We start from the raw sequence: 288,358 nt of genomic DNA, 5'->3' as shown, positions 1-288,358 counted from the left end.
TAACGGAACTAGCCATTACCTTTGGCTTTAATGATGAGAATGAAAAAATAAGAGGGCAAATCATTCAGGGTTGTGCCTCCGCAAAACTCCGAGAGCAAATACTGGAAGATTCTGGAAAGTCTCTAGCTGACATCCTAACGCTGGGCAAGACCAAAGAGCTATCCAGGACTCGAGCTGCTCACATGGAAGCAACACTACAAAAAGATATAAAGACTGAACCAGTCAACAGTGTCACGCCGAACACTAATGCCAAACAGGCTGGGAGAGACGGCACAAAATCCCAGACTTGTGGCTACTGTGGGGGACCTACTCATCGCTCCTCTGAATGCCCAGCGCAGGGCAAATAGTACACGGGGTGCAAAAAACAAAAAAACTTCATAAGAGCCTGCCGGTCAGGAAAAGTACGAGCGCCACGTACCACCGTGAATGCCCTACCAGAAGCGCTAAAGAGAAGCAGCAACGTGGATGATGATGAAAACGAGGAACAAACTATCCATTCCATTTTCACCATTGACACCGCTTTCCAAACCACCCGTTGCCTGCCACAATGCCAAATACTGGTTGGAGATCACTCTACCACTGCAGTGGTAGATACCCGAGAAACTATTAACATCATGTCAGCTGAAGTATATTGCGCCCTGAACCCTGCTTCACTGTTACAACCTGCCATGATAAAGCAAACCCTTGGTGATGAGAGGAAAGATTAAGACTGCTATAACATACTGATTACAAATGCTGAACTCCCAGGTGTAGATTGCAGAAGAGGCCCGTGGTATGCCCCTGGGCTGCAGTTTGGCTGAGGCACTTGGTATTGTAACTTTCTTATTTGGCATATATCAGGAAGCCATACCCCACATTCTCGATGGGCTTCCAGATGTCTTTGAAGGAATAGGATGTTTGGAAGGCAAGGAGATACACTTCCATATCAATCAGTCAGTGCGACTGGTAGCCCTCCGACACCAGCGCATTGCTTTTTATTTGAGATCCCGCATGGAAAAAGAAGTGGACAAACTCGAGGCGGCTGGCATCATTGAGAAGGTGACTGGCCCAACACCCTTGGTATCACCAATTGTAGAGAAAGCCCAAGCAGCCCGAGAGGTGTGAATACGTGTAGATATGCACCTGCCAAACATAGCGATAAAAAGAGAGTGCCACCTAACACTACCAATCGAGGATCTGATTGGTGAGCCCAGTGGAGCCAGCTGGTTTTCCAAGTTGGATTTGCAGTCCGGATATCACCAGCTTGTCCTGGATGAAGAGTCACACTATATAACCACTTTTTCTACACATGTAGGTCTGCAGTGCTACAAACGTTTGAATTTTGGCATCTCCAGTGCTGCAGAAGTGTTTTAAAACACTATTCAAGAGCTTTTAGTTGACCTCCCCGGGTGTTAATTTCAGCGTTTACATTTTGAACTATATGAAGACTGTACCAGAACATAATGCAAAGCTGAGGAGTTTGTTGCAAAGAATTCAAGAATCTGGACTCACTCTACATCGCGATAAATGTAAATTTTTGCAACAAAAGCTAAATTTCTTTGGCTACGTGTTCTCGTCAGAGGGAGTAGCTCCAGATCCCAACATTAAGTAAGTGCCCACACTAACCACAGTGACGGAACCGCGCAGTTTCTTAGGCATGATTAATTACTGTGGCCTGTTCATCAAGGACCTCACTGCCTTGATGCAGCCCCTACGAGAGCTCACTAAATCATCCATCCCATGGTCATGGGGCCCGGAGCGGGAAGCTGCCTTTCAAGCCACTAAGGACGTTTTCTCATCAGGCAACACCAAGGCATACTTTAACCCTAGGAAACACACCATGATAGCTGTTGATGCTGTCCCTAGAGGGCTTGGGGTAGTACTGATGCAAAGACACAATGATGACGAGTGGGCTCCCGTCGCATTTGCGAGTCGCTCACTGACCAACAGGGAACAGCGATACTCTCAAATAGAGAAAGAGGCCACTGCCACCCACTGGGCGTGTTGCCGTTTTCATCTATACATGTATGGTAATCCCTTTAAGGCCACTACCGATCACAAACTGTTGAACCCACTTTTCAAGGACAGAGCTGCCAAACCGCCTCCACGAATAGAAAATTGGATGTTTCAATAGCAAGAATATAATTGCTATGTAGGGTACAGACCTTGGTCTCTTAATCCAGTGGATTATTTCTCTCTGCATCCTCATGGCGCCACTCTGGATGAGGAAGAGGATGCTGACAAGACCGAAGAATATGTGCTGTGGGTGACAGACAGATCCCGTTCCATTTCCACTCTTGGAGGAGACCCTTTGTCAAGCTACAGCTCAAGATGAATATCTTCAAAAGGCTCCTGAAATAGTAAGGACCAATTAGTGGCACCTTTTCAGAAGAAACTGGACCTTGCTCACCCCAGACGCACAGAGAATCATGGAAAGTTTGTATCATGTTCGCCAGGACTTGAGTACTGACAGGAATGGGTGCTTTCTGCTGGGACGTTGCTTGGTCATTCTCACCACACTAACTACCAGGTGAGTCAACTGGCCCATGCCAGACACCAGGGAATGGTCCAGACTAAGAATCTAATACAAACAAAGGTGTGGTTTTCATTGATGGATGAGAAGGTGGAGGAGGTAGTCAGATCCTGTCCATGGTGCCAAGCATCTGGTTAGGCCAGTCTACCACTGCCTGTACTGACAGAAAAGGGGCTGCAAAGTTCATGGGTCTGCACCAGTTTTTATTTCAGGAGCCTCCCAGATGGGAAACACACTCTAGTAATGATTGACGATTGCTACAAATACCTAGAGGTAGAGTTTCTCTCATCCCTAAGTGCCAGTGAAGTGATACCAAAATTGGAAAAAATCATGGTCACCCATGGTTTGATCAAAGAGCTGAGAACTGACAACGGCCCGCCATTTCAAGGACAAGATATAGCATCTTATCTCTGGTCCCTGGGAATGATTCACTGGAAAATCACTCCGAGATGACCTCAAGCAAATGGGAGGCTGAAAGATGTATGTGAACTTTGAATAAAGTCATTTGGATTGCTTCGGTGAGCCACCAATTGCTGGACTTGGCCATTTTCTCCTTTCTACAGGAATATCAGCAGGCTACCCACATGACCATGTGCCTCTCCATGGGTCAGGTGGTTGTAAACTCAACTCCTCACCATCCGGAATGGGTGCCAGGTACTGTGGATGGCCACCAAGTCTATGAGAAGAAGGAAAAAGTCCAAGGTGTTGGGTCTGAAGGTGGGTGACTTGCACTGGTCCATGATCGCTGCCCTGGCAGCAAATTCAGGTTGCCGTTTGAACATCACCAGTGGCACATAATCCATCCGTATTGCACTCGAGTCAGAGACCAGAGACAATCGGACTGAACATTTCAGCCTTTAAGAAGTTTCATCCACCACATGATTGTTCCCCAGGGGGCGACGATGATGTCCCTGTGACAGAAGAACACGCCGGTGGTATGGAAATGGATTATCCAGACTGTATCCTGCCCACATCTGGTAACCGCGAGTGTCGGGTTTCTCACCCTGACAAGCCCCTCCGAGTAGTCCTCCTGAGAGCTCAGTGGATAATCCTTCTGATCGCCATAGTTGCACCAGCTATGGACTTCGAAGCAATTCCCTGCCTCGACAAGACTGAGAGATCAGGTGGTGTGAACATTTCTGATTACTTGTGGGGTGTCAAGTAAAAACACAGAGAACTCTGGTGTGCAGGTATGTCACCTCATTTAAAAGCCGGTGCTGTTTCTGTAGTGAAGCTGTGGACTTCCTGTTTAATAGTTCATTCAGTGCACTTATGTCTGTGGTGCTATATTGTGTGTTTGGTTGACTCTTATATTTGGGGAGGAATGTTGTGTCACTCCAATGATGTCAACTGGAGTGTCCAGATTAATTCACTGTACCCCAAAGTCCAGGGTGTTATGTTCAATGCCCCCGTAGGCTTACTGGTTTTTGGTTCACCCCATATCACGTGGGACTTCAACAATAAAGGCTGCCTGGTCCAGGTGTGACCTCGGTGGAGACTGTGTTACACAACACGTCTCCATGTCTGTTTATTTCTCCGTCTGCCCATCAGCACCTGAGGCCCAAAATCACTCCTCATTCCTCTCAGGCCAGCCCTGTTAGTGCAAGCGGGGGCCGACACAACAACCTCCTTGGTTTTTCTCTTCCTATTTTAATCTTTCCAAATGTAATTTTTCGTTTTCCTGTGACTTTCAACTAATTTTATTATTATTTAGTACAAGAAAATAATATTGTGCTGCTTGTACAATGTGGTAAATTGTGCATTTTTCGAGCCTGATTCTTTCATGGACTGAAGTTTTTAATCTTCACTGCAGGATTCTTAAATGAACTATTTGCATACAGTAATTGTATTCAGAAGTTAAGAACACGTCATCTTTAAATGGCATAGCAATTGTTACTACTATGATAATCTTTTGTAATCATAACAACTCTTTTGGATGACAGTGGGGCACTGTTTAGGAGCATAGAAAAGCTGAGTTGTTGATGTTTTCCTATACTGAGAAAGCACATATTATTTACTAGGTCAGAACTAAAACAGGTCTCATAAACTAAACTGTGAATGACATTTGCCTGATAGCTGATGCATTTTGCCAGAGTGGATTCCTAAGACCAAATGACATTAACAGCATGACTTCTCAGTACAGGGCTATTTTTTTCTTGAAGGGGAGGGGGTCCCTTGACTACTTATGGTGTTCCCTCAGGGCATTAGCAATATTTGATCTGTATCCCTGCTGGCATCACTGTGGGCAGGGAAACAGATGGCAAGTCTGCTCCCAGCCTGCAGGAGCATTTTCAAAGCACCCACCAGCTGGGAGCAAACTTTGTGTTTGCTCCCACGTACAAAGAGTTTTGAAAATGCTCCCACCAAGCAAGAGCCAACACAGGTTTCTCTGCCCTTGTCAGTGTAGGTAGGGAAACTGCTGTGTCCTTGGAGTGGGCTCCCCGGGTCACAGCATGCGAGCCAGCCCCAGGTGATAGGGTTCCACAGGGCCATTAATGGCTCAGGTAGGGGGGCCTCGCACCCCCTTTTTCTTTTACTTAGTTTAGTGACCCTGGGGAATGGGGTCCCCAAGGCCTTTGGTGAACCGGGGAGGGGGGCTGCGTGGCCCCCCACCCTTAAAAAAATACAGTGGGCCCTGGAGAATGGGGTGCCAAGGCCACAAGCAGCTTGGGGAGGGGGTCAATTGCCTCTCCCCTCAAAATGTAAATCAGGCCTAAGGGATGGGGTCCCCTGGGCCAAACATGACCTGGAAGGCAGGCTGCATGCCCCCCTAAAAAATGCATTGGATCCCAGGGGATGGAGTCTTTGAGGGTATAATCGGTCTGTGTCGGGGGGGGGGCACGTGAGCCCCCTCCCTTAAAAAACATAAAAACATTATCCCCTGGGCCCTGGCTCATCCCGGGGGTTTAAAAAAGAAGCGTGGGAGACCGGGCTTCTTTTGTTTTTTTTAATTGCCAAAGATTTGCAGCATCATTTAGAAAAAAAAAAAGGTTTTGAGGCCCAGGCTTGGTCCCTCTGGGACTACAACACCAGGCCTAAGATATTCCTAGCCTTCCCGTTCTGTCTTTTTTTTGTTTACTTAACCCCTTGCCTGCTCATGACGGAACCACTCCGTCATGAGCCACGGGCGCCGTGTGCTCATGACGGAGTGGTTCTGTCATGCTGCGGCCGTTGGCGGCCGCTCCGCCCACGCGGCACTGATTCCCCGCCTGTGCGGGCGAACAATGCAAGTGGGCGGAGTCGTGACGGAACCACTCCGTCATGAGCACAGCGCGCCCGTGGCTCATGACGGAGTGGTTTCGTCATGAGCATGGCGGCGCCGCTAACACCGCGAACCCCCCCAGCGCCGCGGCAAAATTCGTGCCGCGGCGAAGGGGTTAATGCGATTATAAACAGAAAAAAATTCAGCTGTGCCTATGTTTCCATTTGTTTTTATTGGTGTGATGTTTGCTATTTTGCATTTTATAAATGCACTATGGTTGTTTATTTATTGTCGTTTGTGAAATACATCGAAATAAACATTAATGTTGCATTTTTAAAACGCAAGCTAACAAAATACTCACTTCCAATAAAAACAAATGGAAACATATGCTCAGCTGCATGTTTTCTGTTTATAATGGCATTAAGGGTGCAGTACCTAATGTGGTTATAGATGTCCCTTTACCACTCCTCAGGGACACCTAGAAACAGCCTGACCTACTGCACCCTTTCCTTGCTTCATATATTTTTACACGCTAAGACTGGATCTAACTTCTTATGTATAAAACTAAAGTGTGCCGTGTAGCGAATGCTAGAAAAGTAAATACATAGAAAAGAAAGACAGGCGGCTGCCATGTTTTAAGGTAAAGCTGACAATTATGTAAAGGCAGCCGCCTACCTTTATTTTCTATCTATTTACTTTTGTAGCATTGGCGTCATGGCGTGCTTTAGCTTTAATCATGTGAAGCTAAAGCACGCCATGCCGTGGGTACTAGAAAAGTAAATAAATGAAAAAGAAAGGCGGTAGCTGCCTTGTTTAAAGGTAAAGACAACAATAATATAAAAGTGGGTGCCTACCTTTTTTTCTATGTATTTACTTTCATTGCATTTGCGGCACGGCATGCTTTAGCTTCACATGTTTAAAGCTAAAGCGCCCCATGCTGCGCAAACTAGAAAGTAAATAAATTAAAAAGAAAGGCTGCTGTCGCCCGCATTTCTTATCTATTTATTTATTTTTGTAGCATTCACAGTGTTCCACGCTTTAGCTTTAAACATGTCATGCTAAAGTGCTGCATGCTGCGAATGCTATAAAAATGAATAAATAGAAAAGAAATATAGGCAGCCTTATGGAAAAATAAATAATAACAAGCAGGAGGGATGAGGAGAAGGTAGCAGCCCGAAGAGAGGGCGTGTCGAGGTTAGTGCGGTCAGGAAAGTGGCTGCTGTGCTTGCAACTCCAACTGGTACGAAGAAGTCATTAAGAAAAGAGTGCTCAGAATCTGAAAATAAAAGGTACTGTGTAAAGCCACATGTAACAGGGGCAGTCCTCATGGGAGGTTAGAACAGTAGAAAAGTAGGGACTAATGAGGGACTACTAAAGAGATTAACCAAAGAAAAAAAAGCATTTCCAAAAGACAGTCAAAGGAGCCAATTAAAAATATGGACAGAACATGGCTGGTGCTTAAAGCCCATATGCTGAATGCAGCATGTCTCGAAGAGACAGCGCAAGTGATGCCTAGGTGAGACCTAAAAATGGGGTAGATAATGTTTCAGGCATTCCAATTAGAAAAGTCTTTCAAAGTAATGGAAGTAGTGTCATTGGAAAATTTTCTACTTTCAATTAAGAGAGAACAAACAATGCATTGGTCACTCTTGTAATAACCAACTATGTGTAGCCTGCCCTGGGGTGGTATTGTCAGGCAGTGCAGCCTGGACCAGGTGATCCTTGACCTTGTGAAGGACAAAAATACCAAAACAGGAATATGTTCTTTCTCAGCTGTGTTTTACCGTCCACAGCCACTCAAATGACAAATATAGTGCGAGGAGAAATATCATCATCATCACCACTAGTGGCAACTAGGCTTCCTTGAAACATTGTTTGAATGTATGTCCATTGCTGCTCCAGGGGCCAGTTCATGTCACTCTCATCAAGTGAAAAGGGACTGGCTCAGCAAAGTTGGATGAATTCTTCTTAGACGAGATGGTGAAGATTCTGATGGAGGTGAAAGGGTGCATTTACTGACTATTACTCCCATGGGACCAGAAGCAAGTTCCTGTTCCGCTGACAAACTCTGTTATTTTATTACTGCCTGCCCCAGTGGGACAAATGCTCTGTGGTGGGGTTCAGGAGTAAGTCATCAAAGATCTCAGTAAGTTATGAAAATGAAATAGATGTTCTAAGGATAGTGTTTTCATGGAACAAAGGAGGCTATGCCATCATTATGCAATGACTGTGAGCCTGCCATTAAACAATTTTATTAGGGTGGGATTGTGATCCTGTTATCAAGACAAATGCATATCAGGATGCACAAAGTAGCATAAGCAACTACTCTACACTCTAAGCAGTCTACAAATAGTTGCTGGAATTTTATGAATATTTCGTAGACAGATGCATTTTGAAGCATGAAGAATTGGAGTTCCTTAAGGAAATCAGACAGAACAGCCTACAGTCTACTTTGTACAAAAAATTCTGAATGATGTTATGTCAAGGGATAGACAATGAACCAAAGATTCTCTCTTCTTCCAACAGGACTGCCAAAGATATGAACAACCTCTTCCAGTAGCCACAGTGCAGTCAAGAGCAATTAACAACTGGACAACAAGTGCCCTCTGGAATGAGCCCCAAAATGGAAGGAAAAAGCCACGGCATACAACCTGCCACTGTAGGGATGATGAAGAGGCACAGGAAAAGGCTCAAGATCAGGGTGGTGAGAAGCAGAAGTCTACCAATGAAGCAGGACTCAAGCGAACAGAAAGGAGTCGAAGGCAAGGAAAGAGGCGGGTTGGTGAAAAGTTTAGGAGGCAGAGGAGAAGCAATGATGGAACAAGCAATAAGGAGAAGAACAAGGGTTCCAGTTTGAAACAGGAGAAGGCTGGTGAAACAGTGCGGTTCAGTGAGGAAACCAGGTGAACAACGGAAGAGTTTGTGAAGCACTGGGTTCAGCCCTGGTTTTAGCCAATCCCAATCTTCATGTCGTCCATCTTGGATTGGGAATTCTGTGCAAGAGAAAGGTATTCACCCAGCCATCTTGGAATGGGCAGACAAAAGGAAAATCTGCAGTGCTTTCTGCAGAGCTGGTGAGGAGGACCACCACATGGAGGATGCACAAGGCTGCAGGTAAGTGCACATCTTATGCTCCCATCTGAGGTAATGCCAGAAGTCATTCCTGTGGAGGTCACAGGGCTTGCCATAACAGGAATTCTTCTGTGAATGAAGAACATGGCAGACCAGGACACGAAGACACACTCATGCGAAGGGGGCACAGTGCTGTGGTTCTCGGACACAGTCTCAGCTGCTTCTGATGTGGCACGCAGGAGTGGCTCGTATTGGGGAAAGGAGGCGGGTGGGGAGGGGGCCAGGGGGGACGGAGGACAGGGACAACGGCAATAAAAAAATGTTTTAGCAAAGTGGCGGGGGGAACCTAGGACAACGAAGACAAAAAATAAAAAAATTAAACTTACCTGCTGAACTCCAGCATGTGAGCAGCTTCAGGATTGGCCGGAGCACTGAGGATGTGCGCTCCAGGACAGACTGGGAGTCTTTGCCTGCTCTCTCCAGCCCTAGGAATGCAGCTGGAGTTGGAGAGGAGTCACGGCGCATGTGGTTTTTGGCCGGCCTGAGACCGCCGTCCAAAAACCACATATGCCCTGTAGGTAGAGTCCACCACTCCCCCTCCAGACTATCATAAACCTGGCTCACCCCAAACCTATCACAAGCTAAATAAAACGATAATAAAACTTGTTATCGTCTTATTTTTACATTTTTTGAAGTGCTGGCAGTGAAGTCGACGCTCTTCAGCCTAGGTGGAGAAGCCCCCACTGATGGCACGATGCATTGAAAAAACCCAAAACACTTCCATTGTTTCATCTAAAGGCAGCCTTCTAGAAACAACATCCTCAAACTTTGATCCTTTTCTGACACCCTATATGTTGTCCTACATTCATATGTAAAAGACAGCCCAGACAATAAAAACTAAACTTTCTGTTGATTACTGTAGATGCGTCCTCTTCTACACCATATTAATCACTTTCAAGGACTGTAACCATGTGCCTGCTTTTTGAAAACAAGATCAGCAGGATGCTACCATTGTCATCTAGCCTTGCCTTACCAACATCTTTTTCAGGACACAGTGGACCACCAACTACATGGTACTGCAAAAGGTACATAAATTTAACCCAAATATGCAAATATATTTCAGGGTAAATGGCAATTAAATATATACCAAACATGACCTAGTTGCCTAGATACTTAAACCTGTTAATTGTATGGAAGAAAGTAGAATGCTTTCACAACCAAATTATTAAATCACTGAACCAAAATTCCTTCAAATTAATGTTCACTAGTAACATCAGAGACCACAACCACTAACTACCTATACCTTACATTAATAATTATGAAATTGAAAATTAGACATCTTTCTCTTTGTAAAAGAAACTATGGGTAAAAGTCTATTACATTCATCATCACCTTGCATTCCTCAAGAGGAGCATTCTGAGTGGAGCAAATACAATAAAGCTGAAATTGTAAGAAGGATAACTAAAACATAAAGGGCATTGGTAGATGTGTTACCTGGCAAATATGCTAGATGAATGGTTGATCAGGCTGTGAATAAAGTGAGTACTAAGGACAGAATAGCTCTCTGATGAAAACACATTAAGGCATTGTCCAATCAGACAATACTATCAGATTGGAACAAGGAACTCATGAAGCCATCAGCTGTAGATAAACAAGGTCACCGATCAGATATTAGCACATCGCCATTTGTTAGGCAATACCCCTCATACATGGGTTTAAGCAAAAGAGTACTCTAAGTGTAACCATTGTAAAGGATGCAAACAAAGGCCAATTAAAACTTCAGACAATGTCCTTTTCTCACAGAAAAAACAGATCCAGAGTTATATTTTATGTAACACCAAATATGTAATATAAATAGTAGAGTGTCTTTGAAAGAAACACTACTATACAACAGCATTATATTTCCACTGACAAAGACAATCTTAGACAATTTCTATGCCATAGAAAAATAAAGATGTGACTTATCTGGTAGGTAGACACTTTCAAGATCACCAAGAGTTGAATCCAGATCTTCTTTCATGTTATGGAATAAAGAAATACAGTCTAGCTTTACAGAAGGAGATCACATACTAGAGTTTAGGAGAACAGAATCATAATGCATCATTGCCAAAGAACTGTAATAATCACAGTGTCCAGGAGTTCTCAGTGCACCTGTAAAGAATAATTTGATTAACCCCATTTACAATAAGGGTTGTTTCTGATACTTGAAATTGAAGACGTTGTGATATGAAATTAATGTAGTGAAAAAATGTTACGTACAATGTGAAACTACAGTAATAATGATAAGGCAAACCATATAGGCACTCATTATGATGTCGGGTGAAAAGCTATCCGACTCGTCAGAGGCTTTCTGCCCGACATCATAGGTTTCCATCTGACCGCCGTATTATGATACTGGTGGTCAGAAGAAAACTCATGGGGGAATTCCGCTCCGCTTCCAAGGGGCTCATGGTGCCTGCAAAACGGTGCAGGGATGTTAGAAACCATCAACTTTTCTATTCCAGCTTGTGCTTTGTCACTTTTCTGGCTGCTGGACAAGCTGCATTAGCAACATGGATGTTTCCCTAATAGTGCGGGTGGAACCCCTGACTAATAGTCGGGCAGATTCTATCCCGCTGCGGTGTCAGTCGGACACTTGTCCAACCAACATCGTAATAGGGGCCTAAGTGTTCTATCAAGTGCATTGCATTTTTGCTTTTCAATTTGGTCTCCCTTTTCACAAGATGTCTATAACAGCTATAAGAATTGAGTTGGGGAACTGAATATGCCCACTGGTATTATGCATTTCCCACACGCATTAATTTTTGTTATAGAATGCGGCTTGTGAAATATGTAATTACCAACTAGGATGAGATAGCTGGACTACCCCATTTCCCTAGATACAAAATTATATTATGATTAATAATTTAAAAGTTAATGTCATTGATAAATATAAGACTCTGTTTGATTAAAACACATTGTTCTTCTCAAGACTGGCATTTCCCCTGGCCTTAAGGGTCTCTCTGCTACCAGGATTCCTGGGTACTGTGTGGTTTTTGTTGTGCTTTGAATGCTAAGCCCCAGTGGGTGTCCTTTGTCTATCTCTGGTTGTTACCCCCCTCATTATCTTTCCCCGGTGCAAGAGCCTCCCTCCCGTAATGTTTCTCTGTATGTGCTCCACTTCTGTCAGGCCCCCTTACACAGCCTCACATGGAGATCTTACCCCTTCCCTGGGCTCAGATTACTTGTATGCTCCTGTTACCTTGGCCCAAGGCATGTCTCTCCTTTTTAAGATTCTCCATTCATATCTGGTCCCATTAAAGTTGGTCCTTGGTTCATCCTCCATTCTTGTATCCTTGGGTAAAGGTGCTAATACTCCATGTGACAATAATCTGGCTTAAGTTTGGTCCACAGGGTGCATGTTGGGGCACAAAATGTAATTTAATCTTTCCATTTAAGGTCACCAGACATCTGTTGACACTCCAACCAACTCATTATGAGAGTTGATGCACAAGATCGGGACTGTCTGGGTCTTCATAAGACTTTGTTCAAAGCTATTAAACAAAACTGCGCTAGAAAACATTCTAGGTAAAACTCTGATGGGTTTGTGCATAAAAATAACCATTATAGAAAGCAACAAGTAATTAGGTAGTCAATAAGTGTCCTGGAAAGGAGTGATTGAATTTGTAGTAACACAGTGAACTCCAGACGATTCTTGGAGATTTAAGAAGAATTTGGTCGATTTAACAAAGGAACTCAACTTGAACGAGTGTAATCAGCAGTTCCAAGTACAAGGCATCACGGGCTATAGTGACGCCTTTCAACTAATTTCTCAGCATCACCATACCCCCAGGGATCCGTCACGTTAACCAGCTGAGTTCAGCTCGTAGCCTGTTTGACATGAACTGTTCTGTCAGGTGTATTCAACATTGGTTTCTCCTCTCTTTTGCTGTATTTATCTAAACATGAAAATTGATTATTGGATTCACAAGCTGAGTTCCTCTACTGAGGAGGGACACAATGTTAAAAAGGGTACTAAATGCACGGCACCGGCCTAGATGAAATGTTGCACTGTTGCTGAATGTAGAACTTTATGAAATTTTGACTCCTACCTAGCTCGTGTCCTAGGAAGAAAAATGCAGGTCTCAATCATTTTATGGAATTCTAGAATTCCATGCTTGTAATGCTGGGAGTATGAGCAACTTATAACTTTCTTTAGTTTGAGTCATTTTGATAAATTTTTGGGCAAGGCAACGCGCTATCTAGCGCGCACCGCCATTATGGCGGTCGCGCCAGACCCCGGCACTTTAAGTGCTTCCTGTTCACACGAACGCCGGACGTTTGTTGAAGTCTGGTTTAGACCAGCCTGCCTGGTGGTCCCACTGCCCCCCTGTTAAAAGGGGGCGGTGGGCGCAGGAACAGTCTCTTGTTCCTCGTGCCCCCACCAGGAATGCACACAGGCCATCGGCGGCCCGTAACTTGTTTTCCCCACCCACCATCCCCTTGGACAGGCTGTTTAAATGTGCATTACAGTAATAAGTGATGTGCTTAATTTTTGGTTGCAGGTATCTGTGATACGTTTCAAATTGAATTGTGATGTGTTTGGCAATGTGGTAATAAAATTGTGTGTCATATGATGATTTTTGTTACAGGTAATTTTAGTGGAATGCTTTTGTTAATATGTAATGAAATATCAGTTAAATATCGTAGTAAAATGTGAAGTTTATAGGTCTATGTTGCAAGTAATTTTGTCGTATTTTAGTAGTGTGTCCCTGGTCAGCGGTAAGGTCATGATTGGTAAGCATAGTCTGCTACCAGGATTCCTGGGTACTGTGTGGTTTTTGTTGTGCTTTGAATGCTAAGCCCCAGTGGGTGTCCTTTGTCTATCCCTGGTTATTACCCCCCTCATTATCTTTCCCCGGTGCAAGAGCCTCCCTCCCGTAATGTTTCTCTGTATGTGCTCCACTTTTATCAGGCACCCTTACACAGCCTCACATGGAGATCCTACCCCTTCCCTGGGCTCTGATTACTTTTTTTTTTTTAAAACCTTTATTGACATTTCAACCAAAGACAAGTACGGGCCTACAACCCCCGGGGCCGGCCGCTAAGCAGTTAGAGTAACAGAAAGCAAATTTTAATCACAGGCAGCACCTCGGGGAGCAGAGTCTCCATGCTAGTATACTCTTGGCCACTGAACAGCCCAAGTAGGAAACCAGGATATAAAAGGTTTTCATTTTATAATAGAGGATGGAAGGATCAGGTGCCAAACAATTTCCCAGCAGCGAAAAATGGCAGGCAGAATAGTAAACGTCAACAATAAACAGCAATCTATCAAGTCAATGGCGCTGAAACAGGAGGTTCAGGATGTGGAGGAATATCACGAGCCATTTGCGCCTACAGTCCCCTGCCCTAAGACCCAGAAAACACCACGGAAATTGAGGCACAAATGAAAAAGCAATGATTGACGGCGAAGGAAACCTACCGTACTGACCCCAGAAAAGAAAGACAAAGAAAGAGAAGAGAAGAAAAAGGAGGCCATAGAAACAAAGTAAAAAACTAAAAAATCCCCTCCCCCAGCCCCCCAACCTGCACCTCTGCAGATGACTACGGCCCCCCCCCCCAGCAGTGTGCCTGTCGCCCCAGAACCAGACCCGAAATATAGAAGAAACAGAGAAAAAGAAGAAAGAAAGGAAACCCCACCTAACGGGGGAGTGGAGAGAGTATTAATAAACTGGAGGAGGGCCTTCAAACATGCCCCCGGCTTCTCCCTCCCGCACAATGTGTTCCTCCCCAAAGCAAACAGTAATCAACAAAAATCCACCATGTCAAAGAAAAATGGGGAGCGTTATGCACCTATTACACTATTAGTTATGCCGTGAGAGCACGCAACCCCTGCGCCCGCCCGCCTATTAGATGACAACCTCTGAAGGATCAGTCTTATCCTTGGCCTCTCTTTGCGAATCCACCAATGCATACCCATCGACCCAGTGCCATGTCCGATGTTGCGAGGAAGAGGAGCGTCCAAAAAAGACCAGGAAGCGACACACACATGTAGGGTGGACGTCCCTGAATACCAACACAGTCATCATTATGGAGGATCATCTTTCCCAGTACCGCCCCAGGACATGCACTGCACACAAGGTCCAGGATGGAGGAATCGGCCAAAGCAGGCGACCGTTGCTTGAATATTGCCTGGGTCGCCGGAGGCCGTGCGTGGGACAAAGCCACCACCTTCTGCTCAAATCTAAAACCTCCGGAACAGACCAGACCTACAGCCAGCCGACCACACGTTGGCACATTGTCCGGAGTTTCCAGCTTTCCCCTATTCACAGGGGCGGCCACGACACTGTCCTCCTGTGTGAAGTGAAACAAGTCCTTGTGTACCTGGGGACAGGCAGATCGCAACTGTTCCGACGCTGACGCAATACCATCAAGCTTTCTCCCCAATACCCAGGCGCCGTGAACCAGGGTGGAACGAAGGGCACCGAGAGCTTCGATAAGGTCACCGTACCCCAGCACAGCTCCCCGCGCCCGCTCCGCTACGCTCCTCTTGGCCACACACTCCCAATCTTGCTGAGACCCAGTGTACAGGATGATAGAATCCATCCTATCAAGATGGCCGCAGGGTAGTTCCACCCCAGATTGGGACCGGGACTCAGGCACAAGCGCATCAAGTTCCATGTCACTGCAAACAGGGTTCCGGGGGCAGGCAAAATATGTATCCAGTGTGTGGTCACAGGTAACAGTCATCCTCACCCTGGACCAGCGCCCGCGAAAATCCGGGAGCAGCCCGCGAAAATCGGGACGAGTTACAGGCAGCGTCCGAGCAGCTCACTGGCGAGGGCTCAGGCAATTACCGAAGAATCTTGGAGTTGCCACCTCGGGCATGCACTCGTTCCGCTACGCCCAGTGGTAGGAATGACCACGGCGAAATTCAGGCCAATATCCGCACCGCTCCGGTATTCCGACTCCACCCAGTCACCAATGGCCGCTGTTGTTGAACTGCCGCCCGGCCATGTTGTCCACCCGAGGTCCCGGTTCCAGGGTTGCACAGGCCGCAAACTTCAGATGAACATTTCTCCGGCGGTACCGCCGCCAGAAACTTCAGAATCACGCGATCGGTTGCCGCTCTCAACCACCAACACGGACATATAGCGCAGGCTAAGGATCTCATGCAGGAAATCTGTGCGGGATGCGGAGGTTCACGGAGCGGAGAGCCTACGCTGCCATCCCGATCGCCATCTTGGCTCCTCCCCCTCTGATTACTTTTATGCTCCTGTTACCTTGGCCCAAGGCATGTCTCTCCTTTTTAAGATTCTCCATTCATACCTTTTTTAAGTTTAAAAGAAAGTTTATTGGGTATAAGTATAAGATAAAACAGTAATACAATACAGTATATAGTAATAATAAAATGGAAAATATGCTGTATACAACAAAGAAAGTAGAATAGGTGGGAGGGGAGGGAAAGCAGAAAAATATATATATCCTATATTAATACAACTGAAACATCATTCAAAAATATAGCATTCATATCATACTTATCTCACTACTAGAAACTGAATTATATATTGAGAATAAGAACAGAATATAATAATATTTATTAACAATAATTTAAGGAGGCGTAGAAACTTCTTCTATGACTGGAATATGTGACGGTAATGATTGAGCAGACATATTTAGAAAATTGGTAATGGGTAGCCATAATAAGTCACGTTTAATGGCAAGTGCAATCGGGTGAACATAAGCTCTATCTAATCTGTGGTTATAACAAACACCATACCACCAGGCCTGAAAAGAAACATTTGAAGCATTTTTCCACGATTTCAATAATTTGTTGAAAAGCAACAGCTATAAGTAAGTCAATGATGAGGGTATTAAGAGAGGTGGAAGAGGACCAAACTTCTGCAACACTACCTAGAAAAATATGAGAAAAAGAAAAAGGGATATGTGTGTGAAATATTTTGTTAACTTGTTGCCATACCCTAGTCCAAAATTGATAAATAGCTGGACATGTAAATAACATATGTTTAAGATCTGCAACAGGGGCTGGACAGGACCAACAGGTAGAGGAAATGAGAGGGTTAATCTGATGCAATTTGGCCGGAGTAATTAAAAGTCTATTATATATGAAAAATAACGTTTGTGTAGTATTTGCTGCCCTAGAAGATTTCCTTATTTTAGTCCAAATGTTATCCCACACTGAAGTGGAAAAGGAAGTGCCTAAATCAGATTCCCAACTAGATTCTACTGTAGACTTATCCCAAGTATGACCAATGTTTCTCAATTTATTGTAAATTTGAGAAGCTGAAGTGGTTAACTTCAAGAACGAAATTTGTACAGGAGAAGGATTAATCTGTGCGGAAGAAGTCATGAGATTATCATAAGAACTTTGAGCAGCTAGGGTCAATAATATATATTTAGAAGGATAAGAAGAAGGAAGGGAATAACGCATTTGCATTATAGACAAGGGTATACAGGTATCACCTAGAAAAAGCTGATGAGTCCATTTAAGACCAAGGTTGAACCAGTCTTTCCAAAAACGAGTCCTATTTTTAATCTTAATGTGACTGTTGTACCAAATCGGAGATTGCAAAAAACGGTTTCGGTCATCTAAACCATCTAGCATTAGTGGATGAAGAATTTTACGAGTATGTTTAAGAATGGGGAGAGAAAATTTTTGAGGAGTGTTAGATATGGATAAAAATTCTTCAAATGAGAGAGGGTAAATAAAATAAGATTCATTTTCTACCCACAAAGGTAAAGATAACAAATCAGTCGTATTCTGTGATAGTAATGAAGAAGAATTTCTAAGAAAGAAGGAAGTATGATATGATGCAAAATCAGGGAAATTAACTCCACCTAAATGTTTAGGCTGTTTAAGCTTGGAGAAAGACATCCTAGGTTTTTTGTTCTGCTACAGAAATTTTGATAAAATAGTATATATTTTTTTGTAACAGGATTTAGGAATGTTGACTGGAAGATTAGATAAGAAAAATAAAATTATAGAAACCAACATCATTTTTACAGAATCTAGTCTACCCCACCAAGATAAAAATAAGGGGTGCCATCGCGATGTGGAATTGGTTAAAGTTGACTGGAGGTTCTTAAGATTGAGTGATACAGTATCTTTAATAGAAGGAGTAAACCATAGGCGTATGTATTTAATCTTAGTAGGGCTCCAGTGAAAAGAAGAAGATACAAAATCAGCATGGAAACAATATTTATTTAACGGAAGAATTTCACATTTGTCTACATTGAGTTTGTATCCTGAAACTGAAGAAAAAGTAGAGACTTCTGAAAGAAAAGCCGGTAAAGAGGTCTGAGGATTAGATATAAATAAAAGAATATCATCGGCATATGCCGAGAGTTTTAGATGTTTATCGCCATAAGGAAAACCAGTAATATTTCTGTTCATCTGGATTTTAGATAAGAAAGGTTCTAAAGCCAAAATAAATAAAAGTGGAGAAAAGGGACAACCTTGCCTGACACCTCTAAGAAGTGGGAAGGAAGAGGAAACAAGGTCATTAGCTAAAATAAACGATCTTGGAAAAGAGTAAAGCAGTGAAATATAGGAAAGAAATTTAGGGCCAAAACCAAACCAAGTAAGTGTTGAAAAGATAAACTGCCAATTAACCCTGTCAAAGGCTTTCTCAGCATCTAAAGCAACAGCTGCTAGTGAAGATCTATGGGAATGAGATTTACTGAGTACATTGAAAAAGAGACGGGTATTATCAGAGAGGTGGCGACCCTTAATGAATCCACATTGTTCTTTATCTATTAATTGTGGTATAATATTATCTAGACGAAGCGCAAGAATCTTCGCAAAGATCTTATAATCCAAATTGATTAAAGAAATAGGTCTGTAATTTTTGCATAGTGTATGATCTTTACCTTCTTTAGGAAGGAGACAAATCAAAGCATCTTGAAATGAACCCTCAGATCTCTGGGAAGTTATAAAAAACAAGAATAATTTAAGTAGTTTGGGAATGAGCAAATTGGAAAAGTGGGTATAAAATTCTATAGTAAAACCATCAGGTCCCGGAGCTTTCCCCTTTTTAAGTGATTGAATAGCTTTGAGGATGTCTTTAGTGTGTATATCAGTTTCTAGAGAGGAGAAATCCACATCCAAAGAGGGAGGTGGAGGAATAGAGGCTAAATATTGATCAATGTCAGATGAAAGGGGTGGAGATTCAGGAGTATATAGTGATTTGTAAAACTTGGAGAATTCTGAAAGAATGTCTTCGTCTTTATGGAGTACGGTATTAGATGAGGATATGATAGATTCAATTTTAGTACGTTCCTTTTTGATTTTGAGATATTTAGCAAGAAGGTTGCCAGATTTGTTTTGTGCACTATAGAATTTAGCGCTAGATTTAAGTCAATATAGATTTGCAGAATCAGTAGAAAGTTTATTAAAAGAAAGTTTGGCATTAATAAGTTCCTCTAAGGTAGACTGGCTTTTTGTAAAGTAATAAAGGTGTTCCAGTTTTTTAATTTGTAAATTAAGTGCCTGAGATGAAAGAGAAGCTGCACATCGCTTTTGAGCAACAAAGGATATGATAAAATCCCTAGAGGCAGCTTTAAAGGAATCCCATACAAGTTGAGGAGACAATTGAGGGGATTAATTTTCTTTGAAAAATAAGGAGGCAAAATCGAGAAAGGCTGGTGTGAACTTAGGGTCTAATAAAAGAGAATTATTAAATCTCCAGCGTCTAGTACCTTTAGTGGGAGGAAGTAAATCTAAACTTAAGGAAACTGGGCATGATCGGAAATTAGAAAAGAACCTATGTCTGAGTGAGAAATGTGTTGAAATAGAGCCTTGGAAATAAAAAGGTAATCTATTCGGGATTGTGAAGAATGAGCAGGTTAATAATAAGTGTATTCTTGTAGTGTGGGATGACAAAGTCTCCAAGAGTCTACAAGAGACCTTTGAGAGATGGTGGAGGTGAATTGAGAATGTATAAAAGAAGGGACGAATCTGGAGTTGGAGTTCCTGTCAATAAAGGGATCTACAATCATATTACAGTCCCCACCAAAAATCAAATACTCATCAGTGCATTGCATTAAAAGGGAAAGAATTTGGGGCCAAAACAATTTATCCTGAGTAGTGGGAGCATAAATATAAAAAATAGTGAGAGGAATCTTGTTAATCAGTAAGGAAATCACAACCCATCTACCATCAGAATCATTATCCTGTCGTATGAGCTGGACATCCAAGCGTTTATGACAGAGAATAGCAACGCCATTGCGTTTTCCTGAGCCTGGTGATGCGAAAACATGGCCTACCCAATTCCATTGTAATTTAGTTATTTCAGTATCTGGTATATGAATTTCCTGCAGTAGAGCAATATCTCCCTTTAAATTTGCAATATGTGACAAAACTCGTTGACGTTTGATAGGAGAACCCAAACCTTTAACATTCCAAGATATAATATTTAACGACATTTAAATCTTATATAAAATTAATCAAAACAATTCTTGAAAAAGTCTGCCATGTATAAAGGCAAAAACAATGCGAATTATTCAGCAAAATATGAAAAAAGAGCATTATTGTAAAGAGATAGCAGTGAGAAATACGTAAGCTCATGAGATAGAAGAAAAAATGAGGATGAGAAAAAAGATGATATAAATGAGAAGCATAAAAGAAAAACTGGACTTTGAGATAAAACAGAGGAGTGAGGAGAAAAAGAGGGAAGGAGTGAAGATAACAAGAAACAAAAAGACAAAACAAAATTAACAATTGCTAAAACAATACAATAATAGAAAAACATACCACAAAAGAACAATAATGTCGGGGTAGGTGGAGCCACATGGGGAAGGCCAAACACCGGGCGAAAGATCGCAGGACGAGAAGCACACAGAGAACATCATCCAGGCGGAATGAAGAACACTGAGAATAAGGGAGCACAGAAACCACAACCTGGTAAAAGGGAAAAATAAGATAATAATTAATATGGAAAATTATAATAACACCAAAACTTACAGATATGACTGAGACAAAAGAGATTCACAATTGGGGACAAATAAGTAACAAACATTGAACATTTGAGACAAAGATATTCATGTCATATTATGATTTAGAAGTGTCCATAGAGACTCCTTTACAAGAGTCCAAAAATCGTTGAAGCACAGCAGGGTCTTCATAGTTGATTGTTCTGTTGTTGTAAGTCACTTTGAAAAGACAGGGGTGAAAAAAGCCATAACGAGCGTTCATGCTGCGAAGAGCTGGTCTCATATCTAAAAACTTCTTCTGACGGTCAGCAGTTATTTTGGCATAGTCCTGAGCAAAAAAGAGATTGGAACCATTCCAAGAAATCTTTCCTGTCTGTTTGGCTGTCTATAGGACTTTAAGTAGATCTGTATATTCTAGGAAATACAAAATTACTCCTCTGGGTTTCGTTGAGGAAGATGGAGAACGGGGGTTTTGGCCCAAACGGTGTGCATGTTGGATATTTAATGGCGGAGATTCTGGAAGACCAAGAAGAGTTGGAAAAAAGGACTGAAAATAGGATATTGCGTTAGAACCTTCAAGTCCTTCAGCCAGACCATAAATGTGTAGATTATTACGCCTATTACGATTTTCTAAATGTTCAACTTGTTGTTTAAGATGTTCAACTGCTTTATGAATAAGAGGAACTTGTGCAGCGAATTCTTGAACAGAATCAACTCTTTGCTCCAGAACATCAACTCTTTGCTCAGTGTGAGACCAATTATCTTCCAAGCTCTGCAAACGAATGTTGGTTTCTTCCATATAAGGTTTGAGGGCGCGAATCTCCTCGAGAAGAAGTTCCAACGAAAGAGGCGAAGAAGAATTAGTAGGAGAAGGTGGGTTCATTTTTCCTCGTTTTCTAGGCGTGAAGGGAGCTGAAGATGGTATTTTGGACCCCTGATTGAAGCCTAGTCGAGTCGTAGAGGGAAAGGAGCCCTTTATAGCCGCAGAGTCACTGGGAATATCGTCTGCGTTCTCTTGTAGAATGTTAAAAGGATTGAAGTCCTCTAAAGATGCACCATTGGACTGCGGAGCTTCTTTACGGTTAGTCCGAGATGTTGCCATGGTCTAAACTGAAAGAAGGTGATCTTCAGCAAAATTCTGGAGAGTAAAGTATAGCTGTATGAAGCTACTAAATGAAGGACAATACACAACGCCACTATATGGAGTATATATGAGGAGAAGAAACGCTGGTGAAGGTTCCAAAAATTCTGATTCAGAGAGTATTGTCACCCAAAATGAGCTGGCAGCAGAATAGAGCGAAGGAGTAACATCCCTGCCATGTCAAACTGGTTTTATGATGAACGAATCGTTCTCCAAGTGCAGAAATAGCAAGCCTGAGGGGAGCCAAGGAACAAAAATTGTGTCAGATAAGGTAGTTCAAATATGGTGTTCAAATATGATGTACCAAGCAAAAAACAATAAAGAAGCTCAAAGGAAGTGCAATAAAATTCTGTTTAGGCAGTCATTTCATTAAAAACAGATATCCTCTGAGGCACAGTGGCAGCAAACGCGAGGAGCGCATTAAAGATAAAAACAAAATGGCGGCCGTGAGTACATTGCATCCGTTATGAAGCCGAAATACATCTTGAAGCTCACCATACGCCGGTGGTTGTAGCGCGTTAATTGGAGCAACACTTCCGACGATATCGGAAGCGGCTTCTATGCTCCGAGAGTGAGCGGAGACAGCCTGGAAAGATTCTGTCGCCTCACGCCACCGCGGAGCTCTCGGAAACGGCAGCCATCTCCGAAGGTGCCTAAGCCACGCCCCCTCTCCATTCATACCTGGTCCCATTAAAGTTGGTCCTTGGTTCGTCCTCCATTCTTGTATCTTGGGTCTTGGGTAAAGGTGCTAATACTCCATGTGACAATAATCTGGCTTAAGTTTGGTCCACAGGGTGCATGTTGGGGCACAAAATGCAATTTAATCTTTCCATTTAAGGTCACCAGACATCTGTTGACACTCCAACCAACTCATTATGAGAGTTGATGCACAAGATCAGGACTGTTTGGGTCTTCATAAGACTTTGTTGAAAGCTATTAAACAAAACTGCGCTAGAAAACATTCTAGGTAAAACTCTGATGGGTTTGTGCAAAAAAATAACCATTATAGAAAGCAACAAGTAATTAGGTAGTTAATAAGTGTCCTGGAAAGGAGTGATTGATTCTGTAGTAACACAGTGAACTCCAGATGATTCTTGGAGATTTAAGAAGAATTTGGTCGGTTTAACAAAGGAACTCAACTTGAACGAGTATAATCAGCAGTTCCAAGTACCAGGCATCTCGGGCTATAGTGACGCCTTTCAACTAATTTCTCCGCATCACCATACCCCCAGGGATCCGTCACGCAAACCAGCTGAGTTCAGCTCGTAGCCTGTTTGACATGAACTGTTCTAACTGTCAGGTGTATTAAACATTGGTTTCTCCTCTCTTTTGCTGTATTTATCTAAACATGAAAATTGATTATTGGATTCACAAGCTGAGTTCCTCTACTGAGGAGGGACACAACGTTAAAAAGGATACTAAATGCACGGCACCGGCCTAGATGAAATGTTGCGCTGTTGCTGAATGTAGAACTTTATGAAATTTTGACTCCTACCTAGCTCGTGTCCAAGGAGGAAAAATGCAAGCCCCAATCATTTTATGGAATTCTAGAATTCCATGCTTGTAATCCTGGGAGTATGAGCAACTTATAACTTTCTTTAGTTTGAGTTGTTTTGATAAATTTACTGTGTCATTTGGGCAAGGCAACACGCTATCTAGCGCGCGCTGCCATTATGGCGGTTGCGCCAGACACCGGCAATTTAAGTTGCCACACGAACGCCGGACGTTTGTTGAAGACTGGTTTAGACCAGCCTGCCTAGTGGTCCCACTGCCCCCTGTTAAAAGGGGGCGGTGGGCGCAGGAACAGTCTCTTGTTCCTCGCGCCCCCACCAGGAATGCACACGGGCCATCAGTGGCCCGTAACTTGTTTTCCCCACCCACCATCCCCTAGGACAAGCAGTTTAAATGTGCATTACAGTAATAAGTGATGTGCTTAATTTTTGGTTGCAGGTATCTGTGATATGTTTCAAATTGAATTGTGATGTGTTTGGCAATGTGGTAATAAATGTGTGTGTTATATGATGATTTTTGTTACAGGTAATTTTAGTGGAATGCATTTGTTAATATGTAATGAAATATCAGTTCAATATTGTAGTAATATGTGAAGTTTATAGGTCTATGTTGCAAGTAATTTTGTCGTATTTTAGTAGTATGTCCCTGGTCAGCGGTAAGGTCATGATTGGTAAGCATAGTCTTCGGCCCTTAGCGGCCAGCACCATGTAACTCCAGGGGCAGTGACAGCCAGTCAGTAGGGCTGCGGGGGCCAGGGGAGTCACTCTTTCCAGTAGGCCAGTGGCCACCCTCGCACGCGCATGCGCATCAGGACGCAAGTATGCAGTAGGGGGTGCCCGGGGGAAAGTATCCGACCGATAAGCTGTACCCCCTACGCAAGCTTACTCTGGTGGAGTAGTATTTGTAGTTATACCGGGATCTGGGGCTGCCAGTGCCCTCGTTATGGAGTTTAGGGCTTATGGCATAGGGGGGGCCTGGGGGAAAGTATCCGTCCGATAAGCTGTACCCCCTACGCAAGCTTACTCCGGTGGAGTAGTATTTGTAGTTTACTGGGATCTGGGGCTACCAGTCATTGACCTTGCGTAGGCTCTAGAGGGGACACGCAGAAAGTAAAGTATCTACATTTGTAGATTATGTTAGGAGTGGAATTTGTATTAGAGCATGTTAAGGTTAGACAAGTGACATGTATCTATCAATGTATCTGGACTTTCTGCGTAAAGTGTACATAAAAAATTAATAATCAATGTTTTTATTACGTAATAAATACGGCCGGAGGGTCACTCCCCCTAATCCAAGAACAGTGTGGTTTGAAATGCTTGCCCTGGGGGGGAGGGGTTACCCATCCATACAAGGGCGGATTTGGGGGTTTCTTTGTTAAAAGGGGTCTTAGGCAAGTACCAGGCCATATAGATCCACGCTTATTTAAAGAACTTTAGGCAACATTGAGAATATGTGATGACCCTATTTGCACAGTGTGCCAGCAGGCAGGCAGCCCGGCCACAGCACTACGTTAACGCAGATTAAACGTACTATTGTAGAGTGTGCTTTCAGTAACCAATTTGCTAGTTTTAAGACAAAACAGAGGTATCACACCTGTGGGATTCCTGGAGTTGCAGAGAGCAGCCAGCGATCATCAATGAAATGAGGGTAGGCAACAGGTTACTTTAAATGGCACACTGCTTAGTGTGCTTGCGGGCCTTATGGTCTCAGTGGAGTGGTGTTGGTTGCGGCTACAGGTAAGGCATGGGCTGCTCCAGACTTGCTGGCCATCCTCCCATCAGACAACTCAGGTGCAATAACGTTGACTGAAATGGAACACTCAGCCTGCTATGAATAAATTGAATTGTGAAAGACACAACCTTCTGCAATTAAGTTTGTTTATATTGCACGTCCCTCTTTTTCAATTTGCCAGTAGCCGTACGGTTGTCATCAGAGCTCTTAATTGCTAATTTTACTAGGCTCCTACTTAATTTCGGCTGATGGCGCCGCATGACAATTGTACTGGATAGGAAGGCGTTCATTGTTGTTTTCAGGTAATAGTGCAGCTTTAGGCAGCAGTGGGGTTAAATATATTACAGGACCACAAAGATATCCAGGATAGGCCTGTGCAAATGTATTAGTTACTTTGTATGAGCACCTCAAACATTTGCCTTGCAGCGTTTTTTTTGTACTTTCCCGACAATTACATAAAAAAGACTAATGTGTGAAATCTGCCTGGTAATGTGATCATAATTCCATCTTCTCACAATAAAGTGTCACTCATATGTCACACATGTGGTAATGAAATGTCACACATCAGCGTGCTGAAAAGGTGGAAATGTCACAGATAAGCAAACAGAAAACTTGGCAGCAATGTGGTAATGGGGACAAACCCAAATCCGGGCCTTGAAGTGCTTTTTTCATTTTATTGATTTGATTGTCACACGAGAACAATCGAAAATGTTTTCATGTTCTTCCTAAGTAGAAAAGGCAATACAGGAAATTCATAGAAAGCAAGTTACAGTTGCACCTGAATAGCTAAGTAAACAAATAACCAGAACAGTACTAATTGCAAGTGAAAGGTTGAGTAATCAGATGGTAACTGCACATCATCATGCAAATCAAACTGTTGATGCAATATGGGTAGACGCTCTGTTGTCAACATACTGTGCAACATAGCACAGGTGGCGATAATATTGCTTGAGGTGTGAGGTCTGTATTGCAGAGCACCACCACTTTTATTTACTTGAATTTACTCCTATACACATCAGGGCTTTCGCGAACCATCAAAAATCAGCTCTGGACCCATAGTTTGGGAGACCCTGAAGCTACAAGATCATCTGACTGAGCTGGTGGCAATTCCTTCCTCTTCGGTCACCAAGAATGGCACCGAAATCTGTCTCTATCTTTAGCCAGTGGTCTGTCATGTGATTGATTGGGGTGTCTGGATTCTTACACCTTTTTTCAGGACATTTGTATGGATCTGGAGCTCACCCCTTCCTTCATATGGGGGCTAGACCTGAAGAATCTATTCACGGGTTTCAGCGTGCACTACACCCACGAGCCTTTGATTCTGATGATGTGTGCTAGCAGCAGGGTTTCGGATGTGCCTCTCAGTTTTTGTCCCTCCACTATCAGTGATTGAGGACTGAGTCATTCAGTGCTTATTGTGTTAACTGTTGGTAACAATTGTCCACATGTAGAAAGCCTTCTCTTCAAATCTTAAAAAGGAGGTGTTACTACTTTAATAGAAACTGGGATTAACAACTCTTTATGTTGTCTTGGCGCATAGCCCCATATTGTATTTTGAAGGCCTCTTACATCTAGGGAAGGTACAGCATGAAGTGTGCATCCACTTAGACATATTTTCTCAGAGAAAGTTGTTATTTCTGATCTGTGAAAGTTCGTGGTCATCAGGGCTGGAACTTTTTGCTTTTCGCAGAGTTACTCTTCTTTAACGGTAAATCTTTTCTCAGGTTACTTCTCTAGGTCCTCGCATAATGCTATTAAGGATGGATGTTCTCTATTTTGTTTGTCTACAAGGGCTCCGAATTTCTCTTTCTCCAGTCTCTTGGATTCCCAGATTCCTCCACCAGATCAGAAGGGAGGGATGGAGGGTAATTCACTTTGTCCATGTTTGTTCCCACTCCTCATCAACATCACAATACGAGTCATTTCTTTTCTCATTTCTATTAAGGTGGGCTTTAGTCCATTTCAGATGCTACAGCATTTATATCAGGAGATTGAATGTTTGAATCTTCTGAGCGTGGGTATTTCAGTAGACATACCATTAACTTTTCATCAGTCACTTCTGGTGCTTCGCAGCTTTCAAGTCTTGTTATTCCCCCCTGACCAGACTGAAGAGATTGGGGTGTATCCTTTTAAGCATCTGAAAAGTTTGTTATTGCCAAGTCTTCCTTTCTGGCCACGATTTGCCCCAGGACCTGTGGGGTCTTTCATTAGAGCCTTTAAGAGAGCTCCCCTCACTCGGAAGGTTTTGGTTCTGGTGGTGCTTACTTATGCGAATGGTACAGGAAACACAGGGGCTGCCTGTTAACCCACCCACAACCAGGAGAAATATTAGGTACAAAAACAATGGTTCCTAGTGGAATCAATAACTTGTAGCAACAACAAATTGTTTGCAATCAGAGACAATGCATAGTGGAATAAATTAAATCACTTACAAAAGGCACAATCAATAAATTATAGCGTTTTTGGATTCACTTAATGAAATAAGTGATGATAGCCATTATATCAGCCCAAAATATAAATCATTTAATTAAACAGTGCTCTGTGCTCAAGTGATCACACAATGCACAGAAGGCGAACATATCTTAGTACCAAAAACCTTTATGTACTTAATCTGAAAGGTCCAATTACCCTAGCATCAACTGAGTTAAGTTTCATCGTCAGCACTGAAAGATTTTGAGCAGAAGCAGCATGGTCCATTTGTTACAAGGATCTCGAAGGGCTGGATAGATCTGAGTATGGTACAAGAGCCACGTCTTATTGATCACCATAATTTAGTTACTTCTAATTGCATATTGCCTGGTGTAATTCAAAGCACTCCAAAATGTACCTGAGGTAGTCAATTAAAATGGATGCAAATCCATGAAGAGAGCCACCGCAGTTGTTGTGCTCTCGGAAGACTGACTCAATGCTGATTATAACCCTCCATTGTTCTTGGTACCTACTTCTGCCAGTAGCACTGGGCAATGGGTTAATCGGAAACTGCTATGTTTGCAGCCATCCCTGCACTTCCTTCCAGAAGGAAAGATTGTTGGACCATTTAATTAATTTCTGTCTAAGGTTTTATAGAATTTACATCAGTATCATGAAATGGTCTTTTTACTCTGCCTTCAGCCTCTGGTGTCCAAGAAGATATAAGATGATGCGTCAGTTGGATGTGGGATGGTTGATAAGGAACGATTTAGACAGCACTACATCATTTCCTTTTTCTGACTCTTGACATGGGACTTAAGGCAAGGAACATTCTACTGCACCTTTGAGTAGGTGGAAGCGGCGAGCCATTATCCCAGTTAATAAATCAGAGCACGTGCTTGCCCCAACTCTGACAGGAAAACGGAAATCTAGAGTGATGGAGGCCGTCTGAACTCTATGGCAGTAATCTGTAGCACAGCAACCTACCTGCAACACAATAGCGTTTTGGGGCATTCTAAGCTCCTATTACGTAAGTCCTATTTGCCTTGTTGTAATTTAGGTTGAGATTGCTTCTGGGTCGAACATTAAATCAGTGGTGTCTAAGCATCTTATTGCATGTTTTAAAAACCATGATCAAAGATTTTTACATCCTCGTATATTTGGACTGTCATGAGAAGGAAGTGGCAAGGTCTTTATTATTTACCGGCGCTGTTTCCTCATCACAAATGTCAGCTACAATGGTGCTGCAAACAGCGAATTCTGGTTGCAGAATGGGAGTTATTGAACCCTCCCCTAGTGGCAGCAGGCTTGAAAAAAAAGGAGAGCTGGCGACTGAGTGCACGACTCAGGGCGTTAGCGACCTCATATTATTAGAACTGTAATGAGGAAGAAAGGGATATTGTCATGAAGAGCCCTGGTAACTAATCACATTGGCTACTGTGCCTTTGGTCCAAAGAGAACTGAACTGTTATTTTTTTACAGTACTGACTTCTATACATGTAGATATAACCTGCCAGAGATTCCTCCCTTCACTGAAAAGCCAACCTTTAACCTGTCAGCAAGTATCTCCATTGGAAGCATATCTTTCTACATCTGAACTCTAGATGACACCCTTACTGCTGCTTTCTTGGCATGGTTCGTACCATTAACCAGAATATATTCAGCAAGGGTCTTCCATAGCATTGTGCACAATGAAAGTGCTACGTTAACTGCAGGACCACCTAAACATATGTTTTGTAAACAGGAGTTAAAAGACTTTGGGAGCCAAGCTTGTTATTACTCTGACAGGTTGTCATTTCTGCAACTAATATTACAGAGACAGGAACAGTTATGATTAGTTCAAAGTATGCATTGCATTGCAAAGGTAATTTTTGTTTTGGTTAAATCTTTGGCAACATTTTACAAATCTGCAAGAAACTTTGCAATAAAAATTAAATCTGGTTTTGTTTCGGCACATCAGAATTCGTGCAAACACACGGGTGGGGAATTAAAAGGGAAATCAAAAAAGATTATTTCGTATTTTTAACTACCTTAGGAAACTTTTCTCTCCACTACAGAAAAACATGTTGACTGGAATTGCACTGAATTTAGCACGAACCTAGGATTTTACTCAGAAGAGCTTCTTTTCTTGGTTTGGCGTAAATGATGGGGTTTTGCCACTAATGGCGGGTTGGTGCACTTCACTCACAGTGGGTTGGAATGTGGCTGTAGAATATCATCAAACCCCCCACTCGAATGTACAGATAAATAAACGTAGATAGAGTGAAGATGTGGTTAGCTTAGGTTATAAAACCTGAACTTGTATGTTTAAAAAACTCTGAAATTCACAACAAAATAAGTTAGATTATGAATTTCAATTTAAAAACCACTAAAACTGACCAGTTATAGTTATAGTTAGCTCAACAATTCACAACTCACAGAAACCCATGCAGACCATAACTTGCTCACCAAATCCAATATTGTTATGTTAATGAGTTTTTGCAATGTTCACCATTGTGCTGTAGGCATGTACCCGTATTACGTTCAGCTGAATCATTCTGTGCTATTGCTTAATGAAATGTCTGGCAAGGTTGTGAAATGAGAATGAAACAATAAAATAAAAGACTCAAGTTGTAGAAAGGGCGGAATAGAATTCCAAAGTCCGGTTGCTGAGACACTGAGGGCCTGATTACGATGTTGGCGGTGCTAATCCGGGTCTGCCCCGCCGACGCAACGCCAAAACTGTGGTTAGACGGCCCGCCAGATTACGAGTGTAACTCGTGTCTGGCTGGCTTGTGTTTTGACGTTCTCTTTGCCTTTGCCCTGAAAATGGGCACCGCAATAGGAACGCCAAAAACAGTTCCTGAATGGCATGGACTGAGAAGTCAATACCAGGCAGGAACTGGTGTGCATGCACACAGAGGGGCCTGCACACATGCAGAGGAGGCACAGGGGGCCCTGCAGGGCCCCTTTGTTTTCTCTCCACCATGATGTTCATGGAGTAAGCACTTCAATGACACCACCGGCAGAGAGGAAACTCATAATATGCTTGGCGGTATCGCGGCAGTCCCGCCAAACATATTGTGGCCTCCTGACCGCCGCAACACAGCCAGGGAACAGCAGTTCCCAGGTGGCTGTGGTGGGGCTATGGCGGTCTAACTGCCTGAATCATAATAGGGCGGTTGAGAGACCACCAATGCCATACCCCAATAGTCTGGCGGTCTGTGGACCCCCAGACTCGTAATCGGGCACTGAATGGTTTTGTTGCTTAAATCTCCAAACTAATGGCAAATTCCAGGAGGATGCTCTCAGCAGGCGATTCGACACCTTTTATTGAAGTCAATTAATAATGAATTTGGAGGCATTGCTGTATAGTGCATTATGAATAATTATAGCTGGTGTTAATATGGAAGGCTGTGTAACCTTTGGAGTAGAGAATTGGCATAAGCAGTAGAGAGTAGAATCTTTCTCAAAATGTTCATTTGGTGGAAGGAAGAAGAAACAACTCAATTTGTTTGTGCTGTTCAAGATAGCTGAAAGTAAAACGCCTACGCTATTAACAGGTTTTGGCAGGAACTGGTTTAGCCCCCTTTTCAAACGGCCAATTATGTATTCAGTCAAAAGTAATTACGGCCATTGACAAAGAGTATCTCCTTTTTTCAGCATTAAGCCGAGTTTACTGCTTTCCAACCAGTTCCAAACCAAACACATGATCATCTGGAGACAAAGGATTGTTATTTATGTGCAGTAGTAGTCGTGTATCATTTGAATACAAATGAACTTTAATTCTAGTTTTAGCCAGCATTCTTGAAAATTGAGTTACATCTATGTCATAAAAACGTGGGGAGATAGAAGACCTGTGTGGCATGCCACATGTGATTCGTAATTTTCCTGTGTTAATGAATGAAAATTCATACCAATAAGTAAAAACACTTTAAAGTACAACATCATTAAATGAATACACATAAACAAACAAAAAATACTATATTCACAGTGGTCTCAAGCATATTGTTAGTGGTGATGTGATATGTAATCTGATCTGTAAGATTATTTATGATATTTCTAATGGCATCTGTCATATCAAATGGTAAAGTCATAAGCATGGCATTTGGGTTGCAAATTATTGTTTGCATGGCTGTTATGCGATGGGCAGATTGAAGAGTTCACAATAACTGACGAATTTCAGTAGTTTTTCAGTTTTAATTCATATCCATTACTGTACTTTACCTGTGTATTTTTAAGTAACTATATTATCATGATAGCCTTTTTTTGTGTGCTTAATTTGTAAAAAAAAGTAGGTACCAAGGCCCTTCTCAGAGGGCCACTGCAGCTAGCATCACCCATTGCCCCTGCAAGCACTGCCAATGACAGTACCAACATAAGTATTAACCATTGAGCTCCAACAATTGTGACTGTACAGACTATTCCAGGCCACCCAAAGCTATAAGACTAGCGTGGGCGGCAGGTATTATTAATTTCTAATGTATATTTAAGTATTAAACACGATTATTGTTCTCACCACAAAATCAGACAGACAGTGCCACCGTGCGGGGGACTATCAATAGTGCCAGTGTTCAGTATTAAGTGCGGCTGGTGAGCACCGGAAACCATCGGCTCAAATTAAAGCACTGCTTTTTATTAGGTCTCGCTAGCGTAGGCTGCGCACATCTCGCTGGCGAGATTTAACGTTTTGGGGATTTTTCAGTAAAGGACTTTAAGCCCCGCCCCTCTTTCCCATTGGCCGGCGTCACCGTTTATGCTAAACGGCGACCAGCCATTGGGAAAGAGCTGTTGGTGACGTTTTCGCTTGGCTTTTTGAGCCGTCCCATTTGGACAGGCTCGTCTGCCTTCCTTCTGCTGCAAACACATGGCCCCATAAAGATAAGAAACCTTTTAGCCAAACGTCATGGCGAGCGCTTGTTTATGCGTGTTACGTTACTGCGTGGCATCGCCCGGTGGTTGGCAGGAGCAGTGGCTTAACAAAAGCTGGGGGCGACCTTCGGGGTTCCCTTCTGGCACTGGCCGGCCCCTGGCCCGAGAGCGTCGGAGTGGGTCCGGAGTATAAGGGGGGCAGCATATACTTTGGAGGGGGGGTTCGAGTTTTGTTACGCCACTAGGCAGGAGCACATGCTATTGTGAGCTTGTTTTCGAGAGCTACATGTGCTGTCCATGCTATCCGTTCTAAATCGAGAGCTCAAAGTGTGAACAGGGCTGTGTTCTGTGGCGTGATGTATCAATCCACAGGTCTCCCCGTGCTGAATGGTAGGGACACTCTCCATTGCATAAGCCCTGCGCAGTACAGATAGCCTTTGGTCTGGCCCGCCCCGCCACTGTGGGGGTGGCGTGGCTGTGCTGTCTGGCTCCACTTGGCAGGGACCGGAGTGCTGCGCATCACACACGCATCACGCGACCCCTCCTGTAGACCAGTGCTTGTTGTCTTTTTTCAGCGCATCCTAGTAGTAAGTGAGGCTGGTCAAGCACCACCCTTTGATCACACATCTCCTCACTCACACTGACATCCCTCCAATCCCCGCCCAGTAGCTTGGCCAGCAGGACCAGCCACAGACCAACAGAGATCAGAGCAGCGTGTGCCACACACGCCACACGGCAGGGCAAAAGGACCAAGCAGCAGAACACAGGGAGCGCAGCACAGCGACCACACACAGAGCACAAGGACCATACAGCAGAGCAGAACAAGAAAGCACAAGACATAGGCCAATCAGCAGAGCCAAGGACCAGGCAACGTAGCACAGAGACCAAGTAAAATAGCATAGGGACCAGGTAACATACTACAGGGGGGCGACAGAGCACAGGGACCAGCCGACAGAGCACTGGGACCAGGCAACAGAGCACAAGTGACGGCACAACGACCAAGCATTAGAGGGGAGGAACAGGCAACAGAGCTCGTTGACCAAGCAGGAGAGCACCGGGAACAGGCAGCAGAGCACAGAAGGCGAGTGGACATCATTGCATAGGAGCTAGCTAGGCAGCAGGGCAAAGGGAGCAGACAGCAGAACATAGGAGATGGGCAGACAACAGTGATTGAGGCTAGGCAGCAGAGGATGTCACCTACCCGCAAAGCGCCAAGAAGACACTGTAACAAAGTACAGGAGCCAGACAAGGACCAGACACAGTGCAGAGGACGCCCGCAGCGCGCGCTTCAGCAGCATGGCCCCGACATCTGCCCTCTTTTTCTGCACGGCCCTCCTGTGGTTCACGGAGCCCTCTCGGGCCGGGCAGCACGAGGACTCTCCCTACATGTCGATCGACGCTCACCAAGCCCGGGTCCTTATAGGTAACATCACTCCCTCATCTTGGAATTTACTGTAGCCAGAGGGGTGTTGGAAGTCAGTTGCACGTGGTCAATTCCGCAAAAAATAGCAGTGTTCACTGCAGCATGCTTGCGTATTATCGCATGTCTACAGTGTTTAAAAGGTGTTCACCATGACATTTTGCTTATCGACTTGTCCGTTTGCATCACTCCCTGCTAGCCTGTCTCCCTGTCTTTCTGCCTGCCTGCCCGATTTCCACACAGAGTCATTTGTGCACCAGTGAAACTGCACATCTTTTCAAATTTAGTGGCCCTGTCAATGGAAAATGTGCTGTCTGTAAAAGACAGTGCGGTACATACGACACCATGCTTTATTAATACACTTATGACAGTGCGCGCTCCAAAATGCAACACCAGCTACAGAGCACATGTCTATCGCTCACTCTCCTGCTGGATCGGCGTAGCTCATTTGCTCCTTGTGTGACCATGGATTTTTCACAATCCCCATGACTTGGGAGATGCAACACTGATCCACTCTGGAACTCGTTCCATCACCACTGGTTCGAAGTGATCCGGTTTGATGCATGCCTCCTGGAGCGCGACTGTCAGGGAGGGGCTCGGCGTTAAAATGTGAGCAGCACATCTAATAAGAAAGCAGTCTTGGCTGTGTGTGGTCTTCAAGGGGTCAGCTCTACTTTAGTGTGTGTTTGTGCTTGTGTGTGAAGCTTGCGCTGATGCCAGTACTGCACCAGTTCTTTGTACTGGCACTAAAGTTATCTACCTGTACCTGGTCTGCCTGTGACTTTATCTCACCCGCATCTGCCTTGGATTGACCTTTCTCTGGACTTTAGCAAAGATTGTACAGGAACTTCCTGTCCCAGAAGTCACCTGGAGCAGTGCTTAATTTGTAGAAGAATGAGTGCCAGTTGCCAAAGCTCTTCTCAGAAGCCAGGCTGCGAGGCAGAAGGCTGCAGCTACGGCTACATTCAGAATCCAATTTTTTCGACACTGTGCTCTCTTGTGAGGACTGTTCCATCCTGGTCAGAGTTCAGTTCCTTAATCAACACACATACTGTAACCTTTGTGTTGGGACTGCATAATAGCTCTGTCAGCAATACCTACCAAAATGGATCTTCCGTTGGTGGACGCTCAGGAATGTGCTGCATGGCTAAACACTTCAAAGGTCCCAATGGTTAGGGGTATTGGCTATGCCAATGCTCAGGGCTTTAAGTGGGATGAAAAAACTAGGGGGTCTCTCAAAGGGGCGTGGCCAATGTAATTAGGGGCGTGGCTTAAAACACGTAAGCGAAAAATCTGTTTCTGTCACTCCATCCAAATATATGATACAACTCACATCATACCTACAAGTCAGGACTATTGGCTTTGTTAATGGTTGTTAGTTGCATAAGATAAATAAGCAGCAACTATGGTTTGTATATAATATTGAAAAAGCTTCCACTTAAAGCCCCGATGACACCACAACACTGTTGCTGCTCCTGAGTTTCAACAAGCATTGGCATAGCCAATAAGTCTCGCCTTTGGGACCTTACAAGTGTTTAGCCATGCAACAGTTGATTTTTTTGCACCAAGGATATTGTGCTGGATAACTAAACACTTATAAGGTCCCAAAGGCGAGACCTATTGGCTATGCCAATGCTTGTATACCAGAGGCAGCATTGTGCGGAATCACTGCTTTTCCTCAGTGTCCTAGTGGCAGCCCACAATGTTATCCCTTCTTTGCCCACGTGTGCGAATGAAGACTCCAGGTGATATTTTTCCCCGAGGTGTACCAGACAAAAATATTCTCATTAATATTGGCATCATGCTCTCATCAATCTGAGGCGAGTATTGATGATATGTAGCATCATGAGAGTCATCAACTCTCTCTTTTAATACATTTCGTTGGCACCTAAAAGCTCCCTTATGGACGCTATAACAGACGCTGTATGATAATATATGGCAGCAGTTCTTAACCTGTGGTCCTGGAACCCCTGGTGGCCTGGGAGGTTTACCGCAGGGGTCCAGGACTGTTTTACAAAATTAAATAAGATAAAAATTAAGAAATTTAAATTAATACAGTACATACAAATAAAGAAGCAAAATTGAAAAGGTGAATACTTTTTCTATATTTGATTCTGAATTAAAGAAAAATATTTCAACATTTGAGCATTTATTTGGTGAGTACTTTGTCTATTGTTTTGAGGTTAAAATCATTTAAATTGAATAGGTCGGGAGTCCCCAGCTGCCAAAATGACTAAGTGGGGGTTTCCGGATTCCAGTAATCAATCACTGGGGGGCCACAGAAGTCAAAAGGTTAAGAGCCAATGATATATGGCATTCCTCTAAGTTTGGAAATAAAGGCTGTCATTGCTCCGGTAACTTGGACTAGCTTGACTAATACGAATTCTATTTAAATGTATGCCCGGACTATATAGTGTTTAGTTTACACTTTAAAATAATTTAGGAGTCCTAAGTTTACAGTGAGACACATTTCTCAGTTCAAATAGAATGGATGAGCACATGGCCTAGCGAGATATATCCTTATAGCAAATTCTGAGTTCTTTAAATTATGAAAATACCATTTATTTATTTCTTGTTTATGCAACAGAAGGTAAATGCAATAAATGGCTGTTTGAGGGCTGCCTACTTTAACATCTTGAAAAGGACGAAATAAGATGGCACAAGAAAACCCTCTGGTGAATGCCATCCAATTACTTCTTGATAGCTGAAACCAGTGTTGTAAGTTTGCTGCACCTGCAAAACAAACACTTAATGTAAGTAAAGGTGCAAAATGATGCATTTGAAGTCGGAAAACGAATCTTGGCTTGCAATTTTTCCCAACCACAAGATCTGGTGCTAGATGTGAAAAGCCGCTTTTCGATCAAAAGCCCTCTAAGTTGCAAAATCACATGCTATGTGATGGCAAAATGGCCTTTTTGATTTCCACTAAACCCATTTTTGTGATTTGGTACAGCTTTTTAGAATCACACAAAATGGGTTTACAGTGATCAGAAGTAACTTGAAAGCGCTGATCTAAATTTGAAACAGCTGACCGCTTGAGAGACTTGACAGCTTCCCCTTTGGTAACTGTGTCACAGCCTCTAAGGGAGCATGCTGTTGTGCAGAGGGCCACTGCCTGCTCCCTGCTGATGTGTTCCCAAATAGGAATCATTTTTTTAAAGCAGCTCTAAGGGTCATATGTACGAACACATTTTCCCATAGACACAGAATGAGTAAAACCCTTTGATACATCTGGCCCTAATTCCTTTATGGAGCACAAGCTGCTTTAAATAATAGTTTCCTGCTTGGTCATCTAAACACTGAGATGGTGGCCTGCTGAACCCTTTGCTGCCAATCACAGGAGGGCGCTAATTTTAATAGACATTAGGCATTTGCTGTGTGAACTCTGGCACCTGGATATTTTGAGATTAGCCCAGCACCATGTGATTCTGGGCCATAGCTTGCTTAAAGTGCCTAGAGACCCTTACGGGTGATTGTTCGCGCTTTATAAATGTGGATTATGTTATTATTATTATAGAAACAGATCACAAATAGTCGGTGCGCAAAATGAGGCCACTATTTGTGACCAGTCTCTGATCATCTGACCCTTACTTACAACCGGAGAAAATATTTTACAGTTTTAGGCATTAGTTAAGAGTGGGACATGGGTGTTACAAAGTTGGTAATGGGAAGGGGCACAGAGCTTTCTCAGCATTCACAAAAACGACCAAGGGTTTTTGACACCAAATTTACAGATCTACACTTAATGCACATAAAAGGGTGAAATAAGAGTCCAAGTTGGGTGAGGAAAACATTTCATGGTAGTAAAGGCGAATTAGTTTCTCCACATGCTCCCAACATCTGGTGGTATTTTACTACAAATAGCTGATGTCCACTTGCTCCTCACCACCATGAAGATCTAAAACAATCTTCTTTCTTTCCCCTTTATGTCACCCACCACCTAACACTACATCATCCATCCACCCAACCTATTCTTGGCCTCTAGAGAGATGAATAAACGTATAATATTTTCCAGATGCCAAAACAAATATTTGCTAGTGCACATTTTGATGAGCTGAAAGCCCTTTAGCAAATATTTGAGCCTCCCACCTCGCAAATCCTATGATCCTTCCACCCGCCTTAGAGGTGAGGGAACTGATGATTCCACTAGCAGAGGCTTCACTGGTGCACGATAATAGGAGCTGACCTGTCTGCCACCGGGCCACTAACTATCATGAACTGGGAAGTCCACCCTTTTTAGGGCAGCCTAGATTTTATCTGACCTCCATGTACATCAGGACTATTGAATGGTCTTATTGAGAAACAAAGCCTCACTTTCAGGGTTTGTTTCGGAAAAATCAAAAATGAATGCAGAGTTTGCCAACGTGTCATGTCAGCCACCTAGCATTCATTTCTGATGAAAGGTGCTTTCCTTGCAGGAGGGAAATCATTTATCAGCTATGCACTGCTGAAGAGGGCATGATTCCTCAATAGTTGAGTTGTCTGCCATGGAATGGGTGAGGCATGGCCTACTCTGTGCCTGAAGCCCACCTACTGAGGCCTAATTTGCTCCCTTATTCTCGTAGATTATCCGCAAGTATAGTGCATAGATTTTCATGCAAATGTCTGGTGATCTTTGTGAATCCCTTAAAGACAGTCAGTCTATACAAAACAAAGGAGAAAATGTATGATGTAATTTACACATTTTATTTGGGATCCGAGCTCTCAGTGTATATTGCACTACTATTTTTTATTTCAAATATTGGAGCACCAGGCCTATCAGAAACTACTACAGAACATTACATAAGCTGGCAAACAATTATCCATCAAGTCTAAAATATAATTTTTTTAGACATTAAACCATGTTTCATGTACATGCTCTATTCACATTCCTGCGTTTTTGGTTGTGAGTATTTCTCAAGCAGTGCTGATGTTTAGTTGATGTTTCTAACTGGTTGATGACCTGATTAAAAGAATTTATACTGTGTATTTTTTTTAAGAGTAAGATGAAGGAGGCCAGAACATTAACCTTTTGGTGAAGATGTGTGATGAGAGAACCCAGCTTGAATCCTGTTGACATCTGTTGGCTCTTTGTTAACCAAGAGAACAGCTATTGGCCCTCAGCACAAACTGGTCCAGGAGGCTCTATCAGCCAATTACGTCCTCCTATATAGTTGCTTATGTAGGCAGAGCATGAAGCGTGAAAGAGAATGCACTCTTCCCATCTCAAGTGACTTGTGGGTTGTTCTTGATAACACTTAATGTACACACACCACTCACACATGTTGCTGGGAAACAATTAAGGGGTATGGCTCTGGGGAATGAAATGTGCATATGAGTGTTTTGAAATGTACCCTGTCTAGGCCTGACAGAGCTGTGAGTAATCCACAAGGTTCTCTTGAAGTGAACCTGGACTACAACTACCAGAGTGTGTCAGGTTGTTAAATGCCCACTGCCACATGCAGTTATCTGTTAACCTTGGTATTACTAAGCAACAATATTCTGAATATAGGTATTCACCCATTGTCAGTTAGAAAAGGATTAGGGCATGTCTTTGCTGTTTTTGGTGGGACTGCTAAGAATGATGTGGGGTCCTGCACAGTGTAGCAGTGACTGGATGTAGGCATCTGTCAGAAGAGAGAGAAAGAGATAGCCTGCTTTTGTGCTTATGTGTGCACACATGTGTGTGTGTCACACTGTTCTTGTTCCCATGGAAGACATTGAAAGATGTTCAGGACTCTAACTGTCTGGGACCTGCCATGGCTTGGCCAGGCAAAATAAAAAAAATCCTGCATAGTACCACAGGTTCCTTTTTTATGTGGTGGACACTGTGTACTTACCATTACCAGGGGTAGGGAGGCCAAAGCACCTGGCAGCAGCCAGTCAGAAAGAAGTGAAGTTCACATAATTCACACTGTAGTGCATGGGGTGCTCTCAGGTGCTTTGACATGTACGTCTTTTCAAACATAGTTGACCGTTAAATTAAGGTAAGACCACTCCTGAGTGGTGTTAGTTGTCACAACGCATGTAACAGCACATGAAAGCGTCAGAAATGACAGCTCTAGCTGAATCACATTTGCTTTCCCCCAACCCCTGCTTAAATGTTAGGAAGGGTGGGCTAAACTCTGCTCCTCCAGCAGAGTTTGCTGTGTTTTGTCCACTCCACACTCCGCTTGGAGCACGGAGTTTCAGAAAACTCTGTCACCCGCTGCATGGCGGAAATCTTTCTCAGGCGTAGCTCACCAATGTTAAGTTGGCGAATGCGAGTGAGAAAATTAAGCACTATACCACCTCCCTGAAAGATTTCTCAAAGCAGGCAGTTGCAGCAGATCTCTACTCCTCGTGCTGAGATAGCTGCTACTAAGTAGAAAATCTGCTCAAGCGCCAGAAAGAACGAGGGCCCTCTGGCGCGCCACATGGTGCTATTTGCATCACTAGTGATTCTTCGCAGACTTGATTCATCTTGTCAGTGATACGTAAAAAAGGAACTTAATTCTTTTAAATTATTTGGAGTTACACATTTTGTTAAACATGTTATTAGGATGGAAATATGACTGTTTTCATTGCTGTCCATTTTTCAATTTTTTGAGCACTTGGAAGCACTGGTGATGTACAGGAATTCCATGACCTCGGACACAAAAAGTGACTTTGTCCCCCTGAGCTTCAAAATGAAAACTTTCAACTTACTGGTAAAAGAAGTATGCAGAAACTTAATTTAAGGCCTACATATTTGCCAGAGACCATATAATATATATGAGTTTTAAAAACATAAAACACACAGAAAAAAGTATCCTTCCAAACATATCCAGGGGGAAAACCTAGAATATTACACAACTCAGAAATCCATGACCTCAGACAGCAAAAGTGACTTCACCGACCCTGATCTTGAAAATGAAAACCTTCAACTTTATTACTAAAATAACTATACGGGTGCGTGGCCATGAGCGTCAAGATGGTGGTCCGAAGCCCTCCGTCATCCGCTCTGAAATCGCCTGCCATCAGGTCCCTAGTGACCCCTAAAATCCTCGACCTGCTCACCTGGAAGTCCAGAGGGCCCAATTGCTGGGCTGCCTTGCGATCCTTGGGCGGTGGACGGCCTTCAATCCCCGAGCCGCCTCGCCCGGCCTTGGGCTTTGACCGCGCCGCTATGGAGTGCTGAGTTGCCAGGCCTTCTGTGGCCGTACGGCGTGACTGTGGACCTGCCTTTCACTGTCTGGTGCAGCCCGCCACTGGTGTGGTAGTGGCTTGGGAGACTGCCCGCCCTGCTCCAGCAAACTCCCCCTGCCTCCCGGAAGCCCAGGCCTGCCTGGACCTGCTTTTGAGCCTGACTGATTACCTAGGGTGACGCCGAGACGTCTCCGCTGCCCCCCGGCGAGCTCGTAGACCCGCCTTCCCGCTGGAGAGGCCGCCGCCTTGCTTTGGTGTGCTCCCGTAGGCCGGCCTGGCTGGCGGCCGGGTGGTGGGGGGGGGGTTGCTACTAAATCACTATGAGTACTCCCACGATGGACCAGTCAGCAATGAAGACTCTGCTGCTAACTCAGATGATGGTATGCCCTATTTGAAGTGAATAACACCACCTAGGCGTGGGGAAGGAAGCAAGTCCTTTTGTTATTATATCCCCTCACACACCCTAGTGGTGTCATGCTTTCTATTTTTTAACATCAGTGCCAAACCCAAGAATAAAGGGAAACTGGGGTTTGACGCCGATTTTTTATCTTTAAACCCCCTGGCCAAAAATCATCTCATTAAGTGCTCCCTGAAATATTGGTCGAGCCCACCCTGACCTGTAGGCGTCGGGGTATCCCGATGATGAAGCATGACACCACTAGGGTGTGTGAGGGAATATAATAACAAAAGAACTTGCTTCCTTCCCCACGCCTAGGTGGTGTTATTCACTTCAAATAGGGCATACCATCATCTGAGTTAGCAGCAGAGTCTTCATTGCTGACTGGTCCATCGTGGGAGTACTCATAGTGATTTAGTGTTTACCCACGGGAGGGTGTACTCCCTTACAGAGTTCCTCTCGGCCCCTTGCCTAACTAGGGATTTTTCCTAATATAGGTTTGTGTATTGTGGGGGGGGGGGTTGCTGCCTGTGGCCCTGCCGACGACCCTGCGGCTGTTGGATGTAGCGGTGGGGCCGCGGAGACTTCCTGAGGGCCTTGGCCGTGCAGTGACGTTTTCAGCGGGCTGCTGGCAGACCCCCCCTTCAATACTGGTGGTTGTGAGTTGAGGAGGTGGACGGGTGGCTGTGGGGGTGTGGGCCACTGAGAGGGGAATCGTCCGTCTGTCGGGCGGCGGGGAGGAAGCATGTGAACCTCTGGGGTTGTCCCGTGCCCTGCCTGGGCCTCTTTCCCCCCTCCTCCTCATCCTTGGGGTTCCTTGACTGCCACCTCGGGCAGTGGCGTGTGAGCTGCCGGTGAGGGCCCGTGGCCGGCCCTACAGATCTGCTCTTTTGCCGCGCTTGGGGGAGGACACGGCGCTGGAACGGCCCGGCCCGCCTGGGCGTGCTCTCCTGACCCGGCGCACCCGCCTGGAGTGACGAAACTAGGCTGCTGCAGCTGCCAGGGGCTTTGAATAGGCCGCACGGCTTGGGCAGCGTGGGGTCCTGGTTGCGGGTCCCACCACTGGCTCCTGTCCCCACGACGTCCTGTCTACGCCATGGTGGTTGACCTTTTCCCCCTACTCTACCGGTCCGGAGGCCGTCGCCACCCCCTTCCCCCACCCTCTGTGAACCGATGAGCCTGGCATTGTTCTGTGGCCCACTGGGGCCCCCGTAGAGACCGATCGTTCTGGCACATGGCGGTGAGGTCTGGCTGCGCCCTGGGCCCCCCTCCTTTTTCCATCCTCTACCCTTGCCTCCCGGCTGGCTGGACTGCCCTCGGGAACCCATACCCCATCTCCGCCATACCCGTGGGTCACCATGGCCCCCGATAAGATACCCAAGACCCCTGCTACCCAGACTAAGATAGATTGGTTTGCCACCGCTGAGGCTGGGGCTGCTGGTGGTCCTGCGGGCGCGGGTGCCCCTGCCGCGCCCGACCTCTCCGCCATCCTTCAGGCGATCCAGGCGTCACAATCCTCGGTTGAGGGCAAGATTGCTGAGGTCCGTGTGGACATGACCCTGATCCGACAGGACCTTCGCAACGCTAACTCCTGGATTAAGGAAGCAGAGTCCCGCGTGTTTGTCATGGAGGACGACGTCCAGCAGCTTAAACTCCAGGTGAACCGACTCCAGTCTCAAACGCAGGAACTCTACCGGCGGGCTGAAGATGCTGAAAACCGCGCCCGCTGTAACAACCTTCGCCTGGTTGGATTTTCTGAGGGCGTGGAACAGGGTCGGGCAGCGGACTGGATACGCTCCTGGATGCCCGAAGGCGCTCTCTCCCCCTGGTTCACGATCGAGAGGGCACACAGATCACTCGCCCCTGGGCCACAACCGAGGGCCCCCCAAGACCAATCATCCTGCGAAACCTCAACTTTAGGGACAGACACGCTATCCTGGCCGAATCCCGGAAGAAGCAACCTCTCAAGCACGAAAACCTGACGATAATGGTTTTCCCTGACTACACCCAGGAAGTCCAGACTCAACGCCGTTCCTTTGGTGAGGTCCAGCAAAAGCTGCGCTCGGTTAACATTCAATACAGGCTCCTCTTCCCGGCACGACTGCGAGTGGTTTTTCAGGACAAATCCATCTTCTTCAAGACCCCTGAGGAGGCATGGACATGGGCATGGACATGGGCAACAGAAGAACGCCCACTGCGGCTGCCCGCCCAAACTCACGTTTTACCTACTGCCACAGTCGGCACCCGGCGGGACATGCCGGTGCTTCGCCCACACTGCAGACGCTCCGGGAGGTGCAGAGGCCAACGGTGGGTGTGCTCTGCTTCTCCGAGTGGCCCCTCACAGGGCTGCACGCCTGGGCCATCCAGGGAGACCTCCCCTGCCGGGTGGCGCTCTGGCTCCTTGGGCCGTTCTGGTCCTGGCTCGGCTTCGCATCCACCGTCCTTGATAGACCTTCCAGACACTGATCTTACCAGCAGCCCGACACTTCCCACCGGGCTGGCCTGAACCCATCATAACGATGTCACCCTTTCTTTTGATGTTTTGGTTCCTGGCTGATGTTGGCCGAGACCAGCTACCCACATGGTCACTAACTGTTCACCGATGGTTACAAGACAAGAACATCCTGCTATGAGGAGGGGTCCTCCACGACTTTCCCCGTTTCCAAGCGTTTAAGCTTGGTGTTCCAGTTCCCTGTTTACTGTTTAGGTGACAGATGCTTCCGTTCCTGAAGTGTGGGGTGGGGGGTTGGAAGGGGTTGGAGCTCCGGATCCCGCTTGCCTTGTTTTTTAGGTTTTCTGTTTTCTGCACCGCCTCTGTTCCATTGCTCCTGGATGACCACATCCCACGCACCGCTACGCTACCGTATCCATGGGCTCCGGACACTACAACACTTTCATTATCCCAGCTATGCCACCCAGCGGCCCGACTCCCCCCATGGCCTCCTCCTGCCCGGCGATACTAGCGCACTCTCATCGCTCCATATAATGTCCTGGAATGTCAATGGCCTGCTGGACAAGATCAAACGTGCAGCCGTTCTGCGATATGCCCAGCGTCAGGGGTTGGACATTCTTCTGCTGCTTGAAACTCATCTACTGGGCCACCGATGTCCTTTCCTTGCCCACTATGGCTATGGTGCTGTCTGGCATTCTGGGTTTCGTAGGGGGTCTAGAGGGGTGGGTATTCTGGCACGTCGTACTCTTCCCCTAGTGGCGCGTAAAGTGACACACGACCCTCAGGGCTGCTTCATTCTTTTAGAGGGGACCCTTGGGGACCGACCGCTTAATCTGCTGTCTGTCTACTCCCCTCCTGCTTTGTTGGGCCCCACACTTCGTGGACTTACCCCACTGATCGCAGCTTTGCCCCTGGGACTGACTGTGGTGGGGGGTGACTTCAATGCCACTATGGATCCTGGCCTAGATACTGCGTCTCCTCCCTCCACCTCCAGGACTGCCCAATCCGATCTTCTCTCCTCATGGGCTGCCAGCCTGGGTCTCGGGGACACTTGAAGATTGTGGTACCTGCCCACAAGGCAATACACCCATACTTCTGCCACTCATCACACCCATGCACATCTAGATTACACTTTCCTGCTGGTCCAGGACTGCCAGGAGCTCCAGGCAATCTCTATCCTACCAAGGGGCCTGTCGGACCACTCCTCAATGCTACTCCATGTAGGGGCCCTTCCCCCTACCTCCCGACCACTTTGGCGACTCAACGCTGGTTCCTCCAAGACGAGGAGTTTAAGGACTGCATAGGTGCCGAACTCCGCACCTATTTCACCACCAATCAAGGCTCGGTATCCTCCTCCTGCACCCTCTGGGAGGCTGGTAAGGCCACCATTCGGGGGTTCGCCAAAGGCCAACTGAAATTCACCCGTGCAGCACATGACTCCCGGATCACGCTTCTGGAAACACAAGCCGCCCTGCTCGAGGCGGTGAGCCCCGAGGATAGATCTGATGTCCAGGAAAAGAGACTGGCGTTCCTACGGGACGAGCTCAGACAGACCTCGCTGGAAGCCGCCAAGCTTCTCTGGCGTTCATCTGTGGCCCGAGTGTATGGTTGGGGAGACAAGAATGGGAGGCTCCTCCACCGCCTCGCCACCTACCCCATGGCCAACCGTATCATTCCAGAAATGGCTGACGCAAATAGCAAGCTTCACCGTGCTCCGTCAGAAGTGGCCCACTGCTTCGCCACCTACTACGCTACCCTCTATTCAGCGTGGTCGCCTGGTCTTTCTCTCCCTGAGCTCCTCCGATGGGCAGAGGTCCCCCTTCTGCGCCTCAGCGGCTCTGATGTGGCTGCATTGGACCTTCCGCTTACCCCTACGGAGGTGTCTGATGCCATTTCACGCCTGGCGGCTGGTAGGACTCCTGGGCCGGACGGGCTCCCCCAGGAGTTTTATTCGTCCTACCACGATACCTTGGTTCCACCTCTCATAGCGATGTACAATGAAGCGGTGGAGTGCAGCTCTTTCCGACCGGAGACAGACCTCGCTACCATTGTAGTGATCCCTAAGTCCCAGCCCCCCTCGCAATGCTGTTCGGACTACCGTCCCATTTCGCTCATCAATACAGAGCTCAGTTCTTTGCTTCCGTATTGGCCAATCGCAAACGGCCGCATCTAGCCCAGCTTGTCCACCAGGACCAATGCGGCTTCATGCCTCTCCGAGGGACTAGACACTGTCTTAGGTGCCTTCATCTTACCCTTGCAAACCGACACCTGCTGACCCCATACTTGTCCCTTCTCCTTACTGACTTTGAGAAGGCTTTTGATTCCGTTGATTGGAGCTACTTAGATGCGGTGCTGGACCAGATGGGTTTTGGCACTCCTTTCCGCAACTTGGTAAGAACACTCTATCACTGTCCCCGGGCACAGGTTCTCGTCAACGGAGCTCTTTCTCGCCCCTTCCCCATTAGATGGGGTACGCGGCAGGGTTGCCCCCTCTCCCCGATACTTTTTGCTCTGGCGATGGAACCACTTGCTTGCCTTATACGCTGTGACCACTCCCTGACTGGCTGGAGGTGGCCCGGCCCAGCGGAGGACAAAATCGTGCTATATGCGGATGATGTGCCGCTGTTTCTGGCTGACCCGGCCCAATCGGGACCCCGATGCCTCCGAGCACTGGCTATCTTCGAGCGTGTTTCCGGCCTTCGGCTCAACCCGGATAAGTCCGTCCTTGTCCCCTTGCACCCATCACGCGAGTGCTTCGCCTGGCAGTCGACGATCCCCCTTCGGCGGCTGTCCTTCAAGTACTTGGGGATTTGGGTTTCCCTTCTCCCCGACCTCGCGTGGGAGCTCAATGTCACCCCGCTGGTTAAGCGGGTCTGTGCTGACCTCCTTAAATAGCGCAAGTTACCCCTGAACCCTCTGGGCAGAATAACCCTATGCAAAATGATGATCCTACCCCGTTTTTTGTACATGCTCCAGAACACACATCTCTCCTTTGCTAGGTCTTGGTTCCGGGACATGGACGGTTTGGCCACTAAGTTCCTCTGGGGGGCCGGAGACCCAGACTGGCCCTAGCCCACTGTCGAATCCCACCTTTTGATGGAGGTCTCGGAATGACGAACCTCTACCTCTATTTAGCAACTCGTCTCCTTACGATCCACCATTGGTTTAATGGCGGCTGGTCCGACCCGGCGTATCGCTTGGAACTTCACGCTATGGGCTTCTCCTCTATCCAGGGGATGCTTTACGGGGCCGTTGTTCCTCAGGCCTTCCCAGAGGTCACGCGTGGAGTATTTCTGGCTGGGCGTGCATCCCTACGTCATACTCACTGGGCAGGGAGACTGACTCAATACACTCTCTTGTGATGTGGCACCAGGCTCCGTGAAGTCGCCTCCTTGCCAGGGTACCGACAATGGGATCTCATCGGGGTAACCTTGTTGGGCGACGTCTGGAGCGGTACTCATGTCTCAATTTTTCCGATCCCTGCAGTTGCGCCACGCCCTACACTCTCATATTTCAGATGGCACTTACTTGCCTGAATATAGCCCGCCTGAGGCGCAAGTCATGACCGGCGACTTGGGGAAGGGTGGGATCTCCCGGATCTACTGCTCACTCACCAACAATACCCCCAACTCCCTTTTCCTACTCCGAGACAAATGAGAGGGCTGGCTCGGGGCTCTGGAGGACGCCGATTGGAGGGACGCTCTGATGGCCCCTAGAACCATTGCAGTTTCAGCGAGGCTCCGCCTGGTCCAAGTTTACTTCTTGCATTGCCACCTATCTTCCACCCCTACGTCTTCACCGCGCAGGGCTTCGGCCTGGTGCCCACTGCCCCCGCTGCTCCCACCCCCACGCCGACTTCTACTATATGGTGTGGTTGTGTCCTGCGATTCAGGGGTATTGGAAATCTTTAACACATGACCTGACGGAGGTCCTGGGCTGGGAGGTGCCTCTTGATCCCACACATATTCTGCTGGGCATCACCGACGGATTGGATGGCTCCAGGGCTGAGAAACTCTTCCTTAATACGGCGTTGGCGGTCGCCAAAAGGGACAATGCTGCTCACTGGCTGGACACTACCGCGCCCACTCTAGGGCGATTGCACAGAGGGGTGGACTGGTGTGCTGCGCAGGAGCGGCCTCTTTATGTCACCAGGGGATGCCCTAAGAAATATCGCCGCATGTGGGGCAAATGGGTTGGTGTAATAGAAGACTGATGTGGAGTGGTATGCTCGTTAGGTTCACGTGGATACGTCATTATTGGTTTTCTTTGTATAGCCTTGATGTCTCTGTGATGTGTTGTCTCCCTCTTCCTGTATACTGTAGCTCTGAATGGTGCTGTTGGTTGTTACATTCAAAATTCAATAAAATTGATTGTAAAAAAAAAAAACTTTATATAGTGTTTAGCATGTTTTTTAGGTCGCTGTAAAATGCTTTTAATTTTCATTTTAATTAATTTTTCAGCGTTTTTGAGGCACTATGAAGCACTAGTGATGCACTGCAAATTTAGATTTTTTGATAAGGGATACTCCAAAAGTAATTGAAATTCATATTGGGGAATTTGACTTCCTGAGGAGTGGGGTCAGGCAGAAACTTTACCCGACTCGGACTTCCATGAACTTGGACTAAAAAAGTTACTTTGTTCCCCCTGAACTTGAAAATGACAATTTTTAACTTTATTAGTGTAGGAAAGTAGGATCTACTTCTAAAGTTACCCCCATTTTTTTGCTTGATGTGATGCTGTTTTTGACTAGTTTGACTGGGATCCTGAATTGGTTTGTTCAGTACTTCCTAGATTGGATACTGGGGTACACTTGTCAGCCCCTAGCCGACGGACCTGAAGAACTACGGACCCATCTCTGTCCTTCCCTTCACAGCCAAAGTCACCGAAAAGATCGTCAACGCCAAGCTTACAAACGTCTTCGAAGAGAATTCCATCCTCGAACCCTCCCAATCCGGATTCCGCAGCAACCACAGCACCAAGGCCGCCCTCCTCGCTTCCACAGACAACATCCGCAAGCTCCTCGATTAAGAACACACCGCAACCCTCATCCTACTCGACATCTCTGCAGCCTTCAACACCGTCTCCCACCGCACCCTCGCAGCCAGACTCCACGATGCCGGAATACAGGGAACTGCCATCGACTGGCTCCGTTCCTTCCTCGCCGGCAGATCCCAAAGGATCAGACTCCTGCCTTTCCTCTCCGAACCCACAGAGATCAACTGCGGATTACCACAAGGATCAACGCTCAGTCCCACGGTCTTCAACATCTACATGCCCCCCTCGCCACCATCGTCAGACAACATGGACTCAGCATTGTATCCTACGCCAACAACACCCAGCTCATCCTCTCTTTCACGAAGGACCCCGAAACCACCAGACTCAGCTTCCAAGAAGGAATGAAAGACTTCGCAGCTTGAATGAGCAGCAGCTGTCTGAAACTCAATTTGGAGAAAACAGAAGTACTAGTCCTCAGACCCTCCCCCTCTGCATGGAACAACTACTGGTGGCCCTCTGCCCTCGGCATCCCACCCACCCCTACGGACCACACCCGTAACCTCGGCATCATACTCAACTCCTTCCTCACCATGATCCGACAGATCAACTCCGTCACCTCCACCTGCTTCAACACCCTCCGCATCCTCCGCAGGACATTCGAGTGGATCCCCCCCGAAGCCAGTAAGACTGTCACCCACGCACTAATAACTAGCAGACTGGACTACGGAAACGCCCTATACGCTGAAATCAGCAAATCCCTCCTACACAAACTATAGACCATCCAGAACACCGTGGCCAGACTCACCCTCAGCATTCCCACGATATGAGCTCATCACCCAACAGCTGTGAGACCTCCACTGGCTCCCCATTGAGAAGAGAGTAACCTTCAAGCTACTCACCCATGCCTACAAATCCCTCCACAACATTGGACCCAAATACATCAACAAAAGAGTCTCCTTCCACGTACCCAAAAGGAACCTCCGCTCTTCCAACCTCGACCTGGCAGGAACCCGCGTATCCGCAGAACCAGAGCAGGTGGAAGAGCCTTCTCCTACATCGCGGCCAAAGCCTGGAAAGATCTCCCAGTCAACATCGGAGGCTCCCTTACTCTGCACACCTTCAGGAAGAGCCTCAAGACCTGGCTCTTCAACTGAACCGGAGCTGCATCCCCTGCATCCCCTACACCTTGAGACCCTCAAGGGTGAGTAGCGTGCTTTTAAACCCCTGATTGATTGATTGATTGATTGATTGATTGATTGATTGATTATATGGTTCCCATGTACCTAAGGCATATGTACCCCAGAGGTATTCCATGGGCTCTAGCTTGTATTGTGATACCAATGAGAGACCATTCAAAATGTAACTATAGGCCTGCCATTGTAGCCTGTGTAAGTTGGTGCTTGCACCACTTACTAAAGATATAGGTTTACTATATCTTGGGTCACTGCACTTAAAGCATATAAGTCACCCCTATAGCAGGCCTTTGCAATCCTGAAGACAGGGTGCTTGGTTCTAAGTACGAGGGTGCCCCTGCAGCCTACGGAGTCCATTCTCCCGGGTTGTCAAGTGAGGCAGCCTTATACTATATAGAGGGGCACCGAGTAATCACGCAATGACCATCTCAAAAATGGCTGCAACGAATCCTATCATCTTTGGTATCAAACATATTGGAATCATACCCCCACACCGTAAACAATGTGGGAGGTATGATTCCAAGCACTGGAAGATCCCTCCATTAGGCTCTCAGTGTTCTCGGTGCCAACCTTCTAGTCCCGGACAGCACAAAATGATTGCTGCCGACCAGAGCCACATTTCTGCCCTCCTGCTGCTGAGCCAAGCTCGAGCAGAGGAAGGTGGAACAATAGGCATCCTGCCACAGAGAGGTGTGACCACCTCCCAGACAGGATTTAGTGTATTGGGACTGGGTGGGTGCGCTTGCCAGTGCCTGAAAGTCTGCATGAGGGGGACATTTGGTGTCTCTGTGCATAGTCCAGTTCAAACCAGTTCTGGGAGCCATTGGCTCCCGCTCTGGCATGAAACTGGACAAACAACATGGGAGTAGCCTTCCCCCTGTCCAGACCCTCCCCAGAGAGGGTCCCCTAAATCTTTCCAAACATTTCCTTAGGGTACTTAGCTTGGTGTAGGTCTCTAGATTTGTCGTGGGATAAGATTCAGATCAGACACCACTGCACTTCCACCATCTGAGCACCCGGGACTTTGCTGGACTTCGTTTGGGCCTGAATTCATCTCCCTTCCAGTCTGCTGCATTGTCTGTGCCTGTGCAACATACATGAACCTTCCAAGGCCTGTCAAGCATCAAAGAAACCTGAAGTAATCTACCTTGGACTGAAGGAGTCACTCCCTTGCATTAGCAGGCACCGCAACTAAATCAACCAGTCTGCAGATCCTGAGCTCCTCCGGACTCCGTGGGCTCTGCAACAAAGGTGGTGGTTTTCTACAGCTCCCGAGGCATGCTCTACCCTCTCACCAAGTTTAAGGCCAGTATTCCTCGTGGGGGTTGCAATAACCGAACACCTGTGTACCACGTCCAGCTTGCAGTTGCAAAGGCTTGTTGTTGTTTGCAAGAAGAGTTTCAGGCTCTAAGTAGCCCCAACCTCGAGCATCTCCTGTGACCAGAATCTTTAGCCACACTACATCGTGTGCGCTGTGGCCTCCATCTTTTGGTGAGCTGCTTGAAGTCCTCTCCCTACTCCAGTGCCCCTGGCCTGTGGGTCCACTTGAGGGTCACACTTGTTACTTTTGGCCTCCCCTGATTGCTCGGGGAATGCCCTGACTCCCCAGCCTTTGGTGAGTCCCCTGGACTTTGCTGGTCCCGACGTTGCTACTTCTTTGATTTCTGTGTGGCTTGCATTTGCCAAGGCTTGTTGGAGCTCCCGCCGGACAACGATCCCTCAGAACTCTACATTCTTTGTGGGACAGCTCATGGTCTTCCTCAGCATCATCTGGCCCTCACAGCTGCAGAGTCAAGGTCATCGTCATCTTTCCTGAAGCACCAGATATCGGAGGGTATTCGTCTTCCAAGTCTCCTGGTCACCCCTGAGTGACATAGACTCTGTCCCCTCTGCTTTTCGGTGCTCCTCTTCAAGAATCCACATTTGGATTCCCACGTACACTTTCTCCTCTTCCAGCAGCGGCACTTTCCTGAAGTCCTCCATTGGGTTCGACAGCGGTTTCTGACATCACTTCACATGTATGCACCCGGCTTCCCTTGTGAAGGTAATGTGGGTAAAAAGGTATCCACGGGTGAGGTGGCTCTCTAATCTTCTGTCTTCCACAGGGATTCTTCAGGGTCCACCCGGAAGGGTCCTTAATCTTTAAAAATCCAACAGCGACTTGCACATAGACTTGTACGGGTCATGCGGTTGTGTTCCCACACTGCACACACTCTCCGTGAGGTCCCTATCTACTTACCTTGAGTGGTTCTGTGGGTCCCCAGCAATTCAACATCCTCTCTACATCGTTCTGAATCGAGTCGTGGTTCTTCGAATCGTGGTTCTTATACCACTTTTTTAGTATACTGTTTGTGCCCCCCCCAGCCACTCTGTATGTCGTGCTATTTACTGGGTTTCTTTGCTACAGTAATGTGTGTATTGTATTTATCTCCGTGTGGGAGATGTTGGAACATACGTGAGAGTATTACATAATCAATACATATTTTTATAAATACTTGGTGTGCTTCTTTTCGCTTAATCTATACTATAAGATTGCATTCTGGTAAAACAAGCTGCTTTGCACTTCTTCTGGACTAAGCCTGAAGGCTGCTCTCCACAGCTACCACTTAGAGAGCTTTCTAATGTTGTCTAAGACCTCTTAAATCACCATAAGGGTTGTCTGGACTGGTGCAAGGTGCCCACTCACATTAGTGGACATCCTATACCAGCCCACCAGGCCAGCCTCTCACAATTAGTAAAAGAAATAAGCAGAGCCTTCAATTAAGCCCTATAAATCCATCAGATACTATAATATATAAAAACTAAAACACAGGGAAAAAAATATCCTTTCATAGATAGTTGAGAGGAAACCTAAAATGTTAATCGACTTGGACTTCCATGGCCTCGGGTAGAACAATTTACATTGTTCCCTTCAACCTAAACACCTACAAATGTCCCAAATATTACTTAGACAAATGCCTAGAGGCTATAAATGGGCCCTATACACTACTGCTATGTCATCTGAGATACAATATGGGATCCTGATGTCCACAGGGACCCAAAGAATCGATACTGCAAATTAGCAAAACCAGACAATAATTTTTTTTTGACAGGTTTTGCTAATTTTCCAAGTAGCTCAGATTAGACTCACTTTGTGAGTACACTAGACCCACATTCACTTGTTTCAAAGCTCAGATGTGATACTCTGTTGTGCTCTGTATATGAAGACACTGGTAGCCATATTGTAAGTTTCTAAGTCTTCTTTATTGGTACCAGTTCCAAGCAATATCAGTCTTAGTACAGCCATGTACCAGCTCCTACACCAGCCCCACCAGGAGCAGCCTGCCTAGCTGCTCAGCCCATCTCCAACTGTCACCACTTATCCACACAGGCACCCAGGCATTCCATTCATCACAGTCACACCAACATTCCACTACCATCTCTAACTCTGGCTGAGCAGCTAGGAGGACCTAGGCTGATTACAATTAAATGTAATACTCAGGATATAACATTATCCCTTTCCTTTAAAAATGGAAACAGAAATTACAAATAAAAGAAGAAAACTATACACAAGAAAAGCAATAATGTTCGTAACTCAGGGATGCAACTAAAAGTAACACATCACAAAAGAGAGAACAATGCAAATAAAGAAAAGATGGGCAAAATACGAAATATAGAAACATTCATAAAAATCCCCCATCCTCCCTCATGAACATTAAGTCATATCAAAGCGTGAAATAAATTATCAAATCACAAATAATGTTAAAACGCAGAGAAGCAGACTAACACTGCGTTCTTTTGGGAAGGAATAAAATTTGCTAAGCAATTTAAATTACAAACTAGCAATAACCCCATCCTTCCCCATGAAAATTTGAAAATAAAGTAGTGAAGGGTGCACACATCCCACGACAAACACCCGAGGCCAGAAACAGACAACAAGGGTGAACCAACACTACAGATACACATGTACCCCAATATGGGCCACATAAAGGGTACACACAGTGAGGCGCAGGGCGACTTACACACGACAACATCTGAAGCGTGGGGTGACTTACACAGAACAACATGTGACGCGCGGGGCGACTTACACAAAACAACACCTGAAGCGCAGGACGACTTACACAGGACAACATGTGAGGTGCAGGGCGACTTACACACAACAACATCTGAAGCGCAGGGCGACTTACACAGGACAACATGTGAGGCGCAGGGCGACTTACACACAACAACATCTGAAGCACAGGGCGACTTACACAGGACAACATGTGAGGCGCAGGGCAACTTACACACATACAAACAGACAAGATGTGCAGCGCAAGGGGACTTACCACCACATCAAACCAAACTTGCAGACCAAGCGTGCAACGCAAAACGACTTACACACACAACACAAAGAAGTGGGAAACCACCCACCAAGACCAGAACCACCCTCAAGTGGGAATAACATGTGATGTCCACCCACCAGGAGACTAGGACGTCCCAACCAATTAAACAGCATAAAACTGTGAAATCACAGAACTGTGCTAAAAATGAACTGAAAGACTTTGAGATTTACTCTTGTAATAATTTTAAAAATATAACTCTCGCCGGTGAGCGACCTCTCACCCGAGTTGTGCTGCTCAGAACAAACACAGATACAGTGCACCCCATGTTAAACCTGTAAAAACATAGTAGATACATGTAAAACTTTGGCATCACAAGGAACACATGCCAGTGTGACAATGACTACCAACAGTCCCAGTTATGCACTATTCCACAGCACACCACAGATGTGATCTCTTCAGAACTCGAAGAATGCCTCAGATGTATGAAACAGATTCATATTGTACAATAAGAAACACAAATGTGACAGATACCCCCAGACACTGGTACTACCCATTACGCGAGAAGAGCAATCCTGAGGTGAATCTGTCCAAAAGAATCCCATGACGTGAAGAGAAGATGAACAATCGAGATGCAATAAGTCATCCTGTGGGCGATGTCTCACTGATCAGCTAACAATTACATTTTTTTAAAAAACACAAAGCTACACTCAACTGCTCATCCGTGAATATGAAGAAAGGAAACATACCGAGTTGGGCACCATGCATCTCTCAAAGTAATTATTTTCATGCCCCTAGATAGTGCGCATGTAGTAGAGTTCGTTGGCGCGTACCAAAGTGATGAAAAGATGCGACTTGTGGATGGCGGTACTGCGGAAGGCCAATTCGAAAGAAAAGAAAACCCAGCTGCTGTCTTCAATGACACCGCGTAGTCCCCGGACTTCAACAGAAAATGTGCAACTTTATTGGCAATTGCACGCAGCATGGTTGGCAAAACCTAAAAAGTTGAAATGCATCTTGGCCCAGGACATTGTTATTAGGAGCCAAACTCAAGATGGCGGCATGTTTTCGGCGTCATGCCGGATGGCTCACTGCACGTTGCTGCAATGAAGCGTCCAGAAGCAGCCTGCAGCTCCGAAGGCCCCAGTACGTCACAGAAGATTACACAGCAGCTGCGCGTGATACCAACAGGACGGTAAGGTGCGCGAGGTCTATTTTAAATTTAAAACGTAGCAAAGTAGTTACACACGCTATTGTGTAATTAAGCCATAGTATTTGATGAAAAATCTAATTGAAAAATATAGATCTCACCTTGATAGTCCCCTCATGCCGAAACCGAGTGATAAGGACCTTGTAATGGCAGAGTATCAAAACACGTGGAAGTATGCCAGACCTGTAAATTCATCGTGTAAGTACACGCTGTAACTGTCAAATGTCCAAAGGCTGAGCATAGCTATAATGACTACAGAGCAAATATCTGTGAAACATGGAAAAAGCTTGAATAAACTTCAACTCATTCCATCAGACTGCATCATATATGCAAAGTCTATCCTCTGAGTCAAACCATAAATCACATCTGTGCAGCCACTCCTAGCAGATTGAATAGACTCCATAGATCCAGGGCAGACACCATGTAGTGTGCACAACTGTGAAAACACTCCAATCTGTGAGCACTAAAAAAAAACTCTTCACTGACGCTGTCTTAGAAAATGTACAGCCACACCGTTCCAGTGTAGCACCTGTGAATATATTCACAGTTAGTCTTTAACTCGCCTTTGTACAGCCACAATCCCTTTAAGCCGTAGATACATCCATACGGTGGACAAAAGGGAGTGGTAGGGTGAAGTTCAGTCCATTCATACCCTAACATACAGACCATACCTGTGGTCAAGTCCATGGAGTAAGATCAGGCAGGACACAGGTAGGGGCCGTCCGATGACATGGACACTGGTGGGGCTGGTTTGCCTTTTACTCCATTCTGCTTCAGGTATTTTTCTTTCTTTTTTCTTTGTAGTTGCGCTGGTTACAATGGTTTCTTAGCAGTCTCTGGGTTTCTGTACAATCCATAAGTACGCTTGGGTCCAGGTCCGCTCGTCGCCAAAATTATGTTGTGCTCTGTACATGAAGACACTGGTAGCCATGTTGTAAGTTTCTAAGTCTTCTTTATTGGTTCCAGTTCCAAGCAATATCAGTCTTAGTTCAGCCATGTACCAGTTCCTACACCAGCCCCACCAGGAGCAGCCTGCCTAGCTGCTCAGCCCATCTCCAACTGTCACCACTCATCCACACAGACACCCAGGCATTCCATTCATCACAGTCACACCAACATTCCATTACCATCTCTCACTCTGGCTGAGCAGCTAGGAGGACCTAGGCTGAATACAATTAAATGCAATACTCAGGATATAACATACTCTTAATAGGGTTTATGTACCTCTTGGGCTATATGAAATTTTTTCCACCTCCAGTCAAGGAAAAACCCTGAATAATATGTGATTCGGATATCAACAGGGACCTACAAACTATCATGTGGATTGATAGACTCAGACAATATTTTTTAGACGAGGTAGCCTAAATGCAAGCAGAACTCATAAGAGGGTAATTGGTCAAGAAACTGCCTAATCTGCATGTCCTCACCCACATTTCCATTATTGCATGCTTCATTACTGGACCCCTTGCCCAGAAATATTTTTCTTATGGGTGGGCTCAACTAGAGACCTGGAAGTTCTTGATATTGGACTTATTTAGTGTGTAACTAAAATGAGCTGATTTTATGATGGTCCTCCTGATAAGGTTAAAAACTTTCAAAGCATCAAAACGAAGCTGTCTAACCATTTCTTGATAATGTATCAAACCAAAACATGTATGCTCCCTCTCTCCTAAACAATTTCCTTGAAACAACATAATCAAATTAAACATTAAGAATAAGTACCCCATCTCTTCTTCTTGTCTCTCTTGCATCATTCAGTTCCCTTCCTCTTCAGGTTTTCCCATTTGTTGGTAATCATAAATAATCTCCCCTCTCTCGAAGACTAGTGTAGTGATGACTTTCTTCCCTTTTACGGCATCAGTAGTAACATGAAGCCATCTCCATGACTGACGTTCCACCAAAGATGCTATTTCTTGATTGCTTATATCCAATTTTGTGGATGCTGTGTGACTCCAGCCCTCAATGATATCTTGCTCTCCTGGAAGTTTCTCTCTCCATTGCATTTTCTCATACAAATGGCTGATTTGGATGTTCTGTTGGTTGTCGTCACGTAAAGTGCTCAGCAGCTAAATAAAGCAGTACTTCAGTGTTATATAACATTATATATTTCTACACCATATCTACACCCTGTTTGCAAAATGTCATTAAAAGGGATAGACACTTACTCTGCATTTGTTCCTTTTGCAATGTGTGTTGTACAAATTACCAACTGCAATAGCAGTACAATGCATGCTCCCCGTTGAGTGCAACATGGACCATCTTTTTTGGTGGTTGCCCATTCAGAGTCACAGGAAACTCATGTAGCATTCTTTTAAAAGCTGATGCATCATCCATTTTATGATAACAGTAGTCTGCTGGTGTGATTGTTGTTTATTTTTCATTTTGTATGGCAATTTGTCCAGTAAAATACAAATTTCCATTTAAAATACACTTAAGGTGCGGCAGAAAAACGATCTATGAGAGCAGGGAATGTCCCAGAAAATGGGAAAAGGTTTGGCAACAATGGAAAGATTACAGAGGTATGGGGTGGGTATTGGTCAGCAAGGCAGGATGGGCTCCGGGATTGGGTGATTCTGACTATCACTAGCCGTGTAGGGCCTGATTAATTACACTTATACTCTCATGATGTTGTGGACAACCCAATGTAATTATATGAACATGTGTGTTAAAGCTGATGGATGTTTAATAAAAAGAAGTTAAAAAAAAATACACTTAAGGACCAAATTCATATTTTGGTAAAAGCACTAGCACAAATTACGTATAATTTAGTACTATATATCTAAATATACTGTTCCACTGTTTTCATAACTTGGCATGGAAGATGCTGGTAACTCTAGCTTCACTGGAACTGAAATAAATAGACAGACATGTGTTAGAGAGTTCCGTGAAATATCTTGTCAAATGTAAATTGTATCTCTAGAAAGTTATATACTTACTCAAAGTTGTAACGGGTCAGTTTTTCTACTAACATGAATGCTAAGCAAGAGTTTTGCATTTCACACGGTCTGCCTGCATTTCCACTAGATTGTTTTGTATAATGCAAGACAATGCTTTTTCTCTTGGTCACAAAAATATGTATCTGCAGCATCCTCGAAGGTTTTCACAACTTCCTTTCTCTACAAATTTGGTAATCTGTATCTGAAAAATTAGATTTTCAAATTGAAGTAGTTATTCAAATGCTTAAGCTTCAATTAACCTCTGTTAGTATGACATATAAGCCTAACTCCTTCATTCAATAATTACCAGTTTAAAAAGCTACAAATAAGCATAGAACAGTTTAGGAACAGCAAGTTTATTTGTTGCACACAATAGAAAAATACTTTTAAAAAACACCCTTGGTTAGCAAGAGAGAATAATTGAATCTGGCTATACAACCATATTACGTAATACAATTCATAGTATAATTTAATAATGTAATATTTACTTAGAATTGTTATCATCATAGCATATGCTCACCTTTCAATGAACCTTTTGACATTTAATGTTGCATTACAAACTTTCTATCCTTCAGCGGAAACAAAAAAGTAATTATTCCGAAGCTGCTCTCCATCAGTGCCTTACTATTCTTCAGCATCCTCGGACATAGCACTGTAAAATATACCTGAAACCACTAACAAATAGTTGGGACTTCAATGAATATTCCTTAAATATATTCAAATATTATTGCGTCACATACAATGACAATACTTTGTTGATAATACTGTGAATTCAATCAATGTCTAGGAATACACTCTCATCCAAATGTATTAAGCAACAATAAAATTCTCAAAAACCAATTTGGGTTTCTGTTTAGAAAAACAAATTTCATGTTATTATAACTTGCTGTCAATTCCATTGATTGTGGTTCAGCTGATAAGTTTAAACAGACATCTTAGTATAGGGGTCTGTATTCTGAAAAAGTTCCTACATTTTCTTCTACTGCTTTTAAAGCAAATCTTGTTTTCCGCTTATGTCCTGTCTTGTTTTCCGTAACTGTTATAATGGCAGATGTCTTACCTCCCTCAGTCTACTGAGTCCTGTCCAACCATTCTTCAACCTGTAAAAATAAGTACAATAACCATGAACATGTTTGAACATCTCCAGTAAATGCAACTTTCAAATTGGAAATATACGGATTTTGCGTATACTTACAAAAAAGCTTTTGACAGCAATTGGCTTTTGTAGAGTTTTGAGGAGCAAAATGGCTTCCAAATAATATAAAACTTGTAAGTGCTCCTGAATATGTATGCCTGATTCACAAACATAAACGTACACTTTGTGAAATTTTGCGTTTGTTTTAGAATTCACAAATACCCATTTAATAGTAGTCTCCACAGTCATAAACTTACTACTAAATTGGACTTTGTGAATTCGATATCAATAATAAAAGCTTTTTCTGGTCACTTTTTGCATAACGCAGGGCAAATCTTTTTCTGCCACCTTCAAAATCATGAGGCATTTACCAGTTGTCTTAGCTGCACATCTGTTTCTTTTGCAGATAGTGTATATTAAGAACTAATTTGGTTAACTGTTGGAAACAAAAACCCATTTTATAAAAGTCAAAACAGGAGTGTTGCAACGTACACCCCATGAAGTTCATCACATTGCATAGTCTCTTCTTCTGCTAGCAGTTCATCTTTAGGTTCTGCTTCACTTGGATGGTAAAGTCTGAAAGTTGGAAATATGCAATATTTTAAACTTGAAGTGAGGAACAGTGTAAGTTATATTACAATGTATTCTTGTGACAGATAGGAAATGGATGCATAGAAAAGTCCAACAACATGAGTTAAAAGTGTAGCTTGATTGTGAGATTGTTATGAGCATCAGTAATGTATAACTAGACAGAATAGCAAACATTTCTGAAAATGTATACCTTACTTACAGCTTACATATAATTATTAAGTCTCAAAATGTATATTTTTCTTACAATGAAAGTTTAGGCTTCCCATCAATAAAACATCCCCTTTGCTTGAGCAGACTGACTACGTTTCTTCTGTTAGTTTCGTCAAGGAGGACCTGAAGATTCTCGCATTGGAACACCCTTCAATGATGAAGATTCTTTAGCTTCCTTCACAGCTGTCTCTATTACCTCTGAGGAGCAGTTCTTCATGCATCTTCTCATCAAGGGCGCAGCTAGGAAGAATGGACTTTTCAAGCAAATTCTGCAATCAAGGGGATATATATGTTATCTCTGGAAAATAAAATAGATTGTATTAAGCATTGTCATTGATATAGGTTACAAGCATTAAGTCATAATTTTAGGTAGCAATTGAAATATTCCAAACACAGACTCTTCTGTCATTTGGATGATTGATAAATTAAATTTAATAGATATTTAATGTAATTTAAGGCTCCTACTACACATAGAACCACGTCCCAGCAATTCCATTGTTCTTGCTAATGGTCAATATTTCTTAAACACTATACTATTCCTAGCATGTGAGCAGCCCTGGGATTAGTCTGAGCACCTCGGTTCGGCGCTCAGACATGGGCAATGAACGTGTTGGTTTTTCCACCCAGCTGTACAACACAGCTAAGTGGAGAAAGGCTAAGTGCGCATGACATAGGGGCCGGCCAAACCATCATGTGCATTTAAACAAAGCAAAAGGTGGAACGGTGCACCCGTAAACAAATTGATTAGCAAGTCTATTGGTCCATTCGAAAAATTAAATGTTTTATTCAAATCCAATATTCAAAGTTGTGAAATCCAAAGGTTTAAAAACATTCAGCCAACGTGTTTCATTTGAGTTTTCTTGAACTACGTCAGGGCTTATTTTTATATGTTGTTGAATATCAACTAAGTGGCTTGAATTAATTTTTGATATACCATGTCTTTTACATCAAGAGTCAGGAACCATAATAGATAGAGACATATTTCAAACTGCATAACCTTGGCAGTTTAATTCACCCTGGTGTGTCGATTTTCATGCCTATCGCACATTGAGAGTCAAGAATTTTTTACCATAGAAAGGGTGCTTCCAAGGAGCTAGAGGACACCCTCGCTGGTTTGAGTCTATGAACTCTGTTTTGTGGATCTGCTGGTCCTTTGTGACCTCCGCTTCTTCAGTTTGCAAATGTTATACTATTCTGGCCATGACATCCCTATGGCCTTGTTCGCTACATAGTCTGAATCCCTTCACTGTCTTTTCAAGGAAGCAAACGATACGGATGAAGAAACTTCTGCCTTAGATTCCTACCTTCCAAGGCTTGCTAAGGCGCCCAGCTCTACAAGACTATTAACTGTGCTTTTTGTATGGCTGTTCTGTTTTGACCTCTTGTATCCTTTTTGATGTATAAACTATAAAGCGCTCTGATACCCTCTGTGGTCATGTTCGCACTATAGAATACTTTTTAAATAAATAAAGATTGTTCCACTTCAAGAAAAAACATGAATGTTTGAGCATTCTGACACCTCTGAAAGTGAATACTTTTTATGATGAAAGTTAAACAAAACATGGTTTAACTATATGACATATAATGTCATCACTATTCAATGGATAAAAAGGTAATATCAATGACAGAAAAGGGAAAACTTTCTACATAAAACATGACTTTGAAACTGCTGGTTAAAATGGTTGCAATTGTTGGGCCCGATTCACAGAACAAACTTAAGACTAAATCCTAAACTTAGTACCATTCTGGTATTCACAGAATGCACTTAGTACTTCTGGTATTCACAGAATGAACTTAGTACTTTTGCTATTCACAGAATGAACTTAGTACTTTTGCTAATTACAGAATGGATTTACGACTCCTAAACTTACGTCCGCACTCGGGCCGGAAATTCCGGCCCGGAGGCGGAGCTTCCGGGCCGGAGGCGGAGCTTCTGGGCCGGAGGCGGGGCTTCCGGGCCAGAGGCGGAGCTTCCGGGCCGGAGGCGGAGCTTCCGGGCCGGAGGTGGAGATTTCAGCCATAGCTAAATCGGCCGGAATCCCCACCTCCGGGCCGGAAGCTCCGCCTCCGGCCCGGAAGCCCCGCCTCCGGGCCGGAAGCTCCGCCTCCGGGCCGGAAGCCCCACCTCCGGGCCGGAATTTCCGGCCCGAGTGCGGACGTAAGTTTAGGAGTCGTAAATCCATTCTGTGAATAGCAAAAGTACTAAGTTCATTCTGTGAATAGCAAAAGTAGTAAGTTCATTCTGTGAATACCAGAAGTACTAAGTGCATTCTGTGAATACCAGAATGGTACTAAGTTTAGGATTTAGTCTTAAGTTTGTTCTGTGAATCGGGCCCGTTATCATTACACCACAGCATAAAATTACCCCATAGAAGAATCCATTTTGAAGACTGGAATGTTGAGATCTGGGAAGCACCAAACAGTTCTAAACACTGTAGCATCCTCCCCAGCCCGGTAGTGATGCAAATGAATACGGCACACACGGAGCTCTAAATTTTACGTCTTTATTTCTCAGCATACAATCTCACTCTGCTCTCTGATTACGTCATAACCATCAAAAACCACACCTTCACACCTCTGAGCAAGTTACTTACTTAGCACACATAGTTTCACAACACCACATTTACCCATCTGTTAAATAAAAAGAACAAACAACAGTTACATTATATTTCTTCGATGAGTCATCGAGGCGCTCGCCCTATTCGGCCAGATCGAGTAGCTTGAAGTGGTTGAAATTCACTCTATTCAGTCATCGATGGTACAGGTTTTGATGCTTCTCGTTGACTGTAATGCGAGATGGCCTTATTTGTATGTGCAGGAGCTGACGATCACAGTGGTAGTTCTGTGAAATGTGATGAGTCTCGTGTGATGGACTGTCCGGGAAGATGTGCAGTCACCATATGTCCTTTGACCATCACAACTCTCCAAGGATCAACAGCAAATCGAGTGTCTGTTTTCCGCTTTCACTTCTGCTTGACTAGGACTAAGTCACCTTCATTGAAGACTGTTGGTTGGGCTATCTGATGCTGATTGGCATAAGTCTTCATTCTGTACTTTCGACAAGGGTCTGTGACACGAACTTTGTCATCACTCAAGGATGGGTCTACTTTACATTGTGGTAGCTTAGTCCCGATGTCTCTCCCATATAGCAAGGTGGCTGGGCTTTCACCCTTTAAGTAGTGGCGAGTTGGCTGATAAGCACGAAGGACTTAACACATCACTTGCTTTAATTCAATCCCCTCGATTGATGCTCGCTGGGTTATACTTTTGAGTATACTTAGAAATCGTTCGGCACCACCATTTGCTTGGGGCTGGAGAGGTGTACTCTTTTGATGCTTGATATTCATTCTGATTAGGAACGCTCTGAATTTCTTGCTGTTGAACGGTGGACCATTGTCAGATTTGAGAATGGAGGGGATACCCCATGCCGCAAAGATATTGTCCAGCCGCTTGATGACCTTGTCATGGGTTGCTGATGATAACTCTTCTATGAAAGGGAATTGTGAATACTCATCATTGACTAGCATGAGATGTTTGTTTCCTAGGGGCGATAGAAATCAACTGCAATCCTTTCCCAAGCCTTTGTAGGAAGGTAAGACATGGTCAGGAGATGTTGCGTTAATTTCAGGGGAAAGGCAGTTCCAAAGATGACACTCTTTTGTACCCTACTACTTGACCCTCACAAGACGTCTCTGTGCTGCGATCCTTTTTAGGCATGGACAGTTATTGCTCAAGGTGCATTTGTGATTTTGCTACTGTAAGTGCCCCGTTGAGGGAGTTGACAAAATGAAATGTCCCGTTCCAATGGTCTGTTGAATGTGATCAAAGCTTCAAAAGAATAAAACATTCCATTGAGAATGTAACCGAGATGGCCTACTTTGATCCCAAACTATAGACTGAGATCACAGGTGATACGAGCCCGGTGGGGCTGGGGCAATCCATGCTCAACATAATGGTCATCTGAATGCTCAGAGACACATTGGGGGCATATACCACCCTTGTTTCCAGTTCTAGCTTCCTCCCCAGCCTGGGAGCATGCAAATGAATTCACCATACACAGACATCTTACTCTTAATAACCACTCCTTCACACTTCCCAGTAAGATACGTACTTCTTCTATTAAGTACGAACTGCAAGGGTCCTACCACACAGTCTCATGACTTTGAAAACACCTGTGTCTGTCTGTTTTCAGAAGAGGTTTAGAAGCACTGTGTTTTAGTGTAGAATAAGTCTGGTATGTATACAGGAATCCAGATAGGAGGTACACAGCTTCCAGTGAATCAATTGGCTATACCTTTGTGCAGTTTAGGAGATGGTTTCCCCTCATTTTCTCATTCTGAGCTGAGGGATAATAGCTTGAGGGAAAGGCATGCCTCAGAAGAAAGAGCAGAAAGTCAGAGCAGTTTCAAATATTTACATTGTTTTTCCTAATGTAAATATTCTACTGCAATCTAGGTTTCTATTAATGATGCTGACATCTAAGTGGGAAAGGCATAGTATATTTTCATTTATAATTCATATTAGGTGAATTACATGTCCTTTTCACTGCAAAGCCTTCAAAGAACACCATATGTTTTATGTCGCATATCAGGAACCATATTGGATAAAGATAAAATGTAAACTGCATAATATTGACCAGATCAATCTGCCCTATTTTGCATATTGTCATGCCTTATTTTATAGTTAGGTGGCTCAAATTAATTGGTGAATCTATAGTTTGTTTTGCTTTTTAGAAGCGAAGAAATCAAAGTACCCAAAACTATTTATGTCTCAAGCTAGGAACCATAATAGATAGACATAATTGAAGCTGCATAATATTGGTGCGAGCAGTCCTTCTTAGTGTGCAATTGTTCATGTCTTTGGCTAATGGATAAGTGGCTCAAATTAATTTGTGAATCTATAGTTATTTTGCTTTTTGGCAGCGAGAAAGTCAAAGTACACCATACCTTTTACGCCATACGTCAGGAACCATGATTGATACAGCCATAATTTAAACTGGATTATATGGCAATATCAGTCCACCATAGTGTGCAAAAGTACATGCCTTTGGCTCATATCTAGGTTTCTCTAATTCATTTGTGAATCTATAATTCCTTTTGCTTTTTAGCAATGAGGACTTCAAATCCATAAGTCAGGGTCCATAATAGATAGAGATATAGTTCAAACTCCATAATGTTGGCGAGATCAGTCGCCCCTAGTGTGCCCACTTTCATGCCATTGTTATATATTCTGGACATGATACAACTTTTAGGTTTTATATTCAATTTTATTTGTAAACTATAAGGGGTGTGTTTGCAGGTGGCTGCTGTTGACCTGAATGTGTCTTCCCTTCCTTCAACCAGGTGTCAACGTCTGGCCATTTCAGGTCCTGAGCATCCTGAGCTGAAGGATTAGGAAAAGGTCAAACTTGATGACTGCATTGGCATAACCATCAGAGAGCCAGAGCAGTTTCCAAAGTTCAGCTTGTCTTTCAAAAACTAAATGTTTTACAGCCATATAGATTTCAGTAATTTTGTTTATAACTATTTAATAGTTCTATGGCTTTATAAATAGAGTTTGACTTGGTTTCTATGTTAGCAAAGCTGTCAGCTACTAGAAATAAATGCAGAGGTTGTGGTTCTGATCTCTTATGATACTTTTGAAACCTCTTTGTTATTGATCCCTGCTACCAGGGAAGTCTCATGGAAACCTTCGTCTTAGTATACAAGATGGTGAAGGATCCTGGGCCTGAGAAAGACATTTTATATTTTAATTTCAAATTCAGAGTAAGTGAATTCCATGTGCTTTTCTCTAAAAAGTCTTCAAAGAACACTGTACCTTTTACTTCACATGTCAGGAACCATAATTGATAAAGAAGTAATTTAAACTGCATAGTATTGGAGGGATCAGTCCACCCCAGTGTGCAAAATGTATTGCCTGTGGCTCATAGCTAAGTGGCTTGAATTAATTTGTCAGTCTATAGTTTGTTTTGCTTTTCAGTAGCGAGGAAATCAAAATAAACCATACCTTTTACGTCAGAAGTCAGAAACCATAATAGACAGTAATGTACGAGTGAGCCCTGACAGAAGATATTTTTATAATGCCCCTGACGTTACACACGTGTTATTAATAATTAAATAATGCGCAGGGCATGGTTTCTCCCAATGGTACCCTGAAATACCATTAGAACAAGAGTGTTGTGGTCATGTTGGGGAGCCCGTAAGAAGGGTCTTTATGAACAAACAATAGAACTCCTTGTAATATCGGGCACCCATACATGGAAGCTGGGAATACATGTCCCATCACGGCACACAAGCACAATGGCACCAAATGACCGGTTTGGTTTCACTTCTGGGCTACCTCTGATGTCTGGCGCTCATTCAGAAGCATCTTCTCACCAGCAGACCATAAAATGACATTGAGTCCCTAACTCTGGGTACCAGCAACTCGGAGCGGGAACGATCAGGTTCATTAGAGTGGTGAACCTTTTTTGTTTCAAATCTTTTTTATTAAAAGGAAGGCAAAGTAAAGGTAAGACAAAGTAAAGGTATTTAAAGAACAAAACACAGTCTCATACAGCACTGGTTTCGGACATTTCCATCAGATCAGCTTCTGCTTCATAGTGTAACATCCAATTACTTATATCCATTGTGCAGTAGTTATAATTCTACTTGGCATTCAACATATAACTGTAGTCCTGAGTTAACAACAGAAAATCAGAAACGAAGTGACAGAAAGAAGAGGGATCCCAGAATTGGGGGGCAGGGGGGTGAGAGGGACTGCCTGTGGTGGGATCCTAAGTTTTGCTTTTTAAAGCTAGGGATTAGGTAGTTGGCACTCTGTGTAGGCCGTCTGGTATGTCTCTTGTATTCTGAGGTGGCAGGGTGTCTTCAAAGAGTTGTAAGGCTCGAAGTTTTGGTGGAGTGAAACAAGTGTACTCCAATTTGGAAAAATGGTCTAATAGAGGTTGCCATGTGTTTGTAAACCTAGTTGTGTTACAGGCTAGCCAAATTGTGAGAAGTTCCATCGCCATGGTACCATTTTTCTCGGAAGACTTTGGGGAACGCGGGGTGGGTGGAAATTTGTGGATCCACGCAGGTTCCAGAACTTTCCACCATAGAAAAGCGCCAAAAATGTGTTTTTTGGACAGTTTTTTAGGTTTGCAAGGTATTCTGGGTAACAGAACCTGGTGGGAGGCAGTCAAGTCAACCCATCCTGGATTCCCCTGGGTATTTAGTTTTGAAAAATGCATAGGTTTGCTAGGTTTTCCCAGGTGCCGGCAGAGCTAGTGTTCAAAAACTACAGCTAGACACTTCGCAAAAAAAGGGTACATTTTCATTGTGAAAATGTGGTGTGTTCACGTTGGGTTTTGAGCCATTTCCTGTCGTGGGCACTATACCTACCCACACAAGTGAGGTACCATTTTTATCTGGAGACTTAGGGTAATTCAGATTTGTAAAGCAACTGTTATTACCTATTGATTTTTGATGCATTTCTGCCTTCCAAATAAAAGACATTGTGTAAAAAAGAAGTCGTTTTGAAAAATGACCGATAATTCTCATGCGGGTATTAGTATTCCCAATTTCGAAAATTAGCAAATATGTACTGTTTCTAAACTCTATAATTTGTTCCCATTTCAGAAATACATAGGTGTCTTTCATACCGATTTTTCCATGTATACATTTTCCCACAATAATTGCTATATACCCGGAACATAATAAAAAACTATTGCAAATTGCTGCTCAGTTTTTGACTCTGGGTTCGTCGGGTTCTTGGTGAACCTACAAGTCCTATATATCGCCACAGCCAGGAAGGTCCAGTGGATGTAACGGTATATTGCTTTCAAAGAGCTGTCATAATTAGAAGAAGTTACAGGTGAAAACGTTGACACAAAAGGCTGTTTTTTTTCAACTAATTTTCAATTTTTCCTATATTTAACTATTAGTTTCTATAAGGAAACCTTTATGTATCTACACAAATGACCCCTTGCTGAATTCAGAATTGTATCTACTTTTCTAAAATGTATAGCTTTCCAGGATCCATTATTGCTTTCACACCCATTTTTACCATTAACTGGAAGGAGGTTGAAAGCACAAAAAATAGCAAAAATAGGCTATGTCCCAGAAAAAGGACAAAACTGTGTAAAAAACGTTGAATTTCTGACAAAAGTCTGTAATTCCCTAAAAGCTGGGAAAGTGGTGATTTCAGCCCCACAAACCTTTTTTTGATACCATTTGCAGAGAAAAACCCAGACGCTTTCATTTGCAGCCCGTTTTTCCCCAAAAAAACAAAATTTTGCTGTATTTTGACTAATTTCTGGGACCCCTCCAGGGGGATCCACAAACCCTGGGTACCTTTACAATCCTCATGATGTTGGATGAAAAGAACGCAAATTTGGCGTGGATACCTTATGTGGTCAAAAAGTTACAGGGGCCTAAGCGCACACTACCCCAAATAGCCCAAAAAATTCTTAGCACGGGGGAAAAGCCCTAGCAGCGAAGGGGTTAAGCTGCCTAATGTTAGCAGTCCACTCTAGTATGCCAGCGTTCATGCAAATAGTGAGTCAAAGATACAGATTTTTTTCACTTCAGGAACAAATTTTAATTTTGGGGTATTATGACCCCTCTGGAAGTGAACAATTTTTTTATTGAAAGTGACACTAAGCATGTTTTAACAATATGAAAGTTATAACTGTTCAACAAATGTAAGGGTAATAATAATGACAAAAAGAGGAACACGTACTACATAAACTATGACTTGGAAACTGCTGGTGAAAATGTTTCCATTTGTTGTCATTACACCACAGCATAAGCTTACCCCATAGAAGAACCCATTTTGAAGACTGGAAAGTGGTGATCTGCGAAGCACTAAACAGTTCTGAAACACATTTTGTCTGTCTGTACTGAATTTTAGTGAAGAATAAACCTGGTATTTATACAGGCATCCTGGTGGAAGGTGCACTGCTTCCAGCAATTCAATTGCCTATACCTTTCTGTGTTTTAAGAGATGCTTTCCCCCTATTTACTCATCCTGAGCTGAACGATAATAGCTTGAGGTAGAAGTTCACACCAAATGCATGTCTCAGCATGAGTAGACAGCCAGAGCGGTTTCAAATATGTAAGTTGATTTCCCTAAAGTAAATATGTTACTATAATATAAGTTTCCATTAATGCTGTTTACATCTAAGTGGGAGTCGAAATACATTGTATATTGTCATTTCTAATTCATATTAGGTTTATTCCAGGCACCTTTCACTGCACTGTTTTCTGTCATATTTTCTGGACATGCTCCTTCCTACCTTTAGCTTTTTCAATAAAATATTGTTTCAAAAGTACAAGGGGTGTGTTTGCAGGTGGCATCTGTTGACCTGAAAGTGTCTGCCTTGCCTTTAACCAGGTGTGAACTACTGGTCATTGCTGGTCCCGAGCATCCTGAGCAGAAGGATTCGGAAAAAGTAAAAAGTGATGCTTGCATTAGCATAAGCATCAGAGAGCCTAGGCAGTTTCCAAAGTTCAACTTCTATTTCAAAAAGTAAATATTTTACAGCCATATTGATTTCTCTAATGCTTTATATATCTATTTAATTATTTCCGTGACTTTATACATAGAGTTTGACTTTGTTTCTATATTAGCAAAGCTGTCAGCTACTACTAAGAAATGCACAGGCTGTGGCTCTGGTATCTCATGATACTTTTGAATTCTCCTTTTTATTGATTGCTGCTACCAGGGTAGTCTCAAGTTAACCTCTATTTTATTATACAAGATGGTGATGAGACCCCAGACTGAGAAAGACATTTTACATTTTAATTTCTAATTCATTTTAGGGGAATTCCATATGCTTTTCACAGCAAAGTCTTTAAAGAATACCATACATTATACAAGTACAAGTTAGGAACCATACTATAATAGATAGAGATATCATTTAAACTGCATAATATTCGTGAGATCAAACCGCCCTAGTATGCAAATCATAATGCCTTTGACTTATAGCTCAGCTGCTCAAATTAATTTGTGAATCCATAGTTCATTTTGCTTTTTAGCAGCAAGGACTTAAAACTCATAAGTCAGGAACCATAATAGATGGAGACAAAATGTAAACTGCATAATACGCTTCAAGCATTTTGTTTCAAGACTTTATTTCAATTAGTGTTACCTTTTGGTTATTTTTACATTACTAGCCAATTAGTATATTTTAGATTAGTAGCTATTCTCCCGATCTGTTGCATAAAGGAATGATTTTAATGATTGGGATTTACTCAATGCTAGTTTTTACTTTTCGCCGAAAGGTTAGCAAAGAATATCATACATTTTGATACATATTTCATGAACCATAAAAGATATGGATTTAATAAAGTTGCAGAATGTTGGGAAAATATTTGCTTTTATCATTGTTATTAGTTTAAATTTCTCCTATAAACAATGCTCAATTTAGAATGTACTCCCGGAGTTTAGCATTCTTTTTCCCATACCTGTCCTTTCCCCTAATGTATAGACTATAAGAAGGAGAGTGCACTTTATAGGACATTTTTCAATTATTATTTTCATTCTTTGTACCAATGTAATGCCATACATAGTATACTTCATCAGTCGTTTTTCCTGACATTTGTATGCTTCAAAACTATGTGCTTAATACTTTTTATTCTTTTTATTCTAGTGTCTTTTAATAATATAATGAATGTCATTTTGTATTAAAATGTGTTATTTTAACTACGCGACTTTCTTATTTTGTTCCTAGCTAAGTCAACTAGTTTATTTCCTAAAACATTTCACTGTCAATACCAACAGGCCAAGTGAAAAAAAGTGGCTGACAAATATATGGAAGAAGGTGAATGACGCCGGACTGTATAGGAAACATTCCTTGGACTGCACACGTCTACTTGGGTTTTAAAAGGCAATCTCTCTGTCTTTAATTGCAAGCAAGAGGTTATCAAAAAACTCTTACTTCTAGAACTACTCATACTACTACTACTATTACTACTAATCCTGATTTTCAGTAAAGAATATGATAACTGATTTTTATTTATTTTTATTGAAGCTGGAAAATGGTGCAAGATTCCTGTTCTTCTACAATCTTGATGCACCAATGATAAATTTCATAAGGGACATCCAGTACACATGGGATCTTTTCAACCACCTTAAATCAATGGGATTATGAAATCGTGGATACAGATCTGAGGGAACAGGATAATGATCTTTGTGCATGGCTCCACATTGTTAATGTGTAAAGAAGGACAGGCAGAAGAAAATCAATAGAGGCATTTGACTAACAGAAGGTAACAATTTATGACTTTTGAAGTACAATAGCCATCAGATGATTGTTATAAACAACAGTTTCTTTAATTGCATATTCACAATTCCAATATGGTGAATTTAATAGTATGTTCCATGATAATTCAATCTGTGAACTCTATGCTACTTATTATGTCTCTCGTAAAATTTCTTAGGTATAAGGAGTTTACAGCAGGAAAAAAGAACCCTAGACACGCTTACTGAATTTGGAGAAAGCAAATGAAGATTTCCTCAAAGTTATAGAAAAGCTAGCCAATAAGCAGGACAGGATATACTGCATGTATTTTATTTTTTGAGGCACTATTGCTCCTAAAGCATGTGCAAAGAGCTGGTCTTCTGAAAAAGGTTCATGTACGTAAACAGAAAGACAATGACAGGAATCAAACAATGCATCAAAATAGAAGTCTTCCTGCTTCATCTTCAAAACCAAGTGCCATTTTAATTTAAATAATTGGGAACAATATCTAATTATTATACATTCTCCCAATTTTGCAGGCTAAAGAATGGATTGAACGAAGACCAGTGCTTTATTTGAGCCGGTGGTTTCCGGTGATCTGCACCACCGCTTGATCATCAACACCTGCGCTTTTCATGAGCACCTGTTAAGGACACATTCATTTATGGTAGGCACGGGGATATTGGTGATTTGCCCAGAATCAGAGGATGTTGAGCCGATGCCGAGACTCAAACCAGGTTCCCTAGCTCCAAAGTCAGCAGCTCTGGCCATTATGCCACATTCGCTCCCCACTTTCATGGTTAGCAGTTGGTTCTGATTTAGGCAGTGCTAACAGGAGGAATGGGCGGATGCAAGCTGCCTCCTGACGAGAGCCCCAGCAAGTATTTTTTTTTTACGATAAGGAGTGGACCTAATTTGCGATTGTTGCTGTTAAAGAGGACAACACGGCAGCAGAGCGTGATGGCATCCTTTTGCTTAAGTCAGGAAGAAGAACAGGTATTTTGTTAAGAGAGAGCTTTTTTTGTCATAGCCATGCAAATAACAGAATATTTACACACCAGGCACTACTATGTAAGATACAGTCTTCACACTCCTTTACGTGCTTTCAATCTGCCTACTTCAGTGTATAGCCTATTTTTTGCTTATCCTCCAAATGCTACAGAATGTTAGTACTTCAGTCACAGATGCATCTGTATGCCTTCTGTATGATTTTTATTCATTTTTCCCTTTATCCTGCAGTGGTTTGAGCAATATTTTCTGATGGTGAGGCCCAAGATGTTAAAGAAAAAGACGACAGCATCAACAAATTACACATTTTTTGTATCATCGAAGGGGGATCTAATATATGATCCTTAAAATTATCTCATTCTATGTTTTTGTCAATTTTTGCCTAATGATTTGGATAAGTATGCTGTATATTTTGTGTCTTAAATCATAAACCATAAAGGATAGGAAACTTAATTTAAATGACAAAATATTGTAAAGAACGTCCCACTTCACTATGCCAATTGACATTCTAGTGGACTGTACAAAAATTATGTAAAATTCAAATTGACTGCATATTTTAAAGTGCAGCTTATTGGGAATGCGTTTGTATAGCAATTGCCATGCATGTAGCATATAGGGATGTACCAAAAATGTTAGTCTGACCATATCTTTGCTTACCAATTTTGTCCGTTGCTCAGAAAAATTAGGCGTTATTTTGTGTGTCATAATTCATTAACTATGAAGCATAGAAACTTAATTTAAGGTGTAAATTATTGTAAAGTTCAACACACTTATGTGTGCCAATTCAAAGGCCCATGATCTTTACAGAAGGTGCATAAAAATCAAGTTGATTTCATAGCGATATTCAATTTATGGTCACCTGGTCACGCATAGGAATGAAAGATGCATCCATTTGTCCCAGTAAATATTGTTTAGAAATAAGTGAGTTTTTAAGCTATTTAGTTATAATCCATGAAATTGTTCCTTAACATGTGCATAATGAGCTACAAAAAATAATGAACATGCATTAGTAAACTATGCTTTGGTAGACTTTAAAAATCCTTATTAAAATGCACATCTATCAACTATGCTGCTTTTAGCTTAGGCCTAAAAGGAAGGTGAGCTTTCTTTTGCTTATGAAGCCTAAACTGAAGACAAGTAAAACCAATGTGTTACTTTGTAAAAAAAAAGAAATTTAAAATGTTGCAGTTTTACCATGCAATCTAAACATATGTAAAAAAAATCTCAGCGAAGTTTGCATATAAATGAGTGAGGTTACAATTTTATTTACAAATATTTCCGGCTTGAGAATCGGCTTAATATTAGGCTTAGATTGATGTATAACTTGCACTAACGAACAATCCCGAAAACTGATATTTTTAGATTTTTCCCAAGCACAATGTTAAAAACCTGCAACACCGGTGATGCAAAAGATTACGTCAAAAAATGTGATTCGCTCTAGAAACGTGAGTGAAATAGAATTTTGAAAAATTCCTTTTGTTTTTGTGGCCTAAAGTCAAAAAGCTTCCAACAAGACAATTTTTTCTAAATTGGGTGATTTTTAAATTTTCCTTAAAGTACATTCCTTTGCTGAAAAAAATGAAAAAGGGAGTTTTAGTGTCAAAAAGTGACCGTAAGAGATTTTTTCACCAGATGCATTTTTTTATTGCTCACAATACACCTAGGGGCATATGCATCAACATTAGCATTTGCGATTCCTTATTAGCGAAAAATAAGGAATCGCTAATAAGGAATAGCAAAAGGCTATGCATGTAGGAATCGCTATTCAAATAGCGATTCCTTAACATTCCTTATTACCGAATCGGTAATACCGAATCGGTAATAAGGAATACCTACCCATTCATTCCTATGGGCTTGGAGGCCCATAGGAATGAATGTAAAGCCATTCTGTATTAGCGATTCGGTATTACCGAATCGCTAATAGCTGGAGCACTTTCAAGGGTGCCAGGGTGTCAAAAGGACACCCTGTTGCACCCCTGAAAATGATATGTGCACATATGTTGCACACACACATGCTCTAAGGGCATGTGTGTGCGCAACATGACACTTTGAAAAATGCACAAAAGTGCATTTTTCAAAGTTTTTGCAAATTACCATGCAGTTCATCTTCATGGTAATTTGCTCCCCTTATTAGCGAAATCGCTAATTTTTTAACTTTGATGCATTGCATTTAAGGAATCTCACTTTGGGATTCCTTAAATGCAAGAGCTATTTAAGGAATCGGTATTTAAGGAATCCCTATTTAAAGAATCGCTATTTAAGGATTCCTTAAATACCGATTTCTGCTTTTGGGTTGATGCATTGGGATTGGGTATTTTCTACTTAATACCGGGAGCTAATAAGGAATCGGTATTTTACCGACTGGAATTTGGCTTGATGCATAAGGGGGTTAGACTTCAGCTCCATTTGTTTTGGTTTTGGTGGGTGCCCCGGACAAAATGTCACCCTTTTGGTGTTTGCATCACTAGTGAGTTGCTGGAAAAAAGGGTGCCGCTATACTTTTTTCTGAAAAAAGGGGAGGGGGTTAAAACGAAAGAAGGCGTTGAAAAACATAGAGTAAGCACAACCTTTTTTTTTACTTGAGGAAAGGTCAGACTGTTGAGCCTGTCTCGAATCATGTTCTTAGGTTTCACCTAGTTGGCTCGGGCCCACCGCCAAATCCCCTCCTCTGGTTCTGCTTCAGAGTGACTGCAGCAGGATAGGTCTGTCAGTGCCTCTGCTGCCACTACTGTTCCCCTCTGTGCTGTGCTGCCCCTCTTGTCCCTCACATTAGGATGAGTACTCATTGCCTACTCTAGCACCTAACGTCTTCCACAATGCTACTCAAAAAGCGTACAAAGGACATAACTTATCTTCTGCTCACCTCAAAAAGAAATTCAGTACTTATGTTTTCACAAACGTTTTAAACACATTAAGTAAAGTTTGTTTACTCATTAGACTATTTTAGTTCAAGGGGCCGGTTCAAATGTTGTTACTAACAGTATACCAGACTCGTGCGGCGATAGTAGCGATCGGCTTCCGGGTCGACAGAGGCAGAGGAAGTGCAGGACGCGGGCTGCTGTAGGAGAAAGACTCCGGGAACAGTGTGGAGAGCTGTGGGAGCAAGGAAGTGCACTTCATGTGCCGAAGCACGCAAGTAGAGCTTCAAGTGTGGGAAGACCAAGGGTCCACATGTACAGGGGGGCTCACGGGAGGAGCTGAGGCTGATGGAAGAAGAGCCTCCTTCTAAAGTTATACAACCAGCGCGTGAGGCAAGGGGGATGAGGGGAGACAGTGCTATCGGGGGCACAGGTGAAGGAATTAACCCTGCCCCAATTAACCCCCTAAGTGAGCTGGTCATAACGGAGAAGGGAGAAAGTACTATTAAAAATGCACCGATAGATCCTGAAATACGTGCGATCAGCTGAGGTCACTCCCGGAGGGCAAAAGTAAGGGTAAAGGAGGGGGGGCCAGGGAGCAGGCAGTAAGGGAGGCTGTAGCAGTCTCCCCTAAAAAGAAGGTGTTGAAGTGTGGAGGAAAACCCCAGCACTGTGGTCCAAAGGAAGTGCGTATCCTTGTCAAACCTTCTCCTTCTTTAAGATTGTACTTTAAAATAATGGAGCAGGTTGAAAATTCACAGGTGAAGGGGAAAAAGACCATGAAACAGACGCAAATAGTTGCACTTCCTTTGGAAAATCGATTCTCTCTACTAGCTGGGTCTTTACATAATGAATAGGAGCAGCAAGCTGAAAACCTAAGTTTGCCAGCTATTCCTGGTCCCAGTCCTAGCCTCGGCCCCTGCCCCGGTTCTAGTCTTACTACAACTTTGGGTATGGAACCTCCCCAAAGTAGCCTCAGCCCCGGTTCCAGTCTTACTCCAACTTTGGGTATGGAACCTCCCCAGAGTGGTAGTAAGACGGGGGGTTGGAGAGCTCTAAGCAAAGTGACAATAATCCACATGGCATTAGAGGCAAAAATTCTATGGAAAAGATGTTCTTGAACTTGAGGCAAGATATCTTTGCGAATTTTGAGATATCCGAGACCAACCAAAAGGGGCTTCGAGAGAAGTGCGAAGTATTAGAAGAGAAACGTGATGATATCGCGTAACTTTCTGAAATTTTGGAAGGGGAAGTTAAAGCATTGTCAGTGGCAGTGCTGGAAAATTCTAAAGATATTTAGACATTAAAAAAGCAGAATAGAATGCTGCAAGACGATTTAGAAAGGTTGGAAACGCAATCCCGTCGTAATAATTTGAGGTTTCTCAAAATTCCGGAAGGGGCCGAGAAAGGAGATGTTAAGGCTTTCATATGCGGTCTCCTGAGAGAAGACATTTTGAAGGATAGACCAGAAATTGAATGGGAGAAGGAGATCCAGAGAGCTCACAGAGACCCCTTTAAATTGAACCCGGATAGGAAAACTCCTAGATAAACTTCTTGACATTTGCTGTGAAAGTGATAGGACGGGCTTTAAGGGAGGGTTCCTTAAGGCATTTTGGTTTTTCATATCAAATAAGATCAGACCTAGGTATGAGGACGGCCCAGAGGCAGTGGGAACTAGGTACCAGAATGAACAGACTACGAAGCAAGGGAGCTCAGGTTCAGTTGAAATTCCCGGCAATGTTAAAAATAATGTGGCAAAACAAAATGTACAATATCAGTAATCCAGTGGAAGTGGATACTTTCATATTACAGATGGAGGGATGAGTTGTTGTCCACGTAAAAAGGGTATGAGTTCTTTAAGGAGATTAAGAATAGATGTTAGTGTGATATAGATAGGCTGTTTTCTTTTCTATTTAACTTTGTTTTTTCTTTCTCTATGTGGGACGGGGGATCATGAAGGGCGGATTGTATCGCCCAAGAGATAGAGAAGGGGTTTCCTGGGGGAGAGGGGGGAAGAGGGGCACTGGTGTGGGGTGTAGTGGGAAAAAAAATCCTCATTAGGCCAGCTTTTGAAGGGTTTGTGAATCAGTTGGGTCTAACAAGACAAAGGGATCGACTCAAGATTTATTGTGCAAAAAGGCTATAAAACCAATGCTATAGAATCAGAGTATTTATAACATGAAAGTAGTCAATTTCCTAACTTGGAACGTAAATGGGTTGAGATCTAGAAGGAAAGTGTCTCGGGTTATTGAAACTTTAAAGAATAGTGAGGCCCAAATTATATTGGTACAAGAGACTCGTCTGGAAAGAAATGAGTGTAGGCAATGTTTTGATAAACTCAGATGGGTGCAGGAGGTAGTATGCTCAGACCAGAGAGGGAGCACTAGGGCAGTGGCCATAGTCATTAAAAGCAATTATGGAATAAGATTATTTAAGTATGAATCTGATTTTTCGGGAAGGTGGTTAGTGGCAACTCTTCTAATTCAAGGTAGACCATTGGTGTGTGCGGTATATTATGGGCCGAATAATGACGACCCTGAGGCCCTGATAAAGTTGGAATCCTGTTTACTCTACTGTATTGGGTGGAGATTTTAACGTAGGTATGAATAAAGGATTGGATAGGACGTAAAAAGTTAAGTATACTGATCCACCTAAACAGTTCTCTAGATTAAAAAGCATGATGAAAGAATTTTATTTTTATCGACATTTGGCGTATTAAGAGGGAGATTAGAGAGTTTACCTTCTACAGCAAGAAGTATAGGCATCACTCCTGTATAGATTACTTTTTATTAGATCAGGAGCTATGTGGAGAGGTAATAGAGGTGATTCATATGCCAGCAATTTTGTCAGACCACTCCGCAGTAGCCATGTCGCTGAGGTATCATCAAAAAGAGGGGCATAGAAGATGGACATTAGATAGGGCGATATTACTAGATGAAAATATGGTTTGTGATTTAAGGGGAAAATCTGCGAACTACTTTCCTGTTAATAAGGGGTCGGCAGAAGGGCTTTTAAGGCATACTTAAGGGGGGCCCTAAAATCTGTAATGGTGGGAAAAAGAAGGGTGGCGAAGCAAGAAGAGGAGAACAGAATCAAAGAGATTAAGGAAAAGGAAGGAGAACTACAGAAGGCATCAATGGAGGATTCAGATAGAGTGCAAGTTCTAAGTAAAGAGTTGGAGAGGTTACAAGTGGCATTCCAGGTGCAGATTGATAAAAAATTACTTGATAGATGGAAAGTGAGTGAACTTCAGCATTTTGCTTATGGGGAAAAATGTGGTTCACTATTAGCCTGGAAGGCCAAGGTAGATAGGGCTAGGAATACAATTCAGGAATTAATTAGTGGAGAATCTGGGGAAGTATTATATGCCAACGCAGATATATGTGGAGAGGCCTGTAGCTTCATGAGAGATCTATCTAGGGAAGATATTCAACAGAGCCGGGAAGGTATAAAAGAGTGGCTAGGATTGATGACACTTCCACAGTTAACTATGGAACAACAGAACGCCCTATAAGGTGAGATCAAGGAGGAGGAGATAACACCTCAGTGTAAGAAAATGGTAAAGGGAAAGGCAGCTTGACGAGATGGTCTTCCTGTTGAGGTTTTTCTCTGTACTATGGACATAATAACTCCAGTTCTAAAAGTCCTATTCAATAAGATATATATAAGCGGGGAAAGGGTCCCCAGTTCTTGGTCTGAGGCTACATTTACTTTGATTTAAAAAACAAATAAAGATCCACAGAAAGTGGATTTGTACAGACCGATAGCCTTATTGAATACGAACTATAAGATCTTTTCCGAGTTATAGCATTTCGTGTAGCTAAGGTAATAAAGGAGGTTATCCATCCTTATCAAAGAGGCCTTATACCAGGGAGGCAGCTGAATAAATTAACATTTCAGCTGATGGGGGCTATAGACATTGCAGAGGCGCGGAAGTTACCTTTGACCATATTGGCTGTAGATGCAGCCAAAGCTTTTGATCAGGTGCACTGGCCTTACGTTTGGGAGTCTCTACTAAGTTTTGGTTTTCCGCAGAATATGGTAAGGGCGGTGCAAAACTTATTTGTGGCCCCAAGGCTAGGGTGCTGATAAATGGGAAATTGTCAGATTGGTTCGATATTTTTAGAGGGACAAGGCAGAGTTGCCCCCGTCCCCACTTCTTTTCAATCTGTATATTGAGCCATTAGCAAATTTGATAAGGGCAGATATAACTATCCTTCCTTTTGAATCGTACGATTTTGAAGTCAAATTAGCATTATACGCAGACTATCTGATGCTGTTTTCAAGTAACCCGCAAGATGTAATCCCCAATCTGATGAGGAAGGCTGAGATGTTTGGCAATATTTCTGGGTATAAAGTGAATAAAGGAAAAACTGAGATTATGGAATGGAACCAGGGTTTGGCGAGTCATGGGGTGAAAACACAAATACGGTATCTGGGGGTTTTAATTACTCAGAAAATGGAAGATATTACAAAAACAAATTGGAGGAAAGTCAGTCAGGAAGTAGTGGGGTTGCTGTAAAAATGGGTGAATTTACCTTTAAATATCCATGGAAGGGTAAATCTCATAAAAATGATCTTCCTCCCAAAAATTACCTTTCTTTTCAACACTATCCCGTTTGCCTTTCAGAAGAAAGATATAGCTAAACTCCAGGGGAGAATAGGAAGTTTCATTTGGGCATCAAAAGGTCTCAGGATATCCTGGAAAAAGTTGCGGAGGAGGCTAGAAGTTGGAGGATTGGCATTACCAGATATATTTGCCTATTGCTATGCTTTCCAATTTAAGAATGTTCGCATGCATGCTAACACGACAGATCAGTCAATGATAGGCTTACTTTTTGAGGCAATATTAGTTGATATCTCACAAGGTCAAATTCACTTCCTTTTTAAATATGGAAACCCAAAGTTCTTTAAAAAGGTGAGGCTTAAGATCTTGAAGTCTGCATTAAATACATGGATGTATGTGCGGAAAACATTGAGAGTCCCATATTTTTCATCATGGGCACCGATTTGGGACTCCCCGGGTACCCCGGAATGTTTGAGGGATCAACTCAGTCCGACCTTTAAATTGGGGGGTATCCGTTATTGGGTAGATCTTAGGGTGGGCTTAAACCTAATGAGTTGGGAAGCATTGAACAACTGCACCTATGGATTGTTAATGAGGTCTAAATATTACCAATTGAGCTCATGGGAGGTAACACAATATTTGGCAAGGAGGAGGAGTCAAAATTTGATCAGGTGTTGAGAACCGGTCAGTGGAAAAAGGAAGTTTCTTTATGGTATTGGGCTTTTTTGGAGACTGGTGTGAAGATTGAAACTGAAACTTTAAATCTGTGGGGTGAAGGGTTCGACGATGAAGATCTGGAGAAAATGTGGTGCGATTCATATGGTATGTTACTAACAGTTGTAAAACCGGCACAACTTAAACAAAATCATTTACTTACTACTTATAGAGTTTATTGGTCACCTGCAAAGCTATCTACAGTCACTGGTAATACTTATAACTGTCCAAGATGTATGCATGTAGCAGCGGATGATGTGCATTTGTTTATGTCATGCCCAAAAATAGCACCCTACTGGAACTCGGTTTGTGACTTGTGGGAGAAACTATTGGGATACCAACTAAAGTGAGCCCTAGTATAATTTTCTTTGGGCTAAATTCAGAGGAAGATGTACAAATTACAACGGTGGACTCAAAATTTCTGTGTTATGTAATTTTGTTAGCAAGGCGTGAGATCTGCAGGCTATGGAAATCTGAAAGTCCTCCGTCCTTTACAGAGTGCCTTAGAAATATTATATATACAAGTGAGTCTGATATGGCGTGCGATCCAAGAAGTAAAGAGAACATTTGGGCTCTGTTGGTAAGGTGGAGAGAGAAGGCAACGTGAGTCCTATGATTAAGCCAATTACGCTGTTGGCCATGGTATCTCCCATTTTCGGGCGGTCTCAGCATGTAAAGGAGATGGAAGTGGAAACAGCAGTATACTTGTGGGCCACTACTCTTACTTTTCCTCTTCTGGTCTCCGACTTGGCTTCCTCTCGTAAGACCTAGAGGGATTAGAGTATAACCTAGCAAGAAAGTTGGCAGAATGAGGACACGAAATTTCAAAACACTAATAGTATACCAGAGGACACATTAACTAGTGAAGGACTTTACAATGGGGTGTTTCAGAGGAACTGCTAACTGCTACTTAACAGTGATGTACCTAGTGAACCCCTTCCTTTCCCTACTCTTGTCCTGAGTGTGCATACTTATGCATTAATGTTTGAAGGTTGCCTGGTAATGAGTGAGAAGAACACATACGGGAATACAGCTTAAATTACACCTACGGAAACTAGAAATGAAGATAGAATGCTACATTGGCAACTTGTGAAAATCCTTTCCCGCCCCAGGCAGGCTTAGAACAGCAGAAACAGTAAAAACATACTCACCCCTGTGCCGTCAACACCTGCAGCCTATGCGCTACCTGATTATTTCAGCTCTACAACTTTAAGTGGGGCAGTTCTCTGACAATGACTTGTTGCTATCCAAGTGTATTGACAGGTCGAACATAACAGTTCATCATCAAGCAATTTATCAAAACATATACAAGTAAATATAACAAGAATAAATACAAAAATAGATTAAAATAGGTTAAAAACCCTACAATCATGAAATTGACACAAAACAATAAACATGTATTTTAAAATCATTAAAATAGAAGGGCACTGCTCACATTCATCGAAATACAATTAAAGCTAACCATTTTGTTTCTTTAAAACCTGTGCAAAGGAACCCCTTACGTAGAAATGGTTGTTGTTAATTGTGTGGCTACTTTAAGTCTAATAGACCATGCAGAAAATGTAGATACTGCAGACACTACCACACTACTAAAATCTCTTTTGAGTTTTATAAAGAGCGCTTGTACACAAAGGCACAATCCACCTGACCCTTGGTCTAGAAATAGTTTGGGCATAAGAAGAGCAGATGTTCCTTGGTCTCATCAGAAAACATGCATGACTGTCACAAAGTGGATCTTGCCTGTAAAGGAGCCCGTGTAGCTAAAAACACAACTGTCTGCAAGGAGCCATACCTAAACTGTAAGTAAAGTGAGCGTGCACGTGCTGCACTAATAAAATGTAGCCATTCCTCAGCCTTGGGCACACTCTTGAGTAATAGGAAAGACCTTGAAGACTGCCTGTAGACCTGGACAATTCATTCTGGGCAATAACTCTCTCCCAGTATCTAGCTTTGACAATAGTGGTCACAGAAGACGTAACGGAAGACGACTCTTCCCAAAACTTTCCTAACCTCACATCATAGAGTAATTTTTTAACATAGGCTGGCGACTTGAGCTTAGTAGAGCTCCGTAGGTTAAGGATATCAACAAGGCCCTCTCTGTAAGACTTTAGTTCTTCAATGGCACATACACAGACCCAATAAAGTAACAGATATAAAATGAAGCCAATGTAGGGACAGTTTGAGATCAAGGTCCATTCTAAGCGGAACTAGAGGGGTACCTCTTTACATTCCTGTAAGAGCTCTTATGAAGTTATTCTCACTGGTCCCCATGGACCTTGTGGAACAATGGCCCCATAATTCTGCACCATACAATGCTGCACCCCTTGTGTGGGCTTTATAAATGTGCATTGCTGGAAGAATTGGATATCAAGGAACATTTTTAGGAAATCTAATAATGACCGCAGCTCTTTGGGTTAGCAAGAGTGAGCTTTTAGAGATCTGTGGGGCCCCTGATCTAGAGTCAGACAGACTGGTCCCCAGGCATTCAATGTCCTTAACCCTTTCCAGCCTTCTTGCCCCAGACCTATGGTTCCCATCTCCCTGTGGCTCTTACAATAAGTCACCTGTTTGTATTTTGATGCATTAATTTCAAGGCCGTATGACATGCAAAATGAATTAAATCTTGCAACAAGAATTTGCAAACCAGCCCTGGTTTTGGCAAGCAAGAGAGTGTCGTCCGCACAGAAGAGAGTTGGGATTTTCTTACCTGCTAGCGTATAGGAATTATTAGCACAACTGGTTAGGAAGTTAACACAGTTATTAATGTACAAAAGGAGAGAGTGAGAGTCAGAACACCACTTTGGTGGACACCTTTGTCAAAGGAAATTTCCTGATTTAGTTCCCCATTCACACCACAGCGAACCATAGCAATGCTCCCCTCATGAAGGCGCACAATGATGTTTAACAAATTTCAAGGGATGCCTAGCCCATGTAGAACCTCCCAAAGTTTCTACCTGGGGACCAGATCAAAAGTGGCTCAGACATCAATAAACACAGCAGAAAGGACTTTCTCCCGATGTCCACAGTCTTCCACTTGGTCATCAGAAACAGAAGACATGGTTGATGGAGCTGGTTTTAGACCTAAATCTTGCATGGAGGTGGGAAAGGTTGTGGTTTTTGTCAATCTAGTCTAAATGGCTCTCCAGAACTTTTTTCTAAAGGATCTTTTGTAAATTATCAAGGAGACTGATTGGGCTGTAATTAGACAAAATATTTGGGTTTCCTTTTTTGAAAACAAGAACAATCTCTGCCCCTTTCCACGAGGCAGGAATTGCTGCACCAGCCAAAATGGCATTAGAGACAGTATTACTATAGGGGACCAGATACTTTGATCAGATTTAAAAAGATCCATTGGAATCTTTTCCAGGTTCTGTATCTTGCCAATCTTCTGAGAGGAGGCTGCTGCAGCTGTCATGACTAGGGTAAAAACAACTGGTGGGGGAATTAAGCTCAGGAGAACAAACAACGTTTCCATCCCTACTCTTGATAATCAAGTCAGTTTCTCATGAGTATGAGAAAAGGTTCCCAAAATGAGTATCCACTCATGTGGCAGAATAGATGCCTCCACTGACTTAGCTAAATTCCCACTACCTATGCTCACTAACCGCCAAAGTTTCTTTGCGACATTATTAGCAGAGTGTTCTGAAAGGTCTTCCCTTTTTTTCCTTTCCCAATTTGCTTTAGCTTGCCTTTCTGTTGACCGAAATGGTGCTCTACAGTCCCTAACCTTGTGCCTCACTCTTTTTTTTATTGCTTTAAGGAGGTCGTTTTTTTCCCTCTCTACACTGTTGAGGAAACCACCCAGCGTGTTTATCCTTATCAGAAATGCATTTTTGAGACAAGAAAATAATTTAGCATGCTCAGAGATGATTATGTTATTATTTTCCCAAGTATTAAACATCACCGCCATATGGGAAACAACATAAGCATACATGGGAAGAATACAGAGCTTCCCACTTCACATTCCTACGGTTAATTGTGACCTCCAAGACTTCGCGATGGGGCTGAGATAGAAATAGCTGTGCACAAGGGATTTGATACTTCACAGTCAGGACCAAAGGATTATGGTCACTCTCTTCCCTCTCTAGGACTTTTATATCCTCGATCAGTTGCCATATCCTGAGGTCTAAAATAATATGATCCATTGGCTGGAAAAAGCCCCACTTTTAAAGGTTGGCAATGGAGGGACATCAGAGAGCGAGCAGCCATTAAGGCCTGCAAGCCGAATGCTATGATAAGGTCAAACATTTGGCGGCAGCCCTTGAGAGGTGGTGTCTCAGTAAGGATTTAAGTGCAGGCATGCCCCATTCTAAGATCTTGCATGGCACAAGATCTGGGCAATTCCATACGGTTCATAAGTTTAATTCAGGTCACCTGCTGAAATAACACAATGGGAATTAGAACACAAGGCTGCAGTCTCTTCCACAAGATAGAGAGTTGGAGACTCCTTACAATTGCCAGAACTCTGGTTATATATATTAATAAAAAAAAGAAGGGTGCCCTTAGTAAGGGCAAATAATTAAGGGTAATGATTAGCATGTCTGATGATGCAATAAGTAGGATTGCTACATAACAGGTCTGCATAAAATTCACCCAAATGAACAATCCCCCTGAAGGGCGTCCTGCAGGGAACCTGTTAGCTGAAACACAATAGCTCTTAACACCATTTCTAAAAACGCTATCAGTCTCTCATTTTTCCTGAAAGAGGCAAATCCCATGAGGATCCATAAATTGGCCCCATTGTAGATCTTCTAAGTTCAGATTTATAGCCAGCAAAATTCTAGCTAATGACAGTTGTGTTGTTTGGCTTTAAAATCAATCAGAAAGAGTGGTTAGGCGGAGTAGCTATGTGCTGCTGGACGAGGGACAGTGAGCCGGCCCTTTGCTACTATGGGTGGTGGTCGCAAAACATCAGCATGGGGCATCAGGGAAGACTCAAGAGTCAGCCCAGGAGATGGTGAGGACCAAACTCTGTCAAACTTTGCATTGTCATTAGCCAACAAAGGAAGCTCGGGTTTTAAAGTGCAACAGATCGGGATATAGGGAAATAAGTAAGCCCCATTGCTACAGTCAATCAACATCAGTTAAGGTCGATTGCACAGGATGACGACTGGCGGTTCAACTACTTGAAGGATGAAACCTAACTTGATGGACAGAGAATCCAGGTACCAGCTGCAAATGTCAATAGAAATAGCCGAACGGAAGACAGGTTTTGGACACACAAAATAACTGCTGATTGAACAATAATTTCTGTAGTGATAGGGTGCTTAAAATTAACAATGACACAATCACCCGTCACGCTTTTTTTTGGAAGGGCCCACCCATTATCGAAATATCAGATGCTGCTAAATGAGGAAGGTTAGTGTTAGTGTGAAACCAGTGAAGTACCTTATTTTTTTAATTGAACAAAGGATTCAACATTGTTAGAAGTCACACATGGAACATTTGATGATATTACCACAAATTGGCAAGCCATAGGCCAGAGGTTCACCATGGGGAGATGCGGTTGCTGGGACATTTTACGTTCCATTTCCCCAGCCACATTCCCCCTCCTTTCTCCCCCTCTGGCAGGGGGATTGTCCCTCTCATTGCCCAGGCGGCCAGTGTTGACCAAATACTTTGGCCTAGGCCCTGTCCAACCAGGAACCTGACCAGTGTTCTCAACATCATTGGCCAAACAGTTAGAAAACATTGCACCTGCACCAGAGGAAGCGGGCGAGGTAAAGTTCGGAATCCGAGGCAGCAAGGCTAAGTTAAGCTTGTAGAGTTAGCCTTGATAACCCCCAGCCATTCATAGATTGGCTTTAGTTTAGCCTTCAGGATATCGGTTATTTTACTACACAGAGCCCTCACTGCCTCAGCAAAGGATGGCACACTCTAACCATCGGAGACTACCTTTCGGCTTACAGCTATTAAGCAGGTGATTTTAGGGCTGGCCTGTGATTGAACTGTCTTCCATTTTGCTGGCTGGTGATTGGCTGAACAACTAGATGCATTAGGTAATAACTCCAAATGCACCAGTGGCAGGGAAAGAAACTCCAACTCTGCAGTGTTAGTAGAACCCCCGGGTGCACAGGCCTCATCTATTTGCTAGACAGGATACGTAGGAGTGAGGGACAAACGGCGCTCAACAAGTTCAACCTATTTATTAATGACACCTACTGTGCACTGGAGAAACTCATCCTATGAAGGGCCCATCTGGGGTTTGGGCAAGTTAGCAATAGTCATATGTTTCCCCATTCTGGCAAAGCTCATGCTAGACAATCAAACGAGTAGGTACTTCACAAAGTGTTAAGAGAGCAAAACAATGAATCAGTATCTTAAAAGACCACACATTATGCATATTGTGAAGTAGAAAGAGGGATGGCCCAGCCCAGCTTCTTCCGGGCTAGCACGGGTGAACATGGGCCTGCTCTTGGCTTGGTCTTCACCAGGGCATGCAGCGGGGTCTTCACCAGGGCATACAACGGGGTGCGTCCCGTGCTGCGGGGAAAGGCCAGTGTTATTAAACCAAGATCGTTGGAGCCCCTCCTCCTCCTTGAAGCTCAGCTGTATTGTTGGCAATTAAGTCCCACTAGGCCCCCAAAACAACAAAGGCATGACTTGTTGTGTGTCTAATTCAAACAATCCTCTTTGGATTTGAACTTCTGACTAAATGCGTAGGCCTCTACTACATTCTTTAACATGCTTGACTGGGATTCTTAATAAATTGCTAACCTGCATCGATTTTGGAACATTAATACAATTACTAAACTATCTAATTTGCCTGACTCTATTATTGTGTTCTGATGTTCTTTATTTGAAACTGAGCTAAACTACTCTTTTGATCTAAAGAGTTTTAGGGAGAATCACTGAATCTTTTCAGAATATCAGAGATTTTTGTGTGTATCATTCTAGTTAGACTTAATTTCTTTAGGAGATTGGGTCTTCCCATTGTCAACATCTTGCTAAAGGGTTCTCTTTGTGTGATAGTGGTAAATGGTTGTCATAGTTGATCTCAGGTGCAAAGGAAATAACTGTATCAATTAGTGTGAAATCACGCTGTTTGAGATTTCATTTAAGTAAATGTAGAAAAGTTTAGTTACCCTGTGAGAATGTATTTCTTTTAGCGGAGCAGACAGGTTTATTTGTTGCTTGCCTTGTATTGTGATTTTGCTTAGAGAAAAAGAGCAGAAGAAAATTGTAAAGGAGGGTGAGTTGCTGTAGAGCGCGAGATTGACGTCACAGTGTGTCGCGCTGTGATTAATCGGTTGATGTAAGGTCGAGCTGGGATTTGTTTTCTACATTCTAAAGTCATGCTGTTATCACTTCAGATAGCTGAACAAGTGAATTGTGAGAGTAATTCATTTCCTGGATTCTGCAGAAGACATTTGTAGATACAGAATTTGAAATTAAAATGAAATTTTTAAAGCATTACAGAGAATGGTAAAAAAAAGATGAGACTGTATCTGTTACAGCAAAGGTAGAATGCACCACCTGAAGGTATGCCAGGACATGATGGACAAAGGATTACATCCAAATTTGTGGCTTTTGTTTTGGCACAAACTTACTGAAGAAGATGAGGGTTTACAGTTTCCTCGCTATGGGTCATTCAATTTGAGAATTATTAAGAATTTAAGGAGGAAAATGTACAAAATGAAACCACCTCTCAGAACTACCGTACTTGAAGCATTAAATACATGGGAACACATGGAACATCAAAAAGAGAAAGAGAAGTTTCAAGGGAGGTAAAGGAGAACTATGGATCATTACACAGATGGGATGCACAGCAAAAAAGGTGGAGAGCAGACATTGTACATGGTACAAGATTATACCTTGTGTTAGAAATTGAAGGAGATACCAAGGTAAGGAGAAAAGAGACAAAGAAAAGAATGCCATAGGGAAACAAGGAGAATAGAGTGACATAGACAATGAACTTTTAAATAATTTATTGATTAATTGTCCACCATCTTACAATGAGATTCAGAGTGAGGGTTTGATAAATGCTAGTACAGATGAGATTTCGAATGCACCTTTAATTCATGACATGCCTAAAGAACCTACACTTGTTACTCCTGAAAAAGGGAGGACAGAATTTACGCCTCCAATAAATCTGATTGACTCAAATGCCCCAGACACTTTAACAGTTCCCGTTAATATTGGAAAATGATGCAGGGTGTAAACGGTTTACAGCAACAGAATTTCAGCCGCAAAGTGGCGGTTTTGGTATCCCAGTAGATCCAAAAACTGGTGCTGATGCGTCTCTTTTGAAGAAATTGAATCCATGTTATGCTTGTGGAAAATTTGGGCATTGGAAACGCGAGTGTAAGTCAATTGTGAACAATGTAGGGAATCAGATGCAGAATGTAGAATATGCACAGTCTCAAGGAAAATCATGACACAGACTCAACAGGCACAAGATCAGGGAATGCAGAATCCTAATGTATCTCAGTCATTGCAAATTCCCCAAGCTCTGATGCCTCAACAGATTTTACAGGTGCAAAAGTATAATGTAAATCAGAATCAGCAGTTTCCTGAACCAGAATTTATTACAACAGTATTTGATTGAATTAGATGATTTTGACTGGGACTCGTCAGCCTGACGGTGCCTGCGTGGGTAGGAGGACTGCATACTTGGTGCAGCCTTAGAGGTAGACCAGAGTGGCCCCTATGTGGATGGGAATCATGTCTCATTTCTTGGCAACACTGGTGTTCCTAACTTACCCCTCTCGGGAGAAAGTATCCAAGTTGTAGGGGTCACAAACAAAAAGTTGTGCACTCCAATTTCAGAACCTGTCTCAGGTAAAGTAGGATCCTTTTAGGATCAACATCGATTTGTGGTGTGAGAATCTGCTTGGACGCGCCTTACTGTGCAGGTTGAATTGTTCTATTTACTGCACACCAAGAGGTATTGAGTTTCAGATAAATGATGAAGATGTTGTTTTTAAACTTTCCCAACAGAAATCTGATCTGGGAATGTATTTTCTCCTGATGAGTGAGGATTTGCCCATTGAATTGAGAGACACCATGTTACCTGAAGTCTTGGACTTTACAGGTAAGGATATCGGACTAATCGAAGGTGTGAACCAGTTTGAATCACTGTTAAACCAAATGCAGAATTTCCAAGAATCCAACAATACTATTTGACTCCAGATACTATTGCGAAATTACTCCTGTGATCGATTCCATGATTGAGTAAGGGATTTTAAAGGAGTTAATGGGAAGTCCATGTAACTCTCTCAATATAGTCTTACAGAAGCCGAATGGCATGTATCGTATTGTGCAGGATTTACGTGAGGTGAATTTGATTGTTGTTCCATGTTGTCCTGTGGTAACAAATTCAGCTTTGATATTGTTCCCAATTCCGTGTGAAGATGAATGATTTTCTGTTATCGACTTATGTCAGGCATTTTTCTCAATTCCATTGCATGAGGATAGCCAGTATCTCTTTGCTTTCCATTTTGGCAGTCGTGTTTTGGCTTGGTGCCAGTCCCAAAAAGGGTATACGGAAAGCCCCCCAATCTTTAAATAGATGCTTAAAAAGAATCAGGAGTCTTTGGTAATGCCAAATCATTCAGTGCTAGTGCAGTACATTGATGACCTACCCAAAAAAGCTTGCAGGATTGATAGTATTGCACTTCTGAATCACCTGGCAGAGAATGAACATAAAGTATGCCTGACCAAGTTACAGTTTTGCAGAACAGAAGTCTTGTACTTAGGACATTACATTGGGAAAGGAGCGAGTAAAAAGTGTCACAGGAAAAGATTGCAATGATTCTTAACATGAATCCACTGACTACCCAAAAGGAAGTTTGCATGTTCTTAGGAATAGTGGGCTATTGTCGGCAGTGGATTCCAAACTTTTCATTGACAGCTCAAACTCTTCAGAGGTTGACACACAAAGACATGTATGATCTGGCACCTTGGGATGGCAGTTGTATGACACCTTACACTGTGCTGCGAGAATGCCTTTGTAGGGCACCAGCATTAGGAATGCCTGATTACAATAAATGCTTTGTGTTGTTTCGCAGTGGAAGGGAAGGCTGCACTTTTTCAGTGTTGACATAGATGCATGAAAGCAAACGCAGGCCATTTGCCTATTTTTCAATGACTCTTGACCCTGTTGAAGCTGCATTGCCTGGGTGCTTGAAAGCGGTTGCATCTGCATGTGTGAGTCTTGAACAGTGTGGAAGTATAGTCGTGGGACATCCACTGAATGTATTTGTACCTCATTCACTGAAGATACTCGTACACAGTTTCTGACAAATAGTCCTTTGACTAAGTATGAACAGTTCTTGCTTGTTACAGATCATGTGACGCTAAAAAGCTGCATGATTTTGAACTCAGCTACTCTGGAAATGATAACGTGACTGATGAAGTTAAACATGATTGCTTGGATGTGACAAAATTGGATCACTGACAAAATATCGAGAAGGAGAATATCGACCTACCAAAATATCGAGGAAAAAATATAGAATGCCAAAATATCGAATCCCTATCTACAAACAGGTAAGTACAAAAATATAGAATCCAAAATATCGTTGTAAACAATATAGTTGGTCAAAATATCGAATTTTTTAAATGTCTTAAAAGTAATGTAAAATTAATGAAATAATACATATAATTAACTAAAACATACTTAAAAATACTTAAATAACTTTAAAATTAATAAATAATTAATGTAAGTTAAAAAAACAAAAGAATTTAATACATATATATTAACGTAATATTATTTTTAAATGTTCAATATTTTTTGCGTAGGATAGCGGGCGGGTAAAATTTACTATTACCACTCCAGTAAGTGCAATAGTAGGGAAAGCGTTGTATAGCGGGAGGGTAAAAATTACTATTCCCACTCCAGAGAGTGCAACAGTAGGGAAAGCGTTGGATAGCGGGAGGATAAAAATTACTATTCCCACTCCAGAGAGTGCAATAATAGGGAAAGTATTGGATAGCGTAGGGGTACAAATTACTATTCCCACTCCAGAGAGTGCACCAGTAGGGAAAACGTTGGATAGCGGGAGGGTACAATTTACTATTCCCACTCCATTGAGCGCAACAGTAGGGAAAGCGTTGGATAGCGTAGGGGTAAAAATTACTATTCCCACTCCAAAGAGTGCAACAGTAGGGAAAGCATTGGATAGAGTAGGGGTAAAAATCACTATTCCCACTCCAGTGAGTGCAACAGTAGGGAAAGCGTTGGATAGCGTAGCTGTAAAAATTAATATTCCCACTCCAGAGAGTGCAACAGTAGGTAAAGCGTTGGATAGCGTAGGGGTAAAAATTACTATTCCCACTCCAGAGAGTGCTACAGTAGGGAAAGCGTTGGATAGCGGGAGGGCAAAATTTACTATTCCCACTCCAGTGAGTGCAACAGTAGGGAAAACATCAGATGGCGTAGGGGTAAAAATTACTATTCCCACTCCAAAGAGTGCAACAGTAGGGAAAGCGTTGGATAGCGTAGGGGTAAAAATTACTATTCCCACTCCGGAGAGTGCAACAGTAGGGAAAGCGTTGGATAGCGGGAGGGTAAAATTTACTATTCCCACTCAAGAGAGTGCAACAGTAGGGAAAGCGTTGGATAGCGGGAGGGTAACATTTACTATTCCCACTCCAGTGAGTGCAACAGTAGGGAAAGCATTGGATAGCATAGGGGTAAAAATTACTATTCCCACTCCAGTGAGTGCAAGAGTAGGGAAAATAATAATTTAATATTTTATTAAAAATAAATGAATTATTAATACCCCCCAAAAAATATTAAAAGTAATTACCAATCACACAATATTTAATTATTCATTAAATATAAATAACACTATTTTTTTTATTAATTACCTATTAATAATTAATTAACAACCAGTTACTTTTCAATAACTACAATTAATAAATACAAATAATACCAATTAATCATTAATTAATAATAAATTAATTACCAATACACAAAAATTATTTCAATCATTATTATTTACAATTAAATTTCTTCCCACCATATTCCCCTATAAACCCACAACCCGCTACAAATAATAAATTAATACAATTAACATAATTATCAATTAAACAATTAATACAAATTAATTACCAATTAATACAAATTATTTACCAATTAATAATTAATCAACAACCAATTAATTTTCAATACCAATTAATAATTACTTAATAACAATTAAATTACTTCCCACCCTATTCCCCTATAAACCCACAACCCGCTACAGAAGTAAAACGCAAAATTAAATTAAAAATAATTAATAATGCCTAAAAATTATTATTTAATGTACTATAATTAAATTACTTCCCACCCTAATCCCCTATAAACCCACAACCCGCTACGGAATTAAATTACACAAAAATTAAACAACATAAAATTCATTACTTTAAAAATATTCAAACATACATTCCAAAATTAATACATACTTTTAACACATATACTAACACTTAAAACACTATAAAAAAATCGATATTTTTAACAACTATATTATGACTGTCGATATTACTTACTTCTGTATTATGTAAATCAATATTTCTTACCTGAGTTTCGATATTCTTCACCACTATCTTTTGGCAATTGGATATTCTGTCCATTCTATATTAAAAACTCGATATTCTGTCCAGTCGATATTTTTTTTCTCGATATTATGATTGTTTACCGACTAAATTATATACCAAACCGTGTCCTGATATTTTGGACGAACCAATGCCTGAATCTGATCATGTGTTCCTTGCTGATGGATCCTGTTTGAGACACAATGAAGGGAATCTGAAAGCTGCTTTCACTGTATGTACAGTTGGAGGTGTTGTAGAAGGATCGTGGTTGCAAGGAGTGTATTCTACCCAGGTCGCAGAACTTACCGCCTTCACACAAGCTTGCAGCATTTCAGAGCAACTCAGAGTTATAATTTACACTGATAGTCAGTACGGCTTTGGAGTCGTACATGACCTTGGCCAATTGTGGTCACAGTGTGGGTTTCCTGACATCCTCTGGTTCGCCAATACAAAACGGAGAGTGTGTGAAAAACCTTTTGTAGACCCTACATTTGCCTGCCCATATTGCATTTGTGAAGTGTGTTGCTCATAGGCAGGACACTAACTATTTCACCATTGGAAATCGATATGCCAATGAAATGGAGAAGTATTGTGCATTAAATGGGCATACTTTTTTTTAATTTTTATCATTTTTATTATTTTTTGAAAGAACTACAAAATATTCAGCAGGTATATCTCACAGAATATCCTTCCATTACAATAAGAAATAGTTACAATTAGTAAGGATACAGAGTTTGCACCACTACATTTCTTCTTCATGGCCCTTATGTTACTTTATATCCCCCACTTTAGGTGTGTACCGAGTTCCTCATATGTTCATGAGTGTGAAATAGTAAGCCCTCCGCAGTAGTATAGCTTTGTGTGGATTATATTGCATCTGTTTCCTCCTCCTCCAGTTCCCGGTTATAATAACTCAGCCATGGCTGCCAGAATTTCCGGACCTTTCTCTTGCACCCCCTTGCTTTATATACCGTTTATTCTGCACCCATGTACATTTCCATACCTGTCTGCCGCTCTTTCATGGTGGGGAGTTCTGCTCTTCCCCTGTATCTGGCTATATCTCACTTTGCCACTACAAGTCCTAAGTTACTTAGTAAAAGCTTATATCTAGGAATGTCAACATCTGTGTGAATGCCTAAAAGAACATGCTTGGGTCCATCGGGGTTTGTGTATGTAGCGTGCTATTCAGTTCTTGTACTATCCCTGACCAATATCTATGTATTGGTTGGCACTCCCATAAAGTGTGTATGAAAGATTCATGCTCTGTTTTACACCGCAGGCAATCTAGCGTCTCTGCTCTGCCCATTGTGTGTAATCTTGCCCTGTAGTAGTACACCCTGTGCAGTATTTTAAACTGTGCCAGTCATAGCCTGAGCTTGATCGCCACTTCACTAGGGAGCATTAGGGCAGTCTCCCAGTCTATGTCCTCCAGTGTACCTACTAGATCCTCCCATTTGCCTCTGAGTGTTAGTAAGTTATCAGGCATCTTATTTGTGAGGGTTTTATAGGTCCAAGAGACTGCTTTCGCTAGTATCTCTTCCTGTAGCAGCCGACCTTCTAGTGGGGCATATTCAGGAATCTCTGCAATATCAGGTTTTTGCGTATGCCAGGCATGTCGGAGTTGAATGTGTTTATAGTGTTGCTTATCTGTTAGATTGTATTCCGTTTGGAGATCTGCAAAGGTTATCAGATTAACCTGTCGTATTATATCCCCCAGAGCGGTAATCCCGATAGTACCCCATCCTTTGAACCCCTAGAGTTACACAAGTTCAGGCAGTCGTTTACCCTCCCGTTGGGGTGTAGACCTGGTTAGTCTTTTCCCCCATTTCATCTGCCTTTCAGGTTCTTTCCATACCTCAATAACCCTCTGAGTTGCTGGCAGCAGGCTCCTCACTCCTCACTACAGTTGTGCCCAAAGCCTAACTTCGCAAGCACCAGTCTCATAAACAGCCAGTGAACCATATCAAAGGCCTTTTCGGCATCAAGTGACAGAAGTATTTGGGGACCTTTCTCTCTTTTGCCGCATCGAGCCAGTTTGCCAGCTTACCAAGGTTAAGGGATGTGGCCCGCTTGGGCATAAAGTCCAACTGGTCTCTATGCACCAGAGATGTGATGACCGCCAGTAGCTGCATGGCTAGTGTGGTGGCTAGCACCTTGGTTTCAACATTTAGGAGTGAAATTGGGCGGTAGGAGCCACAGTGTTCTGAGGGCTTGCCCGGTTTTGGTATGACCACCGCCGTGGCCTGACATAAGTCTGGGTGCAGCGACCTCTCAACTTTTGCCGCTAAAAACATATTGAGTAGGCGGGGAGCAAGTATGTAAATGCTTCGTTTAAAGAATTCCCCTGGTAACCCGTTGAGGCCTGGGGTCTTCCCTGATTTTTGTTTAGCTATGACGGCATGAACCTCTTCTAAGGTGAGCTCTGCCTCCAGGGCCTCCACTTCCTCGCTCTGTAGGGTGGGAATGTCTGTTGCTCCAAGATAATCATCTATGTTATTCTCAGCCATCATCGGCCGAGCCTCATAAAGACTAGTATAGCAATGCGCAAATGTTGTCGCAATTGCGGGTGCCGCTGTATGTCGTGCTCCCGCCTCCTCTATCTGATTTACCCAGTTTGCTTCCCTTTCCTTCCGGCTTAACCAAGCTAAGAGTTTCCAAAGGTCCGTCAGTCCCATTGATCTCACAAACTCCGCCAGTGGGTAGGCATATTGGCACTGCTTGTTGCATGTGATCTATCTAAGGTTGGATTCACCACATCGTTATAGTCTCCCCCTATAATGTGAATTGAGGAGTCTGAGTCTAATACTATCTTGGCAACTGCGTTTAGCGTCTGGGGCTGCGGTCATGGCAGGGCATAGACACTGACCAGCGTAATCTCTCGTCATCCCCACGTGCCCCGGACCGCTACATACGTTCCGCTAGAGTCTAGCCAGGTCTTAGCTACATGGAAGGGCTGGACTTTCTTAATGATGACGGCCACTCCACGAGCGCCGTGTGAAAATCCAGCATGCACCAGCATGATGTAGGCCCCCCTCCCTATAAACACACATTGGGTACCTCGAAGATAAGTTTCCTGTAGGAGGACCATGTCAGGCTTAGTTCTCTTAATGTATCTATTTACTAGTACCCTCTTAATCTTGTTACCCAATCCATTGACATTCCATGTCAACATGGTATATGGTGCATCATGCATTACGTTTGTGATTTATGTGCCGTGGCCTGACATAAGTCTGGGTGCAGCGACCTCTCAACTTTTGCCGCTAAAAACATATTGAGTAGGCGGGGAGCAAGTATGTAAATGCTTCGTTTAAAGAATTCCCCTGGTAACCCGTTGAGGCCTGGGGTCTTCCCTGATTTTTGCTTAGCTATGATGGCATGAACCTCTTCTAAGGTGAGCTCTGCCTCCAGGGCCTCCACTTCCTCGCTCTGTAGGGTGGGAATGTCTGTTGCTCCAAGATAATCATCTATGTTATTCTCAGCCATCATCGGCCGAGCCTCATAAAGACTAGTATAGTAATGCGCAAATGCTGTCGCAATTGCGGGTGCCGCTGTATGTTGTGCTCCCACCTCCTCTATCTGATTTACCCAGTTTGCTTCCCTTTCCTTCCGGCTTAACCAAGCTAAGAGTTTCCAAAGGTCCGTCAGTCCCATTGATCTCACAAACTCCGCCAGTGGGTAGGCATATTGGCACTGCTTGTTGCATGTGATCTATCTAAGGTTGGATTCACCACATTGTTATAGTCTCCCCCTATAATGTGAATTGAGGAGTCTGTGTCTAATACTATCTTGGCAACTGCGTTTAGTGTCTGGGTCTGCAGTCGTGGCAGGGCACAGACACTGACCAGCGTAATCTCTCGTCATCCCCACGTGCCCCGGACCGCTACATACGTTCCGCTAGAGTCTAGCCAGGTCTTAGCTACATGGAAGGGCTGGACTTTCTTAATGATGACGGCCACTCCACGAGCGACGTGTGAAAATCCAGCATGCACCAGCATGATGTAGGCCCCCCTCCCTATAAACACACATTGGGTACCTCGAAAATAAGTTTCCTGTAGGAGGACCATGTCAGGCTTAGTTCTCTTAATGTATCTATTTACTAGTACCCTCTTAATCTTGTTACCCAATCCATTGACATTCCATGTCAACATGGTATATGGTGCATCATGCATTACGTTTGTGATTTATGTGCTTCACAAGAGGAGTAGTACAAAAAGTGGAAGTATTGTCTTCCCCTGCCAACCCCCATCCCACCGTTTCCGGCCATGTATCCTGAAATGCCCTGCTGCATACTGAATTGAGAATGTATAGAGTCTGAAAAACTCCCAACATCCCCCCATCCCTAGTCCCCCCCACTCCACTTCCTCCCACACCCTGCGCCTACCCGGCTAAAAGTCAACATGACAACTAAGCGTATTTGCCATTCGAGAAGTCTGTCAATCCCACTCGTCAACCCCCACCCACCCCTAGATAATATTTAAATCAATAAAGGATATAGTCTTTTTCAACAACAAAAGATGTTTCACACAGTATCTTCTGAGCACAAGCAAGTCCAAGAGGGGGCCTCTTTGCATGCGACCCATCTCCAATCTGCTCCTGTGGCAGGCCCATTTTTCAGTCCTCTTCGCCACCTTTTTCTTGCTGCAGTTGGTGGACGTTGTTGGACCTCTGCATCTCTGTTCCCGGCTCTTCTGCATGTTTGATAGCTTTTAGGAGCGGGTGATCGCTGTCTGTGTCCCCTTGGGAATCTTTGTCAGAGTGGTTCGTGTGGGTACTTTCTCCTTGGTTCGAGTCTCTGTTGATGACTCGGGCCTGACTTGATTCTTCGTCGGAGGCTGCTCTCCTCCTCCGATATGGGTCTGTGTACTCCCTATAGGCTTCTTAGGTCTTCCAGTAAGCCGCCTCTTAAGTTTTATCCTCTGGCATCTAGGCTCCCACTTTGGTGGTGTCCCTCTGGGTTGCACCTCGTTATTAGTCACCTCAGTCGGTGGTCTAGGGCGTTCTTCTATCCACGCCCAGATATCTCGTGGAATGTGTGGAAAAATTGAGTTGAGCCTTGAAAAATAACTTTGAGCTTGGCCGGAAAGAGGAGCATGTATGAAATTTGCATGACTCTGAGTTTGACCTTTACTGAATCAAAGGTTCTTCGCAACTTCTGTACATCATCTAGAGTAGTGCAGGAAGATCATAATGTTGGCATTGGCCAGTTTGAGTTCTACCACCCTCCGTGATTCCCTGAGTATTGTGTCTTTATCTTGATAGTTCAGAAATGTTCCTATCAGGGGATGCGGGGGGGTCCCGGTGGAGGCCATACATTTGGCATTCTGTGTGCCCACTCAGCGATTAAGCAGGTGGAGAATTTTGCTCCTGGGAGGATTTCCCGCAGCCACGCCGTTAGGAATGTGATCGGATCAGAGCTCTCCTGTCTTTCAGGTATCCCAATAAAGTGGAGGTTGTTTCCCCAGGCTCTATTTTCGGCATCGTCGACCTTCCAGACCACCTCCCTCATATTTGCCTGGAGCTCTTTGATATCAGATTGAAATTTGTGGGTCGTGTCTTCCACTTCCGAAATGCGAGTTTCTGCTTGGGTTACTCGGTCTGCAGTGTTGCATTCATCTTGCCTCAGAAGGGACACCTCTGATCTTATCTCTGCCATTTTACCTTCAATGGCCTTTCTCGAAGCATGGATTGCTTGAAGGATGGCTGCGTTATACGGGGTGCCCGTTGCCTCTCCTTCCGGTTCTGTCTGCGGCGGGAGTACTTTTGTATATTTATCCATCTTCCCCTGTTTTTGAGTCTTGAATTCCTTATCTCTAGCCATTATGAGATCTGACAGGAGTATGTTATCTGTTGTACCACCGGAAAACGCACCTTCTCAGACTTTGACTTATGGTTGTTCCCCAAAGGGCATAGGCCGCCCCTAAGAGTGTTTCTGCAGTGTGTGTCCCTTTCTACCATAGATGTGGACCAGTTCCTGGCCCATCCAACACCCTCTGGCAGTCGTTTCGATGCCCCGGTCTATGTATTTTGTTCTGGTTGTCTGAGGACGGACCCGGGTGTTGCCTGTTTTGTCCGTGGCAGGCGTGTTCTCCAGCGCTGCAGCCGCTCAAAGGATGACTCTGCCGCCACATCCCTCGTCCCTGCTACGGGCAGTAGAATCGAAGCTTCTGCAGTTGAACCAACTGTGGGCCCCTTCTCACTGCCGGTCTATGCTCCCGCTCCGTTTCAATTGTGCCCCATTTGTTCCTCCCTTCTCGCTGTGGGGAGATGTGCCAGACTCACTGTTTTCTTCTCGTAGGAAGAACAGACCGTTTCATGATTAAGGGGGTGCGCGAGGTTCCATGCAACCTTTATTTATTGCATCAACTGGTGTTTTCCTGATCTGAATACCAGGTATCCACGTCCCTCTCCCAAATTCCTTACGGAAGCCTATGTGGCATAGGTGTCTCTGCTTTAATCGCTGTAAGACGCATCTGAATGGGACCCCGGGGGCACGGCAGGCAGGTGTGATGTTTCTTTTGCAGCCCCAGGGGACGCCTGCCCTCCACTCCCCCAGTGCAGCCCCTCTCCCTTGCGCTGGGGTTGGGCTATCAATTATGTTGCTGTTCCCTCGCGGGGTACCTCGCCACCCATATGGGGATTGTCCACCTCGCAGTCGGGGGGCCACTCTTCAATCGACTCAGGCGGCGTCTCTGGGTCTTTCCCCCTCACCAGGAGGTCCTGCTAAATCGAACAATCCCCTTTGTGTCTGGGGGCAGTGCCTCACAGATCCGTGCTCCATTCTCCTGGCTCTCAGCACTCCTCAGCACTTACTTCTGTCACAGCGGGAGGCCCAGGGAGTCCCCACGATCTAGTGGGTCAGGGCGCCAAGTCCAGTCTCCGGATATTTCACAGGCTCGCCTTATGTTAGTAGGGCCCAGCGGCCATCTCAGTCATTTCCAGGTCTGCCGTCGTCAGGACCACCTCCACAGCTCGAGTGCAGCCGGGGGGACGCACTCAGTACTGGGTTCTCGTATCGAGGGGGGAGAAGGATGATATTTCCTCACCCTCCTCCTGTTTCCATGGCTCTTCTTCTTCTTTTGTTTCCCGACCGCCTCCAGCCTCTTGGTAATCCCTGGTGCGGGTGTCCGGGGCCACTCTGGTGGTGATACCGGCTCTCAGGGGATCGTCTTGGGTGGACTACAGCACACTTCGGCCTGCGCATGATGTTTACCTCGCTGCATGCTGTCAGCCCACTGCGAGTTGCCGGGCAGCTGACCTGGTTTGCAACTCGAACGCAGCCGGGGGGTTCAGTTTTGGGTTACAGCATCGAGGGTGGGGATGATAATATCTATTAAATTGTGCAAATACCAGAAATACAAACAAGGAGTGAAAAGACTAGAGCTGATCTTGAAGCAAAAGATGAACAATCTAAATATTATGACGAGATGAAAATCTTAGAAGAGAGTAGAAGAAAGAGGTTAAAGACAGCAAACCTATAATTTGTGATGAGATCTGATGAATAAATATTGTCATGGCTTGACTCGCCATCAGAGGGGGACTTGATAGTGCAAATATTTCAAAAACATCTTTACATGACACTTTTGCCAATTCAGACACAAAAACCTGAATATGCACATTGCACAAGATGAACGAAGTGACACAACAATAGAGACAAGTGAAGTAACAGTGTAGTAAAAGCATTATTGAAAGAGTTCGAAAAAAGTAGAAAAGGCATTGCTAAATAGTTATAAGGCTTATTAATAGTTTTTAATAACAATATTTCTCATGAAATGATGTTATACTATTCATGTACTGAAAAAAACTAATGACTATAATGATGAGGCCTAACAGTTCTATTTCCTTTTCTTGCAAATGCTTTTCAAATAGATTGTGGTGCAATTGTGAGATAAAATTAGTTGGGACATTGAAACTTACAGATGTGAAAGTAGAAACCTTAATGATTATAAAAACTAGGAAACAATCTTAGTATAATGGTTTTTAAGAATAATTTATATGCATCGATGTTGACATTTGTGGCAGTGGGCCATAGCTAACATTAAACAATTTCATGTAATAATGCATTAGAGAAATTATTATTATTTTCCTCTTATTGTAAAATGATGATTCGATGCAATATATTTTATTCAAATTAAGTTTAATTCATTTAAAGGTGATGTATGCATTTTAAGTTTTAAAACATGTTTCTTGAGCTGCAAATTTTTCCCTTAGCAAGCATAATAATGCATGGGCAGTTCTGCAAATGTTGCATTATTAGCCCTGTGCATATTTTCATCTTCCACACAAAGGACATTCTTTCAAAGTTCATTGTGAGATGGCTCGGTAGGAAAATCAACTCTAACCCGATGCCATAGTCTGTTACATTGTATATATCTTACCGTTGACAAACCTGTGAGGCTCGGAAAGCCAAGTTGGTCACATGAAGTGCTTGGGAAAGAATGCAGGAGTAACTAAATTGTATTTGGTGACTACATGCGTAAACTAATCATACGATGGGCTGACTAGTGGAGTGACATCACGTCATTAAGGTGTCATAAGGGCTATATAAGAAGAAACCCCAAAGGAGGGGCAACACCATTATGTTTCTTTTCCTCTCAATGCAATAATGCCGACATCTGAATGCCACCTTATTTGCACTCTTCAGAAAGTATACAAATGTTGTATCTTCGATAATCATTTATGCTCTTTGTTGGAAAAGGAATGTATTATATTACTTTAGCGATGGCATGGGCTTGAGTAAATACTTGCAATTGAAAAATGTTGAAGTAATCTTTTTGTGATTAAATTCTGACCTCAATTAAGGATCTTAGTATCATATTGTAATAATAATCTTATAACATTTGATTAACTTCCTCCATTGACACACCCATGACTGGCTTTGGAAAGGAAGGCTTTCATTGAGTTCAGACACAAATTGTATTTTCAGTTGATTTGGCTAATTTGTTTAAAAATTAGAAGCACATTTCCTTAGTTGTGAATAACCAGGATGATATTGAAACTATGTCTATAGTGTTTGATCAGGAGACCATTCTTTCTTTGATGTGGTTAGATTTCAGAGGGCAATATAATGATTACGTTAATCAATGCCAGACTAGTAGAAAGAACCCTAAATAAAAACAATTATACTATTCCTGATAATGAAGGATGAAATATTACTACAAAAAATATTTCCCACTGGAGTTCACAATATAAATTCTGTACCCAAAAGGGTGATAATTTTGGAAACAATTGTTATGACAGAATGAAACGTGATGAAGCTCCTTGTGAATCAGAGTTGTAGAAGGTGTACCACTTAAAAATTAATTTGTCAGACCTTGCCTGAGGCAACATAATACTTGAAAATCAGAATAATCATGGTTATACTGTGGATAGATTCATAAAACATCTATACAAATATGCAAACTAAGCAGTTATCCTACGCATAGGAGTTAAAATCATGAGATGGGACAGAGGTCATTAACCAATGTGTTTACTCAGAAGGTAGTGAACCTGGCAACTAGCAGGGCCGAGTGTGGGCCAAACTCTCAGCAGTATGAATAGAATGTAGATCTAGGATAGAAGAAGCAGTTCTGATTACGGAAACCTGCATATTTATCTAAATGAATGTCAATTTGTAACTCCTTCAGTCTCTGTAGATATTATAAAAACAAATTATAAAACAACTGATGGAAAATAATGTGTGGCAGGAGAACCTGCAAAATTATTCAAAAGAAAAGAACTAAGTGTTCCACCTACAAGAACATAGTCACTCAAACTATGATTTAAATGTCAGCTAAAATAATCGAAAAATCACTGGCTACTGGAAGAAAGCAAACTGCCTTGGAACAAAGGGAAGGCAATTCCCCAAGTGCACCCCTGTTTGGTCAACCTGTATCAGCAAATGTTTCACAAAATCAAACAAATCAATGCAAATTGTTCTTGATGACCTCTGTACCACAGTTTATTCTCTTCACAGGTGGGTCTTCCCATGAAAGAAGACTTGAATGTGACTGAAAGAAGACTTGAATGTGACATGAACCTACTTACATAGTACCTGATTGTGTACATAGAGAACAGAAGTGATTTAAAACAAAAAAACATTCTTCCACCCACCACCAAACATGCAGCTTTATTAAACATTAATAAGACAGGAACAATATTGAGAACATGTAAGCGTAATTTATTAAGGGATCCAGATATATAAAAACTATCTCAGATTTGAATTCCAGGTCCACTAATTTCAGTACTAGGCAGTGGTGCCAGCCTTTGTATGGTAGGCCAATATGGAGAAGTAAAAACACTCCTCTTTTACTCTGTAACACCCCAACTCAGCACCAAGACACCCTCGGGTGTCGTGCGATTTAGAAGTTTCCAAAACATAACATAACTTTAAACATATAGTGCTCAGTGGAAGATAACATGTTACACTATGCCCAAAATGGAAAGGTGCAGTTCCTTTATGTCTCCTTTATATGGCCATTAAAAGTCATACCAATTTAGCCTGGGCCCAAACTGTCAGACAACACTGTGCAGTTGTCCACAGATATCAGGTTGAGTCACACAACAATATTCTTCAAATAGATTTCACATGCACACAGATGTGTACACAAGCAACCTTCCCAGAGCCACTTAACCCAGCTTACCACAGCAGCTGATCCTATTTTGTGTTTTAAAATGTCGGCACTGGAGTTTACAGCTCAACACCCTTTTATTAAGATCAGTACAGATCATTACAGTAAGTATGACTCCATTAAGGAACCCCACTCCACAGCAGAGGTCTTAAAATCAGCAGGTCCATAAAGAAAGAAACTGGAGTTTTTCATGAGTAGAACTCACCTCCTTATGGGTACCTCCCATGGTGATGTGGGTAGTGCCTGTCTGCAGAAATAGTTAATTAACTAACTTCAGCGAGCCAAGAAAGGGATCAATGACACAATATTGAGGTGAACACTATCATTTTACACAAATATTACAAATATTGTGTCAAAAATATCGCTTAGCAACATGTTGTGTCTCTACACTTATAATGGTAAGTACAAAAATAACAGAAAAAATGATTGTTGACACTAATATCATCCAGAAATATAGATTAAAAGAAGTACATGTTACATATATTGAAATGTGAAGTTAATATAATGTAAATAAAATACATGTTATTAATATTTAATGCTATAAATAAATTGTATATATATATATATAAATATACTGTTCCACAAGTGTCCAAAAGACGAGACTCACTCGCACCAGAAATCATCACTTGCAGCGCACCAAAATCAACGTGTCAATTCCTTTAATATCTGTGCCCAACGCGTTTCAAATCTTACATCCTTGTTCACGGGCCAGCAGCATTTGAATACAAGTTCGTATCAAGGGACTCACCATAAATTACCCACACGTAAAGTTCATTCTCCTCAGGTGAGTAAATTGGGATAAGGTGCCATGCATTATGGGTTTGGTAGTCGCTTTGTAATAGTTCTCAAACGTGGCTGATTTTCAAAAATAATGTTAATAACCATGATAAGTTTGGAAAGGCACGATGTTTAAAAATGCGCTAAATATCGCAATCTGGTGCTCTGACAGGCTCCATCTTCAAAGGGCCCCAGAACCGCCTTCACAATCATCAGCAGCGGTGCGACTCAACGGCTTGGACTGCCGTCTTAAATACTGTTCCACAAGTGTCCAAAAGACGAGACTCACTCGCACCAGAAATCATCACTTGCAGCGCACCAAAATCAACGTGTCAATTCCTTTAATATCTGTGCCCAACGCGTTTCAAATCTTACATCCTTGTTCACGGGCCAGCAGCATTTGAATACAAGTTCGTATCAAGGGACTCACCATAAATTACCCACACGTAAAGTTCATTCTCCTCAGGTGAGTAAATTGGGATAAGGTGCCATGCATTATGGGTTTGGTAGTCGCTTTGTAATAGTTCTCAAACGTGGCTGATTTTCAAAAATAATGTTAATAACCATGATAAGTTTGGAAAGGCACGATGTTTAAAAATGCGCTAAATATCGCAATCTGGTGCTCTGACAGGCTCCATCTTCAAAGGGCCCCAGAACCGCCTTCACAATCATCAGCAGCGGTGCGACTCAACGGCTTGGACTGCCGTCTTAAATACTGTTCCACAAGTGTCCAAAAGACGAGACTCACTCGCACCAGAAATCATCACTTGCAGCGCACCAAAATCAACGTGTCAATTCCTTTAATATCTGTGCCCAACGCGTTTCAAATCTTACATCCTTGTTCACGGGCCAGCAGCATTTGAATACAAGTTCGTATCAAGGGACTCACCATAAATTACCCACACGTAAAGTTCATTCTCCTCAGGTGAGTAAATTGGGATAAGGTGCCATGCATTATGGGTTTGGTAGTCGCTTTGTAATAGTTCTCAAACGTGGCTGATTTTCAAAAATAATGTTAATAACCATGATAAGTTTGGAAAGGCACGATGTTTAAAAATGCGCTAAATATCGCAATCTGGTGCTCTGACAGGCTCCATCTTCAAAGGGCCCCAGAACCGCCTTCACAATCATCAGCAGCGGTGCGACTCAACGGCTTGGACTGCCGTCTTAAATACTGTTCCACAAGTGTCCAAAAGACGAGACTCACTCGCACCAGAAATCATCACTTGCAGCGCACCAAAATCAACGTGTCAATTCCTTTAATATCTGTGCCCAACGCGTTTCAAATCTTACATCCTTGTTCACGGGCCAGCAGCATTTGAATACAAGTTCGTATCAAGGGACTCACCATAAATTACCCACACGTAAAGTTCATTCTCCTCAGGTGAGTAAATTGGGATAAGGTGCCATGCATTATGGGTTTGGTAGTCGCTTTGTAATAGTTCTCAAACGTGGCTGATTTTCAAAAATAATGTTAATAACCATGATAAGTTTGGAAAGGCACGATGTTTAAAAATGCGCTAAATATCGCAATCTGGTGCTCTGACAGGCTCCATCTTCAAAGGGCCCCAGAACCGCCTTCACAATCATCAGCAGCGGTGCGACTCAACGGCTTGGACTGCCGTCTTAAATACTGTTCCACAAGTGTCCAAAAGACGAGACTCACTCGCACCAGAAATTATCACTTGCAGCGCACCAAAATCAACGTGTCAATTCCTTTAATATCTGTGCCCAACGCGTTTCAAATCTTACATCCTTGTTCACGGGCCAGCAGCATTTGAATACAAGTTCGTATCAAGGGACTCACCATAAATTACCCACACGTAAAGTTCATTCTCCTCAGGTGAGTAAATTGGGATAAGGTGCCATGCATTATGGGTTTGGTAGTCGCTTTGTAATAGTTCTCAAACTTATCATGGTTATTAACATTATTTTTGAAAATCAGCCACGTTTGAGAACTATTGCAAAGCGACTACCAAACCCATAATGCATGGCACCTTATCTCAATTTACTCACCTGAGGAGAATGAACTTTACGTGTGGGTAATTTATGGTGAGTCCCTTGATACGAACTTGTATTCAAATGCTGCTGGCCCGTGAACAAGGATGTAAGATTTGAAACGCGTTGGGCACAGACATTAAAGGAATTGACACGTTGATTTTGGTGCGCTGCAAGTGATGATTTCTGGTGCGAGTGAGTCTCGTCTTTTGGACACTTGTGGAACAGTATTTAAGACGGCAGTCCAAGCCGTTGAGTCGCACCGCTGCTGATGATTGTGAAGGCGGTTCTGGGGCCCTTTGAAGATGGAGCCTGTCAGAGCACCAGATTGCGATATTTAGCGCATTTTTAAACATCGTGCCTTTCCAAACTTATCATGGTTAATAACATTATTTTTGAAAATCAGCCACGTTTGAGAACTATTGCAAAGCGACTACCAAACCCATAATGCATGGCACCTTATCTCAATTTACTCACCTGAGGAGAATGAACTTTACGTGTGGGTAATTTATGGTGAGTCCCTTGATACGAACTTGTATTCAAATGCTGCTGGCCCGTGAACAAGGATGTAAGATTTGAAACGCGTTGGGCACAGACATTAAAGGAATTGACACGTTGATTTTGGTGCGCTGCAAGTGATGATTTCTGGTGCGAGTGAGTCTCGTCTTTTGGACACTTGTGGAACAGTATTTAAGACGGCAGTCCAAGCCGTTGAGTCGCACCGCTGCTGATGATTGTGAAGGCGGTTCTGGGGCCCTTTGAAGATGGAGCCTGTCAGAGCACCAGATTGCGATATTTAGCGCATTTTTAAACATCGTGCCTTTCCAAACTTATCATGGTTATTAACATTATTTTTGAAAATCAGCCACGTTTGAGAACTATTGCAAAGCGACTACCAAACCCATAATGCATGGCACCTTATCTCAATTTACTCACCTGAGGAGAATGAACTTTACGTGTGGGTAATTTATGGTGAGTCCCTTGATACGAACTTGTATTCAAATGCTGCTGGCCCGTGAACAAGGATGTAAGATTTGAAACGCGTTGGGCACAGACATTAAAGGAATTGACACGTTGATTTTGGTGCGCTGCAAGTGATGATTTCTGGTGCGAGTGAGTCTCGTCTTTTGGACACTTGTGGAACAGTATTTAAGACGGCAGTCCAAGCCGTTGAGTCGCACCGCTGCTGATGATTGTGAAGGCGGTTCAGGGGCCCTTTGAAGATGGAGCCTGTCAGAGCACCAGATTGCGATATTTAGCGCATTTTTAAACATCGTGCCTTTCCAAACTTATCATGGTTATTAACATTATTTTTGAAAATCAGCCACGTTTGAGAACTATTGCAAAGCGACTTCCAAACCCATAATGCATGGCACCTTATCTCAATTTACTCACCTGAGGAGAATGAACTTTACGTGTGGGTAATTTATGGTGAGTCCCTTGATACGAACTTGTATTCAAATGCTGCTGGCCCGTGAACAAGGATGTAAGATTTGAAACGCGTTGGGCACAGACATTAAAGGAATTGACACGTTGATTTTGGTGCGCTGCAAGTGATGATTTCTGGTGCGAGTGAGTCTCGTCTTTTGGACACTTGTGGAACAGTATTTAAGACGGCAGTCCAAGCCGTTGAGTCGCACCGCTGCTGATGATTGTGAAGGCGGTTCTGGGGCCCTTTGAAGATGGAGCCTGTCAGAGCACCAGATTGCGATATTTAGCGCATTTTTAAACATCGTGCCTTTCCAAACTTATCATGGTTATTAACATTATTTTTGAAAATCAGCCACGTTTGAGAACTATTGCAAAGCGACTACCAAACCCATAATGCATGGCACCTTATCTCAATTTACTCACCTGAGGAGAATGAACTTTACGTGTGGGTAATTTATGGTGAGTCCCTTGATACGAACTTGTATTCAAATGCTGCTGGCCCGTGAACAAGGATGTAAGATTTGAAACGCGTTGGGCACAGACATTAAAGGAATTGACACGTTGATTTTGGTGCGCTGCAAGTGATGATTTCTGGTGCGAGTGAGTCTCGTCTTTTGGACACTTGTGGAACAGTATTTAAGACGGCAGTCCAAGCCGTTGAGTCGCACCGCTGCTGATGATTGTGAAGGCGGTTCTGGGGCCCTTTGAAGATGGAGCCTGTCAGAGCACCAGATTGCGATATTTAGCGCATTTTTAAACATCGTGCCTTTCCAAACTTATCATGGTTATTAACATTATTTTTGAAAATCAGCCACGTTTGAGAACTATTGCAAAGCGACTACCAAACCCATAATGCATGGCACCTTATCTCAATTTACTCACCTGAGGAGAATGAACTTTACGTGTGGGTAATTTATGGTGAGTCCCTTGATACGAACTTGTATTCAAATGCTGCTGGCCCGTGAACAAGGATGTAAGATTTGAAACGCGTTGGGCACAGACATTAAAGGAATTGACACGTTGATTTTGGTGCGCTGCAAGTGATGATTTCTGGTGCGAGTGAGTCTCGTCTTTTGGACACTTGTGGAACAGTATTTAAGACGGCAGTCCAAGCCGTTGAGTCGCACCGCTGCTGATGATTGTGAAGGCGGTTCTGGGGCCCTTTGAAGATGGAGCCTGTCAGAGCACCAGATTGCGATATTTAGCGCATTTTTAAACATCGTGCCTTTCCAAACTTATCATGGTTATTAACATTATTTTTGAAAATCAGCCACGTTTGAGAACTATTGCAAAGCGACTACCAAACCCATAATGCATGGCACCTTATCTCAATTTACTCACCTGAGGAGAATGAACTTTACGTGTGGGTAATTTATGGTGAGTCCCTTGATACGAACTTGTATTCAAATGCTGCTGGCCCGTGAACAAGGATGTAAGATTTGAAACGCGTTGGGCACAGACATTAAAGGAATTGACACGTTGATTTTGGTGCGCTGCAAGTGATGATTTCTGGTGCGAGTGAGTCTCGTCTTTTGGACACTTGTGGAACAGTATTTAAGACGGCAGTCCAAGCCGTTGAGTCGCACCGCTGCTGATGATTGTGAAGGCGGTTCTGGGGCCCTTTGAAGATGGAGCCTGTCAGAGCACCAGATTGCGATATTTAGCGCATATTTAAACATCGTGCCTTTCCAAACTTATCATGGTTATTAACATTATTTTTGAAAATCAGCCACGTTTGAGAACTATTGCAAAGCGACTACCAAACCCATAATGCATGGCACCTTATCTCAATTTACTCACCTGAGGAGAATGAACTTTACGTGTGGGTAATTTATGGTGAGTCCCTTGATACGAACTTGTATTCAAATGCTGCTGGCCCGTGAACAAGGATGTAAGATTTGAAACGCGTTGGGCACAGACATTAAAGGAATTGACACGTTGATTTTGGTGCGCTGCAAGTGATGATTTCTGGTGCGAGTGAGTCTCGTCTTTTGGACACTTGTGGAACAGTATTTAAGACGGCAGTCCAAGCCGTTGAGTCGCACCGCTGCTGATGATTGTGAAGGCGGTTCTGGGGCCCTTTGAAGATGGAGCCTGTCAGAGCACCAGATTGCGATATTTAGCGCATTTTTAAACATCGTGCCTTTCCAAACTTATCATGGTTATTAACATTATTTTTGAAAATCAGCCACGTTTGAGAACTATTGCAAAGCGACTACCAAACCCATAATGCATGGCACCTTATCTCAATTTACTCACCTGAGGAGAATGAACTTTACGTGTGGGTAATTTATGGTGAGTCCCTTGATACGAACTTGTATTCAAATGCTGCTGGCCCGTGAACAAGGATGTAAGATTTGAAACGCGTTGGGCACAGACATTAAAGGAATTGACACGTTGATTTTGGTGCGCTGCAAGTGATGATTTCTGGTGCGAGTGAGTCTCGTCTTTTGGACACTTGTGGAACAGTATTTAAGACGAAAGTCCAAGCCGTTGAGTCGCACCGCTGCTGATGATTGTGAAGGCGGTTCTGGGGCCCTTTGAAGATGGAGCCTGTCAGAGCACCAGATTGCGATATTTAGCGCATTTTTAAACATCGTGCCTTTCCAAACTTATCATGGTTATTAACATTATTTTTGAAAATCAGCCACGTTTGAGAACTATTGCAAAGCGACTACCAAACCCATAATGCATGGCACCTTATCTCAATTTACTCACCTGAGGAGAATGAACTTTACGTGTGGGTAATTTATGGTGAGTCCCTTGATACGAACTTGTATTCAAATGCTGCTGGCCCGTGAACAAGGATGTAAGATTTGAAACGCGTTGGGCACAGACATTAAAGGAATTGACACGTTGATTTTGGTGCGCTGCAAGTGATGATTTCTGGTGCGAGTGAGTCTCGTCTTTTGGACACTTGTGGAACAGTATTTAAGACGGCAGTCCAAGCCGTTGAGTCGCACCGCTGCTGATGATTGTGAAGGCGGTTCTGGGGCCCTTTGAAGATGGAGCCTGTCAGAGCACCAGATTGCGATATTTAGCGCATTTTTAAACATCGTGCCTTTCCAAACTTATCATGGTTATTAACATTATTTTTGAAAATCAGCCACGTTTGAGAACTATTGCAAAGCGACTACCAAACCCATAATGCATGGCACCTTATCTCAATTTACTCACCTGAGGAGAATGAACTTTACGTGTGGGTAATTTATGGTGAGTCCCTTGATACGAACTTGTATTCAAATGCTGCTGGCCCGTGAACAAGGATGTAAGATTTGAAACGCGTTGGGCACAGACATTAAAGGAATTGACACGTTGATTTTGGTGCGCTGCAAGTGATGATTTCTGGTGCGAGTGAGTCTCGTCTTTTAGACACTTGTGGAACAGTATTTAAGACGGCAGTCCAAGCCGTTGAGTCGCACCGCTGCTGATGATTGTGAAGGCGGTTCTGGGGCCCTTTGAAGATGGAGCCTGTCAGAGCACCAGATTGCGATATTTAGCGCATTTTTAAACATCGTGCCTTTCCAAACTTATCATGGTTATTAACATTATTTTTGAAAATCAGCCACGTTTGAGAACTATTGCAAAGCGACTACCAAACCCATAATGCATGGCACCTTATCTCAATTTACTCACCTGAGGAGAATGAACTTTACGTGTGGGTAATTTATGGTGAGTCCCTTGATACGAACTTGTATTCAAATGCTGCTGGCCCGTGAACAAGGATGTAAGATTTGAAACGCGTTGGGCACAGACATTAAAGGAATTGACACGTTGATTTTGGTGCGCTGCAAGTGATGATTTCTGGTGCGAGTGAGTCTCGTCTTTTGGACACTTGTGGAACAGTATTTAAGACGGCAGTCCAAGCCGTTGAGTCGCACCGCTGCTGATGATTGTGAAGGCGGTTCTGGGGCCCTTTGAAGATGGAGCCTGTCAGAGCACCAGATTGCGATATTTAGCGCATTTTTAAACATCGTGCCTTTCCAAACTTATCATGGTTATTAACATTATTTTTGAAAATCAGCCACGTTTGAGAACTATTGCAAAGCGACTACCAAACCCATAATGCATGGCACCTTATCTCAATTTACTCACCTGAGGAGAATGAACTTTACGTGTGGGTAATTTATGGTGAGTCCCTTGATACGAACTTGTATTCAAATGCTGCTGGCCCGTGAACAAGGATGTAAGATTTGAAACGCGTTGGGCACAGACATTAAAGGAATTGACACGTTGATTTTGGTGCGCTGCAAGTGATGATTTCTGGTGCGAGTGAGTCTCGTCTTTTGGACACTTGTGGAACAGTATATATATAAATATATATATATATATACAAACATATATAAATATAAATGTGTTTGTGTTTATCCAAAGATATATATGCATATATATATTCACAGAAAAAACCATAGGTTTCAGGGGAGTTATAGTTAGCTGCCCATTTCAATCGTACAAAACCATAGAAATTCCTCCGTTATAGTTAGTTCTGCTAACTATAACTCACGCGCCCGCAATGCACTGCTGATGATGTCACATATTGCATCATTCATGACATGGTCAGTGACATCACTGATGACATCACTGATGACATCTCAAATGACATCACTGATGACATCATCCACTTGACAATCCGATACACCACATCATACACTAGTATAACCTTTCATCACTCACTGTAAAATACAGAGTACCATATTTTTAATTAAAACTGAAATATTGATTAATTTTCTTGTTTTCATTTTTTATTTTAATATATTTATATCATTTTCTGTAAAAAAAAAATCCAATTTTTTTCGCAGTCGCGCACTCAAAGTGTACACATCACGGTGGGTGCGCGCATTCTAGCCGCCATTTTAGAAAAGTCATGAAGGATCCGTGTATGGTGTGCGACGGCTGCGTGTTTTTCAGTTACATCATATACATTTAATATCACGTGATATGCGCGATTGGTATGCGACCAGTCTGCGACTCCTGCTCCCGCGCATTCGCGACACATGCGCATTACGGTACGAGATGTTTGCACGCTTGCGGGTCCCGCGTGACAACATATACGTGCTGGGGCGCGCTGGGTGCACGACTCCCGCAAAAAAAAATTACGTTCCAAAATGATATGTATGTGTCTTTAATATACATATTAAGGCAAGAGATTATGTAAGATATTCATCAAAATAATATATTTGTACTTATAAGAAACTTATATTATTTTTAAATATATTTTCGCGATGTCGGGTGCGTGCGTTGTGAGTGCAGAAAACCAGGTCAGCAGAGCTGCTGTAGAGCCAGAGAACCAGGTCAGCAGAGCTGCTCTAGAGCCTAAGAACTAGGTCAGCAGAGCTGCTCTAGAGTCAGAGAACCAGGTCAGCAGAGCTGCTCTAGAGCCTAAGAACTAGGTCAGCAGAGCTGCTCTAGAGTCAGAGTACCAGGTCAGCAGAGCTGCTGTAGAGCCAGAGAAACCAGGTCAGCAGAGCTGCTTTAGAGGGAGAGAACCAGGTCAGCAGAGCTGCTTTAGAGCCAGAGAACCAGGCCAGCAGAGCTGCTTTAGAGCCAGAGAACCAGGTTAGCAGAGCTGCTTTAGAGCCAGAGAACCAAATCAGCAGAGCTGCTTTAGAGCCATAGAACCAGGTCAGCAGAGCTGCTTTAGAGCCAGAGAACCAGGTCAGTAGAGCTGGTCTAGAGCCTAAGAACCAAGTCAACAGAGCTGCTCTATAGCCAGAGAACCAGGTCAGCAGAGCTGCTGCAGAGCCAGAGAAACCAGGTCAGTAGAGCTGCTTTAGAGGGAGACAACCAGGTCAGCAGAGCTTCTATAGAGCCAGTGAACCATGTCAGCAGAACTGCTTCAGAGCCATAGAACTGGGTCAACGGAGCTGCTTTAGAGCCAGAGAACCAGGTCTGCAGAGCTGTTGTAGAGCCAGAGAACTAGATCAGCAGAGCTGCTCTGTAGCATAAGAACTAGGCCAGCAGAGCTGCTCTAGAGCCAGAGAACCAGGTCAGCAGACCTGCTGTAGAGCCAGAGAAACCAGGTCAGCAGAGCTGCTTTAGAGAGAGAGAACCAGGTCAGCAGAGCTGCTTTAGAGCCAGAGAACCAGGTCAGCAGAGCTGCTCTAGCTGACACTGACTGGCTTACACTGACTGACTGACACTGACTGATTGACACTGACTGACACTGATTGACACTGACTGACACTGACTGACTGACACTGATTGACTGACACTGACTGACTGAGGCTGATTGACTGACACTGACTGACACTGACTGACACTGATTGACTGACACTGACAGACTGACTGACACTGACTGACTGACATTGACTGACATTGACTGACACTGACTGACTACTTTCTACTACTCTACTACTGACTCTCTACTACTCTCTCTCTACTACTCACTCTCTACTACTCACTCTCTACTACTCTCTACTACTCACTCTCTACTACTCTACTACTCTCTACTACTCACTCTCTACTACTCACTCTCTACGACTCACTCTCTACTACTCACTCTCTACTACTCACTCTACTACTCACTCGCTACTACTCTCTACTACTCACTCACTGCTACTCACTCTCTACTACACATGCTCTACTGCTCTCTACTACTCACTCTCTACTACTCTCTACTATTCACTCTCTACTACTCACTCTCTACTACTCACTCTACTACTTTCTACTACTCTCTACCACTCACTCTCTACTACTCTACTACTCACTCTCTACTACTCTCTACTACTCACTCGCTACTACTCTCTACTACTCACTCTCTACTACTTTCTCTCTACTACTCACTCTCTACTATTCACTCTCTACTACTCACTCTCTACTACTCTCTACTACTCACTCTACTACTCTCTGCTGCTCTCTAGCACTCACTCTCCACTACTCTACTACTCTCTCTCTACTACCTCTACTACTCACTCTCTACTACTCTCTCTCTACTACTCTCTACTACTCTCTACTACTCACTCTCTACTACTCACTCTACTACTCTCTACTACTCACTCTCTACTACTCTCTCTCTACTACTCACTCTCTACTATTCCCTCTCTACTACTCACTCTCTACTACTCGCTCTCTACTACTCACTCTCCACTACTCACTCTCTACTACTCGCTCTCTACTACTCTCTACTACTCACTCTCTACTACTCACTCTCTACTACTCACTCTCTACTACTCTCTACTACTCTCTCTGCTACTCACTCTCTACTACTCACTCTCTACTACTCTACTACTCTCTACTACTCGCTCTACTACTCACTCTCTACTATTCTCTACTACTCACTCTACTACTCTCTCCTACTCTCTACCACTCACTCTCTACTACTCTACTACTCACTCTCTACTACTCTATCTCTACTACTCACTCTCTACTACTCACTCTACTACTCTATACTACTCACTCTGTACTACTCTCTACTACTCACTCTGTACTACTCACTCTGTACTACTCACTCTCTACTACTCTCTACTGCTCACTCTCCACTACTGATTCTCTACTACTCGCTCTCAACTACTCTCTACTACTCACTCTCTACTACTCTACTACTCTCTCTACTTCTCACTCTCTACTACTCTCTCTACTACTCACTCTCTACTACTCACTCTCTACTACACACTCTCTACTACTTGCTCTCTGCTACTCGCTCTCTACTACTCTCTAGTACTCACTCTAATACTCACTCTCTACTACTCTCTACAACTCACTCTCTACTACTCCACTACTCTCTACTACTCACTCTCTACTACTCACGCTCTACTACTCTACTACTCTCTACTACTCTCTCTCTACTACTCATTCTCTACTACTCACTCTCTACTACTCTCTCTACCACTCTCTACTACTCACTCTCTACTACTCTCTACTACTAACTCTCTACTACTCTCTCTCTACTACTCTCTACTACTCACTCTGCTACTCACTATCTACTACTCTCTACTACTCACTCTCTACTACTCACTCTCTACTACTCTCTACTACTCACTCTCTACTACTCTCTACTACTTTCTACTACTCACTCTACTACTCACTCTCTACTACTCTCAACTATTCACTCTCTAATACTCACTCTACTACTCACTCTCTACTACTCACTCTACTACTCTCTTCTACTCACTCTCTGATACTTTCTCTACTACTCTCTACTACTCTCTACTACTCACTCTCTACTCTCTATTACTCGCTCTCTACTCTCTACCTCTCTACCTCTCTCTCTACTACTCTCTACCTCTCTACCTCTACCTCTCTACCTCTACACCTCTACCTATACACCTCTACCTCTCTACCTCTCTGTACATGCACACATATGCACATATATATGCATATATATGCATATGCATTTATATATATGTATGTGTATATATATATATATATATACCTATAAAAACATATAAATATAATCTGCATATCTATATAAATATAAATTCATGCAAACATATACATATACATATATGCATACATATGCATGGTATGTATATGAAAGTTTGAAAAACTCTAATACAAGCAAAGCTAAAAAGCCACCTAATTACAAACAGAATTGCTTTAGCTTAAACGAGGGCGAGATCTATGGCATTTTCAATGCTTGTTTACTTTGATTCCATCAAGAAGGCATTCAGATGTGTCACACATTTTCCATAAATTCTGAATGGTAGCACTCTAGTTGCTCATTAGATCACTGTAGTAAAGCTACTTCTCACCAGGGAAGTCTGCTGCTGGTATTGAAAGTGCATGTTTCAGTCTGCATGGCAGAATTTTTTAATGAAATAGAAGAGGATTTGAGAAGTCACTCAAAATGTGCCCTATTTTTTCTTTTTTCCTCACTAATCATAATTTCTATGGCAAAATGAACCTCCTCATTGTGTTCCTTTTAAATTAAACTACTCACTCTCTACTACTCACTCGCTACTACTTTCTACTACTCACTCTCTACTACTCACTTTCTACTACTCTCTAGTACTCTACTACTCTCTACTACTACTCTCTACTACTCACTCTCTACTACTCACTCTCTACTACTCTCTACTACTCTCTACCACTCACTCTCTACTACTCTACTACTCACTGTCTACTACTCTCTACTACTCTCTCTACTACTCCCTCTCTACTACTCACTCTACTACTCTCTACTACTCACTCTCTACTACTCACTCTCTACTACTCTACTACTCTCTACTACTCTCTACTACTCACTCTCTACTACTCACTCTCAACTACTCACTCTACTACTCTCTCTACTACTCACTCTCTACTACTCTCCACTACTCACTCTACTACTCTCTACCACTCACTCTCTACTACTCTCTCTCTCTACTACTCACTCTCTACTACTCACTCTACTACTCTCTACTACTCTCTCTGCTACTCACTCTCTACTACTCTCTACTACTCACTCTCTACTACTCTACTACTCTCTACTACTCTCTCTACTACTCACTCTCTACTACTCACTCTCTACTACTCTCTACTACTCTCTCTCTACTACACACTCTCTACTACTTGCTCTCTACTACTCACTCTACTACTCACTCTACTACTCACTCTCTACTACTCCCTACTACTCACTCTAATACACTCTGTCTACTACTCTCTACTACTCACTATCTACTACTCCACTACTCTCTACTAATCACTCTCTACTACTCACTCTGTACTACTCTCTACTACTCACTCTCTACTACTCTCTACTACTCACTCTCTACTACTCTCTCTCTACTACTCACTCTCTACTACTCACTCTCTACTACTCACTCTCTACTACTCACTCTCTACTACTCTCTCTCTACTACTCTCTACTACTCTATACTACTCACTCTCTACTACTCTCTATTACTCACTCTCTACTACTCTCCCTACTACTCTCTACTACTCACTCTACTACTCATTCTCTACTACACATTCTCTACTACTCTCTCTCTGCTACTCAGTCTCCACTACTCACTCTCTACTACTCTCTACTACTCACTCTCTAATACTCACTCTCTACTACTCTCTACTACTCACTCTCTACTACTCTCCACTACTCCCTCTACTACTCACTCTCTACTACTCTCTACTACTCTCTACTACTCACTCTCTACTACTCACTCTACTACTCTCTCCTACTCACTCTCTGCTACTCTCTCTACTACTCTCTACTACTCTCTCTCTACTCTCTATTACTCATCCTCTACTCTCTACCTCTCTACCTTTCTCTACCTCTCTCTCTACTACTCTCTACCTCTCTACCTCTACCTCTCTACCTCTACGTCTCTACCTCTACACCTCTACCTCTCTCTACCTCTCTCTACACGCATATATATGTATACATACATATATAAACATATATATAATCTGCATATCTATATAAATACAAATATAAATGCATGCATACATATACATATATGCATGTTATGTACATGAAATTTTGAAAAACACTAATAAAAGCAAAGCTAAAAAGCCACCTACTTACAAACAGAATTGCTTTAACTTAAACGAGGGCGAGACCTATTGCATTTTCAATGCTTGTTTACTTTGGTTCCATCAAGAAGGCATTCAGATGTGACACATTTGCCATAAATTCTGAATGGTAGCACTCTAGTTGCTCATTAGATCACTGTAGCAAAGCTACTGCTCACCAGGGAAGTCTGCTGCTGGTATTCAAAGTGCATGTTTCAGTCTGCATGTCAGAACTTTTTAATGAAATAGAAGAGGATTTGAGAAGTCAAAATGTGCCCTAAGTTTTCTTTCTGCAGCACTAATCATAATTTCTATGGCAACATGAACCCCCTCATTTTGTTCCTTTGCAAATTAAATGTTTTAAATGTTACCACTTTATTCCAATCAAGATGGCTTCAGGTGTGCCATACCTTTGTCATAAGTAAGACTGTTAGCGCTCTAGTTGTTCTTTAAAACACTCTGGGATTTCTGTCATTGGGCTATACTTGGGCTACATCTCGGTGATATTTGTGCTACATTTGGGCTCTTTTGTCTCTGGTGGCCATTTTGGGAGACTTGTTATGAAGTTTCCTAATTTCCTCATTTACTGCAGTCTCCTCAGTAGGCATACTGTCAGTTTTTTACTTTGATTCAATGAAGAAGGCATTCAGATGTGTCACACATTTGCCATAAATTCAGAATGTTAGCACTCTAGTTGCTCATTAGATCACTGTAGTAAAGCTACTGCTCACCAGGGAAGTCTGCTGCTGGTATTGAAAGTGCATGTTTCAGTCTGCATGTCAGAATTCTTTAATGAAATAGAAGAGGATTTGAGAAGTCACTCAAAATGTGCCCTAATTTTTCTTTCTGCAGCACTAATCATACATTCTATGGCAAAATGAACCCTCCCATTTTGTTCCTTTTTAAATTAAATGTTTTAAATGTTACCACTTTATTCCAATCAAGATGGCTTCAGGTGTGCCATACCTTTGTCATAAGTAAGACTGTTAGAGCTCTAGCTGTTCTTTGGAACACTCTGGGAAGCTGCAGTAGAACACAAAGGAATCAACTGACAGTCTCTGCCCTTGTTGGATGTACATGTTTTACTGAGAATGTCAGACTTCATTCTCACATGACTGAGAAAGATAATGTGAATTTACAGAAAATATGCTCTCAGTTTAGCTTATAGATCACCTTCCAAACCTCTGTGGGAAAAGCATGTGAAAATAGTTTTCTCTCAAAGATGATTCATGATATCCCAGCAGAAGGCTTTTTCACATGGTGAAATCACCTTAGAACATACCACAATTCCTAAAATGAGTATGGTACCATCAACAAATGATTTATAATGTAACTAAAGTCTTAAAACCTTCTATTAACTGCAATGCTTTTTAATGAGGTGCTATCATGGATATTGGTCCCAAGATGGCTGCCAACACTTCTTGGATGAAGTGCTGACAGCCAATCAGATCTCACAATGAGATGTGTGGTTAGGCTCCGCCCAGATATGTATATGATTTTACTTTTGATTTTCTCAGGAACTACTGAACGGATTTACACCATATATGCAAAAGGCACATGCCTGACCTGAGGACTACCTCTTTGCCAAATTTCAAGTAATTCTATTCAGCCGTTCGGGCTGTACCTTCGACTAAAGGTCCTATGGGAAAATGCATGGGGAAAACGCGTTTTGGGACCCCCCTTTTTTCTCAGCCCCCGTTTGACGAATCACCCCGAGACTTTCAGGGTAGGAGCTGAGCGGAGCGCCCCATTAGTTTTGAAAATTTCACGAAGATAAGTCAACCGGCGCCAAAGTTATTCAACATAGAATTTTCAGATTTCCTATGGGAACTCGGTCCTAACTATAACTATCTACTGGCGACCGCCAGTAGATAATATATATATATGTATATATATGTGTATATATATATATACATATATATACACACACACAGTGTAACATAATTTATATAACTATTTATTTTACATTATATTAATTTGTTTGATATTTAAAATGTATTACTATGAAAATAAAACCATAGAAAATGTAGACAATACATTACATATTAGTGATTTAAAACCCCCAAAACACAATTCTAAAAATACTGTAAACTGTTGGGAAAGTGTTGAACTTCGAAGAAGTTAAATTCACTATTCCCACTCCAGTCTGTACAACAGTAGGGAAAGCGTTGGACTTTGGAGGGATTAAATGTACTATTCCCACTCCAGTCTGCACAACAGTAAGGAAAACATTGGACTTCGGAGAGGTAAGATTCACTACTCCCACTGCAGTCTGTGCTACAGTAGGGAAAGTGTTAGACTTTGGAGGAGTTAAGTTTACTATTTCCACTCCAGTCTGTGCAACAGTAGGGAAACCATTGGACTTCAGAGGGGGAAGATTTACTATTCACACTCCAGTCTATGCAAGAATAGGCAAAGTGTTAAACTTCAGAGGGATTAAATTTACTATTTCCACTCCAGTCTGTGCAACAGTAGAGAACGTGTTAGACTTTGGAGGGGTTAAATTTACTATACCCACTCCAGTCTATAACAGTAGGGAAAGCATTGGTCTTGTGAGGGGTATGATTTTCTATTCCCACTCCAGTCTGTGCTATAGTAGGGAAAGTGTTGGACTTCAGAGGGGTTAAATTTACCATTCCCACTGCAGTCCGTGCAACAGTAGGGAAAGCGTTGGACTTCGGAGGAGTAAGAATAGGCAAAGTGTTAAACTTCGGAGGGATTACATTTAGTATTCCCACTCCAGTCTGAGCAACAGTAGAGAAAGTACTTCACTTTAAACACACTACATATTTGAATAACACTATTAATTTATAAAAAAAATAGAAGACTCCTAATATAAACACTTTTAATTGACATAGAATGATATATACAAAAATTAAAAACAATCAAGCCATTGACATAATTAACGTACAATCTAATAATTAATTGATCAAAAAAGAATCATTTATTACTTTATTAATTTCCCACCCTATACCCCTCAAACCTAGCAGCCACGCCTAAAATATAACTAAAATAAATAGGCATAACACAATTTGCATAATTAATAACTAATTGAAATATTAATAAACATTAACTAATTATAATGAATTATTAATTAATTAACTTTCCACCTTATACCTCAACAATCTTAGCAACCCACACCTAAAATAAAACTAACATAAATTAGTATTACATAATATATATGACTCATATCAATCACATACTTACTTAAATATATTCAATAATAAATAATGTTCCCCCAACAAACCCAATAACCCACTATGACACTATAAATTACTATAAGCAGTTAAATTAAATTTACAAACTATATTAAAAAAAATTAATAGCAACTATACAAACAATAATAACACATAAAGTTAATGTATAAACTGAAAACATTAAAATAATAAACAACAATATTTTTTGAAATTATATTATTAAAAACTATATCTTTTGGGTATATAAACATCACCTCTTTTCTGGGCAAACCAGAGGAGAAACTTCCATGCTGACCCGAGACGATGAGGTCCCTGCATGCAGACACTCCAGCACACAGTGGTCTGACATCCCTCCCGGGGTATCCAACTCGAGACCAAGGCGGGGTCCTTCGTTCTCTCACATCAGGTAATGGGGTTGGCTCTTTCCTAGGGGGATTCTCGGCTCTACACCTACTTACATGCTAGGTACACTCAGGTACATCTAGTTAGGGTTGCATCATAGGAGTACACATTATTATTGTCATGCATCCACATACCTGCATATAGTCACTGTTTTAGCACTATGGTAGAATTCTACCTTCTATTTACTCTGTTGATGCTTGTAATCGTTTATATCTGTTTCTGTCTAATGGTTGTTGTAGCACACATATTTTATACTAGAATGACGCTGGTTCAATAAATGCTTATTGAAAACGTCCCCATTGTTTTTTCTATATATCTTTCTCAGCAGTGGGCACAAGTGACTGAGCTGTTTCCACGATCCCTGAGGGGTGAGGGTTGTCATATTTGATAGTTACCAAAACCTATTCGCTCCTTGGTAAGAGGGGCTCATAGGGGCACTGTGAGCTAGCTGTTCCACAGACTAACATATCTTTCGGGGGTCTGGAATCAGTCTCAACACCAGACCCTTAGTTTATGTTGTCTAAACGAGCAGATCCTATATAAATTTGTAGGAACTACATGACAATTTGACTCATTTCTTTAGGTATTACATCCTGGGCCCATATCTGATTTACTGCTTCAATCTTCCAGGTTTGTCTGAGGCTTGTGCCCTATCTGGTGTTTCCATCACGGGAAAAACTTGGGGTGAACAGAAGGCAGCTGTATTATGTCGATCTGATAAAGGGTCACTCTGAAACCATACCAAATGTTTTATGGTGAATTTGAGTAGCACAAGAAACAGTTGCTCTTTTGTGTGTTGGTCTCCTAAGAGCAGGACCTTCTATAAATTGATCAGCTGCTAACATTCCCCCCTCTAGTTATCAACCACTACCACTACCCTGGCTGTTTGTGTCTGTGTCTTGCGCATGAGTGCTTCCTGTTCTGGCTTCTGGTGTGCTTGTTTGCCTTGGCATTGGGTGTCCTAACCAGGTGTATTCCTCTAATTTAGGGTAGCCTACACAGGCACATATTAGTTGTAGGTACAGCCCAGCAAGAGCAAGATTACAAGCACTGGTAACAAGGCCTTTCATAGGCCTGTGATCCCCCTTAGTTTATACCCAGGCAAACAAACCTGTGAACCATTCTATTTTGGGGGCACCTCATTCTTTAATCATGATCTGCTGTAATTTGTGCAGTGCTTGGATGGTGATTGACAATGTGCCATTTTCCAGGTTATACCTATCTTGCACATGCACCCCCTTCCATTGCAGTCATTAAGTCCAACACATACCAGTGCTCCATTACCATGAGGCGAATGGTGCCCATTTCTTCTTTGATTGTGTTGAGGCCATATTCAGTGGTGTTTATCATTATCAACAGTTCCTACCTGGTGATTTGTAGCCACCAAGTGATGGCCTTGGTTTGCACAGTGAAAAAGGGGATTGAAACTCCTACATCTATGTGCACATCAGTGAATAACCGAAACTCTTCAGGAATGTCCTTGAATCTGTCCCAACTAAAGTACTCGGCGGACCTTCTTTATCATACTTGAGGGCATATTTACAAGAAAAGACGCATTGCTGCGCCAAGGCAGCGATGCGTAAACGTTTCTTGCGCCTATGTGAAAAATCTTTACAACATTATCGATGCGCCGTATTTACAATATGGGGCTCCATGGCGCAAGGTTCCAAGGTTTCATCAGAAAATCTAACGTATCCATGGGAAGGATGCCGCAAGTCACCGGGCCCAAAAGTGGAGCATTGATGTAGTTGGTCATAAAACGGACTCAACTACAGCGATGTGTCAAAAACACAGGTGGAATGCACCAGTTTTGACTGATGCAAGTAGCCTGCTGTATGGGGACCAATGTATTGGAGTGTCAAAAGGTGAAAACTCACCTTGCACTCTATTACATTAGTCCTTGATGTCACGCATATACGTTAGAATAGTATACATGTGTACCACTATGCCTACGTATGTGTGACATAAGTCATTAATGGTGTGTAATGTGTAATTTACTGTGTTACCTACCTTATGTGTGCACTTACTGTAGGAAGCTGGCTCTGTATATACTGTACCAAAGTGAGGTATAGTGTGCACAGAGTCCAGTGGAACCCCAAAGGTAAGCAGAGGTAAAAGTAGATAGCACCTTACTCTCTATTTGTGGTAGTGTGGGCGAGCAGTAAGGCTTTATCAGATGGTAGCAATTGTTGTACACACTCAATCTATAATGATTGTCACACACTCAAAGACTGAACTCAGACCAATTTTGTTAGTATTCTTTTAGTTATTTTATTTTCTAGAACCAAGCAAGTCTGGCACAGGTAAGTGATTTATACTTTGCAGTAATAATACAGTTTGAATTGCAGTTGTATATATACTTTGGTTTGGTTACAGTAGAATTACTAGCAATGCAATGCTTTGAAATATTGTACATATACTTTGTATTGGCTTTTCAATAGAATGTCAAGTAGATTACTTTACAGATTACTTTTCTTACACAGTGTACTACACCTGGCTACTACACTGGTACATTTCCTGTAAACAGGTAAGTGACAGCGTTTTGGTTATTTGGTTACAGTTTTTAGAGACTTCTATAGATTTTCCAACTCCACACCTAGAAACTTTTTCATAGAAAAACAGTCAATGTTATCCAATGGGAGAAAATAGTGTTAGTGTCAGAGTGTACTTTGCTGTGGGAGTTAGTATTCTGGGGTTAGACCTAGGGGTCCCCCAGAGTCAAGGATGCACTCTTGTTACACCCTCAGCGGCACTAGGGCGGCCGGGTGCAGAGTGCTGAGGCCCAATGTTAAACAATGGGGGATAGGGGGCTTCCGGTTGGTGGCAGCTTACGAGCAGGCCACAAGGTTGTGGGAGCAAAGCTCCTGGACTAAAGCTCAGGGCAAATGGGGGTTCAAGTTAGCACCAAAAGTGCACCCTCAGCGGCACTAGGGCTGCCGGGTGCAGGGTGCTGTTTTTTCATCGGGTGCCCTGTTACTTTCAATGGGGATTCTCCGGTTTGTATGCTCAGGGACGACGGTCTTCTGGGTGCGACCACCACTTGTAGGGGTAAGCTAGGATGCTGGGGGTTGGTTAGACACCGTCAGTTGGGCAACTCAAGGCCGTGGGGAATCGGGTGCAGGGTTGTCTTTTAGGGTCGGTTCTTCCAGATTGAGGCTGCAGGCTTCGGCTGGAGACTTGAGGCATGTCAGGGATTATTGGATTTCGAGTCTGGATCACCGGGGAGACCTCCTCGTGGTGTTGGGCCACTTGAACTTGGGCCGTGGGCATTGGGTGCAGAGTGGTGCAGAGTGGTGCAGACTCGCGGACTTTGCCGGAGCTAGAGTCTGTGGGTGAACAAATCCGGTGTTCACAGGAGACAAAGGTGCCAATTACGATCCTGTAAAAACCGGGTATGAACCGTCGGACGGAGCATATTCTCCGTCCGACGCGTACCCGGTCGACAAAATCTACCAACCTGGAATTACGATTCGCACGGAAACACCATTTCCGTACGAATCGTAAAAACCCCCCACCGAACAAAATAAACCTACAAATGCGATCCGGGAAAGCGCCGACCTGACGTCGCAGCCTGCCATTCACGAACCAGGAATTACGATTCGCACCGACGTCATCCCGCACGGTGAATATTTTCCGGCTGCCAAAAACTGCTGGGAAATCAGGACGACGCGAACAAGGACCACCAATACGCGACGGACAGACAGGACGACGCCAACAAGGAGGACCAGTGCGCGACGGACAGACAGGACGACGCGAACAAGGAGGACCAGTAGGCGACGGACACACAGGACGACGCGAACAAGGAGGACCAGTACGCGACGGACAGACATGGACCCGAACCTACGTGTCATCCCGGCCCTCATAGCAGTCGACCTCCTCTACAGGTTCCGACGCAGACGCCGCAGAAGGTCAGAACAACTAAGGGAGGGGGGAAAGGGGGGTGGGGGGGGGTGGCAGGACCAGGGCAGGCCACAAACCCCCCACCAAAGTCACACAGCACACATGCCCTGGACATACCTGACTCCCAGGCACTGGTCACTACGAGGGGGTGGGGGCGTGTCCAGCTAAGCCAGCGACCGCCACTACGGAAGTCCGTCACGACGCGAACCGGCAACACAACCAGACATGTACGTCCCGTACCCACGCCTGAAGAGCGTGGGTACGAGTCGTACCACGCCCACACCCACGTCACCCCAACAATGGCGGGACGGCTCGTACCCACGTGGCAAAGGCCTGGGTACGGGCCGCACAAGCATCACATAGCGTGGGGACGGACATGTACGGACCGTACCCCCACCCCGTATGCATGGAGCGTACCCCCACCCCAACAGTGTAAGTACGACACGTACCCTCAGCCGCGTACGTATGGAGCGTACCCCCACCCCAACAGTGTAAGTACGACCCGTACCCTCACCTCGAATGCATGGAGCGTACCCCCACCCCAACAGTGTAAGTACGACACGTACCCTCAGCCGCGTACGTATCGAGCGTACCCCCACCCCAACAGTGTAAGTACGACACGTACCCTCAGCCGCGTACGTATGGAGCGTACCCCCACCCCAACAGTGTAAGTACGACACGTACCCTCACCTCGAAAGCATGGAGCGTACCCCCACCCCAACAGTGTAAGTACGACACGTACCCTCAGCCGCGTACGTATTGAGCGTACCCCCACCCCAACAGTGTAAGTACGACACGTACCCTCAGCCGCGTACGTATGGAGCGTACCCCCACCCCAACAGTGTAAGTACGACACGTACCCTCACCTCGAAAGCATGGAGCGTACCCCCACCCCAACAGTGTAAGTACGACACGTACCCTCACCTCGAATGCATGGAGCGTACCCCCACCCCAACAGTGTAAGTACGACACGTACCCTCACCTCGAAAGCATGGAGCGTACCCCCACCCCAACAGTGTAAGTACGACACGTACCCTCAGCCGCGTACGTATGGAGCGTACCCCCACCCCAACAGTGTAAGTACAACACGTACCCTCAGCCGCGTACGTATGGAGCGTACCCCCACCCCAACAGTGTAAGTACGACACGTACCCTCACCTCGAAAGCATGGAGCGTACCCCCACCCCAACAGTGTAAGTACGACCCGTACCCTCACCTCGAATGCATGGAGCGTACCCCCACCCCAACAGTGTAAGTACGACCCCTACCCTCACCTCGAATGCATGGAGCGTACCCCCACCCCAACAGTGTAAGTACGACACGTACCCTCACCTCGAAAGCATGGAGCGTACCCACAACCGTGCATGTTATGAGCGTACATATTGTGAAATAGGAGAGGTGGGTGCAGAGTCCTCCCAGCAGTGCCCTGAGACAGGAGGGGTGGGTGCAGAGTCCTCCCAGCAGTGCCCTGAGAGAGGAGGGGTGGGTGCAGAGTCCTCCCAGCAGTGCCCAGACATATGAGGGGTGGGTGCCTATCACTCCCAGCAGTGCCCTGAGACAGGAGGGGTGTGTGCAGAGTCCTCCCAGCAGTGCCCTGAGACAGGAGGGGTGGGTGCAGAGTCCTCCCAGCAGTGCCCTGAGACAGGAGGGGTGGGTGCAGAGTCCTCCCAGCAGTGCCCTGAGACAGGAGGGGTGGGTGCAGAGTCCCCCCAACAGTGCCCTGAGACAGGAGGGGTGTGTGCAGAGTCCCCCCAGCAGTGCCCTGAGACAGGAGGGGTGGGTGCAGAGTCCCCCCAGCAGTGCCCAGACACAGGAGAGGTGGGTGCAGAGTCCTCCCAGCAGTGCCCAGACATATGAGGGGTGGGTGCCTATCACTCCCAGCAGTGCCCTGAGACAGGAGGGGTGTGTGCAGAGTCCTCCCAACAGTGCCCTGAGACAGGAGGGGTGGGTGCAGAGTCCTCCCAGCAGTGCCCAGACACAGGAGGGGTGGGTGCAGAGTCCTCCCAGCAGTGCCCAGACACAGGAGAGGTGGGTGCAGAGTCCTCCCAGCAGTGCCCTGAGACAGGAGGGGTGGGTGCAGAGTCCTCCCAGCAGTGCCCTGAGACAGGAGGGTGGGTGCAGAGTCCTCCCAGCAGTGCCCAGACATATGAGGGGTGGGTGCCTATCACTCCCAGCAGTGCCCTGAGACAGGAGGGGTGTGTGCAGAGTCCTCCCAGCAGTGCCCTGAGACAGGAGGGGTGGGTGCAGAGTCCTCCCAGCAGTGCCCAGACACAGGAGGGGTGGGGGCCTATCACTCCCAGCAGTGCCCATGGAACGCAAAGGGTGGAGTAGTCACATATACCATGCCCACAAATGTCAGTCAGGTGCACAAAGACCCTGCAGTACATGTACCACATGTGTGCGAGGATGGAAGTATACGCATGCATAGGGCCAAAAACAAAACATTTACACATGAAGTCATGTCAATAGTCCACATACACAAGTACAATGACTACCAAGGATGCCACGAATGATGCAGGTGGAGAATGGCTCAGCATGCATGTGCAAAGTTGAAGGAGTCCCTCACACACCCAGCTAATGTACTCACAGCTCTGCACTAAATATTGGGAACACCCTGCAGGGAAGAAGTCAGGGTACACAGAGGAAGGAAAACACCTTGGGACAATTGCAACATGCAGCAACTGCCTACATGAATGGAGAAAGGTAGCTAACACCGTGTGAGGCACACTGATCCCAGGGTCCCCCCTATGAGCAGCACACCACTACATTGCCCACACACCCAACACATGACCAACACCCACAACCATGTAGCAGCCCCACCAACAGCAATGCCAGCAATGCAGGAGTGTTCCAAGGGCAAAAAATATATAGCTTTATTCAGCATGAGCAAATAACTAGTATGACGTAAGTCAAATAATAACAAAGGCCATAGGGCAGTCCAGGAGTCCCAGCTGGATGGGGGACACAGTGGGATGCGTGTCCCCTAGCTTGCCTGCACAGTTACAAGTCATCGTCTTCCACAGGGGTGAGGGCATCATGTGGGGGGGAAGGAACAGGCACCGCAGGGACAGGAGGGCAAAGGGTAGGCGAATTGGGCGCAGGGATGGAGGACTCCAACACAGGGGGTGGGGCAGGGCCAAAGGTGGATTCTAGGATCTCACTGCAGACCTTGGCAAGGTCCTCCAGGGACTCCCCTGCACCCGAAGGAACCACAGGCCCAAAGGAGGGGGGGGGTCAGAGGGATGGGTCGCAGCGCCACTGGGGGAGGATGTGGACAGGGGGGGGACTCAAGCACCCTGACCGAGGACTTCCTTGACCGCTTGCGTGGTGGCGTTACTCTGGGGCTCAGGGACAGAGCGGCCATGAACGAGTCTTTGGGGGAGATGTGGCCAGGAGAGCTGAGGGGAGGGGATTTGGAGGGAGTGGATTGGGTGGAATGCGGACTCCCACTCTGGCTGCGTGTCACACGTTTGCCCCCCGACCCAGTGGGTGTGCCTACTGCACCCTGTGTGTGCGTGTCAGGAGGTGTGCGGCGGACCTTCCCTGCTGGTGTGGTGCCTGTGTCTGTTGTGGTGGGTGCATGCTTACGTCTGTGTGTATGTGGGACAGGCATGGGAGTGGGAAGTGTGGAAGGAGCAGGGGTATGGGGTGGGACGTAGCGCTGCAGGAGACCCACTGCTGCAGTCAGTGTGGAGTCTATGGACCTCAGCAAGTTGCGTTGGTCAGCCTGCGATGAATGAATGCCCTCCAAGTATGCCTCCATGTTGTTGAGGACCTGGCTGTGGCCATGGAGGACATTAAGGATCGCAGTCTGACCAATCTGCAACTGCTGCTGGATGTCCACAGACTCAGCATTGGCGGCAGCAGTGGAGACAGGGGCAGGGGGTGCGGTGCCTGGCAGGAAGGAGACATGTGGGGACCGGGCACGCTGGGAAGGGACACGAGCACGTGGGAGGCGGCTGATGCCAATGGAGGGGGCGGTGCCAGATGTAGGGCTGCTGTCAGATGGTGGTGCAGCCACCGCCCACTCGGAGTGATCCTCCTCGGACCCGTCGGCTTCATACTCTGTAGTGCCAGTCGACAGGTCCCCGGGTTCACTCTCCACCGCCTCAGTCCCACTCGAAGTGCCAGCCCCGATGTCACCGCTGGCACTGGTGCTCCGTCCCTCCGCGCCGTCTGTGTCCATGTCTCCCTCCGTGTCCCCCGACGATGCTGTGGGCAGGGTGAAGAGACAGAAAGTAATCATACACCTGTATACATATGTCACATGAGTCAAATCTACGTAGGTTACAGTGCATAGCCTGAAACAAAGGAAGAGTTACATCTACAAAACAAGGTACATATGTAGGGCATGCAAGACACAGTTTTTCGACCCACCATGCCATGGAATAACTATGGAGAGCATGACACACTAGCAAATGAGATGATATGGAATTTTGACTGAGGAGCAAGGCCCCGGGGACAATCCAGCACTGCATCAGCACCACACAGCGTGGCAGCAAATAGGGATGAGCAGGGACCATAGGCAGGAACAAGAGGCACATGCAGCATAGGTAGTACTGATCACATGCCCACCCTGACTGGCACACTGCACCTTGAGTGTATGTCCAGCCAAACATCACACACTGCCCACTCCTAGCTAGGAGATATCAGGTCTTGACATGTCGGACATGCCCTCACCACCCACCCCCTACATGAGACAAATCTATGGAGACACAGGAAGCACGTACATCTCTTAGTCTGGGTGAAATACACATGGGATGCAACAAATCAAGGTTGCACTCCAAATACCCAAGGTGCGCCTGTCCAAAGATTCATGTACAAATGGCCATCATCAGATGATTGCTACAAGACACACAGGCAATGGCCACCGTGAGTATGTACTTGGAAAATCAGGTCAGGCTGGACAGTGGACACTTGTAATACATCGCACGTCAATATACATGGTGCCAGGGGACATTGGCACAGAGCACAACCTATGCTGTAGACACAGAGATTGTCGACATTCTCGGCTTACACACGATACCTAGGAAAAGATGCCCCTGGGGACAGTAGTGGCCACACAACTCCATGCACCTGAATGGAAATGACTGCAACACACGCTAACATCCCTGCACTATGCGTAACGCACAATCATGCACATCATGTCACAGGCCACCACATGGGACATGCCTGCTGGAAGGCCTTGCACTCGAGAGATTAACTCCCATGTCTGGAATCAGCATTAGTGCCAACTGACATGGAACCCACAAGTCCAGAACTGGACAGGGCACAGGCAAGGTCACAAAACCTGTTACACACCACCCCCACACATGATGCTGCAGGCATTGTACACTTGTAGAAGGTGTCAGGCTACATGACCTTGTGATGGAGCGACTACACACAGACCAGGGAACACATTGCAAGGAGGGGAAGGGAGGCAGGAGAGCACAGCAATTCTGTGGGGAATAGGATCAGCACAGCACCATAAACCCTGGAAGTGTATCCATGGAACATTGCACTTACAAATGCTGGTGAAACACAACAAACACACACATGTACCTACCCCCTTCCGGCTGCTGCATCTCCTGTAGACGCCTGTCCAAGTCAGGAAAGACCACCGCCAGCACACGTTTCTGGATGTGGGAGAGACGGCGGCGCCCGCGGTTCTTGTGGCTCTCAGGTGAGTCCCCCAGCAGGACCCGTGCGATCCTCCGCGTCCAGCACCGGATATCCTGCCAGCGTTTCCTCACCTGGGTCAGGCGCCGCTTCCGACCTTCCGCCCTCCTCACGGCGCTGACGGCGTCCAGCCATATCTGCTCCTTGGCAGAGGCGTCTACCTGTGAGGATGGACAAGTGACACTACATCAATACACCTGGCACATGTCACAGGGACACAGATTAGAACACAATCGCTGTTCACAACAAGGCCTAGTATGCATCCAACGCATTGCACCTTTGTCATAGGGACATGATCCTCTGGGGAAGGCCAAAAGCAGTACGTGCCATTGAAAGGACACAGGTGGAATGAGGGCAACGACACAATCAAAGATCCAGCCTCACACTGTGCATCACACCCACCCCTCCTGTCCCAGGGCACTGCTGGGAGGACTCTGCACCCACCCCTCCTGTCTCAGGGCACTGCTGGGAGGACTCTGCACCCACCCCTCCTGTCTCAGGGCACTGCTGGGAGTGATAGGCCCCCACCCCTCCTGTGTCTGGGCACTGCTGGGAGGACTCTGCACCCACCCCTCCTGTCTCAGGGCACTGCTGGGAGGACTCTGCACCCACCCCTCCTGTCTCAGGGCACTGCTGGGAGGACTCTGCACCCACCCCTCCTGTCTCAGGGCACTGCTGGGAGGACTCTGCACCCACCCCTCCTGTCTCAGGGCACTGCTGGGAGGACTCTGCACCCACCCCTCCTGTCTCAGGGCACTGCTGGGGGGACTCTGCACCCACCCCTCCTGTCTCAGGGCACTGCTGGGGGGACTCTGCACACACCCCTCCTGTCTCAGGGCACTGCTGGGAGGACTCTGCACCCACCCTCCTGTCTCAGGGCACTGCTGGGAGGACTCTGCACCCACCCCTCCTGTCTCAGGGCACTGCTGGGAGTGATAGGCCCCCACCCCTCCTGTGTCTGGGCACTGCTGGGAGGACTCTGCACCCACCCCTCCTGTCTCAGGGCACTGCTGGGAGGACTCTGCACCCACCCCTCCTGTCTCAGGGCACTGCTGGGAGGACTCTGCACCCACCCCTCCTGTCTCAGGGCACTGCTGGGAGGACTCTGCACCCACCCCTCCTGTCTCAGGGCACTGCTGGGGGGACTCTGCACCCACCCCTCCTGTCTCAGGGCACTGCTGGGGGGACTCTGCACACACCCCTCCTGTCTCAGGGCACTGCTGGGAGGACTCTGCACCCACCCTCCTGTCTCAGGGCACTGCTGGGAGGACTCTGCACCCACCCCTCCTGTCTCAGGGCACTGCTGGGAGTGATAGGCCCCCACCCCTCCTGTGTCTGGGCACTGCTGGGAGGACTCTGCACCCACCCCTCCTGTCTCAGGGCACTGCTGGGAGGACTCTGCACCCACCCCTCCTGTCTCAGGGCACTGCTGGGAGGACTCTGCACCCACCCCTCCTGTCTCAGGGCACTGCTGGGAGACATCACCCATTCCCCCCCTTGGGACCCACCCTACAGTACATAGCATGTGTGTCACACCTGGACACATTTGCAGAAGTCACAGTCACAAAAAAGGGACACAGTCTGTGGCAGTGGACACTGCACTCACCTGATAACCTGGTCGCCCATACAGCATGGGGTACCGTGGGAGGATCACATCCACCAAAGCCATGTTCTCCTCCAGGGTGAATGGCTGTGACCTCTCCACAGCCCTTGACATGGTTCCAGGGAATCAGTAGCAGCAGCTGGGACGTGGAATACAGAGATGTGCAGGCAAGTGCTCCCTCATGGGACCTGGCTGCCTTATATCTGCCTTGCTGGCCCATCTCATGCACAGGAGTACAGAGTGATTGGTCACTCACATTTGCATCCTGTGTTTCCTCCAATCCCTTCAAACCTAGCAGTCTGTGGGTTCTCTATCGGTTTCATTCTCCTGCATGATGTCAGCCCCACAAACACATTGCTACAAAGTAGAAGAATTCCAACTGACTTCTGCTGTGCACCTTCCAGAACAATTTCGAAAATTGAACTTGGTCTCCATGACAACCAGCATGCATGTAGGCCTTAATACTTGTCCCCTATGTAATTTTGAGCCTCACACACAGGTACGGTGCGTTTCGGGGCCCTAGGGCACCCCAAATGCATTCCAACGGCCCGTTCACGCGTGCCTACGTTCACTATCATTATGGGTGTCCTCGCGTATGCGTACTCGTAGTGGTACGGGCCGTACACACGCATGTACGCTCACTATCACTACGAGTATGCATACGCGAGGAGACCCATAGTGATAGTGAGCGTACATGCGTGTGTACGGCCCGTACCACTACGAGTACGCATACGCGAGGAGACCCATAGTGATAGTGAGCGTACATGCGTGCGTACGGCCCTATCACAATGGGTCTGCTCGCGTATGCGTACTCGTAGTGTTACGGGCCGTACACACGCATGTACGCTCACTATCACTATGGGTCTCCCCGCGTATGCGTACTCGTAGTGGTACGGGCCGTACACACGCATGTACGCTCACTATCACTACGAGTACGCATACGCGAGGAGACCCATAGTGATAGTGAGCGTACATGCGTGTGTACGGCCCGTACCACTACGAGTACGCATACGCGAGGAGACCCATAGTGATAGTGAGCGTACATGCGTGCGTACGGCCCTATCACTATGGGTCTGCTCGCGTATGCGTACTCGTAGTGGTACGGACCGTACTAATGCCTGTACGCTCGCCATCACGATGGGTACACATACGGCAGCACTCCCATAGTGATTTGGGAATGTACACAGGCCCTCTTAGTAGCAGTACGGCGGTTTTTACACATCACAGTGGTGATAGGCGGCACACAGGTAGGAATAGGGCGGACATACTTGTCCATGGATGGACATACTTGTCCATGGATGGACATCAAGCCATCGTCTGTGCATTACTACATGTGTGGGGCACAGGTGTGACAGGCTGTGATGTGGAACATTACTCCTGAGTGGAGAAGGCACCAGATGTATGATGAGATGTGTACAGGTGTACTGTGTGACGGTGCCATGTGTGCCAGGCATGCCGTTGACTCCTTTGACATGTGTGCATGTCGTACTGCACACTTGTGATGACCGACACTGGCATGGCACGGACACCAACACACGGAAGTGTCCCCTGATGCCCGGTACAGGGGTTACCACACCTGCCTTGTCACTACCCACGGTGCACAATGTGACTATGTCATGTATGTGTGGGGGCTTCCCATCAGGTAGATGTTGGAGCACCCGCAAAAGCTGCAGCTGTTGCAGCAACCAACATGTGTCTGTGTGTAGATTGACATTGCACACTGTACCGCACACCATGCCACATGTGTTATCGGATGTGATGTGCACATGTATGCATGGGACACGGAGTAGCGTGACAAGGACATGTCTGCATCCTCACAATGATTGTGTGGTGAGTCATGACATGTGCACCTTCATGGCAAGGTGTGTGGGCTGTCCTAGTGTAATGTCATGTGACCTGTGGCTCTAGTGTTCCGCTACCAGTCTCTGCAATCGGCATCCTACTTCTGCTGATGTGTGGGCGTATGTCACTCCTGTCTTGCGTCTGCCTGTTCACTTGCACTGGGACACAGCTATTCCCATGGCATGGAATGGGGAGGTTCTCTATCTCCGTGTGTAGCTGGGTCTTTGTAGGAGTGTCACCTGGCAGCCATACGTGTCCTGGGCATGTAGCACATACCTGACTCCCTATGTAGCATTTGTGTATTGACAGATTAACATGTGCTCAGTACAAATGATTTGTTGTTGTGGTGCACTCACTCTTCCTTGTCACTTCCAAATTACTGCAGAGCGCCACCTCTTCCCCGAGCAATGCCGGACTTGGCTGACATGCAGGAGAATGATCGGATCCGGTGCTACCGCTTCCCACGACGGTTGATTCTGGAGTTTGTGGTAAATATTTCATTACCGGTACTATTTTTTATGCGGTAAAGTCTAGTAAGAATAACTCAGTAAATATAAGAGGCAGAATCCGTGGTATTAGAGGTTTTAAAAGGCTTTATTCCTATACAAAGGAATACAATTCGAATTGTAGGCTTCTATTCCATCACCACGAAAGTTCAGGAAGGAAGGGCATACATTATTGACAGATAATCGGTTTTATAGGAAAATGCATTACAGTGAAAACAGATGCAAGAGGCGTAACAACTGATAATACAGATAAAATGTGCATACGTAACTAATAAAGGCGGTCATATGGGCGTAATTTAATAAACGTCATTATACATGATGTCACAAGTGGGTGGATCCATAAAAGAATCCTGCGATGTCAGCAGAAATATTTGGCAGAGATGCGCGCGCAGCCGCATGATGTGTGATTGACGTGCAACTAGAGGGTGAAGGGGACTTGACATTTAGCTCTACATGTGGAGACAGAAGTCTGGGGGTCATGTCAACCTAATCCCAAATCATATCTAATATCCTATGTTTAAAGAACTGTGTTATCCAAAAGGAAAGGTCTCTAGGATAGAATCTATTCTATACTGACTGTTAGTACGTGTACAAGCGTCTAAATGTCTACATGAAATACGAGGGGGTAGGAATATTCCATGGTAACGGGGCTATGAATTACTTGCATGTGGACAGCGAGGCCTGGCCCTTTGCACGGTAGCTGGAGGAATGTTTACCTAAACTACTAGACTGGAATGCATCGGATGAGGAGCGGAGTAGATAATCTTGAAGGTGAAATACAGTTTTTGGCAGGCAACAGGCTGGATCAGGCACCGTTAGCCGCGCAGAGAGTAGGACAAAGTTCATGGATGCAGATGCAGGCTCAGACTGGAGCTTTCAGAGGCAGAAGGCAGGAAAAGGCTTGATGACAGAATTCAGGGCCTACTCGCCTGAATCTGTAAAATGTGGAAAGTGAACCACATAAAGTCGGTGGCCTTTCATACTTAGGAATGGAATATCCGACCCATTCATGGCGGATCTGAAAGAGGACATGTTGATGGTGGACGCACATGTATTTGCGTCTTCAAAACTGGAACTGGAGGGAACATACATGTACGTATAGCATGCACATGGAGCCGTTGGGGTCTACGATAGGGGACATAACTGATCACAAAATTCATATTTCCTCATTCCCTCCTTGTCCCCTACGGACCCTCAGGAGATATCGATCTTCATCAATCCATCGATCTGTTCATATAGCATCATTTGTTCTTCTTTCTTCTTCCGGGATCTTGAACGAAAACTTGGATGTGGGATACACGATGTGGCACACAGACCACAAATCGCTGGCCCACATTGTAGACATAAGCAGCAACTGAATAGTATGAGAAAGCCAATACCTAGGAAGGATAAGATTCTCCATCCCCAGGCTGACAACACGCCCCAGAACCAACCGGACCAAGTCCAGGTGCCTGGACTCTGGTGTATCTGGCTTATAATCTTATGAAGGCGGGTTATGGCTTTATATACCGACGGCGAATTTTCTGGTATGAAAATGCAGCAACTTGATCCGATGACCCTACAAGCTCTGCCCCTATCGGCCAGGATGACGTCAAGGACAAGACGATTTTGAAGCACAACAATCCGCATAGCAGACTGCTCTTCTGTTAAATTGCCTAAGGCGGAAATAGTTTCGTTCACTACTGCTTCAAGGGTTCTGGTTAATCTACGTATCAGCTTACTATTAGTGACTGTACCTATATAGGGAAAGAAACCTTTATTGAAATCTGTGTATTTTTCCCATGCTGTTTCAGTGTAATCGACAATTGGAAGATCTCTCTGTTGTCTATTGTGTACTAAATGGGTATTTCTGTGATAATCAGGAGGAGCTAGGAAAACAGGTGGCAGAAGGAATGCTATGTAACAGGTACCATCCCAATCTAAAGGTAGACATATATATGCGGTCTGGCCACATATGAAGTAGGAATGATGGGAAGCTCTAAATGTAGACTTGCCTTGGTCACTGAATTTTATTACAGTGGTGCATTTACTATGGCCCATGTGTATGGAACCATTCTTTCTTACACATAATTCCCCCTTTACTGGGAATACTGACATGGCGGGCAAGTTTGGTGTGGCTTCAGATTCAACGTTCAGGATCATGAGGTTAAGTGTAAAATTACCTAATCCATATACTTCATTTTCTAGATCAGTTCCTGTTCTTTTGGGAAGTCCCTCCTTGTTAGGGTAGCAGACTTTAAGCAAAACTAGGTTCAGGTTTCCCCATACCCAGTTGTCTTGGTGTACTGCGGAATTTGAATCTAGGAAATTAATCAAACTAAACCATGCTCCACAGGAGCCATTGTGTGTGAACGGATAGGGAAAGAGGGGCAAAACTCCCTTATAGTTCTGATAGGGAGGGAGTCGGCCACATATCCAACAATTTGTGGCATTGCTGGTCTGATGGGAATGATGTAACATACTAATGAATGTGTTGTTGCGCAGCGCAAATCTATAGGACAACTCATGCGGAGGTAATTCGCTAAAAGAATGTTCTGCAGTTACATTGTAAGCACGCTTAAGAATAGGGTAATACATATGCAATAGTACGCTGAAAACAATGATCAGAAGGCTTAGAAAAAACAAAATTAATAGTGTTACTGTGCAGTGACTACGAAGTGATTTACAATACGCATGCTTTTTAAGCTGCATCTGTTGATTTCTTTCTCTATTCCGGTCTAGAGGATACATGTCAGAGACAAATTCAACCGATTCACCTTGGAGAGGACTTAAACAATCAAATTGTCTGACTTGCTAGACCTCAATTTTAGTTTGTACAGTTCTGGTTTTGACTGCTCAACCAAGGGGAGTTTTGAGTCTGTCTGTGAGGGAATACAAGGTTGAGTATTCACACTGGATGGTAGTCCATAAAATTTCTTGACATGACTCGAGTGCAACCACCCTTTGCGTCCCTCGATCTTCACGGCTGTCCTTGTAGTTAGTAGAACTAGCTTCGGCGACTTCCACCTAGGCTCCAGTTGGGTCTTCCGGTCGAAATTCCGGACCAGAACCAGGTCACCAGGAACCACGTCATGGGGCTTCACCTCAGTATTATCGGGAAAAGCTGCGGCTACCTGTGAACGACAAGATTGTAGTGCAGACATCAAGGAAGCCAGGTAATCTGTCAGCATATTACAGTCAACATCAGTGATTTTGCGAGGTATAGGCGTCCCCCACATATTTGGTGGTCTACCGAAGATCACCTCGTACGGGGATAGCCCTGTTCGAGAATGTGCTACCATTCTCATGTAAAAGAGCGCAACTGGTAAGGCTACTATCCAATCGACACCTTTTTCTCTACATATTTTGGACAATCTAATTTTCAGGGTTTGATTATGACGTTCCACGAGACCTGCTGCCTCGGGATGTCGGACACAGTGAAATTTCCATTGGTAGCCTAACAAAAGGGAAACGTGTTTCATTAGTTCGGATGAGAACGGCTGGCCGTTATCTGAGTAGACAACACGTGGTAAACCGTACCGTGGGAAGAATTCTCGAACTAACTGTTTGGCAGTAGTCGGGGCAGTGTAATCTGAAACCGGGTAGGCTTCTGTCCAACGGGAAAGAGCACAGACAACTACAAGAACATATTTGAATCCTCGACATCGTTCCATCTGGATATAATCCATCTGGAGGACTTCAAAAGCATGATCGGGAGGTTGAAATCCACCCTGCTCTACGGGGATGCTTTTACCTGGATTAAACTGACAACATATCATACAGGTACGAACTTTTTGTTTAGCTGCTGCTCGCAAGTGTTTGTTGAACCAAATGTGTTGAATGCTGTCTAGCATAGCTTTTTCTCCTAGGTGCGCTGGACTATGTATTGTGTTAATGATGACTTGAACCATGGAGTCGGGAAGAAACCATATAGATTTTTCCTTCGTCATCCATCCTTGATCCGTTTGGATCCCTCCTAATTCAGTCCATTTCTTTATTTCTTCTGGTGTAGCATGTGTCTGTATGTCAATTACATCAAGGGCGGGATCCTTAACTGTCATGCAATGTTTTGGTGTCAGAACTATTGTCTTTGTCGCGTCAATTGTGTGAGTCTGATTCTGAGCAGTCTGTTTAGCTGTTCTGTCAGCTAGGTCATTACCCTGAGAAATGATATCGGTAACTTTTGTATGGGCTTTGCATTTCATAATCGATATTGCAGTGGGTAGATGAATCGCGTCCAATAGGGTTTGAATGAGGGGTCCGTGTTGGATGTGGGCACCGTGAGAAGTTAAATAACCTCTCTCTCGCCACAGTACGCCGAAGTCATGGACGACTCCGAATGCATAACGTGAATCTGTGTATATGTTGACTTTCTTATTTTTGGCTTGAATACAGGCTTGTGTCAGAGCGATGAGCTCTGCTGCTTGAGCTGACAAAGTGTTAATACGATTTGTTTCAATGACTTCAGTGTCTGTTGTGACTGCGTAGGCGGCCACTAACTCTCCTGTACTTGTTCTCATACATGACCCATCTACATACAATGTCAAGTCTGGATCCGACAAAGGGATATCTGTCAAGTCTTGTCTGGGTTTCGTCGTAATAGTAATGACTTCGACACAATCATGTGCCAATGGATCTGTTCCGCCCACTGGTAACAGTGTGGCAGGATTTAACGTATTACAACGTCTGATTTCTATGTGTGGCTGAAATAATGTCAATTCGTAACCGGTGAGTCTCGCTATAGTCAAGTGTTGTGTTTGTGTGCGGTTCAAGAGAACCTCTACTGCGTGTGGTACTTGTACTGTCAATTGGTGTCCTAACACTATGGCATCGCTTTGTCTGATTGCTAAAGCTGTTGCTGCCACTGATTTCAGGCACGCAGGAAGAGCCTGAGCTACTGGATCTAATGTACTAGAAAAATAAGCACATGGTTTGTGTGATCCTGCTTGTTCCTGAGTGAGTACTGACAAGGCAGTACCTTCGCGTTCTGTAACAAAGAGTGTAAACCGTTTACTGTAACATGGTGTTGCTAAAACAGGTGCTTGGCATAAAGCTTTCTTTAAGCTTTCAAAGGCGTGTGTATGTTCTTGAGTCCAAGGGAGGACAGTCGATGTGGCTGCCTCCTGTGTTGTTAACTGGATGAGTGGTTTTGCTAGAAATGCATATTGAGGGATCCACTGCCTACAGTATGAAGTGAGGCCTATAAAAGCCCGCACCTCCTTTTGTGTCTTGGGTGGTGGCATGTTAGCGATTAACTGGATGCGGTCGGGTGTAAGCTGCCTTCCCTCCTTGGACAGCGAGTGCCCAAGGTAGACAACTCGCTGGACACAGAATTGCAGCTTAGAAGGGGACACCTTGTGCCCCTTGTCAGCCAAAAATTTTAAAACCGTAATTGACGCTTTTTCACATTCATGTTCACTTCGGGCGGTGATCAGCAGATCATCGACATATTGAAGCAAGGCAGTGTTAACTGGCATATGGATACTGTCAAGTTCTCGTTTCAGTGCTTGGCTATAGATGCTGGGGCTTTCTGTAAATCCTTGAGGTGCGCGTGTGAATTTAAAACTTCGCCCATTTAAACTGAATCCGAACAGATATTGACTTTCCGGATCTATTGGGACGCTAAAGAAAGCATTCTTGAGATCAATTACAGTGAAGAACGTTGCTTCTGAGTCAATAGCTGTTAGTAATGAAGAGATATCTGGGACCACAGGGTATTGTGGTACAATACATTTATTTAATTCGCGCAGATCAATAACTAATCGATATACTGGTGATGCTTTTGGATCCGTTCTTTTAAGAATCGGAATTATCGGGGAATTACATACATTGGAGTCGGTTTCGACAACCAATCCTTGTGCAATGAGCTCGTCAATGATTTGCAGCAAAGCCACTACAGCATCTGCTGGTAACTTATATTGTCGCATTCGTGATAGTACTACTCCTGTTTTTAGTGTGACTCGATATGGTGTAATGTTCATGCAACCAACATCAGTGGGGCCTTGTGCCCATAAATGTGAAGGTAAATTCTGTAATCGGTGATCCATGTCTCTGGACACGTAGTGACCTTTGAAGTCACGTAGAAATAGTCGTACTCCTTCCGGAGAACAACATATTATAGCTCCTAGAGCTTTCAATGTTTTTATACCTAACAAGTTTTCTGGACATGATTTAGTAAGCAATAAATCTGTAGTACGTGTCAATGGACCAATCGTAAGTGGAAGAGGTTGTGTTACGTCATTAATTATGGGTTTTCCTGAGAATCCAAGGGAAATATTCTGTGAGCCTGAGAGGGGTGCCCCTGGAACTTCACTGCGTCTTATAGTTGTTCTGCTTGCCCCTGTATCAAGTAAAAACTTTCTGTCTTCCCCTAATAGTTCACTATGTACATAAGGTCCCTCTTGGTCTACAGGAACCTCAATAAGGGGTAAGCCAACTTCCCTCTCTAGGCTATTTCATGTATATCGCTGATAATCGGGATAATCTGCTTGTGCATACTGATACATTTGTTGTGTTGTTGCTTGTGTTGCAGCAATAGGCTGCGCTTGTGGTGGTGCTACGGTCTGTTGTGGAGCTCCCTGTTGCGGAGCTAGTTGTTGCGGAGCTAACCTAGGTTGTGCATGCTGAGGGATTTGTTGTTGATTCTGATCCTGTCTAGGTGGACATGGTCTCTCCTGGGTTCTACCTGTAGCAATATTATGTTTCAGGACTGGACAATCGTGTATATAATGACCTGGTTGTTTACAATAGTTGCATGTCCCTTTCGTAGGACCTGCGGAATCACCCTTTAGATGACCATCAGCTGGAACTGACTGAGCAACAAGCATTTTCATTTTCGTATCTTTCATACGTCTTTGTTCGTGTTCTTGTTCTTCTCTAATTCTATTGTGGTGATATTGTAACATCTGTAACATCTGTGATGGGGTATTACCTTGCCAGGTACTTTCGAATTTCAATACTCTATTCTTGACTTGTAGCAGAGAATTTTCAACTAATTTTGTCACAAACAGATGTGGATATGACTCACTACTGGCTTTTATGCCACTATTTATACCAAAACATTTTTCAAATCGGGAATAGAAATCACTAGTGTCTTCGTCTGGCTTTTGTTTACAGGCTGATATTGCACCCCAGTCTTCCTTTTTCGTAGTTAATAAACGTGGCAGTACCTGCACTAGTAGTCCTGCTAGTGCTGTAGTCTTTTCCCCAAGTCCTGCTCCTGCAGCTCGGGCCCTTTCTTCGTTTTCTAATGCTGTCCAATCTATCTTTTGGTCTCCCACCTCCCATTCCTTTTCTTTGAGTTTCTCATAAACACCGGCGGGTAATAGGACTTTTAAAATTTTCATAATGTCGGGGTAGGTATACTCTCCCATGAGTAACATGTCTTTTATCTCGCGGTGGAAACCTGCTGGGTCCTTGTCATGGCTGGGTACTACTTTCTTCATTTCTAATAATTCCAGTTTAGTTATAGGCGTGTACACAAACACGCGTGTAAAGTTATTACCGTCACCTCTGATTGGGTGTACTTCGCGTAACGGGTTCTGTCTATCTATGTGATACAATTTTCTTCCCATAATGGGGACTGGAACGTGTTCTGGGCATACAAAAGTTAAATATTGGTTTCGGAATTCTAGAATTTCTTTAATCAAATCAGTACCTGACCCTCTCCATATATTCGTGAGTAGTTCTGTCAATATGTCAGGTAAGGGTCCTGGATCGGAGTGTTGGCTTTTATACAATATAAGGAGGTGTTGAATCATGTATATACTAGCTAAACGCTGTTCGTATGGGTCAAGATTCAGAAACATGTGTGCAAGTACATCATCATTATAGTCGCTGGGACTGTCAGCCCATTGTACTGCTGACCTGGCTAATTCTTGTTCGTCCATGGAATCGAGCATATGGTACCCCCTTCGATCTCGGAGTAATTTATCCGCGGCTTGGAATAGGTGTTCAGGGGATTTTGTATTTAACATAGGATTTGGAAAATGCCTATTATATTCTGGACGTATTGAACGTATCGGGTCATTAAAGCCTCTAGTATCATTATGGGGTCTTCCTCTACCTACATAAGCTATCGTTTCTAATTGTTCTGATTCTTGCTCCTCCTCCTCTTCTGATTCTGTCTGTTTCTCGTCTTTCTTTATGTATTCGTTCCTTGCGGATTTTTCGACACATGGCGATTATACACGCCTGTCTATCATGTTTCTCTTCTGATATGTTCTGACCCCATTTGACAAGTTTTTGCATGGTATCATGATCTGCCCCGGGCCTGTCTTGATTCCTAATTACACAATTTATGAAAAAACGTAGTAGTTGTCTTTGTACATCCACTTTCTGGTATTCCATAGCGTCGTTAATACTTTCTGGACCTCGCCCTGTTTGGACAAAGCGATATATATTGTCTAGGTGTTCAACCATTCCTGGTATCGTCATTAAATACAATGTAGCTCGTCGTATACGTAGTGATGATATGAGCAATTTGTCCTGTCTACCTGGCACTGGATCGTATCTACAATCCACAAGCTGTTCTTTAAACATGTCGGATGTCGCTAATTGGGGTGTACGTTGGAGTGCTAAATCTCTAAGAGTCTGTTTATTTCGCGGCGGTGTGGCAAACATGTCTGTCGTACCTCCTGTAGCACCATCTGAGGTGCTAGGCACGAAAGGATTCGTTGGACGTAGGATAGAGATCGTAGATGTCTTGTGTAGGAGGTTGTAGTTGCGGGGATACAGACGGATGCTCTTGGTGTTGAACATCATCGGCAAGCGGTATGTGTGGTATGGCATTAGCATACTCGGGAGCTACGTCGTCTAAATAGGAGGAAAGGAAAACGTCCTTTGCTGTTTTGGGATGTGTTTTGGGATGTGCTTTTATCGGGAGCAATGGAGGAGTTAAGTCTTTTGGTATTTCCGGGGTAGCCTTAGGTAACCCTTCGGCCAGAAGAGGATACATACCATTCATAAGAGTGTTTCTTTGTCTATCTACTTGTTCTGATTTTACTCGGGTACCTTCCTCAATTAATAGATTTTCTCGGGTTTTATTTAAATTCTCTCTACCTTTCTCTTCCTGTCTGAGCGCTTTTTCTGTACGTCTATATGATTCTTTACGCCATATGGCATCTTTCTGTGACTGTCTGGCTTTCTTTTTCCATAATTCTTCTTCTACTCTCATGATGCAATCTGCATCCCAGGTCCCAGCTGCGGGCCATCTCTGATTTTCTGGCAAATCCTTGGTGTAGTCCACCCATAAATCAAGAAATAATACGGCATCTAAGCCATGCTTATGATACATAAAGTATCCTGGAGTATCCCTAGGTGGAATGGGAACAGCTTCTTCGAGTACCCCTTTTCTGGTTTTAATCTGTCTTAGTTTCGAAAAGAGCGGCATTTTTAGACCTTATTACTAGAACACACTTTATACAAGGAACACAATAATGAACAGTCATTCACACCACAATATATAGAACGTATTAAAACATTTTAACACTTAACAGTTTTAACGAACGATGATAACTAATAGAAAACTAGTTACTGACATAATACTGACACTAGATAATACTTATTTATATGCAAGACATACTATATATACTGCTAAACAGTACAGATACACTGCTGAAACAGTGCAGACCGGATTTGTGTACCCAAACCCGTCTTGACCGGCACAGACTATGTGCACGTTAAATGCCTCCCCGGTAATGGTACTCACCGGGTAGCTCGGAACGGAAGGCCTCGGAACGGAACTGAAACTGGACCGGACTGGACTCGACTCGACTGGACTCGGAACTTCGGAACCTGGTGGGCCTCTGTATACCTCGGATCTTGCTCTCTCTGCTAGGCTCTGGTCGGGATACTTCGCACTTCTCACCGCCTCGTCTGGGTGTTGATTGCAGCCTCAGTCGCCCCCGCTTGGCCGGAGGGAGATACAGGAAATCCTGCAGGTACGCGTTTTTGTCCGTTCAGCTGTGGCAGGAGACCGGGCCTGCAACGCACCTCCGGCGCGTGAGATGAGAAAGTGTCCCTGTTCGGGCGCCAATTTATGTGGTAAATATTTCATTACCGGTACTATTTTTTATGCGGTAAAGTCTAGTAAGAATAACTCAGTAAATATAAGAGGCAGAATCCGTGGTATTAGAGGTTTTAAAAGGCTTTATTCCTATACAAAGGAATACAATTCGAATTGTAGGCTTCTATTCCATCACCACGAAAGTTCAGGAAGGAAGGGCATACATTATGGACAGATAATCGGTTTTATAGGAAAATGCATTACAGTGAAAACAGATGCAAGAGGCGTAACAACTGATAATACAGATAAAATGTGCATACGTAACTAATAAAGGCGGTCATATGGGCGTAATTTAATAAACGTCATTATACATGATGTCACAAGTGGGTGGATCCATAAAAGAATCCTGCGATGTCAGCAGAAATATTTGGCAGAGATGCGCGCGCAGCCGCATGACGTGTGATTGACGTGCAACTAGAGGGTGAAGGGGACTTGACATTTAGCTCTACATGTGGAGACAGAAGTCTGGGGGTCATGTCAACCTAATCCCAAATCATATCTAATATCCTATGTTTAAAGAACTGTGTTATCCAAAAGGAAAGGTCTCTAGGATAGAATCTATTCTATACTGACTGTTAGTACGTGTACAAGCGTCTAAATGTCTACATGAAATACGAGGGGGTAGGAATATTCCATGGTAACGGGGCTATGAATTACTTGCATGTGGACAGCGAGGCCTGGCCCTTTGCACGGTAGCTGGAGGAATGTTTACCTAAACTACTAGACAGGAATGCATCGGATGAGGAGCGGAGTAGATAATCTTGAAGGTGAAATACAGTTTTTGGCAGGCAACAGGCTGGATCAGGCACCGTTAGCCGCGCAGAGAGTAGGACAAAGTTCATGGATGCAGATGCAGGCTCAGACTGGAGCTTTCAGAGGCAGAAGGCAGGAAAAGGCTTGATGACAGAATTCAGGGCCTACTCGCCTGAATCTGTAAAATGTGGAAAGTGAACCACATAAAGTCGGTGGCCTTTCATACTTGGGAATGGAATATCCGACCCATTCATGGCGAATCTGAAAGAGGACATGTTGATGGTGGACGCACATGTATTTGCGTCTTCAAAACTGGAACTGGAGGGAACATACATGTACGTATAGCATGCACATGGAGCCGTTGGGGTCTACGATAGGGGACATAACTGATCACAAAATTCATATTTCCTCAAGTTGACGGCGAGACTGGCACCACACCTGGAACCGCAGCACAGGTATCCTACGGCACTGACACCCCAGCTGAAGGTAATGGCAGCCCTACATTTTCTTGCCACGGGAACCTTCCAATATACCATAGCTCATGTTGGTGGCATGTCCCAGAGCATGTTCTGCCGTGTGCTGCATGATTTCTTAGAGGCCATGTTGATTCACCTGGATGACTTCATCAAGTTCCCAACCCCTGAACAGTTGACTGCGGTCAAGCGTGGATTCTATGCCCTGGGAGGGATGCCCCATGTCATTGGGTCCGTAGATGGGACACATGTAGCTTTGGTACCACCACACGCACGGGAGGTAGCGTACCGCAATCGGAAGCACTACCACTCCATCAATGCCCTTGTGGTGTGTCAGTCCAACATGTTGATTTCACATGTCTGTGCTCGTTTTCCAGGATCAGCACACGATGCCTACATCATGAGGTGTAGCAGGATGCCTGAAATGATGATGCAGCTGCGCAACGAAAGAGCATGTGTTGTTGGTGGGTACAGTCTGTCTGTCCTGTATTTTGCATAGCCTACCAGCACGACCGCTTCACCAGTTCTAACGATGTCCATGTGCTTCCCATGTAGGGGACGCTGGCTATCCCAACATGCCATGGCTGCTCACACCTCTCCGCAACCCCATCACGCCGGCCCAGCTCCGCTACAACACCGCCCATGGCCGGACAAGGCGAGTGATTGAGAGGACGTTTGGCATGCTGAAGAGCCGCTTTCGGTGCCTCCACAAGACCGGCGGCGCCCTCCCATATGCCCCTGCGAAGGTCTGCAAAATCTTCATGGTCTGCTGTATGCTGCACAACATGGCAGTTGAGAAAGCTGTGCCACTCATCCTAGATCAACATGACGAGGACCATCCACCCGTGGAGGACGAAGGGCTTGGCAATGGGGCTAGTGATGTGGAGGATGTGGAGCCACAGGAGGACATCCGGACTCGGCTCATACGCGACTTCTTTGCTTAGTGGTGAGTACCTGTGTCTGTGTGTGAACGCATTGGTCCCCGTGTGGCATGTGTTGTGATGTGTGTGTCCACCTGCATGTATGGCACGTGAGTCAGAGGTGTGTGTGGGTGTGTCACTGGAGTGATGGTGCCTGTGATGGTTGTATTTCCCCAGTCATCATTGTGACCTAGCATGTTGTCATCCTAACATGTGTCGAGTACATGCACATGCATGTGGCTGTGCTTTTTGTGGCTGACTTCTTGTGTGTCTCTCTTCCCCAGGTACTTGCGCATGCCATCAGCTGGTTGCATTGTTGTGGCACTGCTATTCCTCATGGACACGTCATCGTGGGCTGACTCAGCGTTACAGGTACGGACACGTTTGGAAGTCTCCATAGGGTAAGGGATGCATCAGGGGTGTATTGGGTGTGGCAGTTGTTTACGATGTATGCACACTGCCCCTGTCGAAGTTTGGTTCCTCTGCAGCCATGTTGCATCAGAATGGGACACGACATGCAGCTGTGTACACCTGAATAGATGGTCTGACTGATTGACAGTCATCAGTGATGGGATAGTGGATTGTGATGATGGCATCAATGTGTGTGACACTGCCCTCGGACACATACGGTTAGCATTGGCTTGACATGGTGTGGGACTTCCACATCAGCGGATCTATGGTGTATGGCAGTCTCTCCGTGAGCAGCTGTGGGTGTTTAGCTGTTAGCCGACGCTTGTGTGCCAGTTCCATGGCTAACACGCATTTGTGCTGCAGAAGGGGGGTGCCAGTGTTGGACCCACATGTTACTCCACATGAACTGTTCATGTGTACTTCAAGTTGCCTCTGCACTCCCGAAAACATGACTAATAAAGGTGTCCCTATGCCTCCAAGGTGCCTCTTCTCAGTCAATGCTGGTGTGTTGCCACGGTGCATCCAGCATGTCTGGCATGGTATTCCCTGATTGTGGCTATGTGTCAATGTGTCGAGTAGCAAGATGCAAGCTGTGTGTGTGGGCTGAGACTGTGTATTGGGCATGATGTCCATGACTGTGTGGGTATTGTGACATGTGCCATCCCCATGCATCCAACGTTGGACAGGCCCCCATTCTCTGCATCCACCGGACTCAAGCTTGCAGGACATGGTTCTGCCACCTGTCTACACATACCTGGGTGCCCCCCAGGACACTCGACATGATCCCTGACCTCTGCGCATGACTGTTGCTGTACTCAATGTGTCTGTCAGCACGGTTGTGCGGCCACCCCCTCAGCTGGTTGGGCCCATCATGGGTGTGTATGGTGCTCCATGTCTGTCTTGCCTAATACACTGTGACCCATGTGTCCTGTGCCAGACTCAGGCACCAGGGTGTGGATGGTTGAAGTCAAAAGATAACTCAGGCATGTTTAGACTTTACAAGACACATGTAAGGTAATAATGCAACCAGCGGGCATCTTCTCTTCATGGTGTGAATTTTTATTTTCGTGGGGGGGTGGGGGGGGGGGGGGGTATGACGTGAGGGGCTTTCCGGGAGTTTGGAATCCAAAGTTCAGTAGGGGAGTTGGTGTCCTTGCCATTGGAAATCCTCATAGTCCATGCCACAGTCTTTGTCAACATTGGTCAGACAGTGACCAGCAGGGCCATGTGGCAGAGAATGTCTCTTGATGCTGTGATGCTGTTGCTCCAGTGGGCCAGGTGCCAGGCCAGGTGTCCTGGGAGATGGTGATGTTGCGCCAACCCTCACGGTCTTCTCCGTGGACGACCCGCCCTCCTGCGGGGACCCTCAGAAGCAGGCCGTGACGACGTCTGGGATGCTCCATCGGATGTTGCCTCCTCCTCCTCCTGATCCCTCCCTGTGGGTGGTGATGTTCTCCGCCTTCTGGCACAGGGAGGGTTGGCCATGTTGTCGGCCATCCGACGGAGTGTATCGTGAATCCCCTGGAACACCGTCACTTGCTCAGCCTGTCTGTCCTCCATCCTCCGTTGGTGTAGCAGTAGACAGGCATGTTGCTGGGCCTGCTGGGTCTTGATCCCCTCGAGGATGGACACAACCTGGGCCATGCCCGTGGTGTCCTGCCGGTATGTGTCCATGATGTTACGGACATGGGCAAATACCGGTTCCCCAGCCAACTGGTCAGGCTCGCGCCTCCGCCGTCCTCCACTCCCACCACCCCTGCCCACTTGCACCTGGCCTGCCCTTGTGGGCACATCGGGTCTCCGGGACCCCTGAGGGGTGGCATTGGCGTTGTCGGCTGCCTCCTCCTGGGTGCCCGGGACACCGTGTCCCTCCTGGCCAGCCTGGCTGCATTGTGGTGTTGGGGCAGGGATCCTGGGTGTCTCCTGGGATGTGGCAGGAGTGGGGGTGGTGGTTGGCACAGTTGTACCTGACGCAGGTGCTGCAGGTGGTTGGACACCAGAGGGGCCAGGTCGGTCGGGGTCGTCCGCAGAGTGGTGAGAGTGGTCGCTGCCGGTGGGATCGGGCTCCTGCAAATCCGGGTCCTGTGAGTCTTCCCCCCCAGTGTTGGGGGGTGAACCACGACGTTGACCTGTGTGTGAGAGGGACAATGTTAATTTTGGTGCATGCAACATCCATGTTTCATCAGTTTCAAAGTTGGCACATTTCCTCTAGGAATTAGGATCTGTCTTGCATTCCACTCACAGTGCACTTGTGCATGGGTGTGTCCCTTGGGCACCACTTTGGCCCCTTTAACTATGTGTGGCACGGTCTTACTTGCTGCGTCAAGTGTGACTGCAGTCAGCAGTGGAGTGGGCAGGTGTGGCGAGCCATGCATTGGCACCTTCCGTGTAGCACTGTACATGTGCACATGGAGTGGAGCCACACACTTATATGATGCAGGTAGCTGTCGTTGTGCTCGTGAACAGGTTGTGACATGGCCCTGTGTTTTGCCATGGGGAAGAGGGGGGGTTCTGGCACTGGCCACCCTTGTCTACATGCACGCAGTCTACCTGCTGACGAGCAGACATTCCCACATGCCACACGGCTGATTTGCTCTCCCTGTGTCTCCCTCCCTCTCTGTCCCCCTCTCCCTCCCTCTCTGTCCCCCTCTCCCTCCCTCCGTGTGTCAGCCTCCTCCCTCTGTCCCCCTCTCCCTCCCTCTCTGTCCCCCTCTCCCTCCCTCTCTGTCCCCCTCTCCCTCCCTCTCTGTCCCCCTCTCCCTCCCTCCGTGTGTCAGCCTCCTCCCTCTGTCCCCCTCTCCCTCCCTCTCAGTCCCCCTCTCCCTCCCTCCGTGTGTCAGCCTCCTCCCTCTGTCCCCCTCTCCCTCCCTCTCTGTCCCCCTCTCCCTCCCTCTCTGTCCCCCTCTCCCTCCCTCCGTGTGTCAGCCTCCTCCCTCTGTCCCCTCTCCCTCCCTCTCTGTCCCCCTCTCCCTCCCTCTGTGTGTCAGCCTCCTCTCTCTGTCCCCCTCTCCCTCCCTCTCTGTCCCCCTCTCCCTCCCTCTCTGTCCCCCTCTCCCTCCCTCCGTGTGTCAGCCTCCTCCCTCTGTCCCCCTCTCCCTCCCTCTCTGTCCCCCTCTCCCTCCCTCCGTGTGTCAGCCTCCTCCCTCTGTCCCCCTCTCCCTCCCTCTCTGTCCCCCTCTCCCTCCCTCTCTGTCCCCCTCTCCCTCCCTCTGTGTGGCACCCTCTGTCACCTCAGGCCAGCTTCCTGGGCACACACTGTTAGCAGATCATTGAATGGCCCTTGGCTTGTTGAAGTGAGGTTGTTTCTGATCTCCAGGCACCCATTGGGTGTAGTGTCTGTGTGTGTGCTGCTGCTGTGGTGGTGTGTGCTGCCACTCTTTCACAGTGTTGGCTGTTCATTAGCTGCTGTCATGTGCGAAACAGTGCCTTCACCCCCATGTGTTGATGCAAGGCGTCCGCCATTTGCTGGCGAGTCTTTCCTGTGTGGGGACACAGTGTTTGTCTGGCAGTGACCTAGGCCATATGAGCAGAGGGCATTGTTGTCTGCTGCTGAGTTGCACTATGTCATTTTTGGGGCCCACCCTCCCGCGGTCCGGGTTACCGTGTCATGTGTTGGTGTCTTCTGTGGACTGTGACTTGACATTGTCCAGCTGGGTGCATGGGGCATGGTGGCAGCAGTGGCATGTGCGTGTTCATGGAGTGTGGTTGAGTCATGCGATAGGTTGGGGTGGGTGCGTGCCTGTTAGTGATTTTGGTTGTGGATGACGTTCCCCCCATGTGAGGTGCATTGTTTGTGTACTCACCCGGGTCTCGGAGTCCTTCTAATCCGTCCACTGCCTCCACCGGCAGTATGGCCATCACCCTCTCCTCCCAGGGCTGGTAGTGTACGGGTCTGCGGGAGGGCCCTCCTCCAGTGGCGTTGGCCTGGTTGTGTTCCTCCTGCATCTTGGCTCAGACCCTCCTCCGCAGATCGTACCACCTGGATTGGCATTCCTGCCTGGTCCTTCTGGTGTCCCCAACAGCATTCACAGCATCGATGATGGTCCGCCACATGGCTGTTTTTGCTGCCATGCTGGTGTTTCTGACCAATGTTCCAAAGAGCTGTGGCTCGACTCTGAGGATTTCATCGACAAGAACCTCCAACTCTCGGTTACTGAACTTTGGATTCTTGGTAGTGGGCATGGTGAGGGGTGTGGGTGTGGATGGTGGGGGGGGGGTGTGGATGGTGGGGGGGTGTGGATGGTTGTGGGTGTGTGGGTGTGGTTGTGCAGGTGTGTGTGTGTGTGATTGTGATGAGGGGGGTGTTTGTGAAGGTGGTTGTGTGAAGGTGTGCAAGTGTAAGGTGTGGTGAAGCTTGTAGTAAGGTGCTGTAAGTTGTCTGTGGTGTCTGGCAGCAGTGAGTCTGTTGCAAAGGCTCATGGTTTGTGTGTGTGGGCCCTTTTTATTGGTCCATTGGTGGGTGTGGCTGTGTTTGAAGTTTGGGTGGGTGTGTTATAAGGAGTGGTGGTGTATTGGGCCTCTGTTTGTTTTTGGCAGTTGCAGGTCAGTGAATGTGTTATTTTAGTGGTTGATGGACATGTTCAGTGGCTTTGTGCCATTCGAATGGTGTATTCTTGTGTTGTTTTGGTTTGTCCTGGTTGTGTACGTGCGTTTTGAGCGTGTATACGGTGTGTAGATGGGCCATTTGGTTGTACGGTGCTGTCCTTGTGTGTGGCTTGGTACGACTCGTACATGCGGTTGAGGGGCTTTCCGGGAGTTTGGAATCCAAAGTTCAGTAGGGGAGTTGGTGTCCTTGCCATTGGAAATCCTCATAGTCCATGCCACAGTCTTTGTCAACATTGGTCAGACAGTGACCAGCAGGGCCATGTGGCAGAGAATGTCTCTTGATGCTGTGATGCTGTTGCTCCAGTGGGCCAGGTGCCAGGCCAGGTGTCCTGGGAGATGGTGATGTTGCGCCAACCCTCACGGTCTTCTCCGTGGACGACCCGCCCTCCTGCAGGGACCCTCAGAAGCAGGCCGTGACGACGTCTGGGATGCTCCATCGGATGTTGCCTCCTCCTCCTCCTGATCCCTCCCTGTGGGTGGTGATGTTCTCCGCCTTCTGGCACAGGGAGGGTTGGCCATGTTGTCGGCCATCCGACGGAGTGTATCGTGAATCCCCTGGAACACCGTCACTTGCTCAGCCTGTCTGTCCTCCATCCTCCGTTGGTGTAGCAGTAGACAGGCATGTTGCTGGGCCTGCTGGGTCTTGATCCCCTCGAGGATGGACACAACCTGGGCCATGCCCTTGGTGTCCTGCCGGTATGTGTCCATGATGTTACGGACATGGGCAAATACCGGTTCCCCAGCCAACTGGTCAGGCTCGCGCCTCCGCCGTCCTCCACTCCCACCACCCCTGCCCACTTGCACCTGGCCTGCCCTTGTGGGCACATCGGGTCTCCGGGACCCCTGAGGGGTGGCATTGGCGTTGTCGGCTGCCTCCTCCTGGGTGCCCGGGACACCGTGTCCCTCCTGGCCAGCCTGGCTGCATTGTGGTGTTGGGGCAGGGATCCTGGGTGTCTCCTGGGATGTGGCAGGAGTGGGGGTGGTGGTTGGCACAGTTGTACCTGACGCAGGTGCTGCAGGTGGTTGGACACCAGAGGGGCCAGGTCGGTCGGGGTCGTCCGCAGAGTGGTGAGAGTGGTCGCTGCCGGTGGGATCGGGCTCCTGCAAATCCGGGTCCTGTGAGTCTTCCCCCCCAGTGTTGGGGGGTGAACCACGACGTTGACCTGTGTGTGAGAGGGACAATGTTAATTTTGGTGCATGCAACATCCATGTTTCATCAGTTTCAAAGTTGGCACATTTCCTCTAGGAATTAGGATCTGTCTTGCATTCCACTCACAGTGCACTTGTGCATGGGTGTGTCCCTTGGGCACCACTTTGGCCCCTTTAACTATGTGTGGCACGGTCTTACTTGCTGCGTCAAGTATGACTGCAGTCAGCAGTGGAGTGGGCAGGTGTGGCGAGCCATGCATTGGCACCTTCCGTGTAGCACTGTACATGTGCACATGGAGTGGAGCCACACACTTATATGATGCAGGTAGCTGTCGTTGTGCTCGTGAACAGGTTGTGACATGGCCCTGTGTTTTGCCATGGGGAAGAGGGGGGGTTCTGGCACTGGCCACCCTTGTCTACATGCACGCAGTCTACCTGCTGACGAGCAGACATTCCCACATGCCACACGGCTGATTTGCTCTCCCTGTGTCTCCCTCCCTCTCTGTCCCCCTCTCCCTCCCTCTCTGTCCCCCTCTCCCTCCCTCTGTGTGTCAGCCTCCTCCCTCTGTCCCCCTCTCCCTCCCTCTCTGTCCCCCTCTCCCTCCCTCTCTGTCCCCCTCTCTCTCCCTCTCTGTCCCCCTCTCCCTCCCTCCGTGTGTCAGCCTCCTCCCTCTGTCCCCCTCTCCCTCCCTCTCAGTCCCCCTCTCCCTCCCTCCGTGTGTCAGCCTCCTCCCTCTGTCCCCCTCTCCCTCCCTCTCTGTCCCCCTCTCCCTCCCTCTCTGTCCCCCTCTCCCTCCCTCCGTGTGTCAGCCTCCTCCCTCTGTCCCCCTCTCCCTCCCTCTCTGTCCCCCTCTCCCTCCCTCTGTGTGTCAGCCTCCTCCCTCTGTCCCCCTCTCCCTCCCTCTCTGTCCCCCTCTCCCTCCCTCTCTGTCCCCCTCTCCCTCCCTCCGTGTGTCAGCCTCCTCCCTCTGTCCCCCTCTCCCTCCCTCTCTGTCCCCCTCTCCCTCCCTCCGTGTGTCAGCCTCCTCCCTCTGTCCCCCTCTCCCTCCCTCTCTGTCCCCCTCTCCCTCCCTCTGTGTGTCAGCCTCCTCCCTCTGTCCCCCTCTCCCTCCCTCTCTGTCCCCCTCTCCCTCCCTCTCTGTCCCCCTCTCTCTCCCTCTCTGTCCCCCTCTCCCTCCCTCCGTGTGTCAGCCTCCTCCCTCTGTCCCCCTCTCCCTCCCTCTCAGTCCCCCTCTCCCTCCCTCCGTGTGTCAGCCTCCTCCCTCTGTCCCCCTCTCCCTCCCTCTCTGTCCCCCTCTCCCTCCCTCTCTGTCCCCCTCTCCCTCCCTCCGTGTGTCAGCCTCCTCCCTCTGTCCCCCTCTCCCTCCCTCTCTGTCCCCCTCTCCCTCCCTCTGTGTGTCAGCCTCCTCCCTCTGTCCCCCTCTCCCTCCCTCTCTGTCCCCCTCTCCCTCCCTCTCTGTCCCCCTCTCCCTCCCTCCGTGTGTCAGCCTCCTCCCTCTGTCCCCCTCTCCCTCCCTCTCTGTCCCCCTCTCCCTCCCTCCGTGTGTCAGCCTCCTCCCTCTGTCCCCCTCTCCCTCCCTCTCTGTCCCCCTCTCCCTCCCTCTCTGTCCCCCTCTCCCTCCCTCTGTGTGGCACCCTCTGTCACCTCAGGCCAGCTTCCTGGGCACACACTGTTAGCAGATCATTGAATGGCCCTTGGCTTGTTGAAGTGAGGTTGTTTCTGATCTCCAGGCACCCATTGGGTGTAGTGTCTGTGTGTGCGCTGCTGCTGTGGTGGTGTGTGCTGCCACTCTTTCACAGTGTTGGCTGTTCATTAGCTGCTGTCATGTGCGAAACAGTGCCTTCACCCCCATGTGTTGATGCAAGGCGTCCGCCATTTGCTGGCGAGTCTTTCCTGTGTGGGGACACAGTGTTTGTCTGGCAGTGACCTAGGCCATATGGGCAGAGGGCATTGTTGTCTGCTGCTGAGTTGCACTATGTCATTTTTGGGGCCCACCCTCCCGCGGTCCGGGTTACCGTGTCATGTGTTGGTGTCTTCTGTGGACTGTGACTTGACATTGTCCAGCTGGGTGCATGGGGCATGGTGGCAGCAGTGGCATGTGCGTGTTCATGGAGTGTGGTTGAGTCATGCGATAGGTTGGGGTGGGTGCGTGCCTGTTAGTGATTTTGGTTGTGGATGACGTTCCCCCCATGTGAGGTGCATTGTTTGTGTACTCACCCGGGTCTCGGAGTCCTTCTAATCCGTCCACTGCCTCCACCGGCAGTATGGCCATCACCCTCTCCTCCCAGGGCTGGTAGTGTACGGGTCTGCGGGAGGGCCCTCCTCCAGTGGCGTTGGCCTGGTTGTGTTCCTCCTGCATCTTGGCTCAGACCCTCCTCCGCAGATCGTACCACCTGGATTGGCATTCCTGCCTGGTCCTTCTGGTGTCCCCAACAGCATTCACAGCATCGATGATGGTCCGCCACATGGCTGTTTTTGCTGCCATGCTGGTGTTTCTGACCAATGTTCCAAAGAGCTGTGGCTCGACTCTGAGGATTTCATCGACAAGAACCTCCAACTCTCGGTTACTGAACTTTGGATTCTTGGTAGTGGGCATGGTGAGGGGTGTGGGTGTGGATGGTGGGGGGGGGGTGGATGGTGGGGGGGGTGTGGATGGTTGTGGGTGTGTGGGTGTGGTTGTGCAGGTGTGTGTGTGTGTGATTGTGATGAGGGGGGTGTTTGTGAAGGTGGTTGTGTGAAGGTGTGCAAGTGTAAGGTGTGGTGAAGCTTGTAGTAAGGTGCTGTAAGTTGTCTGTGGTGTCTGGCAGCAGTGAGTCTGTTGCAAAGGCTCATGGTTTGTGTGTGTGGGCCCTTTTTATTGGTCCATTGGTGGGTGTGGCTGTGTTTGAAGTTTGGGTGGGTGTGTTATAAGGAGTGGTGGTGTATTGGGCCTCTGTTTGTTTTTGGCAGTTGCAGGTCAGTGAATGTGTTATTTTAGTGGTTGTTGGACATGTTCAGTGGCTTTGTGCCATTCGAATGGTGTATTCTTGTGTTGTTTTGGTTTGTCCTGGTTGTGTACGTGCGTTTTGAGCGTGTGTACGGTGTGTAGATGGGCCATTTGGTTGTACGGTGCTGTCCTTGTGTGTGGCTTGGTACGACTCGTACATGCGGTTGAGGGGCTTTCCGGGAGTTTGGAATCCAAAGTTCAGTAGGGGAGTTGGTGTCCTTGCCATTGGAAATCCTCATAGTCCATGCCACAGTCTTTGTCAACATTGGTCAGACAGTGACCAGCAGGGCCATGTGGCAGAGAATGTCTCTTGATGCTGTGATGCTGTTGCTCCAGTGGGCCAGGTGCCAGGCCAGGTGTCCTGGGAGATGGTGATGTTGCGCCAACCCTCACGGTCTTCTCCGTGGACGACCCGCCCTCCTGCGGGGACCCTCAGAAGCAGGCCGTGACGACGTCTGGGATGCTCCATCGGATGTTGCCTCCTCCTCCTCCTGATCCCTCCCTGTGGGTGGTGATGTTCTCCGCCTTCTGGCACAGGGAGGGTTGGCCATGTTGTCGGCCATCCGACGGAGTGTATCGTGAATCCCCTGGAACACCGTCACTTGCTCAGCCTGTCTGTCCTCCATCCTCCGTTGGTGTAGCAGTAGACAGGCATGTTGCTGGGCCTGCTGGGTCTTGATCCCCTCGAGGATGGACACAACCTGGGCCATGCCCGTGGTGTCCTGCCGGTATGTGTCCATGATGTTACGGACATGGGCAAATACCGGTTCCCCAGCCAACTGGTCAGGCTCGCGCCTCCGCCGTCCTCCACTCCCACCACCCCTGCCCACTTGCACCTGGCCTGCCCTTGTGGGCACATCGGGTCTCCGGGACCCCTGAGGGGTGGCATTGGCGTTGTCGGCTGCCTCCTCCTGGGTGCCCGGGACACCGTGTCCCTCCTGGCCAGCCTGGCTGCATTGTGGTGTTGGGGCAGGGATCCTGGGTGTCTCCTGGGATGTGGCAGGAGTGGGGGTGGTGGTTGGCACAGTTGTACCTGACGCAGGTGCTGCAGGTGGTTGTACACCAGAGGGGCCAGGTCGGTCGGGGTCGTCCGCAGAGTGGTGAGAGTGGTCGCTGCCGGTGGGATCGGGCTCCTGCAAATCCGGGTCCTGTGAGTCTTCCCCCCCAGTGTTGGGGGTGAACCACGACGTTGACCTGTGTGTGAGAGGGACAATGTTAATTTTGGTGCATGCAACATCCATGTTTCATCAGTTTCAAAGTTGGCACATTTCCTCTAGGAATTAGGATCTGTCTTGCATTCCACTCACAGTGCACTTGTGCATGGGTGTGTCCCTTGGGCACCACTTTGGCCCCTTTAACTATGTGTGGCACGGTCTTACTTGCTGCGTCAAGTATGACTGCAGTCAGCAGTGGAGTGGGCAGGTGTGGCGAGCCATGCATTGGCACCTTCCGTGTAGCACTGTACATGTGCACATGGAGTGGAGCCACACACTTATATGATGCAGGTAGCTGTCGTTGTGCTCGTGAACAGGTTGTGACATGGCCCTGTGTTTTGCCATGGGGAAGAGGGGGGGTTCTGGCACTGGCCACCCTTGTCTACATGCACGCAGTCTACCTGCTGACGAGCAGACATTCCCACATGCCACACGGCTGATTTGCTCTCCCTGTGTCTCCCTCCCTCTCTGTCCCCCTCTCCCTCCCTCTCTGTCCCCCTCTCCCTCCCTCCGTGTGTCAGCCTCCTCCCTCTGTCCCCCTCTCCCTCCCTCTCTGTCCCCCTCTCCCTCCCTCTCTGTCCCCCTCTCCCTCCCTCTCTGTCCCCCTCTCCCTCCCTCCGTGTGTCAGCCTCCTCCCTCTGTCCCCCTCTCCCTCCCTCTCTCCCTCCCTCCGTGTGTCAGCCTCCTCCCTCTGTCCCCCTCTCCCTCCCTCTCTGTCCCCCTCTCCCTCCCTCTCTGTCCCCCTCTCCCTCCCTCCGTGTGTCAGCCTCCTCCCTCTGTCCCCCTCTCCCTCCCTCTCTGTCCCCCTCTCCCTCCCTCTGTGTGTCAGCCTCCTCCCTCTGTCCCCCTCTCCCTCCCTCTCTGTCCCCCTCTCCCTCCCTCTCTGTCCCCCTCTCCCTCCCTCCGTGTGTCAGCCTCCTCCCTCTGTCCCCCTCTCCCTCCCTCTCTGTCCCCCTCTCCCTCCCTCCGTGTGTCAGCCTCCTCCCTCTGTCCCCCTCTCCCTCCCTCTCTGTCCCCCTCTCCCTCCCTCTCTGTCCCCCTCTCCCTCCCTCTGTGTGGCACCCTCTGTCACCTCAGGCCAGCTTCCTGGGCACACACTGTTAGCAGATCATTGAATGGCCCTTGGCTTGTTGAAGTGAGGTTGTTTCTGATCTCCAGGCACCCATTGGGTGTAGTGTCTGAGTGTGCGCTGCTGCTGTGGTGGTGTGTGCTGCCACTCTTTCACAGTGTTGGCTGTTCTTTAGCTGCTGTCATGTGCGAAACAGTGCCTTCACCCCCATGTGTTGATGCAAGGCGTCCGCCATTTGCTGGCGAGTCTTTCCTGTGTGGGGACACAGTGTTTGTCTGGCAGTGACCTAGGCCATATGGGCAGAGGGCATTGTTGTCTGCTGCTGAGTTGCACTATGTCATTTTTGGGGCCCACCCTCCCGCGGTCCGGGTTACCGTGTCATGTGTTGGTGTCTTCTGTGGACTGTGACTTGACATTGTCCAGCTGGGTGCATGGGGCATGGTGGCAGCAGTGGCATGTGCGTGTTCATGGAGTGTGGTTGAGTCATGCGATAGGTTGGGGTGGGTGCGTGCCTGTTAGTGATTTTGGTTGTGGATGACGTTCCCCCCATGTGAGGTGCATTGTTTGTGTACTCACCCGGGTCTCGGAGTCCTTCTAATCCGTCCACTGCCTCCACCGGCAGTATGGCCATCACCCTCTCCTCCCAGGGCTGGTAGTGTACGGGTCTGCGGGAGGGCCCTCCTCCAGTGGCGTTGGCCTGGTTGTGTTCCTCCTGCATCTTGGCTCAGACCCTCCTCCGCAGATCGTACCACCTGGATTGGCATTCCTGCCTGGTCCTTCTGGTGTCCCCAACAGCATTCACAGCATCGATGATGGTCCGCCACATGGCTGTTTTTGCTGCCATGCTGGTGTTTCTGACCAATGTTCCAAAGAGCTGTGGCTCGACTCTGAGGATTTCATCGACAAGAACCTCCAACTCTCGGTTACTGAACTTTGGATTCTTGGTAGTGGGCATGGTGAGGGGTGTGGGTGTGGATGGTGGGGGGGGGGTGGATGGTGGGGGGGGGGTGGATGGTTGTGGGTGTGTGGGTGTGGTTGTGCAGGTGTGTGTGTGTGTGATTGTGATGAGGGGGGTGTTTGTGAAGGTGGTTGTGTGAAGGTGTGCAAGTGTAAGGTGTGGTGAAGCTTGTAGTAAGGTGCTGTAAGTTGTCTGTGGTGTCTGGCAGCAGTGAGTCTGTTGCAAAGGCTCATGGTTTGTGTGTGTGGGCCCTTTTTATTGGTCCATTGGTGGGTGTGGCTGTGTTTGAAGTTTGGGTGGGTGTGTTATAAGGAGTGGTGGTGTATTGGGCCTCTGTTTGTTTTTGGCAGTTGCAGGTCAGTGAATGTGTTATTTTAGTGGTTGTTGGACATGTTCAGTGGCTTTGTGCCATTCGAATGGTGTATTCTTGTGTTGTTTTGGTTTGTCCTGGTTGTGTACGTGCGTTTTGAGCGTGTGTACGGTGTGTAGATGGGCCATTTGGTTGTACGGTGCTGTCCTTGTGTGTGGCTTGGTACGACTCGTACATGCGGTTGAGGGGCTTTCCGGGAGTTTGGAATCCAAAGTTCAGTAGGGGAGTTGGTGTCCTTGCCATTGGAAATCCTCATAGTCCATGCCACAGTCTTTGTCAACATTGGTCAGACTGTGACCAGCAGGGCCATGTGGCAGAGAATGTCTCTTGATGCTGTGATGCTGTTGCTCCAGTGGGCCAGGTGCCAGGCCAGGTGTCCTGGGAGATGGTGATGTTGCGCCAACCCTCACGGTCTTCTCCGTGGACGACCCGCCCTCCTGCGGGGACCCTCAGAAGCAGGCCGTGACGACGTCTGGGATGCTCCATCGGATGTTGCCTCCTCCTCCTCCTGATCCCTCCCTGTGGGTGGTGATGTTCTCCGCCTTCTGGCACAGGGAGGGTTGGCCATGTTGTCGGCCATCCGACGGAGTGTATCGTGAATCCCCTGGGACACCGTCACTTGCTCAGCCTGTCTGTCCTCCATCCTCCGTTGGTGTAGCAGTAGACAGGCATGTTGCTGGGCCTGCTGGGTCTTGATCCCCTCGAGGATGGACACAACCTGGGCCATGCCCGTGGTGTCCTGCCGGTATGTGTCCATGATGTTACGGACATGGGCAAATACCGGTTCCCCAGCCAACTGGTCAGGCTCGCGCCTCCGCCGTCCTCCACTCCCACCACCCCTGCCCACTTGCACCTGGCCTGCCCTTGTGGGCACATCGGGTCTCCGGGACCCCTGAGGGGTGGCATTGGCGTTGTCGGCTGCCTCCTCCTGGGTGCCCGGGACACCGTGTCCCTCCTGGCCAGCCTGGCTGCATTGTGGTGTTGGGGCAGGGATCCTGGGTGTCTCCTGGGATGTGGCAGGAGTGGGGGTGGTGGTTGGCACAGTTGTACCTGACGCAGGTGCTGCAGGTGGTTGGACACCAGAGGGGCCAGGTCGGTCGGGGTCGTCCGCAGAGTGGTGAGAGTGGTCGCTGCCGGTGGGATCGGGCTCCTGCAAATCCGGGTCCTGTGAGTCTTCCCCCCCAGTGTTGGGGGGTGAACCACGACGTTGACCTGTGTGTGAGAGGGACAATGTTAATTTTGGTGCATGCAACATCCATGTTTCATCAGTTTCAAAGTTGGCACATTTCCTCTAGGAATTAGGATCTGTCTTGCATTCCACTCACAGTGCACTTGTGCATGGGTGTGTCCCTTGGGCACCACTTTGGCCCCTTTAACTATGTGTGGCACGGTCTTACTTGCTGCGTCAAGTGTGACTGCAGTCAGCAGTGGAGTGGGCAGGTGTGGCGAGCCATGCATTGGCACCTTCCGTGTAGCACTGTACATGTGCACATGGAGTGGAGCCACACACTTATATGATGCAGGTAGCTGTCGTTGTGCTCGTGAACAGGTTGTGACATGGCCCTGTGTTTTGCCATGGGGAAGAGGGGGGGTTCTGGCACTGGCCACCCTTGTCTACATGCACGCAGTCTACCTGCTGACGAGCAGACATTCCCACATGCCACACGGCTGATTTGCTCTCCCTGTGTCTCCCTCCCTCTCTGTCCCCCTCTCCCTCCCTCTCTGTCCCCCTCTCCCTCCCTCCGTGTGTCAGCCTCCTTCCTCTGTCCCCCTCTCCCTCCCTCTCTGTCCCCCTCTCCCTCCCTCTCTGTCCCCCTCTCCCTCCCTCTCTGTCCCCCTCTCCCTCCCTCCGTGTGTCAGCCTCCTCCCTCTGTCCCCCTCTCCCTCCCTCTCAGTCCCCCTCTCCCTCCCTCCGTGTGTCAGCCTCCTCCCTCTGTCCCCCTCTCCCTCCCTCTCTGTCCCCCTCTCCCTCCCTCTCTGTCCCCCTCTCCCTCCCTCCGTGTGTCAGCCTCCTCCCTCTGTCCCCCTCTCCCTCCCTCTCTGTCCCCCTCTCCCTCCCTCTGTGTGTCAGCCTCCTCCCTCTGTCCCCCTCTCCCTCCCTCTCTGTCCCCCTCTCCCTCCCTCTCTGTCCCCCTCTCCCTCCCTCCGTGTGTCAGCCTCCTCCCTCTGTCCCCCTCTCCCTCCCTCTCTGTCCCCCTCTCCCTCCCTCCGTGTGTCAGCCTCCTCCCTCTGTCCCCCTCTCCCTCCCTCTCTGTCCCCCTCTCCCTCCCTCTCTGTCCCCCTCTCCCTCCCTCTGTGTGGCACCCTCTGTCACCTCAGGCCAGCTTCCTGGGCACACACTGTTAGCAGATCATTGAATGGCCCTTGGCTTGTTGAAGTGAGGTTGTTTCTGATCTCCAGGCACCCATTGGGTGTAGTGTCTGTGTGTGCGCTGCTGCTGTGGTGGTGTGTGCTGCCACTCTTTCACAGTGTTGACTGTTCATTAGCTGCTGTCATGTGCGAAACAGTGCCTTCACCCCCATGTGTTGATGCAAGGCGTCCGCCATTTGCTGGCGAGTCTTTCCTGTGTGGGGACACAGTGTTTGTCTGGCAGTGACCTAGGCCATATGGGCAGAGGGCATTGTTGTCTGCTGCTGAGTTGCACTATGTGATTTTTGGGGCCCACCCTCCCGCGGTCCGGGTTACCGTGTCATGTGTTGGTGTCTTCTGTGGACTGTGACTTGACATTGTCCAGCTGGGTGCATGGGGCATGGTGGCAGCAGTGGCATGTGCGTGTTCATGGAGTGTGGTTGAGTCATGCGATAGGTTGGGGTGGGTGCGTGCCTGTTAGTGATTTTGGTTGTGGATGACGTTCCCCCCATGTGAGGTGCATTGTTTGTGTACTCACCCGGGTCTCGGAGTCCTTCTAATCCGTCCACTGCCTCCACCGGCAGTATGGCCATCACCCTCTCCTCCCAGGGCTGGTAGTGTACGGGTCTGCGGGAGGGCCCTCCTCCAGTGGCGTTGGCCTGGTTGTGTTCCTCCTGCATCTTGGCTCAGACCCTCCTCCGCAGATCGTACCACCTGGATTGGCATTCCTGCCTGGTCCTTCTGGTGTCCCCAACAGCATTCACAGCATCGATGATGGTCCGCCACATGGCTGTTTTTGCTGTGCAAGTGTAAGGTGTGGTGAAGCTTGTAGTAAGGTGCTGTAAGTTGTCTGTGGTGTCTGGCAGCAGTGAGTCTGTTGCAAAGGCTCATGGTTTGTGTGTGTGGGCCCTTTTTATTGGTCCATTGGTGGGTGTGGCTGTGTTTGAAGTTTGGGTGGGTGTGTTATAAGGAGTGGTGGTGTATTGGGCCTCTGTTTGTTTTTGGCAGTTGCAGGTCAGTGAATGTGTTATTTTAGTGGTTGTTGGACATGTTCAGTGGCTTTGTGCCATTCGAATGGTGTATTCTTGTGTTGTTTTGGTTTGTCCTGGTTGTGTACGTGCGTTTTGAGCGTGTGTACGGTGTGTAGATGGGCCATTTGGTTGTACGGTGCTGTCCTTGTGTGTGGCTTGGTACGACTCGTACATGCGGTTGTGATGTTGGGGCATGGGGTGCGCTCCGTACTTAGGAGGTTGTGGTGTGGGTAGGACTGGAACGTACTGGGGTGTAGGTACACGGTGGTACGACACGTACAGGGGTGGGGGTACGACTCGAACGTACTGGGGTGTTGGTACACGGGGTATGACACGTACTGGGGTGTAGGTACACGGTGGTACGACACGTACAGGGGTGGGGGTACGACTCGAACGTACTGGGGTGTTGGTACACGGGGGTATGACACGTACTGGGGTGTAGGTACACGGTGGTACGACACGTACAGGGGTGGGGGTACAACTCGAACGTACTGGGGTGTAGGTACACGGTGGTACGACACGTACAGGGGTGGGGGTACGACTCGAACGTACTGGGGTGTTGGTACATGGGGGTATGACACGTACAGGGGTGGGGGTACGACTGGAACGTACTGGGGTGTTGGTACACGGGGGTATGACACGTACAGGGGTGGGGGTACGACTGGAACGTACTGGAGTGTAGGTACACGGTGATACGACACGTACAGGGGTGGGGGTACAACTGGAACATACTGGGGTGTAGGTACACGGTGGTACGACACGTACAGGGGTGGGGGTACGACTGGAACGTACTGGGGTGTAGGTACACGGTGGTACGACACGTACTGGGGTGGGGGTACGACTGGAACGTACTGGGGTGTAGGTACACGGTGGTACAACACGTACAGGGGTGGGGGTACGACTCGAACGTACTGGGGTGTTGGTACACGGGGGTATGACATGTACTGGGGTGTAGGTACACGGTGGTACGACACGTACAGGGGTGGGGGTACGCCTCGAACGTACTGGGGTGTAGGTACACGGTGGTATGACACGTACAGGGGTGGGGGTACGACTGGAACGTACTGGGGTGTAGGTACACGGTGGTACGACACGTACAGGGGTGGGGGTATGACTGGAACGTACTGGGGCGTAGGTACACGGTGGTACGACACGTACAGGGGTGGGGGTACGACTGGAACGTACTGGGGTGTAGGTACACGGTGGTACGACACGTACAGGGGTGGGGGTACGACTCGAACATACTGGGGTGTTGGTACACGGGGGTATGACATGTACAGGGGTGGGGGTACGACTCGAACGTACTGGGGTGTACATACACGGGTGGGTGTTCGACACGTAAACGGGTGTACATACAGGGGGGGGGTGTACATTCACGGGGAGTATGACTCGAACGTATGGGTGCTGGGGGAGTGTTGGGCGCGTATGCGGGCACATGTCTCCATGGTTGCAATGGGAGTTCGGTGCGGACGGTGTTTTTACCATACGGTTGTGAGTTCGGACGCACGGGTGGGATCGTGATTCCTCGGTCGGACTTCGCTTTTCACGTTTGTACGGTAAATCGTCCGAGGACGTGTCGGACACTTTTTCCGACCCGAGGACGTGTGGGGAATTATTCCCAATGCGATTCGTATGGTCTTTTTCCCATGCGAATCGTGATTGCCAGTTCGTACGGCACTTGTACGATTCGTACGGTAAAAAGACCGGATACGAATCGCACGGGGAATTTTTTTACCGGATCGTAATCGGCACCAAAGTCTTTTCTTTTGAAGGCAGGGAAGGTCCTCGGGGTTCTTGAGGTTGCTGGCTGCAGGACACACCAGAGGTTTGTTTCTGCAGGTTCGAGGTGGGGACAGGCCGTTTTAGGGGTCTTGAGGTCAGTAGCCAATGGGCTACTAACCTTAGGGTGACTTAACCCTTGGCGTGCTCACCCCACGTGGGGAAGTGAGCACAATCCCTAATCCTGATTGGGGAGTGCCTGCCATATGCAAAAACAACAGTTGATGGACAGAATGCAGAACAATGTCATACATTCACCCCAGTACAGAGATCTGGGCCTAAATCCATCATTTTTTTGCTCACCATGCCATTCCAGTTTGGACCCAGCCATATGCAAATCAGTCTTGACCCTGTGCCTCATGGGAACAGTCCAGCCCGAACTGCCAAGCCAGGTCCTCCCTGGACTGGAACCAAGCATCCTAGGACCGGTTTCGGGGTTTCACCCCTCTTCAGCCAGGATAGCTTGATTCCAGTGGCATGGAGAGCACGGGACTCACGTCTGAGCATACCCGTCCCACTCGGGGTGACAAATGCAAAAACAACAGTTGATGGACAGAATGCAGAACAATATCATACATTCACCCCAGTACAGAGATCTGGGCCTAAATCCATCGTTTTTTTGCTCACCATGCCATTCCAGTTTGAACCCAGCCATATGCAAATCAGTCTTGACCCTGTGCCTCATGGGAACAGTCCAGCCCGAACTGCCAAGCCAGGTCCTCCCTGGACTGGAACCAAGCATCCTAGCACCGGTTTTGGGGTTTCACCCCTCTTCAGCCAGGATAGCTTGATTCCAGTGGCATGGAGAGCACGGGACTCACGTCTGAGCATACCCGTCCCACTCGGGATGACAAATGCAAAAACAACAGTTGATGGACAGAATGCAGAACAATGTCATACATTCACCCTAGTACAGAGATCTGGGCCGAAATCCATCGTTTTTTTTGCTCACCATGCCATTCCAGTTTGAACCCAGCCATATGCAAATCAGTCTTGACCCTGTGCCTCATGGGAACAGTCCAGCCCGAACTGCCGAGCCAGGTCCTCCCTGGACTGGAACCCAGCATCCTAGGACCGGTTTCGGGGTTTCACCCCTCTTCAGCCAGGATAGCTTGATTCCAGTAGCATGGAGAGTACGGGACTCACGTCTTCTTGTGTATTTTGCTGTTCACCCTATGTGGTAAGGGTATGCCCAGACGTGGGTCTGGTGCTCTCCATGCCACTGGAATCAAGCTATCCTGGCTGAAGAGGGGTGAAACCCTGAAACCGGTCCTAGGATGCTTGATTCCGGTCCAGGGAAGACATGGCTTGGCAGTTCGGGCTGGACTGTTCCTATGAGGCACAGGATCAAGACTGATTTGCATATGGTCATGTCTGAACTGGGGGGGCGTGGTGAGCAAAATAACAATGGATTAAACCCAAATCTGTGACTGGGGGTGAATGTTTTGCCAATGTGCAACATTCCGTCCATCTTCTTGTGTGTTTTGCTGTTCGCCCTATGTGGTAAGGGTATGCCCAGACGTGGGTCCCGTGCACTCCATGCCTCTGGAATCAAGCTATCCTGGCTGAAGAGGGGTGAAACCCGAAACCGGTCTTAGGATGCTTGATTCCGGTCCAGGGAAGACATGGCTTGGCAGTTCAGGCTGGACTGTTCCCATGAGGCACAGGATCAAGACTAATTTGCATATGTCCATGTCTGAACTGGGGTGGCGTGGTGAGCAAAATAGCGATGGATTAAACCCAGATCTGTGACTGGGGGCGAATGTTTTGCCAATGTGCAACATTCCGTCCATCTTCTTGTGTGTTTTGCTGTTCGCCCTATGTGGGAAGGGTATGCCCAGACGTGGGTTCCGTGCTCTCCATGCCACTGGAATCAAGCTATCCTGGCTGAAGAGGGGTGAAACCCCGAAACTGGTCCTAGGATGATTGATTCCGGTCCAGGGAAGACATGGCTTGGCAGTTTGGGCTGGACTGTTCCCATGAGGCACAGGATCCGTCCATCTTCTTGTGTGTTTTGCCATATGCAAGATGGCAGGCACTGAAAAGTTGGCATCACCTCGTCCCCTGAGGGGTGGAGTTGGCAGAGGTGGGCACACCTTCGGGGCTGGCTAATTTTTCCAGCCTGTCTTCCCGCCGAAAAGGAGAGGAGACAGGAAAGGAGCCTGCTCCTGATAACAGGAGAGTCTGGGGGTTGCATACAAAGGCTGCACGGCCTTTGAAGTTCCCCTGCCACAGATGGCTCTTCCTGGCCTGGGGGAGGTGTGAACACCTCACCAAGGAAATGCTTTGTTTCTGGGCTCAGGGAGCGAAGGCTCCCACCCAAGGGGTCCAGAAACATGTCTCGAGGTGGCAAGCTGGTGTGTACCAGTCAGGGAACCCACCAGAGACTGGTCTTTTTTCAGGGGGCATCTCTAAGATGCCCTCTGAGTGCCTTTTTCATTAAATCCCACACTGGCATCAGTGTGCGTTTAATGTGCTGAGAAGTTTGATACCAAACTTCCCAGTTTTCAGTAAAGCCATTACGGTGTTGTGGAGTTTGTAATGACAAACTCCCAGCACCATATACTCTAAATGGCTTTACTGCACTTACAATGTCTAAGAAGACACTGTAGGGGTACAGGGCTCATGCACCTGTACCCTCACCACTGGTATAGTGCACCCAGCTAGAGGGGTGGATGACCTGTGCCAGGGCAGTGGGTTGTAGGTATGGCACACAGGGAAGTGTACCTTGTGGACTCTTCACTTTTTTCTGCACCAAAACACACAGCCTTCAATGGCAGTGTGTGTGTGTGAAGGTACAGGGCCTCTAAGGGTGGCAAAATAAGTGCTGCAGCCCTTGGAGGCATTCCCTGGCCACAGTGCTGTTGGTACCCATGGTACCTTTTACAAGGGACTGACATGAGGCCAGAGAAGTGCCAATTGGGGGTTCAAGGTACGGTTTTGGGGAAAGTCCACAGGCCCTGGGAACCTGATTGTCAGGGACTCGGGGGCACATCAAGTGCATCAGTAGTCTGGCAAAAAGTGTGGGGGGTTACTGCAACAGAAACCCAGTCTCCTACATGTACCTGTTGAGGGGATGTTACTTGATTGCAGATTACACTGTTTCAAGACACTTCAGCTGGTCAAATTCCTCCAAAGCAGCCAATGCATCATTCTTATGAGTGGGTTTTAGAGGCATAGGAATTTTGACTCATCTCAAGCTCAGCGGCCCTCCTCCCGAAGATGTGTCACTTTGGGAAAAAGTCATAAATACCAATTCATCAGTTTTACAGGCATATTAGATGGGAACAACTACCCTGAATATATTAAAGCGAACATGACACAGCCAATTCCAATGAAGGAAAAAAGCCACGCAGGGCGACGAAAAGTGACGTCACCTTGTTAATATGGAGCAGTGACAGCGTTCCCACTGTGTCGAAAAAAATGATACAGCGGTAGTGCAAGCTCCTTGTAAATATGCCCCTTGGTGTAGAAGCGCAGTGCCTTTGCTCGTGGGCTGATGATGCTGTGCAGAAAGACCAATGTGTGTAAGTAGAGTGTGACCAGTGAGCTGACCACTCTCAAGTCTGGGACAAGCTGGGTGTAGTAAACAACAAGGGGGACAATGAGGGCTTGATAAAGGTCCACCGTACTTGCCCCTGGTAGAACTAGAAGACAAAAGAGGTACGGTGTTCCTGGGTGGCAAGTTGGCCACCTGGTGAGTACTCAGAGTGGTGGGGAGGTGGGAAATACCTCCTTTCGGAACTAGGACCCTCACACACCCAGCAAGCTAGGTGTCATGCTTCATCATATGGGTCTGCTCCTCGTCGAGCCAGCACTGCAATGCTCGACAGGCACCCATAAAGGGGCTCTTTATCGGAGATCTTTTGTTCCTTGCCGTATAGGTGCCGTAGGTGTGAGGGGCCTGGTAAGATGTAGATGTGGTGTGTGGGTTAAACAGGTAAGGGAATCCTCTATAATTATTTTTATTCTGGAGAGGTCACAACCTGATTAAAAAGTAAAAAGAAGAAGGAGGGCGACTATTTTGTTTTAATCTGACAAAAATTACGCTCTACCCCTTAGTGGTCAACATGTTTCTCGCCTATAAAATGTCTCTAATAGATCAGTTGGCGATTCCTCAGTACCTAGTGACTAAATGAAAACTATCTACAGTGTGTGGTGTGGTTCTACATACCACTACTTCTCTCGGTAGGATGTTCCCCCGGAGAAAAGCAGCCAAACTCTTAAGGATTCAAGTGCGGCTTCATCAGACCGCAGCGGAGTATAAGGACACTTAACGTAGTGTCGCTGCTCCCGCTCAGAGCAGTCCGGCTCACCTACCCGCTCCGCTGCATCAGGAAGGAGTCCTTCCCCCCTTTATGGGTGCCCTTCGAGCATTGCAGCGCCGGCTCGACGAGGAGCAGACCCATATGATGAAGCATGACACCTAGCTTGCTGGGTGTGTGAAGTTCCTAGTTCCGAAAGGAGGTATTTCCCACCTCCCCACCACTCTGAGTACTCACCAGGTGGCCAACTTGCCACCCAGGAACACCGTACCTCTTTTGTCTACAAGCTGGGTGTAGGCATGCTCACTGCATTGCCAGTAGTAGTCCATCAAGGTGTAGGTGACTCATACTATCATTATTACAGGTTATACTCTTTCAATTGTTGTTCACCCTGATCGGTATCGTCCGCTTCCCCCTAAAACACAAGGAATGCACTGGTAGCCTCCTGACTACTATGGGTTTCTCCTTACCCTCCATCCATCTATACCCTCCTGCCTCTGAGTTCTAGGTGTCTTGGTATTGCTTCGGTAGAGTTTCATTCAACCCGCCCCCACGGACCTTTTTTAATATTTTTTCCCCAAATTGATGGCTCTGCAGGTGAACTGAAGGTTGGGGTTCCAATTGTTGTTCATAAATACGGCTCCAGTTACACTTGGTCCACAGGTTAGTACTTGTGCGGACACGTTATTGCACTGGGCTGAGGGTTTGGTGAGCTTTAAGAACCCCTTGCAGGGGCTGGTTTTAGGCCCTCTGTTCCACCGTGCCTGCCCCTTTTCCTTGAGTTTGTCCAACTCAGACTGGATCTCATCCTGCTCTGTCAGAATATAAAGGACTTTGGGTAGGATATCGTACTTGGTTAGGTTCACTGTGCCTCAATGTGGTACTATAGTGTTGGGCTGGAGTGTGGCTTTTATTTGGCATTGGTCTAAGTGTATGAGGCCCAAGGCTTTGTTGGGCGGTACCTCCTGGGACAGGTATAGTCTATCTAAACCTACAGTATGGGGTATCAATGATCAAATATAGAAGGAGCTGGTAGATGCTTGGCTACCCTCTGAGGTCATGTGCTGATACCAGGTGTTGTATAATAGTGCGCTATGTAATGCATGTGGGATGCTGTTGTTGTGTGTGGTGAAATTGTATGTTAAATGGGTTAGATCCGGGACTCACGCTGGACCGCTTTACCTGGTGACCTTGGCTGAAACTTGACCTGTTCCTGTATGGTGACATACTGCTGAAAAAACATCAAAGCACATATGAGGAAAGACAATACACAGGTGAATGTTTTTAGTCGGGGTATGAAAGAGTCAATGTATAGTCCAGAGGGAGCTCTATGAGTGCTCCTATCTGCAAAGTGTTCACAAAGTCTGGGGGAAGCCCTACTGGTGCTTCTGTCCCCAAAGTGTTCATAGTTAATATTGGAAAAGTCTGTGATGGTTACTCTTTTGGTGGTGGTGGTAGTGATGGGTTCAAGAGAATATCTGACATGGCCCTTTCCCTTTGACCTTGAGAGCTGTAGGAGTTAAAAAGACTACTTTGAAGGGCCCTTCAAACTTGCTGTCTCCCCACTGGCAATGAAATTTGTGGATCAGGACTCAGTCTCTGGTCTGTGAGATGTGTAAGGTAGGTTCGCGGAGGTGCGGACTGCCTTCCTTTGGGTGACCTGTTTAGATAGGAGTCTGCAAGCTTTGGTGAATTCAGATATATACATTTCATTACCTAAGGCCTTGATGATGGACTCTCCGCTTAGTTTGGTTTTGCTCTAAGATATTGGCATCTTATTGGCCTGCCAGTGATTAGTCAGGTGGTGGTCGCTGTTTGGGGTAATTTTCTTGGAGCGAACACAGCTAGGGGCAAGCAATCCATCTATTTGTTACCCATGGTGGTGCACAGTTTGCTGAGCTTCTTTTTTGAAGGCCGTTGAGGCGTTCCACCATGGCATTGCTGGTATTCTGAGACCAGCTTGTGGGTTATGCTCATCAGGGTGCAGATACTTTTTAACATTTTGTTCACAAAATGTCACCTGTTGTCTGATCGGATGACCTCTGGTACCCCACCCCCCACCTCGGTATGACTTCTCAACCAAGATAGGTAGCTGCTGCCTAGCGCTGCAGTGTGTCCAGGGGCCTGCTTCTATCCACCTAGAGAAGGGGCCGACCACCACGATTAGATATCGGTAAGTGGCACACCTGTCGATCATGTCAATGAAATCTATGTGTAGTGCCTAGCCCAGAGGGTCTCGGGATAGATGAGACTATGACCTTCAGTATGGATTTAGGTGAGTCCAGCTGGCATACTGTGCACTCATTTAAGTACATAGAGATTATTTCTGCGGTGTAGGGAATAAACCAGTCTAGATGTAAGTGTGGGGGAAAGCATGCTTTCTTTAGGGGTGTGTGCCCGAAGGTGGAGCTGGTTCAGGGCAGTGTAGAGTAGACTTTGGGGCATGACGGGTCTCCCTGTAAAAATGTCCCTGTAGATGAGATTGTGGGGTGTCTGTGTGATCTCTAGATTCCCAGAGTTCTCGCTCATGTGGAAGAGCTGCTTCCTGTATTTCCCTGAGATATAATCTAGCCGTCTTAGTGTACAGTCGTTCGGAAGGTGGTGAGGAGTCTTCTGAAAGCTGCTTCTCAGCCTCCTGTATTGGAGCCTCAAGAATTGTTCCAGTGGTTCTGTAGGCCGCCTCCTTTGCAGCCCGGTCAGTGAGTGCATTGCCTGAGGAGATAAAGTCCTGGCCTCCTGTACGTGAGGTGCATTTAATTAGCATCAATGCATTGATGAGGACCTCTAACAGATCCCTGTGCATTACTGGTGTGCCATCAGATTTGAGGAAGCCCATTTTCTTCCATATACTAATACTGGAATGTACAGTAGTTCTAACATAGGCTGAGTAAGAATATACCGTGACGATGTCCCCTGTGCCTTGTTTGACGGCCTCAATGAGTGCTACCAATTTGGTGTGCAGAGAGGCATGGGGACAATGTCAGCTGTGCTATGATTTGCTGGGAATCTGAGGATGTCTGACTATCTCCTGTGACCACTGCTGCCCCTGTGTGCCTAACACCGGCTCCTTGATCTATGACAGAGAAACCATCTATGAACATGGCTTTACTATTGGGGATCAGGTCTCTTCTGCCCTGGAGGATTCGTCTGGTGCCTGCAGATATGGCACTGCACTATGTTGAACACTGGTGTGGATAGCATAAGCTCATATTCTGAAACTTGTTGGGTGGTCAGGGTGCCTTTCCCTTTCTATTTGATCGCAAACACAGCATGTTTCGGTCCACAGTGTTGGGGAGCCCCAATGGCAATGGAGGTGCTTTTGCCCACCACGAATGTTGCTGCTGCCAGGGTCGTCTCTCAAGGGAGATGTCCATGCATTACAGAGTTGACCACAGTAATACTCAATGGGTTTGTGCCCTAAGGGGTACTTCTGGGTGAGCACTGCCATTATTACACATCGATCACTATGGCAGAACAGGGAGAACTCAATGTTATAGACTGGGGCCCAAGCAGAGGTGCATTCGTGATTTCTTCTTTTAATAGAGTGGAGGCATCCTGCATCCCAGGGGTCCATTTCAGTTGGGTGCCAATGGGATTTGCATTCTTCATCATGGCCAGCAAGGGGGCTACAAGGGTTCTGTAGTCAAAGACCCATTGCCTGTCTTCCAGAGGCTGAGATCAGCTGACTCAAATAGCCGACCTTCTGTAGCACATATTGTACTTTCACTTTGTCCACTTTGTAGCCTCTCTCTGCTAATGTAGTGCGGAGAGCTATAGTGTCTTGTCTGCATATCAGTTCAGTGGGGCTGCATATTAGGATATTGTCAACATATTGTAACAGGGTGCTGTAACTTTGGAAATTGGACAGGTCACACCTCAGGATCCTATTAAAGATACTTGGTGACTCGCTGTACCCTTGAGGCAACCTTTGAAAGAGCAGTTGAGCTTCTCTGAATGTGAATGCCATTAGGTACTGGCTGTCCAAGTGAAGCAAAATGCTAAAAAAGCATTTTTAACATCTATGACTAGATGTACCCAGTGTTGTTTGGGATGTTGGTCAATATGATGGAGGGTCTGATACTACAAGGAACTCTGGAACAACTGTATCATTTAGGGGACATAGGTCCTGCACTAGGCGCCAAGTTTCCCCCTTTGCCTTCTTCACGGGTATATAAGGGTATTACAGGGTGTTAAACCCGCACGGACTTCCCCCTGATCAACAAGGGCCTGTATAGTGGGAGCTATGCCTTCCTCTGCTTCTCTTGACTTGTGTGGGTGGCACAACCAGTGCTGTAGGCCCTCCAGTAGCATTTGATTTACAGGCCCTGAGCACACACAGTGCACTTTGCTAGGGACTAAGTAGTAAATAAAATAAGCCAACCATGGAAACACCAATCCATAAACACAGTTTACAGAAGGTTCACTAGGAGGTTGTTTGACTCTGGGGAGGATGGCTCCTTCCCTGAGTGTGATCCTAACTGGTTCGGCAGTGTTGGTGGGGCCCACATCATGTGGACGTGTTTCCCATAGCTGTGGGGGTAACTGTGTGAAATATTTATCCCTGAAGGATGTCGCCATGATGACATGCACCGAGGCCCTGAGCTGCAGATTGACTCTGATGTCTATGGGTTCCTCAAAGATTATTGTTAGGCTTATGGATAGTCGGCGAACAGTTGTTCATGTGATATTTCCCTTACATGGAGTCTAGGAAAATGATGCATGCCCATGTGACTTGATTGTCGTCAGAGGCCATCAAGACCTCGTACGTGGGTCTGATCTCCACTACCTCGACTGTCACAGATTCCTCCTCCTGGGGCTCCCGTTCTTGCTGCTATTCCTTACGGAATAAGAATTTCTTGGGCAGCCGTACTTGTCTCTTTGATAGCGTTGGGGCCTTGGCCATGAGGGTCAGTACTGCCATGGAGAATGCGGCCTGGTCTATTGGTAAGGCCTGGGCTGTGTCCCTGTTAGACCTGGCATCTTTTGGCGTATTTCCCATGCCGTTTTGCTTTCTGGCCTCCTGTTTTTAATGCACTTCCTCACTGCTGTTCCGTGTTAAAGTGCAAGTGCTCCTACTGTAAATTGTGTTTATGGATTGGTGTTTCCATGTTTGGCTTATTTGATTTACTACTAAGTCCCTAGTATAGTGCACTGTGTGTGCCCAGAGCTTGTAAATCAAATGCTACTAGTGGGCCTCCAGCAATGGTTGTGCAACCCACACAAGTAGCTTTTCCAAGGTGTCTCAGACCGGCCACTGCAGTGTCTGCGCACCATTTTGAAAGTTCATGTCGACCTGGCAAGTGCCCCCAACTGCCAGGCTCTAACCTTCAATTTTCTTACTTGCAAGGCAACCCTCAGGTAGGCCCAAGGTACTCCCCAGGGAAGGGTTTAGTGTATGTTAAAGGTAGGACATGTCCTGGTGTGTGTTACATGTCCTGATAGTGAAATACTGCAAATTTTGCTTTTTACTATTGCAAGGCTAGGCTATCTGTTCCATAGGCTAACATGGAAATTGCTTTGTAACATCTTACAAGTATAACTTTCCATTGGAACAAGATAGAGAAATGGAGTTTAGGTTTCTCTGAACTTGGCATTTAATAACACATTTTTTTTAGGGAGATGGTTTTTAAATTATGTGTTTGAAAATGCCACTTTTAGAAAGTAGGCATTTTCTTGTTTAACCATTCTGTATGCCTCTGCTGGTTTGTGTATTGAATGCCTGGATCTGGAATGAAAGGGCTGGGAATGTGCATTCACTGTGGACAGTCACAAGGGGGGGTTGAGGTGTGTCCTGCCTTTCCTGGATGACTCATAGTTGGGTTTTCACTAGCCCCTGACTAGGCAGTGTCTTCTCTGCACAATGCTGTCTTTACCTCCTGTAGTCAAGCTGGGCCAGAGAGGGTAACACTGGTTTGGACTGGGTTCAGAGACCCGTGCCACAAAGAGAAAATGTGGTATAAATATTGGGGCCCTGACCCCAGGACTTTAGAACTCTTTTGGGTGAAGGAACCTGCCAATAAGAAGAGCTGGAGAAGCTGTGTGCTTTGCTGTGTTGGCCTGCAGTGGCTGCTTCTGTCTTGGGTAGAGAAAGGACTGGACTGAGCTTTCTGCAACTTATTTGTTTAAGTTTCTCCAAGGGCTTGAGATAGAGCTTGCCCCCTGTTCAAGAAGTCTCAGGAACAGCAAAGACTTCAAGTTCATCTGCTACCAGCACAGGGAACTGTGTGTTTTGTGATGCAATAGAAGAAAAAGCAACCCCATGCCTTCAACGATGCAGCTGCCAGCTCCGTGTCCTGAGGGCAACGCAAAGTGCACCGCTGCACTTTGCACTGCAACCCTGGTCTCACCGACTATGACGCCCAACACCACCACTGAGCCACTACATTTCACACCTGTAAGAGCAAACGTTCTTCCTCAGGATCTGGACGCGTAGATAAAATGCCCCACCCCTCGAAACCTCCAACGGTGAGAATGCTAAAGCAACAGAGTATTGGAGTGATCAAGTGGGGATAGAGAAATTGGGGGCATATTATCAAGGATGGCGTTAACATTATTGCCGGGTTAGCGGCAGAAAACTGCTGCTAAAGCGGCGATAATGGGCTTGATAATATGCCCTGGAGAATTCCAATAGAAGCCCATGTTCACACCAGAACAAGGGCTTCTATTGGAATTCTAAAAGGCATATTATCAAGCCCATTATCGCCGCTTTAGCAGCAGTTTTCTGCCGCTAAATCGGCGATAATTTTTAACGCCGTCCTTGATAATATGCCCCTTGGGAAGGGAACAGCAGGGAAGGAGATATGAAAAGGAAAAGATTAAACAAATGATACAACATAAAATAGACAATAAAAAGAATAAATGTATGCTTTGGTCAGCACGTTGTCTTTTAAGATTTTGTTTTCAATTATAGATTCTTTCTCTGTCTGTTACACACACCACTGTTTTTATGCGAGTTTCATCACTCCTTGTTAATAAATAATTTTGTAGTTCGAATCTCTATGTAAATGTTCTCCTGTATTTGTTTTCTACTATTCTAAGCCTTAACAAATTCGTTTGTTGTATTTTTGCTCATAAACAACGAATTATGTATTCATTATCAATCCTGACTTTCTCTTGATGTAAATCAAGCACCAATGCAGAGTAGGCACAAATGTGTGCGGCCTTTAAATCAAGCACCAACACAAAATAGTCACAAATATGGGCAACCTCAAAATATGCAAATATGGCAGATGTTACTTATTCCACACACGCCTGTTCAACACACTCTACACTCATTCCTTACCCCACAGAGTAGGACCTACTCTGATGGCGTATTGTCGAGAACTGTTGTATCGGGCAATCTCTGCGGGAGCCGGCTGCGATGATAAGATCGACATGGCGAAGAGGCACACCCACCAACACTGCGGAAGACGGCTGCTGCTACGCCGGAATGATGCAGGGAACCAAGAGAGCACTTACACGAAACCCAGAAATGCTTCCACTAGAAACCGGAACAGGACCGGAAGGAAGAGCTCCTTCTACAAGGACCGCCAATCGAATAGTGAGCGCTGAGCATAGGACGGGGCCGCTCTTATGGATGTTGCCACGCCCAAGATGGCCACACTCAAGGCATGATGGGACATGTCGTCCCAATACAAAAACTCCTCCTGAAAAACAGTACAAACGCCCATAAGAAGCCCTCATATAATAAACACAATAAAGACACACCAATGGAAACATAAGAAAGGCATATAATCTACCAAACGCCCATAAGAAGCCCTCATATAATAAACACAATAAAGACACACCAATGGAAACATAAGAAAGGCATATAATAGACCACACTGGTCTTTCTCAGGAATGTTAATAATGATACGAACACCAAGCCCAGCACTGAGCAGCAGAGGCTGCTTCATGTGCTTAGCCACATCTTGATTTGGCACAAAGAGGTTAGGACACATGGATGTTGCGCACTATAGGAATTCATGGGCGGGCCCTAGACCATGTACCATCCTAGTCCTGACAACACTGCCTTGCTTTATACCGCTGTCCTGGTTTCCCCGACGACGATGCTCCACGCCGACATTGATGTTGCTGTTTGCACAGTGGTTTGAGGGCACCACTCATAAGTTACATTATGTACCGCCTTGTCCCACACCGCAACGTTGGCCTACCAATGCCGGCGTCATCAACTCCAGTTCGTCAGCAACGAAGCTGCTGGTGCCTGCACCGTGACTTGCTAGCACTGCAACGAGCACCGCACCACTTCGCACCACAGCCCTGGTCTCATCAATGCTGCCAGACGACCGGTACTGAGATGCTGCATGCACTGCGACCTGAGGCCACCGCACGCCACACCACTGCACTTCGCACTGCAGCCATGATGCCTGCCGATGCCAGTGCTCCTGACTTCAACCGCATGTAGTTCGATCTGCAACGCATGTGACTATAAGGGCTGGACGACTCTGGAACCATTGCCTGCCTATACTGGCTCTTCGAGGCTCATCGCGAGGCCACCCCCACCCTGCATTTCTAAAGGTACTGTTTGTGAGTCTTCCCCATACCGTAGCTGGCCCCAATGCCGCGGTCAGCCGGAACTGTTTGGATTTGTTGTTCACAATGCCGTCATAGACCCTGGCGGAGCTATCAACTTCAAGGAAATGTTTTAAAGTCTATTTTTGCTTATTGATTCCTAAGAACTGTATGGTGAATTTTTTTATAGTTTTTGGTCTTGTTTTGTACAGATAAAATATTGGATAAATCTCTAAAACTGGTGTGGTTTCCTTTTGTAGTGTCTTCACTGTATTACTGCTGATTATGTGCAAATGCTTTACACACTAGCTCTGAGATAAGCCTGACTGCTCGTGCCAAGCTACCAAGGGGTGAGCAGGGGTCATTTTAGAAGTGTATTCCCCTTATCCTGACTAGGAAGAAGGGTCCCTCCTTGGACAGGGTAACAACCTGCCAACTAGAGACCTCCATTTCTAACAGTCACTGTTGCCAGAGTTGGGCCTTAGGGTCATAGGTTTTAAGGGGATATCCCAGGGTTGAGCAAGTCACGATTACTTTATTTTTAAAAGTAGATGGTCATGTTTAGTTTGGCCATTATATCTCTCTCATTTGGTTGGTATGGGATGAAGGATGTAGTTGACCTTGGGGTTGGTTTCCACCTATCTCCAAGACAAGTACTGCTTGGTGAAGGGAATCCTTTTCACAGTCCCTGAAAACCCATGTGTGTCCATGGTGTTCTGTGAGAGGGGAATATTCCCTTCCTTGAGGCAAGGTTTTGTGTCCCTGGTGTCCACTAGGAAGGTGAAAGGTATGCCATTGATAGTCACAGTGGGTTCCTCATCCAGCGTGTGCGTGACTGCAATACAGGCCACATGGAGTTTCCTGGGCACCTTCATTGGATCCGATACAGGTTCTGGGGCTGGAACAGTGAGCTTCTGGTGCAGCGGGAAACCCAGGGCTCTTTGCTAATGTTTGAGATTGGTTCCATGCTGTTTGTGATCTTGCCATTGGTGTGACCTGTCAATCCATGTTTGTGGTGAGAAAGGGGCTCTAAGATGCCCTCCTTGGGGTGGGGACCACTGGGGATATAAGTGTTCCGGCTCTGAGGATGTTTTTGGTTGCTATTGGGTGGGGGCTGGGTGTTGTACATGTTCCTTGCCTCTCACCTGGATCTCTGTTGCTCGTGATACATTCTGGCCCTCCAATCTCCTACAAAGTGTCTCATCTTACGGCAGTAGAAACATTCTCTATTGTCTTTCATTGGGCTTTCCCTTCCTTTTACATTGGATATTCCTCTTGACCTTCGATCACTAATTTGGAATCCCTGGAAGTTCTGTGCATCTCTTTCCATGAGGATTGCAGCCATCTGTGTGGTTGCGGCTACAACTACTCCCTCGAACATTGCCGTTTTAAAATTCTGCTGTACCAACTTGGCTGTGTCCATCTGTACTTGGTCCTGCCTGTCCTTGTTTTTTCTTTTTTCTTCTTGTAATAATGCATGATATGGGCCTGTATATCTGGCCATGGTTTTTTGTCCAACCCAACTATGTTGTCTAGTCCTGTGTGTATTTCGGTGGGCAGTCCTTTTTTAAGGATATTGAAGAAAAAGGTGAGCGGTGGGCCTGCATCAACCCATGGCCATCCTGTCTCCTGGCGCTATCTTTCCTTCATTCTGCTGAGATTGTAATTTATCCCTTTGTCAGGCTTAATGGTCAGTCCCCCTATGTCGGGGAGATCAGGAAACATTTCTCTTGGTGGTCCAGATCTGATGTCTATATGTGTTAAACACTGCCCCATCGTGCTGGGTATTGGTCAGAGTTATTGTTGGTATGCGGGCTAGGGCGAACATGGTGTTAGTCGGGTGACCTATCAGGCTACTTCGTAGGCTTTTAATGTTCCCTATAGTGAGTGTGATACCTGTTGTATTCTTTTCAAAGTAGGTTATCCTCTTCTCTGCCCCTTCAAATAGGGATGAAAGCTCAGTCCTAAGCCCTTCCTTGTCCATCTGGACCCAAAGGACATAAACAATCCTCGTGGTCCCCGACTGGAGCAAGGGAAATTGCCTTGCTGCTGAAGGGGTGGTGGGCCTGTCCTTGACATTTTTGTTCCACTCTGCGAAACATTGCTGCATGTAGAGGATGTTCCAATCTGGGTTCCTCCCCTCATGCCTAATGCAATACTTTACCATGGCCATGTCTTGTGGCTCAAATGACCCTTCTCATGTCCAGGGCCTAGCATACTTGCCCTCTCCCCTTGTCCAGTGGGCTAGCAAACTACAAAAAGGGTTCACATAAAATGTGCCTTCCCTCAGTGCAATTATCTCCTTTGAGGTGTAGTTCCCCTTTCAAAGTGCCTGTGTTGTGTCATCGGTTGCTGTTTCTGGAGAGGAGCAATGTCTCTGTGCTATTAGTATCTTATTTTTGGTGCATCGAAGTTCAGTGAGGATCAGGTGTCTCAGAGATTTGGACATGGGTTGCAGTCTGCTGCCCGATGCTCCTAGGCTGGCGAGTAGCCTCTCATTGTCCAATTCCTGCTCCCTTTGCTCTCTGCGCCTGGCCTCACCTTTCTCTTCCTCTTCCAGAGTGCAGGTAGTTCTCTCTTCTTGGACAATCCTACTTATGCCCCTGTGTTTAGACCTTCCTGTGCTCCGCACATTGGGTGTCTCTTCTTCTGTCAATCTTATGCCCCCTAAAGCACTTTCTGACCCTGGGGAGCCAGAGCATCCTTCGTCACCTAAGCTTGCAGGATTGCTATCTAGGATGGATAAGAACCACCCGGATAGCCAGCTTGCCTCAATTGACCCTGGATGGTCTGAGGTCAGGCTTCGCTGTGGTGCACTGCGAGTTGGTTTCCTAAGTGGGGTAGCCTTGGACTGGGGCAGGCCTAGGTCATGTGGAGTAGTTAGGGATGAGGGTTATTGGAATCCCCTCTATATCTGTGGCAACTCCTTTTGCGCGGGATCCCCTTTTTGTGGGTCGTTCTTTTGCTTCTACTATGGGGGATTACAGTACCCCAAGGCTGCTGTTGCCTATGAAACCATACACAGGCTGGTGCATGGAGGGGATGGTGCTGCAGCCTCAACAGTGGCCTGGGCTGCGGAGTCCTTTTTGCCCTTTCTTCGAACAGAGTTCAGAGGTGAAGCGTTGCCTTCCTCCTTACCCTTTTACGTCCTTTGTTTTTGGTAATTATGTGTGTTTTGGTATGCTCCATTATTTTGGGGTCAAATGTTCCCTTCTTAGGCCACGGGCACGTGTGTGCTTTGGTTTGCCAGTGCCACTCTTGGCAATGTTTACAGATGTTTGCCTTTTCGTTGGGGAAGGCTCCCTGCATGTGCTCCAGAGGAGTGCACACTTTGGTGGTTTGAGGGGCGATGAGAGCGGCGTGGGTTTCACCCTGGTTGGTTATGGTATGGACGTTCAGTGGTGCCCTGGTGGTCTGAATGGGCAGGGCTTGGAGTGGGCAGGTCTGCTGGGGTGCGTTTTGAAGGGAGTTAGTGGCTAAAACTTGTGTGAAAAAAAAACAGTTCACTTTTCAACCTGAGGCAACGCTATAGCAATCATGCATATAATCGTAAACATTTCAGGACAGTATGAATGAATGAATGAAAGTGAATTTATAACAGCGCAAATTGCTGCCCTGAGGCGTCCAAGCGCTAGAGGAACCAGTTGGTAGGGTGGGTGAGGTTGCAGACCGGTAGGGAAGGAGAACTGAGTTTATTGAGGAGAATTGAACAGGTGTGTTTTTAGTTGTTTGCGGAAAGAGGCGAGGTCAGGGTTGGATCTCAAATGAGAAGGGAGGGAGTTCCAGATCTTGGCGGCATTGAAGGCAAACATCCTTCCACCCGATCTTGTCCTTTTGATTCTAGGGACTGTTGCCATAAAAGCCTGGCTAGATCGCAGGCCTCTGCCTGGACGATACTGGCTTACTAGACTACGAGTAATTAGGGGTCCCGAGTCCCAGAAGGCCTGGTGAGCAATACACATTGCCTTAAAGGTGACTCTCTTACGCACTGGGAGCCAATGCAGGCTGGTCAGTGCCGCTCTAACTGGCAGTCTGCGTGGGATCTGTAGCAGAGTGCGGGCAGCGCAGTTTTGTACCAGCTTTTAGTCTCTTTAGTGTGTACTCTGGTGCACCCAAATAGAGGGCGTTGTTGTAGTCTAATCGTGACTGTATCAGGCCCTGTACGGCCATCTGCTTTGCCTCCATTGGGAGCAAAGGAAGAACTTTCTTCAGTGTCCTGAGCAATCCAAAGCAGATGGCTGAGAGCTTTGTGGCCTGGGTGTTAAGTGAAAGACTCCTGTCCAGCCATACCCCTAGGCTTTTGATGTTATCCTTCGGAGCCGGGGGGGGGGGGGGGGCCTAGACAGGTGGGCCATAGTGAGTTGAAGAAGGTGGGATCAGCCGGGCCCAGGAGCATAAGCTCCGTTTTGTCACCATTGAGCTTTAACGATGACAGAGTCATCCAGGCCTTCACCTCCTCCAAGCATTTTGTTAGTCCACCTGAAAGTGGCTGTTGAGCCTCCTGCGCTAATGAGACCACCAACTGGGTGTCGTCCGCATAGGATATGATCTTGACTCCATACGGACGAACTACCTCAGCCAGTGGCCTCATGTAGATATTAAAAAGCGCGGGGCTTAAAGAGGAGCCCTGGGGGACTCCACACTTCAGGGGCATGCTGGAAGACACTGTCTGTCCGTCAAACACTTGGAACGACCTGTTACTCAGAAAAGATTTTAACCAGAGCCAGGCCTTGTCCACAATGCCGACATTCGAAAGACGGTTCAGTAGAGTGTTATGACTGACCGTGTCGAACGCCACGCTGAGATCAAGGAGGATCACTGCCACTGATCCTCCCTGCGTTACAACAAACAAATGATGGACGGAATGCTGACAATGCATACATTCTCCCCCAGTCAAGAGATCTGGGTTAAATCCATCGTTCTTTTGCCCACTACACCACCCCAGTTCAGACATGGCCATATGCAAATCAGTCTTGACCCTGTGCCTCATGGGACCAGTCCAGCCCGAACTACCAAGCCATGTCTTCCCTGGACCAGAATCAAGCATCCTAGGACCGGTTTCTGGCTATCAGCCGTCATCAGCCAGGATAGCTTGACTCCAGTGGCGTAGTGAGCACGGGTCCCACGTCTGGGAATACCCATCCCACTTAGGGCGAAAAGCGTTACAACAAACAAATGATGGACGGAATGCTGACAATGCATACATTCTCCCCCAGTCAAGAGATCTGGGTTAAATCCATCGTTCTTTTGCCCACTACACCACCCCAGTTCAGACATGGCCATATGCAAATCAGTCTTGACCCTGTGCCTCATGGGACCAGTCCAGCCCGAACTACCAAGCCATGTCTTCCCTGGACCGGAATCAAGCATCCTAGGACAGGTTTCTGGCTATCAGCCGTCATCAGTATGCTCAGACGTGAGTCCCTTGCTCTCCATGCCACTGGAATCAAGCTATCCTGGCTGACGAGGGCTGAAAGCCCGAAACCGGTCCTAGGATGCTTGTTTCCAGTCCAGGGAGGACCTGGCTTGGCAGTTCGGGCTGGACTGTTCCCATGGGGCACAGGGTCAAGACTGATTTGCATATGGCTGGGTTCAAACTGGAATGGCATGGTGAGCAAAAAAACGATGGATTTAGGCCCAGATCTCTGTACTGGGGTGAATGTATGACATTGTTCTGCATTCTGTCCATCAATTGTTGTTTTTGCATTTGTCACCCCGAGTGGGAAGGGTATGCTCAGACGTGAGTCCCTTGCTCTCCATGCCACTGGAATCAAGCTATCCTGGCTGACGAGGGCTGAAAGCCCGAAACCGGTCCTAGGATGCTTGTTTCCAGTCCAGGGAGGACCTGGCTTGGCAGTTCGGGCTGGACTGTTCCCATGGGGCACAGGGTCAAGACTGATTTGCATATGGCTGGGTTCAAACTGGAATGGCATGGTGAGCAAAAAAACGATGGATTTAGGCCCAGATCTCTGTACTGGGGTGAATGTATGACATTGTTCTGCATTCTGTCCATCAATTGTTGTTTTTGCATTTGTCACCCCGAGTGGGAAGGGTATGCTCAGACGTGAGTCCCTTGCTCTCCATGCCACTGGAATCAAGCTATCCTGGCTGACGAGGGCTGAAAGCCCGAAACCGGTCCTAGGATGCTTGTTTCCAGTCCAGGGAGGACCTGGCTTGGCAGTTCGGGCTGGACTGTTCCCATGGGGCACAGGGTCAAGACTGATTTGCATATGGCTGGGTTCAAACTGGAATGGCATGGTGAGCAAAAAAACGATGGATTTAGGCCCAGATCTCTGTACTGGGGTGAATGTATGACATTGTTCTGCATTCTGTCCATCAATTGTTGTTTTTGCATTTGTCACCCCGAGTGGGAAGGGTATGCTCAGACGTGAGTCCCTTGCTCTCCATGCCACTGGAATCAAGCTATCCTGGCTGACGAGGGCTGAAAGCCCGAAACCGGTCCTAGGATGCTTGTTTCCAGTCCAGGGAGGACCTGGCTTGGCAGTTCGGGCTGGACTGTTCCCATGGGGCACAGGGTCAAGACTGATTTGCATATGGCTGGGTTCAAACTGGAATGGCATGGTGAGCAAAAAAACGATGGATTTAGGCCCAGATCTCTGTACTGGGGTGAATGTATGACATTGTTCTGCATTCTGTCCATCAATTGTTGTTTTTGCATTTGTCACCCCGAGTGGGAAGGGTATGCTCAGACGTGAGTCCCTTGCTCTCCATGCCACTGGAATCAAGCTATCCTGGCTGACGAGGGCTGAAAGCCCGAAACCGGTCCTAGGATGCTTGTTTCCAGTCCAGGGAGGACCTGGCTTGGCAGTTCGGGCTGGACTGTTCCCATGGGGCACAGGGTCAAGACTGATTTGCATATGGCTGGGTTCAAACTGGAATGGCATGGTGAGCAAAAAAACGATGGATTTAGGCCCAGATCTCTGTACTGGGGTGAATGTATGACATTGTTCTGCATTCTGTCCATCAATTGTTGTTTTTGCATTTGTCACCCCGAGTGGGAAGGGTATGCTCAGACGTGAGTCCCTTGCTCTCCATGCCACTGGAATCAAGCTATCCTGGCTGACGAGGGCTGAAAGCCCGAAACCGGTCCTAGGATGCTTGTTTCCAGTCCAGGGAGGACCTGGCTTGGCAGTTCGGGCTGGACTGTTCCCATGGGGCACAGGGTCAAGACTGATTTGCATATGGCTGGGTTCAAACTGGAATGGCATGGTGAGCAAAAAAACGATGGATTTAGGCCCAGATCTCTGTACTGGGGTGAATGTATGACATTGTTCTGCATTCTGTCCATCAATTGTTGTTTTTGCATTTGTCACCCCGAGTGGGAAGGGTATGCTCAGACGTGAGTCCCTTGCTCTCCATGCCACTGGAATCAAGCTATCCTGGCTGACGAGGGCTGAAAGCCCGAAACCGGTCCTAGGATGCTTGTTTCCAGTCCAGGGAGGACCTGGCTTGGCAGTTCGGGCTGGACTGTTCCCATGGGGCACAGGGTCAAGACTGATTTGCATATGGCTGGGTTCAAACTGGAATGGCATGGTGAGCAAAAAAACGATGGATTTAGGCCCAGATCTCTGTACTGGGGTGAATGTATGACATTGTTCTGCATTCTGTCCATCAATTGTTGTTTTTGCATTTGTCACCCCGAGTGGGAAGGGTATGCTCAGACGTGAGTCCCTTGCTCTCCATGCCACTGGAATCAAGCTATCCTGGCTGACGAGGGCTGAAAGCCCGAAACCGGTCCTAGGATGCTTGTTTCCAGTCCAGGGAGGACCTGGCTTGGCAGTTCGGGCTGGACTGTTCCCATGGGGCACAGGGTCAAGACTGATTTGCATATGGCTGGGTTCAAACTGGAATGGCATGGTGAGCAAAAAAACGATGGATTTAGGCCCAGATCTCTGTACTGGGGTGAATGTATGACATTGTTCTGCATTCTGTCCATCAATTGTTGTTTTTGCATTTGTCACCCCGAGTGGGAAGGGTATGCTCAGACGTGAGTCCCTTGCTCTCCATGCCACTGGAATCAAGCTATCCTGGCTGACGAGGGCTGAAAGCCCGAAACCGGTCCTAGGATGCTTGTTTCCAGTCCAGGGAGGACCTGGCTTGGCAGTTCGGGCTGGACTGTTCCCATGGGGCACAGGGTCAAGACTGATTTGCATATGGCTGGGTTCAAACTGGAATGGCATGGTGAGCAAAAAAACGATGGATTTAGGCCCAGATCTCTGTACTGGGGTGAATGTATGACATTGTTCTGCATTCTGTCCATCAATTGTTGTTTTTGCATTTGTCACCCCGAGTGGGAAGGGTATGCTCAGACGTGAGTCCCTTGCTCTCCATGCCACTGGAATCAAGCTATCCTGGCTGACGAGGGCTGAAAGCCCGAAACCGGTCCTAGGATGCTTGTTTCCAGTCCAGGGAGGACCTGGCTTGGCAGTTCGGGCTGGACTGTTCCCATGGGGCACAGGGTCAAGACTGATTTGCATATGGCTGGGTTCAAACTGGAATGGCATGGTGAGCAAAAAAACGATGGATTTAGGCCCAGATCTCTGTACTGGGGTGAATGTATGACATTGTTCTGCATTCTGTCCATCAATTGTTGTTTTTGCATTTGTCACCCCGAGTGGGAAGGGTATGCTCAGACGTGAGTCCCTTGCTCTCCATGCCACTGGAATCAAGCTATCCTGGCTGACGAGGGCTGAAAGCCCGAAACCGGTCCTAGGATGCTTGTTTCCAGTCCAGGGAGGACCTGGCTTGGCAGTTCGGGCTGGACTGTTCCCATGGGGCACAGGGTCAAGACTGATTTGCATATGGCTGGGTTCAAACTGGAATGGCATGGTGAGCAAAAAAACGATGGATTTAGGCCCAGATCTCTGTACTGGGGTGAATGTATGACATTGTTCTGCATTCTGTCCATCAATTGTTGTTTTTGCATTTGTCACCCCGAGTGGGAAGGGTATGCTCAGACGCGAGTCCCTTGCTCTCCATGCCACTGGAATCAAGCTATCCTGGCTGACGAGGGCTGAAAGCCCGAAACCGGTCCTAGGATGCTTGTTTCCAGTCCAGGGAGGACCTGGCTTGGCAGTTCGGGCTGGACTGTTCCCATGGGGCACAGGGTCAAGACTGATTTGCATATGGCTGGGTTCAAACTGGAATGGCATGGTGAGCAAAAAAACGATGGATTTAGGCCCAGATCTCTGTACTGGGGTGAATGTATGACATTGTTCTGCATTCTGTCCATCAATTGTTGTTTTTGCATTTGTCACCCCGAGTGGGAAGGGTATGCTCAGACGTGAGTCCCTTGCTCTCCATGCCACTGGAATCAAGCTATCCTGGCTGACGAGGGCTGAAAGCCCGAAACCGGTCCTAGGATGCTTGTTTCCAGTCCAGGGAGGACCTGGCTTGGCAGTTCGGGTTGGACTGTTCCCATGGGGCACAGGGTCAAGACTGATTTGCATATGGCTGGGTTCAAACTGGAATGGCATGGTGAGCAAAAAAACGATGGATTTAGGCCCAGATCTCTGTACTGGGGTGAATGTATGACATTGTTCTGCATTCTGTCCATCAATTGTTGTTTTTGCATTTGTCACCCCGAGTGGGAAGGGTATGCTCAGACGTGAGTCCCTTGCTCTCCATGCCACTGGAATCAAGCTATCCTGGCTGACGAGGGCTGAAAGCCCGAAACCGGTCCTAGGATGCTTGTTTCCAGTCCAGGGAGGACCTGGCTTGGCAGTTCGGGCTGGACTGTTCCCATGGGGCACAGGGTCAAGACTGATTTGCATATGGCTGGGTTCAAACTGGAATGGCATGGTGAGCAAAAAAACGATGGATTTAGGCCCAGATCTCTGTACTGGGGTGAATGTATGACATTGTTCTGCATTCTGTCCATCAATTGTTGTTTTTGCATTTGTCACCCCGAGTGGGAAGGGTATGCTCAGACGTGAGTCCCTTGCTCTCCATGCCACTGGAATCAAGCTATCCTGGCTGACGAGGGCTGAAAGCCCGAAACCGGTCCTAGGATGCTTGTTTCCAGTCCAGGGAGGACCTGGCTTGGCAGTTCGGGCTGGACTGTTCCCATGGGGCACAGGGTCAAGACTGATTTGCATATGGCTGGGTTCAAACTGGAATGGCATGGTGAGCAAAAAAACGATGGATTTAGGCCCAGATCTCTGTACTGGGGTGAATGTATGACATTGTTCTGCATTCTGTCCATCAATTGTTGTTTTTGCATTTGTCACCCCGAGTGGGAAGGGTATGCTCAGACGTGAGTCCCTTGCTCTCCATGCCACTGGAATCAAGCTATCCTGGCTGACGAGGGCTGAAAGCCCGAAACCGGTCCTAGGATGCTTGTTTCCAGTCCAGGGAGGACCTGGCTTGGCAGTTCGGGCTGGACTGTTCCCATGGGGCACAGGGTCAAGACTGATTTGCATATGGCTGGGTTCAAACTGGAATGGCATGGTGAGCAAAAAAACGATGGATTTAGGCCCAGATCTCTGTACTGGGGTGAATGTATGACATTGTTCTGCATTCTGTCCATCAATTGTTGTTTTTGCATTTGTCACCCCGAGTGGGAAGGGTATGCTCAGACGTGAGTCCCTTGCTCTCCATGCCACTGGAATCAAGCTATCCTGGCTGACGAGGGCTGAAAGCCCGAAACCGGTCCTAGGATGCTTGTTTCCAGTCCAGGGAGGACCTGGCTTGGCAGTTCGGGCTGGACTGTTCCCATGGGGCACAGGGTCAAGACTGATTTGCATATGGCTGGGTTCAAACTGGAATGGCATGGTGAGCAAAAAAACGATGGATTTAGGCCCAGATCTCTGTACTGGGGTGAATGTATGACATTGTTCTGCATTCTGTCCATCAATTGTTGTTTTTGCATTTGTCACCCCGAGTGGGAAGGGTATGCTCAGACGTGAGTCCCTTGCTCTCCATGCCACTGGAATCAAGCTATCCTGGCTGACGAGGGCTGAAAGCCCGAAACCGGTCCTAGGATGCTTGTTTCCAGTCCAGGGAGGACCTGGCTTGGCAGTTCGGGCTGGACTGTTCCCATGGGGCACAGGGTCAAGACTGATTTGCATATGGCTGGGTTCAAACTGGAATGGCATGGTGAGCAAAAAAACGATGGATTTAGGCCCAGATCTCTGTACTGGGGTGAATGTATGACATTGTTCTGCATTCTGTCCATCAATTGTTGTTTTTGCATTTGTCACCCCGAGTGGGAAGGGTATGCTCAGACGTGAGTCCCTTGCTCTCCATGCCACTGGAATCAAGCTATCCTGGCTGACGAGGGCTGAAAGCCCGAAACCGGTCCTAGGATGCTTGTTTCCAGTCCAGGGAGGACCTGGCTTGGCAGTTCGGGCTGGACTGTTCCCATGGGGCACAGGGTCAAGACTGATTTGCATATGGCTGGGTTCAAACTGGAATGGCATGGTGAGCAAAAAAACGATGGATTTAGGCCCAGATCTCTGTACTGGGGTGAATGTATGACATTGTTCTGCATTCTGTCCATCAATTGTTGTTTTTGCATTTGTCACCCCGAGTGGGAAGGGTATGCTCAGACGTGAGTCCCTTGCTCTCCATGCCACTGGAATCAAGCTATCCTGGCTGACGAGGGCTGAAAGCCCGAAACCGGTCCTAGGATGCTTGTTTCCAGTCCAGGGAGGACCTGGCTTGGCAGTTCGGGCTGGACTGTTCCCATGGGGCACAGGGTCAAGACTGATTTGCATATGGCTGGGTTCAAACTGGAATGGCATGGTGAGCAAAAAAACGATGGATTTAGGCCCAGATCTCTGTACTGGGGTGAATGTATGACATTGTTCTGCATTCTGTCCATCAATTGTTGTTTTTGCATTTGTCACCCCGAGTGGGAAGGGTATGCTCAGACGTGAGTCCCTTGCTCTCCATGCCACTGGAATCAAGCTATCCTGGCTGACGAGGGCTGAAAGCCCGAAACCGGTCCTAGGATGCTTGTTTCCAGTCCAGGGAGGACCTGGCTTGGCAGTTCAGGCTGGACTGTTCCCATGGGGCACAGGGTCAAGACTGATTTGCATATGGCTGGGTTCAAACTGGAATGGCATGGTGAGCAAAAAAACGATGGATTTAGGCCCAGATCTCTGTACTGGGGTGAATGTATGACATTGTTCTGCATTCTGTCCATCAATTGTTGTTTTTGCACTGATCCTCCCTGGTCAAGAATTTTCCTGGACTCCTCGATGACCATTAGGAGGGCGGACTCTGTTCCGTGCTTAGGTCTGAACCCTGTCTGAGTGGTATCTAACAGCTGGTTATCTTCAAGAAAGCTAACCAGCTGGAGATTGACATACTTCTCCACGATTTTACTCACCCAGGGGAGCAGGGAAATAGGACGATAATTGATAAAGTCCAATGGGTCCAGGTTTGGCTTCTTTATCAGCGCTCGGACCATCGCCCGTTTCCAGGCAGGAGGGACGATGCCAGAAGCGATGGAAGCGTTCAGGAGATTTTTGATGATAGGTAGGACAGCCTGAGATGCTAGCAACATGGCTTCTGGGGGTGCCGGGTCAGTTGGGGATCCAGATTTTACTTTCCGAGCCATGGACTCTACAACTTCGAGATCCATGCAAGGAAAGTGGTCAAGCGTGGGTGGAGAGCTTAGAACAGCGTCTGTCCCCCTGGTTTTATCCTGAGCTATCAGAGGAGTGGTAGTGCCGGGGAAGGAAGCATATATTTTATTTACTTTGGTTGAGAAAAATTCCGCCAGGTCATTGCATTGGGAAACAGATTTTTCCTCATATGCACTGGGGGGAGGTGGTTTTGTAAGTTTTTGCAGAGTTTGGAAGATTTCCCTATGTTTAGATTTTTCAGCTAGGATCTTGTCAGAAAAGTATGCCGCTTGAGCAGCTTTTACTTCCTTTTTGTAGGCTTTTATTTCTTCTCGATATAGAGATTTTTCCTCCATGGAGTAGTCTAGACGCCATTTCCTTTCAATTTTCCGGCATTGGCGCTTTTTGTCCCTGAGGGCCTCCGAGTACCAAGGTGCTGTTTTATGGGGACGTTTTACCGTTAATTTCTGAAGGGGAAAGATGGTATCGAGAGAGTGCAGGATCCAGTCCTCATAGGCCTGGTTCGCCAGACATGGATCCTCATTATTAGGGGGAAGTTCTTTCATAAGTTTATTTTTCCATTCGTCTACTGGTATCCGCGCCCAGGATCTGGCATGTCTTATCATCGGTGTTACCGGAATGGGTTTCTGGGTAAACCAAGTAAAGGGCACCAGAGAGTGGTCAGTCCATGGGAGGGGAAGCGGAGGCCCAACCACAAAATCCACACAGTTACTGAACACTGGATCTAAAAGGTGTCCTTTCACATGAGTCGATGTTTTTACTCGTTGGATAAGTTGTAGCGCGGCCAGGTCATCGGCTAGTATAGTAGCCGTAGGATCCAGCGGTGAATCAAGGTGAAAATTGAAATCGCCTAACACAGTATAGTTGGCAGCCGCGCTAGTTCGTGGCGCCACAATTGCTGGTAGGAGATTATGAAATTGTTTAGGGGGGCCAGGTGGGCGATATATCAATGTGCCCGAAAAACAGTGGTTGGGAGAAAACTCCAGCGAGAAGGCTAGGCTCTCACAATCTGGGATAGTTTCCGGGGTGAGTCTGCAATGATATTGTTCTTTAAATATAATTGCTAGCCCTCCCCCTCTACCCTCCGGACGGTCTTGTCGAATGATTTGAAAGCCAGAGGGGAGGGATGTTACAACGGCAGGGTCGGAGTCTAACGCCAACCATGTTTTGGTGAGAAACACTGCGTCCGGCATACGCTCTTCCAGTAGGAAGGAGATTTCCACCTTATGTTTTGGCAGGGATCTGCAGTTTAATAGGAACATACAGTATTCATGTTTCAGGGTTTTGATCTGCCACATGTTAAGGGGGACGTTACATTTTGGGCAAATGGCTGGAAGAGACGTTGCATCAAGGCAATGCCTTTCACAGTCCGGTCCCAAGGACCTCATGCAATGTAGAGCGTCTGCGCTGTAGGCTAAGATCTGTTTAGCCTGGGGTGTAGGGGACGTGGCCCCTGGCCCGGACTCGGCGCGGACGAGCGCAGACGAGCTTGCCTTATGCTGCGCTTCCTGTATAGACACATGCTTTATAGGAGGCAGGAGTAGAGGAAGGGGGGCGTGGCCTATCCCGGTGGGCGTTGCCTGTGTCCTGGTCAATGGCGGCAGGGGGACGAACAGACACTCACCGGTGGCAGCGTTTTGATCAGCTGTCAGCGGGGGGTTCGTAGCAAGGTTTTGGTGCTCAGGGCGGTAAGTGCAACAGTTAAAAAAACACACACGAAGCAATTACAGTTTTAAAAACGCAATTCGCGCTACTCCCGGCTCAAGCCTCAGGAGGTTCCACAATTAGAAACAGGCAGCGCTTGTAGTCAGCGCGCTCTATATACCGGGTGGAGAGGAAGGGGGGCGTGGCCTATCCCGGTGGGCGTGGCCTGTGTCCTGGTCAATGGCGGCAGGGGGACGAACAGACACTCGCCGGTGGCAGCGTTTTGATCAGCTGTCAGCGGGGGGTTCGTAGCAAGGTTTTGGTGCTCAGGGCGGTAAGTGCAACAGTTAAAAAAACACACACGAAGCAATTACAGTTTTAAAAACGCAATTCGCGCTACTCCCGGCTCAAGCCTCAGGAGGTTCCACAATTAGTAACAGTAAAACACTTTCTTTGATTTATGTTAGTAAGGACAGTGGACAGAGGCTGGTGACAGGACAGAAAGTTGAGGGATATAATGAAAGAAGGTGCGAATGAGAACCTTGAGTGTGTGTATCAGCAGGATGTGTGAAGCAACCCTTGAAGAATCACATGCACACAACGTACTGCACGTCTTGAAAGACTCGAGGTGGGTGCGTGTGATGAAAATTTAATTAGGGACATGAGGTCAATACACACATGAGAACAGAGAGTCCACGTATGACCAGAATTTGCATATGAAGCACCCCCAAAGATTAACACGCACAAAAGAAATTGTGCGTGTTGAGGGCGGGATGCGCAGTAGAACAGCAATCAATTTATGAACAAGCAGTCAATATAAGCAAGAAAACAGGGAGTGTGCATATGACCAGAATTTGCATGTGAAGCACCCCTAAAGACTAACAAGCACACAAGAAAATGTGTGTTTCAAGAGCAGGGCCACGGTGTAACCGTTTGTAGGGTGTCTGTTATGTCAGCAGGGATGCGCCCTTTAAGAGTGCATTAAAGTGCTTCGAGAGAAGCTGATGCCTAAGAAGAAATGGTCTACAAAGGGTGAGGTGTTCTAGTCTGGCGCCGGCCCGGCAATGTAAACAGCTGATTTGGATAACAAAATGAGACACAACGGTAATACGATCCTGCTAAACAGGCTCTTTTTGACCAAAGCCAATGATATACAACCAGTAAAAAAGGGTTTAGGAAGCGCAGGCTTCTCTCACTCAGACTACAACAATGCAGACTATATCAATGTGTTCCTGCAACACTGGCTAACCTCACTCAGACAACACTCGTACATCATTCATACGACATCTATGTACATAATTACCTTAACTCAAGGGCACAATGGTTGTACAGCCCATCCTGGGCTCTTCAAGAGTCAGGTCTAGTCTCCTAGGTACACTGTCCCTGATCCAAACTGAAAATGGCTTACTCTGATTTTTTTTCTCTCCCCACACTCTTTTCAGATACAGGGGGGCATATTTACTAGAAAATGGCGGAGCAACGCCAAATTTGGCAGCGCTGCACTCGAACATTTTTAAAAACGCAACGATGCACCGTATTTACTACAATACGGCGCACCCCTGTGTTTTTCCTAGCACTGGCGCTAAAAATAGCTGCCTAGTGCCAAAGCAGGCACCCTTGCACGATAGTGCAAAGATGCCTGTGTTGCAGGGAATACTTGTTTATGTGCAAGAAGGTGTTCAATCATGCACATGAACAATCCATAATAGCTATTTGTTACTTCGATGTGTGCTGTATTCTGCAGCACACATAGAAGTAGCATATTGTGATTATTAAATGATTGTTTATATGCAGGAAGGGGCACCATCCTGCACATAAACAATCATGAATGGTGTTTTGCTCTTTCTATGTGTGCTGCAGACTACACACATATAGAAAAAGCAAAAATGAGGAGAAATAAAAGCATTTGTCCTCCTGCACCATTCTAACGCCTTCTCTTGCATGCCGTTCGTTTTTGGTGCTGCCGCAGATGTACACCTCCTTGGAAATCTAGGGCAGCATCAAAAAGCAATGGGTGTTGTGGTGTTATGCCCACAGCAACACCCATTGCACGCCCCTTTGCCGCAGAGGACTGTGGCGAAAAAAGGCATATTTACAAGGTGGTGTTAAGCCACTCTAAGTGGCTTAGTGCCACCTTGTAAATATTGAAAATAGTGCTACGCCAACAGAGTGTCAAAAAAAGTGACCCTTCGGTGGCGATAGAGGCTTGTAAATATGCTCTGCGGGGGGTGTTGAGAAATCCACCTGCACTAAGCTTGCGATAAGCTAAAAAATATGAGGTTATGGCTCAAGTACCTCCAGGCCACTCTGATCAGGAGTGGTGGGTGAAACCTTTTTTATGCTTAAAGTATCTCCAGGCCACTCTCATCAGGAGTGATGGGTGACTTGTCCACAATAAAAAATATATATAAAAAAATACCTCCAGGCACTGGTATCTATGAGTGCTGGGTGAATCTATTTCTATGCTTAATGCTTCTGTTTGCTACACTATGCTGTTTGCATTGTTAAAAAAGAATAGTTAATTGCAACGTCTTACCTTTCTGGCTGCCACCAGTGGACTGATCCAGCCCGCCAAAGGCCAGCAGGCTTACAGTAAAAAGAGGTGTCTGCCACACCTCTTTCTTCCAAAATGCATGCACAGTGGTTTCGGGCGACTGGACCCTCCTGTCCCCAGGCTGCAGTCTGGGTATCCGCCGTGATCAGCTCTACACTGACTCGCCAAATGTTGAAGCAGTTTCTGATTATCAAAAATGAGAACATCGAGGCTTGGCAATCAGGAAGATTTTAAGTTTAATTAAACAATAATGGCCGGTAATAACAGCCACATCCCTTACAGTTGCGTGCTGGAATTCAATTTGCATTAGGTACATGGCATGCTTTAAACTGTACAGTAGGTGCAATAAAGTGAAGCTCGTCCCCCTTTGGGCATGAAATACTGGTACAGTGTGCCATCAATTGCGTGTTTAGATGCTTGATCCCACCCTGATAGAAGGGACCATAAATACCAACTGGAGGTCACATTATGAGGTGGTATAGGTGACTGGGTGTGTCATGTGTGTTATCTAGGGTGACGCTTACTAGTAGGCATTGTTTGGGCTTTAGCTGATGAATGCAACTGACCAGCTGCTCTGGCATTGTGTCCTTGGACTGAATGCAGGCCCTCTGCTGTGCATTTATTTGTGTCTATGAGTGTGTGCATCTGACTCGTTTCTTTAGGTATTATATCCGGGGCCGTATGTGATTTTCTACTGCAACCTTCCAGGTGAGTTTGAGGCTTGTTCCATGTCTTGTGTTTCCATCACGGGAAGCTCTAGAGGTGAAGAGAGGGCACTTGTGTTATGTTGATCTGATAAAAGGGTCACTCTGAAACTGAAAGGAGTGTTTTATGGTTAAGTTGGGTAGTGCAGGCAACAGTTATTCTGTGGTGTGCTGGACTCCAAAGAACAAGACCTTTTTATAAATTGATCCGATGCAAACCATATATTTTCCACAATTCTAGGATTGTTCTGGACTAACTTGGTCTTCAACTTCAATTTTGTCGTATTTTGTCAACTCTTACCTTCCCTGTTAGCAGCCTCCCTGCTTGTAACTGGTGCATTTAAACATGCTTTGTTTTATGTCAATTCCTACTAACTGCAATATTGAAAAGCATGGAATAAATAAAAGACTCTGGACAGTTCTTGCATATGAGGAATTTCTTAAACCACAATGTTTAACTTTCCTTCCCAGATATGAACTAGGAGGATGCAAACCGAGACTCAATAGGGAGAGAGATCTATATTTCAGCAACATACCCCAGAAATGACTGTTTGAGTCTTGCTCTAATGATACTTACTTGTCCAAACATAGCCTATCCTTCTGCACACGTTTTACAAAGCACTGGGGAAGATGATCTAGTAGGCAATACACATTTGGGGCGGGGTTACATAGATTACTTCTAGATCAAGCAGACTTTCTTCAATGCACATCAGGCTTTGACGGGGAGTCAGTGAAGGCAGGTGAGAAACAAGATAATATGTTCAATGGGAGTGATTGTCAGAGAACAGTCTGACAGCAAGCAGCACGGCAGATAGCTCTAGGTATAACCTTTGTTTTTTTTTTTAAACAGACATAGTTGATAAGGGTAAAAATGAAGCTTTTGGTCAAGCCTGAATCTCAGAGATTTTTAAGCGACCAGTCGATGGATAGATGTCCCCATTGGTGTGGATAAACATAGCAAGTTCTACGTAGGGTTAGAAAAGGGAGACAGGTAGAAGATGAAATTTGGTTTGGGGTTTGAGTTACAAACAAGTGGTGGGTTATTCAGTCATAAATGACAGCCATACATTAAGGGCCAAATTACGAGTTGAGTGGAGCGGTATCTCTGGTGGGATACCTCTCAACCCTATCACAACCGGCAGTGTTACCTTATCCAGATTTCCTGTGTGTAGGAACACCGGGCCCAATTTTAATAGCCAGAAATTAAGACTGGTAAATTCACATGTGAATCAGGAAATGATATCTGCAAAGCAGGAACTCGTATGTTCTAGCTCAAGGGTGCTGCCATTCCATTTATACGCACCACTAGTGATTTCACCCACAAATCTGTTTTGGACTGTGATGCAAGAAAAAAGGGCCACCTTAAACTGAAACTCCTGGTTGAGTTCTGCTTTTGTAGGAAGTACTAAATGGCATAGTTACTGGAGTGTGTGTGTGTGCATGTGTGTGTGTAGTTTAATATGGACCACCTCCATCAGTACTTCATGTGATTGTAAAATGGAATATACAGTTTCTGTTTAAAAGAATCATCAACTAGTCTAGCTCCTTATCTTGAAGGTGACTTTCAGGCAGGATTCTTTTGATAACACTATCAAGTATGCTGAGACTTGTGGGCCCAGATTCACAACAGTGTCACGCAACGCAGTGCAGCACCCAAAGAGGCTGCGCTGCATTGCATGACAGGAAGAGAGCAGGAGAGCACCATATTTACAGAGATATGGCACTTTCCTCCCCTCGCCCTAGCACTGGTGCGGATTTGTGCTGCTGTGTGCCAGGCACACACCGTAGCGCCATAGTGCTAGGGTGCGTGTCGGAGTCTACCAACGATTTTGTACAGGAAAACACCCTTCCTGTACAAAATACTATGTTTAGACAAGTTTAAAACCTTTTCCTACTTTATACGCGTGCTGTACAGTGCAGCACACATGTGAAGTCAGAAAAGCAAGGAGAAATGAAAACATTTCTCCTATCAATGCCTGCTTTTTCGCAGCTTTAATTTTTGGAGCGAAACCCTGTCTACTAATGTTAGTAGATATGGGTTTGCGTCAAAAAGCATGGGTGGTTGCATGAAAACACCCATGTACCACCCATGTAACGTCCCCTTGGAGCACCGTAATGCAAAGCAGTGTTTTATGCACCTTTGTGTTACTTTTCCATACAAACCAATGTAAATCAAAATGTGTGTTGGTTAGTTAATCCTCAAACAGGATGTTAAAACAGCAACGCTAACTCGACACTAAACCTTTGTGAATCTGTGCCATAGTGTTGCTCTATAAAGTCGTTCTAACATGCAGACGCTATAATGATGGAGGCGAGTATAGTTAAATGGGACGTGTCACTACTACACAGACTTCATCCTTGAGCTACTTTTTCCCTTCCATGAATGCGGCGCTGCTTGTTCCTGAGTAATAGTCAGAAGCAAGACCTCAGCAGCTTTCTCCCTTCCATGTCAAACTGCGACAAAATGAAAGAATTTGAGGCAAAACAGCGAAATGTATGAAATGTTTTTCTTCCTTTTTAATTGGCTTCCCGTTAAGTGCCTCTCACTTGTTCCCAGCCCTGCCCGGAGCAGCGTCCATATCTCTTTTCTCATGATCACTATTAGCGCAGCCCTTGATTGCTGCAGAGCACATTTTACAGCTGAGCTACGGCCCAGACCGAGGGTCGGACGAGGTTTTAAACAAACATGCAACATTTAGGCTATGTCGTTTCACGCGAGTGATTTATCGTCTTGTGCGTCCGCAGCTCCAAGCCCCAGACTTAAAAGACACTGGGTTCTGGGCTGTTTATCCAAGCGAAATCCTCTGTTTGTTCTGCGTAAGCGCCCTTGAGTCTTTAAATATATGGCAGGCTTTAGTTTCAGGGCTTTTCCCCACGGGATTGTCGAGTTAGATACATTAACTGGAAAAGATTAGGAAAGCACATTGTGGCCTTAATAGCCATCGAAAAAGATTTTGTGATGACATAAAAATAGAAGTTGAAGGAGCGGTTTGGAAACAATTTTTAAATTTGAAGTTGGCTAAAAACTGTGCTAGACTTTTTTTAAAAATCTGTCCAAGAAAGAATCAGATAAGGAGGAATGTGTCGTGCAAGAGAGAATAGAAGGCTGCAATATTGTTTTTATTTGTATTTGTAGAAATGTTTGATTTTCTGTTTATTTAGGGCTAAACGAGCCAATGGTATGCAATGAATTTTGCAACAGATCTTTAGTAGAACTTTAAAATTATACCTGCAACAATACAAAGCCACAAATCATTAGTCAGACAAATAATTATTTGATGTAGTTTTTGTGTTGATTTATGTGTCGCTTGGCAAAAACGATTATCTCCAGATGCGCAGCTGTATGTGCACGCACTATAGATATTTTCGACACACTCCCCAATGCAGATACCACTATGGATATTTTCGACTCACTCCCCAATGCAGATACCACTATGTAGGGAAGGTTGTAATACATTTATTATCCCTAGATTCACAACATGAGGATTTAAGAATAGTAAAATTATATCTAGCTATATACTTACCTTCACAATTCTATGGTAGTCAAAATCATGCATGTAACATTTTTGTAGGGTGGTATTTAAACATGAATATCCTGGCAGTATACCGTTGCAGAATGTCTTTCATTCGTGCAACACTTTTCAGATTTACATATTGATGTGGACGGTCTGTCATGATGTAAGAAGCATGAATGTCAAGTGTAGAACTGAGAGTGGAGATATGCAGGCCTCCTAAAAGCCAGACTTCAGATTGCATTTGAAGGGGTGCTTGTAGCTCCTGGGATGGATGGAGTGATCCCAGTGGTATCTGGGAGGGAGGAGAGGGCGTACACGTAGAGAGTCGTCCTTAGTTGTGCCCTCATGATCCAAATCATTTCTCCTCCTCAAGTCTTAAACTTCAATGTCCATTTTTAGATTTAGAAAGTCTATTGGGCATTTTGTAGACAGAGCAACATAGTGTGAACTTTATTTTCGTTTTACTGGGATCAAGTGAAGCTCCTTGAGTCCCAGGTAAGGTGAAACACAATCATACAGTCTTGCTCTTACAGTAATGCAGGAATTTCCTTCCTGTTCCATGAAGCCTACTTATGAACTTGCAGGACTGGAAAGAATATACTGCACAAACTATATCCAAATTATAGAATATGAGCACAGTACATGTAGAAACAAAAAATTGATCTTACTTAATTCTCTAGGACTTGAAGTAGTAAGACTATACAACCAAACAGAAACGAAAATTAGGACCCACGTGGAAGGTGTCATGGCGGATTAAGATACTTAGAGGTCGATTAGGATGGCGGAAGGACCTCCACCGCCGGGCTGGCAGTGGCGGTCCTTCCGCAATCGCACAGGATTTTCCCACTGCCCAATTAGGATGGTGGTGGGTACCGTGGCGGAGGGAAAGTACTGCCGCCGCTTTTCCGCCGGTAGCAATCTTCACGATTGCCCGGCAGAGAGGTCAGCATACTCACAATGGTGGCAGAGCTCAGCAAGCTCTGCCGGCACAATTATGATGCCGGCGGAAGCCAGCCTTTCCGTGGCGGTTGAACTGCCATTGAAAGGCTGGCGGAGAATGTCTTCCGGGGCCCGTTGCGGGCTCCCTTGTGTTGGGGGGAGGTGTGGGTGCACAGGGGGGTACCCATGGTACCTCCCTACATTTCACTGCACCAAGTGGCAGGCACAGTGTAGTGCCTGCCACGTAGTGCAGTGAAATCCACAACATGCTCCTTTCAACATCGCGGCGGTGCTGCTGTCAGCGGCCACGGCCACAATTTTAAAGGTGCAGAAGCCGACCGCAGTGGTCCCATCATAATTGAATAGGCAGGACCGCTGCACACATGCTACGGTGGCGAGCAGATCAAATCCGCCCGCCATCCTAATGGGCCCCTTGGTTTTCACTTTCTGTTTGTATGGTCAGTGACATTTTTAATTTCTTTCAGAGGAAACAAAGTAACACCAAAACTTTAGATGACTATGGGCTTGATTTAGAACACAGCAGATGAGTAATGTGTCTCAAACTATTCCAATATCCTACCCACCTTATCGCAAGTGCCATGAGAAATAATGCACTTGTAATAAAGTGGACGGGATATCCCTCATGTTTGTGACTGGGTAACCCGTCCGCCAAACTCTGAATCAGGCCCTATGTTTCCTCTCTGAAAAAAACCTTGATGCCACATGCCTTTTTGGGACACTACATGATGAATTTATACAGGATCAGCTAATTAAACATACAAATAATCCTAATGTGTAGGAAAGACTGTGGGTTAGTGGTGATTCTTCACTCAAGGTTGGGATTGTATTCAATAGCAAAGAAGAGTTGTCTGGGAAGTGCATGAAAACAACCTTAAGAAACGTACTGGATAGTGAGGAGAAAGTAATAGGGAGGGATTATCACTTTTGGCGGAAAGGAAAGCATAACAAAACTGAGGAGTGAAAACGAAATGGAAGTTTAGGAAAACCGAATAACAAGAATAATGAATTTATGAAACTTGGATGCAAACATGTTCAGTGCCATAGATGTGGTAGCATGGAATACTTAGCATAGAGGAAACAATGTCCTGCCTTGGATCAGAAGTGTTCAGTGTGTGCTGTAAGAGGACATTTTGCAAGGCATGCAGGAGAAAATACAAGGCAAAAACCAAAGTAAAGAAATATAGCTGACAAGGAATCTAGTGGTGAATCTGAGTCTGGTGAAAAAGGGAAACAAAAATGTGCTCTATTCATTAAACAAATGGGCAGTGTAAGTACTCTAACCAAGAATACTAGTAATAAACCTGTATGCAAATTGAGGATGGGGTGAGATTAGGCCTGGGTGTAAAACTCCGCTTACGGAGTTTGCGGACTTTGGCAACTCAGCTTTCCGCAAGGAATGCAGAGTGAAGAGGCGGCACAAGGACTCGGGCACGCCGCGACTATGGCGGTTGCGCCGGTCCCCACCTTAAAGGGGGCGGGGCTAGTGACGGGTCAGGTGACACTGCCGCCACCAGTCCTGACCTCAGCCATTGACTGGTCAATTGTGGGGATGCCCCAGAAGTGCCTAAAGGAGTTCCAGGGCACAGAAAGTAGGTGCAGCCCGTTCCTGCTGGTTTGTACGCCCCCCTTTAAAGGGGGCATTGGAGCGGGGGGCGGTCTTTTCCTCGCCGCTCCTGACCATTGCCAGTATTGTCCTGACGGTCTCCTGCCACAGCAAGGGGTCACCTCAAGCGTGCCCCTTTTGTTCTTGTTGGCATGGTTGACCCGGGGAGGAGTCAAGGCATGACCTTTGCCAGTTGTGGGGGGGGCCAGATAGTCAGGCAACTATGCTGGCCTGTGGCTGTAAGGTCATGATTGGTGGGGCATTTACGGTCCTTAGTAGGCTTTCCCCATTGTTAATGGGAATAGCTGGGGGACAGCGGTCTTTCATGGAACTCCAGGGGGCACTTACGGCCAGAGGGTGCAGGGGTTGGGGAAGTTCACGCTTCCAGTATGCCCTTGCAGCCAATCCCCACATGGGCGCCTGGGTGCCAAGTTAGCATAACAGCGCAGCCCCTTGGGGTTGTATTTTGAAGGCATAGGGGATGCCTGAGGTAGGTAACCTTCTGGGCAGACATGCCTCCTGCGCAAGTTCACACCGGGGGGATATACCTAGCACGTAGTTGGATCAGTCATGACCTTGCCGTTAGGCTTATTCGGGATATGCAGAAACAAATGTATATTATCTTTAGTTTAGGATTAGGAATGGCTAAGTATTAGAAACTCTGTTAAGGTTAGCCATCCACAAACATTATCTGTACACAAATATGGCATATGAATGTTGTATGGAGTCTTATGGGGGGTTTCTGCGTATTTGAATATACAAAACTCTAATGTGTTGTCTTGTTTAATAAAATACGGCCGGGGTTGTTACGTCCCTCAACCCAAAAGATACGTTTTGGTCTGTTGTTTTTGTAATCTATGCCTCGGGAGAGACGGGGGGTACCGGTGAGGCCACAAAATGGAAGGGAGATGTCTGTGGGGGGTGGGGGGGCTCAGCAAATACCTGGCCATATGCAGAGGTGGCACATGGACTTGGGCACGCTGCGACTATGGCGTTTACACTGCTCCCCGCCATAAAGAGTGCGGGGCGGGTCTGGTGACGGGTCAGGTGACACTGCCGGCACCAGTCCCGACCTCAGCCATTGACCGTTTGATTATGGGGGTGCCCTGGAAGTGCTTCATGCACTTCTGGGGAAAGGAAAGCAGGTACAGTTGGTTCCTGCTGGTTTGTATGCCCCCTTTAAAGGGGGCATTTGAGCAGCGGAACAGTCTTTTCCTCACCGCTCCTGACCATCGCCAGTATTATCCTGCCAGTCTCCTGCCACAGCAAGGGGTCAACCCAAGCGTGCCCCTTTCATTTTATTGCCCACCCACCATCCCCTGAGGCAGCAGATTGTGTGAATGATAGTGATTCTTGTTTCAGTTGCATGTTTCTATCTTCTGTTCTTCCAGGTTGCTAATAATGTCTGTCTGTCGTTTGTTGCATTTCGTATTATCCAAACATCTTTCTTTTTCAGGTCTGCATATTGTCGTATTTTACATGTATGGTATCCTTGGTCTTCGGTAAGGTCATGATTGGTGGGGCATTTATGGCCCTTAGTAGGCATCCACATTGTTAATGGGGATCACTAGGGTACAGTGGTCTTTCCTGGAACTCCAGGGGGCTCTTACAGCTGATCGGCTGGAGGGTGCGGGGGTGGGGAAGTGCACGCTTCTAGGTAGGCCCTTGCGGCCAATTCTCACACAGGCACCAAGCTAGCATAACAGCGCAGCCCCTCAGGGTGGTATTTTGAGGGCGTAGGGGGTGCCGGAGGTAGGTAACCTTCTGGGAAGACAGGCCTCCTGCGCAAGGTCACTCTGGGAAGGTAGATCTAGCACGTAGTTGGATCAGTCATGACCTTGCCCGTAGGCTCATTTGTGATACGCAGAAACAAATGTATACATTCTTTAGTTTAGGAATGGCTATGTATTAGAATTTCTGTTAAGGTTAGCCATCCAGAAACATTATTTGTACACAAATATGGCATGTGAATATTGTATGGAGTGTTATGTGGGTGTTGTCTTGTTTTATAAAATACGTCCGGAGTTGTAACAACCCCTAACCCAAAAGATAAGTTTTCATATGTTGTTTGTGTAATCTATGCCTCGGGGGAGAGCGGAAGGTACCAGTGAGGCCACGGAATGGAAGGGAGGTATCTGTGAGGGGCGGAGGCTCAGCAAATACCTGACCATATTACCAGTGAACTCGGCACTACACAACAGAGTGCATTTGTTTTCAGTTGGTGTGCTCATCATGTGATTTTCCTGCCAGAGCGCGACGAGCCTTGCCGGGCACTTCCCGTCACCCATGTGATTTGCTAGCTAACCGCGAGAGTCTCTGCTTCTTTTGTGGCGTAGGTGAGCGCAATCGAGCAAGAGCAACCGTGGCTGCAACCTGGAGAAGATTCTCTCCTTGAGTAGCAAGTAGATCTCCTCAAAAAGACAATGTGCAGAATTAAACGTCTCAAATCGACCATTCACGTTGTTTTTGTGTACTTTTTTTTCAACAAGAAGGGAGTGACCCAGAGACTCCAACTTCCTGTTTCTGTCCAGGAGGCTCCTTCCAGTGTTTTGTCCACCTCCTGATCACTTCTCACTTGGATTTGGAGCTGAAAGGCTCACTCTGTTTGTCTGCTTCATATATGCTATTAGATTTGAGGACTTTGTTTTTGTGACATCACAAATAAGTTCAAAAACTGTTGCATATGGGTGTTGTTTGTTTGATATAGGGCATGCACCAGGATTTATTTGTACTTTTATTTGATTTAAAAAATGTATTGTGGTGGGTGGCCTTCAGCTTCAGTTTTTAAAATTAATTTGCAATATTTATTTAATTCACTATGTGGCCTAGTCTGCCAATGGGCCTTCCAGACAGTAGGCTAGGTACTAGCCTTAGGTGCATGAAACAACTGTTTTCGTGGTGTCTGTTGAATTGAAACATCATTAAGGATGGCATCTAATTAAATGACAACATTTAGGTTTTTTTAGGGTATTTACGTTCTTTTTCTTCAAAGACTGTATAGGTAGGGTAATATATTTGATGCCTCCGGAGGATGTATGTTATTGCAAAACTGTTGAGCCCAGTTAATTTTCGTTTTTAGTATTGCTGAATTAATACTGTTTCCTCCTGCTTTTTCATGCTTCCTTTGTCTGGCCAGTATGTTGGAATGGGTAAATACAATATCAATGAGTACCATGATGTGTGCAGGCCCGACAACGACAATACCGATAAATGCAATACCAGCTTATGCCATCATCTGGACCCATATGAAAATGTCAATACTCATAGGTACAATGTCAAACTATGGTATACTCTATGTCTACACCTCAGCTATGAGGCTGGCAGTAGCAATGTCAATATATGCCATAATCCATGTGCCAACGACAATGGTGCTACCAGTAAAAGCGATGTCAAGGCATGTCATGATCTAGGGATACATAACCATGTCAATATCGGTAAAAACAATACCAATGTACTGCTATGACAACTGTACACAAGTTATTGAGAATGTTGATAAAAATACACCAGCGACTGCGATATTAGTTTTACGAGTTCCAGTGAGCTTGTACCATTGCTATTGGATTTACCCAAGGTGACCTCCCCATCAACCCTGAGACAGAGATACATGGTCTGAGAGACCCTGCGACCCGAACCCAAGCCTATCGAATAACAGGTCACAGGTGGGGCCTCTCTTAACTCAAAGATAAACGCACACTCAGGAAATACCTTCATCGATCCCACAGATAGAAAGTTACACCACAAACAGAATTGCTGCAATTAGCCCCAATAAATCACGTTTGGCCAAAGGCTTGTGTTCCCCAAAAATACCACAAAGCTAGATGCCACATGTAGACACAAACACTCATCCAATCAGGATGCGTCATGCACACCACACGTAGTGATCAAGTGTTCCTCGCGCCAGACATCTGGACACATACACACTGGCCCACACTAGCTTTCCTTGAGGTCGGGAGCCATCGGAGTCCGTGTCAAGAAGCCCAACCCTGTTGATTTACAACTGTAATGCCTTGAATAGAGAAAATGCTTTATGATACTTCCAAGATGTGTATAACCAGCCCAAACTTTGCACACCGAGAGACTTTCCTCAGATACATTCTGTCGATACTCTCCCAGCTGCTGCGTTTAATTAAACCAACTTGTTTCTGTTTTGCAAAACGCTGCTTGTTTTTTAATTTCTTTAAGGTAAATTCATATTCGAGCACCAAGTGTGAGTGTGTTTGCGATAGGCCTCCATTTGTCTTTGATCCACATGCCATATGGCCATGGGGCATCTTATATAGTCAGTGTCCATAGGCATGCATGTGTTCTTTGTTTTCCATGCCTCCTTCCTGCCTGTTATTTGGCCATGTGGCTGGTGGCCATTTTGTGTAGGCAGCCAGTGTGATTTTTTTCCATAGGCCTTCATTTGTTTTTTGTTGTGGCCATGCCTCCTTAATAGTTGTTGTTTGACCATATGGCTGGCGGACATTTTGTGTAGCCAGCCAGTGTTTTTCAGCCATAGGCCTACAAGTGTTCTTTGTTAGGGCAATGTCTACTTGCTTGTTGTTTGATCATTAGGCCATTTTGTGCAACCATCTTGTTTTCAGTTTTCAAAGCCATTTTGTATGTAGAGCCTAAACCTATTTATGTGCTAATTTTTTTTTTACTTTTCTCTGATAGCACTTTTGTCAAATACTTGAGACCTAGTGGCTCAATGCTCATACTAAATGTACTGTATGAACAGTGTTTTATATTATTATATACTTTTTTTCATCTGTACCACTCCTTGCCTCTCGACTCCCAATGGGTTTCTCATGGTAGTCAACTAGTACATCACCAATTATATATTTTTTAACTTTTGATAATTGTTTCACTTACATTTTTGTTATTTAATGGTATTTTTTTACTTTTTTTTAAAATTGAAAATATATATAAAATGGTTTTTTACATTTTTAAACACCCTTCTTTAATTAAAAACAATACTTTTTTGTCATTTTCTTTGTCACATTTTCCCAACATCCATCAATCCCCTCTCTGCCACAGGCATACTGCCGCACAACAATGTTCATTTTTTAAGGATTATTCCATTTACCTACACCTCCCTGAGTATCACATCCCAACTTGATGCACATAAAGCAAATAGTTACAACTGTATGATGTCACTATTCCTTATCCTTCCTGATTGTAAATGAAAGTTTATGTTGGTGTGGTTTTCATTTTGAATGGATACACTATATTGTTGCTAATTATGTGCAACTTAAGTAACCACACTTAATTATATTGTTTGTACTACTAATTCAAACTGCAACAATGGCATGTTTCAATGATGTTCTTCTTGCTTGTTTGCTTTTAGGTGCACAGAGACAAGACATCACCCATAGTTCTGCAGACAGAATGTGGGTGCACTTGATGCATGACCACACAACACAGACATCTCTTCAGCTTGTGAAGCTCAGTGCCACTGCCAACAGACGGCTTCAAAATGGCCCCAAAGAAAGGTGCTACCAAGAAAGTGGGGAGTGATAAGAAGGAGCGTACCACCACTGGTTTGTCGCCCCAGACCTTTTTCTGGCAATGTTGTGTGCCTGCTGCACTGGCCTCCAGGGAGCAAGCTGGGAGCAGCACTCCCACATCAACTGTCCCACTCCAACCTAGGCCCAAGCCCATGTCAGTCATAGAGGCAGCCACAGTAATCATGGCAATGCTGATGAGCATTGACGTTGAATTAGAGTTATCTCTTCCTCAGAGTTGCACTCAATCATTGCCGGAAACTCAGCTATGTGGACAACACCTGCAGCCAGCAACAGTAGTTCCTCACAAAGTAGGAGCACTTCAGGATATTGAGCTTCATGCTGAGGAAGTAGAAGAAGCCCCTCTCAGAAGAGCCATTGTCTTCCAGATCTCTAGAAAGAAAAAGAAAGGGTACTCCACCATCTTCTTCTCCAAGCCCCCCTTCTGATGATCAAGACTTCTTTAGGATCCAGTCTCAGTCTGAGACCCACCAAGAGAGGCTAGGGAAAAGGAAGGTTCATGAAACCCTTAGAGTTATGTATGAAGAAGAGGAGGATGACGATGACCCAAGCATCATGGCTGTTAGCCCAGGCCCAGAGGATACTGGTGTTAACCCATCTCAACCTGCTCTGATGAATGTGGCACAGATACCACCACCGCCAGCTTACATATTTGGAAGGCCCCTGTGACCTACATCCACAACCACCTAAATAGAAGTAGGCACTGCAGAGAGGCAAACGTTGAAACACCTCCCTACCATCACTTCTTCAGACATTGGCAGTGGCACCAGTTATATAGTGGATCTCCCCAATTTGGGACTTCTCTACGGTTAGTAAGCAGGAGGTTAACATTGCTATATGCTCCATTTGCAACACAAGTGTTAGTTGAGGTAAGCTTGGTACAAACTATGGTACCGGAAGCCAATCTGCTCCGATCACAGTGGAAAGTGAAGGTGAAGAAGAGGGTGGGTGACATTTTTGAAAATCATCCCTTTCCCCAGCAGGGCAGTAGTGTCTCCCAAATCAGCCACATTGCAATGGCGCATGACTCAGAGTCAGGTCGAGACACCATGGAAAGAGCATACAATGACTGCCCCACTGGGACGCACATTGACCACCTTCTTCTCTAAAGAAGTTGCCTGGATCAGTGGTAACTGAAAAGTTTAAAATCCAGGCTACAACAATCCCGGCATGTTTAGGCAGTAGGGGCAGTTCCAACGCAACCATCCAACTGCACGTTTGTACAACAGGAATCAGACTAAAATGTTAGCACCAGACCTCCTCCCTTTTTTTTTGTTGGAAGGAATGAGTTTTCTAAAATTTGTGGTGGCCATCTGCCTGAAATGGAAGATTCCCAGCTGGACCTATTTTGCCAGAGTTGCTGTTCCAACGCTACATCACAATTAGCTGGAATTGGTTGGACAGGCTACAGACATGTGGACCAGTTGCCAAGCCACTGATTACATGTGCATCACTGCACACTGGATCTCTTTTGTGGGGGTTAGAGAAATTATATCTGCAGGTGTTGACAATGCTTACATTTTGAATGGCACTCAGAAGCATGCAAAGTTACCCATGTTCACCATAGAGAAATCCCATACATCTGCAAACATCTTGGATGACTTTAACAGCAAGATCACTGACTGGCTGCGACACAGAGGGCTTAACATTGGATTTGTTGCCACAGACTGTGGCAGTGATATAGTTAGTATATGTCAGATGGTGGTTATTTCTGGGTCCTGTGTTTGGCCCACTGCATTAAATACATTTTACAGGACTTTCTTAAAAAATAGGACCGAGTCAGCAACTTACTGTCATCCTGCAAAAGAATCTGCATTCATTTCAGCCATTCTTTTACAGCCCGGAAGCAGGTGAGGATCATTCAGGGGGATAATAGAATGCCAGTTAAAGCACTAATAGAGGAGGTGCCAACACATTGGAACTCAACTTGTTACATGTTGCAACTTCTGTTTGAGCTGCACAGGCTGACCAATGAATATGTCATGCAAAGAGGGGATGCAACTGCAAAAGCCTTGATCATTGAGATGGACCAATGGGGCCTACGCAAATTCCTCTCAGAGATGCTGCTTCCTTTTGAGGTTTTCAAGTCAGCAAGGAGGATAGGACCATAGCCCAAGCTATCTCGTTGTTGCATATGCTACAGGAACACCTAAAGGAGGTATCTGAATTGTACGCAGGTGTGGACAAAAAAAAGATGCGCATGAGTTGATGGAGATCTTAATCCTTCACTTGGCTGTTAATACAAGGCTGTGAAGAGACATTGTATCATACAAACATTACATCTATGCCACAATTCTTGATCCACGGTTCAAACATTTCCTGAACACTTTAATTCCTTTTTCAGACAGGGATGTTTCAAATTACAAGACGTGCATTTGCTGAGCAATCCAGAAACCTCAAAAAAGAATGGCTAGATATTAGAGGTCCACTCCCAGGCAGAAGTTCTGGGGTGCAGCCTTCAACTTCCAAAGAACCTGTGCGCAGTGCTGTTGCCTCACAGCAGCCAAAACCAACAACAAGAACACCAGCATCAACAACAACAACTGAAACAGGAGCATTATCCCCAAAATTTGCATTTGATTGGTTTCTAAAGGCAGGGATTACGTACAGTGCAGAGGTGAAGGCAAAAGAGGTAGAGCAAGTTGGAGCACCAATGACTATTGAGAGGATCATTCAGGCCTATCTGGATGACCCAACCGAGGTCCATCTGGATCAAAACCCATTGGTATATTGGTATGAGAAGAGATGCCAATGACCAGTGCTCAGCAGGCTAGCAATAAAGTATCTGGCTTGTCCGGTAGCCAGAGTGTCTGCTGAGTGTGTGTTCAGTGCAGCTGGTATAGTTGTCACAGTGAGAAGGAACAGTCTTTCACCCCAAAACATAGAGAGATTAAACATGATCAAAATGAATCAGAACTCTATACCACAGAATTACACCATACATGAAGTACAACAGGAGGAGGTTGAGGTCTCAGGCTCAGGTCATGGTAGTGTGTTAGCTGATGAACCACTGGGCAAACCAAGTGAGTTTGAAGACAAACTCTACTTCCCTTACTATTGAGTAGGCCTGGGCCACCATAGAATTTTCTATCACTGAACTGTTTTGACAAAAAAAAGGATATAGTTGGGGGAACATTACAATATTTTGTTTGTTTGTATCTGACTGACTAATGCAGCCTCACCATTTTAGAGACATGTATGGCTAGATTTAAGTTGGACCAGTGTGCATTGAAGAAGCCTCCCCCATTCCCTTCAAGGACATTGGAGAGACAATGTCTGCCTTCATCTCATGCCTATCCTTTCTTTCATTCCATAGCAGGACTGCCTCAAAATATTTGATTCACAAGACTGGCCAATGTGTTTTACATGAATCAAAGAGGATTGTCAATGTACCACTGTGCTTGAATTGGAACAGGTAAGTATGAGTGATTGTTTGTGATTGTTAAGATAATTTATGTGGTTTCAGACAGTGAGGATGGCTGCTCTACTATAATTTGTATGTTTAATTGTGTTTGCGATGATTTACAATGCTGGCCTCCTAATGGGTGATCATTTCTTTCCTGAAGGTGATTTTTTCCTTTCCCTTTGACACTTAGGGCGATTTGTTTGCCGGGTCCTCACTACTTTGTTTTCTGGTTCACACTCCTCAAAGACCCAACCAGTCCATTTAGCTAACAAACACAAATCTAGTCTACACAAACAAATTACTCAATGTTTCTCTTGTTGTTCATCAACAGCATTGCACTACAGGTCAATCTCTCTCATTTGGGTTGGGAGTTGGGACAGGGTTGGATATATTCTTTACTTAAAGTCAGGAGGATGATGGAAGGAATGAAGGCCTGAATACCTCAACAACTGCCAGAAGAAAAAAGTTTTCAACTTCACGGAAACCAACATGGTGATGACTCTAAGATACCTACTCAACTATATGGACTGGTGAGAGGTGTGTTGATTACTTGAATTTGGAATTGTAATGCTGATGAGTGTGTGTGCTGGCTCCTGCACAAAAGGCAAAAGCACCATAACACTCATACTTACCTTACCAGACTGCTTCAGCCAGGCACCCTAGACTGACGATAATCCAAGAGGAATGCACCACCCAATTTAGCACTACAGTATAATTTTTCTTTTCAGAATCATTGTTTAGAACTGTGTGGGTCTACTTCACTCCTCCATAATTTGTACCTACTATTTTTCAAACCTATGTGACAGAACATTTAGAGATAAAATAATTTAATAGCTTGGGTCAGATTGATGATAGTTGGCTGCTCATCACCCAGATGAAAATTGCTTTGTGTAGTGTTTGTCTTTGTCACAACTTTCTCCAAATCCCCTTTCCCATCCATTCATCAAACCGCTAACCCTCTTCCCCCAAGCTGTGTGATTTATTGAGGTGTAACTTAATTTACACCATTAATTGATCACACACTTGGTGGGGCGGATGTGGTGAAGGCAACACCAACTCATTGCAGGATCTTCAGTTCTATAACCTAAACAATAGCCCACACTGGTCCCATTTACCCATCCACGCAAAAAAAGTGATTGATATTTTAGATATAGAAGAACATCATTCGTCAGCATCATCATTCAGGCTTTGTGTTGCATAAATGCTTAACCTTGTCCACTCCACTCTTTGAGTCCACTTCATGAGTTGAGTATTTCGTAACTTTAGTTTTAATTAAAATACTGGCTCACCATTGCCCTGAAGAATTTACTATTACTATTTTTTGTTATATTTTCACTATCAGGTATTCCTTGTTGTGTAGTAGTCTGGTCCCAATTGTTTGTAAAGTTAGGCTATAATAATATATAAACCACTTGCTCAGCGTTTGTATTTCAATTTAGTTGCCTTCGATGAATAATCCTTCCAATTAATCCTATAGGTGAAGTTCATCTAGGTGGGAGTGGGACCTTGCATCTGATTCCTTCACTGTTAGTGCTTTAGCCTGCTACTACTATCACCACCATAAGATGGCACCTTGGGAAATGATGCAGCCCTCACTTCATCTATTTGGGTAAAAGAACTATGGAACATTGTTTTAGGCACTATAGGCAATGGCAACCTCTCCTTAACGGCCAATATAGCTCCAGAATGCAGGGACAAGGAGGAGAGTAGTTCGGCAAGGGTACCACATATCTAATTGTTATATACTATAAGCAGATGTCAAAAACAGGCTACGCTAAAAGGCAGCAGTGCCAAGTAAAGCACCCCAGAAGTTCTGAAGCATAAATAAAGTAAAATAAATATTTATCACCCTTTTGAACAATATAAATAACCCACCCCTTCTACCCACAACTCACCCACCCTTCTCCCCAAACAAATCCCCCATCCCCAACCAATGTCCAAAATGTCCAACAAATAATAGAGACCAAACTGTCCTGGTCCCAACTCCCACCATTCTCACCCTCTCCACTCACAAGTCCCACCAACCAAAGCAAATGTTAAGAAAGGGGGTAAAGAAGAGGGCACTGGACAAAGTGGGACAGAAGCTTTCTGAGGTGCTCATCCAGCTGTGCCTGCCTGGCATTGGAAGGTGCAGTCTGAAATTGAGGGGGGGGGAGCTGACGCACCACTATTATAAGATGCACCCCATCTGAACTGCATTCCTTTGCCCACGTTCAGATGCCTTGGGGGTCTGTGAAGAAATGTCCCCGCCACCTTAAGGTTTGCGGGGAAGAGCAAAGCATATTTTATGTCTCTTTCACACAGTCTCCTTCACACAGTCTCTGCTCTGCGTCTGCAAAGGAGGCCCTCTGCTCCTGGACCACAGTCCGATAATCAGAAAATCCATAACCTTACTATTCTCAATCATAATATGACTTTGGTACATTCTTGCTGTAGCATGTGGTTGTTTAGACTTGACCCTTTCTGCAGGGTCACCTCCAAATGTTTACCTTCATCCTTTCTGTTTATTTAATTTGTTTTTGTTGGCATTAAGACTCTGTGCCCTTTACCACTGCTAACCAGTGCTAAAATGCTCATGCTCTCCCTCTAACACATGGTAAAATCTGCCTACATCTGATTGGCACATTTAATTTACTAGGCCTGTAATGAAATGCTACTAGTGGGCCTGCAGCACTCAGTGGGCCACCCACTGAAGTAGCACTTTAAAATATGTCTCAGGCCTGCCAGTACAGCCTGTAATGCAATTCTAACCTGTTATTTTGGCCTAGAAAAATAACCATTTTGCCAGGCCTAAACCTTCCTTTCTAATACAAATATGTCACCCCAATGGTAGGCCCTAAAGGCCTATAAGGCAGGGTGAGATGTATTTAACCGCTTCGCTGCAGCCGGAATTCCCCCGCGGTGCTGAAAAAAATGACACGTGCGCGGTTCGGACGGCCCCCGGCCGTCCACCGCACACGCCCATCATGACGTCAGACAGCCTTGACAAGTGGGTCAAGTTTGACATGTCCTGGTAGTAAAAAACTTCTAAATTCGTTTTTTACTACTGTAAGGCCAAACTCCACTATTGGATAACATTGGGTTACCTTATTCCATCCGATACGTGCTAACTTTTGATTGGGAGCAAATGAATAGTAATTTAAATCCTCTTTTTTTCCGCAAATCTTTATTGAGTGTTGTAATATACAATAGTAAAAGAAAAAGCATAAGCGCAAACAAAAAAGGTTACACATTTCGTTAACAATTTACAATAACTCTCATTACAGTTAGGGAAGATTACACCATAACTATTAATATCTTAGTCGGGTCAATCAGATCATAAGAAATCAGCATTTGTGCATCAATGGAGGAACTAAAGAAAATAAAAGAATAGTAATTCTTACCTGCCCTTTTGTTTGGACCTGCCACCGGACTGCTGCTGTTTCTTTCTTCACCCTCTGCCCTTTGGAAAAGCCACAGCAACTCGCCGGACCCGCTCCGCGGGTCCCGCAGCGCGTGTGACATCAGCGGGAGCTGCTGTCGGGAGAGGGGCGGTCTCTTGTGCTAGGACTTGGGGCGTGTTGTTGCTGGCAGGGCTGCGAGCACGTTAGCAGGGACTCCATCGCCCAGGAGTCCCTGCGAGCCCAATCTGCTTCACCTGGGCTGCTCTCCCTGCTGGCCCCGCCCCCCCGCCCACGGAGTAAAAACAGGCTCCAGGACTTTGTTTGTGGGACGCTTACCTGCCCTTTGATTGGACCTGCCACCGGACTGCTGCTGTTTCTTTCTTCACCCTCTGCCCTTTGGAAAAGCCACAGCAACTCGCCGGACCCGCTCCGCGGGTCCCGCAGCGCGTGTGACATCAGCGGGAGCTGCTGTCGGGAGAGGGGCGGTCTCTTGTGCTAGGACTTGGGGCGTGTTGTTGCTGGCAGGGCTGCGAGCACGTTAGCAGGGACTCCATCGCCCAGGAGTCCCTGCGAGCCCAATCTGCTTCACCTGGGCTGCTCTCCCTGCTGGCCCCGCCCCCCCGCCCACGGAGTAAAAACAGGCTCCAGGACTTTGTTCGTGGGACGCTTACCTGCCCTTTGATTGGACCTGCCACCGGACTGCTGCTGTTTCTTTCTTCACCCTCTGCCCTTTGGAAAAGTCACAGCAACTCACCGGACCCGCTCCGCGGGTCCCGCAGCGCATGCGACATCAGCGGGAGCTGCTGTCGGGAGAGGGGCGGTCTCTTGTGCTAGGACTTGGGGCGTGTTGTTGCTGGCAGGGTTGCGAGCACGTTAGCAGGGACTCCATCGCCCAGGAGTCCCTGCGAGCCCAATCTGCTTCACCTGGGCTGCTCTCCCTGCTGGCCCCGCCCCCCCCGCCCATCACTCCTTCGTTTTGCTATTTTAGAAGGACGCGCGCCCGCCGCGCGGGAGCGCCCGGGGCTAAGCCCGGGCAAAGGGCGGGCCGTCTAAGGACGATTAAGGACGGGCCGGGCTTATCCTCTTTCATCACAGACCCGAAGTATTTGTTTTATATTTTTAAGTGTTAATATTATCTTTTAATGGTCTGATTTATAGGTTGTTTTCTTCAGTTGGGATCTTGTCCTGTATTACTCCTCTCAAAAGAATTTCCCCATGATGGCCTTACGTTCCGGAAAGGGTAGGCAGGTTACATTGAAAACGAGTAGTGTTAAAGCAACTGGAACTTTGGATGATTTTATAATTCGGGCAACAGGGATATTGGAAAAAGAAATCGCTCTTACAGAAAAGCGCCTCTCAATAGATCTGGTAACAGGAAACGCTCTTCACTAGGACGTATTGGTTCTATAATTACCCCTGAAAAAAGTTTAGTAAATGATCTGGTAGATAGCCCAATTCCTGTAATGAATTCTAATTCTTATTTAATTTCTTCGATTGACCTGGTGGACTGCCCAAACAAAGACTGTATATCATCAAGCACTGCTAGTGGGGATAGCATCCAAAACTGTAATTTGAGCCTTATAGTGCCCACATTAACACAACCCCAGGTCTTAGAACCCGAGCCAGTAGGAATTGGAATTATAAAAACTAGTAAACGGAAAAGAGGAGGGGGTCACAATAAGGGTAGTAGAGCCAAAACAGTAAAAATAAATACTTCAAGAGTAACATCGAAATCAGCAAAACAAAGGGGGATTTCATCTGGGGATTATGTACATACAAATCATTCCTGCCCAAATAATGATGAATTATTGCTTAATATTGAAAAGCTGGTTAAAGGGCTTCTGACGCCTCTTGTAGAAAGAACGCAAATAGTAAATTTGAAACTGGACCAATTAGAACATCTTATATCGGTCAATACTCGTTGTCTTGAGAAATTGGCTAAGAACAGTAAACCTATTGAAACCATGGGGGGTAACCCCAATGCTATAAAGAAAGTGGGACCAAAAAATCAAGTTGCAGTGTCGCAAATGGCCGCAACTGCTACTCTTGCTAAAGTACCCTTACAAACTGCCTCAAATAATTCTACTTTGGTGGTTGCTATGGGTTGTCAGCAAAAGCCCGCAGTGGCCGCTGCATCCACATCAAAGTTATCCGCACCCAAGCAGGCAGTCACTTCTGGGCCTAGGGTAATACCACAACATGGACTTATAAATCATAGAGAAAAAGCTCCACTAAAGAAGCCGGTTTGTGTAGATCTACCCCCTGACTGCGCTCCTTTTATCGCAATTTTGACAGGAGTCCCAGGAGTCAGGCCAAATCAATTGGAGTCAAACAGGGATCTTAGAAATAAAGTAACCTTTTGGCTCAATAAAAATAGGGCGCTTCCCCCTGCCTCTAGAACAGAAATATTAAGTGTCCGAAGGGTTCCTTGGGTGGGGCCAAGTGATAAAGATTTGGAGGGGGATTGTATTCTCATAAACTTTAGGGACAATTGGGTTAAAGATTTTATTTGTTGTAAACCAAGGTTTGGTAGATTGGGGGATATACAATGTATAGGCTTAGAATACTTTTACCCCAATCTAAAGCATGTTGCTTTTCAACAATCCCAAAATTATCCTAGGATGAGACCCCAGGGTGAGAAATATTTCGGGTGGACACCAAGTAATATTCCTTTACAACCACCGCAAAATCATCACGGAATGAGATTTCAGGGTGAGGAATACCTTGGGTGGATGCCAAATAATATTCTCCTAAGTAATCGTTTTGACCCACTCATGGGGATGGAGGGGATAGACTGACTACCAACCAGTCAAAAGCCCATTGAATTATTCAGCGAAAAGGCTAGTTCCTTAGTGGAACATAGTTATGATGGATCGAGGGATAATACTAATGAGGTGGTATTAACTTGTAATGTACAACGGGATAATCTCTTGGAATCAGAGGTTTGTGATATTGTAGACTATGAGCTGACCTTGCCTGCCCCTAGGTTGGATGGGGCCACCCGTATCGAACATCCAGGTAATCCGTCAGGGGAAACAAGGTTCCGCCTGATTTCGTGGAATATTGCAGGCCTTTCTGGGAGACTACAATATGATGCATGGCTGGATTATGCGGGTAGCCATGATATCTTGTGTCTCCAGGAGACATGGAGTAGAACTGATCAGGATATTGACGGTTTTCAGTCCTTTAGTGTACTAGCTGTGCCATCACAGGCAGGCAGGGCAAAGGGTGGGATACTGACTGCACTTTCCCTAAAATTGAATAATTTAACAACATCTAAAATAGTGGACACTCCCTGGTACCAATTACTTTTGCTACAATCTCTGTTTCCTGTGCCCTTATTGTTGATTCATTGGTATCACAATGTCTTTGATAAAAATGAAATATCTGTAATTGTGAGCTTGCAGGAAGCTATATCCAAGGTGCGTAGCGATTTACCCCTACTTTTTATCATTTGGGTTGGTGATTTCAACTGTTCATTGTGTAAATTTGGTGGGTCAAATGTATGTGGCTTGGAAGATCTAAATGAACACCCTGTGCAACACTTTAAGCACACACCCCATGGTGATGCGTTAAATAACATTATTGTAATTAACGATTTATGCATAATGGAACCATGGGTTGCCCCAAATTCCCTCCCAATACCAACTTTCCAGGGAACTAGAGGCTCGATGAGTGTTATTGACTTTGCCATTGTGTCCAGTGGTTATTCTCAATACATTGATAAACTTGAGACGCTTGCAAATTCGGCAAGCGATCACAACCCTCTGATTCTAACATTATGCCCCCCTGTTAGCACAAGGCACCCAATCTGGGACCAACCTATAAAATATAATAGGAACCAAGGTGTTATCTTGAAGTGGGGGAAAGTAGACGCAATTGGGTTAGAGGCGGAGGTTTTAAGTGCCAATAGCTCCGATATTGAGTCCTGTTTATTACCAACAACTGACCCTGAAATTGTTATTACGAACTTTGAAATCCTATGTGGAAATGTGGCAGAGTATCTTAAAAAAACAATTGGTAATGACAAGATCAAGGGTTTTAAATGGTTTGATGCTGTATGTTCTGCCTCTCTAAAATCATTAAAAATGGCTTTGCAACAAAAACCAAGGAATAAGGAGCTGGTAAAAACGGCTAGAGGCGCCTACAAAGAGGCAATTAGAAAACGGAAGTTGGACTTAAAAAACCTCGCTTGGGATGATTTAGAGAAGGCCTCGGAATTAAAGGACAGCAAGCTTTTTTGGGAAGTGGTAAATCGCCCCCTATTTTCTAGCAACGATAAGGATAATATGGTGATGCAGATAACAGGTGAGACATGGGAGGCCCATTTTGGGGCAATTTTTAATCCCAATTCACTAGCGCTCTTAGGACTGCAGGATGAAACAAAGGAGATGGAGTTCTCGCTGACAGCTTCTTTGCTTAGTTCTTCGCTTACATTGCAGGAAGTTGAAGAGGCCTTGAGGAAAGGTGTCCCACTAAAAGCCCCTGGCCCAGATGCAGTGCCATTGGACTTTTTTAAACATAACATTGTTGTATGGGCCCCATTGCTGCTAAATGTATTTAAAGCGGTTATTGTTGGTCGTATTCCCCTATCCTGGAAGGAGGCAGTGGTGGTGCCGATGTTCAAGAAGGGTGATAAGAGCGACCCTCGTTGTTATCGCCCAATATAATTAATTGACGCATCATGTAAATTACTGGGAAGGATAATCCTTATTAGATTGGAGACGTGGGCAGACTCTGTGGGCCTAATTCTAGATTCCCAATATGGATTCAGAAGAGGAAAGGGAACAATCGAACAGTGTCTAAACTTGGCACTGATTATGAGTAAGTACATGAAGGCCAGGAATTCTTCTGTTCATCTGGCCTTCATGGACTTATCCAGTGCCTTTGACACTGTTTGCAGAAACAAATTATGGCGAATGATGGAGGATATGGGTTTTGAGGAACCCTTGGTTACCCTGCTCCGCAGATTACATGCAGCTACAACCGTGGCAATAAGGTTTGGGCCAGGGGGGGAAAAAACAAAATCTATCCCCTCAACTGAGGGTGTGCGACAAGGTTGCCTTTTAGCGCCTTTTTTGTTCCTAGTTTATACAAATGGCTTGGAAAAGTACTTGGTGGATCATTGCTCTGATTTCCCAAAGGTAAACGGCAAGAAGATACCTATGTTATCTTATGCCGATGATACGGTATTAATGACCCTCACAGCATATAGCATGCAGACTTGTTCCATAAACTGATATGTCTGCCATAATTTTGGAGAAATCCCTGCTTACCAAGTGTGATATGATATGGCTTTAAATGATTTCCATTTTGTAAGAATAATTTTGGTGGCAATGGGTAGAAGGAGATCCCGGAGTGCCCTGTCACGGGAGTTAAGATGTAAAGTGGTCGATGAGGCCCACGGGCCTAGGGCGATCATCGGGAAAGTTATCTTTGTTTGAAATATCTTTGATAGCTGGTCTTTATAATTGACCAACATGTCTTAATGTGGATGCACTTAAAGAACATATGTTATGCTGTACTTGGGGAGAGATTGTAGTTCCAACACTGCTCACTGTCACACATGTTTTGGCTTATGCGGTCTGATCAGTGTCCAGCGAAGTAGGTTCATCGTGAAAAAATATGATTATGTGAGTGAGGGGACAACCTCGTTTTGCAGTGCTGTGTCACAGATTCTTGACCAGTTTTCTTCTGAGGGAGGTTCTATGTGCAGGGATGCTAGGTGTTTAGCCCATTTCAACTGTATTGGTGTTGGTGATGTTGGCATGAAGTGGGTTAGCGCATTGTATTTTTTTGATGCCATTTGTCCAGGTGAGTGCCATGTTACCAGGCGTGATACGATACGAGGATGGATAAACTGGCATAATTTAGATAATTTAACTTTAAGTTTCATAAAAGCATAGAAGTCAAGGTTGGTCAAGTGATATAAGTATTGGTGCTCTGCAAAGGAGTGGGGAGTGCCATTGTCTTTGATTAACCTTAGGCCTTTGCTTGCCCATGATGAACCAAGCTTAGTAATCAATTCTGCTTTAATTTTTAGGTTCAGCCATAGAGAAGCTGCAGTAGAGTCAGAAATGGAGTTTGGAATGTGTTTATTCACTAGTTTCAGTGCTTTAACGGTATCTATAAGTTTTTGTTGAGAATGTGTTACAGAGTCTTTCGACATGATGATGGTAGAGGCAATGCGGTAGGGGTTGCAAAGTGTGCATTCTATATCCAACAAGGGTGAGTAATTGTACCAGGTAGCAGCCAGTGGACATCTTGTGCCGCTAAAAAGGCCGATTGGTAGTTTTAGTTTGATAGTTTGCAGCCATCAAGTGAAAAATCAAATGGAAGGGCTTTATATGCAATTCTGGCTTTTTAGTCATTCCTTAGGAATGATGATGTAAATTTGTCATTCAAAGAAGGAGAGTGATAGTCGTAGGGGAAGCATAGATGTGGCAAAGTTGACCACCGGGGTAATCATCATTTTGAGGGTTTCAAGTCAAACCCCCCATGGTATGTGTTTAGGGGCCCAGTTGGACAGGAGGTCTTTGACTTTGGCTATAGTTTGGGATTCATTATGTTGTAGAGATTCTGTTAAATCGCTGGTAAACGAGATACACAGATGTTAATGATAAAGCTGGATTTCAAGTCACAAATCTGAAATGGCATTTTCTTGCCCTAACATTTTGATGCCGGCTGCCAGTGTCCTGGGCCACATGACTGTGAATGGCTCTTCTGTTGGGGTTTTGGTATTACTGCCAGTCTGTGAGACAAAGGGGTCTGGGTGTAGGCAGGATGGGCCATCCTGTTAGGATGGCTTGGAAGGAGCTATTCCCTTGTCCACTTACACTTAAAATGACTTGCGTCCAGCACACACAAAGGAACCTGACACCAGCCTTTTGTCATCCCAGACTTCTTGGAGCCTTGACAGTGGAGGGGAAGAACTTTTCAGAACCAGAAGTAGGGTTAGCCCAAGATGTCCCCCCACTTCAAAGGCTGTCACCGGGTATAAATATTGGACCTTAAGAACAACACTTCGGCACACTTCTGGACCTGAGACTATTACAGAAGAAGGCCGGCCTTGTTCCCCAGAGGAAATCCCTTCGGCTACCAGAGGATAGCCTGCTGCTTGAGGCCTTCCTTGTTTCCACTGAGAACTGGACTGCTACTTGAAGCCTGCCGGATCTCAGAAAAGGAAGAATGGGCCTTCTTCCTTCATCCCATGCTACCTGAGTTACACTAAGAGTCAGTTGGTTGACCTCCTTTTTTGAGCTACAGGCACACAATAAGCTTCAGAGGACTTCATGCAACTGCCCAGCTGACCTGCTGCCCTGGAACTGCCTGTACCTGCAACTGGACCTGCCTTAGTCCTGTTGGCCTCTGCTAGACTGAGTTCCTGATCCCCAAGAGGTGCCTCCCCAGAGTTCACTCCTCAACAAGCAAAGGTGAAATTCTGAAGTTTTGGGCTCTACTTTACCGGGAATAGGCCCGTTGGCGCCCATACTCCGTGGCCTGTGACGACCACCAACATCGAAGCTCTGGTGAACTCGACTCTTTGGGCTATGGCAACCCCCAGCAATGACCAGCAAAGCAAGAGCTTTATATCGCGCTACAGCAACTACAGCCTGTGGTGACCGCCAATGTGAACCTTCAGCAACAACCATATGTGACACATCTTTGGTACCATCCTGCTATGGGTTCATACCCATCCAAGTGGGCACTGACACAACAGTACTGGCCATTTGCAACACAGAGGGAGGAGTAAAAAGTGGTACACACATAATTGGCGGGTTTTTCTTTAATTTTAACCTCTTCTGTGCCCATGACGAGATAGTCTCGTCATGGAGCACGGTCGCGCTGTGCCCATGACGAGACTATCTCGTCATGAAACCCACCCGCGTGGGAATCCCCCGGCACAGGAGGGGGAAAAGGCGTGGCACAGAAGGGGTTAAAGTAGTGCATGGGTTAGAGAAGTATTGTGATCTATATCATCAATTTAGAGTAGGGAGGCTCCCTTTAACGTAATTTTCTGCAAAGTGGTCGGGTTCTGATGCTGGTAACTACCCTTATTAAGCTGATCAGAAGGAGATTGTGCCACACGTGTTATTTGCTAGCCCGGCCTATGCTCAGATTTGTTTAGCTTGGCTAGCACACATGTGCGGGCTAATGGGGACTTCTTGTCACCGCACTGCTTTGATGATACTGAGAACGGAATCTTCTGCATTATATGCTAGTGCAACAGCAAAGCTTTTGGGGCTGATGTGGACAAAAAGAAGATCAGTTATTAAATGATGATGTTTCTGTACTGATTCTGAAGCTCTGATTAACAAGTGCTGGTTTTATACATTTTTTAATACTTTCTACTTTCTTAAACTGCTTCTTTTAACTACATACAGTACTTTGCATACATCTAAGCTGTGAAATGATTTTACGTTGTGACATGTGATATGTTTTTACTAGCACTGATTTGAATGTTAAAACGTTTACAGCTCTGCCGAAATAAAGTACATTTGAAATATGTGACACCCAACCATATCTCCGTGCTACTGTGATTACAATCCACAATCCTCTCCCTGCTCCTGTCAGTCTCCTGCACCATTAACAGAATTCTTTGTGCCCAAATTTGAGAAGGTAACTTTTTCAGCAGGACTAACCTCAATCTTTTATTCGGCCTGCGTTCCATAGTAGTCGGCCTGAACTTGTAATTTTCCCATGGTCTAGCATGACCAGATGACCGCGAGTGACACTTTGTGCTTTTAGACACTATAGTTACATAAAACTTCTGGTCTCAATTTTTATTAAAATGTACTCTATTTTGTTAAATTTAATTTGGGATTTTTCTTGTGTTTTGTTTTCATTATTTTACTGCTGCTTGTGTGATGCATACACACTTTACACATTGCCTGTTAGTTAAGCCTGACTGCTTTGTGCCAAGGTTTAATAGCCTTAACCTCAGGATAATTTACTTTTATATTTCAAATCGAAAAAGATTGTGGTTATTTCCTGAGTGGGGCTTTCACCCCTCAACCAAGAACTGAATTTCGTACAGTGGTCATGGTCCCTATATGCAGGAGCCTGGCCACAATCAGCTTTGGTGGGAAGCCAGGTGGCAGAGGCCTGACAGGGACTCGGTGCTTCCTCTTCAGGGCAAAGAACTGTGCGAGTTCGTCTGGTGAACCAGTTATTGTACACAAGCTACCAGAAATGTGATAACTCAATAGCCTTCTATCCTTTCAGAAAGGGCCGCAAATATAACATTGTTCCTCATGGTACTCCCCTCCGAATTATCTGCCGTATATTTCAAGAACCTAAACTCACTCAAGTTAATTCTCCAATTTTCCATGAAGCTCATCCACAGCTGGCTGCAAGTCAAATAAAGATTCCTCCTCCATACTGATTGATTCTGCTATTTTCCTATGGGCGTCTCAGAGTGAGTCTAAGTCTATCACAACCATATCAATTTTGTGTTCCAAGCAGTCTCTATTGGATCCTGTAGCTTCTAGGATTGTGTCAAGTTTATACCCAGTATTGGCATTTGACATGGCAGGTTGTCAAAATGGGAGGGTGCCCAGTTTGTTTGTGGTCTGCATTGCCCCTGGAGCATGCCATATCTGATTTTAGAGTGCCTCTCCATTCTGTCCATCCAGGTGCATATCTAAACAGACTTAATTGGTCAGTGCCTGCAATCTCTGTCCTTGTTTCTCCCTCACTCACAGGAAAATCAGCAGGGCCGCCACTTTCTGAGGTAGGGGTGAATAGCCAAATCTGCCCACATGTGGTTTCTCAGCCCCCACGCCCCTACTTCCCCTCTGCCACATGCCTCTCAGTGTGATGGGCATGGCTGGTATATCCACTAAAGTTCTGCAGTGGAGCGGATGGGGAACATAAACAGCTGGGCAGGACTGAGAACCTCTCCACTATGTCCACTAAGAGCTGAGGTGTAAGGGATATGGTGAATGTCAGTTTTTTTTTTTAAAGAACTTAGCGATCTCTGTTCTGAGTGATTCCAGTGAGGACAGCTATGGTACATGTGTGTCAAATCTGCTCTCAAGCAATGGCATCATGGGCCTCTGTTCCAATGCTCACTCTGTGCTGCACTCCAGCCTGTTGTCAGCCAGAACAACTGACCGCTAGTTTAGCTGTAGTGCAGAGCTATGCTCAACCTCCAAGCAGACTCCAAAGCATCACAGGGTGCAACCAGAAGTCGTTATTGTGTGGAAATAATTATCTCCCAGTGGAAAAGGAATTGGGAGTGTGATAGAGAGGGAAAGAGAGTTTAGGAGGCTGGGAGTCTTCTCTTAGATTCAGTCTCCTATGCTTCACTGGGCCTTGATAAGAACCGTAAAAGTGCAATTTGATTCCCTTCAAAGAAGACACAAGAGTTGAACATGCATTCTATGAATTATCCTTACTGCACATTTGAGGGAGTTCCATTATTTACAAAAAAAGTATTTCGCTGATTTGTGCCCAGGTCTTATAATTTCCCAAATAAACTTTAGCTGCAAACTATTGGGTTGAGAAACAAGTTCCAAAAGCAACTTTAGTAAGTCAATTAGATAAGAGAAGGATGATTCATACACTAACCTTTTGACTGAAAGCAAGGTAACACCTCTTACTGCACAAAGTTGAATGCCTCTTCGACCTTTTATGATCTTCTTTTCTTTTTCTTTTTTCAAGTGCTGGAAATCTGGAAGAGCTGAAGTCTGACTCGCCAGGGTCACGGGGAAGATCCACGATGTCCGATCCAGGAACAGGAATCTGTAGACACAGGTAGGAGCAAAGAGCGAGATCATCTGCTAGACCTTCTCTCTGAATAGTGTCAAAGCCAAGCAATGTTTGTAGGCTCGGGCACAATTATTATAGGACCACGCCCAAGATGTTAACTGTCCCTTGCGAGGCTTTGGAGAGGAAGCACTTAATCCTGAAAAGACCATAAGAAGAGGTGGGAGTGAAAGGTATAGGGGTCATTAGGACTGAAAGACAAAAGAGCATTGGAACAAGAATAATCTCTGGGACAGACAAACAAATTACTCATGCAACAAACTGACCAAACAACTTACTGTGCAACCTGCTCGCTTCACAACACAGTATTGAGGACAGCTGCTGAGGGTGACCAGGTGCTCCTGGGACAATGCTGCACACTCCATGGTGTTACAAAGATAGTAAATTTCTGAAGGGATTGTACTTTGTTCTGTTAGCAGAGCCATACCAGGACTAACCCCAGGACATCAAAGGTAAAGAAACACAACATACATATTCTTCTTTCTTATGTTAATAATATTACAGATATGAATGCATACATTTTTTTTTATTATTCATTTATTTAACCCTGAGATCCTGCCAACCATCTCAGGATCAATAACTGCTGCCACCTGCTCCTCCATAGGGGTCAATTCCTGTTAGATGCCTGGACCTCCACCAGTTGCCATGCAGCCCTCAGGATTTATCACAGTTTTTTCTTAGTCCTCTGCTTGTAGTCATGCCACTTTTTCTTCTATTCCTCTACACTCCTATGTGTTTGTGCTACAGAATTAACTAGTCACCTATTCAACCATTCCTTTCCACAAAGCAGCCTTCTCAGTTAGTGGATGTTTTTAGGCGACAAAAAGATATTTTTCTGCTTTATTGCATCGGTAATCAAAATCCTATCCTCCTCCTGGGTAAACATAAGATTACTCTTTCTTGATGCTAGGTGACCTCTTGACGTATACCCTCTTCTTGCTTGCTATCTTGCTGTTTGGAACAATCCAGATATTTGCATCGGATTTGCAGCACTTTTTAAAGTGAAGAATGATGCAAGGACACATTTAGTCATGCAAAAATGCCTTGTTTCTTAATGCATAGCTCTTATTGGTTGCAGTAAATATGGCGCTGCTCATGGAGGAAAACATTGCACAGTCCATATTCTTTTTGATGCAAAACAGCACTTTGTGTTTTTTCATAAATCTATCCTTACATCACAAAAAATATTTTGAATAGCATGTATTTAAAAGGACATAATGTGCATTGAAAGAGAACTGCTTGAGGAGAATTCAAATTAATTGATAAATCATTTATCTTCATATTTAAATATAATATTTACATCTATATATTAATTTAGGAAACACATACCTAAAGTGGAATTCCGATTCCAAAGCAAAAGGGAGGGTATTACTATGCAATATTTACTCTCTCACCCAGAAACCCATTGCTTGTGACATCAAAATCTGTTTAAAAAGCAAATAAATACCAATGCACAAAAATCTTTAAAATATTAGAACATTTCAAGACCAATACATGCAACATATACAAATAAGCATTGGCATCTTAAAATGGATCACTATTCTGGTAGGGTGGCTTTAATAAGCACTGGTTCACCTTCCATTCACCACCATTCCAAATAAAAGCGTATGTTCCTCAAGGCTCAACTATTCAGTCTAGAATCTCCGAAGGCTATCCTCCACTCTGAGGTTAGGCTGACCACTTAAACGAGAAAACTCAATGGACTCACACCTGTTTTTAACTCCCTGTAATGTCTAACATAGAATTTAACTCAACTTAAAACAGCCTGTCTCACATTTAAAGCCATACACCTAAATGTACCCCTCAAGCTCACACAAAAACTGGAACAATCCAGTAAAATCAGGACCATATGAAGCAAGTCCACTTTACTTCTGAAAACACTTCTCTTCAAACAAATGTCTGCTAATCCTAAATATGAAATGTCTGTCCTCTTCAATATGGAATGCCCTGCCCACACAAGTAGGAATTGCGCCATCACTTCAAATATTGAATTCCAAGCTATACGATCATATGCTAAACCACCTGAGCACCGATTACCACAAAGCTTCACTAAGGGCTAGAAGTTCGAAGCCTTTTTTGTGGACACAACATACACTACCAAATATGCGTACTCACCCTGTCTTACAACTATTCAGACACAGATTGCTTAAATAGAAGTGTAACGTTTACATCAAAGTTTAAGGTTTGGTTAATGAAGTTGATGATTGGGTAAATGAGCTTACAAAATTAGCCACAAAGAAAACATATATGGTGAGAAATGAGAGTCTGTGCCCTGATTACGCGGCAGCAACTTTGGGGGGGGGGGGGGTTATCTGGGGCTACCCCCACTTCACTGATTCTATTGTCAGCTGTGGCCTGCATAGCATGTATGGGTAGAGGGGGGATAGTTGATTTTCCTTCTGTTAAGTCATTTTTGGTTCTGAGTTAACTAGGAGCTGTTAGTTTGAGTCAGTGACAGGAGTAACCCTTTTACCTTCGGGACCTGTGGGCAGTGAGGAGAGTCATGTGTGCTCTTCTGAGTTATCACTCTTGCTGGCCAGTGCGTGTGCAGGGAATGGGTGAGTCCTACGGTGTTGTGATTGTCCACAATGCACTTACAGCTGAATCCTTGCAAACTAACAACAGCAGTGAAGATCTGGGACTGCAAGAAATAATTGCCAAATTAATTTCCAGTCCTTGGTTCCCCAATGTAGGGCTCAGTCACAGTAACCCTCCACATCACATAAGAGCTTAACATGGCTAAGTTTCTAACACTCCTGTACTGAACTCATAATCCCTCTACAGTAGGTTGTGGGGGGACTGATCTTAATGCATAGAGTTTATTGACTACTCTGGTCCCGGTAGCAGGTACTGCATCCCTACAATATTCGTTTGTGACCAATTTGCTCACCCATCTGACATGGCACACTCTTTTCTTTAGACCGATCATGCTTGGGCTTACTTTAGGAACAGTTATTAGCAGTTCAGCAGTCATGTATAGCCTCTACAGCTACATCACAACTGTTGCATCGGCTCGAGGTCAAGTCTAAAAGGGAACAGCAGCACCCTCAGAAGAAACCAGTTTTAGTACAGGGGTACCAGTGCGTGTGCAGGGGCAGAGAGATTAATTTGGGGAGGATGACAATGTGATGGTAGGGAGGAGCAACACACAAGTCAAAGTACAAAAAGAAGGAAGGTAAGCAAAATCAGATGGCCTCAGAAAGTCAAGGTGAGACTGAACTGGCAAGTAAATTAGGGGGGTTAGGGTCTGAGTTCATTTTGTCTACCCATGGAAAATTGAGTCCTTGTGTATTTCTGGAGACTAGAGAGAAGTGTTTTCTTTGCTCAGAGCGAAGTGAAGTGAGATGGAGGCTGAAGGTAGTTAGGAGTTTAGCAAGAAGCCAAAGGTTTAAGAATATTACAAATTAGTTGTTTGGCTTTATTGTGCATGAGGTAGTTCTATTAGAGGAGAGACCTGAGTTAAGAACAGAGAGGATTTATTGCGGGAACAAGATTTTTAAAGTGCACCATGAATATCGGGGAACAGCATGGCTTTACCATGACCACTCTTTTAGATGGGTGAATGTAGATGACCCAGATACTAGTTGGGCCCAGACTGAAGTTGTGGAATGGCTTGTCTCACTAGTGTGGTGTGTTGTGGCTTAACTCAGTGTCAGGAAGAAATTCCTCATACTGGAACATTTTATTTTGCACCTACCAACAGAGAGTAGCAAAAAGGTACATGGTGGGCATTTACACAGGACTTTGTGTATGAGACCCCCAGGTACCTCCAAGTTAAAACATGCCTTCTCCTTCTGTGGTCTTCCATACCACTCAGAATGTAAATCTTCCAAAACTTCAAAGACAAAACAAAGTACCCACAAAAACGACCCACTGCAGTTGGACAGCCCCTATCCCTGTAACAATAGATTTTTTTGCAATAGTTTGATCAAAGGTCTGTCTAGAGAACTTCAAAATTGTTGTGTCATGTTTTTTCTGAGGGGTTTTAAAACTCTGCTATTGAAGTAGAGGCTAACAGCACCAATGAGAATCAGTTATCATAGTGGCTAATCCTGGTGTGGTAGGGCAAACATTGAGAAAGAAATAGTCCTATGTCTTATAGCAGATTCCTATAGAAAACCTTCAGTGCATGATTGTGTGTGTCCAACTTTGGGTATGGTACCTAAAAAAGAACCCGCTTTATGCACAATCTATCATTTCCTAAGTGGCACACCCAAGCACTGGAAAAATGAGAGGGTCTGGTCAGGGTGCATTGTTGACGAAAGCTGACATTCAATTAGCCTTCCTTTTTCTCCTAGTTATCCAGACAATTGCTTATTGCCTGTTTTACTTTCCACTTTAAGAGTGCGTTTAACAATCAAAGATATATCCCATTGGTATATGTCACATCATTTGTGTATTTTGAAAAATGTAGTACCTTTATTGAGTGTGTTTTTCCTGAGCAACTACTTTTATCAACATTATTAATTAGCTTGATGATTCCCATTTCATGGCAGCAGCAGCCTCCCTTGAGTGTTGATCCTCATTACAGGGGCTTATTCACATTAAATAAATGATGTTAATACCTCTAGCGAAGGGAGTAACTACAGACCCCTCCACTTCTCTTGTTTTCCTTAGCATTGGAATGTATTCTCAGGCTGAGGAACCACGGGGTAAAGTCCCACTTGAAAAAAAGTGTACTTGCCTACAGTGATTCGATGGGTTCATAAGAGTAAGGAAAGTGATTACATCAACTACAGGTTTGGAGTTTTTGCTGAATTTCACCTTGAGGTTCATTCCAATGTGTTGTCCATTTTCTATGTCTATCTCTTGGGCAATAACGAACTTAAGAGAAAATCATTGCACCTGTGGCTCACTGTGGATGTCAGGGAAGACTTGGGAATTTGTTGCTCTTCTGGCTTCAGTTTAACAGATTTTTGGTTTGATTATAACCATCTGTCTCGAATTGTGAGATTGTTCTACAAGGAGCATTGTTTTGTGGGGCCATTTGGGCTCAGAGTGGTGTACAGGCAATTAAGCTGGAGGAATGGTTTAAATGCAGTTTGCCATTATTTCTCCCCGTAGTTATGACATCCATCTGGTTCTCCCAATTTCATAACAGAATCATAATTGTTTTGTTTGTCAAACAACATAGCAGTGTGTGAATGAATACACAAACAGTGAACATCTTGCAAAGTGTTTTTCAATTTCAATTTTTTTTATTGAATGTTATACAGAAATAAAAAAACAAAAAATATCAGCACAATGTGGTACGCACGGGACCCACGTCTGGGCATGGACGTGGGTCCCAAGCTCTCCATGCCACTGGAGTCAAGCTATCCTGGCTGATGAGGGGTGAAACCCCGAAACCGGTCCAAGGATGCTTGTTTCCAGTCCAGGGAGTACCTAGCTTGACAATACGGGCGGGACTGTTCCCTTAAGGCACAGGGTCAAGACTGATTTGCATTTGGCTGGGTCCAAACTGGAATGGCATTGTGAGTAAAAAACGATGGATTTAGGCCCAGATCTCTGTACTGGGGTGAATGTATGACATTGTTCTGCATTCTGTCCATCAACTGTTTTTTTACATTTGTCACCCCGAGTGGGACGGGTATGCCCAGACATGGGTCCCGTGCTCTCCATGCCACTGGAGTCAAGCTATCCTGGCTGATGAGGGGTGAAACCCCGAAACAGGTCCTAGGATGCTTGTTTCCAGTCCAGGGAGGACCTAGCTTGGCAGTTCGGGCTGGACTGTTCCCAAGAGGCACAGGGTCAAGACTGATTTGCATATGGCTGGGTCCAAACTGGAATGGCATTGTGAGCAAAAAAACGATGGATTTAGGCCCAGATCTCTGTACTGGGGTGAATGTATGACATTGTTCTGCATTCTGTCCATCAACTGTTCTTTCTGATTACAACTTTGGAGCAGTTGCACCGGCTCTCCGCCAACGCAGCTGCACCAAAGCCATGTGATACCGCCTGCCCAATAATGACTTTCTAAGTAATTGGCGGGCATTTCCTTTGCAATTTCCATGGCGGTGCCAATGAAATAGGCACCACCATGGGAACATCAAAGGAAGTTCCAGCACAGCATGGACTTGAAACTCCATGCAGCGCTGGAACTTTTGTGCATGCACACACGGGGGCGTGTGCATCCACAAGGCGAGAGGCACAAAGGGGCCATACAGGGCCCCATTGCCTTTCCTCTCCGCCACTGTTTTCATGGAGGAAAGAACTCCATCAAATCAGTGGCGGAGATGAAAGTCATAATATGCTTGGCGGGACCACGGCGGTCCGGCCAAGCATATAGATGTCTTTTGACTGCCGCGCAAACACCAGGGACCAGCGATTCCCTGGTGAAGTCGGTGACCCTAGTTCGCAAGACAGCCACTGCAGCGTCACCACGAGTTTCGTGGTCCTCAGGCCGCCAGACTCATAATCGGGCCCTAAATGGACACTCTCATTTTCACTTATTTACGTCACATTCACATCTGCCTCACAACCTATGAAGGAAAGTTTTTTGCAGCAGTGTCTGTGCTCACCTTTTATGGAACCTTGTTGGTAGAGGAGCTAGTCGATCAGTATTGAATGAACCGTAATGGGGTCTTCAGGTAAGTCATGTATATGTTGGCACTGGTATGTAATCATTAAACTGACACATTCTAAAAAAAGACTATTTGGAAGAGGGTGGATGATTACAAAAATCCTGGGCCATTGGGTTGCTCCATCAGTAATCTAAACAGCATCGATCAGTGCAGCTGACTGCATTGTCTACTGCCCTTTTGATACATGAATAGGAAAGGTTTTATCATGTCACCAATTTTCTGAAGTTTTTATTTCTGCACTGCCAGCTGCCGGTATTCATCCTAGTTATTTTTTACCTCACTCCTTCCAAAGTGGTCCAGCAACCATGGCAGCTGGAGTAGGCTTTAGCCAAGCTCAAGTGAAAAACCTGGGACACTGATCTTTATATTCTTATAAACCTTATGGGTGTCTCTAATAGCTATGAATTTGTTTGCAAAGTCTCACAAAATTGTCTTAGTTCTAGTGAGCCATGGAGTCCAAGTGGCTGTGTGTCTGGTGGGCCACTCATTGGTCCAACAGTGCAGCATCCAGGTCCAGGAGTCTATGTTGTCGAAAGCCACAAATCTATGAGAATGACATTCAAGTGGCTCAGTGTTGGAAGTCTGCTCATACCAGCTGGGAAAGACTGTGTCTAACACATAAAGTTGTAGGGGAGTGCAGCTCATGGATTTATTTTCCCCTTACCATGTGGGTCAACAATTTGGTGACCTTAGGTCAATAACGACTACATGAACTCACCTTCCAGGAATTCCCCTGGATAGGAAAACGTTTCCTAGACACAATCATAGCCTCGTCACATATGATCCCCAGGAGAGATTGGGTAATAGTCATTCAATCCAGGGCGATGTTTCGTTTAGACGTTGGCAAAGCTGTGCACCAGGAAAGGTCACTTGAGACACATACCTCCTAAATGGAGCAGAAATGTCCCATCATGATGGAGCGTATTGACCATTAAAGGGCCCCAGAAGTTTCATTTACTTGTGGTGGACCTTTACAGCATCTCTCCTGATAGGTAAGGAGGGTGAAATACATTATTGACCTGATCACTGTGGTAGCTGGATATGATCTCTATCATGAACAATTGCAGATAAAGGTTTACTATCAATCATAACTTGATAACACTGAGATGATGGTTCAATATTTTCATTCTGTGTTTCTGTGGTGTCGGAGAGTCAAGACCTTGGGCAAGACAAAGGGCTTTAGCCCCTGATCACACTGTGAAGTAACCCACATAATTGTTAGACTTCCACCTGGTTGAGTGGTTGTATGTGATGTTCTACCAAATGAATGAGTTAGTTTCATCTCTATTTGGATGGATAAAATGGAAATGTGATGTTGAATTCTTAGTATTGTAAGGACAGACATCGTGTTTTTATATCGCTATCGATTGTGCATAATTTGAAAAATATAAATTGCAAAATGAAATATGTCCCTTGTTAGCCCAAAAGTGGAGATGACGATTTCGATGTTGTTATAGAACCAAAGCACCATAGTAGTTGTATTTATAGATCGCGTACTACCCCTGACGGTGCGTCAAAGCACTTTTCGGCGAATAGCATGCTACTCTGGAACCCAAAGGGTTTAGTGGTGAATTGGTAGAGGGATATATGAGTATAGTATTAGTACAGGGAGGTACGAGTTCATTTGAGTGGAGTGCATGTGAGTCTGTTAGTTGAATTGCATAGAGGAATGGAGGGATAGAAGAATTCATTTTCACAGGTTTGTAAGGCATTTTGGGACTATTGTGGCTGAAATATAAATACTTTTCAAAATGACATTTCTAATGTGAATGGTTATATTTTGTTCGTCTGTGAACCCTCTCACTTTAATCAAATGCATTTGAGGGTTACACCAGTGATTGCAAGGTGCAGTCGCTAAATCATTGCTGTATTTGGCATTCACAGACCAGACCATGTTGCCACAAAAGTGAATTGAGTAACAGATTGAGAGGCCTGGGTGACATTCTGTGCGTCTGCAAACATGCGCGTTGATCTCATTCATACAACTCAAATCAAATAAAAAATACATTATATATTAAAGTATACATGAATTCCCCCAAACATTAAAACCAGTTCCCACACAGTTATTAATAGTGCAACAGGTGCAGTGGCGCCGGGGCACAGTACCGAAGGGCCCCTTCAGCCCTGATTATCGCAGTATTTCAAGACATAAACAGCAACCAGAGAGCCCATTTCCTTCCTTGCACTTGAGCCCATGGAACCCTTGCCAAGTCACTGTTCCCTTATAAATAATTCAGTTACCATTTTCTACAGTCGGTTTTTTAAAAGATGAGTTTTCTGCGAATGGTTAAAACAATTAAAAGAATAAATTGCATTGGGAGTTGGTGTAAAAGCATATTTCCAGAAACTATGAGCTTCCACCCAGGCCCTGCGCTCCCCCTGCCAAGTCTAGTTCTTGCCACTTGGGAACAATCAGACTGTGATCTTAGACTGAGAAGAGCACTTGTTGGTTTAAAGAACTGACATCATGAGAGGGGAAAATAATTCCGTGTTGATCATTAAATGCGCATAAACCGAACTCATTTTTGTGGAATGCTTTTTCCTGGGGCAGTTTTTGTTGTCGCATGCCGCTCCTCGCTCACATTATACTTACATATCAGGGTCGGACTGGCCCATCGGGCAATCAGGCAGTCCCCGGAGGGCTGGCTTGACAGGTCAGAGATTGGGCGATTGTTTGTCATTTTGTGTGTCTTTTTATGGTCTGGTGGGCCGGTTTTACTGTTGATTTCCTTGATATTAGCACAAAATGTCCTGCAGAAATCATAAATGCATGCAGTCTCCAATACCATACCTTACAGAGTATCTTTACAAATTCAAAACTGCACCAATTTCCAACTTAGGTCACTTTTCTTAGCTATCAAGGCAACAAATGGGGGCCACGTTAATTTTGGTACCAGGCCTATTTTCGGTCCCAGTCAGTGATCTGCAACCCTTCATCTTCTTTGAAGCTCTCGAATGCTGGATCACATTAAAAGGCAATCTACATCTTTCACTACTGAGTGCTCTGCCCTATTGCATCTACATCCTCCTCTGCAGCTACCAACAAGCTAGCATACTACCCATGGCTATGACCTTGCCGGCTGGGAGGGTGCCAAGTCGTGTTCACCTCAGCACACACCACCTCAACACCATCCTCGAACATTGTGTTTAGAGCACAAATCACCAACCCACTGGATTGGATGTCCACAGACTAGGGCACTGAAGCATCCTCAGTGACAATACTGCATAAAACCCTATGAATATATTAATAAACTCAAATCAATAATTGTACAGTAGGTTTCCCTAAAGTTATCTTTACAGCTGAACATGGGCCGACTAGCGTAGGTTCTTTGTGGTTAAACAGTACATTACATATATTATTGTCAATGTCATCACTTATGACTTGAACAACCAACTGCCTAAACAAAGAGGCCTATTCACAAAGGCATTTTGGGGTGCATAAAGTAGTACTCAAAACCTCACAGGTTTGTCACTGCTTATGTGGAGAAGTGTGGCTCAATGGTTAGAGCGGCAGATCTCGATGCAGAGCACTGGTCCAGGACCAGGGTTCAATTCCCGCCGCGGCAGGGTCTTGGGCTATAAATTCCTCAGACCGGATATTCTCGCCTCAGTGCCTATTCTAATCATGGGTCCCACGCTGCAACTCTGGGCAATAGCTTGATTAATCTCCACAATGGCCCCAACAGCGCTGGGATGCCTGGCTTTTCACCATGGGGGTGCCCAGGAGTGGACACTTCACACGGAAAGCCAGGAAGGGTTCCTTCAGCAGTATGAGTACAGCGCTGAGATACCCCTAGGGGTGATTTGGCGCTATATAGGCACATACACATTTACATTTATTTCCTTCTTGATGTGATTTGAGATGCCCATAGATGTTACTGATGATAATTCTGAGTTTAATATACAGCACAATATTGGGGTTGAGGGTAGCTCGGTGCTTAATTTGAGCCAGTGGTTACCCAGGGGGGCCTCTTGAGCTCATTTCTTGAGGACAGCACTCATTTCTTCTCATCGACATTCCTCGATAGCAAGAGAGGGAAAAACAAGCAAAAGGGAAAGATGGAAAAAACGCTACCGTTGGAGAAAGCAGGAACCTGCAAAAGTGAGATAAAGAGGCAGGGAGTGTCTGGCAGTTGATTAAGGAGGCTTTGGGTGGCTTCACGACTACGCTGACTTGGTATTCTGTGATCTGGCGTAATAGCGTGGGCGGCGGGCTTCTGAGCAGAGCTTCGGGCACTGGAACTCATTCTTTTATAAATTAAGCAGAGTAGCTGAGTGCAGAGTCCACTAAGGTTGAATATCAAACTGGCAATCTATTGCTAATGTTGCTCAGAGGGAAAAGGCCAGAGTTTCCTCCTTCCATGTTGCATAAAACTCAGCTCTGTCTTCACTGTTCTTTCTATGAAAGCGCTGTTAATACAGCTAGGCATGCCACCAAGAACCAGCCTTGATTAAAAAAAATATGTTCCTATTATGGTCTGCAGTGTGTGTATACCCTAATTGTAATGTCTCAAAAACAAAATGTTTGACCTTTCACGTCTGAGAAAATCGAGCCCTCTCAATGCCATATTGTTAAAGTCATCGGTTGTAGGAGCTCTGGTGAATTCAAGATTGGGTTAAGCTACTCTTTCTGTAGTTGGGGCTTTGGTCTGCAGAGTTTGACCATACTTCTTAGGCTAGGAGAGGTCTTTGTTCATAGATTCAAGTTCCTTCGTCTGCTGCATAAGTGTGTACTCAGTGTGGAACCTTAATAGCTGATAAATAAAATACAGCTCATTCCTAATACAGAAGCATTGAGAGCACTATTCCTCATGGCACATCCTCCTGGTTTTATATGTTTTTTGTTATTCATAGCCTTCACCTTGCACTGACAATCAAGTTGTTCCCACTTATTGTGTCAGATCGCAACCCTTTAACAATTGGAAACTCATTATGTTGGCTTTATGGGTCTGGGCTTGAGAAAATGTATCCATATTAACAAGGGGGCAGCCCACTCAAAAATGGTCTGGGATGCTTTAAACGCTTATATTCGGGGTCAGACTATTAGCTCTGCCATTGATAAAGGCAAGAAGCGGTGGGTGATGGAGATCAGGCTGTGGAAAAGACATGTTCAACTGGATTTGGCACACTCATCCTGTCAAAAGACCTTGCATTGTGCAGATAATACTTTAAAGCATTTCCAGCAGCTGATTATCCTGCAGATGCAGTAAAAAAATGGATTTGGAGAGGGCCTGCGTTAAATATAGAGCAAAATGCTTATTATCCTATGAAAACAGTGAGGAGATGGAACAGGTTTTGGCCTTCCAAATGAAGGAAAAAAGCAATATCAACCTGATTTGGGGTATTAGGGATTCAGCTGGGAAGGTGGCAACAAAAGACAATGAGATAGCAGTTTTTCATTATCTGTGTTCGGCCCTATATCAGGAAGAAAGTGTTGCCACTCAGGATATGATTGAATCATGCATATGGATTTATGCTTACAGATTATGGCTTAATCAGTTTACAGAGGAGCAAAAAGGTATGCTGGATGATATAATAACTGGGGCAGAGGTTGAAACTGCTATTATGTAACTTGCGAGTGGTAAAGCAGCAGATCCAGCTTCGATCACAACTGAGTTTTATAAGCAGTTTAAGAACATCTTGACCCATCTCCTTACTGAGTTAGTTAATTCAGCTGCTATTTTAATATCAGTTCCGCCGTCATGTGGTGAAACGTATAACTCTATATTTGTGAAAAAGAACCAGGGGCCTTATTATCAAGAAACGGCGATAACGTTATCGCCGCTTTAGCGGCAGGAAACTGCCACTAAAGCAGCGATAATGGGCTTGATAATATGCCTTTGTGAATTCCCATAAAAGCCCATGTTCTGGTGTGAACCTGGGCTTCTATGGGAATTCACAAGGGCATATTATCAAGCCTATTATCGCCGCTTTAGCGGTAGTTTCCTGCCACTAAAGCGTCAATAATGTCATCACCCTTCCTTGATAATATGGCCCAAAGATCCTTTAAGTTGAGGCTCATACTCTCCCATCTCCCTGACCAATTGTGATTCTAAAACGTATACCCTGATCCTGACTAATTGATTATCTGCTGTGATTACTGTATTAGTAGATCCAATGCAGTATGGATTTGTTCCCTCACAGGACACTGTATCTCATATCAACCATGCCATCTCGGCTTTGGATGTGGCGAGGGAACTAAATGGATCTGCCGGGATGATCCTGTTGGATGCTGAAAAAGCATTTGACAGGGTCTCCTCCAAGTATCTATGAACTGTGTGTCCAGGAACAAGTCAATATATTCAACTCTGATGGTGAGGGTTTTACATACGGGAATGTTCTCAGATTCTAGTGAGATAGGCCGGGGAACTAGGCAAGAGTCGCTTTCTCTGCTGCTGTTCGCCTTATATTCGGACCCCTATATCCATGTATTAAAGAGGACAGCTTTAATTTCATCATTGAGGTTGCAGAATTGGGGAGCCAAGATATTAACCTATGCTGATGATATTGCTGTGCTTACGTCATCTCCGACAAATCGATTTAAGTTAAGGAGAATGTGGGAACCTGTCAAGTGGGGTATATCAGATCTTTTACCCGGTTGCAACATGACAATGTGACTGTATAGTTCGGAGATTTTCAGATTATTGTTCCTATTTATTTGTGATGATTCTTTACCTTTTCTTCTTTTTTCTCCTATTTTGAAATGGCGTCCTTCTTGTATGTGTAATTCTGTTATGCAATCATGATGATTCAGTACTCCTCAATAAAAAAAAAAAGAGAGAGCATTGAGATCTTCAGATATAGGAGCTTCTGTAATTAGGGAATCCAGTTACTGGACTCATTACCAACAGGATGTGACGTTTTTTCTCTACTTATTATTTTTTTAAACACATCTCTTCTCAAAATTACCCTCTTCTCATTTTTCTGGTTCCTTCTGGTTGTTGCAGTTAGTAGAGACCTATTTAGAGGTGTGTCTTACAGAGAAATATATTATATATCCATCATTAACAACAATGACACAACTATATTTTTTTGTAAATGGAAACATAGAGCATACATTTCTTAATAGTTGTTAATCTACAGATAAGCATGCATTAACAAGATAAGAGGACTGACCCCGCCTTTCAGAGATCTCTTATACCACCAAGTCAGGTTCTGGCAGCGCCTCCATGGCGGGGATATGGAGCCGATATGGTCTCCTTTGTGGGAAGTGTATAATGGGGCACCTCCCTCAATGGGCCAGTGTTTCTCCCATCCCAAGAATTCAGTGCCTGCCATAGGAAAGCAGCCATGGTATCCATTTCAAAATGATGCCTGACCCTATATGCAACACTTCTGGATCAAGAACCGCAGTGCAAGCACATGTGTCAAAGACGAGCGCTGTAGCACTGTAGCACTGCCTGGCAATTGAGCATCTTGTTGGGTTTTCTGCAGGTTGTCCTAGGTGCACCCGGCTCCCTCTTGAGTGCATCGTTTTTTTTTTATTGTGTCTTCTTGAGGGTTTTCTTTCTCTTTCCTCATCTTCCATGATGTGCCTTCAGGGTCCAAAGTGTTTCTTCCTGCAAAACTTCGCCAAACGGTTCCACCAAAATGATTCTGGTTAAAAGCACAATCTTGATCAGATGCCCCTTCAGCATGCAGTTGTAAGCAAGCTGTACATAAGCTATTGTTACACATATATACTGTCACCTCTGGAAAAGTATATGATTATGTTCATGTAATGTATGATAATCTTACATGGTGGTTGCCTCAGGGTTTTGGACTTTTCAGGAGAGTTTCTTCCAGGAACAATATTGCTCTCTTACCTACCTGTTTATCCTGGGTCCGAAACTGGGGACCTCATTACAATGAACTGGCGTAGGGCAGCACAGCAAGTCTTTTTGCTGCAATGCTCTACGCCAATTTGAAAGGTAAGGAATGTACTGTATTTACAAGATTTCTGTCCTTTCTGCCTACGCCAGCACACAATTTGGTGCCTAGCTCCAACACATGTACCTTTGCAACATGGTGCAAGGGTGTCTGTGTTGTTGACAGGCTTGTTTTTGTGTAGGAAGGGACACCTTCTGGTACAAAAACAATCAATGGAGGTTTTTTCCTCTTTCTATGTGCGCTGCGGAATGCAGCACACATAGAAAGAGGGAAAAATAAGAAAAAAAAGCTATTTCTCCTCGTTACGCCTCCCCTGGGGAGGCATTCAGCTTTGACACATTTCCAGGTTTACAGATCCTTGTAAATCTCGGAATGTGTCAAAACCCATGGGTGATGCATGGAAAAACCCACCGCAAAGCCCATGGAACACCCCCTTGGCGCAGTGTAAGGCAATTGTCAGTGAGTGACTAGAAGGAAAATTAAAACAGGAAAAGGAACCGTCACCGATTTTTTTTTTAATCAATAGGACTTCCAACCTGGTTAAAAAAATGAAAGCGCAATCCAGAGATAATGGCTCGGGTTTGGTGCTATATTATGTGGTCAACATGTTTCTCGCCTAATGGTCAATTGATCTAGTGGCGATTCATCAGGACCTAATAAAATCAGTTCTATCTACACAAGGGTGGTTGTCTGGTGATATTTGCCTGGATAAACCAATCTAAACAATACTCTAAATGTAGTACTTGTTGAAGTGTGACCAACCCTAATCGAGTCTGTAGTTTACAGCATCAATTCCCGGCAGAAAAGACACATGGTAATCCCCAGTGTCAGTTGCAGGAATCGCAACACGTCCACCAACCTACCTAATACTGCCGGGAACTGCAGATTCTTTTTTCGGTGAAGCTTCCTTTTCCTGTTTTAATTTTCCTTCTAATCACTCACTGACACTTACCTCATCTACACAACTTAGGCCCCTCACCCTCTCAGCACCTAACGGCGATTTGGAATAAAATATCTCTGCCAAAGAGTCCCTCATAGGGAGCCCGTCAGGTATTGCAGCGCCGACCTGATGAGGAGCACGCCCTATGATGAAGCATGACACCCAGCCGGGTGTGGGAGGGCCCTCAATTGCAACAGGTTGAACCCCTGTTCCACATGTTAGTGTAGACCACTCGAGCCTGGCTCCTCCCTTTCCCCTTGGAATTAGGAACTGCATATTTTTTGTACTTATCATATTGAAGAAACTCTACATGAACAGGTGTAATGGATGGGATATTTATGAAAATGTCCAAATATGTTTGTTAAAGCTTTTTGTTCATAAATGTTTTGTGGTCATGATTTAATTTACAACGACAACAAAATTACACCATTTCTGTTGAAAAGTTAGCGTTGGAGGTATCATACGGGTAAGTGTCCATATAGGCTGTGAAAACCTTCCAAACACATAAGGTGTAACCTGACCTAATTGGGATATGTTTTGAATTACCTCTGTCACTCTTAATAAAAGTGATGTTCTGTGATCTTTTTTGTGCTTAGTTAATTTAGTTATTAGTTTAGAAGTGCAGAAACAAACAGTGCAAATGTTTGTAAATGCCTACAAAGTTATGATCCTGTCTGTGCTCACTTCATGTAAGCTGCACAATCCCAAGAAAATGCCCACTAATCCTTATCTAGCTGACACAAATGCAGCAAAATTATGGCCCACCTCCGAATTTAACATGTAGAGTCTTCAAAACAACTTTATGTGCAACTCCAAAACCTAAATGAAACTCCTGTAACACTATCATTTTTAAGAAATGAAATTATATCAAATCTGGTTTCAAGTAATTACACATCAGCACTTCCTGTATATTTATGAATCAAAGCTGAACAACATAAGGACAGCAGACTTGAGGAAGACCATCCTGCACACTGCTCCTGTGTGCTCGTGGCAAGCTTCAACCAAAGACTTAGATCTGCTGGCAGTTCCAGCTGTATCTGGATCTCTCTGGAGGTACCGACAACTACAATACTTCACAAAAGAAAGAAGGAAAACATTTGGAAGGGAGCAGCAAAACATAGAAGTGCTGTCTGTAGCTGGTCAGTGTTGGCGAATCCCAGGGTGGAATGTCGTCTGTTTGAGGATTAACGTAATGTCTCATTCTCAGGGAGTGTATGATGCAAATGTTTATGGAGTATAAGAAAGAAGGAAAGAAAGGTCAATATGTGGGCTATATTGAACTATGCAAGAAGATATGAGAAGTTAGCCTCCATAGAGTCAGCATGCTAACCCGAATCCTGAGCATGTGATATGGTCATGAAAACAAATGTTTACCAGTATAATGGTGGTGCTGCTCCCAGGTCACCCAGGAGCTGGAAACTAATGAATAGCAGTAGCTTGAAGTGCTCCAAGAGCAGATAATATAGACCAAGAGGGTAAAGCCAAAAGGTAAGGATTAAAATGAGGGACCTGAAAAAGGGACAAAAACAACGAAAGTATGGGACACAGGGTCGGGTGGATGAAATATATGACGGTGAAGTGCCAATATACATACACATTGTTGCCAGCCAAGGAGATCTGTATGTAGTGTTGTTAAACTTGCTCGACCACTAGTGACCTGGAAGTGCCCCACCCCCCACACAGTAGTTGGCAGCCTTGGTGCAGATTGGGGTGTACAAATTCTCCCTACTTCCACGGATAGAGTAAATTCACAGATACACGCACATACACTCATCATACGCTTGGGCCCATTTCACTATCATACACTCAGATTACTCTATCAGCACTGAACCTGTGGAAAGAAAACCTTCTAAACACCCTGCATCTACACTACGGTCGATAAGACCTAATTGACACTGTCTTGAGTCATGATTTAACTAATAATAATCAACAATAATCAAAATAGAGTACTCAATAATTGACAAGAAATAACCACCAACACAGTATTTCAAATAATGGTAATTTATCTAAAATTAGTTCAAAGAAAATCAATTCAAAAGCAAAATCATTATTCTCATAATTACCTATTCTAGCTAAATGTCAGAAATGAGTCAGGACAGATCTCTCGATAGAAGTCTCTCAAGTCGCCGTCCTTACAGCATCGATCCTCACCAACGCAAGTTCGGAAAGAAGTGGCCTCAGAATCCAAAATGCAACGACCACAGACCCTCTCTAGTCTAGTATATTTATAATAAATTTAACAAAAGAAGGCAACATAAAATGTTTTAGATATCCGCTGAACCGCTGAGCAGAGCGAGCAGGAAAGGATGTAGCATCGCTACATTTGGAAAAATCTCCGCTCAGAAAAAACCACAAAAATAAAAAGACGGAAGACGGAACTAAATCTTGAAAATGTTTCTTTTCATGTTCATATTTCCTCGGAACCAGCATGGTGATCACAATATTCATTGTGACTCCTTTGTCTTCCAAGGACGCTTGGATGTCCGCCCAGAGCTGCTGTCCTCACGGAAAACTTTTTAACCAGGCGAAGACTGTGGTCAGATGACTCTCGACCATGTTCAGCAAGGCCTTCTCATCACAAATCTCAGCACTCCAATACAGGCTTTAAACGGCAGCCATCTTTCACTAGGCCAAAACGTATCATCTTAATTAAAAGAGACAAAAACAACGTTACCACAGCATAGTGATTAAATAGTGTTAACCCCACTAATACCCTTATGTGTATGTAATTATCTAGCCTTTGCAACACAAGAAAAGCATTAGTACACGACATTTTAAAAGCGTTTTTGTGCTTTAAAATAAACAGCACTCAGCAACATTTATTAATAAAACATGCACATTATTAGTAAGCAACACAAACGCATCCCCACGTATAGTTTTCTCTTGTTAATTTGTATTGGTTAATCAAAACATTTACACAAAACAAATAATTAATAATTATGAATTAATATTTTTTATTTTTGACAAATAGACAAACCAGAGCTTAAAAAACCCAATAGATTTTCAACAGAAAACTCTGCTCCAGCAATCCCCCCTTTGGTGATATTATCACCAAATAAACAACCCAAAAAAAAAAATTAGTAAAATTTTAATCCCAATTTTTAGGAGAAACTGGAAATGTCTTTTTCTTCTTCACAACACTAGACACCAGACTCCCTTTCATCATCCCGCTTTGTTTCCAAATAAACACTCTCCCTCAATTCTTCTAATTCTATTTCTTGTGGATCTCTTTTTCTTTTATTTCTCCTTTCAATATTTCTTTTGATTAATTTCTTTTTCCCTCCCCTGTTTTTACAACACAAACACACCAATCTTAGTATCAATAAAGCAACAATTATACAAGTCAAAGGAAACAATATCTTACCTATAATAGTACTACCTATTTTTGCAATAAAACTCTTAACAGCAACTACTTTATTAGCTATTTTAGTCCAAATACTCTCAGCTTCTAGTGGTACTAATTCTTCATGCAAATCAGTAATATTTTTGATATAGACCTTCAAGTCTTTGCTTTCGTCTGGAATGTAAGTGCAACAATGTTGAACTTTCAGTATTCCACAGACCCCACCCTCCTTGGCTAATAGAATATCAAGGGCAAGTCGATTATGCATAGACATGGCACGTACGGCAATCAATTCCGTATTTACCAAAACAAACCCTCCAGCGGTATTTGTCGATAAGCGATCCACCACTGTTGACAGTTTCCGAATTCCATATGCATTCAAAGAAATGCCCACTGCTGGAATTAAAGCTCCAAAAATGTCACCCACTATTTCTGACCAAGTTTCTCTCTTAAAACGTGTTAATAAATTAATATGTTCTACATCTTCTATTCTATCTATATGAAAAATCTTTGGAAAGACCAGGCCCACATAACACGTGCCATACCAATGGTCAGGCAACTTGTAATAAGCCTTGTTCCCACAAACATAATACACTCCTGGGAAAACTGGATCCTCTCCTCCTCTAAAACCCCATCCTGTTGCAATGAAGTATGTATCATGACACTCACTAGTCCCAACAAAGTATGTATCATATTGGGATTTCCTTCTTGTAATGCACAGCTTACCCTTCTGTGGTGCATCTAAAGCTAAAGTTGGACTAGCTCCATTTCTCAATTCTTTTCCCATCTCAATGTCCCAAATTGTCTCACTCACTTTGTATTTCCCTACCTTTTCATGCATGCTCAATCTCCTTTCCTCCACCATATTTAGGAAAGCTTTCTCCTCTTCTTTCAAACTGCAAGTTAAATTATTCTTAAAAATGTAATCTAATGTTAATTCTTCTTTTTCAATAAAAATCTCACCAAAATTGTTAGCTTCTTTAGCTGGATTCAGCTTTTTATTCATAGGCAATTGCCCAAAAATACTATCTTTGTTAGACATCTCATAATCTATTTTCCCTAGCAAATAAAAAACACTACTTAACACACTACAAGAAATTCCATACGTAGCTGGTAAATGGTGATAAGTAACACCCTCTGAAACGGATGCAGGTAACTGCATACAAACGTAGCAATCCCTCACTTCCATTGTCTTCACATATTCATACAACAATTTCAAAAAAACATTGCTAGAAAATCATTAATTGACCTATCTTTATGCATGTAAATATTACTAATTCTAGTTGGAACTACTTTTTTTGAACTTTTCTCTACATTAGTTTCATTCTCAGTATGTATTTCAAATGCACCTATTGTAACTCTAAATGTACCTAATAAAGCTAAAACACCCCATAGTAGCATTAATAATGCAGTACAGCAACAGCACATTCTACACCATCTTTTCAAGAAGGCACATCTACTTTGATTATTCTCTATATTAGCCATTTTACTACTTTGACCGTGTCTTTTGACTTAGCCTCTACTACTCCACTACTGCAATTCTTTATTTTTTTTTTTCACTTCAGATAGCTGAATTTCAGACTTTCTCCTTTTCACTTCTCTCCAAGTGATTTCTTCAGTTCACTCAATTTGGATATTCATCACTTTTCACTTCTTCTTCTTCAGCAACATCAAATTGTATCAGATCATCAACAACATCCTGTGCATCCGACTCTTCTCCAATGTCAGTCAGGATAACTTTTAAAATTCCAACAGATTTTTCCTTTTCCTCAACCACTTTTCTCAAGATCCCCTCCGGATTGTCTCGATTCACTGTTTCTTCTTCTTCTCCTCCTTCAGACAGTGCCACATAAGACCATTCCGGTGATCTGTACTTTTGGTTGGGTCTTCTAATTCTCTTTATCTCTTCAGGTTCTCTTGACTCCTTTTGCTCCTTTCTTTTTACTTCATTTTGACTCGACACCTCATTCACTTGTTCAGCTTTCGATGTATTTGCTCTTATCAGTCTGTATCTCAGCCTCTTTACTCTGTTGTTAGGCCAAAGATCTCCTCTTACAACCTTTTTCGGTCTTGTTTCTGTATTATTTCTTTCTCCAATCCAAGTTCTCTTTCTCAGAACTCGACCTTCTGATTTTTCATTCTCACTTTCATCCGATTCTGTTTCAAATGCCTCTTGTTTTTCAGCAGTTTTCTTTCGCTCCACAGTCTTTTTCACCACTGTTTGAGACTTCCCTACTTCTTTCCCTCCTCGAGTCTCCGACACGCAATCTTCTTGCTGTCTACTTGTCCCTTCACCTAGCTTATCAGGAATGTTCCCTACACCTCCTCGGGGGTCTTCCGCAATCTGTCCCTCTCTATCTTCTTCTGACCCTACTTCTTCAGGTATAATCTCAAGTGGTTCTTCAACCTCCTCATCTGATTCAGGAGTAGTCTCTGTGGAATTACTCTTTTCTCTTCTTTTTCCTCCACTGCTTTTTGGAACTTCAGGCTCTCTTACAGAATCTGATCTCCTTTCTGAGACTCTCAATGGTTCTCTTGAAGTCTTTTCTGCTTCTTTTTCTGAACTTTGATTTTTCCTCACTAGTTCTGGGTCTTCATCATCACTGGAATCTGATTCTTCAAAATACTCCTTACCAGTCCCATCCTTTGGGTTTGGAACTCTCAGAGTATGACTCGCATGTACCCAGTTCTTCACACCAGCACACTTCACTGCAGTTGTCGTAGTCAAAATAACTTGTCTTGGCCTTCCCCACCTTGGAACCAAGCAATTTCTTCTTCTGTGCACTTTAATCCTCACCCAGTCCCCTGGACTCAGATCATGAGCTTGCTTCTTCTCAAGTGTGGTAGCTTCTTCTCCAACCTGGTGAAACACAGAATGAACTGCGTCAGCCAGGCCTTTACAGTAATCCAAAATCATGTCATCAGTTATTGTCATCAACTTATTGACAGGTACAAATGCATGACGCATTGCACGTCCCATCAAAATCTCGTGCAGACTCAACCCAGTAGTTCTATCTGGAGTAGATCTAATAGTCATTAGCACTAAAGGCAAGACATCAGGCCATTTCATTCCAGTGGCTAAACACATCTTACCAATCCTGTTCTTGATTGTGCCATTTATCTGCTCAACCACACCAGAAGCCTCTGGCCTGTATGCACAATGTAGCTTCTGCTGTATGCCCAATGCTTCACAAATCAAACTCATGAGCTCATTATAGAAGTGTCCACCTCTATCAGACTCAATCGTTACTGGAAACCCATACCTAGGAATCAACTCTCTTAACAGTAACTTTGCCACTGTTATTCCATCATTTCTCCTAGTTGGATAGGCCTCCACCCATCTTGAGAACAAACAGACTACCACTAGAACATACCTCAGTCTGTTCACTTGGGGCATTTCAATGAAATCTACCTGCATTCTCGTGAAAGGACCACCTTCTCTGCCTATTGTTCCCAGACTCACCACTGTCTTTTTCCCAGTGTTAAATTGCTGGCAAATCAAACATCTTTGACAGATGCTCTCTGCAATTGTCCTGAATTTTACATTGTACCAAGTCTGTTTAAAAGACCTGATCATCGCATCCCTTCCCAAATGTCCCTAGCCATGATACATCCTTGCCATTGTCGACAACATGGAGTTAGGCATGACTGGTCTGCCATCTCTATAGACCCAAACATGGTCTGTTTCTCTTGGGGCACAACCTGCCTTGATCCAGTCTTTCTTTTCTTCCTTTCCTGCCTCATCCTGCAACTGTTTCACTTCATCCCACGTTTCTAGAACATTAGTAAACATCACAGAACAAAAAGACATTTCTCCTTCTCGTTCCCTATTAATTGAGTGATTGTTCTTAGCGCAATATTGTGCAATGTCGTTGGCAAATCTGTTTCCAACTGTCACAAAATCATCTCCTTGTCCATGAGCAGCACATTTCACAACTGCTAATTCTTTAGGCAGCTGTATCGCCTCAAGCAATTTTCCAATCACTTCAGCATTCTTTATTGGAGTCCCACTCGACGTCAAGAAACCTCTCTGTAGCCAAAGTTGGCCAAAATCATGCACAACTCCAAATCCATACTGACTATCAGTCATCACAGTCACTCTCAGATCTTTCCCAATCTCACAAGCTTTCGTCAATGCCACCAATTCTGCAACTTGTGCAGATTTCACTCCTTTCAATGGTGATGCTTCCATCACTTCTGAAACCTTGCACACTGCATATGCTGCACTCAGCACACCCTCATCATTCCTCAGACATGATCCATCTACAAACAGCACATGATCACTCTCAAGTAAGGGAAGATCCCTTATGATGTCTGGTCTCGGTTTTGTACAGTAATCCAGCACATCCAAACAATTGTGATCATCTTCTGTCTTCACACCCACATTGTCAATATCCGGCAACAATGTCGCTGGATTCACATTCACACATCTCTCCAGAGTCACATTTGATACTCCCAGAATGACTTTCTCATATTTAGTCAGCCGACTATGTGACATGTACTGAGTTCTGCTTCTTGTCAAAAGAATTGCCACATTATGAGGTACGAATACCCTTATAGGATATCCCATTATAATTCCCTCACTCTGTTCCAGACTTCTGCATGTTGCAGCCACAGATTTCAGAAAACCTGGTAAACCCACAGCTACAGGGTCAAGTGTCGATGAGAAGTACGCAATAGGCCTTCTCAGTAATCCATGCTTCTGGATTAACACTGAAAGTGCACATCCATTTCTCTCACTACAGTACAATTCAAACTCTTTCTCATAGTCTGGCATACCCAAAGCAGGGGCTTCACACATTCTGCTCTTCAGCTCCTCAAATGCTGCCATCTGTTCTCCATCTAGTTCTAATGGATCTGTCATCTCACTTTTTGTCAGCTTAATCAGTGGCTTTGCTATCAAAGAGAAATTAATTATCCACTGACGACAATAACCCACCATTCCCAGCAACATTCTCACTTCCCTCTGGGTCTTTGGGGCTTTCATTTCTCTGATAATTCTGATCCTGACATCAGTCACTTTTCTTAGACCTTTTTCAATATTGTGTCCAAGATAATGCACCTCTTTCTTGCAAAATTGCAATTTAGCTGGAGATACCTTTAACCCTCCATCTGCCAGATGATTCAGTAAAGCTATGGTATCTACTTCACAAGCTTCACGTGTCTTTGATGCCACAAGCAAGTCATCAATATACTGCACTAGTACTGAATTTTCAGGCATAATCAAGCTCTCCAATGATTTTTTCAATAACTGATTGAATATCGAAGGACTCTCCGTATACCCCTGTGGGATACGACACCATGCTAAAATACGCTGGCCAAACCTAAATGCAAAAATCGGCTGGCTGTCATGATGCAATGGAATTGAAAAGAAAGCATGACACAAATCAATCACTGTGTACCACTCAGCATCATGTGGAATCTGATACAAAATCACTGACGGATTTGGCACAATAGGACAACATGCCACCACAATTTGATTAACTTTTCTCAAATCCTGTACAATCCTAAACTTCCCATTAGGTTTCTTTAGCCCCATTATCGGTGAGTTACACGGGCTACTCAATAGTTCTCTTAAAACTCCTTGCTGAATCATTTTCTCAATTATAGGAGTTATTCCCTCAATTATTTCTGGTGTCATTTTGTACTGAGGAATGTTAGGATAAGTAATTCCTTCTTTTACTGCAATTTTCACAGGATCTACATTATTCATCAATCCCACATCCTCTCCAGTAAAATCCCAAACTGTCCTTTTCACTGTGTCTCTCAGCTCTTGAGGCAAATCCTCCGGATTAAACACAGCATATGCACCAATTAACTCACTCTCTCTATTTTCTAGAGTCATTCGGTACAAAACATCCTCATCTGGTGTTTCAAAAGCTATTCCATCCGGTGTACAAAAAATTGTACAATTCATCTTACAAAGCAGATCCCTACCTAACAGGTTCACTGGACTCGTGTCACAGACAATAAATCTGTGCATGTCTGAAAATTTCCCTATTTGTACTCTTACTGGTTCAGTAAGACGTGTCTTGATTTGTGTATTGGCTACACCAACTACTTGGATTGCTTCATCCGAGAGAGGAAGATTTCTAATATCGGTTGACCTGACAGTTGATCTCGTCGCACCTGTGTCTACTAAAAAAGTAACACCTTCTTCATTTATTTTCCCATCCACAAATGGTCCTGCCTGGTCTATTTCTAGAGTTGCACCAAGTATGCACTCTTCCTCCTCTCTTCGGCACCGTCAATAATCACCTTCAGACTCACTCCCTTCATTCTTTAACAAGTACTGCTGTACCTGGTTGGAACGCCTTGGTTTGTTTACCTGCTCATCATTGTAGAATCCCGAATCCTGATTGTACTTTGGTGATCCTCTATTCTGCGGCAAGGGCAGTTTTGGCTCTTGACTCTGCTGTTTCACAACCAAAGGTTGTTGCTGCTGTCGATTAATCCCTTCGTTCTACACCTGTTGATTTAAGTTTTTATTCTCATTATTCGCTAATGGTGGATTGGTACATTCAGATCTCCAATGTCCCAGTTGGCCACAGTTGTGACACGGGAACTTCTTTTTGGCTTCCTCAAGATTCCCCTTTCCTTTCCCTGCATATCTGGGCCTATTCCCTGAATTATTTCCTGCATTATTCGCCTGTTCAACCAACTGTGCTTCCTGTCTTTCCGCAACTTTCACTTGTGCCCACATTGCTTTTTCTTTCAGCTTTCTCTGTTTTGCTTCAATTTCATCACTGAAGTATTTTGCATGTCTCAAAATCTCATCTATTTTCTTACTCTGCCAATCCACTGTATGCTCACGAATTCTCTCACTAATCTCAGGTCTCAGGCCACATACAAATCTGTATACAAAATGACTCAAATCCTTGTCACCCAGGTGTTCATCCCCACTGAATTGTTTAAAAGCCAGTATCAGCCTCTCATAAAAAGCATGAACTGATTCTTTTGCTTCCTGGTGTGTTCGATCTATTTTAACCCAGTCTGTCTCTTTTGGAGGTACTTTATTTTTCAGGTATACGATCATCTGCTCATACTTTCTCATTACCTCTGGATCTGGTGCTCCTGTTCTCTGATCTCTTGGATATTCCTCAGTAGGCCAAATTACAACTATTTTACACTCAGCCCACAAATCTGCTGGAACAATTATATCAAACAGACTATTCAGGTCAATCCACAGCACTTTTGACAATTTCACAAACCTGTCTACCTGCCTATACCACTCGACGGGCTTTTCTCTCAGTCGAGGGAAATCATTCGTAAATGATAAAATATCCTGTCTGGTCCATGGAACATGTACATATCCTCCTCCAGGTATTTCTCTCATAGGATAAGCATCCACTGTTTTCTCTTTTTCTCTCACAGGAAATGCTAAATAAGTCCTATCCCCTGATTCTTCTCTTTTCTTGTACCACCTATCCTTCCACTTCTCAACATCACCCCATTTTCGCAATAAAGCGATCATCTCTTTAATCTGTCCTGTTCTACCAGCACCATTCAGATTCTCAATATCTTTATCCGTGAAATCCATCCTGTAAGACTTCTGCAAAGCTTTCACTTTATCCATGTCAACTCCCTGCTCATTCGCCACTACTCTTAACCTGTCATGTGTATTTTTAGCTCTCCAGGTGATGTTTTTGCACATAAATAACAGTTCACCATCATGATGATTTTTCAGAATTTCCGTAGGAACTGTCCCTGCAACAAGCTCTTCTAATTCTACACGTAACCTAGCCACATCAATTGCCTGTGAATCTTTATCCCTCTTTTGAAGAACTTTCATCCATTCATTCAAATCTTCAGCTGTTATTTCAGTAGATTTTCTCACTGGAATCACTTTCTTCTGCGGTTCTAAAATCGGCATCCCTGAACAACTAGCTTCACTAGCATCCAATCTTGAATTAGACTGTATCTCTAATCCTTCACTACATGTCTCATGTCTGGATTGTCTCAGATCACTACTTTCTGTCCTTTTTCCTGAATCTCCTGAAGGACCAGCCAAATTTGTCAATCTATTCCCAACATATGGAATCACCAAACCATTCTCACCTGTCCTCTGCTTATCAAAAACAGGCATAACCGGACCTATTGTTACAGGCACCGTAACAGCGTCTAGATTCTTTGTCAACTTTCTAATCTTTTCAGTCAGCTCTGATATAGTTCTGGCTAATTCTCTCGTATTCTCGTCACCACTTCGATTCTCTCTCTCCCTGAAAGGATTACCACTTCTTAACTCAGGTGTCACATTTTCTGTTTCAATAAGGCGCAATGTATCTCTTATCGGAGAAACAATTGGTGTGCTCTCTTCTGGTTCTGGTCTATATGGAGGTGGTCTCTTGTAAATCATGTCATTCAAGACCTCATCCTCATAATCGCTAACTCCATATCTTCTCACTTCTGCCTCAGGAACCCTTTCTGTACCCTTCTCTTTAACTGTTCTCATAGAGTATAATCCCTCTGACATACTAGCAACTCGCCATCTCTTCATTCGATCATGATGAGTTTCACGATCATGTCTCCTCCCAAACATGTATCTGTAATTTCCCCCAGACCTCTGCTTTTCTCGCTCATGTACCTCCTCTTCCCATTCCACTAAAGCCTCAAACTGGGTCGGCCTTGGTCTTGGGTCAAGACATAACATCTTTTCCCGTAAATTTTTCAACACGGCCAGATTAAATGACCCATGTTCTGGAAATGCTAGAACACCATCTTCTTTAGTATACCTAACCCAATTCTCCAACCATATACAGGTATGATACCCATATCTCGCAGCCATGAAGGATGCAGGCGTTTTCGATGGAGGTAACAATTCACCTTCTCTCGTTTTAACATCTTTATCCTTGTCGAACCAATTTTTAATCTTTCTGAACAAAGATTTTTTCTTTTTCTCTTCTTGGTAATACATTTTAGCTTTTACCAAACTTTCTAATCCCTTCTGTAATACAACTGAATAGTACGATGTTTTATCCAATAACAGCGCGACTCACACCAACGCACCAATCCTGGAGCGTCTACGTCACTCTGTACCTCTTCCAATCCTTGCGCGGCTCACACCAACGCACGAATCACAGCGCGAGCACTGTTCTGATCTAATATCCAATCAGAGCGCGATCTGTTTGACGTCAGCAGTCGCTGCAGTCTCTCCTACTCCTGTCTCCTGTCACTCGTCTACCCCTCCTTTACAAAATTTCTCAGTAGACTTCGTGTCAGTTTCTACAAAATCTATTAGTTACAACATATAAACATCTCCATTGTCTGCTTCGCTAACCAAAGAATAGTAAAGAAAATCTATTTCACAAGAATCCCGTTGACACAGTAGCACATCCCTCTACTCTGCCCTTCTAACATGCATTCATTAAATGTTTCCTCCAGGACTGCTCCAAAGAGTCTTACAATCAACTAAATGTATGAGCATTCACGCACATTCATACAAGAAAATGTAGTATATACACACAGAATCCTGCTTTTCCCGAGAACAGCAAACAATCTGCCCCACTACAGAATTATAACATACGTTAACCAAGCAGTGTTTACCTCTGCCCAGTCCTTCAAACAAGCTCAGAGAATACCTATTACTCCTCCCGCGATAAGCTTTAACGGTGAACCTTACGGATCCCTGGGACTTAAGACCAGAGTTTCACAGATAACCTTCGCTACCATACACACTCCTTTTTATACCATTTCTAATAGTAACACACAACGATGTCACTAATTCCGAACACAGACAATGTGACGCGCAACTTCAATTGTCACACGGTTTTCCTGCATACGTACAGGACCAACAATCCCATCTTTCCCGAGAGCAGTATATACTTCCCTCTGCCCTACTACGGAACTGCTACCAGCTCCCAATTCCAGAAGCACTACATAAAACTCAACATGACGACTCCAACATATAGTATTAGTACATATACCAACATTGATCAATAATCAATAAATCAAAAAGCCAATGTACAAGCAATCTAATCAGATCAAGACAATCATCAAAACCATCCTCTGCTACCAGGAAATTGGTGCAGATTGGGGTGTACAAATTCTCCCTACTTCCACGGATAGAGTAAATTCACAGATACACGCACATACACTCATCATACGCTTGGGCCCATTTCACTATCACACACTCAGATTACTCTATCAGCACTGAACCTGTGGAAAGAAAACCTTCTAAACACCCTGCATCTACACTACGGTCGATAAGACCTAATTGACACTGTCTTGAGTCATGATTTAACTAATAATAATCAACAATAATCAAAATAGAGTACTCAATAATTGACAAGAAATAACCACCAACACAGTATTTCAAATAATGGTAATTTATCTAAAATTAGTTCAAAGAAAATCAATTCAAAAGCAAAATCATTATTCTCATAATTACCTATTCTAGCTAAATGTCAGAAATGAGTCACGACAGATCTCTCGATAGAAGTCTCTCAAGTCGCCGTCCTTACAGCATCGATCCTCACCAACGCAAGTTCGGAAAGAAGTGGCCTCAGAATCCAAAATGCAATGACCACAGACCCTCTCTAGTCTAGTATATTTATAATAAATTTAACAAAAGAAGGCAACATAAAATGTTTTAGATATCCGCTGAACCGCTGAGCAGAGCGAGCAGGAAAGGATGTAGCATCGCTACATTTGGAAAAATCTCCGCTCAGAAAAAACCACAAAAATAAAAAGACGAAAGACGGAACTAAATCTTGAAAATGTTTCTTTTCATGTTCATATTTCCTCGGAACCAGCATGGTGATCACAATATTCATTGTGACTCCTTTGTCTTCCAAGGACGCTTGGATGTCCGCCCAGAGCTGCTGTCCTCACGGAAAACTTTTTAACCAGGCGAAGACTGTGGTCAGATGACTCTCGACCATGTTCAGCAAGGCCTTCTCATCACAAATCTCAGCACTCAAATACAGGCTTTAAACGGCAGCCATCTTTCACTAGGCCAAAACGTATCATCTTAATTAAAAGAGACAAAAACAACGTTACCACAGCATAGTGATTAAATAGTGTTAACCCCACTAATACCCTTATGTGTATGTAATTATCTAGCCTTTGCAACACAAGAAAAGCATTAGTACACGACATTTTAAAAGCGTTTTTGTGCTTTAAAATAAACAGCACTCAGCAACATTTATTAATAAAACATGCACATTATTAGTAAGCAACACAAACGCATCCCCACGTATAGTTTTCTCTTGTTAATTTGTATTGGTTAATCAAAACATTTACACAAAACAAATAATTAATAATTATGAATTAATATTTTTTATTTTTGACAAATAGACAAACCAGAGCTTAAAAAACCCAATAGATTTTCAACAGAAAACTCTGCTCCAGCAAGCCTAACCTTCATGCTCGCTAATTAGTTCTGAAGTACGACTTGCGAATTATGACATCATGGCACGATTAGGTTTGGCTTGTCACTGAAGACACCAGGAAAGTCAATGTATGATGCAAGAACCTATTGTTCCTTGGACTCAGTTTCTGCCCTTTCTGGTGACCTACGACTTTGGAATGCAAAACGCTTCAGTTTTTAGATGAGTGATCACCTTTGGCTAGAACTTCTTTAAACAGTAGGGTGTAGAAAATGAAATGAACGGCGCCTGCCAATCTATCACAGGATTATGGAGCCTTATCCATGTGGTTCCCAGGATAATGACACGTTATGACATTATATCCAAATTGTTTCCACATGCCCACGAAATGTACTCATAAGCAGTGGTCTGCTTTCTTCTTGTACTGCTCTAGAAGTGTATGACGTGCATCAAATTTACAAGAAGAAGCCAAGCAAGAGGACACATTTCCACCATCCACCTTTACAGGGAATGCCAACATTGGGCTTCCCTTCATCCTTCTATGTAGGAAGTAACATCACTGGATTTTCCATCATGCATCTGCACATGATGTGACATCGCAGGATTTCCTATCATCTATCTGCACAGGAAGTGACATTACTGGTTTACCCCCGAAACTGTCTTTAAAAAAAGAAGTCAAACAAGAGGACTTATTTTGATAATCCATCTGTACAGAAAGTGAAATTACTGGATTTTCCATCATACATCTACACAGGGAGTAGTTACATCACTGGATTTCTCATCATCAATCTTCAGAGGTAGTGATATCACTGGTCTCCCACCAAAACTGTCTTCTTTAAAAGAACGAGACAGGGGCTTGGCCAAGATGGTGGAGCGGTAAGATGCGTTCTCCTATCTCTCCGCTCCTGCCTGGCCGGGCCTGGTAATTCACTAGCGTACTGAGGTGCTTTGGATGCCACTGACCCCCATGGTAACTTCCTAGCGCAGCGGTGCCCCTGAGGGAGAGAATTTACAACTCTGGTGCCCTATGTGGAGCGAGATCTTGGGCGCCCAGTCGGAGGTGGCAACACGAAAAGCCGAGCTGGGAGGAGGCCACCGGAGTGAGGAAGAGGGCGCGGAGCGCCTGGGGCGGTCTGGCTGAGACTCCGGACATTCCCTATGCAAGAGGCAGCATCACCTCATGACAGACCCCTCCCCTGGCAAGCTGTGAGGACCCGACAGGCCCAGCTGAGGATGACGCAGTAGCAAGCGGGAGCAACTGCAACCTGCCAGACACGGAGGAGGCCCGGGGGCCCCTGACCTGGCCTCGGTGATGCCGCTGGAGAAGGGTCAGAGGACGGGCCACGCCCCATCCGCGACTTAGGGAGCAGGCCGGAGCTGTGGGCACAGAGAGAGGGCACTAGAAGGCGGACGCCAGAAGCCAATTGCAGTGAGCTGAGGGAGGAGGAAAGCTCGGCCTAAGGCAAGCAAAAGCAGGGCCCGACCACATTGGGCCGTTGGGAGCAAGGGCCGGAGTGGCATCTGACACATCTGAAGTCTAGGTCAGAACGTGAGAGGCCTGAGCGGGAAGCTGAGGCCCAGAAGCATGCCCTTGGGACTGTGTGGAAGAGGGCTCCAACTGCCAGTAGCCAAGGAAGTACCGAAATTGCCCACAGAGCGGCTCTCCTGGGTCGCAGACCGAGAGCGACAGTGAGAGGCCCATGTGCCGCCGCCTGAGACACCCGGAGCACTGCCGAGCCCGGTATCACGGCCTAAAGCTAAGAGGTGAGGAGCGGTGACTGAGGAGGGGCAGCGGCCTGGCATATGGGCCTCTGGGGGCAGGGACCCCACTGGTCATATCAGGCAGCATCGCAGCAGGGTGAAGTCGATGCGGAGCTGGACCTCCTGCAGCAGTATAGAGTTGCCCTAGAAGGCAGAGCGGTGCTGGGACCACCCCCCACCTGAGCTGGCAATTGAGCGATTGAGCTACACAACCCGTACGTTATAGCACGCTGGGCGAGATTTACTGACTGGTTCTGTGGGAGGGGAGGCATGGCGAAGCGCAGCTACATATATAAAATGTCACACCTTAGACCCTGTGTTCACTAATATTATGGAGCTGATGGTGGAGACTCCCATTGCCCCACATGGTCTGATCACTTAATGATCCCATTTTCTCTAAAATCACTCAACCATTGTGAACCCAAGGAACACAGCTCTACGAAAGCGCGCCCGTGGTCCAAACTTTCTGCTGAGGCGTGGTCGACAGAGCTTAAAAACTCAAAACCTACTTTTGATTCAGACATTATCTTATCATCTAATAGCTTTAATCTTTGGTTGGAATCTACACGGGATAGAGTCATTCCTGTTAAAAACTTCAATCGCAGGATGAGAGAAAATACTTCTCCTTGGTATACTCACCTCAGCTCAGACTGCCTAAACAGACATGTAAACCGTTAGAGAGGATATGGAGGAAGGACTTTAGTGAAATCAGCAAAACAATATACAGAGAATCCATTAAACGTTATCAGGCTGAAATCAAAAGGGCACAGTCACTCTACTATGAGGAAATAATCAAGGCAGCAGCAAAAGCACCTAAAGAAATCTTTTCGATCACCAAGACTCTTTTGGAGTCCACTCCCCTGGACACTTCCTCAAGCACAACCACTGGTCAATGTAATGAACTGGCGGGTTATTTCCAGGGTAAAATACAATCTATTTATAGTACTCTCCCTGTCTCCCCAATGCCCAGTGATCTCGTCACCCCTTTGACTGAAGTGACTGGTCAGGATGGGTCCAATTCATTGAGCATGGGGGAAGAAGCTATTCACACCCTGGAGGATTTTCCACTTTTGGATATGGAGACTCTATCTGATATCTTCACCCAAATAAAATCAGGCTCTCCTTTAGATCCCGCCCGCATATTTTATCCAAGGTAAAAGAAGTGGTATTACCTGTCATTCAGGAGGTGCTAAACCTCTCCATTTCCAATTGACTCGTGCCACCGGCTTGGATGCACGCCATAGGAAAAGCACTGCTGAAAAAAACAAGCTTGGACCCTGAAGTACTGAGCAACTACCGTCCTATATCCCTGCTACCCATGCTTAGTAAGATCTTGGAAAACATATAAATTTCACACTGTCATCCTTTCTAGAAACCCATGAGCTTTTACGTCACTCCCAGACAGGTTTTCGCCCACAACAGGGTCAGCCACGGCCCGTATAGGGCGTGCTACCAGGGCGGTGACATAGGGCAGGGGAGGGGCAGGGTGGGGGGTTGTAAAATGCAGCATACGGCCGATTTCAGGTAAGTAACGGGAAAAAAACCGAATTTTGTTGCGCGCGCTGCATCGCATTTGGCGATGCAGCGCGCGCAATGAAATTCTTTTTTTTTTCCGTTACTTACCTGAAATCGGCCGTATGCCGTATTTTACAACCCCCCACCCTGCCCCTCCGCCGCCTTACATCACCGCCCCGGTAGCACGCCCTATATGGGCCGTGGCTGAACACGGTACAGAATCCGCATTAACGGCTGTGGTCGAGTAAGCTAGGAGGATAGTAGATCAGAGAGGAGAAGCGGCCATCATCCTCCTAGACCTTAGCCCGGCCTTTGACACGGTCAATTTCAATGTTCTCATTGAAAGGCTAAGAAGAGCCAGGGTAGCAGGAGGAGCCATCTCTTGGATTCAATCTTTCCTTAATGGCAGGACTTTTCAGGTCTTCGCGGGAGAATCCACCTCCAGGCCTCTCCCTCTTTACTATGGAGTGCCCCAGGGATCCTCTCTATGTCGCACACTTTTCAAAGTATATATGAGACCACTGGCCGAGGTCATCCAGCCGTTTGGGATTAAAGTAGTCATCTACGCGGATGACACTCAGCTGGTGGCATCTCTAAACCATCTGCAGACTGATCCTTCAGACCTGGTACTCTGCCTGGAAAAGGTTGCCAGGTGGATGTAGCATTCATGTCTCAAACTCAACGGAGACAAAACGGAAATCATGTACTTAGGCAACACAGCAAAGTTAGTCCCCACACTGTCCTGGCCTCCTTGCCTGGGTGCCCCCCCCCAGTCCCGAAGGTCAACATAAAGAGCGTTGGGGTGTGGCTGAATAATTCTCTCAAACTTGACCAGCAAGCAGTGGCAGTGTCAGGGGCTTGTCACGGCATCCTCAGCATGCTAAGGAAAGTCCTCCCCCTACTGCCCATAGAGGCAAGGAGAGTCGTGGTCCAGGCCCTGTTTTTTTGGCTCCTGGACTCCCGTAACTCACTGTATTTGGGAGCTCGAAAATCTACTCTAAGGAAGCTTCAGGTGGCACAGAATTGTGCGGCGCGGCTTTTGACTGGCTGTTGTAGAACGAAAATGCAAAATCCCCAGCACACGATTAAAATATAGTACAAATGTCTTAGTGCAAAGTGTGAGCACAAATTCGACACCAGTATATGGATTCTTGTTCTCCTTTCTTTTTTATTATTTCCTCAGGTCTTCAAACAGCCGACACGTGTTTCGTCGCTAACATGGGAAATCGTCCTGCGACTTCATCAAGGCTTTCTTCTTCGTTTGTCTATCCGTTGTCTGTGGTGATACTTCTAACCCACAGAAGGGTTCTGTTATCCTAGAGGTCCGCTTGTGTGAGTTATGCGTCACCCAAAGTTCTGGCTTGAAGTCAAAATCGTAATTAAACGTGAATCCTAATACCCGATCCGCTGACGTCCATACTTGTGCGTTTCCAAGTGCGAGAACAAGAACAAGAATCCATATACTGGTGTCGAATTTGTGCTCACACTTTGCACTAAGACATTTGTACTATATTTTAATCGTGTGCTGGGGATTTTGCATTTATGTATTGAAGTGGCCCGGATCACTGATTTGGCGAGATGGGTGGTTCTCCCTACCTTGCAGCACCAAGATCAAGATATTTCTCGATTTAATACCAGTGTTACTCTCCTGAGTGGCGCCACTAGCCCTATCAAACAATACCACTGAACCGTATTATATGTTGTAGAATGAAGTCGGCCAGGCCCAGTCTGAACACCCGACACTGACTGCCGATCGAGGAGAGGATTTCCTTCAAGGCCTTATGTACTGCTCACAAGACTCTTATGGGCACAGGCCCTCGCATCAACCAGTCTCTGATTACCGCATACCTTCCTAAAAAGTCTTTCCGCTCAGCGAATCTAAATTTAGCCAGCATCCCTAAAATTAATTGGATGTGTAGCGGAGGTCGCTCCTTTTCATACAACATAGCCAGATTGTGGAATACCCTCCCTCTTAATCTGTAGATTGAAACTTCCCACCTTACCTACCGGAAGCGTCTTAAAACTTGGCTATTCCGGAAGAGTAATTGCTCAGTCTAAATCAAGTGGCACTGCAATAATGTCAACCTCTTTCACTGAAAGGTGGATGGAGCTCAGCTTTCTGAAACCTCAGTTATCAGGACTGTGGCAACAAAGATCATTGTGCATGCAGACTTCTGTAGCATCAATGTCTTTCCAACAAGCATTGTATTCTTAGTTTGACCTTGTGATGTTCTGAGAAGCATGCCAGCAGGAGCAGCAACCTTTCATACAGAAATACAAAGACAGTATTCGAAGGACAAGCTCTGCTGGCGGGCATCACAGGATCCCCATTGGAGAGGGAATGTATTTAAAAAATACCGGGAGGCAAAAATATTGGAAAATAAATATTGTGATACACAAAGATCGTTGACAAGAATATTTCTTTTAAGATAAGTAATATTGTTTTCAGTAATATTGATGTTGTTAATATCGTTTTCATTAATAGAGTGGTTAACAGTATCGTTTTTTAATTATATGAATGTATTTTTGTTGATATATTAAATGTATGTGTTACTATTGTTCATATGAATATTATTTAAAAAACATATGCATTTTAATTTTAAGTGATTTAGAATTTTAAATTTCATTTTTGTAGACTAACTTATAGTATTGTAGCAGCTTGTAATTATGTAATATTGATTTATTTTTGTTATATGTTATTTGTGGGCTGTTTGTAGGGGTATGGGGTGTAAAGCTAATTAAGTAATCATTAATGAATAATTCATTGATAATGCATTATTTAATTGATTTTAATTATGAAATGTATGGTATACTTACTTATTTTACTTATATTTTAGTTGCGGGCTGCTAGGTTTGTTGGGGTCTAGGGTGGAAAGTTAACTAAGTATTAATTAATTAATAATTTATTAATAATGTTATATTCATTATTTAAATTCATCTTTAGGTTTTGCCTGCTAAGCACTTGTGCTGTGCTTGTGAAATCTATTGCATTTAATATAAATCTTAAAAGGGGCTTTCATCCCGCCCCCCTTGCTTTTCATTGATTCCTGTGCTTGCCACTTACTGTTTCTCCATTTCTATTGGCTGTAGCATACTGTTTCCTGTTGCTCCTTGCATTTTCCTTGTGTGCTTCTCTTATCAGTCTCCAGGCGGCCAAGTGCTATTTCAATCCGCCTTGCAAAGGGACTCCTTTTCATTGCCTGCGCAGCGATTGTGCTGCTGAAGAAGGGTGACATACCCTGAAACCAGTCCCAGGATGCTTGTTTCCGGTCCAGGGAGGACCTGGCCTGGCAGTTCGGTCTGGACTGTTCCCATGGGGCACAGGGTCAAGACTGATTTGCATACGGCTGGGTCCAAACTGGGGTGGCGTAGTGGGCAAAAGAATGATGGATTTAACCCAGTTCTTTTGACTGGGGTAGAATGTTTGCATTGTCAGAATTCCGTCCATCATTTGTTTGCTGTAACACTTTTCGCCCCAAGTGGGATGGGTATGCCCAGACGTTGGTCCCTTGCTCACTGTGCCACTGGATTCAAGTTAGCCTGGCTGAAGAAGGGTGACATACCCTGAAACCGGTCCCAGGATGCTTATTTCCGGTCCAGGGAGGACCTGGACTGGCAGTTCGGTCTGGACTGTTCCCATGGGGCACCCGGTCAAGACTGATTTGCACATGGCTGGGTCCAAACTGGGATGGCGTAGTGGGCAAAAGAACAATGGATTTAACCCAGATCTTTTGACTGGGGGAGAATGTTTGTATTGTCAGCATTCCGTCCATCATTTGTTTGCTGTAACACTTTTTGCCCTAAGTGGAATGGGTATGCCCAGACGTGGGTCCCTTGCTCACTGTGCCTCTGGATTCAAGCTAGCCTGGCTAAAGAAGGGTGACATACCTTGAAACCGGTGCCAGGATGCTTGTTTCCGGTCCAGGGAGGTCCTGGCCTGGCAGTTCGGTCTGGACTGTTCCCATGGGGTACAGGGTCAAGACTGGTTTGCATATGGCTGGGTCCAAACTGGGGTGGCGTAGTGGGCAAAAGAACGATGGATTTAACCCAGATCTTTTGACTGGGGGAGAATGTTTGCATTGTCAGCATTCCATCCATCATTTGTTTGCTGTAACACTTTTCGCCCTAAGTGGGATGGGTATGCCCAGACGTGGGTCCCTTGCTCACTGTGCCACTGGATTCAAGCTAGCCTGGCTGAAGAAGGGTGACATACACTGAAACCGGTCCCAGGATGCTTGTTTCCGGTCCAGGGAGGACCTGGCCTGGCAGTTCGGTCTGGACTGTTCCCATGGGGCACAGGGTCAAGACTGATTTGCATTTGGCTGGGTCCAAACTGGGGTGGCGAAGTGGGCAAAAGAACGATGGATTTAACCCAGATCTTTTGACTGGGGGAGAATCTTTGCATTGTCAGCATTCCGTCCATCATTTGTTTGCTGTAACGCGTTTCTTCTTTCAGCACCCTCTCCATTAATGTCATGTTTTTGGACATCAACCCATACTTTGGATGCCGATTCCCAACCCTGAGTAAAGGCCCAGATCTCTGTACTTGGGTGAATGTTTGACATTGTTCAGCATTCTGTCCATTAGTTGTTCTTTTTGCTTTTGTCACCTGAGTGGGATGGGCATGCCCACACGTGGGTACCTTACTCTCCATTCCACTGTAGTTAAGCTAGCCTGACTGAACAGGGGGATACCACGAAACTGGTCCCAGAATGCTTGTTTCCGGTGCAGGGAGGACCTGGCCTGGCAGTTTGGGCTGGATGTTCTCATGAGGAGCAGGGTCAAGACTGATTTGCATATGACTGGGTCTAAACTGTGGTGGCATGGTGAGCAAAATAACAATGGATTTATTCCAGGTCTCTTGACTGGGAGTGAATGTTTAATTTGTTCTGCATTCCGTCCATCATTTATGTGTCTTTTGATTCTCACCCTAAGGTGCCGATCACGATCCGGTAAAAACGGGGTACGAACCGTCGGTCGGAGCGTATTCTCCGTCCGACTCGTACCCGGTTGTAAAACATTACAAACATGGAATTACGATTCGCACGGAAACACCATTTCCGTACGAATCGTAAAAAACACCGACCGACGAAAAAATGCATACGAATGTGATCCGGGAATGCTGCGACGTGACGTCGGGACGCTTCCAGGCAGCGTTTCACGACCCAGGAATTACGATTCGAACCGACAGCAGTCCGGACGGCAATATTTTTACGGCACCCAAAAAGTGCCGGAAATGCGAAGTACGTCGCGAAATGACCAGAGTAGGTGGCCCGGTAAGCGCCTTACCCCCCCCCCAGCCCCCGCATGTACGTGCCGTACCCCCCCAGACCCCGCATGTACGCGCCGTACCCCCCCAGCCCCCGCATGTACGCGCCGTACCCCCCCAGCCCCCGCATGTACGCGCCGTACCCCCCCGCCCCCGCATGTACGCGCCGTACCCCCCCAGCCCCCGCATGTACACGCCGTACCCCGTGTATGTACACCCGAGTACGTGTCGAACCCCCCGTGTATGTACACCTGAGTACGTGTCGAACCCCCCCGTGTATGTACACCCGAGTACGTGTCGAACCCCCCCGTGTATGTACACCCGAGTACGTATCGAACTGTCGGGTGTACATACATGGGGGTTCGACACGTACTCGGGTGTACATACACGGGGGGGTTCGACACGTACTCGGGTGTACATACACGGGGGGGTTCGGCGCGTACAGTTTGACACGTACACGGGTGTACATACACGGGGGGGTTCGACACGTACTCGGGTGTACATACACGGGGGTTCGGCGCGTACAGTTCGACACGTACTCGGGTGTACATACACGGGGGTTCGACACGTACTCGGGTGTACATACATGGGGGGGTTCGACACGTACTCGGGTGTACATACACGGGGGGTTCGGCGCGTACAGTTCGACACATACTCGGGTGTACATACACGGGGGGTTCGACACGTACTCAGGTGTACATACACGGGGGGTTCGACACGTACTCGGGTGTACATACACGGGCACGTACATGCGGGGGCTGGGGGGGTACGGCGCGTAAATGCGGGGGCGGGGGGGGGTACGGCGCGTACATGCGGGGCCTGGGGGGGGTACGGCGCGTACATGCGGGGGCTGGGGGGTACGGCGCATACATGCAGGGGCGGGGGGGTACGGCGCGTACATGCGGGGGCTGGGGGGGTACGGCGCGTACATGCGGGGGCTGGGGGGGGTACGGCGCGTACATGCGGGGGCTGGGGGGGGTACGGCACGTACCGGGCACCTGTTTGGACGTCTCCATGGTTGTTATAGGAGTTCGGTGCGGACGGTCTTTTAACCATACGGTTGTACATTCGGACGCCCGGGATGGATCGTGATTCCCCGGTCGGACTTCGCTTTTCACGTTTGTACGGTAAATCGTCCGAGGACGTGTCGGACACTTTTTCCGACCCGAGGACGTGTGGGGAATTATTCCCAATGCGACTCGTATGGGCTTTTTACCATGCGAATCGTGATTGCCAGTTTGTACGGCACTTGTACGATTCGTACGGTAAAAAGACCGGATTCGAGTCGTACGGGGAATTATTTTACCGGATCGTAATCGCCACCTAAGTGTGCCAGGTATGCCCAAACGTGGGTCCCGAGCGCACTGTGCCACTGGATTCATGCTAACCTTAATGATATGGGGTGATACCCCGAAACCGGACCCAGGATGCTAGTTTCCAGTCCAGAGAGGACCTGGCTTGGCATTTCTGGCTGGACTGTTCCCATGAGGAGCAGGATCAAGACTGATTTGCATATGGCTGAGTCTAAACTTGGGTAGCATGGTGAGCAAAAGAACAATGGAATTAACCCAGATCTCTTGACTGGGGTGAGTCTTTGATTTGTTCCGTATTCTGTCCATCATTTATATGTCTTTTTTTGTTTTATTGTTTGGCTGCACACTCGCTGGTTTATATCTTTCTCCCACTGTCTCGATCTCTCTCTCTCTCTCTCTCTGTCACATTCTCACCTCTCTCTCTCAGTACAGCTTAATCTTTCTCGTCTGAACTCTTTCTATATATCCCTCCAACTTTCTTTCTCCCTTTCGGTACACCACTCTTTTTATAAACCATCTTTCTCTTTCTCTCCCTCCTCTCTCTGTTCCCTTCTTACATATCACATCTCAGTCTATAAACCTTGCTCGCCCTCTCTCTCTTGGCCTCACAATCTCTCAGAATTTTTCTCTAATCAACCTCTCTATCCCCGTTTCTCTCTTGCGCACACTCTCTTTTTCTCTCTTCCCCTTCCGCTGTTTTTCTCTCTCCACTTTTAAACCACATCTCTCTCTCATGCCCCCTCTTTTTTTTATCTCATTCTTACTCCCTTATCCACTTTCTGATTCAAAATTCAACTGATCTGAAAATGACAGCAAAGATGTTCTCTCTTTGTCAAGGTGAAGCTGTTATTGAGCTGTTTCTGCTCTTTGCTTCCAAAAAAAATGTCAATGCATTTAACCGTGATCATATAGATAAAATTCCGACTTACGTGTTTGTTCAGTTCTGTGAAGCAGTATTAGGATAAGAGACCATGTTGCTGTGACATGATTCGCCATTTTCATCTTTCAGCCCTGCTCAGGTTTTACAAGCTGCTTTTGGTCCTTTCTGGATAAACACAAAGATTAAAGTTCAAAGTCAATGCCCTTGTTACAAAAAACATGCAAGATCAAAGCAACTGCTGCCAACCTGTTTGCTAATAGAGAAAGGCCACCATATTGGTTAGATTTTAAAAACAATGTATTTGGAGGGAAGATGAGCAAAAAGTCATATTAGCACTGCCACCCACATGTCTGCATGAGATTTAGTACTGTATATTCACTGCTTAACTGGAGATCTCCACAGCCTCCACAAACCCTCAATGGATATTACAAGGAATAAGCCTCAATCACTGAAGGTTTTACTGTAATCTAAATGATTTAACATCTAAAGCTCGTGTCTCACAACAATGCCGTCAATTGAAGGTTTTTCATATAGCAGGTCTCTAGATTCGTCTCATAATTTCATCTATCCATTACCTGTGCCCCTGTTGCTCCCACACGCAAACTCTTTGAAACCGCCACTGTTATTTTAACCTGTTCGTTCTGCCTACCTCAGAAGATGAGGATCTAAGAATCATGGCAGCTTGCTGGATATTGTCCACATTACCCAGGCATCCTCACTTTGTCGACAAAGTTCTACCTGCTTACTGATTTACCAAGCATACATCCTGCTAACAACGAAAATACAAAATATTTTGATGCATTATTCAATGCCACACAATTCTTTATTAATATGCAACTGCTCACTAAGCTACGACCTACAACAAAAAACAGCTTATTATTGATCACATAGGCAAAACCGATGCATTACCAATGCTTGTTAATTATGTTACATATGCATAACTGACTTAATTTAATGATATTTTAGTTGCAGGATGCTAGTTTTGTAGAGGTATGGGGTGGGAAGTTAATACATTATTAATACATTAATTTGTAATTATTATTTTTAAATTACTTATTTTATTTTATTTTAAATATTTAAATTATGGATCACTCATTTATTTAATTATATTTTTAGTTGTGGACTACTAAGTTTTAGTGGTCAAGGCTGGAAAATTATTTAAATAATGATTCATTAAAAAAAGAATCATACATTGTTAATTCATTATTTCACTGATTTTAAATATTTATATTAAGAAAACTTATTTTTAAGTTCTATTTTCGGTGTGGGCTGCTTGGTTTGAATAGGTTTAGGATAGGAAGTTAATTAATAATTGAATTGTAATGTAAACTTTTGTCCAGCTCCGCTCCGCTCCTACCCTGAAAGTTTTGCGGTGATCCGTCAAGCAGGGGCCGAGAAAAAAGGGGGGTCCCAAAACGTGTTTTCCCCATGCAATTTCTCATAGGATCTGTTGTCGCAGCTACAGCCCGAACCGCTGAACGGAATGACACCAAATTTGGCAAAGAGGTAGTCCTCAGTTCGGACTCGTGCCTTTTGCATATATGGTGTGAATCTGTTTAGTAGTTCCTGAGAAAATTAGGGTAAAAAAGTTAGTGATATCTATGGCCGCGGAGGATCCGCGGACCGTACCCGCACCGTAAGCGCACCCTCCCCGAACCGAGCGCTGAATGCTAATTGGCTGTCGAGTGTCTCTCTACATTCGAAACCAGGAACTGTTGGAGGCCATTTTCTGCCTCGGTAGAAGCGAGGCTGAAGATGCAAGGGGAATAAGTGTGTAAAACATATAAAGGGGGCAGAGTGGAAATACTCTGACCCTCTAGAGGTGCTTAGGGGGTCCCAGAAGGACCCCCTGGGGCCCCCTTTTTAAAAAAAAAAAAACACGTGGAAATGCGCGCGCGGTGCGCGCATCCTATCACATTGGATGCACGGATTCTCTCACGGTGGGTGCGCGGATCCACGGCAAAGTTTTTTGAAAAACGACAAGGAATCATTGGTTGTATGACAACTTTCTACACTGAAAGGTAGGGTGTATATTTCTGTTCTTTAAAGGTATGATTGTTATTGGTTAACAAAAACAGATTGTAAGAAACATTATATATGATAAGCTGATATGTTGAAAAGTCAAGCACACTTCCTGTCTTGCGTAGGAACATTGTGTGCTGAACTTGTGACCTGTGAGCTCAGTGCAGTGTTCCGTGACCTGTTTCTATGGTAACAGGCAGAAGGCAGATTGGGGGAAGGGTTGAAATGTATTTCAGTTGGAAAGGGTTGAAATGTTTAACCAATAGAAATGTGTGTTTGCTTTTGAGTTTATGTGCGAAGGATTGTAATTTGATGTTTACATGTATATGTGTGGAAAATGAAAGGAAAACTTTTTCATTCTTTGCTTTTGCTGAGAGGTGCACAGTGCAGAGATTCTGTAAAAGAAAATATGGTGAGTGATTGATATAATTCTTAATCTACAAAAGAACTTGAAAGATGAGTTATTTAATTGTGAGGGGATGTATGTAGACTATTTTGATTTTAATCAGACTAATATATTTTTCCTGCTAAAGTGTAGGGGTTACTTTTTTTCTCTACAATGTGTGTGCATGTAGAAACCATTCTGTGATAAGCATTTGTGTTTTTCATGTGTTTGTAAACAGATAACTGTGCAGTTTTTATATTTTGATAGAATTAGAAACCAGTCATTGTCTATGAATTTTTGAAATGAGTTATGTTATGTTTCTATACTAAAATGTAGTACTACTTCTAGATGAAGAAATGTGTTTTGGTATAGTGCAAGGGATAGTGTTGTTTGTCTAAAATCACACAGTGAGTCTGTGTGCATTTGGGAACCACTGTGAGAGAAGCATTTGGTAACATCGTGTATTTGCTGACAGATAACTGTTTTAACTTGTCATGTTGTGAAGTTTTAGTAGCATTAGAAGACAGTTATGGCTTATGATTTGATTAAATGAGTCAGGCTTTGACAGAAAAGTGCAGTCCTGAAATATGTAGATTGTGTGCAGTTCCCTTACCAGTTGCATTGTAGTGAATGAGTTTTGGTAAACTCCTAGGGATAGTGGTGCATGTCTAGAATCACAGTGTGAGTTAGTGTGTATTTGGGATCAGTGTGAGAGAAGCATTTGGTGATATCATGTATTTGCTTACAGATAACTTTTTTAAAACCTGTCATGTTGTGAAATTTTAGTAGCATTAGAATCTAGTCTTTGCTTATGCGTTGATTAAATGAGTCATGCTTTGACACTGATGTGCTGTACTTAAATATGTAGATTGTGTTCAGTACCATTAACTCTTCCAGACTAGTGAATGAGTTTTGGTAAACTCCTAGGATAGTGTTAATTGTCTAAAATCACACTCTGAGTCTGTGTGCATTTGGGTAAGGATTGTGAGAGAAGCATTTGGTAACATCGTGTATTTGCTGACAGATAACTGTTTTAAAACCAGTCAGGTTGTCAAATGTTAGTAGCATTAGAAGACAGTTATAGCTTATGCTTTCATTAAATGAGTCAGGCATTGACAGTAAATTGCAGTCGTGAAATATGTAGATTGTGTGCAGTTCCCTTACCACTTGCACTGTAGTGAATGAGTTTTGGTAAACTCATAGGGATAGTGGTGCTTGTCTAGAATCACACTGTGAGTTAGTGTGTATTTGGGATCAGTGTGAGAGAATCATTTAGTAACATCATGTATTTGCTGACAGATAACTGTTTTAAAATCTGTCATGTTGTGAAGTTTTAGTAGCATTAGAATCCAGTCTTTGCTAATATGTTGATTAAATGAGTCATGCTTTGACACTGATGTGCTGTACTTAAATATGTAGATTGTGTGCAGTCCCCTTACCCCTTCCACAGTAGTGAATGAGTTTTGGTAAAGTCCTAGGATAGTGTTGATTGTCTAAAATCACACTGTGAGTCTGTGTGCATTTGGGTAAGGATTGTGAGAGAAGCATTTGATAACATCGTGTATTTACTGACAGATAACTGTTTTAAAACCGGTTATGTTGTGAAGTTTTAGTAGCATTAGAAGCCAGTCTTTGCTTATGCTTTGATTATATGAGTCAGGCTTTGACATAAAAGTGCAGTCCTGAAATATGAAGATTGTGTGCAGTTCGCTTACCACTTCCACAGTAGTGAATGATTTTTGGTAAACTCCTAGGTATAGTGGTTGTTGTCTAGAATCACACTGTGAGTTTGTGTGCATTTGAGAACCACTGTGAGAGAAGCATTTGGTAACATCGTGTATTTGCTGACAGATAACTAATTTAAAACCTCTCACGTTGTCAAGTTTTAGTAGCATTAGAAGCTAGTCTTTGCTTATGCATTGATAAAATGAGTCAGGGTTTGACACTAAGGTGCAGTACCAAGTACTATTCTGTTCACTGTGGCAGAACTGAAAATTTAAAAGTTTTACCTAAGCACTGTCCTAGAAGTAGTCTGATTATTTAGTCAGTTTCTAAGTACCAAATAGACTGCTTCAAATGTCTATGCAGTATGCATGTAGTGTTCTAACATACTATACACTTGTCTTTTACACCTTCAATTCCCTAGTCAGTATCCATACACTTCCAGGAAACATCCTGTCACTTCCTTTGCAGTCCTCTAGAGACCCATTCAACAGCATGTACTAATCCATTCTCTGTGCCAAAACCCAAACACTTATAAATTCACCAAGACACTCTCTTTCCAATACTCTAATGATTCAGTCACTGCCTAAGTATTCATGCACTGAGCCAGGTCTTAGCACATGGACTTCTTCAAACCCCTTTCCACTATGCATGCAGTCCTCTAAGCACCTACACACTTGTCTTTCACACCTTCAATTCCCCAGTCAGTATCCGTTCACTTCCAGCAAACACCCTGTCACTCCATTTGCACTCCTCTAGTGACCCATTCAGCATCATGTACTAATCCCTTCACTGCGACAAACCCTAATAAATTCACCCAGGCACTCTCCTTGCAGTACTCTAATCATTCAGTCAGTACCCAAGTACTCATCCAGTGACCCAGGCCTTAGTATATGGACTGCTTCAAACCCTTATCCACTATGCATGCAGTCCTCTAACCACCTACACAATTGTCTTTCTCACCTTCAATTCCCTAGTCAGTATCCATACACTTCCAGGAAATACCCTGTCACTCCCTTTGCAGTCCTCTAGTGACCCATTCAGCACCATGTACTAATCCATTCACTGTGCTAAAACCCAAACACTTATAAATTCACCAAGATACTATCTTTGCAGTACTCTAATCATTCAGTCAGTGCCTAAGTATTCATACACTGAGCCAGGCCTTAGCACATGGACTGCTTTAAACCCCTATGCACTATGCATGCAGTCTTCTAACCACCTAGACACTTGTCTTTCACACTTTCAATTTCCTAGTCAGTATCCATACAGTCCAGCACTTGCACTCCTCTAGTGACCCATTCAGTACCAAGTACTAATCCATTCCCTGTGCGAAAAGCCTAGCACATTTCAATGAGGATTATCATTGATGAAGGCTTTTTTCTGTCACCCCTATCTTAGAGCGGGGCCTCATTCTCCTGAGACAGGTTCCAGGGTAGGTGAGGTGTAATCACAGATCATGTTGGGTAAGCTATATACATATGCTTTTATGCAATGAGTAGGCATATACATTTTGTTGGCCTTATTTTCAGAAGCACATTAGATATATGAGTTGTTTATGATGATTGTTCTACCCTTCTAGGTGATGTTTGCACCTTGTGATTCGGAGGATTGGAACCAAGGAAGGTTGTCTTAATTCCAACCTTTATTTATCACATTTCATTTGAAATCTGTTTTACACTTCAATGTTGGCAGTGTGAACGTGGGTTGCAGTAGCATGATTTTGACATACACAGGTCCTGAAGAAAGCCGTGGGTAGTATACCCGGATGGCTGAAACATGTTGACCTACAAATAGCAGTCACGAGGCAGTACTGCTATAGTTTTTTTGCACTGATTTTAACAAAGGTGTGAGGAGCAGATATAATCCGTAGAAGTTTCTTCTCTGCACAACCTTTTTTATATTTCACTCACTTTTTTTGCACTGCACTATATAGGATCATCCACCATGGACTCAAGCATCTCTTTCTCTTTCTTGTGAGGTCTAATTCCACCAGTTATTCTGAGCAATAGAGCTTGCCAGTGAGGCAGTCTCTTGATCAAGAGACAGACCTCCCATATTGGATGGATGACCAAATGATATAAATGATCAAAAGAGCTAGATTGATGAGAATCCATGCTTAATCCTGAGAGTAAGATTGATGGAAATCCATGCTCTGCTCGAAGATTTGATGTGTTGATTCTTTGACTTTATATTCTTCATCTTTTGTGCTGTTTGATACTAGACCCCCAGTTCTTCTTGCGTGTTTGATTGAGTTAGGAGTGGGGATTAGAACTTGGGCAGGTCATTAAAAATTTCCCTTAGACCCTGTTTTTCCAAAGTGTTTTTTTGATGCACTTACGGTGTACACACAAAATCTATTAAGAAATCTCATTGTATTTATATTGATTGGGAATAGTGCGTCAGGTGCTGGATCTTGACGAGATACACTGCTCAGTTCGTATATTGTTGTGCACACAAAAAAAATCACATCACAACTTTCACACCAATTGCAATGCGAAACAAATTCCGGCGATAAGACACGTTAGCACCGGGGATTTTACACCTGCTTTCTGCTGGTGTTAAGCAGGACAACTACCTTCACCATGAAAGGGAACACAGCCAAGAGCCACACCTGAACACCCACAGGTGCCATAGAGTCAATGAGCATGATACAGGGATACCCATGAGAGCCAGGAGACTCATCTCAACAACTCCAGGACCGCCAATGCCCCCCAAACCCACATCTTAGTAAGTGTGTCCTTGTGGTCATTGTCTTAGCATGATAGGCACGAGCCCTGCAACATCACAGTGTGCTGTCACCTCAGTGTTGGCAGTGAGCCTGGATGTGTAGCTACGTACGTATCCTCCTGCATGCACAACTGGTGTATGCTGGTCTGTCGTTCACAGGTCAGTGCAGGGGTGTGCCTATCCGGCAAGGGGAACGGGGTGTCTCGGACATGACCGTGTACAGGAAGTGCGGTAAGTGTGTCTCTGTGTTCTGGTGTGGCCTGTTACAAGAGCCGCAGCAGTCGATGTTGTAAAGTGGCATGCACCACCTCCAAACGGCACTGTGATGTTGTAGTTGGAATGTAGCAGGACATGCGCAAATAGGCATTACAATGGCGTGCCATACGAGTGCACGAGATACAACAGCTCACCGTACAAAAGTGTGGGGGCTCGTGGGAGGGAGGAGCAGCCATTTGGCAACATGACACACAAAGAACTTGACCATGTGCCACATGTTGGGCATCTCATCCATGATGACCACGGTCGCAGACATCCCACAACACCAACGACTGGCCTTTGTACACATCCTGTATGAATGCAGCGTGGTTTTCACTTCTATGCTCGTTCAGTGGTGTGATGTTGGCAGGTTGTGTGACTTGTGCTCATTGTTGGTGTGTTTCATTTTGCCCAATGTTAGTCTATATGTGTGTTGTACTTAATTGTGCATGTGTGCCATTCTGCCCATCTCCCCCCTCCCCCCACTCCCTGCTTCTTCCTCTTCCTAGTGCTGTTGTGTCTATAATTTTGTTGCTGCACACATAAATACATGTAAAGAATAAATTGGAATAGTTCCTTGATTCTTTTAGGTTTCAAAACTTCTCTATTGGTTTCTTTTTAATTTTCCATATGAACCATTTTTTTTAATCTTCAACAACACATAGAAGTCAGAAGTGCAACGTATTCTATCAACACACTTTCTAGAACATTCTACAATATGTGCAGGTTAAAAGTTCATAATTTTTTTTAAACTTTACGATATTTTTTTGTAACGTTTTCTTGAACATTTAACGACACGTGCAGGTTAAAAGTTGACGATTGTTTTAGGTTCGAACAGTGCCTTCCAAATGCAAGTAGCAGGTGTGTTTGAGCTGAGCAAATTTTATCCTATGATATTTACTCCACGTTGAAACTGCTTTTTCTTAACCAATCACAAAGATGCTTTTCCACAAAACTAATGTGCACCCTACTTTTAAAAAAGAATGCTTTTCATGATATCTTCAGAGATAAGTTATAGATAGGAATTAGCATTTAAAAAACCTTTGAAATTCACTGAAAAAACCATAGGTTTCATGCACGTTATAGTTAGGAATTGGCATTTAAAAAACCTTTGAAATTCACTGACAAAAACAAAGGTTTCAGGGGCGTTATAGTTAGGAATTGGCATTTAAAAAACCTTAGAAATTCACTGAAAAAACCATAGGTTTCAGGGGTGTTATAGTTAGCTGGACATTTCCCTCGTACAAAACCCTAGAAATTCCCCTGTTATAGTTAGTTCAGCTAACTATAACTCGTGCCCCCTCAATGCACTGCTGATGACGTCACATATTACATCACTCATGACATGGTCAGTGACATCACTGATGACATCACTGATGACATCTCAAATGACTGCACTAACTATAACGGGGGAATTTCATTGGTTTTTTACTAAGGAAATGTCCAGCTAACTATAACATGTGTGAAACCTATGTTTTTTTAAGTGAATTTGCAAGGTTTTTTAAATGCTAATTCCTAACTATAACGTGTGTGAAACCTATGGTTTTTTAAGTAAATATATATATATATATATATATATATATATATATATATATATATATATATATATACATATGTCTCAGCATGTGAAAATTATGTATGTGACATGAAGAACTTTCATAAAGACTAACAATGATATGTGTACCATCGGGTTGCAAGCCATCAGAGACATGCTGTCATGGCCGCCAAGGAGAAGGGTATTATGACCTCATTGAAGTTAGTCCTTCGTTGCTGCCCATGACTCTGTGCTCCTCCAATGGGATCGAGGTGATGTACATTTAAATCTGCAAATTGCCAATTGCCAAGTTGTTAGACACTGAGGAAGGCTTGAAAGCCGAAATGCATTTGCTGAAATAAATCTTTGGAATGTGTCCCGTGAGTGCTTCGTGTCTTTGGGAGCTTGAATTTTGAAACATGTTTTTGCCCACACATTAGCGATTTGTTGCACCCGCCGAGAGTTCAACAGCTTTTGGGTGAAATCTGGAGCGAACATTAACTAATGCTGTTTGAACCGCCAAGGATCAAAGGTAGCCATCCTAGCAGCCGTTGCTGCCATTCATGAATTGGGGGTCTAAGTAATTCATACTGAAGCCTGTGGGATGGTGTCATTTGAAATCTGGGCAGGCGAGGGACCGAAATTAACGACTAAGGCGTTGGCAACCGAAAGGCACAAGAGTGGAATGTAGCTTCGGGGGACCGGATGGACAGACGGCATGTGGGCGACAATTACATTTCATTGAAAATTATGTATGTGACATGAAGAACTTTCATAAAGACTAACAATGATATGTGTACCATCGGGTTGCAAGCCATCAGAGACATGCTGTCATGGCCGCCAAGGAGAGGGGTATTATGACCTCATTGAAGTTAGTCCTTCGTTGCTGCCCATGACTCTGTGCTCCTCCAATGGGATCGAGGTGATGTACATTTAAATCTGCAAATTGCCAATTGCCAAGTTGTTAGGCACTGAGGAAGGCTTGAATGCCGAAATGCATTTGCTGAAATAAATCTTTGTAACTTGTCCTGTGAGTGCTTCGCGTCTTTGGGAGCTTGAATTTTGAAACGTGTTTTTGCCCACACGTTGCCCAAATAATGCTGCACAAGTTGGTCTGTACTGGTGATTTCCGTGCGAAAGCGGGAGTGTATCACGAGCTGCTGTAATATATATATATATATTCACTTAAAAAACCATAGGTTTCACACATGTTATAGTTAGCTGGACATTTCACTCGTGAAAAACCATTGAAATTCCCCCGTTATAGTTAGTGCAGGCAACTATAACTCACGCACCCGCAATCCTCTGCTGATGACGTCAGATATTACATCACTGTATTTAGACACCTATTTACCCATGTCTTCTTCCATTAATTTTTAGCTATACATATATTACAAATATTATTTTTTCAGAAAGACACATATGTCATCAGTGATGTAATATCTGACGTCATCAGCAGAGGATTGCGGTTGCGTGAGTTATAGTTCCCTGCACTAACTATAACGGGGGAATTTCAATGGTTTTTCACGAGTGAGATGTCCAGCTAACTATAACATGTGTGAAACCTATGGTTTTTTAAGTGAATTTGCAAAGTTTTTTAAATGCTAATTCCTAACTATATCGTGTGTGAAACCTATGGTTTTTTCAGTGAATTTGTACGTTTTTTTAAATGCTAAGTTCTGTATTTATTTATTTTTTTAAGGTTTTTCACCGTGCGCATACCGTACGCGCACGGTGCTCTTCGCGCACCGCGCGCCCATGTTACGCAGTTCGCGGAATTTTTCCGTTTCTACCGTACGCGCACGCAACGCGCACTCCGCGATTTTTCGAAAAAAAATTAAGAGAAATTTTGCCCCTTGTGGGTCCTTCTGGGACCCCCTGACCAAGGCTAGGGGGTCAGGAACTGTCCACCCTGCCCCCTTTTCACGTTCTCCACCTTTGTTTTTCACCCCCTCAGACTGCAAGAGACAAAATGGCGGCCGACACTTCCTGGTTTCGACCGATTCGAATGTTTACTAAGATCTAACAACCAATCAGAATCGCGCTCGCGCACGGCAGCGTGCGCGTACGGTACATTTTACCGTACGCGCACGGTGCGCGCTTATAGATATATATATTGATTTAAATGCTATTTTCTCAGGAAATACTGAACAGATTTACACCAGACCTGCAAAAGGCACATCCCTGACCTGAGGACTACCTCTCTGCCAAATTTCAAGTAATTCTGTTCAGCCGTTCGGGCTGTAGCTTGGACTAAAGGTCCTATGGGAAAATGCATGGGGAAAACGTGTTTTGGGACCCCCCCTTTTTCTCAGCCCCCGCTTGACGAATCCCCCCGAGACTTTCAGGGAAGGAGCGGAGCAGAGCGCCCCACCTATTTTGAGAATTTCGCGAGGATTCGTCAATCGGCGCCAAAGTTATTCCAAATAGAATGTTGCGGATTTCCTATGGAAACACGGTCCTAATAATAACTATCTACTGGCGACCGCCAGTAGATAATATATATATATATATATATATATATATATATATAGATATAGATATATATATATATTCTTCTCACCTCCTTAGAAACACCGGGACGCCATAGGCAGTGGTGCACCTCAGGGTCCGAGGTAGCCCATAAATCGATAAAGTTTTAAACATGCAAACCTGCACGTGTGCACTCTCTCCAAAATGTCCACCGACTCCAGGATTAATCTAATAGATTAATTAACATAAAGCCAAAAACAAATACACCCAATTTGGTATTAAATCACATCAAACATATAAACAAACAAAAAAAGTTACGTGCAACTTAACGTGCATTGACATCAACAGTGGACTAATTCCCAAATGCAAAAAGAGTCGGCCATCTTGTAATGATTTTAAATACTCAATGAATTATCATCCTTCATACCCACCACAATTAATATAACTAACATCAAATCGTGCAGTCGTGACCCGCCAAAGGCATTACAGGTGATTATAATATACATGATATATCAACTAACTTGTTTCGGGCTCTGCATTAATTGTTTTACATTCAGCTTACATAATCACGCCCATCAAAGCGAAACGAGTCAACAAAAAGCTGCACGCTAATTCATTACTTACAATCCACCTTCCTGGAACTTATATCACATCAAATATTACAAACTCGGTAAGCAATTGGAAAGAATTACATCAAATACTTTCTGTTTCACATACGAAAGATTTCTACAATTCGATAGGCATGTCAATATTCTCCACATTGTGCATCAACATATATAAATATTAAAGAATATATGTATACATCCCCAAGTGGGTTAATGAATTTGTACCAACTCTATAACTCAACACTGTAATTTATAATTCATACCGAGCCCAATTTGGCGTCCATAACTATGCACCGTTCTTAATACGACAGTCGCTGAATTCTAAGAAATGCCAATTCATAATTACGCCCATGTGGGCTTAAATTAAATCTTCTCTTTCACGTGTTTTAAATAAATTTCAGAGTTTTTGAAAGTCTTTCATCCAATTAAAGCATCACCTGAATAGAAACAAAAGGGGAGGATGCATTAACAGAAAACTAAGGCCAACCATACTCTTTGAGCAGAAAAGTATTTGTGTAACGCAAATTAAAATCATTAAAAAATCTACAGAAATACTACATAGGAGACTGATCAGAAAATCATTGCTCATTCTATAATTTTTTTTTCTTTTTTATACACAAGATATACAAGGTAAAAGAAACTGTACAAATTAATTGCTCCAACAGTGTTACAAATTCCCTGATGTCACAGTTAGACGTCATACATCACAGCCAAAATAAGGGGAATTTTATTCTCCTAATTGCCAGGACAGTTCTTCTTCAGAATTTAAACCCCCGGGAATCTTCGTATCCAGATCTAAAATATATCTGGACTCCAATTGGCGTCATTTACTAATTCTATCACCTCCTCTAATAGTAGGTGCCACTCTGTCAATTACAAAGAATCGTAATAAATTGCGATTACTCTTATGTAATTCCTCGAAATGTCTTGTCACGGGGATAATTTGTGTCTGTTTTGGATGGCTCTCATATGCTCGAGAACACGTTTTTTGGCTGTATATATATATATATATTCACTGAAAAAACCATAGGTTTCACACATGTTATAGTTAGCGGAAATTTTACTGATAAAAAACCAGTGAAATTGCCCCGTTATAGTTAGTGCTGGCAACTATAACTCACGCGACCGCAATCCTCTGCTGATGCTAATACTGTATTTAGACACTTATTTGCCCATGTCTTCTTCCATACATTTTTAGCTATACATATATTACAAATATTTTTTTTTCATAAAGACACATATGTCATCAGCAGAAGATTGCGGTCGCGTGAGTTATAGTTGCCAGCACTAACTATAACGGGGCAATTTCACTGGTTTTTTATCAGTAAAATTTCCGCTAACTATAACATGTGTGAAACCTATGGTTTTTTCAGTGAATTTGCAAGGTTTTTTAAATGCTAATTCCTAACTATAACGTGTGTGAAACCTATGGTTTTTTCAGTGAATTTGTACGGTTTTTTAAATGCTAAGTTACTTTACGCCATTCGAGGCGTGCGCGCCCACTTAACGCAGTTCGTTCCGTGCACGGTTTTTATCAACTTTAATAAGCCCTGTACATTTGGTGGCCTTCGGCCACCAAAAGCACTGGGGGTGGGGTCAATGTGGATAGTGTTTTTTTTATTTCGATTTTATAATTTCATGTTGCCAAAATTTAGTTTTTTTAACCTATTAATAAGCCCTGTACATTTGGTGGCCTACGGCCACCAAAAGCACAGGGGGTGGGGTAAGTGTGGATAGTGTTTTTTTTTTTTTTTTTTTTTTACCGTACGCTTACGGTAAGCGTACGGTAAGCGTACTCGGCGAAATTGCCGAAAAAAAAATAAAACCGTTTTTGCTCTTGGGGGATGTTCGGGGACTCCCTCAACATGACTATGTGGGAGGGAGTTGTCAAAACAGCCCCGTAACATGTTTTTGGCCATCTTGTTTGATAAACAACACTCAGTGCGAGAGACAAAATGGCGGCCGCCGCTTCCTGGTTTCGGCCGATTCGAATGTTTACTAAGATCTAAGAGCCAATCAGAATCGCGCTCGCGCACGCCACCGTACGCTTACGGTAAGCGTACGGTAAGCGTACCGTAAGCGGGCTCAGATATATATATTGATTTAAAGGCTATTTTCTCAGAATCTACTGAACAGATTTACACCAAACCTACAAAAGGCACTTCCTTGACCTAGGGACTACCTCTCTGCCAAATTTCTAGTAATTCTGTTCAGCCGTTCGGGCTGTAGCTCGTTCTAAAGGTCCTATGGAAAAATGCATGGGAAAAACGCGTTTTGGGACCCCCCTTTTATCTCAGCCCCCGCTTGACGAATCCCCCCGAGACTTTCAGGGTAGGAGCGGAGCGTAGCGCCCCACCTATTTTGAGAAATTCGCGAGGATTCATCGACCGGCGCCAAAGTTATTCAAAATAGAATGTTGAGGTTTTCCTATGGAAAAGGGGTCCTAACTATAACTACCTACTGGCGACCGCCAGTAGGTAATATACACATACATACATATATATATATGTATATATACATTTATGTTAATAATCTTCACATTAAGAGTTTAATATTTTTTCTACATTCATGATGTTACTTATATATGTAATGTGTTTGAAATGAAGTACTTTCCCTCCTCTTGTTTAGACTGCAGTAGGTTTAGTAAAATTAACTTATTTGCAATCCAACACTTTTCCTACTGTTGTGCTGTTTGTAGTGGGAATCGGAAATCTCACCCCTCCAAAATAGTGTGTGGGATTTGGTTTTTTAGGCTTTTTCTATTAGATGAATCACTCTATGGAGATTGGCATGTGTTTGCGTATTTTTAATAAAGCCCGATTGATCCGGATAAATAAGAGCAGGCATCATACTCTCCAGTCTGGCGGCTGATATCTTAGAATAGAGTTTGGCGTCGAGGTTAAGCAATGCTATGGGGCGATAGGAACCGCAGGGTTAGGAATCTTTCCCAGCTTTGTGCATCACCGTAATATGGGCATTGCTCCTGGACTGCGTTGTCTGTTTAGTGCTTGCTATATGCTTAAAAAGAGAAGTCAACTGTGGGATTAATTCTGCACTAAAGGTTTTGTAGAATTGAGCTGTTAGACCATCTGGTCCCGGTGCCTTATGTATTTTCAGACACCCTAAAGCCTGTCGTACTTCATCCTCTGTTATGGGTTCCTTTAAGCATTAATTTTGGGTTGTAGTTACTTGTGGGAGTTCTACTGTATCAAGATATTCTGACTGTGCTTGCGGGTTGGATGGGTCAGCCGTGTATAAGACTTATAGAAGTCTCTAAAGATTTTCGCCTTTCCTACTTCGTCTTGCGTCAGTACCTCTCTGGAGTCCTTTATGGTCCCAATATACTCCTTTTCTCTTTTCACCTGAAGTCGTCACACTAGGTGTGCCCCCACTTTATTTCCCTGTGCATATGAAATCTTTCTGAGTCGCAAAAGGTTCAGTTCTGCCCTATTAAAGTAGATCGTGTGTAGTTTGCCCTTCAAAGCTGTGACTTGTCTTTGAATCATGAGTGAGGGATTATTCTTATGTGTTGTTTTTAGTGCTTTAAGTTCCCCCTCCAGTTTTAAACTTTCCACAGTCCTTTCCTTATTTAGGGCTGCCATGAGGTTCACTCATTGTCTCTTATCACCGCTTTAAATGAGTCCTAGTTATTTGCTGATGTCGTGTCTAGGAGGTTGTTTATGTGGAAGAAATCCCTAATTGCAGTGCACAAAGCATCTCGCATTGTAGTGTCTCTAGTTATGGCATTGGGAAAAAAACATCTCCTAAATTTCGGTTCGGGCCAGCCGAGTTCAGAGAAACTTGTATTGGGGCATGGTCCGAGATTATGATAGGATTTATTTTGGCTTCTCACACTTGCCTGTTTAATGTGTGGCTCATGAAGATGTAGTCAAGTCTCGAATAGGTGCAATGTGAATGTGAAGAGAATGTATAATCTCTATCTTCTGGGGGAGTCTCCCTCCAGGTGTCTCTGAGCCCCAGATCTTGAATGGTGTGTTTCAGATTCTTAGGAAAACTGCCCGTGTGGGCCCTGTGTGGGTGTGTGCTATCTATCCCGGAATGCCAGGTCAGATTGAAATCTCCCATCAGGATTATATCCCCTTCTGTGAAGCCTCCTAGGAGATTCAAGGTGTTGTGTAGGAACCCTGCTTGATTGTTTTTCGGTGCATATATTGCCGCAGTTGTACAGAGTCTCCCTCGTATCCGGCCTTTCACTAGGACTGTCCTCTCCTCCTTGTCAGTTTTGAAGTCCTCTGATTGGAACTTAAGGGAAGCGTGAAAAAGTAGGGCGACTCCGTAATGTTTTGAAGTGGAGGATGATATATATGTCAATTGGTATATCTTGTGTTTTATTCTGTGATCCTCTGATCTCTTGAGATGGGTTTCCTGCAGTACTTCAATCTCATAGTGTTGGTTGGTGAGATATTTCCAAATTTCTGGCGTTTGGCTGGGGTATTCACCCCTTTAACATTCCATGATACTGTGGTGATTACCATTTTTTCTGTGTAAGCCTGTACTCTTGTTTGGGTCCAGCCCCTGCCTCCCGTCCATCCCCCCTCTCTCCCCCTCCCCTCCCTGTTCGTGGTCGTACCCGCCCTTTTGTTCGTACCCCCGCCTCCAGTGTGTAAAGCCTCTTTGTATATCACTCCTGTTACCCTTGTCACCCAGGACCCTGCTAGTAACATATAAAGGAAAAGATAGAAAATGACAATAGAGGCTAGGAAACATATTTCAGCTCCAATAATATTGGGGCAACTGACCCCTGAACTATTGTGGCTTTGAACACACATTCCAGACAAACCGGACCATTGTCTGCCACTGCAGTCTATCTTATGTAATGGTTGGTGATATGGGATCATTTCTTTGTAGAAGAGTTCGGTGGCACTGGTTTTCCTAAATTCATCAAAGGATTATCCTCAGGTGTTATTAGAATTCATTTTTAATCTTCGATGGAGATGATGAGTTGTGATGGCACTCCCATCTCTTGGAATCATCGTGCGAGTCCGGCAGATTTTAATTTTCTATAGCGTGAGGGCTCTCAGATCTCTTGTTGTACTTCAGAGGTTCCCTGCTTCTTCTGTCCTCTCGGTGGGTGACGACTTTGCCATTGTTCTCCTGCTCCTGATGAGTATTCATCATGGGGTTCACTGTAATTTCCCTCATGATAGGTCTCTGGCATGGGAAGGCCCAGCAGGGAGAAGGCTTCTTTAACCTCGGTGATATAATGCTCCTTGCTGTGATATTCAAACCCTAGGCTGAAGGGGTAGGTCCACCGACACCTAATATTGTCTTTCCTGAGCTGCTCCGTGACAGGCCTGAGAAGTTGTTGGCGCGCTAGTGTGTCAGGAGCTATATCTTGGTAGAGATCGCATGAGAATCCCTGAAAACACACTAAGTCCATTTTCCTAGCTGCTTGCAAGATGGCCTCTTTGGTCTTGAAGGAGTGCATTTTCACCAGGATGTCGTGAGGTCGGCACTTCTCTCCTTGGGATTGCCTTCCTACTCTATGAACACAGTCTATTTTGATTTTAGATGTTACGCCGCCCAGAATTTCCATAAAGAGACCTGTCACAAAGGCTTCTAAGTCTGGTCCTTCCGCCCCTTCTTCTTAGTTGCGAATGAGAATGTTCTCACGTCGAGACCTGTTCTCTAGGTCCTCGTTTTTCATAAGCATTGTTTGAAATAGAGTTTGAATTTCCCTCGTGGTCCCTGCTAGAAGTTCCATCTGTTGTTCCAGGGTGTCTGTTTCGGATTCTATCACCCTGGTGCCCACTGAATCAACATCTTGCTGCAGGGTAGAAAATCTACTGCTGAGAACAGCTCTTAATGAATCTAATGACTAAGTCATGTCGGTCTTTGGTTCCTCTCGGAGTTCCTCCTTAAACTCTCTTAGGGTGGCGAGCAATTCCTCTTTAGATATGGCCATGGTGTTCCCCCCTCCTGTGGGTGCCGAGGGCTCTTTGGTGGATGTGGTATTAAAGTATGAGGAGACTCTATTGTTTTGCTGTTTTTTGGAAGGCATAAGGGACCACCTCAGTGTCTTCCGGGATGATTTTGCTGATTCTCCAAGCCTTATCCGGTTTGCGATGTCCAGAACTCCTCCCCTCTTTTATCGTCACTTGGTGCTGGGAAGTGTTCTTCATCTGGAGAGGTCTGGCACATCAGTCTCTCAGTGTCCCCAGAGCCCAATTGGGGGCCGCACTCCTGCTAAGCTTGTCTCCTCCTCTTCATAACCCCACTTGTCAATCTTTGTAGACTCTTACGTCTCTTCGTGGTGCTCTCCTTTGCGTGGCGTGTCTAAAGGGACCTGAACTGAGTTTATGAGGGAGTGCTCCGCATCTGCTCTGATCCTAAGGCTGAGTAGGCCCAGCGGGGCGTCACTCTTGTGTATTTAATTAATATCTGGGGGTTATTCCATTTCAGGTGCTAGATTCTGCCCCAACTAGGCCATTTTTATTGTATTTTGCTTTACTCCACGCTTTCTACATTCTTCCCAGTGTTGGGCTGATATGCCTCTTGACTATGGCAGGTAGCGCTGCTGACCTTGTGAGAGAGCAGTTTGTGGGTGCAGCTTTATTGCTCCTTCTCCTTACTTAAGATGGAGCCCGTGTGCTAAACATGCCTAGAATTGTCCCAATCGGGCGCCAGCTTGGAGTCAGGCAAATGGCTCCTCCGTGTCCGTGTTTTGGGCCCCCGCTGGCTTCCCTTCACACTGATCAGGTATCCTCTGCCCGTTTCAGCGCTCAATGACCCAGAATCACCTCAGCGGTATTTGCTGTGCCCTCTGCAATGCTTTCCAGGTGGGCGCTGCATGAGTTGTCTTAGGCGTGCCACCCACAGCTCACACTCACCTTCTACCTGGGGGGCCCGCACTCCTGTCCTGCAATAATTGTGTGGGGGAGCGCTCCGGTACCGCACCCGGTGCAGTGCGCTCCGGTCTCTAATGGTGTACGCTCGGACTCCGTGGTCGCGGGCTTCGTCACGGACGATGCCAGGCCATGCCTGCCCCAGTACAATCAGCTCAAATCTGGACTCCTTTTTACCGAATCTCATAGTTTTAAGCAGCTCACATCAAGCACTAGACATTCACCGACATTATTTCTTCATTTTCGGTGTGCGGTGCCAACTTGATCCCGTCCTGGCAGTACTACAGTGGCAGAGCTGTCATGGATTACTTCCACACGGCCATCTTGGCTAGCCACGCCCCCGGGTACCTCTTTTTTCTCTCTCAATCTTCCCTCTTCAAATAAAACTACTCACAAAAACTAATGCTTCGAGATAGATATATGTTTAGAGTTGAAACATAATCCTTTTCTACAATGTTTTTTATGTATCATAATAAAGATACTCAATTTGACTGGATTGAATTAAAAGAAAGGCAAGTATTGGGCTATCTTATTCAATTTGTGTGGCAATTGACTTGTGACAAATGTGTTCTGTCCCATCATCATTTGCTCCTCATTAAATCAACATGGAATAAACGTGTGATAATATAGATTGTTTTTGGAATCAGTTCTATGTGAACCACTTGTTGTAAGTTAATGCTAAGCCAGTAGGAGCATTGACTATGCAAGTTAAAGTTGAGGTAGTAATGTTATGAACATAAGCAGCAATTACTTTATCAAGAAAGATTTTCCCAGTGTGTGCTTGTCTGTTCATATATTGTAATGTAGGTACTACATTCCCAAATCCCATTTCTATGTTGAAGTCCATGATCTACTGACTGTTATATGTCTTTATATATTTGTTGTTGCTTCCTATTTAATTGAGATACTCATTAATGTAAACTATCCACATTCTTTTTAACTTCATCCATTGAATGTTGAACCTTGTCCATGGCAATCCAGTTTCAGTATCACTAATTGGTTCTCCAAGAGGGTCACCAGTCCTGTAAGTGGAAGTATTGCTAGTAGATGCAGTATTGCATTGAAGTTCTACATTAATATTGTTCTCAACTTCAATTTCTTGATTGGGAATTTGTAAGTGCGTCTGAAATAGAGGCAATATAATGTTATTTTTATATAAATTAAATACATATTCATGGCAATGAAAGTGGCCAATAATTTCTTCTTCTTTGTCCTATAGCTTAAATAGTTAAAGAAGTGCTAAATAATAGAATTATTTTTTGAATTGAGCAACTTCGTAGAGAGATAGATTTTCTAACAATGGACTTCTGTTTGGGTAATATGTGTCCAACATATTAGATTTCAAAAGGTCCTTGTTCGTGGTATCAAAATGTGGAAGTTATTCAATTTCAGGTAAGCTTTGCAGAATGCTCTGTCATGATAATGACAAGGCTAAAAAGAGCCATATGATCGCCCTTGATTTACCCTTTAAGCTTGAGGAACTTAAGCAGTCAAATGCTTCATAGCTACTGACCTCATGATGAGATAGCATTTGGAGGCTAAATCGATATAATCTTTCAATTAAGTATTGCTCAGCAGGTATTTCTTTCCATATATCTATGTTTCCTGCCTTTGTAATGTACTAAGTATCATAACATGTAACGGCTGCAGAGTTATCTGCAACAAATTGCATATCAATTTTAAAATCCTACTTGTGTAGAATTAAAGAATTGTTGTCATTGATGTGTTGTGATGCTTGTGGTCTTCAAAGATTGTAAGTATTTTTAGGTGATTTGCCAGTAACCCATGTCTTACAGATGACATTTAGTGGTTTACTCTTTCTTTCTGTAGAATTGGTCTTGGAAATCCAAATCGACATTTTGTGTAAGATTTACCTGTGTTCCAGTATTTTCCTAAGCAGTATTTGCTGCACTTCTGTGATTGAAAAATAGAAACATGCTCAAATAGTTTTTTGTTTTGGTGTTTTTTGGGATCTTACAAGTGACATAACGTTCAATAAAATGTAGAACGGATTCATTACAGCCATATCCAAACTTAAGTGCATCCAGAGAAGCATATGAATGTGTGTTGCTCCTTTTGCTTCATATTCTTTTCACCAAAAGTAATCAAGGACTTCTCCAATAGTATTTTTCCTTTTGTTGGTTAAGCGGGGAAGCATAGTTTGAAGTTTGTGGTTAAAATATCTGCAAAAATTGGCATGATTGAAAGAACATAATTATGAAGGTGTTTTGCTTTTAATGTCTGCAATATTAACATTTGCTTCCAGGAGAAATTCATACAAATCATCCCATCAGTACTCAGCACATCCTAAAGCAATAAACCAAGCAGGTGGCCCTAAATGTCTGAGCATACATTCCATTTCTCTGAGTCTCAGAAACCAATACTCATTTGTCCCTCATTGACATGCCATAATGTTGATCAAGTTATATTCTAGATCTCCATCTCTGTTGCGTACCTTTTCAAAAAATCCTGTACTGTGATATTATTAAAGCCAGTTTGCATAACATGTGCAACACCATAACAAGGGACTGAAAGTTCACTTTCGTACAGTGGCATGAAAATACAAGGACTCATTTTCCAAAAGTGTGGATCCTCTAAATATAATCTCGTAGCTCGGTACTCACATGCTGAAATTTGGAGTAGACGATAATCATAGTGTGTACCTTTTTCAGTGGGGAATAAATCTGGATAACATCTTGCTTCTAGTGTTTTTTCCCAAATAATTAAGGGACTCTCCTTTAGCTTCCTTCATCTGATAAAGTTTTAAAGCATCACTCTGCATGTCTCTGAGTGTAGTGGGTGTATACCATAATGTTTATTTATTTGTCCAGATTTTCCAAATGATAAGTATGTCCAAAATATAAGTATGCAGATACAATGTAGTTTGCAATGCCAAACGTTTTACTGTGTTTGTTGTTTTTCTAAAGGTGATGTAATGCTTTCTGAACTTTATCAATGCTAATTCATTTTTGCCAACCTTTTTTGTATTTAATAAGCACTCCATTAACTAAAACCACTTAAGGTTCCTCAATTTTGCATTCTATTCCTAGAGTGGTTATGGTTTTCTTGAAATCTAATGTAGAAAAACAGCTAATCTTTCAGTGTGTGTACTAATGCATGTGGCTAAAACATTTATAAATTTGGGTTGAATTCTAACTATGGCTTGGAAAGCAAAGACTGTATGAATTAAAATGATTTCATATAAATTGAGTTGCGGTACTTCCAAAATAATTACAGATTACATGGTATTCAATAATATCATGTCTTTCCTCTGAAAATAGGAAAAGTGTTAGATTTGTCCATTACATTTCATCCTAACTTTTGTTTTTTCCAACAAGATCAATCAATTTCACTTATTTCTTTTAATGGGTTCTTCAGCAACAAATGCAACTTTGATTAGATATTTCATAATTTGTTTCTTGAAATTCAGGAACATCCTTTTGGTAGTTGTCTATGTCCATTAATGGATTTTCAGAATGATTGGAAGTAATGACAACATGTGTAAAAGTATTGTTCTCAAACAGTGCATCAAAGTATTTTGATTGGATGTTCTCTGTAATATTGTTGATTTGTACTGGATTAGAGTGAAAAAGAGCATAATTTATTTGTTCCAATTGTAATGATGGTGTTTTGGCCAAATATAATATACACACGTTTTCTTACAATTGAATGATGTGTGGTGAACATGTTAATATAATGGAATGTGGTGTCACAGGTCCGATATCTCAAACAACCCAAAGAATTTCCTTGGAGGTTAGTAATGTTTCAGAATAAGTAGACATCTATGTCTTGTAGAATTTATAGTTTTTTTAGCTACTAATGACATTTTAT

Source organism: Triturus cristatus, chromosome 2_1 (genome assembly GCF_964204655.1).
Source record: "Triturus cristatus chromosome 2_1, aTriCri1.1, whole genome shotgun sequence".
NCBI classification, from domain to species: domain Eukaryota; kingdom Metazoa; phylum Chordata; class Amphibia; order Caudata; family Salamandridae; genus Triturus; species Triturus cristatus.
Note: the sequence above shows the minus strand (reverse complement) of the source record.